General features: G+C 48.5%; 1 pseudogene; it reads right to left on the reverse strand.

The window, feature by feature from the left end:
* Positions 1 to 115506: 115506 nt before the first annotated feature.
* LOC144160776 (uncharacterized) lies at positions 115507 to 233088 on the reverse strand (annotated as a pseudogene).
* Between the last annotated feature and the right edge of the window lie 55270 nt (positions 233089 to 288358).

The raw sequence follows: 288358 nt of genomic DNA on the forward strand, positions 1-288358 counted from the left end.
CTAAACCCATTACACTGTCGTTCGCTGTAACTGTAAAAACACACATAATCACTCGGGAACTCTAAATAAAATGAAGGGCAGTCAAGCTTACAACACAGCTAGCTTTGTAACAACAAATATCCTTGAGAAAGTTTGCAGTATATCTATGCACATGCGCGCACATGTTCTCCCTGTTGGCGTAGCATGATAACCAGTGTTACAGAAAGTTCTGGTTTTCTTCGGCTCGCTTTCTGAGGGATGAGCACTCAATTTGGTGGGCCCATCGCCTCGTGCAAACACCCCCCCCCTTCCGCCTTAGCAGACACCTACGGGCGCTACCATCAAAACAGGAGGAGATAACGGGAACAGTCACATCTCCCGTGGCGGTGTTAAAGCTCGGAGGCGATTTATTGCTTGTCTCTCCAACCATCATTGTGAAGGTGCCACAGTGCGCCTGTCTTTGCGTTGTATGATACCTTTCTATGGGTGACAACGTTGTAGCATTGCATGACCGATGCCTACCTTGAGAATTCATCCCCACGAGATGTAAAGTCGTCAGGTAGGACACAGGGTTAGTGGGCGACACAATGCTGGCATCAGCCCGAAAACCCAATATTCACACTTTTCAAGGCCCAAATAATAAATGCCTTGTGCTCGATAGTTGGACAGAGTGATTGTGTGTGAGTGAAAGGATGGCTTGCAAACGCGAAGGGAGTCTCGTGCCCTCTTCCTCCATCTGCGCCAGACACGCTCTGGCTTCCGGTCTAGGTGCGTCAATCAACAGCCAGTAATTCTGGAGCTGGTCAGGAGTGCTCAGCGCCACGGCCGAACAAAGGGACTCCTTTAGCTTCTGAAAAAGCTCACTCGGCACCGCTTCCGCAAAGGATTAGGTTCAGCACCCTTCACATTGTCAGGGACGTGCGCGGTTCAGCTACTTCAGCATAGTTTTTGACGTTTTCTTAGTAATACCAACAAAGGCTAAGGAGTCTTCGACGCCACTTTTAATTTTGTTACGCGAGACCTCTGGTCGCGGCCAGCTTCTCCGGGTCAGGAGCGTTGTTCCGCTACCCACTTTATGCCCAAAGTACTTATGGCATCTTTGAGCCGCCTGGGCCTCATGAACGCTTGCTTTTAGCGTTGTGTCACGCTACGAGCCGATTAATATGTCCACAAGAATATTATGTTCTTCCCATAAAGATGACAAGATGGCCGTTTCATCCACACAGGTCGTGGCGTAGTCCCGGTACTTTGCGAGCAAAGGGTGCATCATGCCCTGTAACGTCACTGCCACAGTTCACAAAAAGAAGGGCATGACGCCCAAGGTATACTGCCCGTCGTGAGGGGTGAAGGTGGTTAGGTGCTGGCTCTTGGGTGCTACGGTCACATGCCTGCATCCACGCCGCAAGGCCTCGCAACGTCCCACTTCCAGGATCAACTGCTGAGCTGAGAACTGACTACCAACAACCTAGGAGTAGCCTCCGACCATGTTTCATCGTTAGGTTGTGATGCCTTTGCAAATCGGTCGGATAATCCGCGGGGCTCAGCCTAAGCTCCTGCAGCACAGTCTCATAAGTACCTCGTAGGCATTACACTCGCTGTCCCCGAGGCAACATGAAATTCGGTCCATTAGGTATTTGAAGAGGACTAACTAATACACATTTATTGGAAGTTTTTAACGATTACATTCGCAGCAACTTTGACAATAACAAAATGGTAACTTGCCTTTTCGTCGATTTCATAAAGGCATTCGACACAATTAACCACCAGTCCTTGCTAAAAAAATTAGATACCTTTGGTTTCGGACGACCGTATAAGCAGTTTTTGAACAATTATTTTACAGATCGTGCAAATTCCGTCCGTATTTCAAATTGCATTAGCAATACGCTTCCCATAGACCATGGAGTACTACAGGGGTATGTGCTGGGGCCTTTATTATTTAATATATATGTTAACCAACTGGGCGATCTTCCTTTGAAATCAAAAGGTTTCCTTTACATGAATGATACAGTTCTTGCATTCGCCTGCGAGACATACGATGATGGAGCTCCAATTATCGAAGAGGACATTTGTGGTTTGATAGACTGGTTCAATATGAACATTATTTTTGTTAACACACCAAAAACAAAGTTATTGTGTTTTCATAGCCCGCATAAAGTCCCAGCGCCGACTTACTCTGTTTTGCTCCATGGTACTCAATGTTTCGGTTGTTCGTGCTCCGAACTGGATCTTGTACACAATGTTAAATACGTTGGTTTGATCATTGACGACACATTATTTTGGAGTCTTCTTATTGAGTAGGTGAATAAACCGTTGCGTTTGATTTTTATTTATTTGCATTGTCTGAGGCCGTGCTTTGGCGTTTCCGTTAAAAATTCTTGTACAAATGTCTAGGTGAGTCTATTATCAAATATGGTTTGACTGTTTATGGTTTGCTTCCCCTTAGAAATAAATGTTATCAACCAAATATTGAATAAAATTGCCGTTAACATTGCGTATGGTACGCGATACCATGATTATGATCTTCAATCAATTTTGGATACCTTTGACATGTTGTTTGTGCGCCAGCAGTGTATTTTTGATGTAACAATGAAAACTTATTCTGATAATTCATTGAAAGTAGTAAACATAAAAGGAAAGCCGCTACTTTACACTGAACGATTCGTCGTACCTCGTGTGTTCAGCAATTCCGGTAAAAGAAGTCGCCGCTTCTATATTCCTTTTTATTTTATTAGGCTTCACTTTGAGCAAAATATTCCTAACTTCACATCCAGAAATCTGGGACACGAAGCAATGACGCCCTTGGTGGCCACGAGGGGAAGCACGCGCGTTTTCAATTTGGAAGAGGCTGTTTTTTTAATTTAATTAAAAATACACGGCAAAAATTGAATTCATGAGGACGGGGGACGCTTCCAGGAATCACTGCGAACATTTTAAAGGCCACAGTACGTTTGCGCAGGAAAAATTAGTTGTTCCCACAACGAATAAAGTTTAAACAATAGGAGCCTATTGAATCAGATAAAAATTTGGGGTCACGTTCAGTCACAAAAACGCCCCTAGTGACAACACAGTGGCTGAAGTGAAGGTTGTGTTAACGAATATAGCTAGAGCAGGGACTTAGCTTCCCTTGCGTGCAAACGAGAAGTCATCACGCGGATGATAGAGAGTTCCAAATTGTCAATTTCTGAAAGGCTACGCTGTTGTGTTGGCTTGCGGTTCATCGGCAGTGTGGCAGTTCCACAAAATTGGTTGATTCTTTCTGACTCTCAAGCAGCATTAGCATCTATGAAACACACTAGCAATGCTTTCAACGATCCATTGGTGTATGAAACTTTGAAAGCATTAACTAGAGCCTCTGAGGTGCACCATATTGTGTTTCAATGGATTCCTGGACCCTGTAATATTCCCGGCAATGCAGCGGCAGATGTGGCAGCTCGCCAAGCGCACCAATTTCCAACCTCCGACATATTGCCCCTCTACATTTCGGACTTGCGACATATTTTAACGAGAGCTAGTGACAGCCTTTGTCATGCTACATGGTTTGACGAACGGTCCCAAAGTAGCCTGCTTTTTGAGGTTGATCCCTTACTGCGATTCCAAATTCCAACACCTACATCCAGATGCTTAGAGACGCTTATACACCGCTTGCGTATTGGCACTGCTTACACAAAGCATTTTCTCCACAAAATCGGCAAAGTTCAAAGTGCAAGATGTTTATGTGGTCATCCTGATGAAACGATTCATCATCTAATCTTAGAATGTCCCCGACATGACGATGCCAGGAGGAACTTTAAAAGTGTGCTCATGTCCTTAGACAATAGGCCGTTTAACCTCGCCAAAGTTCTCAGACCATGGACAACACCCAGTGAGCGACGGCGTTCTTTTTCTGCTCTTAAACTCTTTCTAGAGACTGCTTTATTAGGACTTTATTAGTGTGAAATGTACCTCTACCTTTGGTATTATTGAGCTTAGAGTCTCCAACCATGACTGCCCACATTACGTTTTATTGCTTTGTGTGACATTCCCCTAACCACCATCAAGTGTCTACCATAGTTGCTGACTCCTATTAAGGGACACCAGGGACAAATTTTTGTTTGCAGTATATTGTGTGCATTGACTCCATGAACATTGCAAGAACTCTTCCGCAAGAGCTGCCTTCGCCGAACTGGCCAGTGAGTTTGAGACTCTTGAAATGTCTATTACGAACAGGAACTTACGCGAGAAGGAGTAGCCGGCGCTTCTATAAAGCGTCAACCTCTCCTATTTTTTCACCAGCTATTAAAGAAGAAGAAAGAATTTCTGAAACACAGTCACTGTTATTGCCTAGCAGCTACATAAACGCACTCTTCATTCAGCGCTTTTGTGTGCCGATGGCCGAGCGGTTTTGCCTGAGGCACTTTGCTTTGGTTTCATTTTGCCGGGAAGGGATGTCGAATCCGGACCTCGCAGCTCTTTTTTTTAACTTGAGTGGTGAAAGGACGACATTTTCGGTGACAAAGGTTTGTACATGAACTGTACCTCGCTCGTTTGCTTGATAAATTTTGTCCAGATATCCTTTCAAAGCCTATTTTCTCTGCTTATAAGGCGTAAAAGCTTGTCGCGAAATATTTTTAGCACAGTTTAAATGTTTCTTTTTGTTTTTGTAATCTTAAGGTAGCTGGCTCTGATTCTTTTGTTCAACTTACAGCAGTTATCAACGAAAAAGTTCGAAAATTGCAGAAAATATTAGAAGTGACAGAGGTCCCTGCGATAAATGTTCTGGGTAGCGCCACCTATGCAGTTCACGCGAACTAAAAATGTCACAGTTGAGGAAAGTTACAAGGGCGGCGCTAAAGAACAACTCGTATCATGGAGGTACATGTGAGAGGGACGATATCTCTACGTTGTTTGCATGTTTCCCTCTAGCTTTGACCATACAAACGGAAAACTATTCTTTGACGTCTAGTGTTTCATGTCGCACGTGCAGTCAAGGCGCGCATGTTTTACATCTTGGTGCTGCTATCGCATTTTTCTTTGAGAGCAGTACACAATCGTGACAGGTGACAATATATGGTGGAAGTCATGGCTAAGTATCCTAACGTCCTCCGCTGAAGCAAAAAATAACTGGCCGCCGTCCCGTCCTGCGAACGTGAATGTCCAGCGAAGTTGTATCAAACACCGCACATGCTGATGGGGGGTATGTTTTAATATTACTTTAGAGTAATGGTAGTCATAATCGCTTTGTGGTCGCTTTGGTATACCGTGATTGGTTCCGCGACGATTTTCGCTACATTCTTATGCAACTGGGAAACACACGCGGGTTGAAGGAATATGTTCCCATTGCCGCCGACGTGGTTATAAACCATTTTGTGTTTGCACTTCACACGAGAGTCTCGAATGAGATTAAATGGCCCTTTCGAAAACAGCTGCAACCTACCCTTTAGCGGGAAAGCGTGCGAGGGTGTTCCCATTGTTCACAGGACCTATTCATCTGCGGTTTGATGCTGATTAACACGAATTTTCAACCATCGTCGTCGTCGGACTGAGGGGTGCATATTTATGCTTAATTACTTGGTACGTCCATGTACCCATCTCCAAATCCGAACTGCTTCGACCGTGTGCAATATTCACTTACGGTCAAACAGTCCGTATGTTCGCACACACGGTAACTTCACGGACACGATAGAAACAGTATATCATATTCTGACTTACCCACAGTTCTTTACATCCCTTCCTTAAACTGCAGATGCATGCGTGGAGATATTACATTCCTTCACAAAATTGTTCATGGTGACCTTTCTTGCGCAGGCCTGCTTAGCTGTATAGAGTTTTGTCATAATCATCATCATCAGCCTATCTACGCCCTCTGCAGGGCAAAGGCCTCTCCCATTTATCTCCAATTACATCGGTCCTGTGCCAACTGTGACCAATTTATCCCAGCAAACTTAACCTCATCTGCCCATCTAACTTTCTGCCGCCTCCTGCAGCGCTTGCCTTCTCTGGGGACCCATTCTGTTACCCTTAATGACCAGCGATGATCTTGCGTTCGCATTACATGCCCTGCCCACGTCCATTTCTTCTTCTTAATCTCTACTAATATGTCCTTAACACGTGTTTGTTCCCTGACCCATTCCGCTCTCTTCTTGTCCCTTAATGTTACACCTATCATTTTATGCTCCATTGCCCGCTGAGTCGTTCTCACTTTAAGTTGAACCCTCTTAGTGAGCCTCCAAGTTTCTGCCCCGTAGGTGAGTAACGGTAAGATACAGCTGTCATACATTTTCTTCTTCAGCGACAATGGTAGGCTGCTATTCATTATCTGAGAATGCCTGCCATATGCACCCCACCGCATCCTGATCCTTCTAATCATCTCTGCGTCATGGTTGCGATCTGGGGTCACAACTTGGCCTAAGTAGATATATTAGCTTACCACTTCCACTGCCTCGCTACCTATCTCCAACCGTTGTGCTGTCCCGGGGTTATTGATCATTACTTTAGTTTTCTGAATATTAATTTTCAGGCCCACGGTTCTACTCTGTTCGTCCAGTGCCGAAAGCATGCTTTGCAATTCGCCCCCAAGTTGCTTAGCAAGGCAATGTCATCAGCAAATCTGAGGTTACTGAGGTATTCTTCATTAACCTTTACTCCCACCTGTTCCCAATCCAACGTTCTTATACTTCTTCTAAACATGCTGTCAATAACATTGGGGAGATTGTGTCTCCTTGTCTGACACCCTTCCTTATAGTTATTTTACTGCTATCCTTATGGAGGATGATGGTAGCTGTGGGCCCATTGTAGATATCATCTAGTATTCTCACATATTGCTCATCTACCCCCTGTTTCCGTAATGCCTGAATGACTGCTAGGGTTTCGACCGAGTCAAATGCTTTCTCATATTCTATGAAGGCTATATATAGGGGTTCAGTATACTCAGCGCACCTCTCTATCACCTGATTGATCGGGTGAATATGGTCCATTGTTGAATAACCCTTACGGAACCCTGCTTGTTCTTTAGGATGACTGATATCTAAGGTTGCAGAAATTCTGTTAGCGATTACCTCGGTAAGTACCTCTTAGACGACTGACAGTAAGCTGATCGGCCTGTAATTTTTCAAGTGCTTCATGTCGCCTTTCTTATGGATTAGGATGATGTTCGAGTTCTTCCAAGATTCCGATACCATTGTGGTCATTAGGCATTGCGTATACAGGTTTGCCAGTTTTTAAGTACAATTTCTCCGCCATTCTTCAAGAGGTCTTCTGTTATCTGATCCTGACCAGGGGCTTTGCCCCCATTCATTTCTTTGAAAGCCGTCCATAATTTTTCAGTCGTTACTGGTGGGATGTCTATCTCCTCTGAGCTACTATCTCGTTCGGCATTATCCTGGATGTCCCGGCTACTGTACAGATCCCTGTAGAACTCCTCGGCCACTGTGACTATTTTATCCCTATTTGTGATGACATTGCCTTGCTTATCTTTAAGTGCATACATCTGATTTTGCCTTACGCCAAGACGCCTCTTCACGGCTTTCAGGCTACTTCCGTTCTTTACATCGTATTCGATCCTCTCCATATTATACTTCCGTATGTCAGCTGTCTTACACTTATTGATTAACTTCGAAAGTTCCGCTACTTCTATTCTGTCAGCTGCGGTAGATATTGTTACGGTGACGTGAAGGAAGACGTGTAGCCAAGCGGTACAAGAGGTTTCCGCACAGTGTATTTGCAATCGCGAGAGCACCCCGCAGGCCAGGCGCAAGATCCTCTTCTACTTCGACATCTAGCTCGTTTTTTGAGTCCGCGTGCGCTACCGTCATCTTCTTTCGGCTAGTATCTGGCACATGTCCCAATGTGGTGCATAGGCTATGCACGTACCGTAGCATAACCCCCGCGGCGGAAAGCGCCGTCTCGGTGCTAATTATAGCGACGTGGGTCGCGGACCGTGGTACGGTTTGAGGCGGGCTACGTGAACAACGTCCGTTGTTGAACGGTGGGAAGTTGGCGATGGCATGGCCGGTGTTATTTCGTACGTAACATCGGCGACTTGTCGGATGACACGGTAAGGACCAGAATAGGGAAAGAGGAGTTTTTCAGAAAGTCCCACGCGGCGTGACGGCGACCACAGCAGAACAAGTGGTCCCGGCGGGAAGTAAAGGTTTCGGTGTCGCGAGTCGTAGCGCGCCTTTTGGGAGACTTGTGATGAGAGAAGGTTAGAGCGGGCAACCTGGCGAGCGTGGTCGGCACGGGCGATGGCGGCTTCGGCATACTCAGTTGTTGGCTGAGAAGGCGGTAAAAGAGTGTCGAGCGGCAAAGATGGTTCGCGGCCGTAGAGCAAGTAGAATGGGGACGAGCCTGCAGTGTCGTGACGGGACGAATTGTAAGCGAACGTGACGTAAGGCAACGCCACGTCCCAGTCGCGATGGTCGGTGGAGACGTACATCGACAACATGTCTGTAAGCGTCCTGTTGAGCCTCTCCGTAAGGCCGTTGGTTTGCGGATGGTAAGCAGTAATGACCTTGTGTTGTGTTGCGCACGCACGAAGAAGGTCCTCAACAACTCGGGACAAGAAATAGCGGCCTCGATCAGTAAGAAGCTGGCGAGGTGCTCCATGATGAAGAATTACATCGCGTAGAAGGAAGTCGGCCACGTCGGATGCGCAGCTGGTGGGGAGAGCACAAGTAATGGCATAGCGTGTCGCGTAATCGGTGGCGACTGCTACCCACTTGTTGCCCGAGGTAGACACCGGAAACGGACCGAGAAGATCAACACCAACACGATAAAAGGGCTCAGTGGGGATGTCTAACGGTTGTAGGAGACCGGGCGGTGACGCGGTGGGCTTCTTGCGGCGTTGGCATAGGTCACACGTGGCCACATAACGTTGGACAGAACGGTAAAGGCCGGGCCGAAAAAATCCACGACGCACACGGTCGTACGTTCGGGAAACACCCAGGTGACCAGCCGTAGGTAGGTCGTGAAATTGTTTGAGGATGTCTAAACGAAGGTGGTTAGGGACAACAAGCAGGAGCTCAGGGCCATCTGGACGGAGATTCTGGCGGTAAAGGATGCCATCCTGGAGTCGAAACAGATGAGTGGTAGGTGCAGGGGAGCCGATGGTGAGACTGTCGATGATGGATTTCAAAGAGGGATCGCGACGCTGCTCATCACCGATGTGGAGTAATCCCGAAATGGACAACAAGCAGGATTGGGGCAGAGGCTCAGGAGGGTCCACCGGATAACGAGATAGACAGTCAGCGTCCCGATGAAGGCGACCAGACTTGTAGACGACGGAGAAAGAATAGTCTTGAAGGCGTAGTGCCCAGCGACCCAAGCGTCCGGTGGGATCTTTCAATGAAGAGAGCCAACATAACGCATGATGATCTGTGACAACAGTGAAGGGCCGTCCGTACAGGTAGGGGCGAAAATTTCCAACGGCCCACACAAGTGCAAGGCATTCCCGTTCGGTGATGGAATAGTTGCGTTCGGCAGGCGAGAGGAGGCGACTGGCGTACGCGATAACGCGATCGTGACCGTCCTGGCGTTGAGCCAGTACGGCGCCGATCCCGTGACCGCTGGCATCGGTTCGCACTTCGGTAGGAGCGGCTGCGTTGAAGTGGGCTAAAATTGGGGATGATGTAAGGAGGGATATTAGGGTGTGAAAAGCCTCATCTTGGTCGATACCCCAGAAGAACTTAACGTCTTTCTTGAGAAGGTCAGTGAGAGGACGGGCGATATCAGCAAAGCTTTTGATGAAACGTCGAAAATAAGAACAAAGTCCGACAAAGCTCCGCACGGCGTCTGTAGAACACGGAACCGGGAAGTTCTTCACGGCGTTGACTTTGTCTGGGTCAGGCTGAACTCCTTCAGCGCCGACGAGATGGCCAAGGATCGTAATGCGGCGGCGAGCAAACCGACATTTAGAAGAGTTTAGTTGCAGGCCAGCATGTCGGAAAAGGGAAAGGATGTCCGCAAGGTGAGATAGGTGAGTTTCGAATGATGGGGAAAACACAATGACGTCATCCAAGTAACACAAGCACGGCGACCATTTGAATCCACGAAGTAGAGAATCCATCATTCTTTCGAAGGTCGCTGGCGCATTGCACAACCCAAATGGCATGACCTTTTATTGGTAAAGGCCATCGGGTGTGACAAAGGCGGTCTTTTCCCGGTCCATCTCGTCGACAGAGATCTGCCAATAGCCCGAGCGGAGGTCAATTGAAGAAAAGAACTTAGCCCCATGAAGGCAGTCGAGGGCGGCGTCTATTCTTGGCAGTGGGTATACGTCCTTCTTGGTTATTTTATTGAGGTGGCGGTAATCGACGCAGAAGCACCAGCTGCCGTCTTTCTTTTTTACCAGAACCACTGGGGACGCCCACGGACTGCAGGAAGGCTCGATGATGTGCTTATCGAGCATTTTTTCTACTTCTTTTTGGATTACATCGCGTTCCGCATGGGACACTCGATAAGGTCGCCTGTAAATTGGCCTGGCATCGCCTGTGTCAATCCGGTGCTTCACTGCATGTGTTTGACCCAAGGGGCGGTTCTGGAAGTCAAAAATGTCAGAATACGATAGAAGAAGCTGGCGTAGTTGTTGGGCTTGTGGTCCTGAAAGTTCGGAGCTGATCATTGCGCCAAATTTCTCCGCTAAGTTCGGGGTATATATGAGGTCACGAGAGGAAGCCGGTAGAGAAGTGTCGACGGTTAGCGCAGAAATGTCAATGTCGTGCAGTGGAGAAACTGAGGCGAGGGAAATTCCTTGGGGAAGTACTTGGGGATGCAATCCAAAATTCAGAATTGGAAGGATGGTGTGGTTGTTTTTGATGGTTACCACAGAGTTCGGCAGGATCACATTGTGCGTTAGGAGAACGTTGGTTGCAGGGGACACGAGGTACGCACCGTCGGGGAGAGGGTGGCGAGAGGACAAGGGAACATGGGTGACGGCTTCAGGGCGCAGACGCATGAACTCAGTTGAACATAACGACGGTGAAACTGAGGCGTCTGGAGCATCGGGCGAAAGCGGTACCTCGAGGCGTAGTAAACCCGTCGCGCAATCTATTAGTGCAGAATGTTCCGACAAAAAGTCAAGGCCCAGAATCAAATCATGCGTGCACGTTTCTAAAACAGAGAACAAGACTGTCGTTGTGTGGCCTCCAATGGTTACACGGGCCGTGCACATTCCGGTAACGGGCGGTGTCCCTCCATCAGCGACACGAACATGCGACATGGTTGGCGTCAAAACTTTACGGAGGCGACGACGAAGGGGAGCACTCATTATCGAGATATGTGCGCCAGTGTCTATAAGAGCGGTGATCGGAACGCCGTCTACTTCAACGTCGATTAAATTGTCTCTAGTCGGCAACGTCAAAAGAGGATTTTCGGGCTCGGGTCGGAATGCAGCGTCACCTCTGGGCGCTGCATCCATCAGTTTTCCGGTGAGAAGCGTCGAAGGGGCGCCGACGGTGAAAGGTGTCGGCGCTGCGGCGAACGTGAATGGTGGCGCGGCGGCGGGGGCGAGCGTCCAAATCGGGAGGCAGAGCTACCGGCATTAGCGACGGATTCTGGCGACGTGCGAGGGGAAAAACGGCGGGGCACGTCAGTCGAGTAACGGTCTGCCGAGAAGTTGTCCCTGGAAACTCGAAGCCAATGGTTCTGACAGTACCGAGCGACATGGCCAACACGGCGACAGGTGAAACAGATGGGCTTATCATCGGCGGTTCTCCAGTCAGCGGGATTTCGGTAGCGTGGAGGGCCGGACACATAGCGAGGTCCAGGTGGAGCATAACTGTGGCGGGCGGCAGGAGGACTCAGCGACAATACTTGCTGCATACCCATGTTGCTAATCTCGTTTCGAACGACAGCTTGAATCAGCGAAATGGCTGGAACAGGGCTGTCGACCGAATGGGGCAGAGTAACGGCAGGAGCAGTGGCTTCCAGTTCGCGGCGCACTATTCTTTGGACTGTGTGTTCGAGTGAGTCGGGGTGAGAAGTCGCGGAAGAAAACGGCTGGGGGGATGGTGGCTCGATGGAAGAAGTCGCAGCGGTGTTGGGCAACCGTTGGAACTGCTGCGTGATGCGGCGACTCTTCGCTTGTTCGAACAGTCGGAATTCGTTTAAGATAGCATCGACTGTAGTGCAGCCCTTACACATGAGCAAGTGAAAAGCGTCGTCAGCTATTCCCTTAAGCACATGCGCAACCTTGTCCTGCTCAGTCATCTTCTCGTCGACCTTAAGGCAGAGAGCCAGGACGTCGTCAATGTAAGAAATGTACGGTTCGGTCGATGTCTGGGCACGGGATGCAAGTTCCGCTTTTGCGCGTAGCTGACGTTGGATGGGATTGCCGAATATTCTCAAGCGTTTGGATTTACAGTAGTCCCAACTGGTTAACTTGGCTTCATTGGTTTCATACCACGTTTGTGCCGCACCTCTCAAGCAGAAAAGAAGATTGGCAACCATGAACGTAGGGTCCCAACGGTTGTGGGCGCTGACCCGCTCGTAGCGCTTTATCCAATCTTCGACGTCAACATCGTCCGTGCCAGTAAAGAAACCGGGCTCTCGGGGCTGCGAAACGACGACCAGTGGAGGCGACGACTCGCTCGGCGGAGCCATGCCGGCAGGAGGAATATGACGGCCGCTTCGGAGATGCGTGATGAAGGATCACGACGCCTTTAGGCTCGGATAGCCGAGACGAGAGGGAGGGGATGTCTGGGCACCTCCACCAAGATGTTACGGTGACGTGAAGGAAGACGTGTAGCCAAGCGGTACAAGAGGTTTCTGCACAGTGTATTTGCAATCGCGAGAGCACCCCGCAGGCCAGGCGCAAGATCCTCTTCTACTTCGACATCTAGCTCGTTTTTCGAGTCCGCGGGCGCTACCGTCATCTTCTTTCGGCTAGTATCTGGCACATGTCCCAATGTGGTGCATAGGCTATGCACGTACCGTAGCAATATTATCATGGTTTGCCGTTTCCTAATTAGATCTTTCGTCTCCTGTGAAAGTTTGCCAGTATCCTGTCTAGCCATAGTGCCCCCGACTTCTACTGCACACTCTGTGATAATACGTGTAACGTTGTCACTGGCTTCCTGTGTCGTAAGCTCGGCTTCCTCATTAGGAGCTGAATATCGGTTCTGCAGCGCTATCCTGAATTCTTCTACTTTACGTCTTACTGTTAGCTCATTTATCGGCCTCTTTCGTGCTAGGTTGTTGCGGTCCCTCCTCAAACCTAGCCTAATTCGAGATCTTGCCATACGGTGGTCACTGCACCTTACCCTTCCGAGTGCTTCCACATCCTGCACGACGCCAGGGTTATCGCATAATAGGAAGTCTATTTCATTTTTATGCTCCCCATTCGGGATCCTCCATGTCCACTTCCGACTCTCTCGTTTACAGAAGAAGGTATTCATTATGCGTATGTTATTCCGTTCGGCAAACTCAACTAGTAGGTCCCCCCTGCTATTTCTACAGCCCAACTGCCTTGTCTTCAGCCTGATTCTTGCCTACTTTAGCATTGAAGTCCCCCATAGCTACGGTATACTGTGTTTTTACTTTAGCTATTGCCGATTCCACATCTTCATAGAAGCGTTCCACTACTTGGTCGTCGTTGCTGGATGTGGGCGCGTAGCCCTGCACCACCTTCAGCTTGTACCTCTTATTGAGCCTTATTACAAGACCTGCTGCCCTTTCGTTAATGCTATAGTATTCCTCTATGTTTCAAGCTATGCTTTTATTCACTAGAAATTCCATTTCCAGTTGTCTTCTTTCCACTAGACCACGGTAAGCTAGGACATGTCCATTTTTCAGCACTGTAAAGTCTGTGCCTGCTCTCCTAACCTCGCTAAGCCCTATTACATCCTATTTAATGTCCTCTAATTCCTCGAACAACACCTCGAGACTCGCTTCGGTAGATAAGGTTCTCGCGTTAAACGTTGCCAGGTTCACATTCTATTGGCGGCCTGTCCGGATCCAGGGATTCTGAGCACCCTCTGCTGCGTCACAGGCCTGACCGCCGCCGTGGTCAGTTGCTTCGCAGCCGCTGGGGACTGAGGGCCGTGGGTTAATTGGCGTATTCATGGCAGGTTGTGGCCGTTACTACACCAGGGTGGCCAATCCTGCTCTAGTGAGGGAGTGCAATACCGGCAATGGTCGCCGGGGTCAGGCCGCACCCCAAGCCCCTTTGTGCAATTCCATCAATACGCAGATTTTTTTTAATGCGGTGGGAATTGTCCGGCACCAGGATTCGTACCATGGTCTTTCTGCACGCGATGCAGATGATCTATCTCTACGCCATCGCTGCATCGTTTAGAGTTTAGTGTTCCGCAAAGGCCCACCACGTTGCATCGCTCGTTCTTGACCGCCGCGCGCAACTCGAATCGTTCTGCTTTACGCAGAATGCAGAATTCTTACAACCGCTTTTTTCAACGCCTCGACATCTTTCAAAGTTGCTTTAAAATTTACCGTACTGCGCTGTTGAATACAGTTTGTTAAACAGCAATGAAGTCTCTATCGTTATTTCTTTTTCTTTCCTCCATTGCTGGAATTTCGGTTCTCCACGGTTCTGTTTACCCAACTGATAGTTGCCTATATTTGAAACTGAATACTGTGATTTGTTCGTCTTATCATTTGTTTCTACACTGTTGTCTTTGTTTTTGTCCTTTTCCTGTCAAGCTTTGTTGCTCTGCTTGTTGTGTTGTCTTTACAACAAGCAGAGCTATAAAGGCATCTTCTGGTTTCCTTTTTTGCCTGTACCCAGGCTCCGCCTGTACTTTATTTATTTAAATTTCATTAGTTCAATTTGTGTGTGTCTTGTCGCTTGTTTGTTTCCAGCAATATGTTTCTTGTATTTTGTTTTATGTGAGTATCCTCGCGTCAGCACTCAGGCCTTTGGCGATTCCTGGGCCCGCAAATAAACATAATTGTTTGAATATTATATTAAAGTTTGACACGTACGCATCCTTTTATATATTCGTCAGTTAAGAGTTTTTCGAGCGCTTGAATGACCCCGCTGTTTGGCCGAAAGACTGCCTCTTTAAGGAGTTTCGAGGCATGTTTCGCGAAGGCATGCTTCACAGCTCTGAGCGCATCACATAAGAAAAGCAATGATGACTAGTACTTTCGATGTGTTGTATCAGAATGTGCGCGGTCTTCGTACCAAGGCAACTGACTTCTTTGGTAATGTTCTGGCTTCGTGTTTTCCGTTAATAGCTATCTCTGAAACTTGGTTGTGCCCTGATATTCTGTCCAGTGATTATTTCCCTCAAAATTACCATGTATATCGTAGTGATCGTGCCTTGACGGGAAGCAAACAAAAAGGGGGTGGGGTCCTTCTTGCCGTCGACAAATCTCTCCAGAGTGTGCTTTGTAGTGATATTCAGAATGCAGATGAGTCTGTATGGGTTGAAATTCTTATCTCTAAAACTGGAAAACTTCTTGTTGGGGTTTTTTACATTCCCCCTGATGTAGCCCCTGACGCATTCAATCAGTTAGTCTCCTCCATTGAACAGGAGCTTATTACTCATTGCAATCGCAAGGTCCTCCTTCTTGGAGACTTTAACGCTCCAGGCGTTCAGTGGAGCCATCTATCCTGTTCCCACCATAACCACTACATTGAACAGAAGGGTAATAGATTACTAGATTTTTCGTCTTTCACTTCCATGGCACAGCATAATCACATAGAAAACTGCCGTGGAAACATTTTGGACCTGTGTTTTTCGAATTTTGATGATGTTAGTGTGTCACACTCTGCTTGTCCTTTAGTTAGACCTGACAGATTTCATCCTCCTCTTTCTATTTCCTGTTCCCTTCCCACAATGCTCCACCATTCCGTAAGTTCCTGCAACACGCAACCTCGCTACGCTTTCGCCCGGGGAGATTACGTTGGGCTGTATGATTACTTTTCTGTTGCCCCTTGGTCGACAGTCATTGACGAAACTGATGTCAATGAACAAGTTGACCGTTTTACTGAGATTATATGTGTGGGTATGAAGAAATACATTCCGCAATAATGACCAAAGAAGTTCAAATTCCCACACTGGTTTTCTTCTGAATTGCGGGATGCCCTTAAACTCAAAGAACGTGCGCACAGAAAGATGAAGCGCTCTGGTGCGAACTCGTTCGCTCAGGAGTTTCGGCGCCTACGTGCCTTAAGCAAAATATTGCACAAGCGTGATCATCCTTCGTACCTGGCATAAGTAGAAGCTAAAGCAACCCATCAACCGGGAGCCTTCTGGAAGTACATTCATTCAAGATCTAGTAAAACTAAAGAATCTATTCGTTTACTAGACTCCAACGGCAATGAGGTTGCGGAGGTGGCCGACTACTTTGCTCGTCAGTTTTCTTCTTTTTTTGGAATTAGCGGTGGCAGTGATAACAGTAGCGCCCCTTGTCACCAGGGTGGTAACTCTGGTTGTTTCCAACTGGATGAGAACATCGTGCGCACCAGTATCAAGCGGCTAAAACCCTCGCTTTCTTGTGGACCAGATGGTATTCCTGCCGCCATTCTAAAAACATATCCAAACATATTCATTCCTGTGTTGACTTCAATGTTTAATAACTGTCTCCGGTCTCGCACGTTCCCTCGCTCATGGAAAATCTCTCACGTATTCCCTGTATTCAATTCAGGCCCAAAAACTGACGCCATGAACTATAGGCCAGTCTCGCTCCTTTGTTCTGCCTCTAAAATATTCGAGTTATCTCTTCATATGGTCTTGTCTTTCTTACTTAAACACGTCCTCATTCCTAATCAACATGGCTTTATGCGTGGCCGTTCAACTTCCACAAACCTCGCGTGCTTCATGGAGCAGGCCGTCCCAGCAATCGTTGGTAGAAGCCAGCTTGATGTGGTCTACTGTGACATGAGCACGGCCTTTGATGTAGTCAACCACTCGTTATTGCTTGCCAAGCTCATTCTGTTAGATGTCCACGCTTCTTTGGTGGGTCTTATACGTTGCTATCTCCAGCAGCGATATTGCTATGTAAGTGTTAACGGTCAAACTTCATTTAGGTACAAAGCAACCAGTGGTGTACCCCAGGGATCTGTTCTGGGTCCCCTTCTTTTCTCCATTTTCATTAACGATGTTGCTTCTGTAATTCACAATTCTTCTTTTTTGTTGTATGCTGATGATATGAAAATCTTTAGAGAAGTGCGTAATATTCATGACTGTAATTATCTTCAGGATGATATTGCGTCATTCCATCCTTAGTGCACCAAAAACGATCTAATTTTGAACCCCTCAAAAACGAAAGTTGTCTCCTATAGTAGAAAAACTCAACAGCTGCAATACTCTTATAAAATTGCAAGCACTGCATTGCCGAGGGTGACTGAAATTCGATTCTTGGGAGTACTATTTGATTCTTCTCTGACTTTCTCTTCCCACGTTACACAAATTACCCGTCGCTCTCTTCGATGTCTGGGTGCTGTTTGCAGATATTCTAGAGAGTTTAAAGGTCATGTTCCTTTCTTCAAGTTGTATTCGGCTCTCTGCTTACCTCTTCTCGAATACGGCTCTGTTGTTTGGAATGGAACTTGCAGGTCCAATAGTGACCGTATCGAAAGAGTTCAAAATAAGTTCCTTTCTATCTTTAGGCACCGTTTCCGTCATGTACAAGACGACGCTAATGGCAGCGTGCCTTTTCTGAAAAGTCTTCCTTCCCTTCGGTGTCGACGAATGCGAGCTGATATTATCTTTCTTTATAGACTTCTTCATGGGGATATTTTGTGTGACGACTTGGTTACACTTATCAATGTCAACTTGCCGAACAAACTTTTCCGAACATTTCGAACTTTTAGAACAGATGCTTTAAGTAGAAGACGCTCGTCCATCTGCAGAATACAATGTGCATATAATGAATATTCTGATCGTCTTGATATTTTCCAGAGCTCTTTTTCTTTGTTCTCAAACGACTTGAAAACTCTTGTAGCTTAAGTGCCTTTATGTAATTGCAAATTTATGTGCCGTATTTATTTTAGGCAAATCATGTTCTTGTTTGTTTGGTTTTCACATTTCCTGGTTTTGCGTTGCTTGAATTTCTGTAGGTTTGAGTGCCAGTGCTTGTAATGCTGAGCTTCTTTCAAAGTTGAAACTTCCGAACATTTTGTTATGAAACCTTCGTTTTATGCGTATAACTTATCTCTGTCATGTTCAGTGAGTATTTCCTGTTTTTCACGTGCCTTGAACATTTCGCTGTCCGAGTGTCATGGCTTGCAACGCTAGGTCTCCTGTTTCTTTTCTTTTCTTTTTTTTTGCTGTTTTGCTTTCTGAGATTACTGTAACTATCTTTACTTTATTGTTTCTTTCATGCATACGGTTCTGGGTGTTGTGTTGTCTTGATTTTAGTTTGTTTTTATGTATGTTTTGTATATGGTGTACCAGTACCAAGACCCTAGGGTTGTTCCTGGGCACCGAAAATAAAGGTTGATGGATTGATTGATTGATTGATTGATTGATTGATTGATTGATTGATTGATTGATTGATTGATTGATTGATTGATTGATTATTATTATTACTTCAATTTGTGTGTCTTGTCGGTTGTTTGTTTCTTGCTATATATTTCTTGTATTTTGTTTTCATGTAACTACCCGTGCGCCAGCACTCAGGCCTCTGGCTGTTCCTGGGCACGTAAATAAACATGATTGATTGATTGATTGATTGATTATTATTATTATTATTATTATTATGCGGCAAGATGGCGCCCAGCAAGGATTGCTGTATTCTATGCTCTTGTGTTTTTTACGGTAAACAAAAGTTTTTCCGCTGCCTTTCCTGTAACAAACGCGTGCACGCGAAGTGTGTTGTGTGGCCGGACGCTGAGCTTCAACTCCTGAGTTCTGGCGCTCGGCCGTTCAAGTGCAACATCTGTGAAACGGCTGAAGCGGCGGCTAGGCCTAGCGGAGCCGGCGACGACATCGGCACGTCCGCAAGCGGGGCTCCTTCCCCCTGCTCCCTTCGACGAGACTCGCCGCCCGTCGTCGAGAAGGCCCCGGCCCCGCCGTCCCAGCCGGTTGACCTTGACGCCGAAGCTGCTGGTCTTCGCGCACTCCTCATCGACGCGCTGGACGGAATTTCTTTCCTCAGCGACCAAGTGGCCCGGCTGCGGGAGGACAGCGACCTCATGCGCCGGGAAAATGCGCTCTCTTTCGACCGTCTCCGTCAAGAGAGGGAGGGAGACCGCGCCCATTATGCGAAGGTGGTTAGTTCCCTGCGTACGGAGGTGTGCTCCTTGCGTGCCGAATTGCTTCGCCGCCCCCCTGCCTTGCAGGATGAAGTACGTCGCAGCTCGGAAAAGCCTTCTTTCACGCAAGTTGTCTACAGAGAAGTGTCGCCGTCGGCTACGTCGGCTCCGCTGCAGTCGGTGTCTTCGGCTTTTCCGACACTGCCTCCCACTCCGTCCCCACTTTCCCCGGTGCAATCTGTGTCTGTGCTTGATCGTAACCCTCCTACTATTGAGAAGAAGCGCCGAAGCCGGGCATGTGTAGGTGCATCGGACACATGTGGACTCGTAGTCGTTCCGCAGCCGAAGCGCCCCAAAGCTATGTTCGTCTCAAAGCTTTCCCCATCCACCACCTCTGCTAGCCTTAATGCCCATCTGTCAACCTTAGGTGTCTCGTCCTTGAGCTGCCGACGACTGAAGACGAAGTTTGACACGTACGCATCCTTTTATATATCCGTCAGTGAAGAGTTTTTCGAGCGCTTGAATGACCCCGCTGTTTGGCGGAAAGACTGCCTCTTTAAGGAGTTTCGAGGCATGTTTCGCGAAGGCTTGCTTCACAGTTCTGAGCGCATCACATAAGAAAAGCAATGATGACTAGTACTTTGGATGTGTTTTATCAGAATGTGCGCGGCCTTCGCACCAAGGCAACTGACTTCTTTGGTAATGTTCTGGCTTCGTGTTTTCCGTTAATAGCTATCTCTGAAACTTGGTTGTGCCCTGATATTCTGTCCAGTGATTATTTCCCTCAAAATTACCATGTATATCGTAGTGATCGTGCCTTGACGGGAAGCAAACAAAAAGGGGGTGGGGTCCTTCTTGCCGTCGACAAATCTCTCCAGAGTGTGCTTTGTAGTGATATTCAGAATGCAGATGAGTCTGTATGGGTTGAAATTCTTATCTCTAAAACTGAAAAACTTCTTGTTGGGGTTTTTTACATTCCCCCTGATGTAGCTCCTGACGCATTCAATCAGTTAGTTTCCTCCATTGAACAAGAGCTTATTACTCAATGCAACCGCAAGGTCTTCCTTCTTGGAGACTTTAACGCTCCTGGCGTTCAGTGGAGCCATCTATCCTGTTCCCACCATAACCACCACATTGAACAGAAGGGTAATAGATTACTAGATTTTTCGTCTTTCACTTCCATGGCACAGCATAATCACATAGAAAACTGCAGTGGAAACATTTTGGACCTGTGTTTTTCGAATTTTGATGATGTTAGTGTGTCACACTCTGATTGTCCTTTAGTTAGACCTGACAGATTTCATCCTCCTCTTTCTATTTCCTGTTCCCTTCCCACAATGCTCCACCATTCCGTAAGTTCCTGCAACACGCAACCTCGCTACGCTTTCGCACGGGGAGATTACGTTGGGCTGTATGATTACTTTTCTGCTGCCCCTTGGTCGACAGTCATTGACGAACCTGAGGTCAATGAACAAGTTGACCGTTTTACTGAGATTGTACTTTTGGGTATGAAGAAATACATCCCGCAATATTTACCAAAGCAGTTCAAATTCCCACACTGGTTTTCTTCTGAATTGCGGGATGCCCTTAAACTCAAAGAACGTGCGCACAGAAAGATGAAGCGCTCTGGTGCGAACCAGTTCGCTCAGGAGTTTCGGCGCCTACGTGCCTTATGCAAAATATTGCACAAGCGTGATTATGCTTCGTACCTGGCGTCAGTAGAAGCTAAAGCAACCCATCAACCGGGAGCCTTCTGGAAGTACCTTCATTCAAGATCTAGTAAAACTAAAGAATCTATTCGTTTACTAGACTCCAATGGCAATGAGGTTGCGGAGGTGGCCGACTGCTTTGCTCGTCAGTTTTCTTCTTTTTTTGGAATTAGCGGTGGCAGTGATAACAGTAGCGCCCCTTGTCACCAGGGCGGTAACTCTGGTTGTTTCCAACTGGATGAGAACATCGTGCGGACCAGTATCAAGCGGCTAAAACCCTCGCTTTCTTGTGGACCAGATGGTATTCCTGCCGCCATTCTAAAAACGTATGCAAACATATTCGTTCCAGTGTTCACTTCAATGTTTAATAACTGTCTCCGGTCTGGCACGTTCCCTCGCTCATGGAAAATCTCTCGCGTATTCCCTGTATTCAAGTCAGGCCCCAAAACTGACGCCATAAACTATAGGCCAGTCTCACTCCTTTGTTCTGCCTCTAAACTATTCGAGTTATCTCTTCATATGGTGTTGTCTTTCTCAATTAAACACGTCCTCATTCCTAATCAACATGGCTTTATGCGTGGTCGTTCAACTTCCACAAACCTCGCGTGCTTCATGGAGCAGGCTGTCCCAGCAATCGTTGGTAGAAGCCAGCTTGATGTGGTCTACTGTGACATGAGCAAGGCCTTTGATGTAGTCAACCACTCGTTATTGCTTGCCAAGCTCATTCTGTTAGATGTCCACGCTTCTTTGGTGGGTCTTATACGTTGCTATCTCCAGCAGCGATATTGCTATGTAAGTGTTAACGGTCAAACTTCATTTAGGTACAAAGCAACCAGTGGTGTACCCCAGGGATCTGTTCTGGGTCCCCTTCTTTTCTCCATTTTCATTAACGATGTTGCTTCTGTAATTCAAAATTCTTCTTTTTTGTTGTATGCTGATGATATGAAAATCTTTAGAGAAGTGCGCAATATTCATGACTGTAATTATCTTCAGGCTGATATTGCGTCATTCCATCGTTGGTGCACCAAAAACGACCTAATTTTGAACCCCTCAAAAACGAAAGTTGTCTCCTATAGTAGAAAAACTCAAAAGCTGCAATACTCTTATAAAATTGCAAGCACTGCATTGCCGAGGGTGACTGAAATTCGAGACTTGGGAGTACTATTTGATACTTCTCTGACCTTCTCTTCCCACGTTACACAAATTACCCGTCGCTCTCTTCGATGTCTGGGTGCTGTTTGCAGGTATTCTAGAGAGTTTAAAGGTCCTCTTCCTTTTTTAAAGTTGTATTCGGCTCTCTGCCTACCTCTTCTCGAATACGGCTCTGTTGTTTGGAATGGAACCTTCAAGTCCAATAGTGACCGTATCGAAAGAGTTCAAAATAAGTTCCTCTTTATCTTTAAGCACCGCTTCCGTCATGTGCTAGAAGACGCTAACGGCAGTGTGCCTTTTCTGAAAAGTCTCCCTTCCCTTCGGTGTCGACGAATGCGAGCTGATATTATCTTTCTTTATAAACTTCTTCATGGGGATATTTTGTGTGACGACTTGGTTACACTTATCAATGTCAACTTGCCGAACAAACTTTTCCGAACATTTCGAACTTTTAGAACAGATGCTTTAAGTAGAAGACGCTCGTCCATCTGCAGAATACAATGTGCATATAATGAATATTCTGATCGTCTTGATATATTTCAGAGCTGTTTTTCTTTGTTCTCAAACGACTTGAAAACTGTTGTAGCTTAAGTGCCTTTAGTCATTGCAAATTTATGTGCTGTATTTATTTTAGGCAAATCATGTTCTTGTTTGTTTGTTTTTCACATTTCCTGGTTTTGCGTTGCTTGAATTTCTGTATGTTTGAGTGCCAGTGCTTGTAATGCTGAACTTCTTTCAAAGTTGAAACTTCCGAACATTTTGTTATAAAACCTTCGTGTTATGCGTATAACTTCTCTGTCATGTTCAGTGAGTATTTCCTGTTTTTCACGTGCCTTGAACATTTCGCTGTCCGAGTGTCATGGCTTGCAACGCTAGGTCTCCTGTTTCTTTTCTTTTCTTCTTATTATTTTTTTTGCTGTTTTGCTTTCTGAGATTACTGTAACTATCTTTACTTTATTGTTTCTTTCATGCATACGGTTTTGTGTGGTGTGTTGTCTTGACTTTAGTTTGTTTTTATGTACGATTTGTATATGGTGTACCAGTACCAAGACCGTAGGGTTGTTCCTGGGCACCGAAATTAAAGGTTGATTGATTGATTATTCCGGGCAAGATGGCGCCCAGTCAGGACTTCTGTGTTCTATCCTCTTGTGCTTTTTTCGGGAAACAAAAGTTCTTTCGCTGTGCGTCGTGCCAAAAACGTGTGCACGCGAAGTGCGTTGTGTGGCCGGACGAGGAGCTGCAGCTTTTGAAGTCGGGTGCTCGGCTATTTAGGTGCAATTTGTGCGAAACCGCCGATGTGGCGCCTAAGCCTACCGAAGCTTTGTCGGCCAGCAGCGACACCGGCCCGCCGTCCCGCACGCATTCCCTACCCTGCGCCCGCCAACAGTCGCCGGCCGCCTGGACCCCCGCGCCGCCGTCCCAACCGGTCGACGTACGGACCGAAGTTGCCTCTCTCCACGCCCTCCTCACCGACGCGCTGGAGGGAATCTCTTTTCTGAGCGACTAAGTGGCCCGGCTTCGTGAGGAAAACGAACAGGTCCGTCGTGAGAGCTTGCAGGGCTTTGCTCGGCAGGCCGATGTTGTTGTCTCCCTCCGGGAGGAAATTCGCTGCCTGCGTGGGGAACTCGCTCGACGGCCTGCTGCTCCGCGCACCAAGCCCTGCTCCCCGTAATCGAAGTCGCTATTCTCTGCGGTTGCGGCGGCTCCGATGCTGCCTGCTCCTGCCGCATCCCCCTCGCCGACATCAACCACTGCCGGGGGTGTGCAGGGTAATGTAGTTGCATTTCTCCCTGCCCCGGTCACTGGGATTGTACTGCCGAAGGGACGCCCAGCTCGCCTTCAACCGTCGTATGGCACTTCCGACCCGGGTTCAATCACGGTGGTTTCACCGAAATTAACACACTCGGCTGACCAACAGCCGACACGTGACGTATCTCGGCGGCCACCCGCTGTGTTCGTTTCTAGGCTGTCACCGGAGGCTACTAGTGAAGCCTTGTCCTCCCACCTTACCAGTTTGAACGCCCCTCCTGTGACCTGCAAACGTCTAAAAACCAGGTTCACCAACTACGCGTCGTTTCATGTCGTGTTCTCCGATGAGTACTTCGAACGCTTGCAAGACCCATCGTTGTGGCCGAACGGGTGCCTCTTTAATCGGTTTCTAGGCCCTCTTCATGTATCTATGCTACACACGTCTGAAACATCTAATAATAATCCACCCGGATGCACCTGAACATTCTCTATCAAAACGTTCGTGGCCTACGGACAAAGGCTAGTGAGTTTTTTTATTCTGTATCTTCATCCCATTTTCATAATATTATTTTTACGGAAACCTGGCTTCAACCAGATATTGCCTCTGGGGACTATTTTACCGAAAATTTTAATGTTTACCGCAGTGACCGGGACTGTACAAAAGGTAAAAGTTTTGGTGGGGGTGTTCTCATAGCTGTGGATCGTTCTATTACTTCCTTGAGGCGCAGTGATATCGAAACTTTGGATGAATCTGTCTGTGTTGAATTATGCTGCCCAGGTAAGCGGAATATATTACTTTCTACATTTTACTTTTCTCCAAATCTTCATCCACATGAGTATGAGTCAGGCATTTCGGCCATCGAAAACATCGTCACCTCAAATCCCCGTCATGACTTCTGTATCGCTGGCAATTTTAACGCGCCTGATATCGACTGGTTGGATGGTACAGTCCAGCATCAATACCACTATGCCATACGGAAAGGCACCTGCCTTCTCGACTTCATTCCTTTTACTGACCTCCAGCAAAACAATGGTGTAAAAAACTGCAACGGAAACACGCTTGACCTTTGCTTTTCCAATCTTCATTCTCTCAGTGTTTCCAAGTCCGACTTTCATCGTGTGTCCTGACAAGTATCATCCCCCTTGCATCTTTCTTTACCGTGTTCCCCTGAGTTCATTCGCTCCTGTCCATCTGCCCGTCCTGCCTTTAACTTTGCCGCTGGGGACTACATAGGTCTTTATAATTATCTGTCGGAGTTTGACTGGTCTGAGGTTTTGAATGCTCGAAAAGTTGACGAGCAAGTCGAGCAATTTTCTTCTATTATGCACGAAGGTATGCGCAGATTCATCCCGTGTAAGCGGCCCAGGAACTCTAAATTCCCCGCTTGGTTTTCAAGTGAGCTCCGCGTGGCCTTGAAACATAAGAAGCGTGCCCATCGGAAGGCACGGCGGACAAATAGTGAGTCATGGCAACAGCAATTTGTCTATTACAGGTCTTTGTGCAAAGTGCTCTATAAGCGGGATCGGTTACTGTACATCTCTGCTGTTGAAAATGATGCTACGCGGAGTTCCAGATGCTTCTGGCAGTACGTCCGTTTTCGCTCCGGCACGAAGAGCCGAGAACACATCAGCCGTTTCGATGAAAAGGGAAATGATATCGCCTCTGTTCCCGATGCATTTGCTGAGCACTTCAGTTCAGTATTTGGACCCAATACCCTCTCCCGCGCCCGATAACTGTCTTCTTCGAATTTCTGTATCACCCTTATATCCGAAGAAGACGTTCTCAAGGCACTCAAACAGCTAAAGCCATCTCTTTCCTTTGGTCTGGATGGAATTCCCTCCGCACTACTAAAAGCTTACGGGGTCATACTAGCTCCGATTCTCGCTTCTATATTTAACAACTGTATAAAATCATCTACCTTTCCGCGCCTTTGGAAAGTCACGCGTATTGTTCCTGTGTTTGAGCCTGCTGTGAATCAAAGGCAGAAAACTACAGGCCAATTTCTATCCTCTTCTCGGCAAGCAAACTGTTCGAATCAATTTTGCACGTAATTTTGTCTAGTACTGTCAAAACCATCCTTCTTCCAGAACAACACGGTTTTTTTATCTAGCCGTTCAACTACTACAAACCTTCTGCCTTTTATGTCCTTTGCCTCGGAAGCTGTGCATGGGTGGGGTCAGCTCAATACCGTGTACTGTGACCTCAGCAAAGCGTTTCACGTAGTTGACCATTCCTTGCTTCTGCATAAAATGTCTACTTATAACATTCCCGTTTGCTTCGTGGAGTTACTCAGCAGCTATCTTAGTAATAAGTCATGTTTTCTTTCTGTTAATGATAAAGAATCTGCTGCCTACTATGCTTCCAGTGGTGTGCCTCAGGGATCTGTTCTGGGGCACCTTTGTTTTCTGTTTGTTAATGACGTCTCAGCCTTTATAAATCACTCTTGTTTTCTGTTATATGCTGATGACATCAAAATATTTAAAGAAGTTACTAGCGCTGAAGATTGCATAGCTCTTCAATCTGATGTGGATGCTTTTAGCAACTGGTGCTCCGCGAACAAACTTGCTCTTAGTGGCACTAAAACGAAGGTTATGTCCTACACTCGTAAAACAAACCCCATACTTTATCCGTCCGTTGTGAAAAGTGTGCCACTACCGCGTGTGTGTAAAATATCGGACCGTGGAGTGGTATTTGACAGTGCGCTAAACTTTTCTGCTCATGTGGATTCTATTTCTAAGCGCGCCCTTCGCCGCCTGGGGTTTGTCTGTCGAATATCAAGAGAATTCAGGAACCCTGTCTCACTACTAAAGCTTTATTTGTCTGTTGTCCGCCCTATTTTAGAATATGCTTCTGTTGCTTGGAACGGCACGTGGCAGTCGAACAGTAATATACTTGACAAAGTGCAAAATAAGTTCATATCTATCCACAAACATCGTTTCTCCCGCCACAGAGGCAACGGTTCAGACTTTTTTACTTCTAATCCTCTTCAAAGTTTGAAGTCCAGACGAACCAATGCTGTCCTAATTTTTTTATTTAAACTTGTACACGGGATTATTTCTTGTTCGGAGTTGCTTGCAAATGTAAATCTTAGAGTACCGGCGAAACTTACCCGTAAGTCTCCTATACTTCGTACCCGTTAGACATGCAACAGACACTGCACATTCTACCGCCTTCAAGAAACATACAATCTCTACTCCGATAATATTGACCTGTTTCATACACCCCTTCGGTCTTACATGTGCGCCCTTCTGACATCTGTCTCTCCCCGACTTGGTTCCGACCAGTTTTAATTCTATTTTCATTGACCTATTTTCGTTTATGTTTCTCGCCTTTGTTACTGTTCCTACTCATATATATCTATATCTGCACGTCTGTATTGTCAAATTTTTATGACACTGTGTTTTATCGTTTCGCGATTGTTCAAATTTTAGTGTGCCGAAATCATTGATTTTGTTAAATAACCTTTATTCCTCAATATAGTTTTTTTCTTCGCTTGTTTATTGTTGTTCTTCTCACGCGTGGATGTATTTGTGTCGTCGTCTGTCTTTTTCTTAAGTGCGCCAGCACAAAGGCTACGGCTGTACCTAGGCACTATTATAAAGAGATTGATTGATTGATTGATTGATTCATTATTATTAATATTACTATTATTATTATTATCATTATTATTATTATTAAACGTTTAAAGACGAGGCATGACTCTTACGCCTCTTTCTACGTCGCTGTTGACGACGTGTGTTTTGAGCGGCTCAAAGACCCTGCGCTGTGGCCTCGGCACTGTCTTTTCAAGCCCTTCCGTGGTGAATTGCATGCAAAAAATGATTCATGCAGAGCAGCAATGACTTGATGATGATGGCAGGTAATAGTAGCTTTGATTGCTTTTATCAGAACGTCCGTGGACTTCGCACAAAGTCAGCTGAATTCTTCTCAAATGTCGTTTCTTCTTGCTGGCCTATAATTATTCTAACAGAAACTTGGTTGTGCCCGGACATAAGTTCCAATACCTTGTTCCCTCCGCATTACCAAGTTTTCCGGCATGACCGTGACCCGTTGCACGATAAACAACGGGGCGGTGGTGTGCTTATTGCCCTACATGACTCCATCAAGTGTAAACGCCGCTTTGACCTTGAATTAGAGAGTGAGTGTATTTGGTTAGAGGTGTTTTGTGATCGGGGTGAACGGCTCTTAGTGTGTACATACTACATTTCCCCCGAGACACATGCCAGTGAGTTCAGAAATATCCTTAACACAATCGAAACTACAGTAATATCTCACAGTGATCACCATTTCCTTGTCACTGGGGACTTTAACGCACCGGGGATTTCTTGGGAGACTCAGCGGGTCAGTCAGGTGTCTCACCCAATATCTCCGAAGTGTGACTTTCTATTTGATTTTATTTCCTTTACTTCCTTGCAGCAGTGCAACCTCATTAGGAATTCATGTGGGAACGTCTTAGATTTGTGTCTGACTAGCTTGGAAGCCGTCGACGTCTCGCGCAGTCATACTAACCTTGTAAAACCGGACAAGTTTCATCCGTCATTACATATTTCATTGCATAAGGTATCTCTCCTCCATTACAGTCCCCCTGTTTGCACACCAGAAAGCAGTAATTACGACAATGCTCGTGGTGACTACATTGGTTTATTTCACTTTCTTAGTAACACTGATTGGTCACCAATAGCTACCCTCAACGACGTTGATGAACAGACCGATTTTTTTACTGAAGTTGTTCACGATGGCTTGAGGAGCTTTGTTCCCCGAAAATTTGAAAAGAAAGGCAATTTTCCGCGTTCGTTTTCTGCTGAACTTAAACGAGCTTTAGGGAGGAAAAATCGAGCGCACAAGCAAGCTAAGAAAACGGGGCAGGAAAGGTGGCAGAATGAGTTTCGTCAACTCAGATCTCTTTGTAAATGTCTGGTTAGGCGCGATAGGTCGAATTACATTGCCGCGGTTGAGGCTGATGCAACACGCAATGCAAAAGCTTTCTGGGGCCACGTCCGTTCTTAAACATGTAAAAACTCACCTGGGAACATTAACCTCATCGATGAACGAGGAGAGAGCATATCGGATGTTGCCAATGCCTTTGCGCGACAATTCCCTTCCACTTATGGCAACAACAGTGCAGCTTGCCCCCCTCCACAATCTCTAGGTTACTGTAAAAACTCAGAAGTGCTGGTTTCGGAAAGTCTCGTTTTGAAAGCTCTGAAACAATTGAAATCGTCATTTTCATGCGGCCCTGACGGCATTCCTTCTGCCGTACTGAAAGCGTTTGGTGATATCCTAGTTCCAGTATTGACGTGTATATTTCAAACTTTTCTCAAGTCTGGCAAGTTCCCCGCTCGTTGGAAGAATGCAAGGGTTGTTCCTGTATTTAAGACAGGTTCTAAATTGGACCCCACGAACTACCGACCGATATCTATTCTATGTGCTGCTTCTAAATTGTTTGAGTCAATACTGCATAAACTACTCACATTCAGTATAAATACCACATTAATACCTGAACAGCATGGTTTTTTCGCGGGCCGATCGACCACTACCAATCTCGTCAACTTCATGCTGCATGCTTCGGAAGCTGTGCAAGGGAGAGGTCAACTTGATGTAGTCTACTTTGATTTAAGCAAGGCTTTTGATGTCGTCTGCCACGAGCTCTTAGCCAAACAACTATCGGAGCTTGATATACAACCATCCCTGATATCTCTTATATGCAATTATCTATGTGATAGGTCATGTTTCGTGCACGTAAATGGACAGACTTCTCTTTCCTATGAGGTCACCAGTGGTGTCCCTCAGGGCTCAGTTCTCGGGCCACTTCTCTTCTCAATCTTTATAAATGATGTCGCGACAATTTTTAATGATTGTAATTTTCTTTTATATGCCGATGATGTAAAAATATTTAAATCTGTTTCCAACTCTGCCAGCTGTTCCGCTCTCCAGAGAGCAATCTCGTCCTTCTCGCATTGGTGCTCATGCAACAAACTCCTCATTAATACATCTAAAACTAAGGTAATGACATACACAAGAAAGACTGACAACATCTTGTTTCCCTATAACATCAACGGTGAATTACTCCCACGTGTGGTAGAGGTTAATGACCTGGGCGTCACTTTCGAAAGTAAACTGAGCTTCTCTCCACATATTCAGGTAATTACTCGTAGAGCTCTTCGATCGCTTGGCGTTGTCTGTCGCGTGTCCAAGGAGTTCAAGGAGCCGATTTCTCTTCTGAAGCTCTACACAACTATATGTCGTCCTCAGCTTGAATATGCATCTGTTGTCTGGAACAGCACGAGCAAAACAAACCGTAAGCTTGTAGAAAGGGTCCAAAATAAGTTCATATCTATCTTCAACCACCGCTTTGGCGATAGTAGTAATTATAACCCTGGATCGCCCTCTTCATTGACGCTATCATGCTTAACTTCCAGGCGGAACAAGGCTGATATTCTCTTCCTCTTTAAAATTATGCACGGCATAGTGTCTTGTGGTGAGCTGCTACAGCATGTTCGTCTTTATGTGCCGCAAAAGTGGACCAGGAAACATGATACCTTTTGCAACCCCAATTGTCTGCGTGTCTTGTGCCCTGTGTGCCGACTGCAATGCACGTACAATCGGTACTCGGATTACCTTGATATATTTAATGATTGCCCTACTCTGTTTCGCAAACATGTCTGTGAGTTTGTACTGGCTTAACTGCCAACTTTTCTTATTCTGCATTTGTCTTTTATCCTTGAGTTCATGCACTTAAATGACTTTCATTCCGTAACTTCAACATAAGCTATCCTTTCGTTTTTTTTGTATTTTGTATTTTATTTTGTTTTTGAAAGATGTGTACATTATGTTTCGTCTGTTTCTGTTTCCGTGCGCCAGCACAAAGGCCGACCCCGGCTGTTCCTGGGCACGCAAATAAATGATTGATTGATTGATTGATTATTATTATTATTATTATTATTATTATTATTATTAGGTACAAAGCAACCAGTGGTGTACCCCAAGGCTCCGTTCTGGGTCCCCTTCTTTTTTCCATTTTCATTAACGATGTTGCTTCTGTCATTCAAAATTCTTCTTTTTTGTTGTACGCTGATGATCTAAAAATCTTTAGAGAAGTGCGTAGTGTTCAGGACTGTAATTCTCTTCAGGTTGATATTGTGTCATTCCATCGTTGGTGCACCAAAAACGACCTTATTTTGAACCCTTCAAAAACTAAAGTTGTCTCCTATAGTAAAAAAACTCAACAGCTGCAATACCCTTATGAAATTGCAGGCACCACACTGCCGAGTGTGACCGAAATTCGGGACTTGGGAGTACTTTTTGATTCTCCTCTGACTTTCTCTTCCCACATTGCACAAATTACCCGTCGGTCTCTTCGTTGTCTGGGTGCTGTTTGCAGGTATTCTAGAGAGTGTAAAGGTCCGCTTCCTTTCTTAAAGTTGTATTCAGCTCTCTGCTTACCTCTTCTTGAATACGGGTCTGTTGTCTGGAATGGAACTTGCAAGTCCAATAGTGACCGCATCGAAAGGGTTCAAAGTAAGTTCCTTTCTATCTTTAGGCACCGTTTCCGTCATGTACAAGAAGACGCAAACGGCAGCATGTCTTGTCTCAAAAGTATTCCCCCCTTTGGTGTCGACGAATGAGAGCTGACATTATCTTTCTTTATAAACTTCTTCATGGTGATATTTTGTTTGATGACTTGGTCGCACTTATCAATGTCAACTTGCCGAACAAACTTTTCCAAAGATTTCGAACTTTCAGAACAGATGCTTTAAGTAGACGACGCCCGTCCATCTGCAGAATACAATGTGCATATAATGAATATTCCGATCGTCTTGATATATTCCAGAGCTCTTTGTCTTTGTTCTCTAATGAATTGAAAACTGTTGTAGCTTAAGTGTCTTTATGTCATTTATGTGCAGTATTTCTGTTCCATATTTATTTTATGCAAATCATCATCTTGCTTGTTTGTTTTTCACTTTTCCTGATTTTGTGTTGCTTGAATTTCTGTCGGTGTGTGTGTCAGTGCTTGTAATGCTGAACTTCGTTTTTTCCATTTTGAAACTTCCTAACATTTTGTAACAAAACCTTTGTTTTATGTGTATAATCTATCTCCGTCATGTTCATTGAGTATTTGCTTGTGTATTTTCAATTTTTCACGTGCCTTCATCGTTTTTGCTGGCCGGGTGTCATGGCTTCTAACACTAGGCTTCCTTTTTTTTGCTGTTTTGCATTGTGGGATCTCTGTAACTATTGTTACCCTATTGTTTCTTTCATATATATGGTTTTCTGTGTTGTGTTGTCTTGATTTTAGTTTGTTTTTATGAATGCTTGTATATGGTGTACCAGTATCAAGACCCGAGGGTTGTTCCTGGGCACCAAAAATAAAGGTTGATTGATTGATTGATTGATTGATTATTATTATTCTATTCTATGTGCTGCTTCTAAATTGTTTGAGTCAATACTGCATAAACTACTCACATTCACTATAAATACCACATCAATACCTGAACAGCATGGTTTTTTTCGCGGGCCGATCGACCACTACCAATCTCGTCAACTTCATGCTGCATGCTTCCGAAGCTGTGCAAGGGAGAGGTCAACTTGATGTAGTCTACTTTGATTTAAGCAAGGCTTTTGATGTCGTCTGCCACGAGCTCTTAGCCAAAAAACTATCTGAGCTTGATATACAACCATCCCTGATATCTCTTATATGCAATTATCTATGGGATAGGTCATGTTTCGTGCATGTAAATGGACAGTCTTCTCTTTCCTATGAGGTCACCAGTGGTGTCCCTCAGGGCTCAGTTCTCGGGCCACTTTTCTCCTCAATCTTTATAAATGATGTCGCGACAATATTTAAGGATTGTTTTTTCTTTTATATGCCGATGATGTAAAAATATTTAAATCTGTTTCCAACTCTGCCAGCTGTTCCGCTCTCCAGAGAGCAATCTCGTCCTTCACGCATTGGTGCTCATGCAACAAACTCCTCATTAATACATCTAAAATTAAGGTAATGACATACACAAGAAAGACTGACAACATCTTGTTTCCCTATAACATCAACGGTGAATTACTCCCACGTGTGGTAGAGGTTAATGACCTAGGCGTCACTTTCGACAGTAAACTGAGCTTCTCTCCACATATTCAGGTAATTACTCGTAGAGCTCTTCGATCGCTTGGCGTTGTCTGTCGCGTGTCCAAGGAGTTCAAGGAGCCGATTTCTCTTCTCAAGCTCTACACAACTATATGTCGTCCTCAGCTTGAATATGCATCTGTTGTCTGGAACAGCACGAGCAAAACAAACCGTAAGCTTGTAGAAAGGGTCCAAAATAAGTTCATATCTATCTTCAACCATCGCTTTGGCGATAGTAGTAATTACAACCCTGGATCGCCCTCTTCATTGATGCTATCATGCTTAACTTCCAGGCGGAACAAGGCTGATATTCTCTTGCTCTTTAAAATTATGCACGGCATAGTGTCTTGTGCTGAGCTGCTACAGCCTGTTCGTCTTTATATGCCACAAAAGTGGACCAGGAAACATGATACCTTTTGCAACCCCAATTGTCTGCGTGTCTTGCGCCCTGTGTGCCGACTGCAATGCACGTACAATCGGTACTCGGATTACCTTGATATATTTATTGATTGCCCTACTCTGTTTCGCAAACATGTCTGTGAGTTTGTATTGGCGTAACTGCCAACTTTTCTTATTCTGCATTTGTCTTTTATCCTTGAGTTCATGCACTTAAATGACTTTCATTCCGTAACTTCAACATAAGCTATCCTTTCGTTTTTTTTGTATTTTGTATTTTATTTTGTTTTTGAAAGATGTGTACATTATGTTTCGTGTGTTTCTGTTTCCGTGCGCCAGCACAAAGGCCGACCCCGGCTGTTCCTGGGCACGCAAATAAATGATTGATTGATTCATTCATTGATTGATTATTATTCTCTACACTCTTGCCGTTGTTTTTGTTGTATTACTGTCAAACTTTATTGCTCTGCCTGTCGTGTGGCCTTTACGACAGGCAGAGCAACATAGGCATTTTCTTTTTTTTATTTTTTACCTGTACCCAGGCTCCGCCTGTGCTTTATTTCTGTCATCTTCACTACTTCAATTTGTGTGTGTCTTGTCGCTTGTTTGTTTCTTGTTATATGTTTCTTGTATTTTGTTTTCATGTAACTACCCGTGCGCGAGCACTCAGGCCTCTGGCTGTTCCTGGGCATGTAAATAAACATGATTGATTGATTGATTATTATTATTTAATAACTGATATTTAATAACCTCAATATTTAATAACTGTCTCCGGTCTGGCACGTACCCTCGCTCATCGAAAATCTGTCGTGTATTCCCTGTTTTCAAGTCAGGCCCAAAAACCGACCCCATGAACTATAGGCCAGTGTCGCTTCTTTGTTCTGCCTCTAAAATATTCGAGTTATCTCTTCATACGGTCTTGTCTTTCTCACTTAAACACGTCCTCATTCCTAATCAACATGGCTTCATGCGTGGTCGCTCAACTTCCACAAACCTCGCGTGCTTCATGGAGAAGGCTGTCGGAGCAGTCGTTGGTAGAAGCCAGCTTGATGCGGTCTACTGTGACATGAGCAAGGCCTTTGATGTAGTCAACCACTCGTTATTGCTTGCCAAGCTCATTCTATTAGATGTTCACGCTTCTTTAGTGGGTCTTATACGTTGCTATCTCCAGGAGCGATATTGTTATGTAGTGTTAATGGTCAACATCATTTAGGTACAAAGCAACCAGTGGTGTACCCGAGGGCTCCGTTCTGGGCCCCCTTCTTTTTTCCATTTTCATTAACGATGTTGCTTCTGCCATTCAAAATTCTTCTTTTTTGTTGTATGCTGATGATATGAAAATCTTCAGAGAAGTGCGTAATGTTCAGGACTGTAATTCTCTTCAGGCTGATATCGCGTCATTCCATCGTTGGTGCACCAAAAACGATCTAATTTTGAAACCCTCAAAAGCGAAAGTTGTTTCCTATAGTAGGAAAAGTCAACAGCTGCAATACTCCTATAAAATAGCAAGCACTGCACTGCCGAGGGTGACCGAAATTCGGGAGTTGGGAGTACTATTTGATTCTTCTCTCACTTTCTCTTCCCACTCTACACAAATTACCGGACGCTCTCTTCGATGTCTGGGTGCTGTTTGCAGGTATTCTAGAGAGTTTAAAAGTCCTCTTCCTTTTTAAAGTTGTATTCGGCTCTCTGCTTACCTCTTCTCGAATACGGTTCTGTTGTTTGGAATGGAACTTGCAAGTCCAATAGTGACCGCATCGAAAGGGTTCAAAATAAGTTCCTTTCTATCTTTAGGCACCGTTTCCGTCATGTACAAGAAGACGCAAACGGCGTCATGTCTTGTCTCAAAAGTATTCCTTCCCTTTGGTGTCGACGAATCAGAGCTGACATTATCTTTCTTTATAAACTTCTTCATGGTGATATTTTGTGTGATGATTTGGTTGCACTTATCAATGTCAACTTGCCGAACAAACTTTTCCGAAGATTTCGAACTTTCAGAAAAGATGCTTTAAGTAGACGACGCTCGTCCATCTGCAGAATACAATGTGCATATAATGAATATTCCGATCGTCTTGATATATTCCAGAGCTCTTTGTCTTTGTTCTCTAATGAATTGAAAACTGTTGTAGCTTAAGTGCCTTTATGTCATTTATGTGCCGTATTTCTGTTCCGTATTTATTTTATGCAAATCATCATGTTGCTTGTTTGTTTTTCACTGTTCCTGATTTTGTGTTGCTTGAATTTCTGTCGGTTTAAGTGTCAGTGCTTGTAACGCTGCACTTCGTTTTTCCATTTTGAAACTTCCTAACATTTTGTTACAAAACCTTTGTTTTATGTGTATAATCTATCTCCGTCATGTTCATTGAGTATTTGCTTGTGTATTTTCAATTTTTCACGTGCCTTCAACGTTTTGCTGGCCGGGTGTCATGGCTTCTAACACTAGGCTTCCCTTTTTTTTGCTGTTTTGCTTTTTGGGATCTCTGTAACTATTTTTACCTTATTGTTTCTTTCATATATATGGTTTTCTGTGTTGTGTTGTCTTGATTTTAGTTTGTTTTTATGAATGCTTCTATATGGTGTACTAGTACCAAGACCCTAGGATTGTTCCTGGGCACCAAAAATAAAGGTTGATTGATTGATTGATTGATTGATTATTATAATAATATTATTATTATTTATGTGCCGTATTTATTTATGCCAATCATCTTCTTGCTTATTTGTTTCTGACTTTTCCTGGTTTTGTGTTGCTCGAATTTCTGTACGTTTGAGTGTCAGTTCTTCTAACGATGAACTTCATTTTTCCATTTTGAAACTTCTAATATTTTGTTACAAAATTTTCGTTTTATGTGTATAATCTATCTTCGTCATGTTCATTGAGTATTTGCTTGTGTATTTTCAATTTTTCACGTGCCTTCAACGTTTTGCTGGCCGGGTGTCATGGCTTCTAACACTAGGCTTCCCTTTTTTTTGCTGTTTTGCTTTCTGGGATCTCTGTAACTATTTTTACCTTATTGTTTCTTTCATATATATGGTTTTCTGTGTTGTGTTGTCTTGATTTTAGTTTGTTTTTATGAATGCTTGTATATGGTGTACTAGTACCAAGACCCTAGGATTGTTCCTGGGCACCAAAAATAAAGGTTGATTGATTGATTGATTGATTATTATAATAATATTATTATTATTATTTATGTGCCGTATTTATTTTATGCAAATCATCTTCTTGCTTATTTGTTTCTCACTTTTCCTGGTTTTGTGTTGCTCGAATTTCTGTACGTTTGAGTGTCAGTTCTTCTAACGATGAACTTCATTTTTCCATTTTGAAACTTGTAATATTTTGTTACAAAATTTTCGTTTTATGTGTATAATCTATCTTCGTCATGGTCATTGAGTATTTGCTTGTGTATTTTCAATTTTTCACGTGCCTTCAACGTTTTGCTGGCCGGGTGTCATGGCTTCTAACACTAGGCTTCCCTTTTTTTTGCTGTTTTGCTTTCTGGGATCTCTGTAACTATTTTTACCTTATTGTTTCTTTCATATATATGGTTTTCTGTGTTGTGTTGTCTTGATTTTAGTTTGTTTTTATGAATGCTTGTATATGGTGTACTAGTACCAAGACCCTAGGATTGTTCCTGGGCACCAAAAATAAAGGTTGATTGATTGATTGATTGATTATTATAATAATGTTATTATTATTATTTATGTGCCGTATTTATTTTATGCAAATCATCTTCTTGCTTATTTGTTTCTCACTTTTCCTGGTTTTGTGTTGCTCGAATTTCTGTACGTTTGAGTGTCAGTTCTTCTAACGATGAACTTCATTTTTCCATTTTGAAACTTCTAATATTTTGTTACAAAATTTTCGTTTTATGTGTATAATCTATCTTCGTCATGTTCATTGAGTATTTGCTTGTGTACTTTCAATTTTTCACGTGCCTTCAACGTTTTGCTGGCCGGGTGTCATGGCTTCTAACACTAGGCTTCCCTTTTTTTTGCTGTTTTGCTTTCTGGGATCTCTGTAACTATTTTTACCTTATTGTTTCTTTCATATATATGGTTTTCTGTGTTGTGTTGTCTTGATTTTAGTTTGTTTTTATGAATGCTTCTATATGGTGTACTAGTACCAAGACCCTAGGATTGTTCCTGGGCACCAAAAATAAAGGTTGATTGATTGATTGATTGATTGATTATTATAATAATATTATTATTATTATTTATGTGCCGTATTTATTTTATGCCAATCATCTTCTTGCTTATTTGTTTCTCACTTTTCCTGGTTTTGTGTTGCTCGAATTTCTGTACGTTTGAGTGTCAGTTCTTCTAACGATGAACTTCATTTTTCCATTTTGAAACTTCTAATATTTTGTTACAAAATTTTCGTTTTATGTGTATAATCTATCTTCGTCATGCTCATTGAGTATTTGCTTGTGTATTTCCAATTTTTCGCGTGCCTTCAACGTTTTGCTGGCCGGGTGTCATGGCTTCTAACACTAGGCTTCCCTTTTTTTTGCTGTTTTGCTTTCTGGGATCTCTGTAACTATTTTTACCTTATTGTTTCTTTCATATATATGGTTTTCTGTGTTGTGTTGTCTTGATTTTAGTTTGTTTTATGAATGCTTGTATATGGTGTACTAGTACCAAGACCCTAGGATTGTTCCTGGGCACCAAAAATAAAGGTTGATTGATTGATTGATTGATTGATTATTATAATAATATTATTATTATTATTTATGTGCCGTATTTATTTTATGCAAATCATCTTCTTGCTTATTTGTTTCTCACTTTTCCTGGTTTTGTGTTGCTCGAATTTCTGTACGTTTGAGTGTCAGTTCTTCTAACGATGAACTTCATTTTTCCATTTTGAAACTTCTAATATTTTGTTACAAAATTTTCGTTTTATGTGTATAATCTATCTTCGTCATGCTCATTGAGTATTTGCTTGTGTATTTCCAATTTTTCGCGTGCCTTCAACGTTTTGCTGGCCGGGTGTCATGGCTTCTAACACTAGGCTTCCCTTTTTTTTGCTGTTTTGCTTTCTGGGATCTCTGTAACTATTTTTACCTTATTGTTTCTTTCATATATATGGTTTTCTGTGTTGTGTTGTCTTGATTTTAGTTTGTTTTATGAATGCTTGTATATGGTGTACTAGTACCAAGACCCTAGGATTGTTCCTGGGCACCAAAAATAAAGGTTGATTGATTGATTGATTGATTGATTATTATAATAATATTATTATTATTATTTATGTGCCGTATTTATTTTATGCCAATCATCTTCTTGCTTATTTGTTTCTGACTTTTCCTGGTTTTGTGTTGCTCGAATTTCTGTACGTTTGAGTGTCAGTTCTTCTAACGATGAACTTCATTTTTCCATTTTGAAACTTCTAATATTTTGTTACAAAATTTTCGTTTTATGTGTATAATCTATCTTCGTCATGCTCATTGAGTATTTGCTTGTGTATTTCCAATTTTTCGCGTGCCTTCAACGTTTTGCTGGCCGGGTGTCATGGCTTCTAACACTAGGCTTCCCTTTTTTTTTGCTGTTTTGCTTTCTGGGATCTCTGTAACTATTTTTACCTTATTGTTTCTTTCATATATATGGTTGTCTGTGTTGTTTTGCCATGGTTTTAGTTTTTTTTAATGTTTGTATATGGTGTACCAGTACGAAGACCCAAGTGTTGTTCCTAGGCAACGAAAATAAAGGTTGATTGATTGATTGATTGATTGATTGATTGATTGATTGATTGATTGATTGATTGATTGATTGATTGATTGATTGATTGATTATTTTTATTACCTCACCCGTTCCGATATTGCCGGCACAAATAAATGCGCCTGGCTGGACTCCGGTACACCGGTTATTACAAATATTATTTCACCTTCAAACCGTAGCGAGATTTCCGCATCCAATGGTAGGTTAACATACTCAGGACCTTCGCGCACTGAGGCACAGGGTCTAAAGCCAGACCGCCTACCTTCATCTGCAACCGAGCCCATAGGAGTCTAAAGGCGGATTTGCGTGCCAGCCCACTAAGCTGGCTCCAACCATCGCACCTGCTCATCGGATTGCAGCTTCAGTTTTTGTATACGCTCGTTCAATCCTCGCGCCTCCTCTGCTTGGCCTGTCTCTCTTTTCTACTGGTGCTGCGCTTAGAGCTTTGGTTTTAAAATCACGTTAATTCCAGTACTGTAAGAACTACCACTACTGATTGCGCTCGGAGAACTCCTTCTGCTGCAGAATCTCCTTGAGGTGGCTCATAAAGTGTCTGCTCATTCTCGTCTCCTTTTTAGATGTCCGCCAGCATGCTCCTCGTGAGTATCACGCACCCTACGACACCGCCTACACTACCACAACGAACGCGAAACATAACACTCATCCCCATTTTCTGGGGCTGCCTGCCTCTTGTTAACTCCATGCGCCAATTCCTGTGCAAAGACTTGTCTCGAGCGCCCCGCTCCAAGCGATGCTAAGCTGGTGGCGATGACGCCGGGCTTGCGTGCGCTGTGTACTGGTTATTACGTCTGCCAAATCATGCTCGCTGCCGAGTAAAGATGTGAGGTTTGTTCCCCAAGTCCACCACCGATCCGGACCCAATCGTCTGTCTAAGCTTGATTGCGCACGAGGCTCGCAGTGCTGTTGTGTTGAACTGTCCAACATAGGGGTAGAATTGATGAACTCGAGGTGTTTGGATTTGATGAAGGGAAACGATGACTGTATATACAACTATATACATTAGAGTAACTGTGTACATAAAGAATAAAAGGAAAAACTTCGAACTACAGGTATACGTGTTTACTGAGGGCGTAAAAGCCAATCGACCCTGAGAACTCCGTCAAACGTTCCTATGCTACAAGCATACGCAAGCCACTCGGGTGACGGCAGCTGCGACTTCGTTACTGCCGCAGTACGCTTCTGGTTTCACGGTACAATTTTGTACCTTTTACTTCGGACATAATCCATAAATCTAACTTTGTCCTAAGGCCTCGAAAATCCCAACCTAGTTTTGATAATCCAGACTCGTTGTTTTGTCTGGAACTGTCTACGTGAGAGCTAAGACCAGAAATGTTTATACGGCTACGTTGGGCGTTTTATACGACTCGGCACTGCTCTCTTTCGGGCAGGCGACTCCAGATTTATACACGCATAGGGAATGGCGCAAATTTACGTACACATCTATCATTCAGGTATTTGCCGAATAGTGATAATGCGCCACCACCTAAGGGGTAAAAGTCGGTGCAGGCGAGCAACAACGTGGAGGTGATAACCACATACGGACTCCAAACAGTACGAAAAAAAAGTGGCGCCTGCGGAAGAGCAGCCATGCCAATGGTGGTGGAGAACACATCGATCTCGCGTCGAAAGCTTCAGGGGCCATCGGGTCTCACAACGATAATTACCCCTCCTTCATCTGCTGCACAGAGATTCCTCGGAAGTTCGCAGGCTGTCTGCTTTCGATAATGTGCGAAATCCCGCGGCATTCTCTCTAACTATACAAGCCATCTGGCGATAGCACAACAGCGACTGGACGATGGTCACAACGTTGTTTTGGCAGTGCAGTGCCACGAGACTGAGCGGAGGGGATCTAACGTTCCGCAAGAAAGGCGGGTACCCCTGGCATTGACCTCGTGAGTGGACCGTACAGATTCTGATCATTACCCTTGAACAAGCGAACTGTCATCCAGAATGATCGCAATGGTTGCTTTCATAACGCAATCATAAAAAATTGTGGTCATCGTCCTGTCTTTGGGGTGGCGTCTGGTTGTGCGAAATAACAACGGGTGTATTACCCCGTATGTTATAGTTCAGGAGTTCTTCGCTCGCGAATATTTAAGTACTAACGCCAGAAAACGCTTGTATTAATTGCCTCGGAACAACCCTCCTGACATTACGACGTGTCGCGCGAACGGCTTTCGTAGTGCTAAATGAGGAAATGTGGTCGATGGATTGCAGCTGGGAGGAATCTTGTTGCGCTAAAAAATGCTGAATACATTCTAATATTATATGATGGCTTAGGAGCTTTTTGCTCTAAACTAGGCACTACTAGCGCTACGAAGAAAACACCCTTTAAAATAAAGCCGTGACCAATTGGCGTGGAATGAAGAATCGTTGCATAGAATATTTTTGTAATAAATTGTACTGAATGGTGGTCGTCATTCTTGCTCCGGGGCGGTGTCTGGTTGTGCCAAACAAAATAACACATTCATAAAGTAGTATTTCATCGTTTAAAAGGTACTCAATCCCGAATAGCAAGTACTAGCGCTATAATGAAAACGCGGTTCCGATCGTTGCCCGTAAACATGCAATTCGCGATCAAGAAGTGTGGCCCGAATACCTTTCATAATGCATAAATTATGAATAGTGGTCGTCGTCCCAGCCCGTTGCCTGCGTGTGGCTGTTCCGAGAAATACGGTGGATATATCGAGTAATAAGTGATGGTTTAATATTTGAACTCTAAATAAGGAGTATAGGATTAGAAACTGTACGCTCTTTTGTTTGTTGCCCCTGAACAAGCAACCTGTCATTAAAACAATTGGCCTAAAAGCTTTCCAAATGCATAAAACTAAATAGTGGCCTGTGGTGGCATCTGAATCACCAGATAATATATCGTATATGTTCTAAAAGTGTTTCATAGTTAAGAGGTCTTCGATTACAAAGCGTTTGAAAAAACCCCTTCTGATTCTTTCCAATAGCAAGCAACCGACTATAAGGAAGTTTTGCGCGAATAGCTTTCATTCTGCAACAAAAATAAGTGGTGGTCGTCGTCCTTTGACGGGGGCTGCGTCTAGACGTGCAAAAAAAATGGTAGTGATATCGTGGTATTATGTGAAAGACTAAGAATTATTCGATTCCTAATAGGTATTAAAGCACTAGAAAAAAACTTCGGATCGTTGCCCGCGCCTACGAACAAACGACGCGCCATTAAGAAGCGTTGAGGGAATGCTTTTGTAATGCATGAATAATAAGTGGCTCTCGTCGTATTTGACCCGCGGCGCCGTCTGCTTGTGCCAAAAAATATTCGAGATATGTTGTAATATTTTGCGACAGTTGAGAGCACTTCAATTCCGAAGAGAAAGTACTAGCGCTCTCAAAGAACACGCTTGTAATTGTTGTCCGTCGACAAGCAATCCGCCATTAAGAAGAGTTGCGCGAATAGCTTCATAATGCAGAAATAATAAATGGTGTCTTGTTTCTTGCCCTGGGCGGCGCCTGGTTATGCCAAAAAATATGGTTGATTGCAATAGTATTTGACTATTTCAGATACTTTCGATCCCAAACGGTTAGTACTTGCGACCGAAAGACAACCCGCTTCCCACCGTTTTCACCATCAAGCAATGCAGAATCTAGATGCATTGCGCAAACAGCTTGCATAATGCATAAATAAGAAATGGTGCCCGTGTTCCTTGCCCTGAGTGGAGTCTGGTTGTACGAAAAAAACGGTGGGTACGTTTCTGCAGTATGTTATAGTTTGAAATGTCCTTGATGTCGAAAATACATGACTAGTGCTGAAAAGAATACATACTTTGATTGTTGCCCGCCAATAGTGACCTGCCATCAACAGGCTTAGCGCAAATGAATTTTATAAAGCATAAAAAATAATCGTTGGGTGCCGTCCTTGAAATATTGCGGCGTCTGGTTGCAAAAACTGACGGATACAGTGAAGTTGCATGTTATACTTTATTATCTGTTGTTATCGAACAGGCAGTGCTATCGCTAGAGAAAAACACGCTTTTTAAAGTTCATATGAACAACGAAACTACCATCAAAAAGCGCCGCGTGAATCAAGTTCATAATGCAAAAATAATAAATGGTGGTTTCGTCCTTGCTTGGTCTTGCAAAACAAAATCGCAAAAATATTGCACCAGTGTTTGAAATTTTGACAGGGCTTTGATTACCAATACGTGGCACTTGGTTCACAAAAAAATGCACCTGTGATTGTTGCGAGTGATCAAGCGAACTGCCACAAAATAGGCTGTACAAATACCTTTCGTAAAGCAAAACTAATGAAGGGAGGTCGTTGTTCGCGCCCCGGGGCGTCGTATTGTGCCAAAAAAAGGCGATGTTTTGAATTAGTATTCCATTGCTTAAGCCATGTTGATCCTGAATAGCCAGTACTACCGCTACAGAAAAAAAATAACACTTGTTATCGCTGCCGCTGTACAAGCGGCCTGCAATCAAAAAGAGTTGTGCGTATTGCTTTCATAATAAATGTAATATATATGTGGGTCGTCCTCCTTTTGCTTCGGTGGAGTTTGGTTGGGCAAAAAACAGCAGATTTATTGCAGTATTATTTGTTAGCTAAGAGGTCCAAGATACCGTATTGAAAGTACTGGCGCTAAAATACACATTTCTTTTGGTGGCCCATGAACAAGAACCCGCCTTAAAGAAGGATTGCGCGATGAAAGGGGGGGGGGTGGTCCTTGCGGCGATTAGGTGTCTGTTTAACACAGAAGAATAGCTCATATATGGCTGTAAATATGATAGTTCCCAAAACGGAAGTTCCCGAGAATATGATCCCGAAAAGGCAGTATAGCCTTAGGAAAAAAAAAGACGCTTTTCTTTATTACAGATGAACTTTGGAACTGCAAATAATAAGTGTTGCACAAAATGATTTATTTTTTGTAAAGCGTTTATTTTGCCACATGCCATAGATGAAGAGGAAGCGGTTTATATGATAAGCTGGTAAATGAACTCAAAGATGACTAATAATAAATGCTGGTGATTGTCTTTGGCCCGGAGCAGTTTCTGGTTGTGCCAAAAACTCTTGCGGACATAGTGCCCTAGTATGCGATAGTTTCAGTGTACTTCAATGCAGGACAGGCCGTGCTAGCAATAAAAAGAGATCCTTCAAATCATCGCTTGCGAACAAGCACATGACATCAATAATTGTTGCGCGATGGCTTTCATAAGAAAGAAATAATGACAGTGTGGTTTTCGTCCTTCCAATTGGCGGCATCTGGTTGTGCCGAAAATCTCTGGGTAATTTCAGTAGTATTGATAGTTATCCCGAAAAGAAAGTGCTACCGCTAAAAAGAACACGAATTTTGTTGTTGCCAGTGAAAAAGCAACCGGAAGTGAAGAAGTGTTGCGGGAATAGCTTTAACAATGCATTAGTCAGAAAGGGTGGTGGTCGTCCTTGCTGCGGGGAGGTGTCTGGTTGTGCCAAGAAGAAGAGTCTATATGTTTGAGTAAATGTGAAAGTTTTTGAGTTATTTGATTTCAAATGGGCAGTATAGAGCTAGGAAAAAGCACGCTTGTGATATTCGCTCATGATTAGGCAACCTGTCTTAAAGAAGGGGTCCGGCATTAGCTTTCATATGCATCAATAATAAATGATTGTCATTGTCCTTGCTCCAAGGCGCTTCCGCCTTGGGCCAAAAAAACAGCGAATTCATTGCTTTCCTATTTCATAGTTTCAGAAATATTCTAACCGAACAAGCAGCAGTAGTAGCTGAAAAACACGGTGCTGTTCGTTGCCAGTGAACAAGCGACCTGCCATCAAGAAGCTTTGCGGGAAAATCTATTTTCGTGCATGAATAATAACGGTTGTCATCGTCCTTGCCAGGGTAGTCGTCTGGTTGGGCCCAGAAAATGCCTAGATATATTGCAGTAATACGTGATAGCTTGAAAGCTCCTTGATTACGAAGAGGCACTATATCGTCGGGAAAAAGAGCTGCTAATTACTGCCCACGATAAAGGGACAGGTTATGGAAAAGCAATGCATATATATATATTAAATGGTTGTGGTCGCCCTTGGCCAGGGCGCCATCTGGTTGTGCCAAGAAACATTGCGTACCTTGTACAGTTTTATGGGATAGTTTAAGACCACTTCAATCCGGAATAGGGCGTTCAAGCGCCGTTCTAATTGCTGCCCTTGAACATTGATCTGAAGTCAGAAGCATTGCAGGAATTGTTTTCCTTATGCATGAATCATAAATTGTGGCCGTCGTCTTTCCACGGATGAGCATGTTGTTGTGCCTGGACAATGTGCGAATATATGGGAGTAGTATGTTTTAGTTTACAGAACTTCGATCCGCAATAGCCAGTATTTGCGCTCTAAAGAAAAATGGTTTGATCGTTGCCCGCGGCCAAACGACCTTCCATAAAGGAGCGTAGCCCGAATAGAATTTATTATGCATAAATATTTATTGATGGTCGCCGTCCATGCTCTCTGGGCGGTGCCTGGTAGTGCAAAAATATTGGATATACTGTGCGTAGCATGGGAGAGTTTAACATGCCTTTCATCTCGAATACGGAGTACTGGCATTAGAAAATAAACATGCGTGTGATTGTTGCCCTTTCACAAGTGACCTGACATGAGAAGGGTTGCGGAATGGGTTTTGTATTGTATAAATAATAAATGTTGGTCGTAGTTTTCTCCCTTAGGAGGGCTGTGGTTGTGCCAAATAAAAAAGCGGCTATATTGAAGTAGTATATGATAGTTTAGGAGGTATAACTATCAGTTAAGGAAGTAAAAACTATCTGTTTACGAGGTATAAACGGATATACAGTTCTAGCCTAAAAATAAAACACCCTTGATTTCAGTGCCCGTGACCAGGCGACATGAAATCAATAAGCGTTCGGAGAATTACTTGAATAATAAGTAAATGTTAAGTGGTGGTCATGGGGATTTTTTAAAAGTAAATCTTATCCAATTGAGGCCCGTAATTTAAACCAGGAGAATAAATCAGCTTAGAATTAAAGAGAATTGCGAGGCGGCGCGTGCCTATTTCGAATAAGTGAATGTTCCAACTATTACAAATAATGAGTGCCAGCAGTATACGCCATACTGGAAGGAGAAAGGCATGGCGACAATTTCCGGATTGATTAGGTGGTGATTACAGCCTATCTTTTATTCATTGTTTATGAAAACTAGCTCTTTTTGTTCACATAATGGGTGAAGTGCAAGGCTTCCTGTGTGTATTCTACGCGAGTAAAAAAGAGCTCAGTTCCAAACATGCTGGCCACGAACACCAAGTGCACGGCTGAAGTGTTGCTTTATTCCCATTCTGTTCGATGTGACTGGTAGCACCCACTCTCTGCTCCTCTGGAATCAATCAATGTTCTTTCCTCCCGTCCACTTTGACGTAGTCTGCAACGAACACATTTTCCAAAACGTGCGCTATTGAACAGACAGCGTGACCTGCAGCTGTTTTATTTTCTGTCTGTCTTCTGAGTTCGACGAAGCTGCCTCTACATACCACGCATGGGCAAATGCTTGCCGCCGTTCTACTGACTCGGTAGAGCTAAGGTTTATGGATCGCTGGCAGTAACCATTCGCGTTCAAAATAGCCTGCCTCTTTATACATAGAGTTCCATGAAGCTTTCACTGTAACATGAAATGGACAAATGCGAAAATTCATTTAGTAAAAATAAAAGAAGTCATTTCTCGGCAATATCAAAACGTGATAAAGATATACGTTCTTGCAGGATAATTTTTTGGTAAGTTCTACTTTTTTTGCCAAAAAAATATATGAATCTCTATTGGTTGTATTATGTATACGCCGTCAACACCGCAAGCAATATGAACGTCAAGGTTGAACTATTCAGATCTGCCTACTTTCCCAGGTTCTTTCTAGAGCGGCCTCCTGCTTCCGTTCAAGGGAGCATTCGAGTTAGGCATCCAATGCTAATCTAGTCTTGACGCTCTCGTTCAGAAAAATGGCCCACGGATATAAAACAAGCCTCTTGCAAGCGTCTGGAATTTTTGAGTATTCAATAAACATTTGCCGATGCCAGTATAAATTAAGAATGCATCAGAATACCGGTTATATTTGGAATTACTGCTTCCTACGTATGCTCGCTTTTGGTGGTATGCGTAGTGTGTATATGCTCTAAATATCTCTGGGAAATACCTAAATGCCCAAACAACGGCCATTTGTTTGAAGTGCAACGTGCGTGAAGAGTACGCAACCTTCGCTCAGTTCCAAGTATTGTCACTCTAAGCGCTCTTGCCTCGGTGCTTCAAGCCCCGAATGGTGAATCGAAAAACGACACAATACGCCGGATATGCAAGCTCGCCTACAAAGACTAAGCTTCTTCGGGAACAAGAAACGAAACGCCGTTTTAAGGACAGAATGCAGCCCCACTATATCCTTCGATAATCGACATCGAGAGAAAATTTATTTATCACTGTACCCTATTATGTATATACCATAGAACCGCAATAACATCACTGTCGGACTCAGACACGCTCACCACAACAGAAATCAAAATCCTAAACATATGAACATCATTTCCATTGAAGTTGTGAAGACCTCGGTGGCGTAAATGTTCCCAGCCTTGGAGAATTGAGGTCATTTTGGCAGAATGGGGTTCTTCTTGCGTCCTTATACGTGAACGTTGTTGTCCATTGATGCGGCATGCGTGCTACAGGCGTGCTACACGCAGCTGTGGAACCGTCTATTCGGCCAGAACAAAGTGTGCCTTCGGTTGGGAGCTAGGTAAGAAAAAATGAAAATAGCAATTTGTCAATACAAAGCAAAAAAAAAAACTTTCCAAGCTGGAATGCCTGCAAACGTCCTGTTACTATTCGACTAAAAAGTGAGTTAAGGAAGCCGGGCAACCACTGATGTATCCCTGCTAAATTATAAAGAGATTTAAAAGGCCGTCTTGAACATGCGCTCGGTTGATCGCCTACTTTGCTACAAATAGCTGCTCTAAAACGTCAATAGCGAAATCTGTTGCGCAAAACAAGCCAAGAAATATAAATTTAGGAGTTCAGAAAAAATACTTGAAATGGGGATAGCGGCACGATGAATGATCGTCCCAGAGTTTTAAAGCGTCACCCTGCAGTAGCGCCTTCAATGGTGATTTTTTTAGTATCATCAGTACTACGAAAATATTCACCCGCCGCGGTGGCTCAGTGGCTGAGGCGTTGCGCTGCTGAGGGCGAGGTCGCGGGCTCGATTCCCGGCCGCGGAGGCCGCTTTTCTGATGGAGGCGAACAGCAAAAACGCCAGTGTGTACGAGATTTCGGCGCACGTTAAAGATCCCGAGGTGGTCAAAATTAATCCGGAGCCCTCCACTTCGGCGCGCCTCATCGCCTGCGTTGCGTGGGCGCGTTAAACCTACAATCAATCAAATCAACTACGAAAATATTGCCCCTTAGCCGAAGATGACGCCGCTGTCTTAAAAGATAAGCAAGTGTATTCAAGCGCACTTGAGCCCTCCTAACCACTGAAAGAAAACGCAGGCGGCGAAACAGCAGTCAACATAGTTACATGTATTTACTGGTATCGGCGAATAGACTAAAGTGGTGTCTGCTCTTCTGAGATTTCTCTTTCGACGCGAGTGTTTCTCGAACCATCGCATTACATCCAGAAGACTGTGATCAAAACTTCTTTAGGCTGGTGTGGTTAGTTCGAAACGCTCTTCATATCAAATGAGATAAAATGGGCTGCCCAAAAATGAAGAATGGAGCACGTGGTTCACTCGGAACACAGATAAAACAGCCCGGTGCGAAATAACGCCGACGAAGCTTTCCACTGAATCCGCGTGGTCAGATGGGAGTCCAAACCTAAACCCGATGGCATCGTTGTACTTGGCGTCTAGGCGCCGCAGGTTGTAGCGTCCGGCCTCCACCAGGTGTTGGCATGTTTTAAGAACTGCAGCGACCTGGCGGCAACCTCCGCAGGTTGAAGTTATCCTTGAACGTGGGCGTTGAAGTCGTCGTCTTTTACATGCGGATGCGTGGCGCAGCATCGTAGTCGGCCATCGTCCGTAGACCAACTAGAATTGTGTCACCTGTGTAGTTTTCGAGATAGGCAGGTTGTACGGCAAAAAAATTCCCGCGCCTTCCCGCGAGGGGAACACGAGTAAATGCAGAGCATGGGGGCCTCAGTACTGATACAAGGCAGTGTTGTTTCCATCGCTTCTTCCGTGATGCTGGAGTAGCAGACACGAGTAAACGTGGCACGAGCGTCAACAAAGGAAGGAAGGAGCCACGCAGTGACTGAAACACGAGCGACCGCTAGCCGCTATACTTGCAGCGCGCGCAGTAGAGGGAGAGCAGTACGGGGGGGCAGAGCGCGCATGCGCAAGCAGCGCGCGCCCTTCCGGGACCCACCGCGCTGCTATCACGCACCTGTTAGGCCGAGACCGCGACGGAGCGAACGGGCTGACTACGACGCATGCGCGCGCCAGCTGCTGTTGAGAGAGAGGAGGGAAGGAGAGGCGCACCTGCTGCCGACGCGAAACTGTTGACACCGTCCGACGCAGGAACAGGCGAGGCTAAGAAATGCTCTGCATTTAAAAGAAGTTCGGGAGCACTTCGTCGCAAGTCTTATCTTTAACTTCTACGTACATATAAATCATATCGGTGATTGCTTGTTTAAACGTTCCGTTAGTCGGTTTGTTTGCGCGTGACACGCCGTTTGTATTCGGTGGTCCGTGTCGGTGCACCGTAAGATTTTTGCTGAGCTCCGTAGTCAAGGCCGTTCCGCGTGATTAAGACATAGGGGATCTATGCCGCAGGACAACTTCTTTTATGAGAAATTCGCGACTTTTAAATGCAGAGCATTTCAGTAACTTACGATGTCACCCGCGTTGACGTCCGTAGGCGTCCGTAGTCGTAGTCCGCACCCCTCCCCCTACACTATATAAATAAAATACTATCCGGCGCCTGGTTTTGATCCCTCGACCCTGCGGGCGGAACGCAATGTACATGGTGCTCTACCCACTGCGCCACAAAGCCGACACAGAATGGGAGGCTACGAACGCGCCTTATATCCTTGACTCATTCAAATTACTGCTCACGAGCGCTCTCTCGTCAGCAGTTGTCACAAGGGAAACAACATTAACGTAACGCAAACTACTTAACGTCGTGCGCCCCCGGAAATGCTCTGCATTTGATCGTGCCCCGCGCGAGGGGGATTTTTATAGAAGATAAGTGTCTATAGAAGATGCGCGTGTGTTCGAGAGTATTGATATGATTTTCGCTGCAAATAATGAACAATAACCTTGAATATTGAGTAAGTGTAAGGTTCAGCTGTTCTAGATGTGGAGAGGGCCCATTCGAAGTCTACATACTAGTCACATTCAAGGCACTCCACACCACAACACGCGTACACTTTCCAGAAATGTACACACGGCAAATCCCACCCCATCCATCGCAGTTCTCAGGAGATTAAGCACTGTGTTCTCTCATGCGTGTTTTTAGGTATTTATCAGCAGTTGAATTTCTGAGTCTCACATCGCATAATACATAATCACAACCTGGTCCTCTACGCCAGCCATTTCAGTTTTCTTTATTTGTTTTTACCTCTTTCGGGACCACTATTTCTGTTCACTTTTAAACTATACAAGCTAACCATCTGTTCTTGGTGGTGTTTTTCTAGTTTGTCTTGCGCCATTAAAACGCAATTATCTAAATAAAGCCACAGCTCTACTCTTTATTTCAGGAGTGTAAGGTGAGTGGCCTAATATATGATTGTGATGAATGGCAGCGTGAGCGATTGGCCGCGAAAGTGAGCCAGCAGAAAGACAACAATGATGACAAAGAAGAGGAGCCGCGCGTAAGTGATTGCGGAGGCTGGAACGGCAACGGCTGGAAGCGAAGCGGCGGAACAGGGCGCAGTCCGTGGGAACTACCCCGTGAGACGCCTGGGCCACCCTAGACGGGACCGCGGTAACCTCCGCCAAGGCTCGAGACCTCGTCTGGGCGCCGTCATCGAGGTGCTGGTGCGCCGACTGCTGACGCGCCATTCCGGCTGTTGGACGCTGCTGTTCCTGCTGTTGGAGCGCCTGGAAACGCGTCGTGATCGACTGAGAGTGAGCTGACTGGCCTATTAGGCATTGCTCTCGGACCTTGTGAACTCCGAGGTTACTTTGTGTATCTTTGAACTGTAGACTGTGTGTACGTGTGACCGAAACCCATCCTCTCTGTTACATCCCGACCTCTACTATGCTCACGTCCTGTGCTTGTCCTCCGTCCTCTTAAATATAGTCTTCGACGTGTTAAACAGTGTTCGTCTACTGCCTGCCTGCGTGGTCCTTCGCCCATTCATAACAAAAGTGGCGAGCCTGCCACGACCCCACCCATAACATCTGCAGAAAGTTGAGTGCTGTGAGAACACGTCACTGAAGACAAGCATGGATGTCGAGAAGCTAGTGGCGATCGGGACGCAGCTTGGTCTCTCAGGACTGGAACTTCGGCAGTGGATCGACGCCCAGCGGGCGGAGCAGCGTGCAGAGAGGGCAGCTGAAAGAGGGGCACTCCGTGAAGCTGCAGAACGAGAAAAGGAGGGACGGCGAGAAGCTGCCGAAATAGCCAGGGAAGCTGCTGAGAGGGAAATGCGTATCCTGGAGTTGAAGATTCGTCTTCAAGAAGGGTCACAAAGCACCAACGCCGTTACTGCCGGGACCGAAGTCAACCCGAATGTGCCCGTCGTGAATCCGCAGAAGCTCCTACCACTGTTTGATGAAAGACGCGACGATCTACACGCGTACTTGCAGCGCTTTGAGCGCGTGGCGATGGGGCAGGGGTGGCCGCAGGACAAATGGGCTGTCGGGCTGAGTATGTGCTTGTCCGGGGAAGCCCTGACCGTGATTGGCCGCATGACTGCAGAGGAGGCGCTTGACTACACCAAGATCAAGAAAGCGTTACTCCAGCATTTCCGATTCACGGCTACGGCGTACCAGGAGAAGTTTCGGAAGGCCCGGGCTGAAGATGGCGATACGGGAAAGCACTTTGCGGCGAGGCTCTCGAGCTACTTCGACCATTGGTGGAAATGGCCAACATTTCCAAGACCTACGAAGGTCTCCGCGATTTGTTAATCTCGGAGCAATTCTACTGTTGTTGCCACCCGAGACTCGTAACCTTCTTGAACGAACACGAGTGTGCCACCCTTGATGCCTTGGCAGACGTCATGGACCGTTTCCTGGAGGCACAGAGCTTTGGGAACTTAGGGGAGCTTCCAACTGACGCGCCGGACATTATGCGGGGTGAAGCCTACACACCGGGGAAGGGCAACACAGAAGTGTTCTTAGGCGATCATCCTGAACAACGCGCGCAAGTCTGTCGCACTGTGACCAAAGAACATGAAAACTGCTCCAACCATGGCCGCCCAGGTGGCAGTTCCGACAATTGTCGAAGCGGGTCGGGAGACCAAGATAAAGTTATCGCATGTGCCATTTACGAGCCTCGAAAGAGAGTCTCAAAAACCAAGTTCCACAGGGACCCGATGTCGCGCTCAACTGGACGTGGTTCCAACTATATTAACACCAGCGCTAGAAATTCACCGTTTCTCGTCAAGGGAATGCCAGTTGTTCCTGGACGAGTGCTAGGAAAATTCGCCAGCGTGCTCCGAGACACTGGAAGTGACACAGCCATCGTCCGCCGAGATATGGTCGACGAAAACTGCTTGACTGGGGTGACACGCCGAGTAGTTCTTCTTGACGGCTCCGTCCAGGAAGTCCCAGAAGCAAAGATCCAGGTCCACACGCCCTATTTGGTGGGAGAGATCACCGCAGCCTGCATGAGTCGTCCCATATACGACCTGATTCTCGGAAATATACCAGGCGTCAGGGAGCCTCACCACCCAGATCGTGACTGGGAGTATGAAGTGGCTGGCGACAGGGAAACACCGAAGAGCAGCCTGGGACGAACACTACGTTCGGAGCCTTGCTATCTGATTTCCGCTGTTGCAAGGACTGAACGACGGAGGACCACACGGTCCAACGTGCCACCGCCTTCGTGCACTCCTTACAACCGAGATCGACTACCCCAAGAGCAGCGCAACGACTACACTTTGAGGTCGTGTTACCGAAAAGTTGGAAGAGAGTCTCGGTCCGCAAGAGGTCACCGCTACACTTTCCTCGAAAGCGAAGGCCTCTTATATCGAGAGTGCCAATTTGCAGTTGGAAAGGCGGTGAAGCAGATGGTAGGGCCGAAAATCTTCCGGGAGTTTATCATCCGGGCGGCACATGAGAACGTCACACCTCGACATGCGGGCATTCGCAAGACTGGTCAGCGAATTTTAGACAACTTCTACTGGCCGGATTTGCAAAATGATGTTAAGCGGTTTGTGCGCTCATGCCACATCTGCAGCCAGAGAACGACAGACAAGTTACCGCTGCATACATGCTACACGACACGGTTTAAGGGAAGCTACTCACTGATAGTTTGAGAACAAACCTTTCGTCCGCTTCCTTACTCCATGCGTATGAACCGGCAGCGACATGCCATCGGGCAACTGACTATTTCTGACTGCATGCTGTGCGTGAGTGCGCTGTGACCGTGACCCGGGGCCGGGACTAGTAGAATAGTTTTTTGCTCCCCTAACAACTTTCTTAAGGTGGGGGTGATGTGATGAATGGCAGCGTGAGCAATTGGCCGCGAAAGTGAGCCAGCAGAAAGACAACAACGATGACAAAGAAGAGGAGCCGCGCGTAAGTGATCGCGGAGGCTGGAACGGCAACGGCAGGAAGCGAAGCGGCGGAACAGGGCGCAGTCCGTGGGAACTACCTCGTGAGACGCCTGGGCCACCCTAGACGGGACCGCGCTACCCTCCGCCAAGGCTCGAGACCTCGTCTGGCCGCCGTCATCGAGGTGCTGGTGCGCCGACTGCTGACGCGCCATTCCGGCTGTTGGGCGCTGCCGTCCCTGCTGTTGGAGCGCCTGGAAACGCATCGTGATCGACTGAGAGTGAGCTGACTGGCCTATTAGGCATTGCTCTCGGACCTTGTGAACTCCGAGGTTACTTTGTGTATCTTTGAACTGTAGACTGTATGTACGTGTGACCGAAACCCATCCTCTCTGTTACATCCCGACCTCTACTATGCTCACGTCCTGTGCTTGTCCTCCGTCCTCTTAAATATAGTCTTCGATGTGTTAAACAGTGTTCGTCTACTGCCTGCCTGCGTGGTCCTTGGTCCATTCATAACAATGATTATGGTGGGGTGTTACAGGTGCCAGGTCAACCGAGGGCAGAGAGCTGCATAAAAGTGTAGAAGCACGTACGAATGCGTATACCTCAAAATAGGGAAGACCTTTTCGGCGAGATGAAGCAATAATTAAAGTCAATTGGAATAAAGTTGAAAATAAAAGGATATGTAAAAATTTATACTTCAAATAAAAATTCATCACGCCCGTAATAAATACATGGGACTGTATGCTAAAGGTACAATTGCCTGCTTAAAAAGTTTGCGTTTACAGTTCATGGATGTTTTTAAGTCGTGTTGCGTCGTCATCCGTGTATTTTCTTTGATTTTATTGTATTTTTATTTTGTTATATTTTCGTCAATGGTGCCCGGAAGGGACATTACATGAGGGGTGGGCATACAAATGATTGAATATTACAAAGGGTGATTCGCAAAGAACCGAGAAAACAGAAAAAAACGTCTACGTAAACGAAGACACAAAAATGTGTGAATATATTCGGAACGCTGTGTAACACAGACTGAATGTTCGCACGGTAGGGGGATATATAATCGCAGTGGCACAATTCATTGGCAACTACACCGGAACAGCCGATACAACAGGCCAACCGCCGAAATCAGTATGATAACGTTTGAAATGAAAAATGAGAAGAGAGAGCGAGACAGAGGGAGAGAGAGAGAGCATAAAAACAATAAACACAAATTGTCACTCGAGCTCGGAAAGGGTGATAAGGACCCTTGAATGTTTCTGTATCTTTAGTATTAATGATGTTATCTGTTAGAATGTTGCAGACTTTAGCAGGGCGAGTAGGGAATGACTGTGCAAACGCGTTGGTTTTAGGGCGAGGGTATAGAACTTGCTTCGAGTTGCCAATACGATCAGAAGAATGGGTGCGTGGTGTTGATTGATTGATTGTGGTGTTTAACGCGCCAACGCAACGCAGGCGATGAGGCGCGCCGTAGTGGATGGCTCCGGATTAATTTTGACCACCTGGGGATCTTTAACATGCGCCGAAATCTCGAACACACGGGCGTTTTTGCTTTTCGCCTCCATCAGAAAAGCGGCCGCCGCGGCCGGGAATCGAACCCGCGACCTCGTACTCAGCAGCGCAACGCCTTAGCCACTGAACCACCGCAGCGGGTCGGGTGCGTGGTGTGATTTAGATGCTAGGCGGGGATGCGTAGAAAAATTTGTGGAACAGAGCAAGTCTTGACATTTTCCGACGGTGGCCGAGGGGAGTAAGGGTGGCATGGTTTTTTTAATGCTGTCACACTGGTGAACTATGAATAATGTTTGAATGCGAATCTGGCAGCGCGGTTCTGAATACCTTCAATATTTTTACCAGATAATTCTGGTGTGGGTCCCACATGGCTGCCGCGTACTGAAGTTTTGGTGGTGTAATGTGGTAAAGGCCTGTATTTTCAAGGAGGTGAGAGCAAACTTCAAGTAGCGCTGCAAATACCATAGGGATCTATCAGCTGCAGAAATGATATGGTTAATATGGACTGACCAAGATAGATCGCTTGTAATGTGTACGCCGAGGTATTTGTAGCAATTAGTGGATTGTAGGAAGGAACCGCCCAGAGAATAGCTGTAGGCAAATTGGTTAGTGCGTTTATGAAAGGAAAGTTTAAACGCATTTAAAGACATTTGCCAAGAATGGCACCAGTGTTAATAATAATAGGTTTTTATTTGTCGTAGAGGTACAGAGTACATGACGGGTCAGCCCAAGCCGAACAGGCTTGTCGGGCTGTATCCGACAGCCAGTATCAGGGCACTACAAATAACAGCAGGAAAAAAAAAAGAGAGAAACGAAAGGTGAAGGTGAAAAGAAACGAGAACAGGGAAAAGCAACAACAAAAAAAGCAAAAATATCACAAGAGAAAAACGATCAGAAGCAGTAAAGCAGTATGTAATGCATACGTACAAAAGAGAAACCGCAGAATTACTCAACTTCAGAAAAGTTTTTCCTCAAATACAATTTGATAGAAATTTCGATGAAATGGAGCAGATAGCAGATATCAGTTGGCACAGAATTGAATATATCGGGGACGTAATAACTGCACACAAAACGTCCAAATCACGTTTAACATCGGGGTATGCGAAACAAAGGATGACGTCTCAGGGGTCTCGTATGCACAAACCGAAACAAAAATCACTATTCCAAAAATGGCGGCAGATAACAGTGTGCAAAAATAATGCGTCAAAAGAAGGCAATTGCAAAGCCCAAAACCAGCTGTTGCCATCGAGAATGTTGATATTGTAAGCCACATTTCGTAGCAACGATTTCAGAATACAGTTTATTTTCTAACGCCAAGTGAATGAACAGTGAAAAAATACCGTGATTCTATATCTTAGGATGCTGTAACCAAGCGCATGCATGATAATCTTACGTACTGGTAAAGGGAGAATGAAACGGCGTTTATACATAGTACATGACAAGCCATGAAGTTTATTGCAGAGCATAGATAGGTGACTGTTCCATGTCATATCAGAGTCAAAGATAATTCCTAAATTCTGTACATTAGGCCACGGTAGAAGAGGGGAGCATTGACAATTATTCCATCGCGAACCATGAAGAAAAAGAGGTAGATTATGATCATTTTGCTTGTGTGGATTGTGGAAACAAACCAGATTTGTTTTTTGCTTATTCATAGTTATAGAGTTTCGGGCAAACCAATCCATGGCAGATTGACTATCACCTTATAACATTGCAACATACTTGCTATAAACGGAGTGCCTGGCAAGAAGAACAGTGTAATCAGCATATTCAAATAATTGGCAATATGAAGTACATTTACATAAGTCATTTACATAGACGGTTAAACACTATTGGTGATAATACGGATCCTTGCGGGACACCAGATTTTAAAAAAACTTTTGAACTAATGTGGTCACCCATCTTGACTAGATGTGAACGATTGCAGAAGTAGTCAGCTAATAATTTGTCAAAACGCCCCCTAAATCCCAGTAAATATAGCTTGCGGAAAAGTATTGTAGGGATAACAGAATCAAATGCCTTGCTTGCATCCAAAAAAAGAGCCGTCACTATTTCGTTATTTTCGAAAGCAGAGAAGATTAAATCAGATAGTTCTTCCAAAATGACAACACTTCCTTTACCAGGAACGAACCCGAATTGCGAACTTGACAGTAAATGGTGTTTTTCGAAAAAGTTGGTCATTACTCGCGATAAGTGTTTTTCTAAAATTTTACTAATAACGGGTAAAATCGAAATCGCCCTGTAGTTGTAAACCTGTTAAAAAGAGCCCTTTTTATGTAGTGGTTTAACAACTGCACTTTTTTGTTAATTTGGAAGAACATTAAGCTCAATGTAACTATTCAGCATAAACAAAAGTACGTTTTCCAGTGCAAGAAAGTTACGTTGCAACTAGTAGACAGATATACCAATTAAACTCGGCGCCTTCTTTTGCCTGAAAGTAAATAGTATGTTGTACAAATCATGAGAAGTCATGAAAGCAAGGAATGCAGAGGACTGTGAACTGCTGATGTTGTCGAAACCATCGATAGAAGTTGAATGCGTAGCCGAAGATGTTTTAGCGAAGTGAACATTGAAATCAAAAACTGCTGATTCCAAATTGTCGAAGTGTTTACGAAAGACGTCAACTGATTGTGCAGGATGTCGACCAAATATTTTATTGATTGTTGACCAAGTTTTTCTACGGTTGTATCTGTTTTCGTAGAAGGGTTTACTGTAAAATGAGTGCTTCTCAGACCGAAGTAACGCAGTTACCATATTTTTGTGAACTTTGTATAGGTTCCTGACAGCAGTATTATTAGGAGAGCGCCTACACTGCTCCCAAAGTTTATCTTTTTGTTTAATAGCCCTAAAAATGGCAAAGGCAATTCATTATTGCGTTTTTAAATTTTAAGGTTTCTTGCGCAGTGCATTTTACTTGGTCGATAACATTCACAAATTTATTGTAACTGTCATGTGGAGTTCCCCTTTCATGAATGCATTCCAGTCAAAATTATTAACTAAATTATCGAATTAAGCTACGTCGAGAATAGATACCTGCAAGTGCTCGGGCGGAGCCTTCTTAAGCGAGGCAAAATGAACATTGCAACTCACAAAATAATTGTCGGCCAGTTTGTGTTTGATTACTGCTGAATAGATACTAAAAAACGGCGCCCTAACATTGATGTGGTCATTAGATGAGGTTACTAATTTAGCTCCAAGCTATTCTTCCCGTGTAGGGGAGCAGATAGTTCGAATAAACCCTGATTTGGCCAACACGTTGAAATATTCGCAGACAGCTGGGCGGGCCGGAGATAAAGTATTTATGTTGGTATCACTAACCAAACTAAGAGTAGAAGTTCAGGGCAAGAAAAGCAAGAAATTGTCCAGTCCGCTTACAAAACCGTTCGCATTTTTGGAGGGTGGTATGTAAATGGCAAGAAGTGTTATATCTGTATCTAACAAGGCGATGTGCAGTGCCAGGCATTCTGCTGAGCTGAACCCTGATAGCAATGATGACGCCACAGATTTTTCATGTACAAAGGCCATGATGCCACCACCCCTACTAACACGTCGCGTCAGCGCGAAACTAGAATAATGCGAAAGCTTAAAAAAGGGAACAAGTTCGTCATGAATTTTAATTTCAGTTAGTACGAAAGCACCAGTAATAAAACCGGTATTTTGTACGACACCAAGGAATTCGTCCCAGTGCCGACGGATACTGCGTATATTAACGTGCACAACCGTGAAGGACTTGCATCCTTGATTTGCGAGACTAACGAAATCAGCAAAGCTGTCACAATTGTGAAAAACATTGTTTATTATGGGATCAATCTAAGTCAATCTACTCGTTCACTTTTACACAAGCTTGTTTAGGCCAGTGTTCTCCGATATGCGGATAAGGGGCGATTTATCAGCTTTCTTGGCGAAAATGTTGCCATGTTTAGCCCGGACATACATGTACAGCTTTTCTTTTCCTTTCTGGCGGGCTGCCCAGTACATTATCTGTTGCAGTTGGTCAAGTTATCAGAGAAGTACATCTGAGGAGCCGTACCCTGTTCCGCAAGTGGCCTCAATGAGCCTCTACAGTTGCACCACATTTCTTTCAGTGCCATGGAGGCAAATCTAACCAGCAGAACTGGCGGACGATCTCGGTTAGCAGGAAGGCGATGTATCGCTTCGATGTCAGACTCAGTGAAGTCTAACTCCAGCTTTTGTGCCATATCAGACATGATAGGCAAAAGCTATTCGCCTTTCTGTTACGGCAGACCGTGAATTTCCCAGTTCTGCCTAATGCTGTATTGTTCAACGATATTTAACTGTTTGCGCAGGCTCGACAGTCCTTCCGCTTGACCTGATACGGTGGCTTTCAAGGCATGAACCTCACCTTGAAGTTGACCAATAGTGGCCTGTTGCGCAGTAGCAGTAGCTACGACTTCATCGTACTCTTCCGAAACAAAGTTAACTATTTCGTGAACGGAGTCGACTGATTTTTGAAGAACATCTACAGTTGATTTGAGTTGCAGAAGCTCATCAACTTTGAGAACACAGCTTTACACATCAAGTTTGACACATCAGCTTTGAGAACACAGCTTTAAGGTCTTTCTGCAGGGACAGTGGATCGGCTTGACTGGTGATGGTTGATAGAGGACGCAGTCGTCTGCAAATATTCGAATTTTATTAGTAATGCCTTGCGGAAGGTCATTGATGTATATCAGGAAGAGTAGGCGACCAAGTACACTTCCTTGATGAACACAGAAAAGGACGGGAGAAGTTCTAGATCGTGCGTTGTTTATAATGACAAACTGTTTTTATTACTGAGGAAATATTAATCCAGGATAAGACGGAAGGGTCAACGTTAAGCAATGAAAGTTTGCTCATTAGGCGGCGATGTCAAACTTTGTTAAAGGCTTTTTCAAAGTCGAGGAAAATGGCATCGGTCTGAATATTTTGGTCGAGATTTGTATGCAATTCATGAATGAAGGAGGGAAGTTGCGTTTCGCAGGACATGCCTTTCCGGAAACCATGTTATGAAAGGTGGATGAAGCTGTACTGTTCCAGGTGATTGATTATGGGGGTGAATAAAATATGCTGCATAATTCTTGATTGAACACTTGTTAGACATATGGGTTTGTAGTTTTATGGGAATGTTTATTTGTCGCTCCTAAATAATAGAGCGATTTTACCCACTTTCCAATCCTCCGGTATGTCCCGGATGAAAGTGACTGAGAGAAAAGTGATGCTGAGGCAGAAGTAATTAACAGACTCGTATTTTTATATTTTGATGATAATCATGTCATGTCCACTTGCAGATGAAGTTTTCTTGTTGTTAATCATGCTAAATATGCCGTTCGCGGAAATGACGATGGGTAACATGTGATGTGGTACGGCAATTTCAGTATTGCAAGCTACGTTAGGTGAGTGATCAATCGTGAAAACAGAACAAACGACGCTGTTTAAGGTATCAGCCGCATCTACGTCGCCCAATGATTCATCGTTGCGACCTGATATGGCTATTGGCGAGGTGTTACTTGGGTGTTTCGCTTTCCAAATTTGTTTAGATTCACTTTTGAGTATGCCTGGAAGCTTTTTCGAAAAAAAGTCTTGTTTAGCATTCTGAATGGTAACTGAAAGGTGTCTAATGGCGTTAGAGTACCCCTTCTATAAACATGACTGGTTTTTAGCCTTTGCTAAACTAAACTGGCGCTTTTCCTGGTTTGTTAGTTTTATTATTGAGTTGTTAAACCATGGGGCCGATACTTTCTTTCTGATGGTGATACTCGGTACGAAAGTTTCTCTTAGTTGGTTTGATTTATCGACTAACAACTTCCAATTCATTTCAACCGAACGGCTGGAAATTTCCCGTTCGTATTCAGTGTAAAATTGATCGAGCTGGGCGTTTCTTATTTCGTAATTACCGTGGTCGTATAGTTTTATCCGTTTTTGCTGTAGGTTTGTCTTCTGTAAAAGTAAAACCAAAAGACGCGAGGATAATTTTGTGATCGCTTTTTTCTTTTAGGTAATGGACAGACTCTAGCTGCTTAGCTGCTTGGGTCGGACATAACAATGAGGTCTAATATGTTAGAACTTTGTAAAGCTTCTCTTGTGGCCTGAGTAATTACTTGGGTTAACTGGTAGTTTTGCAAACAGGCTAACAATTTACTGCATTTACCAGAATTAGGAGGAAACAAGTTCTGCCAATTTATGGTTGCGTAGGTAAAGTCTCCGCAAATTACGAACTTCGCACTGGGATACGCTTTGTGTTGGGTATCGAGGGTGTCGATAAAGTTTGTGATAAGGGTTTGATCTGATTTCCGAGCACGGTAGCAAACACCTAGAATGATTAGACTATAAGAACCTTCGCAAGCCACAAAATGGGCTTCCAAGAAAATATTGCTATTAACTCCAGAATGTCGGATAGTGCGCTTTATGGAGAGTGACACGCTACCACTTCGATTCGATAAACGGTCACAGAGATGCAATGTGAAATCGGAAAAGAATGACAGAACTTCGGTATCTTTAATGGAAGGTGAAATCCATGTCTCGGTTGACATCACAATGTCAAAATTACACGATTGAATAAGGGTGCATTTTTTCCTGTTGCTTTCGCATGATGCTGCGTATGTTGGTGTACAGGATAGAAAAATCTACGGCATTTGTATCATTTGAACGATGGTTTCTGATGTGGCGAACGGATGAAGGGGCTATAGATAATGCTGATTCGTTGCGGAATGGCTACCTATCACTTCAGTGAAAGAGCGTTCAATTTTCTTGGGCTACACTGTAAAGGGTATCGTTTAGCTTGACATCATTCCATATTAAAGATTCGTTTGTTTTAAACGGAGAAAAGTTAACAGTTATTGGACTCTGTTTCCCCGGCTGAAGTTTCTCAATTTGGTGTGCTCTTTCGATGTCGTTTGTTTGTATGTCAATTTTAAGATGCTTCCTACAAATGTGGGTAACTAGTTTTTCGCTGTCTTCCTATGTTTCTTCTTGCATTTCGGGAATTCCGTAAAAGAGAAGGTTGCAGCGACGCGACCTGTCTTCGCCATCATTGAGCCCATCTTCCACGTTGGAGAGGTGGTTTGCTGTAACGCTTGCTGATTTATTCAGATCTTCTAAGCGCGTACGAATTTCCGGAATTGAAAAGCACGTTTCCTCAGTTTTTGCGATGCGTTTTATTAGGTCCTTCATTGTTGCTTCAGTTGTGGTTAGTCGTTCGTTTATTGCCTTACGTGCTGAAAGGATTTAAGCCTGGCCTTCTTCGAGTTTGGTTAGAAGTGCGTGAATTGTATGGTACGTTTGGCTGCTTGTGGTATGTGTTCAGGGGCCAAGGTTTACCTCTATGTCACCTTTGAGCAGTAACAGTTTCAGGACAATATTTGCAGAATTTGAAATGTGAAGTACGACACAACACAGACATTGTGGGCATGGCAGCTGTACCAAAAAACGATTGCAAGTCTTTTTCGCGTAAAGGGAGTCAGACGAACGTACTTGCACAATGAACGCAAACGGTGTCAGTGAAAGCTGCATGTTGGCACAGCTGTCAAGCCCACGAAGTGGCGGCTGCGGTGCACGGTCTTTTATATCCCGTTGATTTGCTGATGTCGTTGATGGGGGTGCTGCCTATATTTTAAGGGATACTGTAGGAGGGGGAAGCTGGGGACATCTGCCGGCGCTGGGGAATCAGTGATGCGGCGTCTGGCAACCCGAACAAGCGTAGGTCGATACGGGGGTTGAAGAAATTGTCGAAGAGCGCGTTTCGGCATGCATTAGCAAGAACCTGCGCAAAGAACGCAAACGGTGTCAGTGAAAGCTGCACGTTGGCACAGCTGTCAAGCCCTCTGTGGAGGCTGTGGATTACGTGTAGGCCAAAACTACTCTTGCTGCTTGAGGCTTGTAGAGATCGATTGAGCAGATGTGAGTGCGCGAAATGAGTGTGACCCATCCATAACGCAGCCAAGACGACTTCTGTGATTCTGTATCGTGACGGTGGTGCATCAGGTCGAGTGCGTATTCATTTCGCGTAGTTTGTTGTGTGTGTTCTCTCCAGTTTACCTGCCCTGTATCAGAACGTGTTGTCTGATTTACGGATTGAGATAGGTGTAGGATACTGTTATGTGAACTGTATTCGTGTGTGCAGCACACTCCATTTCAACCGCGGGGTTCTCCCCGGCGAACCCACAAAGGCCTGCAATCCAGAATTAGGGAGTTTTGAGTTTTAAAGCACATAAACACCGAATGGTAAAAAAAACATTGCCAACATCGTTTCTTGTACGCCTTTGAGACAAAAATAACCGCCTAACGTTCTGTGAACTTGTATAAATATTGGACCATAGAAAAAGTTTCAGAATAGGATATATTACCACAAAAATACCGCAAGCCGTAAGTCTAAACAATCCCCCGCACGGGGCACCTTGAGTAATCTTGGTGACGGTACTGGCGATACCGCGGACCCCGAGCCCCCCAACATAAGCTGTGACCTACCGTGGTGACGTGCTTTTAAGGTGAAGGGTAGAAACCTCTACCGGTGGCCGTCGGAGCCTTGGTCAAGCTCCGGCCGATGGGCTCCCTGCCTGTCTACCAGGCAGGGAGCTCCGGGACCTCTTTGACTACCAGGGTAAGGTCAGAGAAGAAAGTACCCCCGTCTCCCTGCTTTTTCCTATGCCATATGGATAATTCAACCCCCCCCCCCCAGACGTGATCGGCCCCCGAAAAGGGGCCGCACCGAAGTTTCCTTTCCATCCCTTCCAACAATCCACATTCCGAAACCTGACAACTATCCTCGATTCTTGGTTATCGAGGCAGTTGACAAAACAAACCATGTTTCTTCCATGTCCGTATTCTTGATCACTAAGTTCCTGGAAGGCATCCTTGGAAAATCGTTCGATGCTAAGAAACTCCGTACCGGTGAAGTCCTAGTCAACGTCAAGACGCAGCAACAAGCTACTAACCTCCTGTCGCAAATCTGCATGGCAGATCTGGCCATCAGAGTCACTCCCCATCGTAGCCTCAACAGCTCTCAGGGTGTGATTTCGGAGACCGATTTGTTGAATGAGACTGAAGCTGACCTGTTAGAAGGCCTGAAAGATCAGGGTGTAACTGCAGTGAGGCGTATCACCATCAGACGAGACAAGCAGGAAATCCCCACAAAGCATATAATTCTGACTTTCAACAGCTCCACACTTCCTGAATCCATTAAGGCAGGCTTCATCTCGTGCTCCGTCCGAGCGTACATCCCGAATCCGCGTCGATGCTACAAGTGCCAGCGGTTCGGGCATGGTAATAACTCGTGCCGGGGCCAGCCAACCTGCGCTAAATGTGCCCAACACCATCTCACTGATGACTGTTCATCCAATCAATTGCTCTGTGCCAATTGCCAAGGACCTCACGCTGCATATTCCCGAACCTGCGAGCGGTTCAAGCTTGAGAAGAAATAATAAACATCAAGGTCACGGAAAACATCACATCCCCAGAGGCGCGAAAAAGGTTTGCCTCTTTCCCCCTGGGGAGGTACGCCGACGCAGCTCGCCGGGGGGCGGAGCGGCGTCTGGTTTCGGCGGGGACCCAGTACCGCGAGTCGGACTTGGTCCTGCCCCCGCCCCCCCCTGGGTTGCCTCTGGCAGCCCAACCCCCCTCCGCACCGCTCGCTGAGCCAGCAGCGGTTGTGGTGGCAACCTCTTCCGTCGGGACCGGTGCCGCTCCCGTCCCTGCCTCCCCATCCTCCAGTGCGTTGGAGGGTGCCATGGACACCACGGGCTCCGCACCGGCTCCCACTGCCACCGCACCGCCCGTGCCACTTCTGGTGCCTCCGATACCTGCGGCGGTGGCGGGTCAAACGAAAGGCCCTCGAAGGGGGGCCAAGTCAGGGGGGCTCGGTTTGACGGGTACACCCAGGACATCAGCCGACGAGATGGACGTCGTGCCATTCTTGCCTGCAACGCAGCGCAAGGATCGGCCTCCGACGTCCACGCCTACAGAAAGGCCCAGAAAGCCCAATCCAAGAGTCGCAGCCCCAAAAGACGACACATAAACATGCACATTCCAGTAGCTCTCACACAAAATAATGGGAAGAGAAAACATAGTTCAATGAAGCTGCAGAGGCCTCCTGAATAATCTTGACGACGTGCATGAGATTCTGTACGCCAATCAGCCAAGTTTAATGTGTGTCCAGGAAACACATCTGAATTCCAAGCACACAAATTTCTTGAATAGTTACCTGGTATACAGAAAAGACAGGGTTGGCTGCACACACTCTTCTGGCGGTGTGGCCATAATCGCCCGCAAATCCTTAGCATGCTACCCTGTCACCTTGAACACCGTCCTTGAGGCTGTAGCAATACGCCTAATAATATTTAATAGGTTGATAACGGTATGCTCCATATACATTCCTCCTGATGTTACACTTTTGAGCTCAGACTTCGAGGCACTGGTTGACCAGCTGCCCATAACCGTACATTCTAACAGGCGACCGTAATGCTCACAATTCTCTTTGGGGCTCTTCTTGTACGAATGCCCGGGGTCGCCTGAAAGAGAGGTTTCTTACATCCTCTGGAGCATGCCTTTTCAACAATAAACAGCCTACATATCACAACATAGGACACAACACATACTCATCTCTTGACTTGGCTATTGGCTCCGCAGTTCTCTTTCCTCTTCTCGAGTGGGGTGTGGGAACTGACCCATATGGCAGTGACCACTTCCCCACCTCACTTACATATATAGGTAAAGGCCCAAGCAGTTCATCTTCCCATAATAGGTTCAATGAAGCACGAGCTAACTGGAATACATTTACAGAGACAACCAAACTACACCACACATCCATAGGACACCTACACGTTGAAGAAGCTACCCAACTACTCACGGCGCACATCCTCGACGCCGCCGAAAAGTCCATTCCCCACGCCTCTGGTGCCCCGCGCAACCAGCGGAGCCCGTGGTGGAATGAGGACTGTAGGCGGCCGCGGGAGGCCCAGAACAAGGCGTGGGGTATCCTCCGTCGGTACCCCACGTCGGGTAACCTCATTTTGCTCAAACGGGCCAAGGCGTTCGGAAAACGTGTGCGCCGTGAGGCAAAATGAGAGAGTTGGCGCACCTTCCTTACATCCATTAACTCATACACAGACGCACGCAAGGTATGGACAAGAATACGCAAACTTAAAGGACAACATACACTTAGCCTGCCCCTGGTCAGTACAACAGGGGAACCACTCGAAGACCAGGCTAACACACTCGTACAACACTTTCAACACGAGTCCAGCTCTGCACACTACACAAACACTTTCTTGAAACACAAAGCCTCTTGTGAAAAGAAGTCCCTACGCGACAACAACAAATCACAGACTTCTTACAACTCCCTGTTTTCACTACATGAACTGAGGGCTGCTCTAAGCACGTGTAAACCCTCAGCTCCAGGCCCAGACAACATCACATACACAATGTTACAACACTTACACGCAGACACAAACTCTATCGCAAACTCTATCGCGCAGTGGGATCACAGGCGGACTGCGCCCAGCTTCAACGCGACGTACAAGCAATCTCCCTCTGGTGCAAAACTAACTACTTAGATTTGAATCCATTGAAGACCGTTGCAATTACATACACTCGAAAAACCTCTCCTTTAACCTTCCCATACCACCTCGACTCTCTGACGATAAGAAGAGTAAGCGAAACACGTGATTTGGGCGTTCTGATGGATTCGAAACTACGATTCACACCGCATGTAAACTACCTCGCACGCTCATCTCTTCGGACTTTGGGCGCTATCTCTCGTGCAACAAGGGACTTCTCAGGAGGTTCGTGTTTCCTTGCTCTGTACAAAGCCCTTGTACTCCCAAAGCTGGAGTTTGCATCGGCAGTCTGGAACTGCATGAGTGCGTCGTCGTCTTTGCGCTTGGAAAGGGTTCAGAAAAGGTTCACGCGCATCTTCTCTCGCCGCTACACCCTACACGAGAAATACGCTTACAAGGATGTCATCAAGCGGCTGAAGCTCGAAGAACTGCAATCTAGACGCACAAACCGCGATTTAGTGTTTTTGTTCAAGTGTATCCACTCCAGATTCGACAGCCCGAAATTAGTGAGCTCTGTTCGGCTAAGGGCACCAATTCGAGCTCTCCGCCCCCACCTTTGCTTTGATGTGACCACCTCAGAGATGCTGTCTCCAGTGTGCCGTGTGCAACGAGTGTACAATGATGACTTTCGTGCATCTTTGGACGTCTTTTCCGGCAATGTTAACTCTTTTAAACGCGCCCTGAAAAATGCATGCATTTGAAGCCGCTGTTGCCCATTCAGTATGGTATAGAAGTTATCTCGTGTTCGTCGTGTTTCCGTTCCCTTCCCATTTTCTACACTTGCACCGTTTGCCGTACACATACTCCCGTGCACCTATGTATGTGTTTCGCAGGTGTGTGTGCATGCATGCATGTGCGCATTTGCCTGCACTTGTTCACCTTCACATGCACCCGCGTGGGCATGCGTGTATGTATGTTTTGTTTGCACTCACGAGCGTATGTGCCGTGCATACATATAAATTTTGCTTTATATGTACTTATTACCAGTATCCATGTTCCCCAGTAAGTTACGACGGTGGATTGTACTGAACTTGCGTGTATGCCAATGTACTTTGTAGTATACCTTGTCACAAGCCCTGTCTCAGCGCGTGCTAATGTACCTGACTGTAATCTCAATTCCTTAAATGTATACATTGAGTGTGTGTGTGTGTGTGTGTGTGTGTGTGTGTGTGTGTGTGTGTGTGTGTGTGTGTGTGTGTGTGTGTGTGCGCGCGTGTGTGCGTGTGTGTGTGTGTGCGTGCGCGCATGCGTGCGTGCTTACGTGTGTGTGAGTGCGTGTGCGTGCCTGCGAGCACGCGCGTGTGCGGTGGTACTATGTACTTTGTGACCCCTGCACTTCATAACCAGTCTCCATGTTTTACCGTTTGTTTATCTGTGTGTCGCCCTATCCTTTTTGTGTGCACCACCCAAGAAGGCCTAGTGCTGTTGGTGGGCACCACCCAATAAACAATAAACAATAAACAATAAACACTTCTACATCTATTTAATAAAATATGGCTTTCGGGGCACATCCCAAAGTCTAGGAGGGAGGCCATAGTAGTGGCTTTTTTGAAGGAGGGAAAGGACCCATCGTCCCCCTCAAGTTACTGTCCTATAGCCCTGACGAGCTGCCTGTGCAAGCTCTTCGAGAAGATGATCAATCGCAGGCTGGTGTACTTCCTTGAGTACAACGGTCTTCTCGAGAGCTGCCAGGCAGGCTTCAGGGCGGGGCGCTCCACCAATGATCAGCTTGTTGCATTGGAATCCTACATAAAAGATGCCTTCATTCACAAACAGTTTTGCATTACAGTCTTCTTTGATATGGAAAAGGCCTACGACACGGCATGGCGATACGGCATCTTGAGGGACTTGAAGTCATTCGGTGTTTCGGGCAACATGCTTAGCACTCTTTCTAGCTGCATGTCTGTACGAACTTTCCGTGTAAGAATTGGTAGTGCACTTTCTAATGTACATGATCAGGAAAATGGAGTGCCTCAAGGAGGTGTATTGTGCTGCACACTCTTCATAGTAAAGATGAACTCACTCCGTAAGGCCTTGCCACCAACCATTTCTTCTTCAGTTTATGTAGATGATGTCCAAATATCTTTTAAATCATGTAATATGTCAATCTGTGAACGGCAAGTCCAGCTCGGCGTGAACAAACTTGCTGGCTGGGCGGACACAAACGGCTTTAAGCTGAACCCCGTAAAAAGTACTTGCGTTGTGTTCACCCGTGTTCGCGGGATCCATGTGGACCCTGACATTACTCTAAACGGCGTGTCGATTCCTGTAAAAAAGGAGCACAAGTTTTTAGGCCTAATATTCGACAACAAACTAACATTTCTTTCTCATCTGAAAATTCTTAAGCAAAAATGCCTAAAAACTATGAATATCCTTAAAGTTGTCTCTCACCAATCGTACGGTGCAAACAAGCAGCTACTCCTGCGTCTTTATACCGCACTGGTAGGATCTCGCTTGGACTACGTCAGCGTCCTATATGGGTCTGCAACGAAAACGTCACTTAAAATACTTGACCCAGTTCTGCATTTGGGGCTTCGCCTTGCTTGTGGTGCCCTTCGCACCGGCCCTGTGGCCTGTATGCAGAGTGCCACAAATGGTCCCTGTATCACCAGAGGATATACACTGGCTTGTTGTATGCCTCTAAAATAATGTATCTGACAAATCATCCTCTTAACTCGACCATTCATGATGCATCCTCACAGCAGCTCTTTCTAAACCATCCATCTATTCCCAATCCGTTCCCTCTCAGAGTGAGAGCAGAAGCTTCTGAGCTAGCAGTGTCATTTTCATATATCCACAAGATAGCGATCATTGATTTTATTGCACCACGACAAGCCAGGGATGTTTCTTGTGACCTGTCCTTTGTGCAGTTCGACAAAAACAGGGCACCAAGGGCAGCTATTATGCAGCATTTCCTCTTCCTACAGGATAAGTACCAGTGTGCAGAGTTTTACTGCGACGCATCAAAGACAGCTGATGCTGTGTCTTGTGCTGCGCATGGACTGAACTTTAACGTGGCAAAAAGAATGAACTCCCACAACAGCATTTATACAGCTGAAGCACACGGCATTCTACTTATTTTAGACCACATTGTCCAACATCAAATTCCAAAGTCCATAGTTTTTACAGATTCTCTTAGTATTGTACGTGCACTTTTGTCTAGAAAACGCTCAAAAAATTATGTAATCAATCTTGTTTTTAAGGGCCTTATGGCAGCATACGCATCAAGTCTTGAAATAACAATATGTTGGCTTCCTGGCAATTGTGGAGTAGCCGTGAATGAAACCGCAGATGAAATGGCCACTGCTGCTACACTCTTGAATTCATTGGGCATAGGAAGACTGCCGTACGCGGATATGAAGCAACACATCAGGCACCAACTTCACAACACGTGCCAAACACACTGGAGTGAACAGACAGATAAGTTACATGTAATAAAACCTCACTTGGGACCATACGCTACTGACTCACACAACAGACACATTGAAGTTACCTTAGCTAGGTTGCGGATAGGCCACACACATGTAACACACTCACACCTGATCACTAGCTCTCCAAGACCTGGGTGTAGCAGGTGTGGGGAGGGCCTATCCGTAGTCCACATCCTAATCACATGCAAGGCACTCGACACAACAAGACACAGACACTTCAAGGAACTATACAGACAACACATTCCGCTACACCCTTCGTTGTTTTTGGGTGATAATGCCATGGTCTCTTTGCAACGCGTTTTTAAATATTTGTCTGATGTAAACTTTTTAAACCTCATTTCCTATCATGCGTAATCAAAACTGGCCCTATACACCAGCCATCACCATTGCCGTTTATTGATTTTACTGTTATTTTGGGTTTAGTAGCCACTATTTTCTTCTAGATACTTTTGTTTGGCGCTCTTTGCCCCAGCTGGCCTTGCGTCAAAAAACTCCAACCACCACCATCATCATCATCATCATCAAGTCTAAGCAATCACAAGTCTACGGTAAGATACCGCTTTAATGAAGGTAATTCCATTTATAGTGTGCATACCATAAACGTTTTGTTCGCCAATGTAGATGCATTTATATATTATGGCCTTAAATGTAGACAATTGTATAAAGGGAAATTGAAGTCGAACGATACTGTCGCGATAGCGAAGGAGACATGAGGTGCACCCGCCCGAACTCTTTGGCGCTTTAAACCCAAACTGGGGTCCCGTTTACTCTTCTGTCGCGGCTAGCACCAACCTTGCCTTCCGTAACTCAATGGTGGTGGTTCAGCCGAAGCCCCATCGCTTTGGGGAATGGCCGGAAGCAGTAGAAAGTGCTATTATTGGGAGAACCTCTTTACCTCCTCAGTCACACCAATAGGCTACTTCCCCTATTACATCACCACAGCCATCTTCATCGTCCTGGCGCTCGGTCAGTGCCAGTTTGTGAGCAAAAAATTTGAAACCCGCCTGCGGCCAATAATCATCATCAGTTTCGGGTGACGCCTTGTATGAACGAGTGGGGAGGTTTACTGACGTCCCTTTGCTTGACCTATTTGGGTAAGGTGGCACCATCGCTCCTAGTGTCACCGAGATGCAGTTTTCGATTAGTATCATATTTTACGAATTGATTACTTTCCGGCAAGCGGCTAACGCCGGTCCTCAAAGGTGTGTAATCCCTTGCGGCGCCATGATGCCACAAGGTTTTTGCCAGTGCAGTAGTTGAAGACACGGTCATCAATTTTCCAAAAATCACGAACAAATTTAGGGCCTAACCAAAAAGCGGCCACTTTTATAGGAATACCTGAGCATATTTATTGAGTATTGTACGCGTTTGATACGTGTAATGAATGCATTCTAGTTGGATGAGTAAAAATAACGACATATAAAATAAAAATAGGTAGATGCTGAGGTGCCAAATTTAGTTCTGGTATTTTTTCAGGGGCGTCAGTCATGTGAGAGTAATTTCCAAAGCTTCTCTCTCCCCACCTAGATGTGTGCTGTGTAAATTCGTTGTTGCGATAACTCCTTCGGTACCCCAGTGTTGACCAGCCGACGATAGGATTAAATCGTCGCCACCGCCTATCTCCAAGGACACGTGAACTTGCTGCCAGGAGGGGCTTCTGCCCCTTAGAATTCGCTGTCAGTCTTACTTGAAGTCTCGCTTGATGCGTTCGCCTTAGATCACTAAAGTACTCCATCCGCAATTTTCTCAGGTAGAGTTCATGCTTTGCGAAACACATTTCCTAAATTCTGTGGATCAGCGAAGTGGCGTTTCCATAGGTCTACTTGTACTTCCACTCTTATATAGCCCATGGATGACTGGGCTAGATGATGACTGTGCTGCGTTGAGGCAAGGAAACAAAGATCTAACAGACAGACCAATTGAAGCTGAATTAAAGATTGCAGAGCTGGAACAATACAGCAGTCATAACAATGTCGAAATAAAGGGCTTGCCATTTACCGTAAAATACAAGGCAGCTGAAATGGGCGAGAAAATCGGACAGACCATCCATGTACCTCTTGACACAACAGAAATTGACATCGCTCCTATTGTCAAAACAAACAGCGGCAAAGATGCCAATCTACTTTTCAGATTTACAACCCGATCTAAGAGAAACCTTTTTCTCGCGACACCAAAGAAGGCAAACCTGACAACCAAACTCATCGGCTTTACAGAACCTGAACAACGTTTTTACGTTAACGAACATCTAACAGTGGAAAACACATGCCTGCTTGGCGTAGAAATCACGAGGAAAAGGGAAGTGGGCTGGAAATGTGTTTGGACGCAGAACGGCAATTTACTTGCACGAAAATCAGAAATATCTGATATCGTTTGGATCACCTATCTGCAGATATTCCCAAAATGACGTAAATTGCGTCATTAGTTATCTTGCGGACTTTGCTTGTTCTTTTTCACGTCTTTTGAAAACGGAACGGGTATTACTCCACTTTTCACACCTACACAGTTGAAGTGATCGCTGGTACTTGACACTAGTAAGCAAATGTTGATAATCCACTTCAACATGCAATGCGCCGTAAACAAGGCCGATCAGCTGACTATTTTTAGCAAGCTGTATGAACACTTTTGACGCAATATTTCTGTCAGAAACATGTATCGTCATGATAACGACATTCCGCAAATACCGGGCTAAGATTGCCTTTATATCAACCGCACAACCAAACGAGGACGAGGCATTCCCATACTGGTGAAAACCAAACATTCTCCTGACGTGTTATCCGACAACTGCTTTGTAAAGACGACATCTAAATGCTGACTGTGAAATTGGCCAGGCAAAACGTTCTCGGCTATTTACCCGCCCTCTCACGGGAACTTAGCCAGTTTTTTCTGTACTTTTGAGCATTTCACTTCCGAAAACGTTTCTTCTTGTATAGCGGGAGATTTCAATAACGACATGACTGGAACCTGTTCAGCACAACAGCAGTGGTCCTTATAGCTTCAGTACACAGGTTTTCAAAATGTTATTGATAGCCCCATACCTGTTCTTCTGTGCTGGATCTGATAGTTACGAACAGGGAATTTTTTTTTTGCTCGTGCCGTATAGCAGTAGACATCAGTGAACTTGCCTGCTTTTTGTGTCTATAAAAAATAACTCATTCGAAAACAAAAACCAGGGTCGACGGCAATTAATTAAGACGGCACGGTCTCACCGCAGCGATGGCGGTCGCTAACCAGTTCACTCTCATTGCACAGATTTGCCTCGGCCTGCTTCAACACACGCAGAGCGTGCGCGCGGGATCGCCTGCGCTGACCCAACCACTGTATCGGCTCGAGACTGCCACCTTCAACGCCCCGGACCGGTTCAGGGGAGCCCCTTGGGAAGCCTGGCCGTGTCACTCGACGTCGACAGCGCCGCTCTCATACGAGAGTACAAAAGACCTTCCGCCCCTCCCCGTGACCACTCGGCACGGTCGCACCGCAGCGCTGGCGGTCGCTAACCGGTTCACTCTCATTGCACAGGTAAGACGGCGTTACGGCCTGTGCTACCGATCTAGTGACCCATTTCTGTTGGTGCTGCCGTGCCCACGGCTTTTCTCATGTGCGGGTGCTAGCATGTTAATCAGAAAGCTGCTCTTATTATGCGGGGTCGTCGAGACCAACCCAGGCCCTGAAATGAAACATATCCTTGATCAACTTAAAGCCATAGCACAAGATATTTACGACCTAAAAGAAACAAGACTAGCAGACATCGACAGAAAACTGGACGCGATTGCCAATCTCGAGCAAAAGCTCGAGCGATACGTGCATGAAATCGCGGCGACAAACGAGGTCATAAAGATACTGAAAAAACGCGTGGATGACGTTGAGAATCATAGCCGAAAGTCGAACCTCATTGTGTACGGTTTAACAGAAAGAGAGGGAGAGACCAGCAAAGATCTCGAGTCAGCCGTTAATGACAACATAATTAAAGGAAAACTCGAACTGGAACCGGTCACCATCGAGAGCATCCACCGTATAGGACAACCGGGGACAGAGAAAACACGACCGGTAATCCTCAAACTTTTGGATTCAAGTAAGAAAATGCCTATAGTGAAGAGCTGCAAAAAACTTAAAGGAACAAAAATTTCAATCGGGGAAGACTTCAGCCAAAGAATCCGAGATGTTATTAAGAAGTTATGGGACAGTGCTAAACCAAACCGAGAAAACCAGGACACGGTATCTCTCTCATTTGATAAGCTGTTCATCAATGACTGCGCGTTCATTTGGGACGAAGATAAGAACGAAAGAGTGTCCTTACAAAAAAAGTCCATGTCAGAAAGAGGCCGTCCACAAACCCGCAGCCGAATAAAAGAAACGCACTAACAATACTAAACGTGAATGCCAGAAGCATACTCAACAAATCAGAAGATTTTGAAAGCCTGCTTCTTGAGCATGCTCCCAACATCGTCGGCATCACCGAAACATGGCTCACCTCCGATATTTTCAACCACGCATTTGCGCCTCCCAATTATTCTGTTATCCGCAAAGACAGACCCAGCCGGGGCGGGGGCGTAGCCCTGCTGATTAAAAACAAAATACCATTCACTCCTCTTCCTGCCATCGCAGACGCCGAGGCCGTCTTCACCCGAATTATTTGCAACGACTTCCCCATATTCATCGGCTGCTTTTACCGAAGCCCTCAGTCTGGACCCGAACCCATAAAAGCACTGGAGAGCTTTATGCAAAATTACGTCCAGAACTCAGGACTTATTCTGCTCGGCGACTTCAACCTCCCGGATTTTGATTGGTTGTCCATGCGTTACACATCCCCTGGTTCAAGCGCATTGACAGACCTAATGTTAAACTTTAATCTTCATCAAGTGGTACGTCATCCCACACGCACTCAGGGTACCGCGCACAACATTCTCGACCTAATACTTTTAAGTGATCTGTTTCCTCTGCAGGAAAGCCAAACAGTCGTAATTGGTGGCTTCTCCGACCATGATATACCCAAATGTACCTTACGACTTGGCACTGCTGTTCAAAAAATACACACTCAACGAGAAGTCGTTAATTTCAATAGGGCGGACGACGCCAGCGTGACAACCTACCTGGCTCACGAATTCCAAAGCTTCTCCCAAATGGCTTCCGATTCATTAATTATGTAAACGATCTTCGGCTTCCGTTTACATCCATCATTCTAAACAGCATAGAAAATTACATTCCCCTGAAAACTCTAAAAACACGAAAACACGACCCGTGGATTACCCGCGATGTAATTCACGCTAAGCGTAAAGTAAAAAGACTACGGCGTACCCTCAAAACAAAGGGTGGCAGCCCTTTTGTAAATAGTAGACTAAACAGTGCCACAAAAGACTTCAAAACGCAAGTGACTAACGCAAAACAACGCTACTTTAACAAAACACTGCCACACTTCACTACAAACAACCCGCAGAGGTTTTCAAACTATTTCCGCTCACCCCCAACCAGAGCTCCACTGGTATCTTCGGAAGAAAAACAGCAAAGGCTAACCAGTTCAACTACCACTTTCACTCCGTGTTTATATCCAATAACAGCGCGCTCCCAACACAAAGTTCTACCGCGGATCCACCTATCGATCCCGTAAACATAGCTGACGCCGGTATCTTTAATCTTCTACTCAACCTTGACCACAAAAAAAGCAAATGGCCCCGACAATATCCCGAACGAATTTCGGAAACGATATGCGGAGTTGTGTAGCCATTACCTTGGAATTGTGTTCAGAAAATCTCTTGAGACTGCGCAGTTACCAGATGACGGGAAAACAGCCAAAGTTGTACCAATTCACAAATACGGCGATGACACACCGTGTAATTACCGACCAATTTCCCTCATTAGCACATGTTGCAAAATCATGGAACACATCATACTGAAACACTTCACCACCTTTCTAGAAAACAACAACATTCTTACGCCTCACCAGCACGGCTTCCGAAGGAGCCTATCAACCATCACCCAGTTAGCCGAGGTAGTGCATGATCTCGTGCTAACGATCAACAACCGCGGTCAAACAGACATCATTTTTTTAGACTTCACAAAAGCGTTCGACTGTGTATCCCACGCCAAGTAAATCTCGAAACTGAGGGCCATTATCGGGGAAGGACCTATTACAGCATGGATCACAAGATTTCTGTCCCAGCAATTCCAATACAATTATTGCGACCAAGCACCATTCGATACAGTTACCGTCACCTCAGGCGTCCCTCAGGGATCAGTGTTAGGACCTCTGTTATTCCTCATTTTCATTAACGACATCACCTGCAACGTAGACTGTCACATTAAACTTTTTGCAGACGACTGCATCATATACAAAGAAATTAAGGGCCCGAAAGACCACTGCACTCTGAATAGTTCACTCCAAAGCATTGCCGAATGGTGTAGCACGTGGCAAATGTCCATCAACAAAAAAAAATTCGTGTGTATGACCATTACAGAGAAAAAGAATCCCTCTAACTTCTCCTACGTTCTTGAAGGAACCGTCCTTACCAAAGTCAACCAGCACAAATATTTAGGTGTCACTCTAACATCAACCCTTCAGTGGGATTCACACATCGACATCATCACTTCAACTGCTCTACGCAAGTTAATTTTTCTTAGATGCCGCTTGCGACTTGCACCATGGCGTACCAAGCTGCTGGCCTACACCACGTTCGTTCGCCCAATTCTCGAGTATGCCAACGTTGTTTGGTTTCCTCACACAATTTCCAACAAATAAAATAGAAAGGGTACAAAGAAAAGCCGTCAGGTTCATCTACAACAGGTACACCCGTAACGACTCGCCTACAAGCTTGCTACTTATTGCGGGTCTTTCAACACTATCGGACAGAGCAAAAGTAGCGCGCTTGAAATTCCTACACCAGGTACTACACCATCGGCTGAAAATAGATGCTTCCAAATATTTATCACTCTCGAATTCACACCTGTCACGCCGCAAACACTCGTACACACTAAAAGAGTACTCTTTTCAGAATGACAGATTTCAATACTCGCTTTTTTCGCTTGCAGTGAAAGAATGGAACGAACTGGACCCAACTATATCAAATACAGTATGCTTTTCAACTTTCTACAAATTACTAGATAACGACTCAACCGATCACAATGGCGAACTTTAAACATGTTTAGACCACTTTATATGTGTACTCATTTCTATAGCACCCTGCTTTAGTACAAAGTGCCTTCCTTTCAAAGTGACATTCCTGTCAAGGCCACTTTTGTTTGGTTTTGTTTTCTTTTTGTCAAGCACTTCTGTTGTCCACGCAATGAACTCACTTTGCGGTTTTCTCTACATGTCCTTTGGATATGGTTGCACCCCAGCCCAACCAATAGCGCAGGGAATACAAACCCTACGTTTCGAGGCCGGCACGGCCTGGAGGCTTCGTGGATGTCGGCGACCCCACTCTAGCGCCGTCTTTCAGCACGGTTGACCTCTCTCGGGGATCTTCGCAGAGGAATGTAGCCCTTGATCCTACACTGACGAGCGCCTGTCAGCAGGGCTAAGCCGAATTATTCAGGCCCGGTGGGGCAAAAAAGGGTGGGGCCGCTTCCCCCAGTTCGTTCCCCTTTCGAGGACGGCCGTTCCGGCAAGGTCAACTTTCTGGTATCCCGTCCCGCATTGTTCGGCGACGGCGCTCCGTCCTTTCTTCTGTCCGCCGACTTCGTTTCTGCGTTCCGGGCGCTCTCTCCCTTGTCGCGCGGTCTTTGAGGCGGGGATCGGGTAGCCCGTCGTCGTTGGTGGTTAGGGACGATTTGCACCCCTCTTTTCTGAATAAGCCGTCTGGCGCCTCGCTTGCTCATGGCACGCCGGACACCGGCTTCGGCGTTCTAGGGCTCCGACGGTCGATGCCCTCTCGCAGTTAGCCGCCCTCTTTCGCTTACGGCGGCGGACACGGAAAAGATAAACCTTTAGAGTGGTTCTCTTTTTCGTCTTTCTTTTAAAGCAAAGCTTTTTACCTCTACCCTCCAAGGGTTCTTTCGCGACCGTTGGTGTCACCAGAAAACTCAGCGAACAAATAAAAGAATTTGCTGGCACCGCCGGGAATCGAACCTGGAACTAATAGACAAACAAAGCGAGAGCCCGTTGTCTTACCGATTTAGCTACGAGCCCACTGGAAGACAGGGAAGACAGGTGGTGTACTCACCAAGCACATCTACGGGTTTACCCCCTGGAGACGCTTGAACTTGCTTTTAAATGGAAAAACCGAGAGCAAAGATATAACAAGTTCAATCATTGATGGTGAAGAAATATCAGATTCACATGTGGCGAACAATTTCAATAAATTCTTCACCGATATAGGTCAAAGCCAAATAAATGCTGACACGTTTCACTTTCTGGACGATAAATTAGCTGAATCAGTCCTTTTTTGGCCAACAGATGAAAATGAAGTTTTCGCGATATGCAGGAATTTAAGAGATACATGTAGTCTCGATGCAAAAAATGTTCAAAGTCGGCCAGTGAAGTATACCCTTGAGATAATTACGCCATGCCTAACGTATCTATGCAACACCGCACTTATGACAGCGCAATTTCCATCCGATATGCAGCTAGGCAGAGTAGCTGTGATATATAAAAAGGTGGATAAGAACAGTTTTGGAAATTGCAGACCAATATCTGTACTTCCATACTTTTCTAAACGCTTAGGGCAATTATTTCGCATTCGCCTTCAAAACTTCCTGAATAAACATTTCATAATAAGTGACTTTCAGTATTGCTTCACTCAAAACAGGTCTACGGAACAAGCATTGCTTATCAAAAAAGAATACATACTAAAAATTTTGAAACTCAGCTTCTAACCCTTGGGATTTTTGTTCATTTTAGCAAAGCCTTCCATAGCCTAAGTCACAACGTTCTTTTCGCGGAATTACAACACTATGGTATTCGCGGACACTCGCTTCACCTAATTAACTCGTACCTGGCCGCACGATCCCAATATGTGGTGATTAACCAATGTCCTTCAAAAACTCTCAACATATTTAATGGCGTCGCTCAAAGTAGTATTTTAGGACCACTCCTATTTATTATATGTATTATTGACACGCCGAAACTCAGTTGCCGGGCGAAATACACAATCTACGCAGATGACACCAGCCTATGTTTCCCTTCCAATGACACAACACTTAACTGACACAGCAAACCACGTGCTTTCATTACTTGCCACAAGGTCGTTATCGAACTCATTAAGAATCAACACAAAAAAAAACTAAAGCAGTACTTTTTCTGCCCAAAAGAAAACGCATATTTAACCCTCCCTCTCTATACCTAAGCGGCAGTGTTGTCGACTGCTTCAAATCAATGGCTCATGTCCAGTATTAGTATGTCATTGGATGCCCATGTTAGCAACATTTCTTCAACGCTTGCTAGGATCGTCGGAAATACTTCACGTAGCCAGCAAATTCTACCTACGAAAACTAAAGTTGCATTGTATTACTCTTTAGTTTTCTCCCATTTAAGCTCTTGTTTTCTCGTCTGGGGCAACACCACACTGACCAATGTTTCGAGGTTACTAACTTTGCAGAAGAAAACGCTGCACGCATTTGTCAATGAATCGCATGATTCCCACACTAGGAATGTGTATTTGCAATACAATATTGTACCGGCCAACAGAGTATTTGACTACAGGTTTGCTTGTTTGTATTAAAAATAACCGCAAGGAATGACCATTTTATTTCTTCAGTCGTATCGCCTACCTGCCACCAGTCTTCATATGATGTTAGAAAGCCTAACAATTTTGTGCTACGGACGGCTTTTTTATGTTAAATTATATTGTTCCGAAGATTTTGAATACTGCACTTCATGATCAACTATTTACTTTGTCTATATCTGCCATGTGCAATATTTTTGTTCAGGAATCTAAACACCCACAATGCGTTGTACGGTCATGTTCACCTGTGCATCTTCTTAGTGCTTTTACAATGTACCCGCTGCTGACTTATATGTGTGGAGAGGCACCGTCAAGCAATGTAATCACTGTTTTTTTCTCTTCACCCCCCGTGTGTAAGTTCAAACTGAAATAAAATGATGAAGATGATGATGATGATGACGTATACAACTGCACGGAATAGGAAGGAGGAGAGGGGTAAATTTATGCGAGCTTAAGGGGCTCACATTTCTAAGCCCTCCTGGTGGTTGTTAAGAAATAATATGCTGTTATTCCTAAGGCGTCTTTTGTAATGAACGGAAATGGCCTCTTTTGTTCGCGCCCTGTTCCCAGGACTACGACTCCAAAAGGCGGCTTTAGATGAAACGCCCGTGGTTTTGTCTGTAGATATTAGTCTGTGTATAGAAATCGCCTTGGAAGCATTTTGAGCTTACGTACATACGCATGTTCTTGGGTCGCGATGGACCAGTCGTTTGCCGTGTGCACGGCAAAGCGACCTCTGATATAGGTCTTCCTTCACAAGCAACTGAATTTGAGTGTACCTATAAATATGTTTTTGCACTTTATTAGTTAAATCATTGTGGTTAATTGTGAAATAGGTGCAAACATTGAACTAAAACAGGTAAATGAACTTGCTTAAAACGAACTATAATCATTGACTACTGTAGAGTATTCAGATAATATTGTCACTAGAAGGCGTAGAGGCGAGCAGCAGGGCAAGCCGTTGTGGGCGGAACGATCAACGACGAAGCCATGTGTGGGCCGTGCAGCAACTGCGAACGCTCTGCAACGGCTGCCTTGTAAATATTCTAAATGTGTCATCTCCTACTGCGCCATTCCTTTTAATGGATTGCCTTATCAATAACTATGGCTCTGAAAATCTGCTCTTCCCGGCACAACACCAAAATGTTATGTGGCGGCAGAACCGATGACACGAACCATGGTTGATTACGAAGCGAACTCTTTGCCGGGTGATATTGCTGCGAACCATGTATCGGTTTCTTTATTTATTGTTTGCTTTACGGCCTGGCAGCGCCCGGCTCTGTTGTGTGTGTCCAAAGCGAAGCGCGTCTTCCATTCGTTATGTTTAGGCCGCACGGGCTATCTCATTCAGATAAGCAGACTGTTCCACCCTAACGTCGCTAAGTCAAGAATAATCCTATTTGATCTACAATGTTCGGTATGTAAATCGACGGTTACAAAAAAATCGCGCCAATCCACCCCGTGAATGTGGTTAGAAAGCAAAGCTGTAAACGGCACCCATTACGATTTCCCATGCGACGTCACTTAAATTCACTCACATCGCTCTACAAATAGCAAAACCAGAGAGAAGTGAAATGCACTTAATCACACCATTTATTACTTCAAATAGATATTCTTGTTAAGGTGAAATCAATGCATGAAGCATGAACGGTGTTTGGTTGAGTTGTATTGGTGTAGCACAAGAGTGAAAACTTTTTTTTATAACATTAAAGTAAGCTCCAACTCGGTGTTAGACGATCTGTCTTCTCCGTCTCTGCGCCGGGTACGAAGGTGACGAGATTTGCGCCAGAGAAAGAGGAGGAGGAAGAAATACTTCTGTTCATATTTCTGAACGGCCCAGAGTGAAGCCCTGGGGAGTGATTCCTTCTTCTGTGGGGCCCATATGCAGTCCGCGCGGCCTGTGTTCTGTATACATCGCTGAAACTAGGTAGGTAGAGAGGGCCTCGACAGCAGCATCTCCCATTGCTTTTGTTGGGTAGTTGACGCAAAGAAAGGAGGGTGATCAGGGCTAAAGTCACACAGCCCGATTACGGGGTGGAGTGCTCCTACTTCTGAGAAAAATTTACATTCAGCGTCGTCGCGATTCGGATACATTAAGTGAAGACGCGTAGGCTGTGGAAAGGAGCCCGGATTGTATGAGCCGTATGGTAATTTGTTGTTCTCTGGAAAGGTCAGGGTAAGGCGAAGGTATGGTCTGTCTCAGAATGCGATAACGCTGGGTTATCTCCCTGAACGTGACAAGCGGGTGACTGTCTTCGTGCAGCTCCATAGCACGGGAGGTAAAGCGCAGGCTTGTTGGGTGGGTGTATTTGTCGCCCTCCATTGAAGCGTGAGGGGGTGTCCAGATGAGCTGAATGGAACCGTTTGGGGAGTGGTTTCTTAGGATGCGCAGTGCAGCTCAGGACACCCAACTCTACTGGTAATTCCAGTAGGCTTGCTGGTAATCAATGACTACCCTCATAACCCCTGGTTGAGCGAGACACATGACGGCAGCCTTTTCTGCTGCCGTCATGTGTTGGGTCCTAAGCGAGGTACACGCAAGGAGGTAGCCACGATGATGGCGTATGGCTGCCCACGTTGTTTGGTGACGTCTGTGTAGATAACTGCATGATCCCAACCGAGGGTGGTGTTTAGCGCTTGAGCACGTGCTTTTCGGTGACCCTCGTCGTGTGAGGGGTTGATATTTCTAAGCAAAGGGAGCATCTTTAGTTTTAGTCGCCAAGAGTCTGGGAGTACGTCAAGTGGAGTGACATTCTGGGCTGCCCAGCCAATTGGTGAAGCATACGGTTACCCATCGCAGTTCTGAGTTGGACCTTCTGGTTAGAAAGATGGCCTTCTATCAGCTCTTCCACCGTGTTGTGTAGCCCCGTGCTAAGCAGGCTCTGTGTGGACGCACTCATGAGAAGATGAATGGCCTGCTCGAACGCCTTTCTAATCATTATATAAAGCATCTCTATGTCTTCCTTGTCGAGAAGAAGACAGGGGGTTGACGTAAGTAACTCTCGAGAGGACAAAAGCTTCAATTAATTGAAAGGTACCGGATTCCTTCAGGCCTCGCTTCTTGGTGGAAACTCGCCTGATCATGTATATGATTTGATTAATGCTGTTTTTGAGGCGCTGCAAGAAGACGTCACTCTTGGTGTTACCCTCGAGATGTAGGCCCAGGATCTTGATGCTGAAGCTTGGAGTCATGGCTTGGCCATCAAGGAGTATTTGAATGTATTCCTTGGTTTGGATGAGGGTGGACGACAAGGAGCTGTGATTGTTTATGTGAAAACTGGAGGCCATAGGCTTTAGCACATAGGGGTACTAGAAGTGAGATGCCATGCATGGGTGTCAGCTTCCTTTAATTTTTGTAACTGTTAGCACATGAGCAAGGTGTGCACAGGGCCGCTAGAGGGGCGTGAGTGGTCGCGTGACGCTTTCACGTGGCATTCAGCGAGAACGCAGGGGGTAAACCCGTAGATGTGCTTGGTGAGTACACCACCTGTCTTCCCAGTCTTCCAGTGGGCTCGTAGCTAAATCGGTAAGACAACGGGCTCTCGCTTTGTTTGTCTATTAGTTCCAGGTTCTATTCCCGGCGGTGCCAGCAAATTCTTTTATTTGTTCGCTGAGTTTTCTGGTGACACCAACGGTCGCGAAAGAACCCTTGGAGGGTAGAGGTAAAAAGCTTTGCTTTAAAAACACTTGCACCGAAAGATGAAAGTCTGCACAGCAGACAACACGGCATTCGATTCGACGATACTCGCCTGCGTCACTTTAGTTGACCGCTGGTTCGCCGCCTCTGTAATCTTATGAGTTGTTAGGGGAGCACAAGTTCGCTCCAACAAACTTGTTTCTCCTTCAACACAACTGCGTTGTACTTGGCTTCATTACATCTGGTACATGTGCGGGGTACTCAGCCTTTATGCTCCCTACGACATCGGGAAGCCGCCAAGCCAGTGCAGCCAGGGAAAGCCACCGACTGCAAGGATTACTACCCGAGTTCGGTCTTCTGCCAGAAGGTCCCAAGAGAACGAACGCTGCAACCATGGTGCAGAGGCAACATCACCAATCGTCCTGCAGCAGCCACGGAAACCACCATCATTCTGAGAAGCCCCCGAAGAAGACCCAGAAGAATAGTTGGACAAACTGGAGCGCCTCCGGAAATTCCACAGGTGGGTCGACGCAGAAACGTTCCGGCGTGTTTTCTTTTACTTGGAAAATTCAGCTCGCACTTGGTTCGAGAACCACGAGAACTGCTTGACCAACTGGGCTCACTTCAAAAGCGAGTTCATTAAGATCTTTACTAACATGGTCAGAAAAGAAGGCGCAACGCATTTGCTTGAAACTCCAGCACAGCACCCGAAAGAAAGGTTCATGATCTTCGTCGAGGAGATGAAGCGACTTTTTTTGCCGTGCGGACGCAGAAATGGTGGAGGAAAAGAAGATAACGTTTCTGATGCGAGATAACGTTTCTTTGCTGGCCTTATCCGCAACCCGCCTAAAAGCGTGGTCGAATTCGCGTGTGAAGCTGCCGCGATGGAGAGGACGCTAGAAATTCAAACGAGGCAGTACGACCGCCCTGTTAAAGAGCTGCTCTCGGAGACCATCGAGGCCGCAACTGGAAGCTCCCATACATTGCGCGAGACCATCCGAGCAGTGGTCAGGGAGGAGCTTCAGATGCGTTTTCCAACTACGCCGCAACCACAAGTGGCTTCTCAGGCCGACGTAATCCGAGAAGTCCAAAACGCACTGGGAACTTAACCGCCGCCGGACGCATCGAGCGAACCACAAGCCATGACCTACTCCACGGCTGTTAGTCGACCCCGCCACAATCCAACCCGTCGTCAAGAAACCTCGCCGTACCGCCATTCACTGTTTCCCGCACGACCCCCTGCAGCCCAAGCCGGAACCCGAGGAAGACGGACGTCTTACGAACCCCCGATAATCGTCCGCTGTGCTACCACTGCGTAGAGGCCGACCACATCTACCGCCGCTGCCCCTACAAGACGCTCGGTTTGCAAGGGTTCTCCGTCGACGCACCCCGACCCCGACCCGGCCAGCGCCCAACGCAGATCGAAGAATACCTGTCCAAAACCAGCGGTGGACCAGCCCGTTTAAACCAATCGCCATTGCCCTACCCGTACCACACGCACAACCGCCGTAGCAATGCTGATTTCGCAAGTAAAAAGTCCCACAGCCCACGCGGGGTAAACTAAAGGCAGCAACTTCTGGAGGTAAGGTTGCGCGACCACGGAAAAATGGAAACCCTCCAACGACGCAACGACTCGCGGAAGACTATTATTTCCGACATGCCCTCAGCCCGACGATCCGATCTAACCAGGACGTGACTCCTGAACATGACAACCACACTGCGCGACGCGTACCCGACCTGACCGAACCTGCCGCTGAGAACACGACGACCACGACGCACAGTGCGCGACTATCAACACGCAGAATACGAGATACGACGTACGACGCACCCGGAACTCGAAGAAGGCAGCGTCTGACGTTCAGCTGTCAATCCACGGCTTTGAAGTAGTCGCACTGATAGACACGAGAGCCGACTACTCAGTCATAAGCGGGCCATTTGCGTCTAAGCTGAAGAAAGTTACGACCAGATGCGAATGTCCGCCCATTCGCACAGTAGGAGGCCACCTCATGACGCCAAGAGGAACGTGCATCGCGCGTGACCATAGACGGGAGAACGTACTCTGCGGGGTTAGTCATTTTGCCTAACTGCTCTTGCGACGTAATTCTTGGAATGGACTTTGTGACGCACAACGGCGCAATAATTGATCTACACACCAAGTCAATAACTTTTGCCTCCGATCACTCTACGACGCCGCAGCCGAAACCTGAACACCGTGCTGCTGTGAGTGTCGCCGACGATCATGTCACCCTGATTATGTCACCCCTACGGTCATGTCACCCTGTAACCGCGCAAGCTTGATGGTCGCCGTCTACTGTGCAGAGGCTGCTCCTGACGTGGAAGGTATTAAGAGAGTGACAAAGGGTTGCTTCTCGGCCGCGGTGTCTCTGTCGCAAGTGGCATCGCGAGCTATGAGCAAGGTCAATCCCAAGTTTTGGTCACTAATTTCACCGAGGAGTACCAGCATCTAAACAAGGGCGATGAAATTGCGTTTCTCAAAGAAACGGAAGACGCAAGTGACGCAATCGTGGTTGCCGACTTTGAATGCGCACGCTCAGATATTTTCAAGCTGCCGCATCCTTTCGATGTGAACCCGGCACTGGCGCAAGAAAATCGGGACAAGAAAATCGGCGTCGCTATAGGGAGTGTTTTTCGTCGAACTCAAAATTACGTCAGACACCTATAGCGAAGCATCAAATTATAACCGAAGATGCAGCCCGACCTACCCGACAGTCACCGTACCGCGTGTCTTCACACGGCCGGGAAGCCATCCGTACACAAGTCGAAGACATGCTCAGCGACGACATTATACAACCATCCAAAAGCCCCTGGGCTGCTCCGGTCGTACTCCTGAAAAAAAGGTGGCACACTGAGGTTCTGCGTTGACTACCGGCGATTGAACAGGATCACCAAAAATGTCGTGCACCCCCTGCCACGAATCGACGATGCCCTCGACCACCTCGGCCACGCGAAGTACTTCTTATCGATAGATCTGAGGAACGGGTACTAGCAAATTGAAGTGTACGAGAGAGACCGAAAGAAGACTGCACATTATAACCCCGGACGGACAATACCAGTTCAAGGTGATGCCGTTCGGGTTGTGCATGGCGCCAGCAACATTTCCACGAGCCATGGACATGGTGCCAGCTAGCCTGAAGTGGCACACCTGCCCCGTATACCTCGACGACGGTGGTATTCTCCCGGACTTTCGACGAACACCTCGCAAAGTAGCAGTCTGTACTCGAGGCCATCCCTACGTCGGGGTTAACGCTGAAGCCTGAAAAGTGTCGCTTCGCCTACGAGCAGCTCACGTTTTTGGGCCATGTCGTCAACGCCGCGGTAGTCCGGCCTGACCTGGCGAAAACCTCCGCCATAGCAAACTTCCCAAGACCGAAAGATATGAAGGGTGTGCGGAGATTTCTCGGACTATGCCCATACTACCGGTGCTTCATAGCAAACTTCGCCCCCATTGCAGAGGCACTCACCCGTTTGACGAAAGATATCACCCCTTTCAGCTGGGAAAATTGCCAAGAAAAAGCATTCTGCGAGCAGCAACAATTCCTGCAAAGCCCACCTGTGATTGCGCATTTCGACGTAAACGGCGAAACGGAAGTGCACACGAACGCCATCTTGGTGCCGTCCTCGCACAAAAGCAAGCGGGTGCGAAAAAGTAATCGCCTATGCCAGCCGTTGTCTGTCCAAGGAAGAAAGAAACTGCTCAGCCTCTGAGAAAGAGGGCCTCGCGATTATCTGGGCCATTTCCAAATTTCGCCCATACGTGTATGAAAGACCGTTCAAGGATGTGACAGACCAGCATGCGCTGTGTTGGGTCGCAAATTTGAAGGACTCCTCTGGCCGTCTTTGTAGGTGGAGCTTGCGCCTGCAAGAATTCAACGTTACAATCATTTATAAATACGGGAGGAAACACTCCGACGCCGACAGCCTGCCCCGCGCCCCCGCCGACCCACCACCGCAAGACTCCGATGAAGACAGCGCGTTCTTCGGAGTCGTGACTGAGAGCGACCTAGCCGCCCAGCAGCGTGCCGGCCTCGAGTTACGCGTAATGATCCACTGCCTCGAAGGAGCAACGTCGCCGTTTCTAGGGCCTTCAAACGGAACTCACCAGCATTCAGCCTGAAAAATGCCGTCCTCGTGAAGAATTTCCGCCCCGAAATCAGAACGAATTGTCTTCTCGTCATTCCTTCGTACCGTCGTGACAAAAATTCGGAAGCATGCCACGACGACCAGTCTTCCAGACATCTCGGCACAGCTCGTACCATTGGTAAAATTAAGATGAAGTACCAATGGCACCGCCTTGTATGCGACGTGACCCACTACGTTCGGAGCTGCCGTGACGGCCAGCGACGGAAAACGCCACCGATGAGACCCGCCGGACTTCTGCATCCGATCGCCGTCCCGTATAGGGCCTTCCAACAGGTTGGAAAGGACCTTCTGTGCCCGTTCCCAACATCCCGATCCGTGAACAAATGGATTGTCGTAACGACAGACTACATGACACGCTACGCAGAGACAGCCGCACTTCCGAGGGGGACTGCACAAGAAGTCGCAAAGTTCTTCATAAGCCAAATTGTGCTGCGACATGGAGCCCCGGAAGTCCTAATCACGGACCGCGGAACAGCCTTTACTGTGGAGCTGATGCAAGGAATATTACGCAACAGCAACCCGGATCACCGAAGAACGACGGCGTACCACCCCCAAACGAACGGATTAACAGAACGTCTGTACAAGGCAACCGCGGATATGCCGTCAGTGTACGTCGACGTTGAGCATAAGATTTCGGACGAAGTGCTCCAAGTATGTAACATTTGCGTACAATACGGCTATCCAGGAAACTACGCAGATGACGCCTTTCGACCTTGTCTACGGAAGACGGCCGACTACGAAGCTTGACGCCACGCTTCCGCATGTAGAAGGCGACCAACTTAACCCTGACGTCCAAGGATACCTTCAGCGTGCGGAGGATGCCCTGCAGCTCGCTCGAGTTTGTACAACAGACCAGAAGCTGGTGGATGCCGGGCACTACAACCTCCGACGCCGAGACGCCGAATATCACCCAGGGGATCGTTTTAGATGCAGAGCATCTGATTCACTCGCCTTGTCCCTCCGGCGTCGTCGTCGTTGTCGTCGTCGGCGTTGTCCACCCCTCCCCCATTCTCCTCGCCGCGCCAGCTGCGCTCTCCGCCGCTCACCGCCTCTCCTCTCCGATAGCGAACACTCTCTCGCGACGGGCATTGGATTGGATTCGATTGGATTGGATTGGATTGGATTGTCTTGGCTTGAATTGGATTTGGATTGGATTGGATTAAAGTGGATTGTTTTGGATTGTGTTGCGTCATAGCCGCGGCAGACGCGCTGGGGCCGGCGCATGTGCAGTACTCTCTCTTCCGCGGTTTCCTCTCCTTCGGGCGCGCTGCGCATATAACCGGTGTGCCGTTCTCCGGCGAAGCAACATCCACGCTTGGCGCAAACACCTAGAGTCCACGCCGCTTTACAAGTGGCCAACGTCGTCATCGACTGGGACCGGCTTACGCAGTCCCCTCAACGTTATGCGCGCTATAAAACGTGGTCCCTTCGCCGCTCCGCCTATGCGTAGCATCTACACAGGGGTTCCCGAGAGGGGAGGTGGAAGTTTTTTTGGGTTTGTACTCTCATCCGTCGACGCGGACTAAGTGAGAAGCTTCTGCGACGGTATTTTTGACCCTACGAAATTCTACGACGTGTCGGCCACCTTGCCTACGAGGTGATCCCCGATGGTGATTCCGGAACATCACGACGACGCACACGGCCCGAAGTCGTCCGCGTGGTTCGCTTAAATACTTGCTACGGTAGATGACGGACGTTTTAGATGCAGAGCATCTGATTCACTCGCCTTGTACCTCCGGCGTCGTCGTCGTCGTCTGGCGTTGTCCACCCCTCCTCATTCTCCTCGCCGTGCCAGCTGCGCTCGCCGCCGCTCACCCCCTCTCCTCTCCGATAGCGAACACTCTCTCGCGAGGGGCATTGGACTGGATTCGATTGGCTTGGCTTGGCTTGGATTGGATTGGATTGCATTTGGATTGTACTGGATTAAAGTGGATTGTGTTGGATTGTGTTGCGTCATAGCCACGGCACGTTGCGTCATAGCCGCGGCAGACGCGCTGTGGCCGGCGCATGTGCAGTACTCTGTCTTCCGCGGTTTCCTGTCCTTCGGGCGCGCTGCGCATATAACTGGTGTGCCGTTCTCCGGCGAAGCAACATCCTCGCTTGGCTCAAACACCTAGAGTCCACCCCACTTTACAAGCACGCCAACGTCGTCATCGTCTGGGACCGGCTTACGCAGTCCCCTCAACGTTATGCGCGCTATAAAACGCGGTCCTTTCGCCGCGCCGCCTATGCGTCGCATCTACACAGGGGTTCCCGCGAGGGAGGTGGTCGGTTTTTTTTTTTTGGTTTAGACTGTCTTTTCTTTTTGCATCGGGTCGATGCACTGTTAGAGGGCGGGTAATGCCGCGAACCATGTATGGGTTTGTTTGTTTATTGTTTGTTTTACTGCCCGGCCATGGCCGGCTCTGTTATGTGTGTCCAAAGCGAAGCGCGTCTTCCATTCTTTATGCTTACGCCGCACGGGGTATCTCATTCAGACAAGCGAACTCTTCCACCCTAACATCAGTAAGCCATAAATATTGTTATTTGATCTACAATGTTCTGCATGTATATCGACGGTTCCAGAAACACTAGCGCCAAAAGATAAAAGCCTGCAGAGCAGACGCCACGGCATTCGATTCGACGATACCAACTATCCTCACTTTGTTGACCGCTGCTTCGCCGCCTCTGTATTCTTTTGAGTTATTAGGGGAGCGCTCGTTCGCTCCAATAAACTTGTTTCTCCTTCAAGACAACTTCGTCGTCCTTCGCTTTGTCAAAATAAGACCTATGTACATAATTGGTGAGGCTGCCGTTGGAGAGCATTCGCCGATGCTGCAGGCCCTACACATCTTTCTCGTTGATCGTGGGGCCCACACCGCCATGCCTGCTGCGGCATTGTTCATCTTCTCGTGGTATTGCCCCCGCGACGAACGCGACCGTTCCGGTCCAGACCTCAATAAACGTTCGGGTGCTGTCAGGATCTCACTGAGAGGATAAAAGAGTGAAAAGGTTCGGACCACCGCGCATGAAGATGGAGAATTCGGTGAACGGGGGCCCAAGAACAGCTTTGCCTCTGGACAGAACGAAGCATCGGTCGAAGCCCCTGGAGGCTCGCCAGAGAACTGGGAAGGGGAAAGGCACCACCGTTTCGTTTGATCGCTGCTGGTCACGTCGGCAGGTCACGGCTGCTCATTGGCTGGGGAAACGGGGATGGGATAGAAGAAGCTCCACCGCAGACGTGGCTACTTCGGCGTCTGCAGTTTTCTCTCGCTCTAAACAGAAATTTCGTCCGTACAGGACCAATCAGCTCACCAGGCGAACGCTTCCGTCACGTATACCGACTGGCGACGCGAAAAATTCGCCTCCGCCCCTTCGGCGTCGGCGAAGGAGACCTGGCCTGGCGGTTAGGCCTAGTGTGGCCGGGCATGCCGTCATCCCGGATGGCTCACCAGTGACGGCAGCAATGGACGCTACGCAAGTGCCTGCATCGGCCGCCCTCTGCACGCAAGCTTCGGCGTCACTGAACCAGCCAAGCTGTTCCGACACCCAGTTGACCCAGCAACAGGAACCAGTGATGGGAGACCCCGTGGTTCAACAGCCCGCCACCTCAACGGAACATACCCAGGAGATGGACTATGATTCTTCTGTGCCTGGAAGTGAAGTGCCAGCACCCTGCGCGAAGCACGCAACGGTCCCCGCACAGGATACGCCGCCCACTAAGAAGGTGGGGGCCACCCCAGATGCTTCCACCGCACCCGCTCCTCCTTGCAGCAGTTCTCGCACCGCTGTTTACCCAACCCCACCCCCCGATCGCTCGTTCCGGGTTCACATTAAACCGACCACCAGGTTTGACGTCACCACTATCCCCGTTAAATTAGTTCAACAAGTGATAGACCGGTGTCTAGGCACCCAGGGTTATCAGGGGTTCGTGATTCATAAGGTGTCCAATACAATAACCGTCCACCTTGCCAGCCTGGATGACGTTAACAAGGTCTGTGGTATTACCAGCATCCCCATCTCCAGCGATGGTACCGTGACAGTGCAGTCTTACTTTGCCTCTGGGCCCAATGTGCAGCGGTGCGTCCTGTACGACCTTGACCCGAATGACTCCCCTGCGACCATTCTACGTGAGTTGAGGTCCCCCACACATGAGGTTCTGGCTGTCCGACGTATGGGTAAAAGCAGGACCTACCTAGTCACCGTACAAGGTTCTTCTACTATACCGGAAAGGTTCTACTACAATGGCTGTGTGCTGCACCCAAAGCCTTATCGACCACGAGTCATGTATTGCTACAGGTGCTTTAAACTAGGTCACCAGCAAAACTACTGTCCGAAGGCAACTGTAGACCCAGAGAGAATAAATGCCGACGGCAAGCCACGCTATCGCTGCGGGCTTTGCAAGGCTGATGACCACGAAATAACGTCGACAAAGTGCCCGACCAAACAGCGCGCCACAGCCCGCGCTCGACGTCGGGAAAGCAGTTCAGTGAGGGTACCATTAAACAATCGCTTCCAGGTCCTGGAACCCATCGAGTGCTCTGCTGTAGAAGATCCTGAGGAACCCGTTTCAACCGGTGTTTCGTATTCGCAGATTCTGAAGAAGCCTGATCCTAAAAAGCATAGACCTCCTAAGCATACGCCCAATGATAACTGGGAGTTCACTGAATATGCTTTGGTAGATGAAGACCTGGATGCTCAAATAGCCGAACTATCTAAGCAGCTTGAGACACTCCGGCAAAGGAAGGCACGCGTAGCTGGTCTCCGTAAAGAAAGGGCTGCAACTCATGCACTGCAAGGTTCGCAAAGCGTGCCTAAACGGATGCGAGTGAATGCTCAAAAGACAACCCCCAGTGATACAGCCATCTGGACAGTTATACTTGAAACCCTATCCAATCTGACCCAACTTATACAAGATAGCTTATACCATGGCTAAATGTGCTTCAAGCCATCAACCGGTCATCCTGCAATGGAATTGCCGAGGCCTTTCGAACAAATTAGGAGAACTAAAAACCAAAATTCACTCTGGTAAACTTCATGTGTGGGCGCTCCTGTTACAGGAATCAAACAAGTTGTGCGCTCTCCCTCACTTCATTGGTTACCATAGTCCTTCCATCCCGGATAATCGCACTGGCAATGCACCTGGAAAGGCGGCAATATACATTTGCAATAGTGTTCCTCAAACACCAATCGATCTTCAGAAATCGTGCAACCAGCAGCAAGAGGTGATCGCAGTTTTAACGCGCCCAGCCAAAACACCACTTCTTCTAGTGTCCTTTTATGGGAGGCCATGCAGAGCACGTCTTAACCTCGGTTGGCTCCACCACCTCAGGGCTATGTACCCAGGTACTCCCATACTCGTAGCGGGAGACTTCAACGCCCCACACTCATTGTCGGGCTACGAGCAAGACTCCAAGAGGGGAGTACAGGTTCATGACACCTTCACGAGCATGAACTTTACCTTACTGAACATTCCAGCCGTACCTACCATCCCTTCAACTCGGTCTCATGCCCCGGACCTTACGTGGTGGCTGGGACCCGGTAATCCCTCCTGGAATCCGGAGCCAGACGCTTGGGCGAGCGACCATTCTCCAATTTTGATTGGCTTACACACGAAGAAGTTACATAAACTTCGTCGCCAGGTCAGAATTGTTCACTGGGACAAAGTCCGCTCTGACGAACGAGCTTCTTCACTAACTTCCGAGAACCTAATTTCCACGCTGCAGTCCGTACTCACCAACTGCACTATACATACCACCGTGAACGAGGATCAACCGAAGCCCGATTTTCACCTCCTTAAACTTTGGGCAGAGCGTCGCCGAGCAGAGATTTTTGCTAATCGCCACCCGACACAATTCAACGCTCGTGTCACGGCAAACCGTATCGCGGCACAAGCGCGACGCTACGAGAAACAGTTGTCACGTCGCCGTTGGCATGACTGGTGCTCTGGCTTTGGCTCTGGCTCTGGCACTGGAAACAAGGCCTTATGGCGGACCTTCCAAGCCATGGAGAGGAGTGGCAGCCTGGTTGATCCATCAGCAAGCATTCGCTTGGCTCTCAACATCAGCCCAGAGGAGTTTGCGGACAGAGCGGCCGTGAGTTTCTTTCCCAACCACCAACAACCTCCGGCCGCCTCTCCGTCGGCTGTGGTACTGGATGAATCGGGTATAACCGAACCGTTTACGATGGCCGAGCTCATCGCGGCCATTGAAGAATCAAAAGCACACTCTTCTCCAGGGTATGATGAAATCCCGTATGAGCTGTTCAAGAACTTGGAGGGGGAGGCCTTGGACGCAATACTCCGTTCGTTGAATGATGTGTGGGCGAAAGGTGTCATTCCACCCGAGTGGAAACACTCCGTGGTAGTGCCTATCCCCAAACCGGGAAAACCACGCACGGGTATTAATGCACTAAGACCTATTTCTTTGACACCGACAATATGCAAGATATTTGAGCGGATACTGGCCACTCGATTATCCTGGTGGCTGGAGCACAACAGGAAATACCATCCTGCTCAGATTGGCTTCAGACCGCACCTAGGTACAGAGGATGGACTCTCTATTCTGGCTGATGATATCTTGCATGTTTCACCCCACAGCCATCTTGTGCGGACTGTGGTGGCTACCGACATTTCCAAGGCCTATGACAACGTGGACCACAGGACAATACTCAGAAACATGGAGTCCTTAGGGATTCCACATCATGTATCCAAAGTGGTACACTCCTTCCTGTGCTCAAGGACGTTTTCTGTACGAGTGGATGGGAAGCCGGTCGGCCTGTTTACATCGAATCGTGGGGTACCGCAAGGTTCCGTGCTAGCACCGCTGCTCTTCAACATCGCATTTGCACCCTTGGCATGGAAGTTGCAAGACATCCCTTTCGTGAGATTTATTATCTACGCGGATGATGTCACACTGTGGTCCACAAACCGCGACCTCGGTTTACAGTGCCGTCATCTCCAGCAAGCCCTAGATGTTTTTCATGCCTTTGCGCAATCAGCCGGTTTAGAAATTTCAGCTGAGAAGTCGTGCTACATACAAGTGGCTAATAAGTCAGGAAGGAAGTTAGCCTCTATGACTAACTTTCAAGTTAAAATTGGTTCAGCTGCTATACCAGCGAAAGAAGAGCTGCGGGTGCTCGGACTTCTGATCCACCAGTCGGGTTCTGGTCTTCACTGGCTCCGGAAGGCACGGAAGGAGTCCTCGACAACCTTGCACTTGATCCGCCGGATTGCAGCGCGTAGTGGAGGAGCCCGCACGGAGGTGGCTAGAAGACTCGTACGTGCTGTTCTCCAGCCGCGCCTACTCTACCAGGCACAATTTCACAGACTGACCAAGCAACAATGGGCGCAACTTGAGACTATAAACCGAGAAGCTATGCGCACCATCACGGCACTTCCTCGTCTTACCCCGATACCCATCTTACAGGAACACGGCCAGCTCAATACTATAACGGAGCTTATAAACCAGCGCGAAGAAGGAAGGAAGCTCAAGCGTTTGTATATTCCAGTGGTCGCAGCGCTTCATTCACATTTTTGTCATGCGTCCCCCGTCACTTCAACCTCAGACGATCTTCCACCATGGCGGTACACGACAATGACAACGAATAAGACGACGAAGCTTCGTCGCCGTGACCAGCCAGCGCCAACCTCCGATACCACAGTCCCTGAAGGCCACTGCGTAGTGTACACAGACGCAGCTCTTCTGCCGGACGGAGGACGGACTGCTTTCGTCAGTGCCACGCACCCGGAAATCAAAGGCTCGCGCTGTTACGCTACCGACACTCCGGACCCGCTGCTACTGGAGCTCCAGGCTGTTCATGACGCAGTCAATGCTGCAAGTGCACTCCATAACATCGCGGAGGTGCATATATATACAGACTCGCTCAGTGTTGTGAAGCATCTGAAGCAAGTAAAGAAGACACCTCTGATCTGCCAACAGATTCACAGCCTCCACAGAACATCAGAGCTAACGATCCGTGTACATTGGGTACAGGGGCACGGTCGGAATATACTGAATCAATTAGCGGACCATATTTCCCACTCGTCTTCCCCCCCTGAATTCTCCCCTAGCCCCCTTCCTTGTGATCCGCGCTCCCGTCTTTTAGCCCGGAAATCTCTCCTGAGAAGGGACACACGTGCCCTAATTCCCCCGTGTGTCTGCTCCCTGCCCCCTAATCTTTCCCGGGTGGAGGAAGTTTCTCTCAGGAGGCTTCGGGCTGGGGTGGCCCTCACACCTTCAGTCACTTGGACTTGGGGGCACTCACAAGACGTCCCAGGAACGTGTCCCAAGTGTCCGTCTCCGGCGGTTGAAGCTGACGCCAAGCATCTTTTGTGGACGTGCGCGGGAACGAGGACAGCTCGAGACCATGCGCTCAGAAAGGTTGGTCTCCGGTGGGATAAACCGGATGACTACAACCGCTGGGTGCAGGACGATAAATACTGCAGGTCGCTGATGGACTTTCTGCACGCCACTGGACTGCATGCATACGTGTAGATTTGAACACCTGTCGGTTTCGTGACATTCTGTGCTCTTGGCAGCCCCTCTCTCCCTATTTTCTTATCTTTCTCTTTCCTTCCTACTTTTTGCTCTACTCCCATTTTTAAAACGCCTCTCTTTCTCTTTCCTTCCTACTTTCTTCTCTACCTCTATCTTTAAAACGTCTTCCATATGCCGCGCGGCAAACACTCGTAATTAAAAAAAAAAAAAAAAAAGATAGTCATGTTGTTGGCTTACCGAGGGCTGGCGTGATTCAAAAGACTTCTATCGATGGCTTCAGGAGCCGAGATCGGCGAGACTAGGGGCCGGAACGGAGGTCACAGGCACCACAGGACCGTTCGGCCTAACCGAAGTAGACGTAATTTGGCCAGGGATTTTATATCGGGCCTCCTTCCGGCAGACGTGTTCGGCCCAGGTCCAAATGTGCGCGTTTTGGCTGTATACGGTCGTACTCCCATGGCCCTCCAACGGCCAGTCTCTGTCGGCCAGTCGACCTGCTTACGTTCTTACGACATAGGTCGCCGGCCATTAGAAAGCCACCTGTGCGCGGCCGAAATACGGCAACCGCAAGTCAACGAAGATGCGTTCATCTGACTCCAGCCGGTTTCATGCTGCCAGAACGTCGGCCATGCTACGGCATTGGAGTTCAGCCACAGTACGTTAACTCTATTGAGGCCGCTGGACGACCACTTCACGCAGTGCAAGCGCATGACTCAGCCGCACTATGGAGCAGCACAAGCCTACCATTATGCGGCTACAGAAGCCACATCAAAGGGAGCCCGCAGGACACCACCAGCCGTCCAGCCTTCACTGCAGCCCTGCATATTGATCAGCTTCAGTTGACAGTGAAATTCATTTATTAAACACAGGCCCCAACTTGTCCTTCCTATACCAGGCAGCACAGGGCTGTTCGGCCTAACTCAAGCCGGTGTACTTTGACCGGTGATTTTCAATACGGCCATTTTCGGGCAGCCGTGTCCAGCCCGTGGCCACATGTGGGCCTTTAGCCGTATACGGCCGGACTCCCATTGCTGTCCAACAGCCAGCGTTCGTCGGCCAGTCGACCGACTTACGTTATACGGCCGTAGGGAACTGGCCACTGCAAAGCCACACGTGAGTGGCCGATGTACGGCCACCGGAAGACAGCCGAGATGCGGTCGTCGAACTCCAGCCGGAGTAAAGCTGCCAGAAGTTCGTCCATGCTACGCGCATTGGAGCTCAGCCACAGTACGCTAATTGTACTGAGGCCGCTGGATGACCACTGCGTGCAGCTCATGCAGATGACTCAGTCGCGCTTGGCAGCAGTACAAACCCACGATTTTGGGTCCACCGAGCGCACATCAAAGTGAGCCCGACCGCCACCACCAGCCATCCAGCGTTCAGTGCGGCCTTGCTTAATTATCAGCGTCAGTTAACAGCAAAATTTATTTATTAAACACTGCTCACAAATAGCCATTTCATTATTGCTGTGTCACTGTTACTGTCGCATTCAAAAAATATTTATTTTTTTCAAGCTGCAATAGATGTATTGTCCAGATCCTCACATCCTCTTTGGGGCGGCTTACCTGTAATACACGGGGAAGGAAGAGGGGAGGGAGTGGAAGGCGCATACTTTAACGGGTTGGATTTCGCGCAGATGAAAGTGCCGCTTTTAGCCCGTTTGTTCCTGAACACTTTCCTGCGCTGACTAAATCAACTATTTTTATGACATTTGCTTGACCAGTTTTGTTGTATACAAAACCGGCGCGAATGCCTTTACGAAGCGTGCATTACAAAACACTCAATATCATTCAATATAATTTCCTTCACACAAAACGTATGTTCAGGTTTTGCCCATTTTCCTTACAAAGAAATTTTCTACTTGATCAACTTTTCTGATCATCTTTCGCAGGTCTGATCCTAGAAGAGATAGAACAAGTACTTTCATTTTCACTCTATTTTTTATGTTGTTTCCACGAGTTGTGTGCACACCGCTTAATATTACAAAAGAACCTAATTTTCCTATAATGTCGTACTACGTTAAAAAAATTCTAGACGCGTTGCGAATGACGCCCTGCTTCAGGTGGCTGCAGTTGTATCCCTCTGTGTTCACGCAAGGAAAGGCGTAATGCTAGAGTTTCCTAATTTGTTTCAAACCAATAGCGTAGCAAAGATACTATTCATACGGCAAACCTTGCATACTACAACTAGTAAAACAATGAATATTTCATTAGTGAAGTTGGAATGTCTAAGGTTCTCAACCCGTCGGAGGCAAATTTGCAGGTCCAAGAGTGTATTGATTTATTTATTTAAGAATTTTTAATTATTTATTTAATTTATTTATTTGTTTATTGATTTATTCGTTACCTGCTTCGCCTTTGCATCTATTAGAGCACGAAGATCATACATAACACTAAGCATCAAATTTGAAACCAAAAAACAAAATAATTCTATAAAGCACTGTGGATATCGCCATTATAAACCGTGGATACAATCATACGTGGAAGATAATTACACTCTCGTATTGAACTAAGATAAAATGAAATGCGCAAGGCGTCCCCTTTAAAGGAAAGTTAATAATTTGCTTTAAGCTAGCGGTCCCACTTTGGGGTATCGAACGCACATGAGCGAACTACGGTTGTTTTTTTTTTAGCTAGATCTAGGTTCGCTGAAATTTGTCTCAGAAAGCCGGAAACATTTGCAGCGTTGACTTTTATGATGTGAACAAGCCTATTTAACCTCTACCCACCCGTTAAATAAACTTCTAGTTATTGATATTCCCCGGCCGTTCTTAAAGCTGCATAATTTACGGTATACTCATTCAATTGGAATGAATGTTTTCTTGTAAAGGTGACGTTCAAACACTTCTTAACATTCAACGACTTTTCCGAATCAGCACACCAGGATGTTATTAAATTCGAATCATGCTGCAGGTATCCGGAATCCCGTTCATTCGCTATAGTCCTGTAAACTACACAGTCATTACCGAACATTTCGAACAAAAATTTGGAGCATATAGTAATAACGTTTATATATAACAGAAAGCATGAGGCCCCGCAACGGAGGTTGGCGAATTTCTGAAGTCACGAGAACATACCCGCACGAACAACCATTGAGAGTGACCGGCTGCTGTCTTATAGAAAGATACTTTCAGTTTATAGCCCGCAATGTACTTACAAGAAAATGATATAAAAAACCGTCAATTACTTTATTTACAATCCAAGAAAATACAGTCAACTAATTTAAGCTTATCTACTGCTAGGGCCAAATCGTGAGTGAACTCAACAAGCTGCGTCGAGCAAGAAAACCCTGACAAAATCTCTGTTTGCTAGGATGATGGCGATTATGTTCACCTAAATGAGTCATATCCCAAGTGTAGGTAAGCTCACCTTCAAACACCACAACTAATTTACATCAAGGCTTCATCATTGACAAGGCCATGTTATCGCAAATTTCAAATAACAATTCTTTTTGAATAGGCAGTAATAAAATCACATGAAGTAACAGTGCAGGGCACGAAGGTGAACCTACCAATGCACGGGCTTAGCCTCTTGTACGTTTATCACCAAGGAAATAGTGCAACATGGTTTTTCGCAGTGTTATTTTAAGAAGAATAGCCGCAAAGTTGCGCTTTTGCGCACCGTTGCCTTTCTTTGGTGGCGAGTCCTTGACATGGCACCAGTTGAGTTCCTGCGTGGTGTCCGCTTGCTGGACGCCCTTCCAGGCTAGTTATTTTGGCGAACCACCATCATCTCGGGTCGGACATTTCTGCCGTGTCGATGCCTCCAATCCTCTCCATTTCTTGAGAGGGCGAAAAGCTTCGAGCTGATGCGTTGACGAAGTCGGCGGAGGAGGCGTGGTAACAGCTATGACTGGGGAAGCGTATCTCATCCGTCGGTGTGGCACAGTGTTCTGTGGCATTCCGATGGCCTAAAATGTTCCCTGGTAATGTTCAGTGAGTCCTTGCACCTTGCCCGTTCACCTAGAACACTTATTACTGCTTCGAAAACGAATTGCGTTCATGTAAAACGCAAAAACACCGAGCGCATTCAAAACGTGCCTGCGTCGTTCGGCTCTCTAACGGCTTTTTCTTTACCCAGGGAAAAGCCGGTCCTACAGCAGCCGCTCTCCTTCCAAGCACGTCTGTGCATGAATTCTCGGCTCCCAGACGCATGCCGTTGTTCGGCTCTACACCACATTCGGAAAGAATGACTTATAACCTAAGACCTTACGTAGGCTCGTCTCCTCTTGAACACCATCTGCCAAATATTCTGCGGCCGTTCGCTTGGTGTAATTCGGCCGAGGACCGCTAACCAAATGATAAACGTACATTCTGGGGCCATACCTCGGCAGGTCTCCTTTATAACACCGGTTGCCCGAAGAAAACGAATATTCTGCGTCCGAAACGTCGTTCACCGTGGATAGAGCGAATGCGCGGCCGCCGCGCTCTCGCCGGTCTCCTTTCGAACACCAACTGCCGCAAGAATATGGGTATTCTGTGGCCGGTCGCTTGCCGTGCTTCGGCTAAACACCGCTTCCCGAAGGAAAAACGGGTGCCCTAAGGCCGTACTTCAGCCGTTCTCTTTCTCAACATCGGCAGCCAAACGTGAACTGATTATCTGACAGACGCGTACGGGTAGCTGCCGTTCTGCGTGTCAACACGGGCAGCCGGAAAAATACCGGAGCGCTGGTAGGCGAATGTTGGCCGTTCAACGTCCTATCAGTGGGTGCCAGAAACTGAATGCTGGCCGGGCATGCCAGAAAGCGGCCATAGGCGGGCCAGTCTTGGGACACACTTTCTGTGCCGCCTGGGATGTTTGCTGTGTCTCTCTTACCGTCGGATACAGAAAGTATTTATTTCACTGTATAGCTGGAAAAGTTGGATTGTCAAGGTCATGTTATCTTCTGTGCGGCGGTCCAGCTATAATAAACGAAGTGGGAGGGTCGCGGAGGGTGCTTCTTTTAGTGGGTTGAGTTTGACGAAGATTAAAGAGCCGCTGTTAACCAATTTCTTTTAGGACAATCGTCCCGAACACTTTCTTGCTCTGACTGAATCCGCTATTTTTACATCAGCTGCTTAGCCACTTAAGTCATATTTAAAACCGACACGAAGGCTTTTGCGAAGTATTTTGGTACTCCACAAAACACTCAGGAACGTTTCATATAATTTCCTTCACACAGAAAGCATGTGCCGTTCTTGACCATTTCTCTTTTAAAGCAATTTTATTCTCGAACGGCTTTTCTGACGAGCTTTCACAGGGCTGAGTCTAGCAGAGATCGAGCAAGTACCTACGTTTTGAATCTATTTCTGACGTTTTCATGAGCTACGTGCATACCACTTAATATTTTAAAAGAACCTAATTTCTCTGTAATGTCGTACTTCGTTAAAAAAATTGGAGACGTGTTGCGAATGACGCCCTGCTTCTGGTGGCTGCACTTGTGTCCCAATTTGTGTTCACGGCGTACGACTAGAGTTACATAGCTTCCCAGCAAACCACTAACATCTCTGCGACATCCCAATGAGATCCCAACATCTATGTCCCAGCAGTATCTCTATTAGACATCCGTACAACGTGCACTAATTTTATGAAAATTTTTGGATGTTCAGATAATGTTGCTGGTACCTTGTTGTCGGACGTTCTTTCCACTATGCTAAAGACATACTCTCGATTTTGCTGCTACTTCATTTGTGGACGGTGTTTAGAGATATGTTGCTGACGCTGTTCAGATGTTATTGGTTGTCCGTTTGTTTCTTGGTACATGTCTATCGCACTTACATTTGTTTTAGCTATATTTGCTATACTTTATTTTCAAACGCCCCGCAGGCGTACTGTTTTGTAGTTGCCGGGGGGTTTTGTATGTGTTGTGTAAGGGTTGAAGGATACCCCTTCGAGCGTAAAGGGTTCGCGAGCCCGAACCCGTCCGACGAAGTAACACCGATCCGCATGAGAACGAATCACCGGTTTATTCCGGGAAAACCAAGGCAGGAAAAAACAAACAAAGCAAGTTAGGATGCAATGTAAAAAGAGTACAGTAAGCAAGCACGGAAAGCGCGTAAGGAAAACCTTGCGGCGGTTGAAGCACTGCTTGTTCAGAAAGTTACAGCATGGTGCTGTACACTCACGACGACGTCTTCAGTCACTTGTGCCGACGTCGGGTGAAGAGCATCCGCCATGGACGCTGGTTGCTTCTCGCTGTCCGGGCGTCATGGTCGTGGCTCGCGGCCGCCCGCGGCCGCAGCTGCTCTCGCGTGTCCCCCGGTGCGCACTCCCCTCACTCCTCTTGTGAGCGCCGCTTTAAAGCCACTCGGTTGGTTGTGCGCATGCTCCGGGTTCTGTTGCACTACACGTGTTCGTTGCGGCTCACTGTTCATCGCACACGCGCGCACGGGCACATGACGCGCTGACGCCACTATCGGTGTTCGACTGGCACTCACAGCAGTGTAATCACCCTCCGCGGGCGCACGTAGGGGCTGCGTCCCTACAGGGTTTTGTAGCGAGGGTTGTTGTGCAAGTTTTGTAATCCACCAATATTGCTTTTACGGAAATTTAAATGTGGAGGACATTATAAATAAATTAGACTCAACATATGCCTCAACAAAATTTGACGCCCATACGAATTTTTATTCAGTGAAACCACCATTTTACTTCGTCGCTCTACCTGAAAACCTGAAAAATTGCTGGAGACACTGTTCACCCACACATGTTAAAAAACATTTCCCCAGCTTGTAGCGATGGTGAAAGGCTGGAGGAGCAGGACAGCTGGCGGGTTCTCCCCTGGTCACTTTCCTCACCGTACGGAAATCTTACCCCGCAACTGCGGAAGAGGTGGCAATAGCCCTGGCCCACATCACCAGGCTGCCACCGGACATTAAATCACTTATTCAAAGACGGCCATTCAAGATTTGATTTGTGGCAGCGTTTCGGCTACAGCACACACGATTCTCGAAAATCCCCATACTCAACCACTCGACATCGTCTTGACCCCGGCCCCCACTGCAGTGGAAAGCAACGAGGTGGCCCACAAAGCAGTACGAGAACTAAATACCTGTGCTGGGCTCGCTACCTCTCTCTAACACAGTGCTCGGTCGGCACGCGATCGTCTGCTCTCTTATCACGAATCCACGGAGCATTATCATCTCTCCCGCCGCCGTTTTCCCACTGCCCCCACGTCCCTCACCAACGCTCAGAAGTGGCTATGGCGACTCCTTCAGTACAACTCCCTCGGCCGTCGATCCCTCCTCCACCAGACCTACTCCTCTCAGTTCCCTAAATAGCAGTAAAAAAATACTGCATTCTTAACCATCATACACGTGTGTTTCACAAATTCTAAAAGCAAAAGTAGCCGATAATGAAGCTAGCGCACTTCCCTGAAAAATAAAACCGCGTGCTGCAGTCCGGATCGTTGGCGAGGCTTAATAAGCTGCTGGGATAGGAAATGGACGTTCTTAGTATTGTTTTATGAAGTATATTTTCAATTTGAACTTATATACACGTAATGTCTTGAGATAAACAGCATACAACCTGCGCGCTTTTGATTCTGTTGTTTGAATTTCGCGCCATTTGCGTATGTTGGGCTACTCGAATTACCATTTGAAGATTTAGGTAGATAAATCATCTTTATTTTATTTAGGTCAGCAGAATTCCATATAAAGAACAGATTTTATTTAAGGCTCGAGGTTCACGGCCAACAATGTTCTTTTATTTGTATCAGAGCCATGAGCGCCGTCTGCTTCATTATACCAGCAATGCCCAAAGTGGGGCATGAATTCCTCCCGTTAAGATAAAAACCACATAAAATACGCAAAACTAACTACATAAAAGACGCAAAACTAACTGCAACTAACGCTGTAGTTTGAACCGTAGAAAAGTTCATTGTTTGATATGTTTTTTTGAGACCGCAAAATAACGACAATGCTGTAAAGCCAGATCACTCGAGCCAATCCAATCCACTGGTCATGACCTTCGACATGCATAGAGTGTACTAGAAGGATTTGAGTGGGACGAAAGGAGCGCTCCACTTGAAGCGGCGCTTGTAGATTGAATAGGCGGCGCCGCTTGCGAAGTGGACTCGCCAGTTGCGCTCGCGCAAGCGTGCGGTAACGCGCGGGCGCGCTGTTTCGGGTGTCGCCCAAATTTAAATGCAGAGCATTTCTTTAACTCACGATGTCACCCGTTGTTGTCGGCGTGCCTCGGCGTCCGCAACAGCCGTTCCAGGTGCGCCATCTCCCCCACTCCTCCTCTCCCACATCACGCTACCCTCCTCGCTCTCAACAACAGGTCCGCACCCCTTCCCCTACACTATATAAAAAATAATACTTACCGGCGCCTCGTTTCGATCCCACCACCCTGCGGCCGGAACGAAAGGTACATGGTGCTCTACCCACTGCGCCACAATGCCGACACAGAATGGAAGGCTACGAACGCGCCTTATATCCTTGACTCATTCAAACTGCGTCAAGAAGCTGCTGATACAACGTATTCACTACCACCAACTCCCCAAACACTAAACGTTAACGCAATACACCCACCCCCTATGCGACGCATTTACTCGAGTCCCCCTCGCGGGGAGATGGGCCCTTTTTTATGTTACCAGGAATGCTAAAGCGACAGCGGCGTAGAAAACAACATGTCAGAATAAATTAAAAGGCATTTTAGAGGCTTTGTGGCGAAATTGTGCCCTGTTATTTTTGTTCTATTTTTTTAACGAAGTGATTACGACGCGGAAAAAATAACAAAAAACGAACGGAGTTGACAGGGACAAGCGTTGAAATACCACCATTCACTTTTTTTCGTGTTCCCTCCTCTCTCCCGGCGTAATATCCAATGAATAGAAGACACAAGGGGAGTGCTGCATGAATTTTTTTTCGTTTTTTTTAATGACACCGGGGCACTTCAATGCAGCGTCAATGAAGCCAAACGAGGAATTTGGCTATATTTTCTTTTTACATTAACTTTAAGTTAAAACCCATTAAGTACGTGTTAGATATAATATGTCCCATCTTAACTCATATTTATAATTTATCGTTGGCTTCTGGTGTCTTTCCGAGTGAAATGAAAAAGGCGAAAGTCATTGTTATTCACAAAGGGGGTACTAATGATGTTTTAAATAATTATAGGCCCCTGTTTTTTCTTCCGGTGTTTTCGAAATGTCTCGAAAAAATAATATTCCGGCGCCTTTCCAATTTCTTCGATAAATACAATGTAATAACGTCTAAGCAATTGGGTTTTAGGCCTAGAGCCTCCACAGAGATGGCATTACTTCGTCAAAAGGAAATAATTATCAGTAATATAGAACGTAAAAATATCCCCGCACGGGGTGCCTTGAGCAATCTTGGTGACGGTACTGGCGATACCGCGGACCCCGAGCCCCCAAACATAAGCTGAATCCAACCATGCGATGTGTTTATAGGTGGAGGGTTAGAAACCCCGAACGGTGGCCGTCGGAGCCCAGGTCAAGCTCCGGCGGATGGGCTCCCTGTCTGTTCACCAGGCAGGGAGCTCCGGGGCCTCTTTGACCATCAGGGTAAAGTCAAACAAGAAAGTACCCCCGTCCCCTGCTTCTATACTATGATATATGGCATTTTCTAAACCCCCCCCCCCCCCAGACGTGATCAGCCCCCGAAAAGGGGCCGCACGGAAGTTTCATTCCCACCTCTGTCAGCAACTGTCTCTTCAACAAACGGAAATAACTATTCTCGTTTTCTTGTGATCGAATCAGCTGACCCAACAAGACCCGTCGCTTCACTGTCAGTATTCCTTGTCTCGAAATTTCTGCAAAGCACATTAGGTGAAAAGTATGAAGCCAAAAAGCTCAGGACAGAAGAAATTTTTGTCGAACTCAACACTGAAAAACAATCCCGCACACTTCTTGCCCAAACTCGCATCCATGACCTGGACATCAGGATCACGCCCCACCGGAGCCTGAACAGCTCCCAGGGTGTGATTTCAGAGTCGTATCTCCTTTCAGAAACAGATTCCGACTTTCTTGAAGGGTTAAAGGACCAGGGCGTCACAGCCGCGCGCCGCATCACGATGCGCAGGGACGATAAGATAATCCCCACCAAGCACATTATCCCGACCTTCGACCGATCGACACTTCTGCAATATATAAATGCAGGCTACATCCGATGCTCTATTCGCCCGTACATACCAAACCCGCGCCGCTGCTGAAGTGCCAGCGGTTCGGGCACAGTACAACCTCTTGCCGCGGCAAAACAACCTGTGCGAAATGCGCAGCGCAGGACCACCCCACCGACAATTGCAACTCTGATAACGTCACTTGCGCAAACTGCAGGGGCCCACATGCGGCCTACTCCAGGAAGTGCGAGAAATTTCATCTTGAAAAGAAAATAATCAACATGAAAGTGACAGAGGACATCACCTACCCAGAGGCGCGGAAGAGGGTCGCCTCTTTCCCTCTGTGGAGGTACGCCGATGCAGCTCGCCGGGGGCGCAGCGGCGTCTGGTTTCGGCGGGGACCCAGTACCGCGAGTCGGACTTGGTCCCGGCTTCGCCCCCCCCCCCCCCCCCCCTGGGTTGCCTCAGGCAGCCCAACCCGCCTCCGCACCGCTCGCTGAGCAAGCAGCGGCTGTGGGGGTAACCACGTGTGCTGGGAGCGATGCTGCATCCTCCACTTCCGCTCCAGCGTCCCAAACCACAGGCGAGGGCGCAGACGCGATGGAGACGGAGGAACCAGCGGGAGCTCCCACCCCCACCGCACCGCCTGCGCCATCCGAGGCATTTCTTAAACCCTCGGTGGTTGTTGGTCAGTCAAAGCGCGCCCAAAAGGGTGCGCTGTCCAGGGGGCCTGATCAGTCAGGCACTCCGAGGACATCAGACGACGAAACGGATGTCGGACCGTTCTTGTCTGCGGTGCACCGCAAGGAACGTGTCCCGACGCCAAAGCCTCCCGACAAGCCCAAAAAGACGAGTCACAGCCCGGAAAGACGACACATAAACATACACACTCCAGTAGCTCTCACACTAAATAATGGGAAGAGAAAACACAATTCAATGGAACTGTAGAGGCCTCCTTAAAAATCTTGACGATGTGTACGAAATACTGCACTCCAATCAGCCAACTGTCATGTGTATACAAGAAACACATTTAAATTCCAAACATACAAACTTTTTGAATAGTTACCTGGTAATTAGGAAGGACAGGGACGGTGGTGCTACATCTTCCGGTGGTGTGGCCATCATTGCCCGAAAGTCCCTGGCGTGTCACACTATCCAATTATAGACCGTCCTTGGGGCTGTTGCCATTCGTACCATAATCTTCAATAGGCTAATAACACTATGCTCCGTTTACATCCCCCCTGATTTCCAGCTCTCGAGCTCGGATTTCGAGGGCCTTGTAGATCAGCTACCTGCACCATTTATCCTTTTAGGCGACCTCAATGCCCACAATGTACTCTGGGGATCTTCTCGCACGGATGCCTGAGGTCGCCTAATAGAAAAATATCTAACATCCTCAGGAGCATGCCTATTGAAAAAAAACAAGCCTACATACCATAATATAGGACACAACACATATTCACACCTCGACTTGGCTATTGCTTCCGCAGTTCTCTTTCCATCTCTTGAGTGGGATGTTGGCACTAACCCATATGGTAGTGACCACTTCCCAACCACATTAACATACATAGGTAAAGGCCCGAACAGTTCACCTTCCCTTAACAGGTTAAATGAAGCCAGAGCAAACTGGAGTACATTTACAGAGACATCCAAACTACACCACACAACCATTTCACACCTACACGTTGAAGAAGCTTCCCAACTACTCACGGCGCACATCCTCGACGCCGCCGATAAGTCCATTCCCCACGCCTGTGGTGCCCCGCGCAACCAGCGGAGGCCGTGGTGGAATGATGACTGCAGGCGGGCACGGGAGGCCCAGAACAAGGCGTGGGGTATCCTTCGTCGGTACCCCACGTCGGGAAACCTCCTCTTGTTCAAAAGGGCAAAGGCGATGGGAAAACGTGTGCGCCGTGAGGCAAAACGAGAGAGTTTGCGCACCTTCTTGACATCCATTAATTCATACACGGACACACACAAAGTCTGGACACATATACGCAAGCTGAAAGGACAACAGACACACAGCCTGTCCCTGGTTAGCACAACAGGGGACACACTCGAAGACCAGGCCAACACAGTTGCACAACACTTTGAACACGTGTCCAGCTCAGTACACTACACAAACACTTTCATGAAGCACAAAACGTCTGCGGAGAAGAAATCACTGCGTGATATCAACAAGTCGCACACTTCTTACAATTCTCTTTTTTCAATTCATGAGCTGAAGTCAGCCCTGGCAACATGTAAGCCTTCAGCTTCAGGCGCAGACAAAATCACATACACCATGATACAACACCTACACTCAGACACCCTTGAAACACTTCTACATCTATACAATAACGTATGGCTATCGGGGCACATTCCTCGCTCTTGGAGGGAGGCCATAGTAGTGGCTTTCCTGAAAGAAGGGAAGGACCCTTCCTCTCCCGCTAGCTATCGGCCCATCGCCCTTACAAGCTGCCTGTGCAAGCTCCTCGAGAAGATGATAAACAGGAGACTTGTGTACTTTCTTGAGTACAACGGTCTTCTCGAGGGCTGCCAGGCAGGCTTCAGGGCGGGGCGATCTACAAATGACCAACTTGTCGCCCTTGAATCATACATAAAGGACGCTTTAATTCACAAACAGTTTTGCACAACGGTGTTTTTTTGACCTTGAGAAGGCATATGACACCGCCTGTCGCTACGGGACCCTCAGTGACCTGAATTCATTTGGTGTCTCAGGGAACATGATGAACATTCTTGTTAGTTATTTGTCCGAAAGAACTTTTCGTGTGAGAGTTGGTAGCGCACTCTCAAGGGTTCATGTACAAGAAAACGGCGTTTCGCAAGGTGGAGTTTTAAGCTGCACTCTTTTCATACTTAAAATGAACTCCCTTGGGAAGGCATTGCCACGTACAATTTCTTATTCCATGTATGTATATGACGTCCAGGTATCTTTTAAATCAAGCAATATGTCCATCTGTGAGCGTCAAGTCCAGCTCGCTGCAAAAAACTTTCCAGCTGGGCAGACAAGAATGGGTCTAAACATAATCCAAAAAAAAGCACCTGTGTTTTCTTCTCCAGGAAGCGTGGGATCCATCCGGACCCAGACATTACACTTAATAGCGTTTCGCTTCCTGTGAGGAAGAAACACAAGTTTTTAGGAGTGGTGTTGGATGAAAAACTTACATTCGTCCCTCACATTAAGCAATCGAAACATAAATGTCTAAAGGCTCTGAACATTCTTAAAATCTTGTCACACCAGTCCTATGGAACGGACAAGCAACTCCTCTTACGCATTTTTACAAGCCTAGTGGGGTCCCGATTGGACTATGGCAGCGTCATGTATGGGTCTGCCACAAAAACGGCACTGAAAATGCTCGACCCAGTGCTGCATCTGGGTCTTCGCCTTGCATGTGGTGCTTTTCGCACTAGCCCAGTCGAGAGCCTCTACGCCGAGTGTGATAAATGGTCCCTATATCACCAGAGGATTTACATGGATTTGTTGTATTCCTCGAAATCATGGCCCTGACTAAGCAGCCTTTTAATTCCACCTTTAATAACACGTCCTCACAACAACTGTTCTTAAATCGTCCATCCATCTCTCTGCCTTTTTCACTTAGGGTAAGAGAGGAAGCCTCTGAGCATGAGGTACCCTTTTTAGACATTCACAATGTCATGTGTCAGGGAACCCCCCGAGAGGGGATGCATGAAAACCCCGGAAAACAAGGAAATAGAACAAAGGAACGGCCACTTGAAGTGCGCGCCAGGAGCGCGCCAATCAGCAAGCCCCAGCGCCGACGCACCAAGGAATCCTGGGAAAAGGTGGCAGCACACTGTTCGGCCAATCAGGGGAGGCCACGCAGGGGACAAGTGGCGAGATGGCCATATAAGGACATAGCAGAGGCGAGAAGCCAATGGGAGTGCGCCACGGGAGAGCCCGGAGGATATAAAAGCGGGGCGCACGAAGAGAGCGGGGGAGGAAGAAACCGAAGAAACCAGGAGGCGGCCGGAGCACGTGCGCTTCAACGAACGAGCCAGGGGGACGCGGCCACGCCATCGACCACGCCATCCGAGCCTGGGCGGGAGCGGGCCGACTTTGCATCGGCACCGTCATCCTAGGTGCACCACGAACCTGTGTCTTCGTGGCCCCAGCGGCATCGGTCGGGCACCAGCGGCCAACGTCCACGCTCCGTCGACGTTCGTCTCGACGGCCCCGAAAGGCTGCGTTCGGGCCGAGCCTACCTGGAGCCTCCAGCGGCAGCGGCTACCAGGGGGTAGCCACTGAGGAAGCACGCCGCCGAAGGGATGACCGCGCGCTTCGAACGCCGGCATCAAGGACCTCCAGCGAGAGAGGCTACGAGGAAGTAGCCACAGAGGAGGAGGAGGAGAAGGAGGAATCACTTTATTGAGCCTTAGGCTGGTTTACGGAAGCGGTGTGGCCGCCGGTTTGAGGCCGGCAGCGACGTTGGCAGCACGGGTGACCAGAAGTATCTGGACCTCTGGGTCCGAGCTGCCCAGCGCTCCCTCCCACTGCTCTTCATTAACTACGGTTGGAAAGGGGTCTTGAGGACAGGCCCACATGGAATGAACCAACGTGGCTAGGTCCCCGCAGAGTGGACAATTTGGCGATGGGAATTGCGAGGGGTGAATTCGGTGCAGAAGTGCTCGGCAGGCCAAAGAGTGCGTCTGCAGGAGTCGCCAGAAGCGCTCCTGATCGTTGGTCAGCTCAGGGTGGGCAGGAGGGTATTGACGGCGAGCGAGGCGGTAATGCGCAGTGATATCATGGTACGTGATTAGGTGATCCCTGGCTGACCTGGCGCCGTGGTAGGGAACGAGGCTGGCACCGGCACGGATAGTAAGTCCTCGTGCTGTGTTGTGTGCTGCCTCATTTCCAGCCAAGCCGGTGTGCGCCGGGGTCCAGACGATGTCTACCAGGGAGGTCGGGGGATTTTGAAGGAGAATTTTGGCCGCCACGGGCGATATGTACCCACGGGCGAAGTTTTGAATGGCCGCTTTCGAATCCGTGATTATAATTGTGGGTGACGGCCGAGTCGTTAGTGCGAGCGCTATTGCCGCCTCCTCTGCCGCTGCCGGGATAGTGGAGCGGACAGTTAGGGAGTTAGCAGGGGGGTCATTCGGGCTGTTAACTACTGCGAGGGCAAATGCGTCGAGGTGGCGGTATTCTGCCGCATCAACATATAGGATGTCGGGTTTAATGGGGAGTTTCTTGGTGAGCGCCCGCGCCCGTTGCTCCCTTCTACCTCTGTGGTAGGTGGGGTGCATCTTCCTCGGAATAGGACGGACACGGAGGCAGTCAAGGATAGACCGCGGGATGGGGATAGCTAATTCAGAACAGACTGGGGCCCCGATACCAAGACGCATCAGTATATGTTGGCCAGTGGGAGTAGTTGAGAGACGACGGAGCTGATTGATATGATGCGCCTCGACCAATTCTTGGGCGGTATTATGAACCCCGAGACGCTCAAATCTGGCAGTGGATGTACTCAGAGGAATTTGTAGCGCAGCTTTGTAGGCCTTTCTGCTAAGAAAGTTAATTTTGGTCATTTCTGCATTCGATACACGCAGGTATCGGAGAGAATATGTTACACGACTGATGATGAAGGCCTGGATAAGCCTGATTCTCTCCATCTCCTTAAGACCATGGTGGCGTCCGGTAATTCGTCGGATGAACCCAATTGTTTGATTAACATGGGAGCTTAACTGCGAGATATATTTAGTGTTACTACGATTATGCTGAATGACGAGACCGAGGACCTTGAGGGTGCGCACCTCTCTGATCAAATGTTCATTCAGGTAAATTTTGATGTCAGGAGAATTTGGAGAGGTCGATTTGGCTGGTAAGAGGAGAAGCTCCGATTTTGTGGGAGAGCACTCCAGGCCCACCAAATGTGCTTCCTCATTCACGAGGCGTGCACCTTGCTGTAATGTTTCTTCAATGAGTGCATCGCTACCACCAGTGACCCACAGCGTAATATCGTCCGCGTATAGGCTATAGTGAAGGTGCGGAATTGTCTCAAGTTTCTTTGGGATATTGAGGAGAGCCAAATTGAATAATAGAGGCGATAAAACGGCCCCTTGTGGAGTCCCTATGGAAGGAAGAGTTAGTGTATCAGATTGAAGGTCCCCTATTTGAATGAACGCTGTACGAGATGTTAGGAAGCTACGCACGTAGTTGTACATACGCTCTCCAGGAGATATTAATTCTCCGCCACGCATGATGGCGGCGTGGGTAACCCGGTCGAATGCCTTGGTGAGATCCAGCGCCAGAATAGCAGCAGTGTCGAGTCGGGATGGAGGGGTGATAACCTCGCGGGAAAGTTGCAGAAGAACGTCCTGAGTGCAGAGTCCGGGGCGGAAACCAATCATCGAGTGTGGAAGAACGTTAGTGGAATTGAGATGGAGCGTTAGGCGGGCGAGAATAATGTGCTCCAGGACCTTACCAATGCATGATGTGAGAGAAATGGGTCGGAGATGATCAATGGTAAGGGGCTTTCCAGGTTTCGGGATGAGCGTGACCTTAGCGTGTTTCCATTCGGAAGGGAGTGTACCGCGTTCCCAAAAATAATTGAAGTATTCCGTAAGAGCCGAGATTGAAGGATCATCAAGGTTTCGGAGCATTTTATTGGTCACTCCATCCGGACCCGGTGCGGATCCTGGGCGGATAGCCAGAAGAGCACTGCGCACTTCTGCCTCCATGATGGCGGCATCTAGATCATTATTTGGTGCTCCTTGATATGATGGAAGCTGCTGAGCGTCTCCTGAAGGAAGATATAAGGAGCAAACTCTATTGATTAGTTGCTGATTAGTACCCGGGAACTTTTGTACGATGGCTGTGAGCCGATGACCCTGTTCTGTTTTTGCGCGAGCGGGGCCTAAGAGGTGTCTTAAGAGGGACCACGTTCTCCTCATGCCAAGGTTTCCTTTCATGTTATTGCAAATTTCGTGCCATTGACTCTCAGCAAGTTGGACAGAATAGTTTTCTATTTCAGTATTTAGCTTAGCCATTTTCAGTCTTAATTTTCTGTTGCGTTTATTTTCCTCCACCTGCGCTGGATGCTACGGAAGGCATTCTGTAGGTGTTGCAGATGGGTGTCTACCGTGTCGGATGGGATATCGGGATCCACTGGAGTGCGCGTGCTTCGGGCATCAGTAAGAAGTTGGTTCACCCACTGTTCGAGACCCGAAGGAGTGATCTCTGGAGGGGCGTGGGCTTGCCGCACCTCTCGGAATTCGTTTCAATCTGCCAGATGCGTCTGACGCGGATGGGAGCGCAGGGGGCGTTTTAAAATGACATCAGTTTGAAGAATGAAGTGGTCACTACCTAATGTGTCATTGGTGTTGGACCAGCATGCGTCCGTGACATGATAAATGAAGGTGAGATCTGGAGATGAGTCTCTTTGTACACTGTTGCCAATTCGTGTTGGAATCGTCGGATCCGATACTATAGCAAGCCGATGTGCTTGGATGTGATCCCAGAGGAGCCTACCCTTGCGCGTGCAGTGAGGGTATCCCCAGGCCGTGTGAGGCGCATTAAAGTCGCCCACAATAAGAAGAGCGTGTGAGCCTACTGTTTGCTTGGTGAGAAGAAACAAGTGGTTAAAAGTATGCGCTGTTGAACGAGGGCTGCTTTATAAGTTCAGAATATATAGCCGCTCAGCCTCCCGTTTACGTGGGTAGAGCACCACTAAATCGTGGAGAATGGGGATACTATCAAATTGCATCCGTTCAGCGGGGATATTCCGGTGGGCTAGGACTGCTGTTGCAGTGTTATCCGTGCCCTGAAAAGCCCTGTAACCAGGGAGCTTAGCCATGGTACCTACTTCTTGTAAGGCTATAACCATAGGGGGAGATTCGGCTGCCTGTATGAGGAGTTGCAAGGCATGCCGTTTAGGACGGAACCCCCTGCAATTCCACTGCCAGACCCGAGTGGACCCTATGTTGTTACTGAGCGGTTGGGCCATAGTTGGGAATTGGAATCTGGTGAGGGCCAGTGAGAGAGTTGATGTTGTTCACTAGATCACGTATGCTGGAGTGGAGTTCGCAGCGCAGGGCTTCGATGTTGGCATGCAAGTTTGTCATGCTGGCTTGAATTGTCTCATGAATGCTCAAGTATTCTGCTTTCTGTTCTGCTAACGCCTGCTTGCAGGAAGCCTCAACCTGAGAGATTTGCTGTCTAACTGATTCCTCAGGGGATGGAAGGACTGCGTCAGGAATGGAGTCGTCCGACACCGCCTTACGTTTGGGAGGGGGAGGAGTGGGAAAGGAGGGAGTGTCTTGCAGGGCGGAATCACGCGCTTTCAGGGCTTCGTTCTCCTTGCGGAGAGCCGCATTTTCTTCTCTAAGGAGGGAGATTTCAGCCCGTATCGCGTTAAGCTCTTTAAGTATGTCTGCGGGCGAGACAAGGGAAAGAGGTGGAGAGTTAGATGAGCAGTGGGCGGGAGCGACGGGACAGCTCACCTGTGAGTCCGGAGCGGCCGGCACTTGTCCTTGTCTCGGAGGGGGTTTCAGTGGTACTCCCGTGTGTGCACGGGTCTCGGGTCCTGCCGATTTATCGAGCCGTCGGAACAGTCCATCCGGAGGCGCGGGCGGACGAGTTTGTTGCTTTTTCTGGTCTTGGGTGTCATTCAAGGACTGTCCCGCCGAGGCAATCTGAGCGTAGGTGGGTGCACGTCGCCGCGGTTGGTATCGGCGTGGGCAGTCGGCGGAGCCAGTGATATGGGTCCCTTCGCAGACAATGCACTTCGGGGTGCACGGATGAGAATCAGCGGGATTGGGGGCCCCACAGCGAGGGCAGCGAGGGGCATCACGAGATTTGGGGCACACGTCCTGTCGATGACCGGGGGACCAGCAAGCAAGACACGCTTCAGTCTTTCGACGAAAAGGCTTGCAGCGGTATAACGTTGAGCGGTATCGGATCCAGAAGGGGACTTTTTGGCCGTCGAATAATATCTGGGCCATGTTGGATGAGTTCATGCGCTTGGCGTCCAGAATGGGGAGCTCCGGGTTGTAAGTGCATATGCTGTCGTGCACTTGTTGGGGGCTATCATCCTCAGGAATATTAAAGATGACTCCTGTGACCGTGTTGGATGGGGCGGCCACGTGTGAGGAGATTTCATACAGGTTCCCTCTAAGCGTGAGGGCGGCAATGCTTGCGTACCTGTGGGCGCGTTCCTCCGAGGGCGTGCTAACGATGACAGTTAGCAACGTACTGGGGTCGTATTTGGTCTTCCCTGTTTGGTGCAATTCCTGCCTGGGCTTGGATAGCATCCGCGAGGGTGGCTTGAGCGACGGAAGTTAGGGCCAATCCGCCACGCGGGCGGAGGACGATCTTAATATCCTCAGGGGGAAGCGGCGTGGCCGGCGGTGTCCGTTGTGCTGGGCGCTTTCGCTGAGGCCGCTGACTTGAGCGGTTTCCGGGGGTGCTTACTTGCTGATCGGGAATGCTAGAATCCGCATGCAGGGCCCGCTGACGGCGGCGAACTTCTGCCCAGCCAGGCCTTTCGAATTCCGCGGGGTCCACCTCCTCTCCTTCCACGATGCTCTCCATGAGCGAAGCGAGATTTGCCCGTGGCGCGCTGCAGTTGGCGGCGAGGAGCGCACGTGCAGCAGCGGCGCCGAGTCGAGGGTGCTAGGCCTGATGAGGTCTAGCAGAGCCGTCGGCTGGGCGCAGAATTCAGGAGCTCGTTGGTTCGCTCAAAATACACCACGTACCACAAAAATGGTGTCCAGGGGGTCGCCGTGATGTATCGAGCGCCGTAGCACACAGTTCGTCGTCAGGGCAGGCGTGTAGCCTGCAGGACAGGGGTCAAAAAGCGGAGCCGATATGGGGTGCGACTGCAAACCACGGCCCCCTAGCGGGAATCCCGCCACAGAGGAAAGACGTGAGGACGCGCGGAGCCCACGCCGTCCAAGGAGTGACCGCGCGCATCGAACGCCGGCACCGAAGAAGAGACGAGGACGGCTACCACCGAGTCGCGGCCACGCAAGGGTGCGACACGTCAGTGCCGACGACAGGGGTAGGCCAGTCCAATAGGGACGCAGTATTAGGACACAACTAGGGAGTTGTGGTGTAGTGAGATCACCTTGAGGGTGATGGAATAAGTTAATTAGGATGAATTGTGAAGAACTTATTAATGTATAGACCTTTGGGTTAGAGTCGAAGTGTATGTTGGGATTGTTAGAGATGGGAGTGTTTATCATTTGTGTGTAGTTTAATTATTGAGTGCTTTGTGTTAGGCTTTTTTCAAGTGTACATTAAATGTATGTTGTTAAACACGTCAACGGCTCCCCGTGTCCATTGCTCCGAGCTGGTAAAGACCACCCCACCATCCGTTCACGTGACAAATAATTGGCGAGCCTGCCAGGATCTTGGCATATCAACTGCCAGGATAGATTTATCCTTATACAGGATATTTCTATCGGGCCCAGTCACGTGTCTAACCAGCTTGGAGAATAGATTTGGAAAGGTTGTTGACGTTGGTTCAAACGCGCGGTTCGAACGAGAAGCAGTTTTTTGAATTGTTGGAGGAAGAATCGCACAAAGAAAACGAAAGGTCAGAGGTGGAGGAAAGGTTTTTGGCAGAGGAGACAAATTTTGAGGCGGAGAAAAGAAGGATTAAGGAGAAAAAGATAGAAATTGAGTTAAAACAGGCAGAGTTGAAGCGAGCACATGCAGAAATAAAGCAGTGGCTCCAAGAAGGGATACGCAAAGAGAGCGGGGAACGCGCCGCACGTGAGACAGAAGACACGCGGATCGCCGACCGCGATGAGTCACGTGCGATAGAGAGAACGCAGGTCACAGATCACGATGAGGCACGTGACATAGAAAGAACGCGGGTTGCAGACAACCACGAGGTCGCAAGTAAAAACGAAGACAAAGAAAACAATGGTTTGTGTGGACAGCTCGCTGAGGCGAAAGGCGCGTTCGAGGTGCGAGGCAGTGAACTGGCGGGGCGTGGCTTAATCGCAGGCCAGGCGCTGGGAGATGGGCGCACCGAGAGCACGCCAGGCGTAGACAGCTTGTTGCTTCCTAGTAGCTCTGATGACTCAGTTGATCTCAAGGTTCCCGAACGATTAATGATGGACGCTGAGGTGCCCATCACTCCATGCACCGAAAGAAATAGCATTCCTCCAGAAGGTTTTACTACGGGTTCATTAGAGACGCCAACATGTACGGAGAGTAGCCTTATTTCTGAAATAACCAGAGAAAAGTCTTCAGAAATGGAGGCGGAACGCTCGGTGCCTGTTCTTGTTAATAAGGCAAAGAGTACTCAACCAAGTGCAGAGGAACCTGTCAAGCTGGGACCGTACACTGAAAAACGCAGGGTTATCGATCAAAAGCCGCGTCGAAAGAAATCTGGTAGTTATGGCGTGCAGATGTTAATGGTCCCGTTCAAGAAGCCTTGGCCAGAGTACACTAAGGAACCTCCGCAGCACGGGCGCAAACAAAGACGTGCATGTTTTCTAAATCGTGAGAAGCGGAAAACTCCAAGAGCGAGGCTTGGGCAGGTTAGTGAGCACAGCCGTAAGCACGAAGAGAGGCTAACCGGAAAGCGTCAGCCAGGTCGCAGAAAAGTAAACTTCTAAAAGGGACAAGAATCTAAGCGGGAAAAGAGCTCTATAAAGATTCAGAGTAAACATGGCAAGCAAGGTAGCTCACGGCACAGAAAACGTGACCCGAAAAGTGTCTTGCAACCCAGAGGCCGTCAGAGAGATGCACACTACTGCACCGTAGGGGGTGAAGTGGTAAAGCGTTGGCTTCTAGCGCAACCATCGAGCCAGGATGTGTGCCAGCGGCACACGAACAATATGAAGGAAGTTCATTGTGATAAACGAGTAGATTGTGTAGGGAAAGGTGCTGAGTGGTTAAGGCGGAAGAAGGTGAAGATGAAGCAATAGGTCAGTGAACCGGATGGAAACCACGGTGTCAACTTGGAAAGAAATAGGACCCGTAACGGTGACGAAATAGGTGTCGTATTGCGGTGCAGCAGTAGTGAAATGGAGTTATTGACGAAGTTAGGATTGAAACAGTGGTGTGCAATGTGAGATTTATTGAAGTGTTTTATTGTGGTGCTGGTAGAGCAGACTGTATGAGTAGGTTAGTGTAAGTGTATGAACTGTCGGTGTAAAAGTAGCAGTGGCAAAGAATGAATTGAGGCGACGGAGGAGGAAAACCATTTGGTGCAGACTGAGAGAGAGTGTTGGCGAATTAGAGAATATTGAAGTGCTTGATTGCAGTGATGTGTTAGAGGGGAGTGCTTGAGTAGATTGGGGTTTAAGAAAGTGATGTATCGGTGATAAAACGGTAACGGGGTGTGCACCAATGTGTGTGTCCTGAAGACATGAGTGAACTATTTATAAGCGTTGAGAAAGTGTGGTGTTGGCAATGGAAGTGGTGAAAATTGCGTGAACACAAGACAAGTGTTAAAGAAATGAAAGTGAAGTGTCTAGTGAAAAGTACGACTAAAGAAGTAAGCAGGGGCGGTGAACAGCGGACTGCGTGAGTAGTTTTGTGTGAGACATGATTACTTAGGGGTTTGTAACGTGACGAAGGTTGTGCGGACGAAATGTATATTACGGTGTGTAGAAAGAATCGAACTGTAGAGTGATGAACAAGTGAACGGTGGTGTGTAATAAGGTGTGCTGTGTGTGAGTAGTGAACAGTGGTGGTGATCAGAAGATACCTCGGCGGACAAGATAAAGCAGTTTTTTGAGAAAAAAACTCTTAAAGCGGGGGGTAATTGTCATGTCTCAGGGCAACCCCCGAGAGGGGATGCATGAAAACCCCGGAAAACAAGGAAATAGAACAAAGGAACGGCCACTTGAAGTGCGCGCCAGGAGCGCGCCAATCAGCAAGCCCCAGCGCCGACGCACCAAGGAATCCTGGGAAAAGGTGGCAGCACACTGTTCGGCCAATCAGGGGAGGCCACGCAGGGGACAAGTGGCGAGATGGCCATATAAGGACATAGCAGAGGCGAGAAGCCAATGGGAGTGCGCCACGGGAGAGCCCGGAGGATATAAAAGCGGGGCGCACGAAGAGAGCGGGGGAGGAAGAAACCGAAGAAACCAGGAGGCGGCCGGAGTACGTGCGCTTCAACGAACGAGCCAGGGGGACGCGGCCACGCCATCGACCACGCCATCCGAGCCTGGGCGGGAGCGGGCCGACTTCGCATCGGCGCCGTCATCCTAGGTGCACCACGAACCTGTGTCTTCGTGGCCCCAGCGGCATCGGTCGGGCACCAGCGGCCAACGTCCACGCTCCGTCGACGTTCGTCTCGACGGCACCGAAAGGCTGCGTTCGGGCCGAGCCTACCTGGAGCCTCCAGCGGCAGCGGCTACCAAGGGGTAGCCACTGAGGAAGCACGCCGCCGAAGGGATGACCGCGCGCTTCGAACGCCGGCATCAAGGACCTCCAGCGAGAGAGGCTACGAGGAAGTAGCCACAGAGGAAAGACGTGAGGACGCGCGGAGCCCACGCCGTCCAAGGAGTGACCGCGCGCATCGAACGCCGGCACCGAAGAAGAGACGAGGACGGCTACCACCGAGTCGCGGCCACGACAGGGGTAGGCCAGTCCAATAGGGACGCAGTATTAGGACACAACTAGGGAGTTGTGGTGTAGTGAGATCACCTTGAGGGTGATAGAATAAGTTAATTAGGATGAATTGTGAAGAACTTAATAATGTATAGACCTTTGGGTTAGAGTCGAAGTGTATGTTGGGATTGTTAGAGATGGGAGTGTTTATCATTTGTGTGTAGTTTAATTATTGAGTGCTTTGTGTTAGGCTTTTTTCAAGTGTACATTAAATGTATGTTGTTAAACACGTCAACGGCTCCCCGTGTCCATTGCTCCGAGCTGGTAAAGACCACCCCACCATCCGTTCACGTGACACACAAGACACCCATCACTGATTTTATACCCCCATGGAATCTGCGCCCTGTGCTCTGTGGCCTGTCTTTTACGCATCTTGATAAGAACAGGGCACCAAGAATTGCGATTCAGCAGCATTTCATGTATCTGCAGGATAAATACAGGGCTGCAGAGTTTTTCAGTGATGCTTCCAAAACGTTCACTTCGGTGTCTTGTGCTGCTCATGGACCCAATTTTGAAGGAGTTAGAACGATGAATGCTAAGACAAGTATTTTTTGGGCAGAAGCATATGGCATCTTTGTGGCTGTAAATCACATAGTTGAACATAATATTCCTAAATCCATCATCTATACAGATTCGCTGAGCGTCGTCCGTGCATTAACATCCGGAAAGTCGTCGAAAAACCATGTAGTTAACCTTGTCTTCAAATCAATTATGCCGGCGTATTCTTCAAACCTTGAGGTGACTGTGTGTTGGGTGCCAGGCCACTCTGGCATCGGCGGAAATGAACTTGCGGATGAAATGGCCGCCAATGCTGCACTCCGAAACACAGTAAACATAACAACACTACCTTACCCAGACCTGAAGCCACACATAAGACAGCAACTCCGTAAAACTTGGCAAGCAGACTGGAGCGAATAGACAGACAACAAACTACACGTCATAAAACCACACTTGGGACAATACACTACTGACTCACACAACAGGCACATTGAAGTTACCTTAGCTAGGTTACGGATAGGCCATACGCATGTAACGCACTCGCACCTGCTCACGGGATCTCCAAGACCCCTGTGTAGCAGGTGTGTGGGGAGGGCGTATCCGTAGTCCACATACTCATACAATGCAAGGCACTTGACACAACACGACACAAACACTTCAGAGATCTCTACAGACAACATATTCCCCTACACCCATCGTTGTTTCTGGGTGACGATGCCATGGTTTCTGTGAAACGCCTTTTTAAGTATTTGTCAGATGTTAAGTTTTTAAACCTCATTTCCTATCACGCATAATCAAATCTGGCCCTATACACCAGTCATCGCCATTATCTTTATTGATCTTACTATGTATAGTTTACACGTTTTATACCTACCTTTTGTGGTAATCACTTCTTTTCATTAAATGATTTCTCTGGCGCTCTTTGCCCTCGTCGGCCTTGCGCCATTAAACACCAACCATCATCATCAGAACGTAAAAATATTACGCTTGGTATATTTGTTGACTTCTCCAAAGCTTTTGACAGGATTAATCATTCCACTCTCCTTCAGAAACTGTCTGTATATGGCATTAGAAATAAAGCCCTTGAACTAATTAGCAGCTATTTAAATAATCGCCTCCAGTATGTGTCTATTAACAATCATCGATCAGGTTATTCTACTTTAAAACATGGCTTTACTCAGGGTAGTATCCTTGGACCGTTGCTTTTAATTATATACTTAAATGATTTAGTTCAAAAAGATAACTAAGTTCAGTATGTCATATATGCTGATGGCACAAGCTTATTTCTTTCGGGTACTGATGCTAACATTTTAGTACTTAGGGCTAATCGTCTGTTGTATAAATTACACGAATGGTCCGTGAAAAATGCACTGCATATTAACTCACTGAAAACTAAAGCAATATTTTTTAGAGCTAAAAAGGTAAATTACAACATCGTTGATCACCTCAGGCTTGGGAATGATGTAATTGAAATAGCTAATGTTGTTAAAAGCTTAGGAGTATGGTTCAACGAATTTATGCTATGGGTCAGCCATTTTGCGCAAATCCAGACAAGCCTTGCACGTGTAGTAGGTGTTCTTCGTAAGGTGCAATGGATGCTGCCAACGAACACTAAACTTTTGATTTACCATGCACTATTTCAGTCACACCTCAACTACTGTCATTTAGTTTGGGGGACCAGAACTGCCAAAAATATGCAAAAACGTTTTGTATTACAGAAGCAGGCGTTAAGAGCAATTGCTGGTGTTCCACCTTTATCATCTTCCAGTCCCTTGTTTTCTAAATACCGCCTTATTAACGTCAATCACCTTTACGACTTCCTCCTTCTCCAACTATTCAAAACTCAGATGCAAAACAATCTTACTTTTCTGTCTGATAGCGCTAGCTTACACGAGAACTTAATTTGCATTACACACGACACCATAAACACTGGCACATTAAACCTGCTCGCACAAATTACGGTCACCAGACTTTATCGCACACTTTGCCTTTAGCGCTAAACAAATATGATTTCGACGATTTATTCATTCGCTCTACGTCTTACACTACCCTCCGGAAAATGTTTTTATGTTTTTACAATACAGCATGAATACCCCCAATTGACGTAATCGGTGTAAACAAATATTTTATTGCGCTGGCATTTTCTTTTTTTGTTGTTGTTGTTTCCTTGCTTCTTGTTTGCTTGCATTTTGTATTTGCATTTGTGATTTTTTTTCCCTGCCTCGTCCCTGCTGATTGTGTCGTGGGGGGTGGGAGCTCCGTCAAGCCGCGAGTACAGCGGCTTTTTTTCCCGCCTCCTCAGCCATTGTACTTGACTGAAATAATGAACTTCAACTTCAACTTCAAATAATGATATTTAAAGTGTTGCGGTAGCAACCCTTCTATTGACGCCTATATTGCTGAAGTGTGTGTGCCAGTTAATCAGATGTGAATGCCGCATCAACCCACTTTCTATTAAACCTATTCCTAGCTGCGGCCTTCGATTTTACTGTACGCCTGTGAGCGATGCGAAGCTTTTGCAAACTCTACGAAACTTGAGTCAGATTTATGATTGATTCAATTCATTCATTACGGGTCTTACGCGTCGAAACAGCATGAGGCGCGCCGTAGTGGAATGCTCCCGATTAATTTGGGCATGGAGATCTTTCACACGCGCCGAAATCTGGAATATACGGGAGTCTTGGGTTTTCAGGAAATGGGCCACCGCGACTTAGAATCGAACCCCTGTCGTTGTGCTCAGCAGGAGAACATCTTGGTTTCTGAGCCTCCGCGGTGAGTTAGTCAGATTTTTGCATCGGATTTGCTCTTAGCAGAACACCGCGACTAGACGCGCTATTTTGTAGGTATTCTGAGAATATGCCATAGAGACCAGTCCTGATATTTTATTAGAGCAATTAAGACTCTTATTCGGGCTTTGAATAAGCAAGCTTCTCTCTAGCGTACTCAATTATAGTTGGGAGTGCAGACACAACTAATGATTGGGAAGACTGCTTCGGTGGGATTAAAGGACGAAGGCACGAGATCTCTAGCAAATGTATCCGTCAAGACTCGAAAAACACAAACCCTTTGCCCAAACATTGGAACTGGGCCGAGCCTACCAACTTTTTGATAAGTAACAGCAGCACATCCCGTGATAAGGAAGAACCGTCGCTCAGCAGAACAAGCGGCTGCTGGTCAACATTTTTGTTCATGGAAATTTAATGTTACGCCCATTGGATACAAATGCTATCTGTAATGACTCCTGCGAGTGGCGCATCCTCGCTCAAATACTTCTATAGGGACCGGGCAGCTGGACGGGTAGCGCCACCACTCGGCATTCCTCTCGTTACTGGAATGAGCCGGTGCATTGGACTACACAGCCTCCCGTTGTTTTTGTCGTGTTTGCTTCGGTGCTTTGAATGTTTTGGTGGTGCTATGAGCGGACATGTGAGATGAAGCGAAGTCTAGACAGATGTGTTGGGTTCTTTGATGCAGTAACGGCTACGTAAACTTGTCGGACGCTTCTAGAGTTTGATACCGGCTGCAATGTCATGAGCGCTTCTTGCAGTGATTTACGCTTGGCTCCACCCGATCTGAGTACTAATAAAACAACTATTATTAGTATTCATTTCTTCCTAAATGTACTAACGGCTACATAAACTTATTTGACGCTTGTAAGTTTGGGAACGGGCTACACTGACATGAGCGCTTTTTGCAGCGCTCTGCGCATGGCTCCGCGCGATCTGAGTAGAAATAAAACTATTAGGAATATTAGTATTCATTCTAGTTTAAATTATCTTCACTGGTTTCAATGACTACGATTTCCAAGCCAGCCGCTGGGATACCTCGATACGTGTGCTTTGAAGAGAAAGGCACTTGCGTACAAGATGGATTACCGCGTAGCCGTAGAAATGTTGCGGTAGTTTATACTTTCTTTCTGTAACCGTGAGCTTTGTGCCTTCGGTTTTGGTGAGCGACACTGTGACAGCATGGGAGCCTGAAAGCCGAAGTGGAACTCCCACGTTTGTGGTGGTCATTTTTATCAAGAGCCAAAGTTATTCCCCCACCCGACAGCCCAAGCTACAACCATCCCTCCTCCCCTTCCCATCTTACCACCTGCAGTTAAAAAATAAGGCAGTGTCAACGTCAGCCGGTGTTTTTTAATGCTTACGTATTCTTTACGGAGTACCTAAAAAAATCGTGTAATGCCTTGTGAAGACACCAAAAACGCGGGATTAATTGCCTCAAATATGGGTGCATCAGCCCGAGTCCTCCAGCACAGACACATTTCCGAAACGCTGCAAAAAGTTTAGATTTGGGGAGGGGTACATGAAAGTTCAAAATTAAACAACAAAATCATTTATCCCTCCGTCTAATGGTTACGATGGTTGAACGCAAAGCTTTCTTCGTGCGAAATCGAATGGGAAATGGTCAAAGTCACAGACGCTGCGATCAAAAGACCAAACTGCGTGCTGATCAAATTCGAAGCTCAACTAGTCAAAGTTTAAATCCAGAAGGCAACCAAGAAAACCCGCACGAGAAAGCTTTTCTATAAGCCATCATCGTCGTTATACGGAAGAGTGCATGATTTTTCAAGCGTAGGTGGCAGCTTGTAAAACTCGACCGCAGCATTCACTTGTGAAACTGAGGGCAGATTTTCGGCCCCCTCCTGTCTCTCGTCCTTCAGCCACGCAGGAATAGACCCTATGCGAAATTGCTTGGTGATCTAGCAACACTGATGTAAACAAGACCGTCCGCCATATTGGTACGGGCGACGATCTCGAAGTCTCGTATTGTTTACTGTGGAAGAGTAGGTGACGGTAACGCGGTATGGCTCAAACTGGACTGTGTTTTCCGGGTCCCGACGACGGATTGTGGACGAAGGACTCGTCTGCGCTGCCGACTGTGTCTGAGGACTCATACCACTCGTGGTGCCGCGCCAAAGACCCATCCGAGCGGCAGCGGAACAGGGCATGCCGCCTAGCCACTGAGCCGCATTGCTCGCCTTCGTCGGTGCGGACAAACACGTGCGACTCCCAGTAAGTAAATATGTTTGTTTTTTCCTTGACGCGATTTAACCGGTATGAGCACTTGTATAGCACTTTGTTCACCGTTGTTTACCATGCAAATGCGTAGCGGGGACCCTGTTGCAGTAACCCTGAAAGAGGAAAGCGACAATCGCCAGACCGTGCCGCTAGTGGGTGGATTGAAATGGCGTACATCGAATTTACGGGATTATTTTTGGCGAAGATGTTTACGGAAAGGTTGCGGCCGTTTTCCGTGACGGTCGTCCGCCCGCGCGTTTGCCGCAAAGCATTCGTACTTTGCGGCAAAGTCAACTACAAAAGCGCACATGCGCCTTGATTTTTCTTTTTTGTGTGTATTTTCATTATTTATTGCGCATGTCCTGCCGCAAAAATCTGTTTGTGTGTCTGGCTTGTCCTTTTTTGGCAGTGGGGTGGTTGTGGTAGTTTCTAAAGCGAATGTTTTGAGTGCGCCCGAACAGATAATACCGTAAAACCTCGTTAGCTCGAACTCACTGAACTAATTTTTTTTTTAATTCGATGGGTCATCGGTATAGCCTGAATGTTTACCTGTTTATCTCGAAAGGTTTTGGAAGTGAGTTCCAGGTGATCATAATATTGCTTGATTAAGTTATGACGAACACGAATATGCGGGTACTGGTATCATTACCCACGGTGAGGTTTCTAAATGTTAAACTTCCTTCTCTTGAAAGTGCATTAATAAAGCATGCAGGGATACTTGCACGCTCGAACTTGAAAAACAATTTTGACATCATTGCTGTTTGAGGTGTAGATTATTGCCCTTGCAACAGTGTTAAGCAAGACACAAAATCTGGTCATTTTGAGTCTGTTCCTTGCGGCCACTGCTTTCTGCTCTGTCCCTTTAGCATAAACTGTAGCGGAATAGTCCTGTTCTTCCCTGAGTGCTATTTACTGTTACTCTCTCTGTTCTTGCAGGTTGGGCCTCATCCATGTGCTCAGCAGCTGCTTTCTCTCCCAGAGAAAAATTGGCCGGCCCTATGTTGTGTGCCTCACCTCTGAGACGGACAGTGGGGAGATTGTGGAGGCAGCGTGCGAGTGCCCGGTGGGTTGCAGTGGAGCATGGAGTGACATCCTGGCTGCTGTGCACCTACTCGTCTTCTTGCAATCCCAATGTTTTAAAGAGGCGCCACCGGAGCTTGCGTGCACAGCTGCCACAACAGTGGGGACGTCTGAGACAGCAGGGCATCAAGCCAGCGAGTGTCCAAGACATTGACTGGAGAAGCCCGCAAGAAAATGGCCCCTCCCTTCCCTTGCCAATGCGTCTGTTCGGCGCACGTCGAGTGCAGGAGCAATGCGAGCAGCAATAAAGTGCCGTGCAAGCGCTTGGGAGAAAACTTGGTAGCATTTGGAATGGGTTTTTTGCCTCAGTTTTGCTGGCCTCACCCCCCACAGTAACAAAAACAAGGACAGGCCTGGCATGGCACCTGGTGGGTCACCTATGAGCTACCACCAAGCATTCAAGCCACATCACGCCGTGGTCATCTCGCGAGCACGCAGAGGCTGGGCAACGTCGTGTTTACTAGACCGCTGCATGCAGGGGTGCGCGAATGCTTCCCTTTGTTCCATTTATATCCACGGTTTGCTATACTGCACGCGTTATAAATCAGCGAAGTATTTTAATTTACTGGGTTTTTCACTGTGGATACAAAAAAAGCAAAAGCACTCAGGCTGATGCGCGGCGGACTGATGCAACTCTGGCCGTTTTATTTTTTTTTATGAAAACTTGAAAATTGCCTCAGCTACCTACATCAATGGCCACTATCATTACGTCGGAGGCATGCATACAGTATGTGACAAACTATAGGAGTGAGTGTGTATTTTAGTCGCAAAATATTCGACAGTAAATAAATTGTGGCTGAAATGACAATGGGCAACACGTTAACTTGACGTAAACAAACCTGCAGCCCGGCAAATCGGGAACCAAGTGCAGAAACTCGAATTTTCCAACGTCAGATCATCATAAAACAGTGTACGCCACTTCCGCAACGACACGCGGCTAAATGCACCGAAAAGAAACTAACAACATACTCCGATATCGTGCGCGCCCGCGACAGAGGAAATTTTCAACCGCGCCGTGACGGCGTAGTGCGGCAAGAAAAGTTTACAGCCCTAGGTAAGATATAGGCTCGTGTAGGGGCTAAGCGGTACCATTTAACAATGAAATGAAGCGGGCGTAGAGCCACAGGGACGAGTGAAGAAATAAAGCCTAATTTTGACAACGTATGGTACTGTTTCCCCGCTCGAGCGCCGCTGTCAGTCATAAATAGGTGACGCACGCTCAGGCTTCATTTAGAATACAAAGGCTGAACCACGGAACTCCAACGCAGCTGTATTTTTCATCCGGACAGCGACTACGAAGTCCCGCGCTTAGCAAACCAATGACAACTATTCGCTCCCAGCGCACCGCGCCCAGCGTCTCACAAAGGTTGCTCGCGCCGGCATAGTTCGCGTCAGAAAGTTCGTTCAAGAGCGTGGAACTTCACGTGCCTTTTCTCCATCTGGACCGGTATTTCCTCGTCGCGTGCACTGCGGCACGCAGCAATGCTCCGGCATTGTAGTCCATCACCAAGAGCGGTCAATGCCCGCCTTCTATGTGTTGCTACTTGGTTTCGGTTTCAAACGACCGTACCAAAATGGCGGACCTAGTTACCGGAGTCGACGTGAGATGGCGGGGCGCATTTTGCATAGGGTCTATTGTTTTTTGGAAAACCATTAACCAACTAGCCAGCAACCATTGAAATTCTTGTAAAACAATGCTTTTCCACGACAAGCGATAACGTGCAGTATTTATTCTGTAAACGATTACCGATGACTGTAGTAAGAGCATTTTTGTGAAATTAAACATGTTTCAGCCGTAGTTAATGAAGTTACGGAAGCGTCGTTCATGGCAATTTCTGTTTTGAGGTAAATCTTAGAAGGCACCCCGCAACTTTCTCTTTCGCTTGTGCGCTACACCGTGTCGTCATCAACTGCCAGAGGCCAGCGCCGCAGCATTCCTGGATAGGCTGTACACACCGGCTTTGTGGGAGCATTTAGCTGCAGTATACTCCTCGATACGCGAAACTGCATGCAGGCATGAAAAATTGCATGAAGGAGCGGACTTTCACTTCCAGCTTGACTTCCAGCTTGGCGCATTGAGTGTCGTCTGCTATTTGTAAACACTGAGTATGGGCGTAAATCACACGCATGGCGTGCCTCGTGAAGGTCACATCCACGCTCAAGGTTTACCGATCTGAAAAAAGTCCTTGTGGTTATGTGCCCTTTGCAAGCCGCACCGCAGAAAGCCATGCATAACAAGGCTCGCTGACCGCCACCGGCAGTCCACTGACGAGCGGCTCGCCACGGCGGCGCTGTTCGCTGAAGTGACGGTGGTGCCATACAACGGCCACCCGGTCCCTATACGTCGGGCGTCACAGCGGGTACAACTCGGGCGGGCGATTCTCACTTCTTTACCATCGATAACGTGCGTGCAGTCACGCTGAATGTAGCAGTACTCGAAGTGCAGCTAGCACACCGCGCAGTTTTGTTTCTTAGCTTGATCCTCGAGCTTCATCTCTCGGGACGCTAAGGTGTGATAAGACAGTTTTGTAGCCGGCGCGGCGTCCCAGCGCGCAAAAGTGGCGAAGGCTACAGGCATGCCGAGGACGGTGAAATTAAACACTAAAGGCTCTTCACATTTACAACACTTAACAGAGAGGGATGAAAAGCAGCAGCGGTTCCGCACAGTTCTAAAACAAATGACGCAAGACGACTGCGGCACCTCCGATCTGCAGTCGCCCTATGCCGCCGCTTGCAGTTCGCACCGGCACAACCCAATCTACTGCGACTGCAGCGCCGCCACACCAACTTTCCACAAACTGCGCTTCGCGACGAAGCAGGCGCGGAGCCGGCGGCTCATCCCACTAACTCCTCTAGTACACCCTAGCGTGCAACAAGTGCAACCGTCAGACGCGTGTTGCGCCGTTCAGTTTAAACGTGTCGCAGCATGAGAGCCTTGAATTTTACTCAAATGCCTACTGTTACTACTGTGAATGAATGAAGACTGTGTGCAGCCGTGTGAGTTGTGTTGTGAACTCAATTCGTCTGCAAGAGCTCAGCGAGTCGAAACCGCGACGACAGTTGTCACCGATGCAACGCTATTTACTCCGCTGCCGTTCCGACCTTGTCCATCGCCTCCCCTCGTGAGTATTGCGCATCTCAACGTCATTACTAATGAAATATCACGCTTTATTAGTTTTGCCAGTTTTGTGAAATGGCATTAGGTTGTACTTTGTTGCTGGCGCTGTGTGAAACGTGCCTTAGAAATAAAGGGGTGGCGTTACAGCCGGCACGGAGCGATAAGTAGATAAACACTTGCGCTTTGTTTGTTTAGTTTCCGCCCTATCCGCTCAGTTGGAATCCACCTTCTCTCGCACCAACCAGCCGAAATTCAAACTCTTGTGAAGCGTGCCTCAACAAAAGCGGTTGTTGGCCACGCGATCTTCAATGGATTAACAGCGCTCGTAGACGAGGACATAACAGGAAGAGAAGATAGGACAGAGCACTGAACTGTAACTGAGTTTTATTCAGACAAGACAGACATAAACCGCGACACATCCGATAGGAATGGCAACACCACCGGACATAAACATCATCTCGCGCACTGCCAGCTATACCCGTTTCTCCTACGTGCTCCGCAATGCTGATTTGCTACAGTGCCCTAGCTGTGTGGATGTTTTGTCCATATTCTTTATCGCTGCCTCGTTTCCCACACATGCGTAAAGGCAGAACACCTAAGAAGTGTCTTCGGGATTTGTTTGTGTTCGCAGCATATGAGGCGCCTTTTGTACAGTCAGTAACAAACAGACCGATTGTTTACCAGAACGGGGAAACCCTGACGTGCGGTAGTGATAATGAACACGAGTGGCAGGCATTTCCATTTTAGCGTCATGTGGGTGTATTTCTGCGATTTGGGCGGAGAAACTGTAGAATGACAAAGTTTGTGCGATGGCACTCAGCACGCAATGAAGCGGCCAACCACTAAGCGCGCAATCGAACGGAAGATGATACGTGTAACAGTAAGCGACAAGAAGAGAGCGGTCTGATCAGGGAACGAAAGCGTGTTAAGGATATATTAGTAGAAATTAAGAAGAAATGCACGTGGGCAGGGCATGTAATGCGAAGGCAAGATAACCGTTGGTCATTAAGGGTAAGAGAGTGGATACCGAGAGAACGCAAGCGTGCAGGCGGTGGCGTAAATGAAGTTAGATCTGCAGATTAGATCAAGAAGATTGCGGGGGTAAATTGATCGTAGTTAGCGCAGGACTGGGGTAATTGACGATCTATGGGAGAGGCCTTTGCCCTGCAGCAGGCGTAAATTGTTTGGTGATGACGATGACTAACTTTCAGTCCTTCAACATTTCAAGCATAGGCAGCTTAAAAGAATAGAATTGTGACATTTCTATTTTAACCACACCATTCTGGTGAATTAGCAACCTTGTTTTCGCACACGTTGGTGTCTCTTTTATGTCTAGCGCTGAACTGCAAATGCAACACCAAACTCGTAACAAGACTAACTGCCAACTTTTACTCGGGGAAGACCTACCCCAAATAGCATGCTATATAGCCAAGTCATTCCACCTCTGCAAAACCCAAACCTGCTGTATGCCATAAAATTGAGCCAGTATCAATTGCAGATTGCGCGCATCATGCTGTACGTCACGTGGTTCTTGTTTGCGTCCGGACTATTCCGTCTGCCAGTCATGTTTGTTGCCTAAATGCCACCCAAGTCCTTATATTTTGCATGTGCTTCATTGCTGAGACAAAGATTTCTTAATTTGTTTTCTGCATGTAGCTCCTGGTGCAAGCCAATGCTGTCTCATGCCCCACCCTACACTGCATTGTAGGAATGGTGTGGTAGGTGTTCTTATGTGGCCTCATTAACTTTGCATTGATGCAAAGTTGGATTGCAAAAATATTCAGCTTGCTTGGGATGAGGGTATAGTAGGTGCAGTAGTAGCCAGAGTGAGTGGGGGATTTATTATTTTGGTTTCATTCCCACCCAAATTGTAAGCAATGCTGCAGACGGCACCATCACAAGGGCATTGTTTGAACGCAAAGGCCGCTGAAAGAACATAAGCAAAATGCACTTAATTTAATTAAAGCCTGCCTTAACAACTGAATACAATGAAATTATCACCTCGGCAATTCGAATACAGTGGCCACTCAAAACTTGACACACAGTTCAAATTAGGAGAAGAATATGTGTCAATGTGACTGTGCACTAAAATTTCTTTCACTATTAAAATGCTTCCTGCAGTAAAACGTATACTACAACTAAAAATTTAGGCCTAACTGGACAATCGAACAGGACAACAGGACGAGTTTTCCAGTGATGTGCTTTTTGAAGGCTCCGTTAAGCATATTTAGAAACTATGCCACCTCGCCATTCTGCTGCAGGTTGTATACGTCCATGGCAGTAACGCTCTGCGGGTTTGTGCATGTTTCCTTTTGCCACATTTTGTGCACATTGCTTCATCCGTGTATATATTGTCACTTCAATCAACCAAGCGGTTAGGATAGACAGATAAATATCTTGCAACTGTACGGGGCCAAAATATCGTCATTCACAAAATATCGTTCTTATAAATAGTGTTACCTCACATTAGCAGTCATAGTTTAAGGTTGCCTTACTAGTGCCAATGCTGACATTAAATTATATCCACTCCACTCTCTTCCTGTCCCTTAATGTTATGCCCATCATCTAGCATTCTACTTCCTGCTAAGTAGTCCTTAATTTAAGTTAGGCCCTTTCAGTGAGCCTGGAAGTTTCTGCCCTGTAGGTGAGTACCGGTAAGATGCAGCTGTCATACACTGTCTTTTCCACGGACAATGGTACGCGGCCATTCTGTATTATACCACTCTTAAAAGCTGTATTAAGAACACACATTTTCCTGTACCCATGCCTAGATTGAGGAACTGGCTTGCAAGGGAGGGGCTACTGCAACAGTCTGCTCAAGGCGCCTGCTCAAGCTACTGTTGACGGTCAACGTGGCGCAGGAGTTCTCGTCGTATGGGAAAAAGAGAAGCACGCCTTTTTCCACCTGCGAGTGGCATCCTGCATTGTATGTACTAGATATCCTAATGTTTTTACAGACATCAAATTCTTTCATCAGACAATGTAAAGTGCCCACATTTTTATTGTCACTCACATGCTGGACAAATATCAACTTTGTCGACAGCCTGCAGCTTCTTATTTTTATTGCTAGAAGAGGTATCAAATTTCTTTGAACGTTTGGACCATAACATTTTTACTCACTTACCAACCGATCCAGTCTGCAACTATTTTGGCAGTTTCTAGCACCACTACGAAGAACGCAAGCTGTTCAAGAATCCCTACCATAACCGATGATGTAGGCGTGCACCATTTAACCACCATTGAATGATTTCCGTGCTTGCATCGCGTTTTTATTTTGTGTTATTGTTCTTTGAGCGTATCACTTGGTGTGAATCACGTAGTCGGGCAAATCTGTCTTGTTCCGGAGACCTCCGGAGCCCTCCACTACGGCGCGCTTCATCGCCTGCGTTGCGCCGGCGCGTTAAACCCCACAATCAATCAATCAATCATTGTTTTTCACCCATTTCACTTAATGTGAGATATTTCAAGTTGCATAACCATCTTGTGCTTGTCCCCCTGGGTTTACATGTTTGATTTTCTTCCCATTTTTTGTAAACCTTTCTGCTGTGTGTGAATATCTGGACTATTGTCATGAATAGTACATTGTCATAGTATACAGTACATAGTACACACTACATACTACATAGTATATAGTACATAGTGCTATTGTCATGAATAGTAGTCATGAATATCTGCACTATTCTTGTAATTGTAGTTTGTATACCCTGTGGGCCAGGGCAGATAGGAATGAGAATTAAAGTTGTTGTGTTGCGAAAGCATATTACATAATTTGGAAGTCAATATAAACTGTTTTACCTGACTTCTTTTGTGTTTTATGTGTACTTTGAAAGCGTTCTTACTACCCAGCTGCAGGTACTTACAGATAAGATGAGAGACTGTCATTTTAATTAGTTTATTTTTGAATTGTTTCTGTGATAGTTTATTTGCAGAAGGCCTGTACAGCCGTGCTGTATAGTTCAATTCGATGACGCTACTGTGGTTGCCTTAGTGTCCAGGGAGCTTGTGCTGATCAGGACTGGTTTGCTGTTACTTACTGCAACTTGTTTTCGATGCGACATTTCTTGTTTAGAGCTGTGCTTCGTGTGCTTCGGCGACAGTGTGTTCTCAGCTTGGCACTTCACATATGAGACTTCTTGCAGTATGCAGCGCTTCAAAAATGGAAACACATTAATCTAGAAACCAGGTGCCAAGTAACAGCAAAGTTCTGAATAGATAGCAAGACATGTATTTGAAGTATAAATGCCCACAACACGTACGCAACCTTGTAAATGGGGCTGGCCAAACTTCAAATAATGAATAAAGAATGTAAATTTCAAGCATACGGTTCATCCCAACCATATCATACTAACATACACTTGTCATGAATATACCAAACTAATGCTTGTGCCAAAGACAAAAAAACAATGTATAGCAGACATCTATATACGTCTTGCATGCGTACCACTGCAATATCCATAAGACGTACCACTAAGTTAACGTCTGATAAACAGCATATAAAAGTACTATGAGAGGTATATTCTACGTTATCTTTTGTGTGATTTGGATAGATTTTTTGCAGTTGTAGCAACGTGGAACTTAAGTAATTTCGGCGCCAAAGCTACGTATTTTGGACATCTGAAATGTCCATTGCTAACGTCTCCAGGATGTCTGCACGACCTAACGTGGTTTGCTGGGTTGTTTCAAACCGGTAACATTACAATGGTGGTGTGCATACAGCAAGCCTTGCATACGCCAAAGAATAAAACAATCAGTATTTCATTGTTAGAGTTTCAATGCGTAATGCACTGAACCTCGCGGAGGTGAATTTGCAGCTCGGCCCTACTATGTATACACATTTTCCTGCAGCTTTTGAGAGTAACATGACCATTCTCACACCCCTCGAAAACAGCGCCAGCCCTGCTTTGCACTCTAACCGTTCCAGTGGTCACGTTTTCGCTCTTTCAGGAGCCGCAATGGCTGCGGCCGGGTTAGTCTTTTTTTGTTTCGGCAATTGACCCTCCGAGAAAAGAACTTTCGCACCAGCTATTCCTATTTGCCAGAGGATGCCCAAAAGCAGGCACTTGTCACCGTGTCTCTGTATTTCTTTTTTTTTATTTTTTATTTTTAGTTAGTAATTTATTTTATTATTTATTTGTTATTTATTTATTTATTTATTTATTTATTTTTATTTGTTTGATACCTCCTTCGCATTTCATGCATTACAGCAGGGGGATGCATAAAAGAAAGCATCGAATGTGAGATCAAATCGTCATTAGAAACAATGGATACAATTATAGGTGGAGAATAATTTCGCACTCATATTGTCGTAGAAAAAAGGAATTGTGCAAGGTGTCACCTAAAAAAAAGCCAATAATTTACTTCAATATTGTGGTACCACTTTGGGATATGTAGAATGCGCGTGTGTATACTTCTCCTTGTCGATTCCAAATTTCGAATGATAGATATTATGAAAAAATTTAAACAGAGAGTTTTCACGTCTTAACTGCGAAGTTTACTTTTGGTTTCTGTCACAATACGTTGACGAAACCAATTACCTAAAAAGAACCCAGGCAGCACGAGCATGTACGGCCAATCTTTGCCCAAAGAACATTGGCCAGCCCTTTTCCTCCCGGCCAATCTTCGGCCAAAGTGTTCGGCCCTTAGTCCAAAATGGTCCTTGGCCGTGTAAGGCTGGAGCTTGGCTGTCATTCATTGTCCAATCTACTGTGGCCGCTAATACCATTGGCTGACCGACCATTGGCCAAAGAAGTATGGCCTACTATTGGCCACGCATATATGGCCTACCATTGGCCGAGCAAGTATGGCCTACCATTGGCCGAGCATGTATGGCCTACCATTGGCCAAGCATGTATGGCCTACCATTGGCCAATTATGTATGGCCTACCATTGGCCTGATTCAGTTTATTCGCTGCAGGCCAGAGGAAGCCCGCCCAAGGCTGCTGCCATACATGCCCTACAGCAGGCCGTTAACCTTGGATTAACATCAAAAATATATATTAAATGAAGTTTATTTGCATTAAGAAGGTTCAGACAATGTAATTTTAAATACGTCCAAAATGCATTAGTAATGCATTTTAAATGCACAGAAAATATTGCTTCAAATATACTCAAAATGTGTTACTAGTGTATAGAAAATAAACTCATGAATAGATTGAGAGATGCCTTGCAATGTGTCTTTGGGGGAATGGTTAACGTTCAACTAGAAAATTTCATGTTGTGGTTTCGAAAAGTTTAATAGGCTCTAGCCTCAATATATGCTCCATTGTGGAAATGAAAACTGGCCATGCTCTGATTGCGGGCCAGCAAATGACTGAAAAGAACAGCATGTGTGAGCAAGATTGGCAGTTTGAAAGTTGTTTATTGTACACCTCAGCAAAGTGGCCAATTTCACCATTACTAAGCGGCAGGAATAAAATGCCTTTCAGCCACCTCTGCAGCCAGCGCAGATGCAGCGTTGTGCATCAGAGTCGTCGTACTTCGGATTCTCAACGCGGGAAATTTCACCAGCCCTGCAGTAAAAAGAAAGGAAAACAGGGGAAAATATTAGGGAAACACTTCTTTTTTAGAGGAAAATAAATGTCAAATCAATCAGGCCTTTTCTCTAGCCGTTCTAACGCTCTTTCTGAGCAAGAATGTTTTAGTTTCGCCTTCAAAGAAAAAAAACCGTTATGAAAACGATCCCCATTTGAAGGACGTAAGACAATTTATGTAATGTTAAGCATAGTTTATATCGTCATGTGGCAGCGACATTGGATCTTCAATACCATTATAAAAAAAGGATGGTGTTTGGGGGGGAGGCTTATGTATGGAGACTGTTTAGGGATAAAAATTAGCAAAAATTTTTACAAGAAAGGCACAGCTAACAACGTTACCGAACTTACAACAGAGTTCTTAGCGTTACGCTGCTTCTCTTTCTGAGGTCTGAGGCGCTTGAGTTAACTTGAAATGGTGGCCATTCTAGTTTTTTAATTAACTTGGACAAAACTGGTCTGTGGCCTCCAGGACGCTAATAAAATAAGATAAACAGTAATCTTATTACTATAATTCTTGTTATGTGTTCCGTATTTCGGCGTCAACTTCTTCGGAGATTACGTGCTAAAAAATAGTGCGCAGCGAAACAGTTTAAAAATGCATGTAGTAGAAAGCTTACATAAAAGTCATTAGATTGGCGTAAGCACTCAACAATGCCTTCAAAAGAACAGCAAAGTAAGTTTATTTCGAAAAAGAAAGGAAACTGTCAAGCCGTCCTTAAAATTACAAGCTCTGACATGGTGAGCACCTAACCAAAGCGATTAAAACAAGCAAAGCCAGAAAAAGTGTATTGTTGCCTACACACATATGTAATTGTCTTGCTCTCTGTCGCACATAACCGGTAATTTTATACTTTTTGCTGTACACAGACAACAATTAATTATTAGGGAGCGATGCAGAAAATAATTGTAAATGCTCGCCTCGTTTACACACAAAAAACAGATAAACATCTGTTAGCGTCAGGGACCATCAAGTAAAAAGTAGTGGCTTCATAAATACTCGAGACACCTAAAAGGAACTCGTTTAAGTACACCCTTTAGACGCAAATGAGCAATTGCGGCTGCTAAACACACACAACTGCCAAGCAGCCCACGCGCACCCGCTCTAGACTTGCTGTTTTGCGGTGCCTTGGGCACATTTTTGAAATTCTCACTCGACCACGAGTGGCCCAAGGGACCCTCGAAACGCGCACACGGGTTCGTGAATGCGCGACAAAATTAATACAGCAAGGAGGGGAAAAGTTGCTAGGAAAGACAAAATAGGAAGGGTGGAACGTCCTGAAGTTTTACGAAGTTTTGGGAGAGCGATCAAAGGAACAAAAAGAGACGAACCCGGCCGGGGGACCCGTTCTGGGAACCGAGGGGTCTCGTGCGGGGAACTGGTTGCCCTTCTCGCATCCCCACTTCCTTCTCCGTCCTTCCTTGGCTGGTTCTTGGTTCTGGGAACGGAAACTGATTGTAACTTAGCCGCGACTCTCATACAGTTTGTCTTAGATGGACAAATCATTTTAAGTCCCTGGGCATGAAGCACTACAGCCACTTGCACCAAAGATTACGTGTGTGGCTTTTAACACTTTTGGTCACTCCCAAACAGACGGCACAAACTCTTTCATGGCTTTAGTTGACAGAATGGCGACATGCGATGGACAAAAGCACGAAGGCTACCCGGCTTCTCGCCGTATGGCCCGGGCATGCGCATTAATCGGATGCATGTATGCCACAAACTGGGTTCCTTCACCGTACGGCGGCTGCTGTCAACACGCGCAGCCGTGAGCGTCAGGCGAACAGAAAAAAAAGCTGCGTCCCAGAATACACTGATTTGAATGTTTGTAGGGTACGATACTTATGTAGTGCAGGCGGGGAACCTCTTCCCCTTTCGCACTCTGTTTGTAGAGTTTAACGCACTGACGGAAGGCTCCGAATTATTTTCGACCACCTGGAGGTCTTCAACGTGCGTCGAAATCTCGTACATACGGGCGTTTTTGCTTTTCGCCTCCATCAGAAAAGCGGCCGCCGTGGCCGGGAATCGAACCCGTGACCTCGTGCTCAGCATGAATACGCTTCGCAAATTTCTCAAACGCGTAAACATGGACGGCAGACTTTCTGTGAACAGGCTGCGTTGAAAACGTTCCTGGCTGTTATATGCTTACTGCAAGTGTTAGTCCTAAATAAGCTCACAATGGAATAACTCTACAGAAAAACTCGTAGCGACAGTCCCCCGGCCACTCAGCAAGACCCGAGCTAAAAATTAGGCGCAAAAAGGATAGCACTAAAATCCTTTTTTTACGTCTTCTTGCTGTCGTTGATTTGTGAGTACAGCCCCTTGAGCGGAGTAGTTACGGTAGGAAATCTTGCTCGCAGGTACAGGTAAACTTAACAACCACGTGCGGATTTCAAAAAAGGCGTTAACACACTTTGATTGTAAGGCAAACATACATCGATTAATTGTTGTGCGACACCGTACGCGCAAATAGCTGGTAAATCGTGCTTACCTTGGCTAGATGGCAATCCAGATAAAAACGCCGCTGCAACGCGCCGTCCAAGCAGAGGCTTCGTCCGCACGACGACCGCGCGTTGAAGAGTCCGAAAACTTGTAACACCACAAGACAGGCAAAAGAAACGCAGCGAAGGCAGACAAAACGTGAAGGAGGGGTGCGCCGCTCCCCGCAGGTACCGGGCACAAAGGAGGAGGTAGTGAGCGGCAGTGAGAGGCGCCGAGCTGCTCGCCCTCGCAACCATAGCCAGCGTTGTCCATCTAAGGCCGATATTTTTCAGAAAAAGAAAATTTCCAAAGCCTCCCCAGCGATACCGTCGTAACAACGCTGGCGAAGTGCAAGTGTTTTCATACATATATATACTCGTTGAATTAGATGTTTTTGCTTTGCCGATTACGTTGGAACACCGCTGCTTACATATTTGTACGCCGAGTTTCTCTCTAATACAGAGAGCTTATATGTATGCCTGCCTTAGACAGCGCAGTAAGTGAAAGTATCTCCCTCAGTTTCTTTTATTATAAGTAAACATCGAGGAGAAATTCTCAGTACGTTTATTCATTTGAGATGTATTTTTTCCGGCACTTAAGATATGCTTTACGTGAATCTTACGATTCAGCAACTGAAGCAGTGCCTCTAGTGTACTCGAAATGTATTTGGGCAAAGCTTTTTTAATACATTTAAAATGTATTTTCAATAAATATTTTTCCTGCATTGAGAGTGTATCTCTACCATGTTCGTTCCACAAACCAACAATGCATTTGAAATATATTTCGAATATATTCGGAGTATATTTCTATGCTTCAACACACTTTTAAAGTATACTCAGAGTGCTGCTCTAAATGTAGTTAGGTAAGCGTATTTTTTAAATATTTACAGTGCATTTGGACCTAGATCGTTTGGCGGGAAGGAATACATTTTGAATATATTCTGAATGCCTTAAGCGCGCATTCATGAGGTTTAGAACATTCCGAATCTATTTGTAGGGTACCTAAAAGCACTGTATTTTTTCCGCTTTTTAATAATGTATTTTCAATAGTTACTAAAAATTAAGAAAATGCCATTTTTAATGCACTTGAAATACATGTACCAATACAAAGCATATTTGAAATGCACTTGAAGCATACTCGTAGGTATTTCAAACGTATTACTTTCCGCTAAGGGCTCTTATCCTCCCTCTCCTACCCATCCTCTTTTCTCAGTTACACTCAGACTGACGTTTGAGCTTACAGTAGACTTTCGATTGATTGATTGTAGGGTTTAACGTGCCGACGCAACGCAGGCGGTGAGGCGCGCCGTAGTGGAGGGCTCCGGATTAAATTTGACCTCCTGGGGATCTTTAACGTGCGCCGAAATCTCGTACACACGGGCATTTTTGCTTTTCGCCCCATCAGAAAAGCGGCCGCCGTGGCCGGGAATCGAACCCATGACCTCGTGCTCAGCAGCGCAACGCCTTAGCCACTGAGTCATCACGGCGGGTGACAGTAGACTCACTTCCTAAGTTTTTGAACAAGCATATAGTCCCGCAGAGAACCTGCGCTTCTTTTTTCTATCTTTCGAGTAAGGGAAAATCCATAGAAGTAGCTCAAAAGCGTTTTAGTAACCACAAAGGTCCTCTAGGCCGGAAATGTTCGGGAAAAAATAGCAAGCGACCGGTGCAAGAGTACAGCGCATGTGGGAGAAACCTGATGGGGGTGATGGAGGCGTAGGGGCAAGCATTTTTGCGTTTAAAGAAGACGCGACCTCATGCCGGATCTTCGTTCAGCAGTGTCACCAGTAACTTCCACTGGTGTGCTGTTCACTTTATAGATGGCTTGTCGCTGACAATATTGAATATACTATACTTGGCCAACTGATAGCCTCACAAGGAAATTGTACGGAAGTAATTCTTCGTAATGCTCTCGTAATAATTCATTTTGGAGACAGAATGATCACCTCGGCTGCGTAAAAGTGGTGGCACTCAAAATCGTGAAGAAAGCGTTCAAATGCGCTAGATTCGCTACTTTGAAAAAAAATCTGCCTGTGTGAGAATATGTTTGTGGTAACTACATGGACAAGATTATTAAAGCGATAACTGAAAGCATGCTATGACGTTGTAGGGAAACAGTGCGTAACGTTCCTTTAAATCTCCATGTTACAACACGCATACGCGTTTCACCACACCCACGGAATACATTATTTTCAAATTTAGGACGCGCCCAGCACGTGATTTCGTACTATTAATGTATTCACAATCGTCGTATGCAAAGCTTGGATTCAACAACCTGCGTGCAACCTCGTAACGCTTGTATTATCCTCTGTGCACGTCAGGAGAGTTCTTATGCCCTGGGTGCCAGAAGAATAGGGCTTCGCAACTTTCATGGTTCCCACAACTTTGGATGAATAACTCACGTCGTTTCAGAGAATTCGCGTTTCATTAGAGCGTAAAACCTCAGCATAGCCTGTAGCTATCGTAAAATACATATTTCGAATCCTCGAAGGGTTCTTTTTTTGGTCCAGGTACTGAACTCTATAGGAAATACTATAACTGAAATGAAGCGTCAAGGATGTTCCACTCACCAATGACGAAACATCGTGTTTTCGGCGAAGTAGCTGGGTCACAAGATATTGTGGCACAGGGAAGTATGTAGTCATGCATAGCAGGGCTAAGGGGTATTATGATATTACGACGCAAATTTAATAATATTTATTAACACAGCACATGTCTCAAATGAAAGGCTGATGTGAATCAGTAGCGCCACGTGTATCACGGGCACCTAGCTGTATACTAGGAGCATATGCATGTGCTTGGTAGGCTGGGAAAAAGAAAATAATGACTTGTCTACATGCTCATTGCCTGTTTTAGCTTTTATTCATGCGTATCACGCCTAAAGTAACCAGAGTGGCACGGTGCTTCCAAACACCACATGAATGCTAGTTAGGTCAATTGCAACAGCTGCAGGTTTTTTTGTTTATTTTAAAATGCCCTGACGTCGCCTTTGCGGCGCTAACTTGATATCCTCGTGTGATTTAAATGCAGCATTTAGGTATACCTTTTTGTTTAAGCCAGCTTCGGCGCGAAAAAAAATGTTTGAAGTTGTATTTAGCATCCCACACACTAACATCTCAGTTAAAGCAAGTCTCATGTCAGCAGCCCTACCTGCTTTACCAGAGCTTATAAACTAAATGAGAGATTTCTCTGCCTATAATGGCCGTCATTAGCTGACTCACAGAAAGGGAGATTCGCCGTAGAGGTTAGTGCCACCACCAGGTCCTCGCGAAGCTACATACCATGCTACTACATGCCATAAAGTTCCCGCAGACAAGCAGCTCGTTCTCCCGCATCATTGTATTTCCCGTCCACCGCGACCCCTCCTTCCACAGGTCGTCACGTACATACACGCAATTCTCTGTCCGGAGATCTTTTCTACATGGGTGGCCGCAGAGAAAACGAGTATTCTGCGTCCAGATGCTTGTCGTTCGTCTTCGGACCTTTGTTGGCCAAACAGGAAAGAAGTAATTCGTGGCCAGACTGTTGCCGTTCGTGTTCCGCCTTCCGCTGGCCAAATGGGAAAGGATTAATGCGTGGCCAGACGCTCTTTGTTCGTCATCAGACGTATGGTGGCCATGGAGAAAGCGTGTACTCCGTGGGCAGATGCTTGCCGTTCATCTGGGGACCTAAACTGGCCAAACAGACAACGTGATTCCCGTGTCCAGTCGCTTGCAGTTCGTCTTCGGACCTCAGCTGGCCAAAAAGGAAACAAGTAATTTGTGGCTGGACGCGTGCTGTTCGTCGTCGGACGTGTGGTGACCAATGAAAAAACATGTTCTCTGTGGCCAGATGTTTGCCTTTGGTGTAGAGACCTCGGCTGGCCGAACAGACAACAAGTATTCCGTGACCAAATGCATGCCAAAGAACATAAGTTCTCTGGCAGTCCAAACTTTGCCAATGGTCAAACAGGCCAAGCATCGGCCAAAAATAAGCCAAAGGGTGGCCACGTTTTCTTTGCTGCCTTTGAATAGCACGGCATATTCTTTACGTTTTCGAGGGCATCGACCAGCTCTTTGATGTGCGGATCCCAGCAAACGCATGCGTACTCCAATTTGAGCGCACAGAAGTGAGATACGGTAGTTATTTTCAGTTAGATAAAGGTTTGCTAACGTTTTGTCTCAGAAAACCCAAAATACTTGCAGTCTTAACTTTCATGCTGTAAAGCAGCCTGGGTCAGCTGAAACTACTCGTTCAATAAACTCCTATATATTGATGTTTCCGACGGTTCTTTAAGCAGCGTCATTTACGCTATACGTAATAAACTGGTATGAAAGTTTTATTGTAAAGGAGATGTGAAAGAACTTTTTAGAATTAAACGACATTTATGAATCGGCACACTAGGAAGCTATTACATTCAAATTATTGTTCAGGTATTCAGAACGATGTTCATTCTTTACAGTAATGTAAACTTCTCTGTCATTCGCGAACATTTTGAACAAAGTTTTGATGTGAATGGTAATATCATTTATATATAACAGAAACAAAAGAGGGCCCGCAACTCAGCTACGGGAATTCCTGAGTCCACGGGAACATATCCGGAAGAAAAACCGGTGAGAACAACCGACTGCTGTATTAGAAGGAATTACTGTGTTATCCAAGCAGTTACAGATTCAATAAGTTTATAGCCTCACACTTTACTGACAATGTCACACAGAACAACGTCGAATGCAATGTTTGAAATGGCACGAAAAACAGTCAAACACTTTATTCTTATCGATTGCTAGAGCTAATTCATGCGAGAACTCAACAAGCTGAGTAGAGCAAAAAAACCTTGACGAAATCCGTGTTGGGTAAGGTGCTGGGGATTTGGTTTAACCAAATGCGTCATATGCCAAGTGTAGCTGAGCTCACCTCCATACACTCCAACTAAATTAAAATCAAGGCTTCGTCCTTGACAGGGCTCTGCTGTTATAGGAAATTTAAAATATCTCTTGTTTTTAAACAGGCAGTCAAACTGTCAGACGTAGTAACGTAGTGCATAGCACGAAGATGAGCCTAGAAATGCGCGAGCTTAGCTTCGAAGAAAGTAATGAAACACTGTCTTTTGCAGTATTAGTGTGAGGATAATTGGCGGTAACTTGCGGTTTTTCGCGCCCTTGCCATTCTTTGTTGGGGAGTCCTTGACATGGCGGCGGTTAAGCTCCTGGGTGGTGGCCGCTTGCTTTACGCGCTTGTAGGCCAGTTACGTTTGGCGAACCACGGCCACCTGTAGTGGGACAATTATGCCGCGTTGATGTCTCCAATGCTCTCCATTCATTGAGCGGTCGAATAGCATCGAGCTGGTGCGCCTACAAGGGCGGCAGGCGAAGCGTAGTAGCGCTGCGACTGGCGAGGCTTAGCTGAACGTCGGTGCGGCAGTCTTCTTGTGGCAATAAATGGTATTACCATGGCGTAAAGGGTTAACTTGTAATATCCAGTGAATCCTTGAACCGTGAACTCATTACTGCTTGAAAAAAGAAGTTTGTTCATAAAAAGCGTAGAAACACTGAGCGAATGAAAAACGCGTCTGCATCACTCGGCTCTCTAACAGCTTTTTTAAAAAGCCAGTTTGCAGAAGTGCTTGGGTTCACGGCGCCCAGACGGTCGCCGTTGTTCGGCTGTACACCGCTTAGCGAAGTAACGATGGATAACCTGAAGCCTAGATCTCCAGCAGAACACCTGTTGCCAAATATTATGCGACCGTTCGCTTGCCGTAATTAGGCCGAAGACCCCAAACCTGATGAAAAACGTACATTCTCGAGCTGTACGTAGGCCGTTCATCTTTATAACACCGGTTGCCCGAAGAAAACGAGTAATCTCCCGCCCGACGCGTGGTTCACCGTGGAGAGAGCAAACGCACGGCAGCCGCGCTCCGACTGGTGTCTTTCCGAACACCAACCGTGAGAAGAGTACGAAGATTCTGTTGCCGGTCGCTTGCCACGCTTCATCTAAACACCATTTCCCGAATGAAAAACGGATGCCACATGGCCTTTCGTCGGCCGTTGCTTTGCTGAATATCAGCCGCCTTAAGTAAACTGAATATCGGGCAGCCAGGTACCTGAACAGAGGCGGCCCAAAAAATACCGAAGTGCTTGGAGCCCGGTATGGGCTGTCTAACTTTTGAACACTGTCTGCCAGAACCTGGATGCTTGCCGGACATACCAGAAAGCGGCCATAGACTTGCCGGTTTTGGGACACAGTTTCTGTCCTGCCTGAGATGGTCACCAAGCAACTCCACCAAAATGTTACGTGGTGGTACGAGCCAGGATTGATTATGAAGTGATCAATTTACAGGTACAGATGACCGATTTACATTATTTAGAGGGCCGCCGTTGAAAAGCGTTCACCTACGCCGCACGCTCCCACACATAGCTTCTTCGCTGTTGATCGTTGTGCTCACACCAGCATGCCCTGCAGCGCCTTTCTCCGTCTTCTCATGGCAATATCGATTACATAGTATGTATTAAGCCAGGCGATAATAAATTGAACTTTGAAATTTTATTGCGAGAAAAAGAGAGAGAGAACAACTTTATTGTGTGCTTGGTTTGAAAAAGAAGAGGTTGGAGATCCTCCTCGGTCCTTTTCCACCTTTTAGGCGGCAGCCAGGAGTTCTTGGACCCCGGCGGCATCTTCAGTCATCCGGAGTAGTTCGACTTCCACTTCGGGATCGGAGCTGAGCAGCGCGGACTCCCACTACTCCACGATTCTAATGTCTAAGAGTGGGCGTCCTTTCTGCTGAACCTGTTTACTCTTGATGGGACACGACCAAACCATGTGCTGGAGGTCCGCTCTGCCTTTACAAATTTTGCATTCAGCTGTGTGCAGCCCCGGGTTACAACGGCTGTAGGCTACAGGGTTGGGGAACGTGTTGGTCTGGAGCAAACGCCAAGCCACCGATTGCCACTTAGGTAAAATTCTGTGTGGTGGAGGGTATCTCGCTCTTTCAAGGCTGTAATGATTTAGTATCTCCCGATAAGATACCAGCCTGTCCCGCCCCGACCGGCGAAACGAGTGCGCGTCCACGCTGGAATCGTCAGCGTCGGCTCGGTTGGTTAGACCTCGAGCCGCGGCGTGCGCGTTCTCGTTCCCCGGGGGACCGCAGTGGGGCGCCGGCCAGACTATTCGGACCCCTCTGACCTGATCGCCACAGAAACCGGCCAGCAAGATTTTCAGTGCTTCCGATGCCACGCGCCCTCTCGGGAAATTGAGGATGGCCGACTTGGAGTCGCTCAGAATACATTTGTATTTGCTGGATGCCGTCATAGCCAGGGCAATGGCCGCCTCCTCCCCGACTTTAGGTGATGTCGTGACGACCGTGCCAAAAGCGACTGAATGGCCCTGTCGATTTACCATGGCCATGGCCATGGCGTCACGACCGTCATAGTCAGCGGCGTGCACGTATACCGCGTCCTCAGACCTTTCAAATTTCTTTGTCGCTGAAGAAGAAAGTGTATGACAGCTGCATCTTACCGGTACTCACCTACGGGGCAGAAACCTGGAGGCTCACTAAGAGGGTTCAAGTTAAATTGAGAACGACTCAGCGGGCAATGGAGCGGAAAATGATAGGTGTAACATTAAGGGACAAGAAGAGAGCGGAGTGGGTCAGGGAGCAAACTGGTGTTAAAGACATATTAGTAGAAATTAAGAAGAAGAAATGGACGTGGGCAGGGCATGTAATGCGAAGGCAAGATAACCGCTGGTCATTAAGGTTAACTGAGTGGATCCCTAGAGAAGGCAAGCGTTGCAGGGGGCGGCAGAAAGTTAGATGGGCAGATGAGATCAAGAAGTTTGCGGGGATAAATTGGTCACAGGTGGCACATGACCGAGGTAATTGGAGAATAATGGGAGAGGCCTTTGCCCTGCACTGGGCGTAGATAGGCTGGTGATGATGATGATGATGATGATGATGATGATGAGATTCATAGTTCATGCTAGAGGAGCCTAAAATGTGTCGCCCAGTCGGGCTCTTGGAGAGCCTTTCCAGTTCTACGATCCTCTGAGCTTCGGTCAGCTCGTCCAGGGTATTGTGCAGGCCCAGTATCTCGAACCGTTCATTCGAGGTAGTGACGGGTATGCTAGTGCCTATTTGAAGGCCTTCCTCATCATGGCATCTATTTTGTTCTTTTCATCCATCCTGAGCTTCAGGTACGGGGCGAAATAGAACACGCGGCTTGCGACGAATGCCTGAACTAATCAGATGAGGTTACTTTCCTTCATCTCGTGGTGCCGGCTGGCAATTCGCAATACCAGTCGGCTTGTTTGAGAGAGGCTACGTTCGAGTGCCCTTATGGTTTTGATATTATGCCCGTTAGCAAGAAGTCGGAGGCCAAACACCCTGATGCTGTTTACCGTTGTTATGAGCTGCCCCCCGTTGGCATAGAGTTGGATTGGTGACGTTGTGGTTGTCGATTTGCGTCCCCTCGGGGCCAGTTAGTATAACAGGAGCTCTGACGTTTGTGGGGAACAAATCAAGCCTCTCGGCTTAACATACGACTGTATCTATGGCCCGCTGGAGGACGTCTTGTATCTGTCCGTCGCTGTTTCCCGCCGCCCAAAGGGTTACATCGTCCGCATAGTTATTGTGCGGTAGTACCTCTATCTTTTCTAGCATATCTGGGAGGCCGAACATTGCGACGCTGAAGAGGAATGGCGAGAGGACCTAACCTTGCGGTGTGCCCCTGCTTCCGAACTCCAACGCGCCAGATTCGATGTCCCCGATCGTTAGGGCGGCTCTCCGGTCCGTTAGAAAGTTTTTCACGTAGTCGTAGGTTCGGGGGCCCACGCCTAGTTTTGCCAACTTTTCCAGCGCCGCGTCATGCCTAACGTTGTCGAAAGCCTTAGTCAAATCCAACCCCAGTACTGCTCTGGTGTCTAGAGGAGAGCAGCCATCCCCGTCGATAATCTCATGTTTAAGCCTCACATAACGTCTTCAGTTGATAGCTTGGGTCGAAATCCTATCTGGTGTGAGGAAAAATCCCCTGTTGAAAAAGAAGACGCCTCGCCTCCCTCGTGCCGATCATCATCATTATGGTTACAGTCGATTAAACCACTCATCAGTACGGGCCTCGGCGGCTCGTCGTCCCTTTCTCCACATTTTTGGTGCACGAAACCCGGGACCAAGGGACCTCCGCAGGTGAGCCACTCCAAGCGAAATTGTCTTATTAACGTCGACCGCATTCTCACCTCAGGGGAACAGAAATGAAGCCGCCGTTAAAGCGTTTGATAAAGTACCCCACAAGCGCCTACTAATGAAGCTTTCTCAAATGAATCTGCTACCCGATGTTCTAAACTGGATTGCCCAATTTCTGACTAACCGCTCCCAATTTGTTTCCCTTAACAATGTCCAGTCTTACTCGCTTCCTGTAACGTCCGGTGTACCGCAGGGGTCTGTCCTCGGCCCGCTTTTATTCCTAATATATATCAACGACTTGCCTAACAATTTACCATGCAACAATTTACCATGCCTAACAATTTACCATGCAACAGCGAACATGCAACTGCATGTTCGCTGACGACTGTGTTATCTACCGCAAAATAACTAACACTTCTGACCAAATAGCCCTACAGAATGTCCTTAATAAAGTGTTAGACTGGTGTAACCGCTGGCTAATGACCCTTAATCCTAAAAAATGTTAATTAGTTTCCTTTCACCGCCGCAAAAATCTGCTCCTATTTTCCTATGAAATCGCTAACATACCTGTCGAAACAAGTGACTCTTATAAATACCTTGGTGTAACACTAACCCCCCGATCTTTCCTGGTGCACGCATATTACTAATATCATTTCATCGGCTAACCGGTCATTAGGATTTCTAAAACGCCATCTGCGTCACTCGCCCTATCACGTAAAACGTTTGCCTTACTAGTCGCTAATACGACCCAAACTTGAGTACGCATCACCGATTTGGAGCCCTCACCAAGTTTACTTGATAAACGCCATCGAAAGTTGGGCCAGCTCAAGAAGAAGAAGCGAGCCGGACCCATTCATACCGCATCGCCTTTGCCGACTTGTGAAGTGTGCCTTCGTAGCTCCGTGACTCCCGCTACTATGGCGCCGACGTCTGCCCCGTGAGCGTGACTCCAGCTATTATGACGTCTGTCACGCTCGGCTGGAACATGGAGGCCCTCAAAGAAAGACGGCGGATAATGCGGGAGCGACTAACACTTGTTATCGGCAAGGTTGAAGACATTCTACGCATAGGGCTGCCACCTATATGTGAGGTAACTGATCTGTTAAGAATTTTGACTGACCAAAATGATTGCTGGAAAAATATTACGCCGGAAATAGAAAATATCGTCGATGTTGAAAAGCTCGAAACGGAGATGTTTGACGCCTTTGGTTTTGAAGGCAGGGTAATATCGGCGAAAGTTCAACTGAAAATGAAGATCACTCATGCCCAAACTAACCGACAAGCTCGGATAGCATCCGTCCAAGCCCGCATTTCGTCATGCCTCCGACAGCACCGAACGGGTGGAGATATAGACGCGCAATGTATGGAAACACCGAATGGGAAGAGCAATGTTGGCCCACAAATCACAGATGCTAGTGTAATCCAGCATTGAATTTGCAAGATATTGTTACGTGGCGGTAGGACGGATGACATGAACCATGGTCGATGCTGAAGCGATCTATTTACAGAAAGAGATGCAGGCTATTTACAATTCGGTCATCACAGCACGAGCGATAACCCCACGCCAACCGTCTTCGTCTTCGTCGGTGTAACACGCCCATCACACTAGGCTGCACAGTCCACTTCCTCGTCTTCTCGTTACAATTGCTAATGAAGAACGGCTGTCTTGGGTGCTGTGCCGCGGATGCTTAGTGCCATCTGGCGGACAATGACTGCTCAGAGCAAGGTGGGTTTCTTCTGGGTGAACAGATACAAGAGCAAGCGGAAAACACCGTTGACGATTCGAACACTGGCTATAAGACACCAAGAATGACAAATGCATCAGTTGAAGTATCCGTCTAGGAGAAATTACCAGGAGCAGACAGTAGCGGGCCGTCTGAAGGGCCAGAGAAAAAGTTACTACTTTTCTGGAGCATGCGCACATGTTCCCTAGAGTAAAAAATCGCATCAAACCTCTGAAATGTCACCAGAAAGGCAGAAAAGGAACAATCACGCCGATAGAGAATAAATTTAGGAGTGGTTTGCTTCTCAACGTAGCACATGTAAGACGCAAGCGCACCAATAGATGCATTGGGGCAAGATGCAGGGGATACACCGAGTCGCTAACAGCCCCAGGACGACAGAGAGAGTGAAGCCAAAAGGAAGTCAAAAGGAAACCATTCCTTCAATTCAAAAGAACAGAGGCTTCTAAAGGAACCACAAACAACGCAAACTTCTGGGAAGAACGGAAAAGCCTGCCGGCGAACGAAGCCTTTTGGATACACACGAAGTGGTAAATTCTTCTGTTCCAGGCCTCTCAGCTCTACGCAAGGTTCAGCAGCTGCTTATCGCGGCCAGACTTCTAAGCTTCGGCGGGCTAACAAGCATCGAGTTTATCTTGGGAAGCAGAAGCGGCGAGCTCCCTGACACTTCTTGCTTCAACGGACTTCAATTCTTGGTACCTTTCAATTGGGCTGCTTTCGGCCATGGACTCTAGCACGCCGTGATACGTTTAGCCATCTTCGCGTGGGGGAGGACGTTGGAAAAGAAGGCGCCTTGCCTCCCTCGTGCCCACCATCATCATCATGATCATACCCGATTAAACCACCCGTCAGAACGGGTCTCGGTGGCTCGTCGGCCCTTTCTCCACAGCCCCTTCTCATCCATGTACCCGTATAGTCTGTTCAGAACTACATGCACCCGCCGCGGTGGCTCAGTGGCTAAGGCGTTGCGCTGCTGAGCACGAGGTCGCGGGTTCGATTCCCGGCCGCGGCGGCCGCTTTTCTGATGGAGGCGAAAAGCAAAAACGCCAGTGTGTACGAGATTTCGGCGCACGATAAAGATCCCCAGGTGGTCAAAATTAATCCGGAGCCCTCCACTACGGCGCGCCTCATCGCCTGCGTTGCGTCGGCGCGTTAAACCCTACAATCAATCAGAACTACATGCTCTATTAACGTCTCCATGAAAGAGGCAAACGAGTTAGTTCTTAGGCTGTCTAGCTGTAGTTTTTTCCTGGGTTTCGGGATCATAACGTTCTTAGTGGTCTTCCATTGTCTTGGGATCGCGCTTGCGCTCCAACATAAATTTATGTATTTGGTGAGGGCCTCAATAGAGTCCTCATCTAAGTTTCTCAACATTTTATTAGTAACACCGTCCGGTCACGAGGCAGACCTGGTACGGAGGTCGTGTATGGCCCCCCGCACCTCCGCCGTCGTGAACGGGTCGTCCAGAGTTCGGTTTGCAGCTCCCACGTACAATTTAAGTTTTTCTTTAGGATTTGTCCCAATATATTGGTGCCGGATATCTTTGATTAGGGCGTCGTCCGTTCTCTTGTATTGTGGAAAAGTTTGCTTAGGTTTTGCCTTTGTTCAGTCTTACTTCTGTTTGGGTCAATAAGATATCGAAGCATATTCCCTGTTTTCGCCGGGCCTATCTGTCGTTCCATGCCATTGCAGGTGATGGGCCAGTTTTGGCGCGACAGCTGAGTGGGGTAATCTTCGATTTGCTAATTGAGAACCGCGAGCCGCCTACGGAGCGGACGGTTGAGTTTTTGTTTGCCGAGCCGTTTCTCCAAGCCGCGCTTCGCTTCCCACATCTGTAGGAGTTTCGAGTCTGCCTGTTGCATTCCGGCTTCCTCTGGAATAGTTTTTGTGGCTTTCTCCACACAGGTGTGAAGCTGTTCGACGCAAGATTTATTCTCCTCAATTTTGTGGGTCTCCGCTCTATCTTTGAGCGAATCCCTTTCAGTTGCTCTAGGCTTCCTGAACTGGTACCAGTCTGTGATATTGATTTTCGCACCTCCCTCGGGTTTTTTGGGCTTGTTTCGAGGCTTGTGGCGACTATACAGTGGTCACTTCCCAGGTTTTGTTGTGTGTTTACCCATTTGCCGTCATGTCGGGCGTTCTTCGTGAAAGTTAGGTCTGGTTAGGTATCCACGCTTACGCTGTTGCCCATTCTAGTGGGGTACGTTGGGTTGTTGCCCAGGGACAGGCCCTCCCGCTGTGCATCCAGCCAGAGACTCCGCCCCTTGGTCATTTCCCGCCTGTATCCCCAGGCAGGGTGGTGGGCGTTGAAGTCGCCCGCTATCACCTGTGTTTGATGCTTGGCAATGTCTAATGCTTTGCGGAAAAAGGTTCGCGAATCTGTGTTGTTTTGTCGGAGAGCTGTACAGGTTTAGAACGAATAAGGTCCTCCTAGTTCTTTTTTTACACAATATGAGTTCCACGAGGACGTGATCTACAGTCGTAACGCCGGTGTCGTGACGAATGGCTGGTATGTTACGTTTAACGAGAGTTGCTACTGAAGCACTTCTGTCGCCCGAAGCCGGCTTGCGGGCCTCACAGTAAGGTTTGTATCGTGCTAGTAGTTACACATCAAGGTATCGGGTCGACAAGGACGACCTGGAGACGTTATCCAGATCTGTACATGAGATAGAAGGAACGAATAATAAACCATCTGCACCGCAATCCGACAGCCTTCTCATTTATGCAAATGTCCAACCGGTGGCCCTAAACAGGGCAGGACAAATGTTTTTGAATTTTTAGCTTCCATTCGAGCGTGCTTCCAGCAACAAGGATAATGACGAAGCTGCTTTACCGGAGTTTGGTGCCAGTAATGCTCTAACTGATTATGTAAGTTTTGGGTATTTAATATTCAGGTTGAGCTCAACAGCATGTTTATTTTGATCAAAAACAAGGGGCATGATAACGCCATGAGCCTGTGTATCATGTACTTCATTGCATGTACTTCATTCCGTGCATTCATAACATTTCATTACATAACACCAGAAGATATTTAGTGTTGCGATTCTGGCAACGAAATAAAAGATAACGTTCGCGTTGACAGATATGCCTTTAATGCTTCCACCACTTGTGGTTGAGACAAGTTTTTGTTCAGTAGGAATCCAATAAAAATGAGTAGACATATATCCCTACATCAGTAGCGTAGAAATTTGGGCTTGGTGGTACATAACTTTCAAACATATGTAGCGCAGAAGACGAGAGACACCGACAAGTAGACACACACGGCGCTATTTTCAATACGTCATTTTCGATACGTGCAGCTGATATAGTACATCACGATGTTGCTGTGACAACATCCAAAAAGAGACACTTAGAAGGCATACGGCTGATATCGACGAGCAACTGTCAACAAACAAATTTTATTTCGCCACCAGTAATCACCCGAGCCCTTCAGAGAAGTTTGTCAGGTTGACAGTGCGACGCTAAGATAATATAATGTGTGACTTGAAAGAAAGGACGAAACGGTAGAAGACAGGTACGCAACTCAGCCAAGCGATAAAGGAGATGAACTATCCTGCTGGCTGCGCTGCACACGAAAATGGGAACAAAGAACTTGAAAGGGAAAGGAGGGACTGGCATAAATTGAGAGGGAAATAGTGGAGGAAGCAAAACGTTGAAATGGCAAGTGCGAAGACAACAACGCGGATTAAAAAAAGAAAAGGCATCAAAATTGTATCAGTGAGATTACAATGTAACAATCAGATGCGATGCACTTGAGAACCATGTGTATTCTGCTTTTAAACGTTCTATTCTGCCCCTGTCCCCGAGTCCTGCCTTATTCGTCCTCGGCTGTCCACAACCTACGGGGCCCTGTTACCGTCATGTAGGGAAGCACGTTGCTGATGGGTGCTACTTCCACAGCCCCGTTACCTATCGTGTGGTAAACGGTTTTCAAAACACAACCGCTGGAGCTGTCGATGTCTTCGAAGGACCCAGAAGGCTTAGTTCTTTGAATTGCGCATCATGTCCGCACCACGACTAAATCAACTCGCCAGATAGCCGAAATATTCGTGTTGTGACGCGTGCAGAAGAAGCGTTACATCGCCTCACTCTACTTATTTTCTTCTCCATGAGCTGTCGTTTTCATTTCTTGAGGTATAAACTTCTCCGTGCGACCAAGGATATCGTCAGCGGGCAGGCATGGTGGCGTGGGAATGGCTGAATACTGAGGGACCCACTTACGCGCCCTTGTGAGCGACCGCTTCTAGTGCATGACCACTGCCTCCAGACAATACTTCGAACCCCCGGTAAGGTGAGGATGCAAGTTTACCAACTGCTTATGTTCTCTTATACCCCTGTCTGCAGGGCCACTAGACGCCTGGTGATGTGGTGGAGCAAAGGTCTGCGTGATGCTTTTGCTTTTCGACAGCGCTTCATGGCTCAATCCCTGAACGCAGGTTTATTGCCAGAGACAACGTACCTTACATTCCTAAACATAAATCTGTTCAAAAGCGGTAATACAGTATTCGGGTCCACCTGATTTTGCAGCCTTTCCTGATTTTGCAGCCACTATCCTCTAGCATTTATAGATACACAAAAAGAAAGACTGTGTCCTGCTTACCCATTCATCCTTGTTTTTCAGTTCCGCAAAATCAACATGTACTGTCGCAAATTGTATGTTTGAATTATCTGGCACAGTCACAACGTCAACGTTCTGTTTGTATTTGGCTTTGCTGATTTACCACATGTGGCAAGAGCCGACGTATGCGCCTACATCTATTTTGATATGTGGCCATGTGAACCTCTTCCCGATTTTGTAACAGGTTCGCGAGAAGCCGCTCTGACCTCCTCACTCTGGGCTGTCGTGGAAGAGCTCCAGAACGTGTCTGACCAATGTACGTGCAACGTGAAACCATCTATCTGTGGACTGTAGTTTTTCTGTTCCTTTCAGAAACCTCATAACTTACAATGTATTGACTTCTCCATAATTCTTGCAGGTTTGATAAACAGGAAACGGGAACGGGCATCAGCATCTGGAAGCAACTGCCCGGGTAGGTGTAACGCGTCAAAATCTAGTTGCAACAACCAGCCGGTACAAAGAGGCTCTCATTAGGTTGGCAGTCGTGCAGGAGGTATGTCAAGTCGTCGTGGTCAGTAAGAAGCTTGAACCTTTTGCCCACAAGGTACGAGCGGAATTGCCTTAAGGCATTCCCCGAAAGTGTGTTTCATCAGCAAGCGTGAAAGGTAAAGATAATTGTTTTGGAACTGGTGGGTAAGTGCCGACGCAAGCAATCTCTGGAAATTTGATACGAACGTCGTCCTTACATCTACGCAATTGCTCGGCAGAGGCATGGTATTATTTGAGGAGTTGGCGGGGGTGTTCGGTCTGGGTGAAACTAACGCTGCCGCTGTTAGGCCAAGCTGCATGCCGGAAAATGAGCTGGTAATTGAAAATTTGCGTGGAGGCGTTGCACACACTCTGTGCCGTTGTGTCGGAGACCACCGCCTTTAGTACTGCGCTGCATGTTGGGAGATATTATAGTTGAAAAGTTTCAGATATATGAGCGGGTAATTTAAAATTGCCGAGCCTGGTTTTTGACTAGACGTGTTGTTCTTTCAACATCGTTGCCATGGGCGGGCAAATGAGTGGTCATTGTATTTTACGCAATAAAAAAACAAAACAAGAAACAATATTTTGCGGTTTGGCTCAAGCAGGAGCCGAAAATAGGCGTAAGATGACCAAGCTTAAGGGTTGCATAAAACACAATCAGCTAACTTATGATTTAAGCTTTCTAATGTAATCGATGGATGTCATTTAGGACGGTCTGTTTTAAATTACGTCAATGTCTGTATTTCGAGGGACAATTTCTGCAAGGTGTGCGTCAAACGGCCACAGATTCTGCGTTTTTACGATGATTGGGATGTTGCTCTGACTGAATTGTCATTGCTTTTTGCACGACACCGCTACGAAGGTCGTCCTGCTCGGGTGCTTTACGTCTTCCCCGATGCCCCGCGACGCCTCCCTGGCTGCAGGCTGCAACTCGACAACATTCCATAACCCGCCCGTCGACCAGAAAGCGCGTCCTGCCAAGCAACAAGCTCTCCCCCTCGTCGCCTGCTCACCCCTCCGGCTCCCGCGAACAATTACCGGCCATGGTCAACCAAGCATATTTATGGAGCCACTGCACCGGACCCGGACGGGGCACGATACCGCTACGAAGTCAGTCATGTCACTGCATCTCCTGGTGCAGGTCGTCCAGCTCGGGTGCTTTACGTCTTCCCCGATGCCCCGCGACGCCTCCCTGGCTGCACGCTGCAACTCGACAACATTCCATAACCCGCCCGTCGACCAGAAAGCGCGTCCTGCCAAGCAACAAGCTCTCCCCCTCGTCGCCTGCTCACCCCTCCGGCTCCCGCGAACAATTACCGGCCATGGTCAACCAAGCATATTTATGGAGCCACTGCACCGGACCCGGACGGGGCACGATACCGCTACGAAGTGAGTCATGTCACTGCATCTCCTGGTGCAGGTCGTCCAGCTCGGGTGCTTTACGTCTTCCCCGATGCCCCGCGACGCCTCCCTGGCTGCACGCTGCAACTCGACAACATTCCATAACCCGCCCGTCGACCAGAAAGCGCGTCCTGCGAAGCAACAAGCTCTCCCCCTCGTCGCCTGCTCACCCCTCCGGCTCCCGCGAACAATTACCGGCCATGGTCAACCAAGCATATTTATGGAGCCACTGCACCGGACCCGGACGGGGCACGATACCGCTACGAAGTCAGTCATGTCACTGCATCTCCTGGTGCAGGTCGTCCAGCTCGGGTGCTTTACGTCTTCCCCGATGCCCCGCGACGCCTCCCTGGCTGCACGCTGCAACTCGACAACATTCCATAACCCGCCCGTCGACCAGAAAGCGCGTCCTGCCAAGCAACAAGCTCTCCCCCTCGTCGCCTGCTCACCCCTCCGGCTCCCGCGAACAATTACCGGCCATGGTCAACCAAGCATATTTATGGAGCCACTGCACCGGACCCGGACGGGGCACGATACCGCTACGAAGTCAGTCATGTCACTGCATCTCCTGGTGCAGGTCGTCCAGCTCGGGTGCTTTACGTCTTCCCCGATGCCCCTCGACGCCTCCCTGGCTGCACGCTGCAACTCGACAACATTCCATAACCCGCCCGTCGACCAGAAAGCGCGTCCTGCGAAGCAACAAGCTCTCCCCCTCGTCGCCTGCTCACCCCTCCGGCTCCCGCGAACAATTACCGGCCATGGTCAACCAAGCATATTTATGGAGCCACTGCACCGGACCCGGACGGGGCACGATACCGCTACGAAGTCAGTCATGTCACTGCATCTCCTGGTGCAGGTCGTCCAGCTCTGGTGCTTTACGTCTTCCCCGATGCCCCGCGACGCCTCCCTTGCTGCACGCTGCAACTCGACAACATTCCATAACCCGCCCGTCGACCAGAAAGCGCGTCCTGCCAAGCAACAAGCTCTCCCCCTCGTCGCCTGCTCACCCCTCCGGCTCCCGCGAACAATTACCGGCCATGGTCAACCAAGCATATTTATGGAGCCACTGCACCGGACCCGGACGGGGCACGATACCGCTACGAAGTCAGTCATGTCACTGCATCTCCTGGTGCAGGTCGTCCAGCTCGGGTGCTTTACGTCTTCCCCGATGCCCCGCGACGCCTCCCTGGTTGCACGCTGCAACTCGACAACATTCCATAACCAGCCCGTCGACCAGAAAGCGCGTCCTGCCAAGCAACAAGCTCTCCCCCTCGTCGCCTGCTCACCCCTCCGGCTCCCGCGAACAATTACCGGCCATGGTCAACCAAGCATATTTATGGAGCCACTGCACCGGACCCGGACGGGGCACGATACCGCTACGAAGTCAGTCATGTCACTGCATCTCCTGGTGCAGGTCGTCCAGCTCGGGTGCTTTACGTCTTCCCCGATGCCCCTCGACGCCTCCCTGGCTGCACGCTGCAACTCGACAACATTCCATAACCCGCCCGTCGACCAGAAAGCGCGTCCTGCGAAGCAACAAGCTCTCCCCCTCGTCGCCTGCTCACCCCTCCGGCTCCCGCGAACAATTACCGGCCATGGTCAACCAAGCATATTTATGGAGCCACTGCACCGGACCCGGACGGGGCACGATACCGCTACGAAGTCAGTCATGTCACTGCATCTCCTGGTGCAGGTCGTCCAGCTCGGGTGCTTTACGTCTTCCCCGATGCCCCGCGACGCCTCCCTGGCTGCACGCTGCAACTCGACAACATTCCATAACCCGCCCGTCGACCAGAAAGCGCGTCCTGCCAAGCAACAAGCTCTCCCCCTCGTCGCCTGCTCACCCCTCCGGCTCCCGCGAACAATTACCGGCCATGGTCAACCAAGCTATTATGGAGCCACTGCACCGGACCCGGACGGGGCACGATACCGCTACGAAGTCAGTCATGTCACTGCATCTCCTTGTGCAGGTCGTCCAGCTCGGGTGCTTTACGTCTTCCCCGATGCCCCGCGACGCCTCCCTGGCTGCACGCTGCAACTCGACAACATTCCATAACCCGCCCGTCGACCAGAAAGCGCGTCCTGCCAAGCAACAAGCTCTCCCCCTCGTCGCCTGCTCACCCCTCCGGCTCCCGCGAACAATTACCGGCCATGGTCAACCAAGCATATTTATGGACCACTGCACCGGACCCGGACGGGGCACGATACCGCTACGAAGTCAGTCATGTCACTGCATCTCCTGGTGCAGGTCGTCCAGCTCGGGTGCTTTACGTCTTCCCCGATGCCCCTCGATGCCTCCCTGGCTGCACGCTGCAACTCGACAACATTCCATAACCCGCCCGTCGACCAGAAAGCGCGTCCTGCCAAGCAACAAGCTCTCCCCCTCGTCGCCTGCTCACCCCTCCGGCTCCCGCGAACAATTACCGGCCATGGTCAACCAAGCATATTTATGGAGCCACTGCACCGGACCCGGACGGGGCACGATACCGCTACGAAGTCAGTCATGTCACTGCATCTCCTGGTGCAGGTCGTCCAGCTCGGGTGCTTTACGTCTTCCCCGATGCCCCGCGACGCCTCCCTGTCTGCACGCTGCAACTCGACAACATTCTATAACCCGCCCGTCGACCAGAAAGCGCGTCCTGCCAAGCAACAAGCTCTCCCCCTCGTCGCCTGCTCACCCCTCCGGCTCCCGCGAGCAATTACCGGCCATGGTCAACCAAGCATATTTATGGAGCCACTGCACCGGACCCGGACGGGGCACGATACCGCTACGAAGTCAGTCATGTCACTGCATCTCCTGGTGCAGGTCGTCCAGCTCGGGTGCTTTACGTCTTCCCCGATGCCCCGCGACGCCTCCCTGGCTGCACGCTGCAACTCGACAACATTCCATAACCCGCCCGTCGACCAGAAAGCGCGTCCTGCCAAGCAACAAGCTCTCCCCCTCGTCGCCTGCTCACCCCTCCGGCTCCCGCGAACAATTACCGGCCATGGTCAACCAAGCATATTTATGGAGCCACTGCACCGGACCCGGACGGGGCACGATACCGCTACGAAGTCAGTCATGTCACTGCATCTCCTGGTGCAGGTCGTCCAGCTCGGGTGCTTTACGTCTTCCCCGATGCCCCTCGACGCCTCCCTGGCTGCACGCTGCAACTCGACAACATTCCATAACCCGCCCGTCGACCAGAAAGCGCGTCCTGCCAAGCAACAAGCTCTCCCCCTCCTCGCCTGCTCACCCCTCCGGCTCCCGCGAACAATTACCGGCCATGGTCAACCAAGCATATTTATGGAGCCACTGCACCGGACCCGGACGGGGCACGATACCGCTACGAAGTCAGTCATGTCACTGCATCTCCTGGTGCAGGTCGTCCAGCTCGGGTGCTTTACGTCTTCCCCGATGCCCCTCGACGCCTCCCTGGCTGCACGCTGCAACTCGACAACATTCCATAACCCGCCCGTCGACCAGAAAGCGCGTCCTGCCAAGCAACAAGCTCTCCCCCTCGTCGCCTGCTCACCCCTCCGGCTCCCGCGAACAATTACCGGCCATGGTCAACCAAGCATATTTATGGAGCCACTGCACCGGACCCGGACGGGGCACGATACCGCTACGAAGTCAGTCATGTCACTGCATCTCCTGGTGCAGGTCGTCCAGCTCGGGTGCTTTACGTCTTCCCCGATGCCCCGCGACGCCTCCCTGGCTGCACGCTGCAACTCGACAACATTCCATAACCCGCCCGTCGACCAGAAAGCGCGTCCTGCCAAGCAACAAGCTCTCCCCCTCGTCGCCTGCTCACCCCTCCGGCTCCCGCGAACAATTACCGGCCATGGTCAACCAAGCATATTTATGGAGCCACTGCACCGGACCCGGACGGGGCACGATACCGCTACGAAGTCAGTCATGTCACTGCATCTCCTGGTGCAGGTCGTCCAGCTCGGGTGCTTTACGTCTTCCCCGATGCCCCGCGACGCCTCCCTGGCTGCACGCTGCAACTCGACAACATTCCATAACCCGCCCGTCGACCAGAAAGCGCGTCCTGCCAAGCAACAAGCTCTCCCCCTCGTCGCCTGCTCACCCCTCCGGCTCCCGCGAACAATTACCGGCCATGGTCAACCAAGCATATTTATGGAGCCACTGCACCGGACCCGGACGGGGCACGATACCGCTACGAAGTCAGTCATGTCACTGCATCTCCTGGTGCAGGTCGTCCAGCTCGGATGCTTTACGTCTTCCCCGATGCCCCTCGACGCCTCCCTGGCTGCACGCTGCAACTCGACAACATTCCATAACCCGCCCGTCGACCAGAAAGCGCGTCCTGCCAAGCAACAAGCTCTCCCCCTCCTCGCCTGCTCACCCCTCCGGCTCCCGCGAACAATTACCGGCCATGGTCAACCAAGCATATTTATGGAGCCACTGCACCGGACCCGGACGGGGCACGATACCGCTACGAAGTCAGTCATGTCACTGCATCTCCTGGTGCAGGTCGTCCAGCTCGGGTGCTTTACGTCTTCCCCGATGCCCCTCGACGCCTCCCTGGCTGCACGCTGCAACTCGACAACATTCCATAACCCGCCCGTCGACCAGAAAGCGCGTCCTGCCAAGCAACAAGCTCTCCCCCTCGTCGCCTGCTCACCCCTCCGGCTCCCGCGAACAATTACCGGCCATGGTCAACCAAGCATATTTATGGAGCCACTGCACCGGACCCGGACGGGGCACGATACCGCTACGAAGTCAGTCATGTCACTGCATCTCCTGGTGCAGGTCGTCCAGCTCGGGTGCTTTACGTCTTCCCCGATGCCCCGCGACGCCTCCCTGGCTGCACGCTGCAACTCGACAACATGCCATAACCCGCCCGTCGACCAGAAAGCGCGTCCTGCCAAGCAACAAGCTCTCCCCCTCGTCGCCTGCTCACCCCTCCGGCTCCCGCGAACAATTACCGGCCATGGTCAACCAAGCATATTTATGGAGCCACTGCACCGGACCCGGACGGGGCACGATACCGCTACGAAGTCAGTCATGTCACTGCATCTCCTGGTGCAGGTCGTCCAGCTCGGGTGCTTTACGTCTTCCCCGATGCCCCGCGACGCCTCCCTGGCTGCACGCTGCAACTCGACAACATTCCATAACCCGCCCGTCGACCAGAAAGCGCGTCCTGCCAAGCAACAAGCTCTCCCCCTCGTCGCCTACTCACCCCTCCGGCTCCCGCGAACAATTACCGGCCATGGTCAACCAAGCATATTTATGGAGCCACTGCACCGGACCCGGACGGGGCACGATACCGCTACGAAGTCAGTCATGTCACTGCATCTCCTGGTGCAGGTCGTCCAGCTCGGGTGCTTTACGTCTTCCCCGATGCCCCGCGACGCCTCCCTGGCTGCACGCTGCAACTCGACAACACTCCATAACCCGCCCGTCGACCAGAAAGCGCGTCCTGCCAAGCAACAAGCTCTCCCCCTCGTCGTTTGCTCACCCCTCCGGCTCCCGCGAACAATTACCGGCCATGGTCAACCAAGCATATTTATGGAGCCACTGCACCGGACCCGGACGGGGCACGATACCGCTACGAAGTCAGTCATGTCACTGCATCTCCTGGTGCAGGTCGTCCAGCTCGGGTGCTTTACGTCTTCCCCGATGCCCCGCGACGCCTCCCTGGCTGCAGGCTGCAACTCGACAACATTCCATAACCCGCCCGTCGACCAGAAAGCGCGTCCTGCCAAGCAACAAGCTCTCCCCCTCGTCGCCTGCTCACCCCTCCGGCTCCCGCGAACAATTACCGGCCATGGTCAACCAAGCATATTTATGGAGCCACTGCACCGGACCAGGACGGGGCACGATACCGCTACGAAGTGAGTCATGTCACTGCATCTCCTGGTGCAGGTCGTCCATCTCGGGTGGTTTACGTCTTCCCCGATGCCCCGCGACGCCTCCCTGGCTGCACGCTGCAACTCGACAACATTCCATAACCCGCCCGTCGACCAGAAAGCGCGTCCTGCGAAGCAACAAGCTCTCCCCCTCGTCGCCTGCTCACCCCTCCGGCTCCCGCGAACAATTACCGGCCATGGTCAACCAAGCATATTTATGGAGCCACTGCACCGGACCCGGACGGGGCACGATACTGCTACGAAGTCAGTCATGTCACTGCATCTCCTGGTGCAGGTCGTCCAGCTCGGGTGCTTTACGTCTTCCCCGATGCCCCGCGACGCCTCCCTGGCTGCACGCTGCAACTCGACAACATTCCATAACCCGCCCGTCGACCAGAAAGCGCGTCCTGCCAAGCAACAAGCTCTCCCCCTCGTCGCCTGCTCACCCCTCCGGCTCCCGCGAACAATTACCGGCCATGGTCAACCAAGCATATTTATGGAGCCACTGCACCGGACCCGGACGGGGCACGATACCGCTACGAAGTCAGTCATGTCACTGCATCTCCTGGTGCAGGTCGTCCAGCTCGGGTGCTTTACGTCTTCCCCGATGCCCCTCGACGCCTCCCTGGCTGTACGCTGCAACTCGACAACATTCCATAACCCGCCCGTCGACCAGAAAGCGCGTCCTGCGAAGCAACAAGCTCTCCCCCTCGTCGCCTGCTCACCCCTCCGGCTCCCGCGAACAATTACCGGCCATGGTCAACCAAGCATATTTATGGAGCCACTGCACCGGACCCGGACGGGGCACGATACCGCTACGAAGTCAGTCATGTCACTGCATCTCCTGGTGCAGGTCGTCCAGCTCTGGTGCTTTACGTCTTCCCCGATGCCCCGCGACGCCTCCCTTGCTGCACGCTGCAACTCGACAACATTCCATAACCCGCCCGTCGACCAGAAAGCGCGTCCTGCCAAGCAACAAGCTCTCCCCCTCGTCGCCTGCTCACCCCTCCGGCTCCCGCGAACAATTACCGGCCATGGTCAACCAAGCATATTTATGGAGCCACTGCACCGGACCCGGACGGGGCACGATACCGCTACGAAGTCAGTCATGTCACTGCATCTCCTGGTGCAGGTCGTCCAGCTCGGGTGCTTTACGTCTTCCCCGATGCCCCACGACGCCTCCCTGGTTGCACGCTGCAACTCGACAACATTCCATAACCAGCCCGTCGACCAGAAAGCGCGTCCTGCCAAGCAACAAGCTCTCCCCCTCGTCGCCTGCTCACCCCTCCGGCTCCCGCGAACAATTACCGGCCATGGTCAACCAAGCATATTTATGGAGCCACTGCACCGGACCCGGACGGGGCACGATACCGCTACGAAGTCAGTCATGTCACTGCATCTCCTGGTGCAGGTCGTCCAGCTCGGGTGCTTTACGTCTTCCCCGATGCCCCGCGACGCCTCCCTGGCTGCACGCTGCAACTCGACAACATTCCATAACCCGCCCGTCGACCAGAAAGCGCGTCCTGCCAAGCAACAAGCTCTCCCCCTCGTCGCCTGCTCACCCCTCCGGCTCCCGCGAACAATTACCGGCCATGGTCAACCAAGCATATTTATGGAGCCACTGCACCGGACCCGGACGGGGCACGATACCGCTACGAAGTCAGTCATGTCACTGCATCTCCTGGTGCAGGTCGTCCAGCTCGGGTGCTTTACGTCTTCCCCGATGCCCCGCGACGCCTCCCTGGCTGCAGGCTGCAACTCGACAACATTCCATAACCCGCCCGTCGACCAGAAAGCGCGTCCTGCCAAGCAACAAGCTCTCCCCCTCGTCGCCTGCTCACCCCTCCGGCTCCCGCGAACAATTACCGGCCATGGTCAACCAAGCATATTTATGGAGCCACTGCACCGGACCAGGACGGGGCACGATACCGCTACGAAGTGAGTCATGTCACTGCATCTCCTGGTGCAGGTCGTCCAGCTCGGGTGCTTTACGTCTTCCCCGATGCCCCGCGACGCCTCCCTGGCTGCACGCTGCAACTCGACAACATTCCATAACCCGCCCGTCGACCAGAAAGCGCGTCCTGCGAAGCAACAAGCTCTCCCCCTCGTCGCCTGCTCACCCCTCCGGCTCCCGCGAACAATTACCGGCCATGGTCAACCAAGCATATTTATGGAGCCACTGCACCGGACCCGGACGGGGCACGATACCGCTACGAAGTCAGTCATGTCACTGCATCTCCTGGTGCAGGTCGTCCAGCTCGGGTGCTTTACGTCTTCCCCGATGCCCCGCGACGCCTCCCTGGCTGCACGCTGCAACTCGACAACATTCCATAACCCGCCCGTCGACCAGAAAGCGCGTCCTGCCAAGCAACAAGCTCTCCCCCTCGTCGCCTGCTCACCCCTCCGGCTCCCGCGAACAATTACCGGCCATGGTCAACCAAGCATATTTATGGAGCCACTGCACCGGACCCGGACGGGGCACGATACCGCTACGAAGTCAGTCATGTCACTGCATCTCCTGGTGCAGGTCGTCCAGCTCGGGTGCTTTACGTCTTCCCCGATGCCCCTCGACGCCTCCCTGGCTGCACGCTGCAACTCGACAACATTCCATAACCCGCCCGTCGACCAGAAAGCGCGTCCTGCGAAGCAACAAGCTCTCCCCCTCGTCGCCTGCTCACCCCTCCGGCTCCCGCGAACAATTACCGGCAATGGTCAACCAAGCATATTTATGGAGCCACTGCACCGGACCCGGACGGGGCACGATACCGCTACGAAGTCAGTCATGTCACTGCATCTCCTGGTGCAGGTCGTCCAGCTCTGGTGCTTTACGTCTTCCCCGATGCCCCGCGACGCCTCCCTTGCTGCACGCTGCAACTTGACAACATTCCATAACCCGCCCGTCGACCAGAAAGCGCGTCCTGCCAAGCAACAAGCTCTCCCCCTCGTCGCCTGCTCACCCCTCCGGCTCCCGCGAACAATTACCGGCCATGGTCAACCAAGCATATTTATGGAGCCACTGCACCGGACCCGGACGGGGCACGATACCGCTACGAAGTCAGTCATGTCACTGCATCTCCTCGTGCAGGTCGTCCAGCTCGGGTGCTTTACGTCTTCCCCGATGCCCCGCGACGCCTCCCTGGTTGCACGCTGCAACTCGACAACATTCCATAACCAGCCCGTCGACCAGAAAGCGCGTCCTGCCAAGCAACAAGCTCTCCCCCTCGTCGCCTGCTCACCCCTCCGGCTCCCGCGAACAATTACCGGCCATGGTCAACCAAGCATATTTATGGAGCCACTGCACCGGACCCGGACGGGGCACGATACCGCTACGAAGTCAGTCATGTCACTGCATCTCCTGGTGCAGGTCGTCCAGCTCGGGTGCTTTACGTCTTCCCCGATGCCCCGCGACGCCTCCCTGGCTGCACGCTGCAACTCGAACACATTCCATAACCCGCCCGTCGACCAGAAAGCGCGTCCTGCCAAGCAACAAGCTCTCCCCCTCGTCGCCTGCTCACCCCTCCGGCTCCCGCGAACAATTACCGGCCATGGTCAACCAAGCATATTTATGGAGCCACTGCACCGGACCCGGACGGGGCACGATACCGCTACGAAGTCAGTCATGTCACTGCATCTCCTGGTGCAGGTCGTCCAGCTCGGGTGCTTTACGTCTTCCCCGATGCCCCTCAACGCCTCCCTGGCTGCACGCTGCAACTCGACAACATTCCATAACCCGCCCGTCGACCAGAAAGCGCGTCCTGCCAAGCAACAAGCTCTCCCCCTCGTCGCCTGCTCACCCCTCCGGCTCCCGCGAACAATTACCGGCCATGGTCAACCAAGCATATTTATGGAGCCACTGCACCGGACCCGGACGGGGCACGATACCGCTACGAAGTCAGTCATGTCACTGCATCTCCTGGTGCAGGTCGTCCAGCTCGGGTGCTTTACGTCTTCCCCGATGCCCCGCGACGCCTCCCTGGCTGCACGCGGCAACTCGACAACATTCCATAACCCGCCCGTCGACCAGAAAGCGCGTCCTGCCAAGCAACAAGCTCTCCCCCTCGTCGCCTGCTCACCCCTCCGGCTCCCGCGAACAATTACCGGCCATGGTCAACCAAGCATATTTATGGAGCCACTGCACCGGACCCGGACGGGGCACGATACCGCTACGAAGTCAGTCATGTCACTGCATCTCCTGGTGCAGGTCGTCCAGTTCGGGTGCTTTACGTCTTCCCCGATGCCCCTCGACGCCTCCCTGGCTGCACGCTGCAACTCGACAACATTCCATAACCCGCCCGTCGACCAGACAGCGCGTCCTGCCAAGCAACAAGCTCTCCCCCTCGTCGCCTGCTCACCCCTCCGGCTCCCGCGAACAATTACCGGCCATGGTCAACCAAGCATATTTATGGAGCCACTGCACCGGACCCGGACGGGGCACGATACCGCTACGAAGTCAGTCATGTCACTGCATCTCCTGGTGCAGGTCGTCCAGCTCGGGTGCTTTATGTCTTCCCCGATGCCCCTCGACGCCTCCCTGGCTGCACGCTGCAACTCGACAACATTCCATAACCCGCCCGTCGACCAGAAAGCGCGTCCTGCCAAGCAACAAGCTCTCCCCCTCGTCGCCTGCTCACCCCTCCGGCTCCCGCGAACAATTACCGGCCATGGTCAACCAAGCATATTTATGGAGCCACTGCACCGGACCCGGACGGGGCACGATACCGCTACGAAGTCAGTCATGTCACTGCATCTCCTGGTGCAGGTCGTCCAGCTCGGGTGCTTTACGTCTTCCCCGATGCCCCGCGACGCCTCCCTGGCTGCACGCGGCAACTCGACAACATTCCATAACCCGCCCGTCGACCAGAAAGCGCGTCCTGCCAAGCAACAAGCTCTCCCCCTCGTCGCCTGCTCACCCCTCCGGCTCCCGCGAACAATTACCGGCCATGGTCAACCAAGCATATTTATGGAGCCACTGCACCGGACCCGGACGGGGCACGATACCGCTACGAAGTCAGTCATGTCACTGCATCTCCTGGTGCAGGTCGTCCAGCTCGGGTGCTTTACGTCTTTCCCGATGCCCCTCGACGCCTCCCTGGCTGCACGCTGCAACTCGACAACATTCCATAACCCGCCCGTCGACCAGAAAGCGCGTCCTGCCAAGCAACAAGCTCTCCCCCTCGTCGCCTGCTCACCCCTCCGGCTCCCGCGAACAATTACCGGCCATGGTCCACCAAGCATATTTATGGAGCCACTGCACCGGACCCGGACGGGGCACGATACCGCTACGAAGTCAGTCATGTCACTGCATCTCCTGGTGCAGGTCGTCCACCTCGGGTGCTTTACGTCTTCCCCGATGCCCCGCGACGCCTCCCTGGCTGCACGCTGCAACTCGACAACATTCCATAACCCTCCCGTCGACCGGAAAGCGCGTCCTGCCAAGCAACAAGCTCCCCCCTCGTCGCCTGCTCACCCCTCCGGCTCCCGCGAACAATTACCGGCCATGGTCAACCAAGCATATTTATGGAGCCACTGCACCGGACCCGGACGGGGCACGATACCGCTACGAAGTCAGTCATGTCACTGCATCTCCTAGTGCAGGTCGTCCAGCTCGGGTGCTTTACGTCTTCCCCGATGCCCCGCGACGCCTCCCTGGCTGCACGCTGCAACTCGACAACATTCCATAACCCGCCCGTCGACCAGAAAGCGCGTCCTGCCAAGCAACAAGCTCTCCCCCTCGTCGCCTGCTCACCCCTCCGGCTCCCGCGAACAATTACCGGCCATGGTCAACCAAGCATATTTATGGAGCCACTGCACCGGACCCGGACGGGGCACGATACCGCTACGAAGTCAGTCATGTCACTGCATCTCCTGGTGCAGGTCGTCCAGCTCGGGTGCTTTACGTCTTCCCCGATGCCCCTCGACGCCTCCCTGGCTGCACGCTGCAACTCGACAACATTCCATAACCCGCCCGTCGACCAGAAAGCGCGTCCTGCGAAGCAACAAGCTCTCCCCCTCGTCGCCTGCTCACCCCTCCGGCTCCCGCGAACAATTACCGGCCATGGTCAACCAAGCATATTTATGGAGCCACTGCACCGGACCCGGACGGGGCACGATACCGCTACGAAGTCAGTCATGTCACTGCATCTCCTGGTGCAGGTCGTCCAGCTCGGGTGCTTTACGTCTTCCCCGATGCCCCGCGACGCCTCCCTGGCTGCACGCTGCAACTCGACAACATTCCATAACCCGCCCGTCGACCAGAAAGCGCGTCCTGCCAAGCAACAAGCTCTCCCCCTCGTCGCCTGCTCACCCCTCCGGCTCCCGCGAACAATTACCGGCCATGGTCAACCAAGCATATTTATGGAGCCACTGCACCGGACCCGGACGGGGCACGATACCGCTACGAAGTCAGTCATGTCACTGCATCTCCTGGTGCAGGTCGTCCAGCTCGGGTGCTTTACGTCTTCCCCGAAGCCCCTCGACGCCTCCCTGGCTGCACGCTGCAACTCGACAACATTCCATAACCCGCCCGTCGACCAGAAAGCGCGTCCTGCGAAGCAACAAGCTCTCCCCCTCGTCGCCTGCTCACCCCTCCGGCTCCCGCGAACAATTACCGGCCATGGTCAACCAAGCATATTTATGGAGCCACTGCACCGGACCCGGACGGGGCACGATACCGCTACGAAGTCAGTCATGTCACTGCATCTCCTGGTGCAGGTCGTCCAGCTCTGGTGCTTTACGTCTTCCCCGATGCCCCGCGACGCCTCCCTTGCTGCACGCTGCAACTCGACAACATTCCATAACCCGCCCGTCGACCAGAAAGCGCGTCCTGCCAAGCAACAAGCTCTCCCCCTCGTCGCCTGCTCACCCCTCCGGCTCCCGCGAACAATTACCGGCCATGGTCAACCAAGCATATTTATGGAGCCACTGCACCGGACCCGGACGGGGCACGATACCGCTACGAAGTCAGTCATGTCACTGCATCTCCTGGAGCAGGTCGTCCAGCTCGGGTGCTTTACGTCTTCCCCGATGCCCCGCGACGCCTCCCTGGTTGCACGCTGCAACTCGACAACATTCCATAACCAGCCCGTCGACCAGAAAGCGCGTCCTGCCAAGCAACAAGCTCTCCCCCTCGTCGCCTGCTCACCCCTCCGGCTCCCGCGAACAATTACCGGCCATGGTCAACCAAGCATATTTATGGAGCCACTGCACCGGACCCGGACGGGGCACGATACCGCTACGAAGTCAGTCATGTCACTGCATCTCCTGGTGCAGGTCGTCCAGCTCGGGTGCTTTACGTCTTCCCCGATGCCCCTCGACGCCTCCCTGGCTGCACGCTGCAACTCGACAACATTCCATAACCCGCCCGTCGACCAGAAAGCGCGTCCTGCGAAGCAACAAGCTCTCCCCCTCGTCGCCTGCTCACCCCTCCGGCTCCCGCGAACAATTACCGGCCATGGTCAACCAAGCATATTTATGGAGCCACTGCACCGGACCCGGACGGGGCACGATACCGCTACGAAGTCAGTCATGTCACTGCATCTCCTGGTGCAGGTCGTCCAGCTCGGGTGCTTTACGTCTTCCCCGATGCCCCTCGACGCCTCCCTGGCTGCACGCTGCAACTCGACAACATTCCATAACCCGCCCGTCGACCAGAAAGCGCGTCCTGCCAAGCAACAAGCTCCCCCCTCGTCGCCTGCTCACCCCTCCGGCTCCCGCGAACAATTACCGGCCATGGTCAACCAAGCATATTTATGGAGCCACTGCACCGGACCCGGACGGGGCACGATACCGCTACGAAGTCAGTCATGTCACTGCATCTCCTAGTGCAGGTCGTCCAGCTCGGGTGCTTTACGTCTTCCCCGATGCCCCGCGACGCCTCCCTGGCTGCACGCTGCAACTCGACAACATTCCATAACCCGCCCGTCGACCAGAAAGCGCGTCCTGCCAAGCAACAAGCTCTCCCCCTCGTCGCCTGCTCACCCCTCCGGCTCCCGCGAACAATTACCGGCCATGGTCAACCAAGCATATTTATGGAGCCACTGCACCGGACCCGGACGGGGCACGATACCGCTACGAAGTCAGTCATGTCACTGCATCTCCTGGTGCAGGTCGTCCAGCTCGGGTGCTTTACGTCTTCCCCGATGCCCCTCGACGCCTCCCTGGCTGCACGCTGCAACTCGACAACATTCCATAACCCGCCCGTCGACCAGAAAGCGCGTCCTGCGAAGCAACAAGCTCTCCCCCTCGTCGCCTGCTCACCCCTCCGGCTCCCGCGAACAATTACCGGCCATGGTCAACCAAGCATATTTATGGAGCCACTGCACCGGACCCGGACGGGGCACGATACCGCTACGAAGTCAGTCATGTCACTGCATCTCCTGGTGCAGGTCGTCCAGCTCGGGTGCTTTACGTCTTCCCCGATGCCCCGCGACGCCTTCCTGGCTGCACGCTGCAACTCGACAACATTCCATAACCCGCCCGTCGACCATAAAGCGCGTCCTGCCAAGCAACAAGCTCTCCCCCTCGTCGCCTGCTCACCCCTCCGGCTCCCGCGAACAATTACCGGCCATGGTCAACCAAGCATATTTATGGAGCCACTGCACCGGACCCGGACGGGGCACGATACCGCTACGAAGTCAGTCATGTCACTGCATCTCCTGGTGCAGGTCGTCCAGCTCGGGTGCTTTACGTCTTCCCCGAAGCCCCTCGACGCCTCCCTGGCTGCACGCTGCAACTCGACAACATTCCATAACCCGCCCGTCGACCAGAAAGCGCGTCCTGCGAAGCAACAAGCTCTCCCCCTCGTCGCCTGCTCACCCCTCCGGCTCCCGCGAACAATTACCGGCCATGGTCAACCAAGCATATTTATGGAGCCACTGCACCGGACCCGGACGGGGCACGATACCGCTACGAAGTCAGTCATGTCACTGCATCTCCTGGTGCAGGTCGTCCAGCTCGGGTGCTTTACGTCTTCCCCGATGCCCCGCGACGCCTCCCTTGCTGCACGCTGCAACTCGACAACATTCCATAACCCGCCCGTCGACCAGAAAGCGCGTCCTGCCAAGCAACAAGCTCTCCCCCTCGTCGCCTGCTCACCCCTCCGGCTCCCGCGAACAATTACCGGCCATGGTCAACCAAGCATATTTATGGAGCCACTGCACCGGACCCGGACGGGGCACGATACCGCTACGAAGTCAGTTATGTCACTGCATCTCCTGGTGCAGGTCGTCCAGCTCGGGTGCTTTACGTCTTCCCCGATGCCCCGCGACGCCTCCCTGGTTGCACGCTGCAACTCGACAACATTCCATAACCAGCCCGTCGACCAGAAAGCGCGTCCTGCCAAGCAACAAGCTCTCCCCCTCGTCGCCTGCTCACCCCTCCGGCTCCCGCGAACAATTACCGGCCATGGTCAACCAAGCATATTTATGGAGCCACTGCACCGGACCCGGACGGGGCACGATACCGCTACGAAGTCAGTCATGTCACTGCATCTCCTGGTGCAGGTCGTCCAGCTCGGGTGCTTTACGTCTTCCCCGATGCCCCTCGACGCCTCCCTGGCTGCACGCTGCAACTCGACAACATTCCATAACCCGCCCGTCGACCAGAAAGCGCGTCCTGCGAAGCAACAAGCTCTCCCCCTCGTCGCCTGCTCACCCCTCCGGCTCCCGCGAACAATTACCGGCCATGGTCAACCAAGCATATTTATGGAGCCACTGCACCGGACCCGGACGGGGCACGATACCGCTACGAAGTCAGTCATATCACTGCATCTCCTGGTGCAGGTCGTCCAGCTCGGGTGCTTTACGTCTTCCCCGATGCCCCGCGACGCCTCCCTGGCTGCACGCTGCAACTCGACAACATTCCATAACCCGCCCGTCGACCAGAAAGCGCGTCCTGCCAAGCAACAAGCTCTCCCCCTCGTCGCCTGCTCACCCCTCCGGCTCCCGCGAACAATTACCGGCCATGGTCAACCAAGCTATTATGGAGCCACTGCACCGGACCCGGACGGGGCACGATACCGCTACGAAGTCAGTCATGTCACTGCATCTCCTTGTGCAGGTCGTCCAGCTCGGGTGCTTTACGTCTTCCCCGATGCCCCGCGACGCCTCCCTGGCTGCACGCTGCAACTCGACAACATTCCATAACCCGCCCGTCGACCAGAAAGCGCGTCCTGCCAAGCAACAAGCTCTCCCCCTCGTCGCCTGCTCACCCCTCCGGCTCCCGCGAACAATTACCGGCCATGGTCAACCAAGCATATTTATGGACCACTGCACCGGACCCGGACGGGGCACGATACCGCTACGAAGTCAGTCATGTCACTGCATCTCCTGGTGCAGGTCGTCCAGCTCGGGTGCTTTACGTCTTCCCCGATGCCCCTCGATGCCTCCCTGGCTGCACGCTGCAACTCGACAACATTCCATAACCCGCCCGTCGACCAGAAAGCGCGTCCTGCCAAGCAACAAGCTCTCCCCCTCGTCGCCTGCTCACCCCTCCGGCTCCCGCGAACAATTACCGGCCATGGTCAACCAAGCATATTTATGGAGCCACTGCACCGGACCCGGACGGGGCACGATACCGCTACGAAGTCAGTCATGTCACTGCATCTCCTGGTGCAGGTCGTCCAGCTCGGGTGCTTTACGTCTTCCCCGATGCCCCGCGACGCCTCCCTGGCTGCACGCTGCAACTCGACAACATTCTATAACCCGCCCGTCGACCAGAAAGCGCGTCCTGCCAAGCAACAAGCTCTACCCCTCGTCGCCTGCTCACCCCTCCGGCTCCCGCGAGCCATTACCGGCCATGGTCAACCAAGCATATTTATGGAGCCACTGCACCGGACCCGGACGGGGCACGATACCGCTACGAAGTCAGTCATGTCACTGCATCTCCTTGTGCAGGTCGTCCAGCTCGGGTGCTTTACGTCTTCCCCGATGCCCCGCGACGCCTCCCTGGCTGCACGCTGCAACTCGACAACATTCCATAACCCGCCCGTCGACCAGAAAGCGCGTCCTGCCAAGCAACAAGCTCTCCCCCTCGTCGCCTGCTCACCCCTCCGGCTCCCGCGAACAATTACCGGCCATGGTCAACCAAGCATATTTATGGACCACTGCACCGGACCCGGACGGGGCACGATACCGCTACGAAGTCAGTCATGTCACTGCATCTCCTGGTGCAGGTCGTCCAGCTCGGGTGCTTTACGTCTTCCCCGATGCCCCTCGATGCCTCCCTGGCTGCACGCTGCAACTCGACAACATTCCATAACCCGCCCGTCGACCAGAAAGCGCGTCCTGCCAAGCAACAAGCTCTCCCCCTCGTCGCCTGCTCACCCCTCCGGCTCCCGCGAACAATTACCGGCCATGGTCAACCAAGCATATTTATGGAGCCACTGCACCGGACCCGGACGGGGCACGATACCGCTACGAAGTCAGTCATGTCACTGCATCTCCTGGTGCAGGTCGTCCAGCTCGGGTGCTTTACGTCTTCCCCGATGCCCCGCGACGCCTCCCTGGCTGCACGCTGCAACTCGACAACATTCTATAACCCGCCCGTCGACCAGAAAGCGCGTCCTGCCAAGCAACAAGCTCTACCCCTCGTCGCCTGCTCACCCCTCCGGCTCCCGCGAGCTATTACCGGCCATGGTCAACCAAGCATATTTATGGAGCCACTGCACCGGACCCGGACGGGGCACGATACCGCTACGAAGTCAGTCATGTCACTGCATCTCCTGGTGCAGGTCTTCCAGCTCGGGTGCTTTACGTCTTCCCCGATGCCCCGCGACGCCTCCCTGGCTGCACGCTGCAACTCGACAACATTCCATAACCCGCCCGTCGACCAGAAAGCGCGTCCTGCCAAGCAACAAGCTCTCCCCCTCGTCGCCTGCTCACCCCTCCGGCTCCCGCGAACAATTACCGGCCATGGTCAACCAAGCATATTTATGGAGCCACTGCACCGGACCCGGACGGGGCACGATACCGCTACGAAGTCAGTCATGTCACTGCATCTCCTGGTGCAGGTCGTCCAGCTCGGGTGCTTTACTTCTTCCCCGATGCCCCTCGACGCCTCCCTGGCTGCACGCTGCAACTCGACAACATTCCATAACCCGCCCGTCGACCAGAAAGCGCGTCCTGCCAAGCAACAAGCTCTCCCCCTCCTCGCCTGCTCACCCCTCCGGCTCCCGCGAACAATTACCGGCCATGGTCAACCAAGCATATTTATGGAGCCACTGCAACGGACCCGGACGGGGCACGATACCGCTACGAAGTCAGTCATGTCACTGCATCTCCTGGTGCAGGTCGTCCAGCTCGGGTGCTTTACGTCTTCCCCGATGCCCCTCGACGCCTCCCTTGCTGCACGCTGCAACTCGACAACATTCCATAACCCGCCCGTCGACCAGAAAGCGCGTCCTGCCAAGCAACAAGCTCTCCCCCTCGTCGCCTGCTCACCCCTCCGGCTCCTGCGAACAATTACCGGCCATGGTCAACCAAGCATATTTATGGAGCCACTGCACCGGACCCGGACGGGGCACGATACCGCTACGAAGTCAGTCATGTCACTGCATCTCCTGGTGCAGGTCGTCCAGCTCGGGTGCTTTACGTCTTCCCCGATGCCCCGCGACGCCTCCCTGGCTGCACGCTGCAACTCGACAACATTCCATAACCCGCCCGTCGACCAGAAAGCGCGTCCTGCCAAGCAACAAGCTCTCCCCCTCGTCGCCTGCTCACCCCTCCGGCTCCCGCGAACAATTACCGGCCATGGTCAACCAAGCATATTTATGGAGCCACTGCACCGGACCCGGACGGGGCACGATACCGCTACGAAGTCAGTCATGTCACTGCATCTCCTGGTGCAGGTCGTCCAGCTCGGGTGCTTTACGTCTTCCCCGATGCCCCTCGACGCCTCCCTGGCTGCACGCTGCAACTCGACAACATTCCATAACCCGCCCGTCGACCAGAAAGCGCGTCCTGCCAAGCAACAGCTCTCCCCCTCGTCGCCTGCTCACCCCTCCGGCTCCCGCGAACAATTACCGGCCATGGTCAACCAAGCATATTTATGGAGCCACTGCACCGGACCCGGACGGGGCACGATACCGCTACGAAGTCAGTCATGTCACTGCATCTCCTGGTGCAGGTAGTCCAGCTCGGGTGCTTTACGTCTTCCCCGATGCCCCGCGACGCCTCCCTGGCTGCACGCTGCAACTCGACAACATTCCATAACCCGCCCGTCGACCAGAAAGCGCGTCCTGCCAAGCAACAAGCTCTCCCCCTCGTCGCCTGCTCACCCCTCCGGCTCCCGCGAACAATTACCGGCCATGGTCAACCAAGCATATTTATGGAGCCACTGCACCGGACCCGGACGGGGCACAATACCGCTACGAAGTCAGTCATGTCACTGCATCTCCTGGTGCAGGTCGTCCAGCTCGGGTGCTTTACGTCTTCCCCGATGCCCCGCGACGCCTCCCTGGCTGCACGCTGCAACTCGACAACATTCCATAACCCGCCCGTCGACCAGAAAGCGCGTCCTGCCAAGCAACAAGCTCTCCCCCTCGTCGCCTGCTCACCCCTCCGGCTCCCGCGAACAATTACCGGCCATGGTCAACCAAGCCTATTTAAGGAGCCACTGCACCGGACCCGGACGGGGCACGACACCGCTACGAAGTCAGTCATGTCACTGCATCTCTTGGCGCAGGTCAGTCACCCTCAGCACGTTGCTTATTGCGTGCATTCAAATGATCCCTTTTTGATCGCGGTGTCGTGCCCCCCCGACACACTAGAGTACTGCCGCAAATCCTTGCTCAACTTACTGTTCTCTGTCTCTGCAAATGTCCTCAATGTTTATTTCTTGCTAATTAAATCAGGAGACGTTGAATTGAACCCCTGTCCCCAAAATGTTACGCTTGAATCTCTCGCGGATGCCATCTCCCTCATAGAGCGGTCGCAGGCCTCTGTTCTTTCCGAACTCGCATGCATTCGTTCCGCGCAAGCCAACTTGCAACGAGCTGTATCCCGCCTTTCTCTCTGCGTGGACGCCCTCGAAAAAAAGACTTCTACTGACTAGTTGGGCGGTTCGCCTAGTTCTGCCACCGCCAACGACAGTATTTCCGACCTAACATCTAAAATTAAGGTACTAACTGAAAAATGCGAAGACTCTGAGAACCGCCTCCGTCGTTCCAACGTTATATTTTTTGGATTACCGGACGCCGACGGTGAAACGTGCGACGAATCTCAGGGCAAGATTGTCTCATTTTGTTCAAAAAAGCTTTCTCTGAACATTAATAGCCCTGATATTGAACGCGCGCACAGGCTAGGCCGTTTTTGCCCCGGAACAAATCGACCCATTATCATTAAACTTACGCACTTCAAAGACAAGTAAAAAATTCTTTCAGCTGGACCAAAACTTAAGGGCACTTCATTCTCTATTTGCGAGGATTTCTCTGAACGCACACGACTAGCCCGGAAGAAGTTTCGAGCACACGGCATTAAGTCAAATGCTTCCTTCACAATAGGATTTGATCGGCTCACAATAGGCGACAAACATTTCATGTACAATGCTGAGTCCGATAGCATCGTTGAACTGAAATCATATCGGTCCAAGAGTGCCTCCAAGCCTTTACCTCGGCAATCCCCAGAGTCATCATGTCCGACTATTCCTACCTACAACCCCACGTTTCATACTATGTCTGCCATCCTCACAAACGTACGCAGCTTTTTGCCGAAAAAGGAGGCTATGGAGGCCCTTCTTGAGGATAACTGCACAGACCTCGCTGTTTTCACAGAATCCTGGTTGACCCCCGATGTCGACAATAACGAGCTTCTTCACTGCACTTTATTGTTTACCACGTACCGACGCGACAGGGTTGGCCGGAGAGGTGGAGGCGTTCTTGTGTTTGTGATATCCAGCATAGAATCCAACCTCCTAACTACGAGCTGCAAACACGAAATTCTCTGCATCCGTATATCTCTCCCTAAATGCACGAACATCCTGATTGCCTGTTACCGGGCCCCCGACTGCGACCGTTCTTTCATTGAAGATATTTCCCCCGTCGTCCTCGATTTGGTTACCCGCTTCCCACGGGCAAACTTACTACTTTGCGGAGATCTTAATTTCCCTGATATTGACTGGACTAATTCCATGGCCCACACACAGCAGTCTAGGGACTTCTTAGAAATAGCCCTTCTTTATAATTTTACACAATCAGTCAATGAACCAACTAGAGGTTTGAATACGCTTGACCTTTTCCTCACTTCAAACCCGGAACGTATCCGATCTGTGTCGTGTGCTAACGGCCTAAGCGATCATAGCATTGTACTGTTCAACATTTCAAGTCACTTACCAAGGCGCCAACCTCTTAATAAGTACATCCATGACTACACTAAAGCTGACTTCTCTCTTATTAACGAAGAACTTGAACAATTCTACCTCCCATTCAACCAGAGTGCGCTTACCAGAACGGTGAATGAAAACTGGCTGTCACGTGAACGGATGGTGGGGTGGTCTTAACCAGCTCGGAGCAATGGACACGGGGAAGCCGTTGACGTGTTTAACAACATACATTTAATGTACACTTGAAAAAATCCTAACACAAAGCACTCAATAATTAAACTACACACCCGATAAACAATCAAACCTCAAACTGAATATCACAAATACAGTTCAAAGCAAAACACCAAAAGATTCTACAGTAAAGTCCTACACCATTATCTCAAACATACTCATTCTATCACCTTCAAGGTTATCTGTCTACACCTACAACTATGTCCCTATAATGGACTGGCCTACCCCGGTCGTCGGCGCTGACGGGTCGCACCCTTGCGTGGCCGCGACTCGGTGGTAGCCGTCGTCGTCTCGCTTCGTCGGTGCCGGCGTTCGATGCGCGCGGTCACTCCTTGGACGGCGTGGGCTCCGCGCGTCCTCACTTCTTTCTTCTGTGGCTACCCCCTGGTAGCCGCTCTCGCTGGATGTCCTTGATGCCGGCGTTCGATGCGCGCGGTCATCCCTTCGGCGGCGTGCTCCCTCGGTGGCTACCCCCTGGTAGCCGCTGCCGCTGGACGTTCCAGGTAGGCTGGGCACGAACGTCGCCTTTCGGGGCCGTCGAGACGAACGTCGACGGAGCGTGGCCGCTGGCCGCTGGTGCCCGACCGATGACGCTGGGGCCACGATGACAGGTTCGTGGTGTACCTAGGATGACGGTGCCGATGGGAAGTCGGCCCGCTCCCGCCCAGGCTCGGATGGCGTGGTCGATGGCCTGGCCAACGTTTATAGAACCAAGGTCAGTTGTAAAACTTCGAAGTGTTTCCCGGCGCCGCCGCACCATGCCGCATTGATGGCGCTGCAGTCGCACCCGGCTCCCGCGCGGAGCACCGGGTGGCTGAGGTCAGCACGTTCTGAGGGATACACCTGCCGTTGTGCGGCTAGCGTCTCCGCGCGTGCGTGCGCGTGCGTGCGTGCGCACTCCGGTTGTAGATGGTTAGGCGAGCACTATGCCGGCCTGTTGTGTTCCCGGTTGCACGGGTTGATACAGGGGAAACCAAACTCAAAGGCAAGGCGCTTTTCTCGCACTTCAAGTTACTTCGGCCTTCGTGTAGATATATGGTACCGTGCCAATGCGTGTCTCGACCGAAACCTCTCAGCCAAATCGCGCGTGTGGCGTGAATTTTTACCCTGAGGTCATAGCAAAGAGCTACACCCACTTCATTAACAGTGAAAAAGTAGAAACTGAGTGAGGAAAGTGGAGCCTCGTCGAAGGAGCCGTCCCGAAAATATTTCCAAACCTGCTTCCTTACCTATCCAAACCACCGGCAAATAGAAAGAAATTTCCACGCCGAAACATGCAGATTGCTGCACAGACCTCGTCTGCACAGAAAGCCAAAACAAGCGCTAACGGTACAGCCGAAGAAAGGGCTGCAAATTTAGACGTGCTGGCTGCGAGCAGTAAACCTTCGTTAAGAGACATTGAAGTCGAGTTCGTTTTCCATTGGCGAGCTGGCGAAAGAATGTTGGCAGAGATTACAATAGAAGTTATGTTGCTTTTTTTTTGTTGTTGTTGTTCAGAAAATAGAGGGATAGCTTCTTTTCGTTTAAAAGTGTTTCAATCGGGGAAGAAGTAACTATTTCGGTCAGCTGCTGTCTCCGCTGCAGTACCTAGAAGCTCTGTCAATAGCGTAAATACAGTTACTATGATCTCATTTACCGGCATGAAGGAATGACACGAAGTAGAGGAGATTATAATAGCGGTATTTGCACTATTTACAGAGCTACTAGGCACTGCAGCGGAGACACAGAGATACGGTTTGTGCCGGGCGCACTCCGATCGTCGTCTTCGTCTTGATTCCCTTCTCGGCCCCATCACCACGCGAAGCTGATACTTGACATCCTATTCTTTTCGCCAAGAGGGATATCCTGTGAAAATATCTCCTTACCTTGAAACTAAAAAAAATATCCACTTTTTGGTTCTTTTATTCAACCGATAAAGCTTTTTTAACGAAATGATGACAATGTTTGCCAGCCTTCACTAATGTCTCTGCATAACGCACCAGCCACATTTCTTGCCTAGAGGGTTATAATATGCAGCCGCCTCAACAAGAAACGTAAATTATGTAATGTGAAATGGCAGACGATGCTCTAAACGAACGCGGAAGTGCAGCCACAAAGCCGCGCGGCCTTTGAAATGCAAGCGGCTACTGCGCAATGGTTGTCGCTGATTGAGCGCCGTAGCTCCGGTGACATGTGGCTAGACTTACCACTTACAAGCGTAAATAAAAGGTTATAAACACGGTGATCGGCATATTTCGCGATAACGCTCGCAACGACAGTACAGATGCGGCCCGCGCTGCTTTCGCTCGGGCTTCCCCATCGGCTGAAGGGAGCCGGTTGCGACGGCGACGGCACCTGGCGCTGTGGGTCGCTCGGGCGCCGTATTGCTGGTATGGCGGAGGCGGAGAGTTTTAAAACTGACCTTGGTTCTATAAACGTTGGGCCTGGCCGCGTCCCCCTGGCTCGTTCGTTGAAGCGCACGTGCTCCGGCCGCCTCCTGGTTTCTTCGGTTTCTTGCCTCTCGTTGTCTTGCCTCCCTCTCCTCTTTGTGCGCCCCGCTTTTATACCCTCTGGGCTCTCTCGTGGCGCACTCCCATTGGCTTCTCGCCTCCTCCCTGTCCTTATATGGCCATCTCGCCACTTGTCACCTGCGTGGCCTTCCCTGATCGGCCGACCAGTGTGCTGCCACCTTTTCCCAGGATTCCTCGGTGCCTCGGCGCTGGCGCTTGCTGATCGGCGCGCTCCTGGCGCGCACTTCAAAATTCTCGTTCCTTTGTTCTTTTCTTCTCGTTTTTTCGGGGATTTTGATGCGTCCCCCTCTCAGGGGGTACCCTGACACATGACACTGGCTGTCGTTTAAAAATAAAATCTTAACCCTAGTTGACCGCCACGTCCCCCTCGTCTGCATTCGCGGTGATGAGGATAGGCCCTGGTACTCCAATACCATAAGAAAATTATCACGTAAGAAAAAACGCCTCTTCCGGGCGGCAAAGAAATCTCCCTCTCCCTCTAAATGGATAAAATATCTGCACAGCTTACACGAATACACTGCAATGCTCAGGAGCTCTAAAAAGAAATACTTCCACAATGACCTCTGGGATGTCCTACGCACAAATCCAAAGACGTTTTGGAGATTACTTGGAACGAAAAACGCCCACTCCAACAGCATCCCTCTCGTTGACTCGGACGGCTCGCCAACCCCGAAGGATCAGTGTCCTAATGTCCTTAACACCTTATTTATTTATTTATTTACCCTCAAGGTCAATAGACATTACAGAGGGGAGTGGGTAGGGAGAAACAGTGAAAATAACAACACAACGAAAGAACAAAAAAAAGAGAACAATAGTTATACAGTCAGCACGTTTCTGGTCATACAATGTTAGCTATTGCGTTCTTGAAGAGGTTGAAGTCTCGAATGGTTGCTGTCGGGTTTGGAAGGCCATTCCATTCCTTCGATGTACGTGCCATGAAAGACTGCGAAAAGAAGTTAGTTCTGCAGGAAGGAATGCCGACTTTGAAGGGATGATCCAAACGTTGTGAAATGTGATGTGGACGGATTATGAATTCATTATGTAAGAAGGCATGGTGGTAGAGCTTGTGAAAAAGACATAAGCGGGAAACTTTACGGCGTGATGCAAGGGATGGTAGACTAAGGTCTGCTTTCATGGATGATATGCTTGCGGTGCGATTGTAATTGCATGTAATGAAACGAGCCGAGTTATTCTGAACCATTTCTAGTGACTGTATTAAATTGACGTGAAAGGGATCCCATATTGCTGCTGCGTATTCTAGTTTTGAGCGAATTAGTGTTTTGTATAGGAGTAATTTTAGAGTGGATTCACTTGTAGTGGATTCACATCTGTATTCACTTGTGAACCTAGCCACGATACCCCCACTTTACGACGCTCGGACTATAGCGAGATGCCTCCCATTGAAATAACTACAGAAGGTATCATAAAACTCATCTACAACCTGCAGTCCTCTAGTGCTCCCGGCCCGGACAATATTCCAGCAAAGATATTAAAGGCTACCAACACAGCATCGAGCCGCTTTCACCAAATTATTTTCACCCAGTTCATTTCTGAAGGCACCATTCTGGACGATTGGAAACTGAGCAAAGTTACACCAGTCTTCAAATCCGGCCATAAATCCGACCCATCCAACTATCGCACCATCGCGCTAATCTGCATCACATGCAAGCTACTAGAGCACATAATTTATTCCCATACCGCTGCTCACCTGGACAATAACAATTTCTTCTTTCACGACCTGCACGGGTTCCGCCGATGTTTTTCATGTGAAACCCAGCTTTTCCAGCTCACTACAGACCTCAACCTCAATGTAGATTCTTCTTTTCAAACAGATGTCATCTTTTATAGTTAAAAACTTGTGGTCACCGACAAAAGGCTTATTAAAAGCGTAAAAAAGAGACGCTTCGGCTTCCGTACGGAAGCCTTGTTCACTGAGCAAATAAGCTCGAAGCACGAAGCTTTTTAAGTGTGCCGAAATGATCGCCCGAGGCATCTTGCATACGTCGGAGTTTTCTGGTGTAGTATACAGAGTTCCGTGCGCAGAGTGCGATTACTGCTACATTCGTGAGAGCGGCAACTTTGAAAGACGATTGCGCGAGCATAAGAACGACGTCAGAAACAAGAAGATAGCTTCGAACGCGGTAGCGGAACACGTGGAAGCCACGACTCACAAAATAGACTGGGAAGGCGCATCAGTTATCGCCAAAGAGAAGAAATGGCTGTCACGGCGATATCTCGGGTCCCTGATTATACAAACGGCAGCAAAAACCATAAACCACAATGCCCGAAATCTCCCTCCGACGTATGCAAGATGCCTGGGGCGATTAATTCGGCACACTTAAAAAGCTTCGTGCTTCGAGCTTATTTGCTCAGTGAACAAGGCTTCCGTACGGAAGCCGAAACGTCTCTTTTTTACGCTTTTAATAAGCCTTTGGTCGGTGACCGCAAGTTTTTAACTATGAACCTTTTACCCGACCAGACGAGATTTCGTCGAAACTTAGATTTCAGATGTCATCTTTATTGACTTTTCCAAAGCTTTCGACCGTGTCCCTCATCAAAGACTCATTAGTAAACTCTCTTGCCTTTGCCTGCACCCGCTGATATTATCGTGGATTAGATGCTTTTTAACAGATCGTTCCCAGTTCACCACCGTCGCCGGACGTCAGTCGCGCACAACCACGGTAACGTCTGGGGTACCGCAAGGCTCAGTTTTCGGCCCCCCTTTATTTTTAATCTACATTAATGATTTACTGTCAAGCATTTCCTCCTCAATCCGGCTTCTCGCAGACGACTGTGTTCTGTACAGGAAAATTTCTAGTAAAAATGATCAGCTCCTTCTCCAAAACGAGCTAATCCACTTAGAAAACTGGTGCTCGCTATGGATGATGCAACTAAACGTTTTGAAGTGAAAATTCATGCACATCACCCGCAAACACTCTCCCGATCGCTTTACATACTCGGTTACCTCAATTGACTTATCACGGGTGGAGACCTACCGGTACCTCGGTGTCCTTTTAAACAGCAAACTAACCTGGTCTGACCACATGCAAAAACTTGCAGCCGATTCCTCTGAGATCCTCGGGTACATCCGGAGATCGCTATCATGCTCACCTGCTCGAGTCCACCAATTAGCATACAATACCTTTGTACGCGCAAAGCTTGATTATGCTTCAGCAATTTCGAACCCCCATCAAACTTATTTGATAAATTCTCTTGAGTCTAATCAAAATCGTGCAGCCCGTTTTATTTCTTCTACGTACGGCTTTCCTTCGAGCATCTCAGCTATAAAGTCGTCCCTCGGTCTCCCCACACTTGTTTCTAGGTGGAAGATAGCAAGGCTCTGTCTTTTTCATAAACTATAATATACATTTCCCGACATGCACACTTAATTATTGCTACCCCCACTGCGCACCTCACGCCGCCTACATAAATCAATGAGCAAGCAGCGCCTGTATGGCTCCAAAAATGCGTTCAACAAATCTTTTTTTCCTACTGCCATAGAGAAGTGGAATAACCTGCCTGAATCTCTAGCAACTGAACGCGACCCTAGCAAATTCAAGATGTCATTAACAGTACACGTATACAACTAGAGCCCATGTCCGAACAGCATGTAGTACGACCACACCCAGATGTTAGTGTATGCTTTCCATGTATGGTGTTCTCCTTGCTCTTTTTTTATCGCTGTTACCTCACGCGCTAATCTGATTCTTGTTGTCACATCCTCCTCCTATTGGCGCCCCATGTTTCCTGTCCTTATTTCCTCTTGTGACTACATGTGCTCAAACTACTGAAGGGATCACTACAAGCCTGTTGTGCGCCAACTTTGCTTGTGTGCCCTCCATACTTCTGGCTCACTTTTTCATGAATGATGTTAAATCTGTTGTATTTTCTCCCTCGTTTATTTTTCTTAAGCCATTGTTACCCCATTGTTACTTCGTTTTATTTTTCTTAAGACATTGTTACCCCATGCAGTCGAACGGCTGCTGGGATGAGTCCTTTCTTGTTTCTCCCCCCAAACGGCTTCCCTGCTTTATATGTTGCCCGATCTTTCTCTTTGGTGTTTCATTTGTTTTCCCTCCTGTCTTGTTTTTTCTTTTGTTTCTCCGAACATGTATACGCTTTCATGTGTTTTCGCTTCCCCCATGTGTGCAATCCTCCTGTTATTGTTGTTGTCATGTTTATGTAGTCTTATTGTTCTTGCTGTTGTCGTGTTTACGGGGCTTTGATATTGCCCCTGTGTTTTCCCCTTGTTTTATCATGACCATCGGAAGCTCTCGTTTCTGCCCGCCCCCCTTATGTAATGCCCAAGACAGGGCCTTTAAGGGTAATAAATGATGAATGATGAGGAATTCAAAACATCAAGCTGGAAATGAATGTAGTCAGTTTACAGGAAGCTAAGCGTAATGGCGAGCTTTCGGGCGAAGAAGAGCTAACGCTGGCAAAAATCCAATCAAATATTGAACTGTTTAACGCTGCGCTCTCTAGAGTGACTGGTAAAACAGATTGCCTCATTTTTCATCAGGATCATTTGGCCCATGTCGTGAACCTCGGTGTCGCTGTCGCAATTTTCAAAAAACATTGCAAAACTTCTGTTAGTGTTATAGGGTTTCACGGAAGTGATGTATCTATAAGGGGCGGCATTTTCGCGTTTCTTTCATCGAGATGCATGAAATCGTTACCCTACATCCTTGCGTAATAAGACATATGAACTTTTCTATTGGAGCCGGACACTACGAATCGGACTCTGATTGCTTGAGCACCACCATTAACCCGTAGGTAAAGGCAGCGAGCATAAGCTTGTCAACTACAGCCCGTATAAAGACGGTTGGCCTGCAGCTGTTTGTCCAGTGATGCCTCTTAGTACACCCCGGGTGTTCTTACAGGCTGGGATCCGGCGAGCAGACAGTATTCAATCGATTTACCAAAGCAGTCGATGGAAGCTTACCAATCGATGGAAGCTTCTTCCCATTTCTTTAGTACATGTTTGCGTACACGGACCTTGTCGAGGTGGAGCATTTGGCAGACAAGAAAGCACCCCTCCTGCGGCTGGTTCTGGTGTGTGCAGTGAGCCTACACAGTCTGCTATCATATTCGGTAAAGAAATATTTCTATAAGGAATGCTGGGGTGGAGAAATGGGCGTCACTTTTTTTTAGCTGGTAAATGAGGGCGGAGAATCATTGCCCTTTATAGTGGCTTCAATTCGAATTTCGTTGGTGTCACCTTTTAAGAGAATCCATGACTTCTTGTAGCGCCAACAAAACGACAGAGGAAACAGGGATGCCACGGGCACAGAGTACACAGGAAGGCGACACGGGCACAAGCGCTCGTGCCGGTCGACTCCATGTGTACTCTGTCATTTTGTTGGAGCTAAACCCTACCTCCTTGCTCAAACCCAAACGCTAATGAATTTTAAGAGAAAGCAATGTATTTCCTAAGGCTGTAGCTCTGCTGCACTGCACACTTTGGTGAAAGAACTCATGAATTACCGCTGTACGGTGGTGTCCCCCGTTTCAAAGTTTGTCAGGAACTCTACCGACGCTTTTCCACCAATCGATCCCAATGTACGCACAAGAGTTGCACCTTTTTTTGGGTCGTAACATAATTTCGGCTACCCATTAAATGGCGTGGCAGGTGAAAGTCGGCACAAGTTTCAAGGATGCCCTGCAAAACAGTCAAGCAGTCTCTGAGAGAGACCAACGACGAACTGCGCCACCGATTCCGGAGAAACGGGAGGAAAAGCAAAAGAAAGACGCGACAACCGCTCGGCCACTTGGACACGGCTGACTCGCAGTCATGGCAGTGTGTTAATGCTACACAGCCAGTCGTGCCTGTGCATTGCCGACGGACTGAAGCTCTCATTCGCCCCACAAACGCGTTATTGGATAGAAGCCTCCGAATTTGCGTTTTTCATTAAGTAATTGCACCCACGTCCAGCGATTTCTTGAAAATCAATATTGCCGTGCTGGGCTAATACTATCTAAAAATCAGGAGGGTTGCAAGCTGGGCTAGTGGGAAAGACATTCTTGGATACAACCAGCGCTAACTCAGACGAAGACGAAGAAAGTGTACCACAAGGACAGCCGCTACAAGGACAGCCACAAGGACAGCCGCTATCTGAAAACGCGTGCAATTTTTCTGCACTTACAGGTCACGATGTTGCGAGAATGGGGACTTTAGCCGGTGGGGCGAAAACGCTGGAAAAACTCATTCCGGCACAAGCACTGGCAATTTCAATGTTCTGCACCCTTTTCGTGCGTCTGAATGAGCAGCTACCTTGTACATACTACAATCTTGCATAACCCTGTTACATCGACATTCTCACCAACGCCAAAACAGCGCCGTCACCCAGTCAAGTCTCCTTCTTTACCCGACGCACGGGGATCCTCGGAGGGACGGGATTTAAATGAATGTTTGTATGGTGCCCGTGGTGCAGCACCACTGTAACAGTGTATTGACAGGAGAGGCAGGCCTATTGTGCAGCAGGAAATGGGTGAGTTTGTGCAGGGCTATCACTTCAGCGTCAATGGATGTGGTGGGAGAAACTACCCAAAACCATTGCAAGGAGTGCATGTGGTCGGTTCCATCCAGAATAACAAAGGCATGCTCCAGCCGCAGTAAATGTGTGCAAACCGTCTATGAAAGCAAGGAGAGAAGGGAGGTCAAGTCTCTGGTTCGCCTCCGTGCTGGTCAATTGGCAATTCCCAACACCAAGACGTCATTCCTTGTGAGGAGCCCTGAAAGCATCATTGAATATTTAATGAATGAATGAGCAGCAAATATAGGAGCCTTTATCATTGATGTTGACGATAGGTATTACTCTCTGCTTCAAAACCGTCTTCTAGTTGCTGTAGAAGAATGTAGAAAGACTTACAATGATGAACTTGCTTTCCGAAATAGAAGCGGAATTAGGGGAAAGTCATTTCGGAAATGCTTTTTGACTTCAATTCCACGTATGTTGGTCTCAATGAAGATGGGTCCTTCAAACAATTTGGTGTTTGCATAGCTTCTAAGGTGGCGCCCATAATTAGTAATATTTTCTTTAGTAAAGTTGATCGTGCCTTGGATAAAGGCTCGTGAGGAGTGGCGAGAAACATTTCCAGGTATGTACACGAATATTTAGGTATTGCCGAGAAGCGTTTCATTCTTTGCTGTACTTTGGATATCTTCAAGGTATTTAGAGAGAAAGGTACGGGTCTGAAGTTTGCATTTGAACCCATGAAAAACTCCTGTAAAAAAATTGTGGACATTTATTAAAATGTGTTATTTACCAGCTTTGCGGGCAATTTACACCTCCATCAGTAAAGCCATAGTTGATTTACAAATCCGGCAACAGTAAACTTAGAAAAAACTGCACTGCGTTTTTTCTAGCATTTATTCAGCGAAAACCATCCCAATGAAATGAAGTTTTAAAAAGCAGGTGAAAAATAAAAAGCAGGTTTTCCAACCCGTGCTTTGGCATCACCGTGTAACAAGCTTGTCAAAAGGAGAAAAGGTCACTATAAGACTGCCCCACAAAAGGAAGTAACACAACAGAAAACGTACGCCGTTGTTGACAATGTTCACCTGCCCACTCATAGGCAAAAAAAAGTTGCTTCGAGATACGGGGTGCACGTGGCATTATCGGCACCCAATAAACTAGGTAGAGTTTGTGCCTTAGTAGACAAAAGAAACAAACTAAGGAAGTTGGCAGATATTACAAGTTCTCTGTAATCACAAGGATAAATACGTTTTATGCTGCGTTGGTGTTGTTTACTGAATCCCTTTGTGATGTCGTCATGCTTACTCTGGCCAGACGGCTGATGTTTTAAACGTGCGTTAAATAGAGCACTTTATGTTTTGAAAGGCACACCCACATCTCATCTGTCGCATCACTTTCGCTCATATTCCTCGCGCGCATGTCAGCCCCATTTAGATAAAACCGTTTTACTGTTCCGTCATCCCAATCAGCTTAAGCGTGAAACTATTGAGGCCTTCAATATAACGAGCCCTGGCGAAAAGTCCGTTAGTCAGGCCTGCGTTTGGGTACACGGGAAAGAAGTGGTGTTCCTTGATTGCTGTCAAACGTGTGAGCAAATGTAAATCCTTCCTGTTGTCTCTATCCGTGTTTGGGTGTGATTGTCACCGAAATGCGCAGATTCAATGTTTTTGTAAAAATGCTTCTTCATTTTTAATAAATTTCTGTTGATAGTCGGCGCTAGTCCTGTCTGGTTCTTTCTTGGGGGTCCTGTTTTAACGCGCTGTTATAAAAAACCATGACGAAGACGTCGCAAAGGATGAAATGCGAGACCGAGGGCAAGGTCTACATTCGCAATAACAACTACTACTAGCAGTACTAGCAATGCAATACCAACTATCCCAGTTGTCATTGCTTGTTCTATATTGCAAGGTCTGAGGAAAACCAAGTGGAACGTGACTGATTGTCCATAATGAAACAGTAAAAGGATGCGTACAGTGATGTCAAAGTGAATCGTTAACGGGAACGCGTTGGTAATAACCTTAAGGGCGGCTATTCTCGTCGTGGTAGATGGCCCCGTGGCCGCAAACAGTGACGTTATAAGCTATAATTAAGCGCGAGATTTTAGTCTATGGTGCTGATTTATGTGCCACCAAGCGTGGGCGACAATGGGAATTACAGAACGCCGCCGTGGGATTCCAGTTCACGCAGATGAGAATGGTTGAGAAGGGTTTGCATGCGTGCTAACCTAGTTAATAAAGCGGCCACTTCCTCAACAATTGATTTTAGATGGTTGGTGTTGGTAATGAAAATCAGGTGTATGTCAGATGCAACTGCTCGGAGTTGAATTTCGGTGACTTGATTGAGGGTACGGCGTGAAGTGTGATGGTAGCCTTCCACATTGCACCTCGGTCACCTGTTTAAATGAGGAGGGAAAAACAGTTGGAAGAGTTTAGGTTTAGCTTCGTGTTCTGTGCTCAAGCAGTAATCTTGGCAAGTGTTTCGTGGGCAATGACTTCTAGTTGATGGCGCCTGCGTGGTGAAGGACTACAACAGTGTCATCAGCGTAGGCCTGTAAATACCTGTCTTCTGGCACAGGAACGAAGAGCATGTCAAAAACATAGCTATTGTACAAAAGGGGCGAATAGGACATCCTTCAGAAGATCCTTTTGTTGTTATATGGCTGATATTTCCAGAGAACGTCTTGTTACGAACAATTCGCCCTTCATAGAACGATTTCAGGACATCATAAATGCTTCTAGGGCAACTGCGTTAGCGGAAAACGTACAATAGACGCGAGTGCAAAATAGTGTCAAATGCTCCAGCGAAATGAGCGGATACATTAAGGGACAGATCGCCAGGGCATCAATGATGTTGCAGATGGTTACACAAATCAAACAAGGAATTGTTGCCTTGTGTCCCAAGGTACAGCCATACTGATGTAGGTGGAGGAGTCCGGAATGGTGAAGGAAATGGTAAAAATATGAATTTAGCACCCGGTCTAGCAGCTTGCCAATCAAGGATGTCATGTAAATTGTCCTGCATGAACGCTCCATCGGAAGACTTCCAGGTTTAAACAAATCTGTCTGCCCCGAGTTGCTTCCAGTAAAGAACAAAATCGCCAAGAAGAAGCCAAAAGGTAAACACATGCCATGGGAGTTCAAAACATCGCCTCCCCAAAGGGATTCCGATCGTTGAAATTGTCTGCCAAAGCACATTCCTAGTACAGTCTCGTTAGAGGACGTCCTCAATTCAGCACAAAATAAAGTACATCAGCACAGGTGGCGCGGTTTAAGTAGCGATGAGAAGCCTGCTAGACTAGTGATTTTGATGTCGTAGAGTCACAATGTTGGGAGACACAGTGAGTGGAAAGACATTGAATTTACGCCGGGTTATGAGGACTGTGCATCGGAGAGGGTCAGCGTCAAGAGTGTCGGACATCCAATTCGGTGGCACTCCACACACCGTCGATCCGCAAATATATGTTACAAAAACAGACGTATTATTGGGCTCTGCTTCGACGAAACCAAGAGTGCGGAGTTGGCGCAATGGTATGGTCTAGATTTGTTTGAAACATTTAAAAAATATATATGTTTAATTTTCAGCTGTGCGGTTGGAACGGTAACATCAGGCACAAATGGAAGAGGGCAAAGTAGATGTCGGAGTGGTGTATAAAAAACTATGAAACCACTCCGACATCTACATCGCCATTTTCCTAGTCACCGGCCTCTTCCTTGTCGCCGGCGTCCTCTTCACCACTCGCGTACGAGCGAGCTAGCTCTAGGTTTCCCTAACGCTTCAAGGCCCAGCCGGAGGATCCAACGCTGGTCTCTACCATGGAGGCAAATGTAGGGCTTACGCTTCAATTTCGCGACGCCTGAACGAAATTATTGGCGTTCGCTTTCTTTTCGAAACTACGCGAGCGCTCGAAGTTAACCATAGCAAACAGGTGAAGATTGTCGCCTGAGCGTGACCAAATTAGACTTGTATCAAGTGTTTGCGCAGTACACCAGAACAAGTGCCACGATTTGCGGCACGTTTTCCCCTGACGATATTGCGCGGGAGAAAGCCCAGAAACCGAGCAGGTTGTGTACATCGTCAACACGTACCGAAGGCGGGCGCCGGGGCAGCAATATGTGTTTTTTTTTTGTTTCCTGCGAAGGCGCCGTCACCTATTTCAATAGCTTCGGAAGTGTTCCCCTTCATACCAAGATGAACGACTTTATAGGCGCATCGCAGCATTTTTTCTTCAGTAAAACCTGCGTACAAGCCAGCGATACAAGACCTTGTGGATTGTATTGCCTTTTCATGGCGAGTCGGTTATCCTGAGGGCAACAGCCGAAGTGATTAAAAAGAGAGATTACTGGTTGAATAAAAGGAAGCAACACAAAGGCAATATTTATTATAAAGAACAATACAGAACTATGCGTGACTTTTTGCTGTCTTTAATACGAAAACAGAAAAAAGATTACTACAGTAAACTTATACTGAAAAACAATTGGAACTCAAAAGAAATATGGCGTATCATAAATTCAGTGTAAAGCCTTCACGAAAGCTCAGCACACTCCCTGATTTGAGTATCCTGAATTGTGACCAAGCTACACTTGCTGCGAAATTTGATGACGTCTTTGTTAACCTAAGTAGCGCCAATAAAAATATACACAGTAATGAACCGGCCCCCTACTACCTCCACCGATTAATAATAGCTTCGCATTCAGGGAGATAACCACCACTGAATTAATTGCTATGACCAGACACATGCAGTCAATTAAAGCAGTAGGTCATGATGAAAAATCAATTACCATATTGAAAGCTAACAGTGACATTTTGTGTGCCCCACTAGAAAAATGTTTTAATAAATCTTTTTACGCTGGAATTTACCCCGAGCATCTAAAAAGTGCGAGATTGGTGCCTATATTCAAAGGACAGGACCCGAACACTGCAGAAATCTAGCGTCCCATAACAATCTTATCGTGTATAATATCTTGTTTGAAAACCTAATCGCGAAGAGGGTAATAAAAATTCTTTAAAAAGTACCAAATCAAACAACACCTCAACACGGTTTCTGCAAAAATTACTCATCCACAACGGCAGTTAACGCAGTAACAGATGTAATTAACCAAGCCCTAAATAACTAAGGCGGTACGTTGGGCGAGTTGGTTACTGACTAAAGAAATCATCATTCTAGCGAACACTTAACAGCGACAAGGAAAAGAGGCGACGAAACACACGCTAGAACTTCAACTTAGTTTATGTAACATAACCACGAAAAAAGGATATGTGTACATGAAACGTGGAAAGGGTAAAAAGAGCAGCGAACACAAACAAAATACAATAAAATAGAATCACACTTGTCACACTTGCTCTTATAACAGAGCCACCTCACAGTGCCCGCCAATATCACTCGGCGTAAATTAAACTTACACGTGTGTTCGGCTATCACCCCTCACCCATGCACAACCTGCTCCCCCTCTCCAAAAAAAAAACAATTTCCTTTGCAGACAGTGCCAAGGATGGTGAACTGATGCACCTTTCCCTTTCTCTGTTTATCGTGAAGGCCTCAAAAATTTCCCGTTCTGTCTGCGAGAAAGACCTGTACAGGATGCACGTGTGCAGAAAATCTGGAGTGCAATCCTTACACCTCCGGCAGTGATCAGCCAGGTTGCCAGCCCCCATCAGCGCCTTCACAGCCGCTTGGTGCTCTTGCAGCCTTACATTAAGGCACGTGCCTGTTTGGCCAACGTAGCATTTTTTGCACGACAGGGGAATCCTGTAGACTACGCACATCGCACAATCCACAAACCTACTTTTGTGCTTCGTGTCACAGCGGGGCTTTGTGCAAGGGTTGTTCACCTTACGCAGCATCTTGGAGAGCTTCTCAGGTGCCGAGAATACAACCTGCACACCGCACTTTCCACCGACCTTTTTCAGGCGGTGGGACACTTGATGCACAAGTGTCCCGCCGCCTGAAAAAGGTCGGTCTGAAAAAGGTATGCGTAGTCATCCTCGCGCAAGCTTTAGCCTTTGACCCGAATGTAAAACTATACCGTGATCTGAAATTGGGTTAATCGTACCGAGAAAGTATTCCGGGTAATCCGAGATATCGGGGTCTTGCCCATACAAAGGGGATAGTTTTGCGGATACAGTGATCTAACGCATCCAAATAATCGGATCCCAGTTAATTTTATTTTATTGTGAACGTGTCCAGACTGGCGTTGAGAAGAAAAATTAGTCGACCTTCTGCAACGGAGCGGTATGTACAGTGTTAAACTTTTGACACGAACTTGCTAAACTGTTGATCTTGTCACAGTCAATGTGAATGGCGTGGGGCAAAATGGATGAAATGTCGTATGACAGATTATGACACTTCAAAGGAAGGGAGAACCTTGCACTACGCATAATGTTCCATCTTTGGAGAGAGCTGCTCGCTCTGAAAGTGCCCGTCATGTGGTCATTGTCCCTTACCTTTATTCTTTTGGAGAACAATTTCTTGCACCCCGCACATTGTGTAGTCGATGCATAAGGGTCATCATCTAAAGAAGTCATCCGCATGAGAAGATTGAGCGCCTTTCTTTAATCAGGGATAATTTTGGCTGCGTGGTCGGGTTTCGAAATGAATTGTTGAACGCAATGCGACCGTCGGTAATGGAACTCATAAAAAATTTCGCCATCATGATGATTTTGCCGCCATGAACGATTGTAATATGACAGAACCAAGGCAGGTATCTTCGCTCCTTACCAGAGTGTTGGAGTTTCATAGTCGGATACGTCAAAGTATGGAAATTGTACAATAGGGTAAAGGCTATAAATTGAATATTTTGCCCGCATTTGGAAAGGCAATGTAGGGCGGCTTCTGGTCCGTACGGTGACTAACGTGCCATTCATTATTGCTCTCTCGATTGAAGCGCTGCATGCAGCGTTTGCAGCATTTCCGCCGCGTCCGATGGTGATCAAAGAGCTTCGAGGAATCATAATCAGAGCAACATGATCGTTAATGAGCAACAAGTCGACGTGTTTTTTTTTCTATTTACATTTTTGAGTGGGTAGACAAAGTACTGCTCGAGATCAAAGCCGAATACCATGACTAAACCGTCATTGCTTTTTTTCAAAATTTTGCATGTCGCGAGAAAAGGCGACGGTAAATTAAAGGCCCATTGTACACAGCTACAAAGTCTGTGTAGGAGGATGACAATAGGCGTTTGTTTCGGTCTGCCGTATCGAGAAAGACGAGAACCAAAATTTAAAACACTTCTTCTGCTCTTCTGCACGTAGATGATTATCGTCTATGTTTAAAAGGCAGCGTATTTTCGAAGGTCTTGACGCGGATGTACTCCTGTGCTGCCGACCCGCGAGGGACCCAACCTGACGACGTGAATCACGCAGACGTGGATTCCCTCCAGTGCTTACCCTGATGCACTGTCGTGACAGTTCTCCAATTGAGTGGATAACTCTTCGAACGCTCTGGCCAATGCAAATCTTTCTTCGATAAGAGACAAAACTGATCGTAAGAGAAATTATATAGAGTCTGTAAAGAAGTCAATGTTTTCATCGTCCTGTGTTTTACATAGGTCTACTCGCAGAGTGGTAAAAACCGAAGCCGGATAACTTAGTGCTCAAACGTGGCCTATATTGTAGCCCTGTGCGTCTCACACAATGTGGAGACATCGAATAGTCCTGCATCGTTTTCTGCGAGAGCTGCATGTAGCGTGCGGCATTGTTTTGAAAAGCGGGGTCAGAATAGGTAAAAAGGGCTACAAACTAAGACTTGGGCATTGTGCTCGCGCTGAACATGAACCTCCAAAGCGGCAACATCCTGAAATTGGCTTCTCAACTGTTCACCTTCACGAAACGACACCCAACCACATTTCCTCCCAACAGTAATGGGTTTGAAAATACTTATAGAGGTGAAAAAAATCCCACCATCTTCACGGAGTGAATGATGATGAGAGGGGTGGAGCTAAAATGCTTATCGGTAAAACCGTGAAACATTCGCCCACACATCATATAAAGGCTCGACACGTCAAGCTTACCACCCCTCCGTTGACACGGCCGTCGACGACGTCGATGTTTGTGGTGATTATGGAGGGCTTGACATTTGTGACATTTTGCACCTAGGCCGTCACCTTCTGCAGAGCGGGATGTGTCCCGTACCCCCGGTACGTATGTTCACCTCGCAGGCGACGAACGACAACCTCATCTTCTTCCTCTCCTCCTTGTTGGGTAGCACCGAACGCGTTGAACGTTTTGACATCTTCGGCCAATCGTCGGTTAGCCAATCCCTAGGAGGCTACTGCTACAATAATTATCATTCCGCCGTGTCTGGCAGCAACGAGGGATGAGACAGGGCCCGAGCAAGATTCTTGAGCTCGCAGGCGACGAACGACAACCTTTTCTTCTTTCTCTCCTCCTTGTTGGGTAGCAACAAACGCGTTGAACGTTTTGACCTCTTCGGCTTATCTTTGGTTGGCCAATCCCTAGGGGGTTCCTACCACAATCATCATTAATGTGCCGTGTACAGCAGCAACGAGGGACAGAACGCGTGTTTCCAAACGCTTCGCTGCACAGAGCACCCACGTGGCAAGTGTGATGCCAGTGCGAGCGCTATTTTTTTGAGCGCCTGCTAAAAGAAGCCAACCGTTCGGGCTCTGTGGCCTCGATGTAGGTAGTGAGAACCAGCGCTGACTGCTTGGGTTCGTGCCCCAGCAGGCTATCACTTACCAGCAGGCTATCACTTTTGATTACCTTTTTTTTCTAAAATTTATTTTGATTTCTAAGCACAGACCTACGTGTTGTTTTTGTTAATAATAGGGATTCGGTATGTTTTAGGTCGCTTTAGTTTTGCGCGCAGCCATTGGCAACATTTAATTCCCGTTCTGCATCGCGCGAACGGACATGTCACGTGGGTGCTCAGCGCGGCAAAGCGTTTGTAAATACGCGGACGGGACAGGGCCCGAGCAAGAGGAGCTTCGCCCCTAAACCGCGACAGAGTAAAGTATCGTTTCCGTGGTTGGACCGTTTTGAGGTCGATTTCTGCGTCTTTCCAGCCATGGCCGGATACATGCAGTTCAATGCGATGCTATCAGCCACCAGGGCTAGGGATGGCTGGGTAAGAGGGTCTTTCCGGAGCTTCGCGGCCTTCCACTACTCCTCGTTCATGATTTGGAGAGTAATATGCTGTTTCGCAAGAGATTGTACGTGTTTTTCTTTCCAGGACCAAATTGCATGTGGTAGGTATGCGGAATTGATTACAAAGAGGGCATGGGTTAAAGTGCCACTCGTGGGAGTGGAGTGAGAGGTGGGCAGGAGTGGCACTGTGGGATGTTTGAAATTGGCGCATTTGAAAGTGGCGGCGGCCGAGTTTGGGGTCGGGAGGTGAGACACGAGCTCTGGACAGTCGGTAGGGATCGAGTGCCGGTGGTTTGGTCAGAAAAGTGCCCTATGAGAGAACCGTTGAGGAGCTTCTGAGGTGTCACTGGGCTCTAGGATGGCCAAGGCTTGAATTATTGGCAAGACCGATAGCCATTTCTTCGTCTACTGCTAGAAACTGAGTACAAAATAGAGGGCCGCTAGTGTTCGGTGAGACGAAGCAACCTGGACCACCGCCATGGCTTCGATTCCTAGCTGTTCTGAACCGTACATGCAGGCTGCTTGTTGGTTAAAGGAGGGTTCTTCGTACGAAACCTTTGCTCTCGCTCGGGGCCTTTCCTCTTTATGAATTGGGTGCTTGTGTTTAGAAAAAAGTGGATTCACAGGTCAGTTTCCAGGTTTCAGAAACTGTGGGATGACCGAGGCCAAGATTCTGAGGAATGCGGTGTCCAGTGTGACTCTCCGTGATTCGCTCTAGTTCCCGGACCTTTTAGAATTCGATCATTTATTTTCTAGGGTATAGTGACGACCGAGTATTAATAGTTTGTTTCTTGAGATGGTAACGGTGATCCATTGGTCCAGTTTGTGTTATTTACGTATCACAGCTTCAATTGTGCGTTTTTGCTGACAATGAGGTTTAGGAAGCTGGTGATGTGAGCTATGCGACTGATAACGAACCCTTGCAAAAGTCGTATTACATTGTTATTTCTCGCTTCTCGCAGTTTTGCAGCGATGCGAGATATGAGTCGCTTAGTCTGCTAACCACACTTTTCTGGAGAACGGAGAGTATCTGCATTGTATCCGTTCGCCTGTATACGGATGCCTACAATCTTGATGCAGCCGTTGGAGGTGGTAATGTGGATTAAGGGGTGTGGAGAGGGTGGTTGTTTACTTGGTCTTTTACGTCTGTAGAGAAGGAGGTCAGAGTTTGCAATGTATCAGGGCAGACAGCGACAGGCAGCATATGGCTCGGAAACGTCAATCGCCATTTATAGGGTATTTTTGATAAGGCCATCAAATCCTCTTGTACCCCAAAACGGGATGGCGTCGATGGGGATGTTTTGATGTCTGTCGGGGATGGCGTGGAAAAGCGATGGTAGGCCAAATGCCGCTATATTAAGAAGAAAGAGGAAATCACCTATTCCTGCGGGGTACGTTTGCTACCGAGGGGTATTGTGGGTGCAGTCAATTGCCGAAGGGTGAGTGTGGCTGTTCAACCCATAAGGAAATTATACATGTATTTCTATGCTCGCGCAGACAATCCAGCCGTGGCTACGTCTTCAGTGCCGGACGAGTGCGTAATAGTGTCGGACGCTCACCCAATTTCTGTACCTGTTTTTCATGAAATAAACAGATTTGTGATTTATGAACATCTGAGTGACGCAATGACATAGTTTTCGTCTCAACGCCTAAGACAAACGTTTGTTTAATACCCGTGCTGGAGGGGAAGGAGTATCATGCGTGCTGCCGCGTGAGCTGTTGCACTCCCAGTAAAGAAAAGTTACCAAAATAGTTGTGCATTTGCAGTCAAAGAAACGGGTGAGAAGTACATAGTTTGCTTTTTGATTCTTAAAACTATGTACAAACAACGTTCATACACCATTATTTACAGTATTTGAATTTTTGACAATATATAGATTCGATGCAATGCATAGAAAACATTTACATTTTATACAATATTGAGCCTTTGTACATATATACACGCACGTTAGCCGCGACAATTTTAACCATAGAGTCGGCTTGTAATATCATCATCAGGGATGACTCTTTGTTGCTGATTTGGTTGAAGGCAATTTTACAAAAAGTTAGGGAGGGGGCGAGAGAGACAAAAAAAAGTGGTTCGGTTTTAGACATGCCAACGGAAGTCGAATGGTGATAATACTGAGGCCGTCTGGGCGCTCACCTGCATTCATCTCAATCTTGGGGTTCACTAGAGGCTACTCATCTGCACTCAGTTGAATTGCACTTTGTGCATTAGACTCCGTTTGGCGCATTTTTGAACGCCTTTAGCGACATTATATACGGGTTCAATTGCAAAATAATTCTGAACAACGTTTGTTTCAGCCCTATGAAACCGAGGAATTGTATTGTCTGGAATTTTATTTTTAATGCTCCAAGACTCTCACAAACGGCCGGCCAGGCCCTCAATTTTTCATTCCGGCAGCGGACATGAGGGCCTTCCGGGAGGGGTCGGCATTTTTTGGTCACGCTTTGGCACGCTCGTCCACTTTTCCGCCGTTTGCTTTTTTTCTTTATCCTGCCTTTCGTTTTCCTACCCCGAAGAGGGCTGCAGTTCGGCCCGCTCGCCGCGTCTCCGATTCTGGGAAGACGACGTCCCAATCACGCGAGCGGCCCAGCATGCGGCAGGGTAAGGGGGCCCAGGGAAACAAAGGTTTGGGACAGGGGAGAAAGGTGCGGGACAGTCGGCCGACTAGGCGAAGTTTATTTAAGGGTGTGCGAGCGGTGGCTTGGGGTAGTCGACTGGAGATTTTTGCACGTGCGAGAAGATTGAGGAGATGGCGCGGCTTTAGCGGATGTCCGTCGGTAGGCCCGTGGCTGAACGACCAGCGCGTTATCTACAGGATCGAGTTCGCCTCGTCGTCGCGGGTCTCAACGCCGACCTGACTCCACAACCCGGATCCCCGAAAAACGTAAGCGGCTGCCCGGCGACGCCGCCTCGACTTCACCGTGAATGCGTAGCCAACCATTGTATACGAGGACAACGGTGCGTCTTCGTCGTCGACGCTGCTGCGTGTGCGACGCCATCGTCACAGCCCCGCCACTTAACCAGGACCCACGACTTCATGTGGACGGTGCCCAAAATGTTTCGCGGGAACTTTTTTTTGTATTCTCTTTAGAACTGGAGGTTCTCACTGTTATGTAAATTTGGCAGACATTTGAATTTTAATTGGTTTTCGGGTGTAGTCTTTCGTGGTTTGATGTGCGCAGTGTTTTTTCTAAAAATATATGTTTCTTTGTGTTGTTACCAGTGCCCTTGTCTATTTATTAATTGACATTGTGGAAGGTCCCAGTCCCCACACAATATCTGAGAGAACCTGCGAGGAAGTTTTCCTTCCCCCAGAACCTCAGAGTGAACGTAGAAAATGTTAAATTTGCTAGTTAATTATGCGGAGGACTTTATTGTGTATTCTAATATTTTACTAATAGTTTTAACGGCCAAATTTGTTCAAATTACAATATTTGGGTTGTGTAATCTTTTAAAACGCAAAAATATTTTGCTGTAGATAATTTCGGGGGATGAATGTTTTGTTTAGAGCTTGATTAGAGTTTACATGTCCAACATTTTTTTTTAACAATATTTCTTGTGCGTACAATGAACACTAACCAGAGAAGTACGATTTTTTGGAAAAAAATTACATAGGTAACTTCCCCAGGACTTGACTTAAATTAAACAAAATAGTATGACAAATCAGAAAGCGCAAGAGAACAGTGTGTGATAGGCGGTAAATGAAATTAAAAAAGAAAAGCACTAAGTGCACAGCATGCAACAGTGTATGCTGTAGGAAACAAAATTTGAAACGTAATATTGTGTTAGAACTATTCTTGGAATACATTAAATGGGTGATAGGTAGATGATTTCTTTTGGATCAAACAAATACTCCAAATTTTAAGCCTGAATATTTTTTTTAAGTTACTTTATCAAGATAGAATATTTGTGTTGAATCAAATGAAGATGTCCTGCGTTTTATGCATACTTCAGGTGGTGAACGTAAGTCAATTTTAAATGAAGTTCCAGTAAATTTCCGGCTCATTGTTTTGTGTTACAGCATGAGCGCATGACGAAATTTTGTACATAGCTACCAAAATTTGAATATCATACACAATTGCCGCTGGAAGTGAAAAAATTGCGTTCTGGCGATGCTTCACAGCATGCTACAATGGCAAAGTATTACTAAGGAATTTTATCTGCTACGACAAGGCTCACAGCCAAAGTCCATTTTGAAAGTTAAACAAGTAAAATGTTTGAAAATAGTGCCGATGAAATATCGTGTCCATTGACAGCTTCAGCGCCCAATTACCAATATGGTAGCTTTGTAAGAGTGTAAAGTGCATTTGAATTTTGCGTCATTGTGCGTATGCTTCTTTAGAAAATCAGTCGTTGAACAGTTGTTATTTCGCGTGTGTCTTCAGTCACCTTCTGCATATAAAAGGTTTCTAATTAGAAAAAGAACTTTCGAGAAATGAAGTTCAGAAATTGAAGAAATTTAGGAATACCCGGAAGATCAAAAAAAAAAGATTCTGAATAGACCAAAATATTGTCGACATAACTCTTCTCAGCGTAAAAAGAACCATGGAAAGATTGGAAGGTAGTCCAAGTCACCCATATTTAAGGTGGTTACTTCGGCGTGAAACAAAATTTGAAACCATAAACACCTTACGCACATCATCCCCTACTCAAACTAATATGAAATATTTTGCATTGCATTTTAGGAAAACGCCAGCCATGTAAAATGAAATCAAAACCTGCTTTTCTGGGAATGGTCTTTAAAAACTACAAGGGCACACCAAAAATGGACAAAAGGCTTGTAGGGTCTGTGCGGTTTGATAGAAACATTAGTATTACAGAAAAGGGGCACTTTTAGATGCGACACTGAGAGCATCTCTTGTCGGTGGCCTTGTCCTTCCTGTGTGCGTCCGTTGTTGTTGTCCGCGTGCGTCCGTTCTTGTTTGTTCAGCCACTCTACCCCCTGCTCTCCGATAGCGAACACTCTCTCGCGAGGGGCATTGGATTGGATTCGATTGGATTGGCTTGGCTTGGCTTGGTTTGACTTGGATTGGATTGAATTGGATTTGGATTGGATGGGATTTAAATGGATTGTGCTGGATTGTGTTGCGTCATAGCCGCGGCCCTCTCTCTCTCCGCGGTCTCCTCTCCTTCGGGCGGGCTGCGCATATACGCCTCGAGCTCGGCCTGTAGGGGCGCCACTGAAATCCCCCTAGCGGCCCGTTTCGAAAGCAGCCGCGGGAGTCCGCGCCCCGCTCCCCAGTACCGCCGCCGCTTTTGCGGCACGTTCACGACTGAGATTTACCGTTTGCGGGTGTTTGAAATCCATGTTTTTGTGGAGTAGTCACTCTGTTTGCAAATGGGGTGTGTTTACGAGAGTGTAAATGTTTCTGACGCGATCTTAGTGTGGTACATTCGGTCTGTATAAGCGCCAGGTGTGTGTCACAGGCCAGCGTCGCGGAACCGGCGTATACATGGACCTTATTGTAGTTACACTGCCCTGAATTTACTAGCTGTGTCTTCGTAACCACCGGTTCCTCAGATGTTCTTGCTAGGGCTATACACTACGATTTAAATCGGTTTTGTGCGCTTACATAATCAGCGGAGCACTCATACTGACAGCACACCAGTTACGTCTGCCAATATGATACCTCAGATATTGATTACCACCATTTACAAGCCAGTCTGTGTTAATTTCGGGAATATTCAACAAAAGTACGATGGACAATGCATAATTATACTCGGGGATCAGCACACGACAGAGTCGTCTTGTCGTGAGGTGAGCGCCCGCAAACATTCATCTGCTACATATATCCTCTGCGAGCAGCGCGGATACGGGCTTAGAATGTAATCCGCGTACGCAACTAAATGCTTCTTCGAAATATCGTCATATGGCACAGGGAGCCTGCAGAATAAAGCAGAAACTGAAATCAGAGGGCCTTATCACATACCCCACACTCTTCCAACGACACCTTTCATCGCTTATTGAACAGCCTACCCAAGTATACTTCTAAAAATGCGTCCGCCATATACGATCAGCTCTTCGTTGAAGTAGAAAAAAATCACGCCATATCCACGGAATGAATGATGATAAGTGAGGCGAAGCTCGAGAGGGGGAGATCATCGGTAACCGTAACTCTCCCGTGAAAGCTCGCCCATTACATCATTAAGAAAGACGTAAGACTGTGTGCGTAGTACATTGTACAAATCAACTTTTATTTTCGGAGTCAATGCTCCCAGGCCCAGACCTGGTGAAAGACCCCGCGCCCTCGAGGACTACCCCGCACCTCCACCACAATTTGTCACGTAGGATGGGACACAACGGTAAAGAAAGAACTTTTATTTAGTGCCAACTTGTGCCCGAACAAGACGAGAGGAAACGAGCAAAGGTCCTTGCGTCTCGTTCGATCTCCGAGAACGACTGCCTGCGTTCGTGGCGTGATCTCTTGCGTGATCTCCCCCTCGCAGTGCACGTGCGCTCGCGCCTCCCTTGGCGAACACAGACAAGCTCGCGCTCCCGGTGCCGAGTTTGCGCTGCCGGTTGCAGCCGGTTCTTGCGCGTGCAACGCGGCCCACTTTGCGACATCTCCGAAAGCATGCGGCGGTCACGTACCACGAGACCAAGGGATGGACAGACCCATGACTTAAGGAGCTTCGCCCCTAAAACAAAAGGAAAGTGAACGCGAGATTTGTGTGTGGGATTACTAAAACGCTCATAGCTTGATTCCGCTCCGCATTTGTACACAGCGTCCTCCTGCCCCCCCCCCCCCCGCCCCCCCCCGCTACCGTTGTCTCGCGAAATAGCAGTGAATTTCGCGTATGTTGGTCTGGTGAGCCCTACCTGGCTTAAGTTTCGACGAACGTCTTTAGCATGTCAGAAGCTGCACTGTATTTTTTTTCGTTTCAGTTAGAGCTTTTATGTTTCGTAATTCCGTACTTGCACAGCATTTATTTTTCCGTTGTTTCAATAACTGGCCTTGGTTCTTGCTATATGGCGTGTGTGGGCACTTATTTAACGACGCACAGGCTTGGAATATACTTAACATTTTCGCACGGTTTATATTCTTATAAAAGGCATAAGTTATTGTCCGGGATTGGGTAATCACATCCCCGAAACATATTTTTCTGAGACCTATATGTTCGAAACGAAGCCGATTTCTTTGTCCACGCTGCAAAACAAAATCAATCTCTCACTGTGCCAGTATCAGGTCTAAACGAGGCGGCAGTAGAATTCATTTGTGTCTGATGTTTTGGAGGTGACATGGGTGATATGTTGCTGCCGTCGCCGACGCCCGGAAGAGCGGCGACGAAGCGCGCAGAACCGCGTCCCCGGGTAGCTCTTGCAGCCGATCGCGTACTCTACGAAGACGCAGCTGCTTTTCAAGTGACCTAAACGTACTCTTTGCCTATAGACGTCACCATAAGAAGTTTTTTTTAGTGCGCGGAAAGGCGAAAAGAAGCGAAACAGAACCAAAACACTGCACGAGCCCCTATCAGCCGCGCAGCGCAAATCCCGTCAACGCCGCGGAGAAGCGGCGCCAGGCGGCGCAGCGATCGCGAAACTCGAGGCGTATAACCGGTGTGCCGCTCTCCGGCGGCTTTTCGGTCGACGGTTGCTGTCCGCTTCCGCTGGAACCCCCCTCAGCGTCGCATCACCCAGGGTTCCCGTGAGGGGAGGTGGGCGTAGTTTTTTTCAAGGGTGTTTGAAATAAATGCAGAAGGCACACTTCAAGTAATGAGGCAAATTTTCGCCTATAATTTGTTTTAAACTGGGAAAAAACATAACAAACACAGAAATGAGGTTTACAGTAGAAGAACAGGCACAGTGCAAGGTTTCGTACAACAACGTCAACTGTGTTACATTCTCCTATGTTCTAAGCATTTGCTTTGTATATTCATTTTCTTATTTCTAGCTCAGCGAAAATTACGAATAGGGTAAAAATTATTTCAAGGTACTTGACAGTGATGGTAGTGCAAACCACCACCATTCTTGTTTATAATGTGTTCCGACTGAAGGGATGAATATAGCTTTCGAGAGCCGGAACCTTTTAACATGTCGGTTCTTTCTCAGCATGGATAGTTGCTTGATAAACTTCTTTTACAGCGATACTGTACTTGGTGAGGGCTGCGGAAGCACGAGCAACTGTAACACGGCTGGAGCGATGTGGGAAGCCCAAATGAAATGCACAACAGCAGCGTAGTGAAGGCAAGAAGGCCGCGCACAGATGCCTCGTATTAAGGAGAGGTGAGAGGGCACTAAGACAGAGAGGACACCAAGACTATTTCAGCGGGGATGAGGCGCTGGTGAGAGCGCGTGCTGAACAGATGTAGCGAAGTCAAAGACAGGAGTCGGCCTATTGGAGAGCGCTCTTCCAACAGGTCGTTCAGAGGTCCCACACATTTAGCTAGTTCCACTCGGCGGTCGTTAATCGAATGTTCGGAACGAGAACAGACTCGCGCTCTCCGCATAAAAGGCCGCCCTATCCGGAGTTGCCGGGAAAGTTGGAAAAAGAACCTCTGTGAACGGGAATAAATTTGCAGATTTTAGGAAGCCCTAAGAAGCTAGGTTTTCGATTTAACAACTCCATTCAGCTTCGCTGTAACATAAGCGTTTTGGAAGGGAGTAACTGGAGCGTAGATATTTTATACCGTATTTGCGCAGGCATTGGCGGAAGTATTGGAGAAAGAAATAAAAAAATTCTACATCTTGCACAGCGGGTGCAAGGATGGACAAAAATCACAGCTGCGAGACTATCTTCCTTAGTGGGGGAGAACCCACTGTTCTCCCATCATTACGCTCAGAAGCCTCTAAGCTTTACTCCATGCCGAATGCCTCCCCCGTCGGCCTCTAACCTCTTCTGTACAACACCACTCGGGTCCATTTTTTATCTCAGAATTTAATATCTCGAATCTACATCGAGGATTTTACCTGTCTGGTTTACAAGACCAGTCTCGGGGTTACGTCTCCGTCACGCTAGTAGTTCACCGATTAACTGTAATATTTTCCGCTGTAGTTTCTTATCGTATCCGGGAAGATTTTTTAAAATATTATTTTATATCATATTCTAGCTCATTTTCATGGCCAGTTAAGAGGGTCTAATTTCGCATTCATGTTGTTTAGTAAGGCGATAAGTTCCCGCTCTATATCTTCTCACCTTGCGATTATTTGCGAACTTGCCGCTGAACATTTTTTATGACTGGCAGTCGCAGATCAGTTGATTCGCATTCTTGGATATTTTTCCCACATCGGACCGCCTCACATAAAGACGGTATTGGTGACAGCGCGGACTGCAAACCCCCAAACCTATGTTGTAATGTATGTTGACGATGTGTTTAAAGGTGGAGGGTAAGAAACTGATAATACTGGTGGTTTCAGTCGCGGTCAAGCTCCGACCTGTGGGCTTCCTCTCTCTTTACCAGGCAGGGAGCTCCAGGACCTCTTCAGCTATCAGGGTAAGGCTGCGTAAGGAAGTACCCCCGGTCCCCCGTTGATACCATAAATGTGGTACTCTCTCAGCCCACCCCAAACATGATCGGTCCCTGAAAAGGGGTCGTACTAAAGCAACATTTCGTCCTCCTCCTAGTATCTCTTTTCCCAAAACTGACAACTACTAGAGTTTCTTATTCACTGAGTCTCCTCAAAATGAAAATGCTGTCACATCCCAGTTCTTGTTCCTTATTTCAAAATTTCTGGGAAGACTAATCGGGCCGGCCTCGAAAGCTAAGGCGAAACCGGCTGGTGAAGTTTTAAGTCTCCACCGAGCTTCAGCCGCAAAGCTCCTACGCGAGAACCGAATTGCCGGTCCGGATATCAGGGAAACGCTCAAGCGTATCTTGAATAGCTCCCAGGGCGTGATCTCGGAGACAGATCTCACAAACAAGACAGAGGCCGATCTGCTGGAGGGCCTACGAAATCAGGGTGTGACCGCCGTTAGGCGCATAACCATCCGAAGAGAAGACAAGAAAATACCAACAAGGCCCTGAATCTTGCCCTTTGACTGGCCATTGCTTCCAGATCACATCGATTCAGATCACATTAGGTGCTGCAACCGAGCGTAGATCCCTAATTGGCAGCGCTGTCACAAGGGCCAGCGGTTCGGGCGCGGTACTAACTCATGTTGGGGCCAACTTACGTCAGCCAAGTGCGCGCAACACGACCATCCAAGTGATAACTGTCCTTCCAAAAAATTCCTCTGCGTCAGCTGTCAAGGACCTCATACCGCATATTTGCGAACCTAGAATTTAAAGTAGAGGAAAAAAAATACAAACATCAAGGTCATCAAAACATCACCTTCCCTTATGCGCGAAAAAGGTTCGCCTCTTTCCCCACGGGGAGGTAAGCCTACGCAGCTCGCTGGGAGGCGGGGTAGCGTCTGGTTTCCACACGGACCTAGTTCAGCGAGTCTGACATGAACCGCTCTGCCCAACCCCCACGCTGCGTTCTCGCAAGCAGCCGAACCCGAATGATTCATTCATCGTTCGCCCCCACCCCCCACCCCCAACGGGCCCGAAGCACATGCGAAGGCAAGAAAGATATGCAGACGGAGGAAACCGCGGCAGTTCCGACCCCCGAAGCACTTATGTGCCACTTGTGGCCCCCCTAACGCGTCAGCGGTGGCGGCTTGAACGAAGGGCACCGAAAAGGGTGCGAAGTTTAGGGGGCTCGATCCGCGGGGCACCCCCAGGAACTTTGAAGATCAGATGGATGTCGGACCGTTCCTGGCTACGTCACAGTGAAGTAACTGGTTGCGGTGTGCAGGACAATAGAGAAGGGGAAAAAACCCTCCAATTTCCTAAGCTTCGACACACCTTACATAAATAAAAACACTCTAGTTTTCCTGAAATTCTAAGATTTAGAAATAAAAGTATTGTACACTTAAACTATAGAAGCCTCCCGAATAACCTTGACGATGTGTAAGATATTCTACACTCCAAAAAGCGAAAAGTAATATGTGTCCAAGAAACCCATTTCAATTCTGAACATACAAACTTCTTGAATATTATATCACACTCAGAAATCGCAGGGATGGCTTCACACACACTTCTGGTCGTCTGGCCGTTCTCGCCCGGACAGCCTATGAACTTGAACATTGTACTTCTGGCTCTAGCATTTCGCCCAATAATATTTATGCGGTGTTTTAGCCCTAAAAGCTAAGCAGAGCAAGAGATTGTTCACAGCCTATGTAGGAAGATGACAGTAGCCCGCTCGGACCCGGGGAACCAGCTATAAGTACAAGTAGAAGATATTGCGCTTGGCCGGCGCGCTACTCCCGGGATTGTAAATACACTGTGTGGATACCATTTGTGCCCCTTGGCTTCACGTCTTCCTTCACATCACCGTAACATCTTGGTGGAGGTTGTGAGACATCCCCTCCCCTTCGTCTAAGCTATGCGCTCCTCCAGCTTTCGTGACCCTTCATCAAGCATCTGCCAACGGGGTTTGATATTCATCCTGGCAGCACGTCTCCGCCGAGCGAGTAGTCGACTCCACTGGTCGCCGTTCGTAGCCCGCCAGCCCGGTTTCTTTGCTGGCACTGATGATCTTGACGTGCAAGACTGGGTAAAGCGCTACGAGCAGGTCAGTGCCCACCATCGTTGGGACCCTATGTTCATTCTGGCCAATCTTCTTTTCTGCTTGACAGGTGCGGCAATCACATGGTATAAGACCAACGAAGCCAGGCTAACCAGCCGGGGCTTCTCTAAAGCCGAAGTCTTGAAAATATTTGGGAATGAAGTCGAATGTCAGCTACGCGCAAAAAGAAAACGCATCCGGTGCCCAGACATCAACCGAACAGTACATTTTCTACATTCACGACGTCCTGGCTCTCTGCCGTAAGGTCGACGAGAAGATGACTGAGCAGGCTACGTTTGCTCATGTCCGTAAGCTTTTCATTGGTTCAAGTTATTGTACGCGCACTTCGCCCGCAGTTGTGCTTTAATATACGTTGGGTGCGCACCAGATATTGCGAACGTCTTCGTCTTTACTATGTCCTCTCGCTTCTAAACACTTTACCGCATGAAGTCTTTTAGTTAGGCAGCCGTAAAAAAATAAAGTTTGTACTGTTTGAATTCTATGACTAGTCTCGTCTAGAATTGAATTGCATCCGTCAAGGCACACTTTTATGTATGAGTTCTGTCAGCTGCCGGTCAATGCCCCACAAGCCTCCTGTGGCTTTGGAAGGCCCGCATGTGTACTTTGTATTTGGTTAGAATAAAGCGTCATCATCATCAATAGTATTAATTTACTTTTATTATTGTTATTATTATTGTTATTATTAAATTGTTGATATTGTTACGCTGTCTACTCACGGTCCACAAGGTTACATTTCGTGGAGTTGGAGGCGAAGTGTTGTGTCCGCTTGGGACTTGTTTAGCAGGAGTGCATCTCGGTGGAAAGGTGTTCAAGACAGAATTCACTGTACTCCCCCATTCCACACACGATGTCATATTGGGTATTGACTTCCTGAAAGAGTGTGGCGCTACTGTTGATTGCGCGAATGGAGAAATTCACCTGCCAGATGATGTTCCTTCACCCCTCATGGACGATTGCACTGATATCGCTGCTCTTTCTGTATTGGAAGACTGTGCCGTACCAGCACTTTCGGCAAGATTTATTGTTGTTACTTCGCCCACAATCCGTTCAAGCACGTTCGAAGCCTTGGTGGAGCCAGTACGTGAACACTGTGCCAAAAAGAACCTACTTGTTCCGCGCTGTGTCGTCTCAGTTGCTGATGGCTGTGCCAGATTGTGGGTGGTGAACTGCTCGAACGAAACCACCGTGCTTCCCCAGGGCATGAAAATTGCTTCGTACGACGAATATGCCCCAGCCGCAATTTCTGCACTGACCGATGCCCCAGTTCATTCTCTGGATCCTTCTCCCCAGGAAGCAAAGTTCATTGAAATGATTGATAAATCTCTTCGCTCTGACGAACGCCGGTCTCTATTGAGGATTCTTTCCCGGTACTCTACCGTATTTGATTTTTCCCAGACCCGCTCCACGCTGTCGTTTCCAAAATCCCGGGCGCACCACGTCATAAATACCGGATCAGCACGACCAATTAGGCAGAAACCTTATCGAGTATCACCATCCGAGCGCAAAGTTATTAACGACCAAGTCGGCGAAATGTTGAAGCAAGGAGTGATTCAGGAGTCCTCGAGTCCTTGGGGAGCGCCCGTTATTTTGGTGAAGAAGAAAGACGGCTCCTGGCGGTTTTGCGTTGACTACCGCCGCCTGAATGCTGTCACAAAAAAGGATGTATATCCTCTACCAAGGGTTGACGACGCTGTTGACTGCCTCCACTCAGCTTCTTACTTTTCTTCCGTCGACTTAAGATCCGGATACTGGCAGATTCCTATGCATCCAAGTGACAAAGAAAAGACGGCTTTCGTCACCCCAGATGGACTATACGAATTTAATGTTATGCCCTTTGGCTTGTGTAATGCGCCTGCCACCTTCGAACGCTTCATGGACACAGTTTTGCGTGGTCTGAAGTGGAACATATGCATGTGCTATCTGGATGATGTCGTCATTTTCGGTCGCACTTTCGACGAGCATAATTCCCGCCTAGCTGTTGTGCTTGACTGCATACAGAACGCAGGCCTCGTATTGAACTAAAAAAAAATGTCGCTTCGGCGAGCGCCAAGCCCTTGTTTTAGGCCTTTTGGTTGACAAGGATGGTGTGCGACCAGACCCGAACAAGACTGAGGCTGTTGCGTCCTTCAAAGAGCCACAATCTGTAAAGGATTTAAGAAGTTTTCTTGGCCTCTGCTCCTATTTTCGACGTTTCGTGCCCAGATATGCTGACATTGCGTCTCCCCTTGGCCACTTGGCCAACTGCACCCGGTAAACCCACCGCACTCTCCATTCGAGAAAGTTGGGATCGACCTGCTCGGTCCATTCCCACGGTCAGCGCACGGTAACCGTTGGATAATTGTCTGCGTGGACTACCTCTCCCGTTACACAGAGACCGCTGAGCTCCCATCAGCTACTGCCACCGAGGTGTCTAACTTTCTTTTGCACCGTATTCTGCTCCGCCACGGCCCGTCTCGCGTCATCATCAGCGACCGTGGGCCCCAATTCACCGCCGATGTTGTCGAAGAACTGCTCCGGCATTCTTTCTCGCAGCTTCGTCACTCAACCCCTTACCATCCGCAGACGAACGGCCTCACTGAGCGCACCAATCGGACACTTACGAACATGATAGATATGTACATTGATTCCAAACACAAAAACTGGGACGCCATCTTGCCATTCATTACGTACGCGTATAATACCGCCCGCCACGAGACCACAGGATACAGCCCTTTCTACCTCCTTTATGCGCGTCCGCCGTCGAGCACTTTGGACACGATTTTTCCGTTTTCTGTGAACGATGACCGCAGCGTAGCTAAGACTCTGTGCCTCGCTGAAGAAGCCCGTCGAATCGCTAGGTTACGTACTCTGGCCTCGCAAGACCGGTCGAAGTTGCGCTACGACAGCTGCCACCGAGACATGTCGTTCAGAAGAGGAGATTCTGTGTGGCTTTGGACCCCCCTCCGCCAACGCGGTCTGTGTGAAAAGCTTCTGGCACACTACACAGGGCCATTTGTCGTTCTCAATCGTACCAGCGATGTGAATTACGTCATCTCACGGCTCCTTAGAAATGGCAGACGAAGCAGCAAGTCTCAAACAGTTCACGTGGCCCGACTCAAACCCTACTACTCACGCGGCATGCCTTGAGTGGCCCGGAGGGCAACGTCTCCACCGGGGGAAATGTTACGCTGTCTACTCACGGTCCACAAGGTCAAGTGTCCCAAGGAATTGACCAACGAATTTAAGGGAATGTGTTGGCAAGGTAGAGAAAGACGAGGTTGCTAGCGTTCGCGGCTGCAGTCGGACATACTGAGCTACCCCCTTGTTGACTTGGCAATAAACCGTCGTTCCCCGCACGTAACAATATTACTATTATATTGTCACGAAGCCAAGGACGACGCAGTTGTCCTGAAGGAGAAACAAGTTTATTGGAGCGAACTTGTGCTCCCCTAACAACTCAAAAGAATACAGAGGCCGCGAAGCAGCGGTCAACAAAGTGACTTGCGTCGGCGAGCGTCGCAGAATCGAATGCTCCGGCGTCCGCACTACAGGCTTTTTATCTTTCGGCGCGCGTGTTTCTCGAAACGTCGAATCACATCGAGAACATAGTAGATCCAAGAAGATTATTCTGGGCTGTTCACCTTAGATCGCAATGCTCTCCCTATCACAACAAATAACACATGCGGCACAGAAAGAAAGAATGGAACACGCGCTTCCCTTGGCGCAGAGATAACACAGACCGGCGCAGCCGGGCGGAAAAAGCAAAACACAACTAAACAAACTCAATGTATGGTTCGCGGCACAACCCCCCCTTTAAGAGTGCATCGACCCGATGCTAACATAAGCGACAGTCCGAAAATAAAAATAAAATTCGTTATCGTCCGTAGAAAGGTTTTAAGCGAACCACGTGGACGACTTCAGGCCGCGTGCGTTGTCGTGATGTGCCGGAATCACCATCGGGGATCACTTCGTAGGTAAGTTGGCCAACACGTCGTAGAATCTGGTAGGGTCCGAAATACCGTCGCAGGAGCTTCTCACTGAGTCCGCGTCGTCGGATGGGAGTATCAAACCCACACACCAACCCCTGGTTGGTACTCGGCGTCTCGGCGTCGGAGGTTGTAGCGGCCCGCATCCACCAGCTGCTGGTCCGTTATACGAACTCGAGCGTGCTGGCGGGCCTCCCCCGCACGTTGAAGATATCCGTGGACGTCGGCGTTGAGGTCGTCATCTTCTACGTGCGGAAGCATGACGTCGAGCATCGTAGTCGGCCTTCGACCGTAGACAAGCTCGAACGGCGTCAGCTGCGTCGTCTCCTGGATAGCCGTGTTGTACGCAAACGTGACATACGGGAGCACTTCGTCCCAAGTCTTATGTTCAACGTCAACGTACATTGACAGCATATCTGCAATTGTCTTGTTCAGACGTTCTGTTAGTCCGTTCGTTTGGGGGTGGTACGCCGTCGTTCTTCGGTGATCCGCGTTGCTGTAGCGTAATACTCCTTGCATCAGATCCGCAGTAAATGCCGTTCCGCGGTCTGTGATTAGGACTTCCGGGGCTCCATGTCGCCGCACAACTTGGCTTATAAAGAACTCTGCCACTTCTTGTGCAGTCCCCCTCGGAAGAGCGGCGGTCGCTGCGTAGCGCGTCATGTAGTCTGTCGCTACGACAATCCACTTGTTTTGTGATCGTGACGTAGGGAACAGGCCTAAAAGGTCCATTCCAATCTGTTGAAATGGTCTCGATAGGACAGCGATCGGTTGCAGAAGTCCGGCGGGTCTTGTCGGCGGCGTTTTTCGTCACTGGCAGTCACGGCAGCTCCGGACGTAATCGGTGACGTCAGAGGTAAGGCCGGGCCAGTAGTACCTCGCCTTGATTTTTCCAATAATGCGGGCTGTGCCGAGATGTTCGGAAGACGGGTCGTCGTGGCACGCTTCCAAAATTTCGTCACGAAGGTCCGCGGGGATGACGAGAAGGTAATTCGCTCTTGTTCCGGGGCTGAAATTCTTCTTCACGAGGACGGAGGTTCTCAGGCTGAATGCTAGTGAGGTGCGTTTGAAGGTCCTAGGAACGGCAACGTTGCATCCCTCGAGGTACTCGATTATAACGCGTAAGTCGGGGTCGGCACGCTGCTGGGCAGCTAGGTCGCTCTCCATCACGATCCTGAAGAACGCGCTGTCTTCATCAGAGTCTTGTGGTGGTGGGTCGACGGGGGTGCGGGACAGGCAGTCGGCGTCTGAGTGTTTCCTGCCGGATTTATAAACGACTGTAACCTCGAACTCCTGCAGGCGAAAGCTCCACCGCCCAAGACGGCCAGAGGGGTCCTTGAAATTGGCGAGCCAACACAGCGCATGGTGGTCTGTTACAACCTTGAATGGCCTTCCAAACACGTATGGGCGAAATTTTGAAATCGCCCATATAATCGCCAGGCACTCTTTCTCAGAGGCAGAATAGTTTTTCTCCTCCTTCGACAGACCACGGCTGGTTATAGGCGATTACCCTTTCGCAGCCGCTTTGCTTTTGGACAAGGACGGCACCCAAGCCTATATCACTGGCGTCCGTGTGCATTTCCATTTCGGCATTTTCGTCGAAATGAGCGAGCAAGGGCGGGCTTCGCAGGCGTTTTTGCAGCTCGCAGAACGCTTTTTCTTGGTCGTTTTCTCAGCTGAAAGGGGTGCTATCTTTCGTCAAGCCCGTGAGTGGCTCTGCAATGCGTGCGAAGTTTGCGACGAAGCGCCGGTAGTATGCGCACAGTCCGAGAAATCTTCGCACGCCCTTCTTGTCTTTCGGCCTTGGGAAGTTCGCAATGGCTGAAGTTTTTGCCGGGTCAGGTAGGACTCCCGCGGCGTTGACGACTTGGCCCAAGAACTTCAGTTCCCTGTATGCGAAACGGCACTTTTCAGGCTTCAGCGTCAACCCCGACGTACGAATGGCCTCGAATACAGACTCCAACCTTGCAAGCTGTTCGTCGAAAGTCCGGGCGAATACCACTACGTCGCCGAGGTATACGAGGCAGGTGTGCCACTTAAGCCCAGCTAGCACAGTGTCCATGGCTCTTTGAAACGTCGCTAGTGCTGTGCACAGCCCAGACGGCATCACCTTGAACTCGAAGAGGCCGTCTGGGGTTATAAATGCAGTCTTCTCTCGGTTTCTCTCGTCCACTTCAATTTGCCAGTAGCCGATCTTCAGGTCCATCGATGAGAAGTACTTCGCGTGGCAGAGGTGGTCGAGGGCGTGGTCGATTCGTGGGAGGGGGTACACGTCCTTTTTCGTGATTTTGTTCAGTCGCCGGTAGTCAACACAAAACCTTAATCTGCCGTCTTTTTCCTTTACGAGTACGACGGGCACAGCCCAGGGGCTTTTCGATGGCTGTATGATGTCGTCGCTGAGCATGTCGTCGACGTGAGTCCGGATGGCTTCCCGTTCGTGTGAAGAGACGCGGTACGGTGACTGTCGGGTTGGTCGGGCTCCATCTTCGGTTATCATTCCGTGCTTCGCTAGAGGAGTCTGACGTAGTCTTGCGCTCGACGAAAAACATTCGCTATAGCGACGCAGCAAAGCCAATAATTTGTTCGGTTGTTCTTGCGGTAGCGCCGGATTCACGTCGAAGGGCTGCGGGAGGTTGAAGGTTTCTGCGGGTGTGCGTTCAAAGTCGGCGACCGCGATCACGTCACTTGCTTCTTGCGTTTCTTCGAGGAATGCAATTGCCACACCCTTGTTTAAATGCTGGTACTCCTCGGTGAAATTATTAACCAAAATGTGGGATTGGTGTTTCTTGAAGCGCGCAGTGCATCTTGCGACCGACACACCACGGTCGAGAAGCACCCTTTGAGCAGTGTGTACGATAGCGTCGACCTCAGGAGCAGCATCTTCACAGTAGACTGCGACCATCATGCTTGTGCGGGGTGGCAGGGTGACATGATCATCGGCAATCCTTACAGCAGCACGTCGTTCGGGGTTCGGTTCCAGCGTCATGGAGTGCTTGGGGGAAAAAGTTGTGGATTTGGTCTGCAGATCGATTATTGCACCGTTGTCCATCAAAAAGTCCATTCCAAGAATTACTTCGCGGGAGCAGTTAGGCACAATGACGAATGCCGCAGGGTACGTTGTGCCACCTATGGTGACGCGCGATGTGCACGTTTTACTTGGCGTCACGAGGTGGCCTAATGCAGTGCGTATGTGCGGACCCTCCCACCTGGTAATAACTTTCATTTAGTTTAGACGCAAATGGTCCGCTCATTACCGAATAGTCAGCTCCCGTGTCTACGAGGGCGACTACGTCAAAGCCGTCGATGGACACCCTGACGTCAGATGCAGTCTTCCTCGAGTTCCGGGTTCGTCGGGGCGTCGTATCTCTGCTGGTACGTGTTGACGGTCGGGCACTGTGCATCGTCGTTGTCGTCGTCTTCTTAACGGACGTCTCGGTCAGGTCAGGTACGCGTCGCGTCATGTAGCTGTCGTCGTGTTCAGGAGTCTAGGTTGGGTCGTCGGGATGAGGGCATGTCGTGAATCACTGTCTTCGGCGCGTCCTAGCGTCGTTGGAGGGTTTCCAGTTTTTCGCCGTAGAGCAACTTCACCTCTAGAAGTTGCTGCTTTTAGTTTCCCTCGCGAGGGCTGGGGGACCTTCCACGTGCGAAATCAGCATTGCTACGGCGGTTAGCCGACTGGTATGGGTAGGGCGACGGCAATCGGTGTGAGCGGGCTGGTCCTCGGTTGGTGTTGGACAGGTATTCGTCGATCTCAGTAGGGCGCTGGCTGGGTCAGGGGCGTGGGGCGTCGACGGAGAAACCACGCAGTCCGAGTCTCCTGTACGGGCAGCGACGATAGATGTGATCGGCCTCTCTGCAATGGTAGCACAGCGGACAATGATCTGGCGTTCGCCAAACGTCAGTCTTTCTCGGCGTCTGGGTTTGGGCTGTGTACGGCGATACTGTCGACGGCGGTGACAGTGGGGACGGCGGCGAGAGTGGACGACGGTACGGTGGAGTTTCTTATAGACGGGTTGAAGCAGGGCGGGGTAGACGAACAGCCGCGGAGTAGGTCATCGCCTATGGATCGTGGGGTGCCTCGGAAGGCACAGAAGTGCCCAAAGCGTGTTGAACCTCTTCGCGGATGACGTCAGTCAGGGAAGCCACTTGAGGTTGCGGCATCGTCGGAAAAAGCTTCCGAAGCTCCTCCCCGACCACTGCTCGGATGGTCTCACGCAGTGTGTCGGAGCTTGTAGCCCCGGCACCGATAGTCTCGGAAACCAGCACGTTGACCGGGCGATCGTACTGCCTCGTTCGAACTTCCAGCGTCTTCCCCATCGCGGCCGCCTCAGACGCGAATTCGGCCACCGTCTCGGGAGTATTGCAGACAAGGCAAGCAAAAAGCTCCTGCTTTACCCCTCGCATCAGAAACCTTAGTTTCTTTTCTTCTGTCATCTCCGGATCCGCACGTCGAAACAACCTCTTCATCTCCTCAACAAAGATCACTACGCCTTCGTTGGGGTGCTGCGTTCGAGTTTCAAGTAAAAGCGCTGCGCTTTCTTTTCTGACCACGGTAGTGAAGGTCTCAGTGAACTCGCTCTTGAACTGAGCACAGTTTGTCAAGGAGCTCTCGTAGTTCTCGAACCAAGTCCGAGCTGAATTTTCCAAGTATAGAAAACGTGCCGGAAAGTTTCTGCGTCGTCCCACCTGTTGAATTTCCGGACGCGCTCCAGTTTCTACAACCATTCTTCTGGGTCTTCTGCGGGGGCTACCTGGAATGATGGCGGTTCCCGTGGCTGCTGCAGAACGACGGGAGGATTAGCTTGGTTTAGCATGGTGCTGGTTGCGACGTCTTTCTTCTTCGTCTTCTCCGATAGTAGGCCGAACTCGGGTGGTGAATCTTGCAGGCGGAGGCTGGCTCTTGTTGGACTGGCTTGGCGGCTTTCAGAGGTTGTAGTGGGCATCAAGGGTGCTACCCAGCACCTCTACCAGATGCACGAAGCCAAGGACGACGCAGTTGTCTTGAAGAAGAAACAAGTTTATTGGAGCGAACTTGTGCTCCACTAACAACTCAAAAGAATACAGAGGCGGCGAAGCAGCGGTCAACAAAGTGAATTGCGTCGGCGAGCGTCCCAGAATCGAATACCCCGGCGTCTCCCGGGGTATTCGATTCTGGGATCGAACATAGTAAATCCAAGAAGATTATTCTGGGCTGTTCACGTTAGATCGGAATGCTCTCCCTATCACAACAGATAACACATGCGGCACAGAAAGAAAGAATGGAACACGCGCTTCCCTTGGCGCAGAGATAACACAGACCGGCGCAGCCGGGCGGAAAAAGCAAAACACAAATAAACAAACCCAATGTATGGTTCGCGGAAATATTATTATCATTATTATTGATATTATTATTAATTTTATTATTATGACTAATATTATTATTTTTAATATTTTGTGTAAAGTCTTCGTACAGTCGATGACATCTTAAACGAATTCTGATTGTTGGGGCAAGCGAAGCGCCGCCGCATGATGCAGCAGTTCCAACGGTTGCCCAACACTGCTGCGGCTTCTTCCTGTGACTCACCATTCCGCCCAGCCGTTTTCGTCCGCGATTTCGCAATTACACTTCCTCGAACAAGCCATGCAAAGAATAGTGCGCTGCGAAAGAGAAGCCACTGCTCCTGCCGTCACTCCTGCCGCCACTGCTTCATGCGGTCGACAGCCGTGTTCCAGCGATATGGCTGCTTCCAGCTGTCGTTCGAGGCGAAATTAGCAACATGGGCCTCCATCAATTATTCTCAGTGAGTCTTCCTGCAACCCGATACAGTTATACCCAACCTAGACCACCCCATGTGTCATGCTCTCCACGCTACCAAAATCCCGCTGACTGGAGAACCATCGACGATAAGCCCATCTGTTTCACCTGTCGACATGTTGACCATGTCGCTCGGTACTGTGACAATCATTGGCTTCGAGTTTCCAGGAACACCTTCACTGCAGACCGGTTCTCGAGTTACGTGCCCCGTTGTTTTTCCCCTGACACGTCGCAAGAGTCCGTCGCTACCCAGCAAACCACGTTACCTGGTGCATTTATCCTGGAGACTTCAGCAATCCACATTGCAGATGTTCAGGAGACGTACCGTTGGGGTCACAATTACATATATTCAACATTTCTACAACTAAAAAAATCTACTCAAATTACACGAAGGAATACGTAGCATAGACATATCGTGGTAGTTTTATATGCTGTTTACGCGACGTTACTTTAGTGGTACATTTCATTTCATTTCATTTCATTTTTATTTCTTGAAGGACCCCACTGGGGGTATTAGATAAGGGGTGGATACACAGGAAAAAGCCTCGGAAAACATTTGAACACATTAATTTTCGCAGCACAGGTGATATGTAACATTTTCAATGAAGGCTGATGGGCAGGTGGTTGAACCAATGGAGCAGGGAAGGTCGTTCCAATCCTTGACGGCGCGGGGAAAATAAGAAGCGGAAAAAGTGACAGTTCTGTTGCGATAACGGGACACTTAAAGTGGATGGCTTGTGCGGTGTGAAATGTATGTCGGGGGGAGGATGTAAGGAACTGCATTGAGGGAAGAATGAAAAAAATTATGAAGGAAGGAAAGGGTGGCGATACGACGGCGCACAGAGAGGGGTGATAAACCGGATTGTGCTTTCAAGGATGAAACGCTGATGTCGTACGAGTACTGCGAATGAATTAATCGAACGGCGTGATTTTGGACAGATTCGAGGTCGTTAATGAGGTATGTTTGGGGCGGGTTCCATATGGGGGAGGCATTTTCGAATTTTGATCTGATGAGGGACTGATATGCCAGCAACTTCACATGTTTTGGTGCATGACGTAGGTGACGCTTCAAGAAGCCCAGAAATTTTTATTGCCGATGAAATGACGTTAATACTATGCGCATTCCAAGTAAGATCGCAATGCAATGTGACACCAAGATACTTGAAGGATGGTTGTGACTGTACAGGGACGTTGGCGATATGATATGAAAAAATGAAAGGACTTTTACGGCGGGAAAACGTAACAAGTTTGCATTTGTTAGGGTTAAGAGACAAAAGCCAATTATCGCACCATTCTTGGATGTGGTTAAGATCTTTCTGGAGAAGAGTTTGGTCGTGAGTGTTAGTTACTGTCCGATAGATTACACAGTCATCTGCAAACATGCGGATTTTGCAAGATAAGCTGAGGGGTAAGTCGTTAATATATATTAGAAACAGGAGGGGGCCAAGAACAGAACCTTGAGGTACACCTTATGTTAATTTGAGGTACGTGGAAGAAAATAATTATTGACATGCACGAACTAAGAGCGGTTAGTTAGAAATGCTTTGATCCAATACATCACACTTGGGTCTTAGTTTAACTGGGATAGTTTTAGCATTAGTCTTTGGTGGGGTACTGTGTCGAATGCCTTTGCGTAATCAAGAAAGATTGCGTCAGTTCGTAAGTTGTTGTCAAGGTTAGCGTGCAGATCATGTACAAATATTGCTAGTTGTGTTTTGCAGGAGAATCCTTTCCTAAAACCATGCTGGCTGGGGTGAAAAAAGTTGTTAGAATCTAGAAAGTTTACAATCTGAGAGTAGATGACATGTTCCATGATTTTGCACGGGACGCTTGTTAAAGAAATGGGACGGTAGTTCAATGGACAGTTCTTATCACCTGATTTGTAGATGGGAACGAGCTTGCCCATGTTCCAGTCATCTGGAACAATGCCTGCGGAGAGCGACTGCGCATACCTCCACCACAGAAATGGGGCGATGGTGTCATGGATGTCTTTAAACACTTTTGAATTAATATCGTCGACGCCACCTGAGGAGTACAGTTTCATGTTTTGAATAACACATGAAATACCATCTGCGCAAAAAACAATTGAACGCATACAGGATGTCAACAGCACCGGGGCAGGAGGGGAAGGTACGCTAGATTCGTTAGTAAATACATACGAAAACGTGGCGCTAAAAACATGAGCGCTTTGATTATCTGAAAGCTCGTGACCGGAGTCATTAGTAAGGTGGATGATGCTCGTAGACCGAGGTTTCACGATTTGCAAGAATTTTCGTGTGTTACCGGTTAGCATTCCTGGTAAATCATTGTTCAAAAACGTATATTTCGCGTTACTAATAGCGGTGGTGTATTTTTTGTCGGCTGTGTGGTATTTCGCCCAAGTATCAGGCGTTTCCCGATGGCAAATCCCAGCATAAGTCGTGCTGAGAAATTAGGTGGGCATCCTGGAAAATCAGGTGGGAATCCTGGAAAATCAGGTGGGCATGGTAATGAATACTGGCAACTTTCCTGGGCAAGGTTTTTGTAGCTGGGAGTAGGTGGAAACTTTGGCGGTAGGTTAGGTGGGCACGGCCGCTATCCTGGGCAATAGTGGCGGTGATCGCTGGCCAGCGCGACCCACCAGAAGCTATCCTGGGCAATAGTGGCGGCCTCGCTTGCCAGCGCGACCCACCAGAAGCATGCTAGGGTTAATATTCTTGATATACATGGCCGAAGCTAATTTACAAAGATGGAGGCGAATGCAGGCAAGGCCATATGAGCGCGTGATAACAGCGGTGTAGAAAACGGCAGTGCACGTGGAATAAGTGCGGTCGCTGCGGCCGAAACGCGAGCCTTGCGAGTGTTCGAAAGCAGTGAAGGGTACAGCCGCAGTGCTCATCACTACGGTGCGATCATGTCTGTACGCACATGTACGTACGTTCAAGTGCTTAGCGAACGATTTGTATACTTCAAGCTTAAGACGCACAAGAGAATCTACGCCTAATCTAGGGGCTTTACTGTAGCCTAGAAACGAAGCGCCACCATCGCAGGCCTGCGCGCGCAAAAGCTGGTGACGCGAACCCGGCGAAAATATCAGCGACAAGAATGCTACGCCGAACTTGCTCATATTAGAGATGTGCCGTTTTCGATCCAACGTTGCTCGCACGGCCGTCAAGAGCGCGCACTACGCGCTCGCAAGTTGAAAATCGCCCTAGCTTTCCGATGCGTGAGGTGCCACCATTATTTCCACATTCAATGTTGAGAAATTACGTTGTGTATATTAAACAAAATCGGCAACCACGTACAAACCTCCCTCAGTGAATTTGCGTAGATTTCTGCACTCTGGCGGCTGGCTTTTGATTTGGTACGGCCGTTAAGCATTCACGTCCTGCACGCCCTGCAAGCTCTTTTCTGTTTCTTTGCAATATAATTGATCAGTTACAGTCGATCAGCGAATAGCTGGATTCTCAACCCAATTACATTTCCTTCACAGGTAAAAGCCACAGCTGTGATCACTTATATCATGTATTTAACATACAAAAGAACTCATGACAGACATTCATTTTATATATGCTTTCTTTGCACTTCAATCCTTTCCATTTTATTGGGAATATAGAATGCTAGAAACATGCATACACAATCCAATGCAATGAAAACCATTCAACGTATGTGTTCCTTGCACTTGTTTACTAAAACATATTTACACATGCATATTTATACATTGATAAATTCCATCGCACATTTACATATATTTACATATTTACATTTGCATATTTACTCATGCATATTTATACATTTATAAATGCCCTCGTATATCTGTTAGGCACTCTTGCCCCCACCCCTGAAATGGCCGAACTCGCTACGCACCATTACTATATCGCTGCAAACTGCATTCAGGTCACCCTATATGACCAAGAGCACGCGAACCACCTCCTTGCAACTACCAGTCTCTCCTTCCAGGCCGATAACCATATGTTCACCCTTCCCATAGACGTCAGACACTCCCCAAATCGTGCCAACACTTCACGTGGAGTCATCACAGTGGAGCCTGAAGATTCAAATGAAACAATTTTGAATTGGATCCGCAGCGAGCAAGCGGACGTCTAGGCGGCGCAAGGAATAGGCAAAACAAATAGAGCAGTTCTGACTTTCGACTCCTCTACGATACCACACGTGGTTAAATATTACATGGCTATAGTTAAAGGGACACTGAAGTGAATTTGTCAAGGTCCCGTTTTTGCTTGCACTGCGTAGACTGGCTCAAATTAGCCCACTTTTCATAGTTTATCCGGTTGACAAATCGGTAATTATTTTACAAAGCGCCAAAGAAGAAAAACTACCATGCGCGGTTTGCGACGGCCGCACCAACTAAAGCTGTGACGTTGGGAGGAGCGGGACCGTGATTGGACGATGCCCAAGGTGAGCAACCAAACAAGTTTCGGTTTCGGTTTCGGTTCTGTAAAACACAACCTGCGGCGTTGTTGGATGGGCATTCTCAATAACTCAGTAATCATCGTACCGCGCTTCTGCCATGTTGTCAGCTGTAAAAATGCACACAGATAAGCCTCCCAGGACGGCTTGAAATCGTAGCATTCACTAGCCGAGGCCTACGCAGTGCATGGACGCCCTCCGAGTACCCGCAGACGCACAAATGTCATGCGCTTCCCCCCCCCCCCCCCTATTTGGAGCTTGCCTCACTCATGTCTGTACCGTAAAATGCGTGTTCGCACCAGGCCACCAGGCCAAGGGTCTGTTCATTCTGGCCTGTGCCCACTGCCCGCAAGCAGTCGGTGCTTATGGACAGCACGCCAACGAGAACTCGCTAGCGCGCCAGTGCCAGCCTGCGCGCGTTCTGTGAATTAGTTCGTGGAGCCATGAACGTTGCGGCCCAAACAAAGGTGAACTCAATGTAGAAAACATCGGCAGAAAACAAAAAAGTTAACTTACAAAAAAAAACAAAAAAAAGCACGTACCCGCGGGGACTCGAACTCGTGACTCGCAAAACACTCGGCGGCGACATACCTGCAGCCTTAGACAACTCGGGCACGAGACGGGCTGCGCCGACAATGGTAATATAAGGTATATATTGTACAACAAGTTTACATTTTTATTTAGTTTTGGCATTTCAAGCAGCTTAGGTGACTATTTGTTGTATTGTGCTCGTGCAGTAAGCGTCCCCCGAGTTTCCGCAATAGCTCACGTCTAGCAATTGCATTTCGTAGACGGAAAAGAGTTCGCAGATGCATAGTCGTGCTGCTGACCGCTGTGCTTGTTCACCCAGCGCAAAAAAAGTGCTTCCCGCACCCTATTTTTACGCTGTACGGTAAAAAATATCAGTTGATTTTATTTCCTTAGTACCTATATTGACTTCGCTGACTCTTCTCCCGCCTTCAAGAGGCCTTATATTTTCCTACTGGCGTACCAGTCAGCGAAGCGTCGCATGTGCGCTTGTGCAGCGCGCGCTTGTGTGAAGCGACCTTGACTTGGAGCTAGATACAGTGTACAAACTAACCAAGTAAAGAAAGGCCCATTCTTCCATTCACAAACGTGTCCTGGCTTCGTTTCAACTGAGCGAACGAACTGCGACGACCCGTCGGCTTCCGGCGGACGAAACGCTGGGCCGACTGACTCTGTCTGAAGGCCGGGGAGCCGTGCAGATAGCGCAGCCAATTGCGAGCTCGGCTCCTCTCGACGTCACACGAAAACGCCGCAGAAAATGGCCGAGCGTAAAGAGAGGAGGACAGCATTTTCGAATTAAGTTTTCTACTAAATAAAAGCGCGTAAACGCGCCCAGAGTGGTCGTAACATGGCCTGGGGACCCCGGACTACAATTTGCGCAAGTAATCCCGCAATGTTTACATATCACTTCACTGTCCCTTTAAAGTGTCGCCTTACCAGCCGAAGAGAATGGTCCGCTTCGCATGCCACAGCATCGGGCACATGGCGAAGTACTGCCCGCACCAACCGCTGTGCCGCAAATGTGGGCGCAGTCATGCTGAAGCTGAGCCATGCGAGAGCACACTCTATTGTGTGGCTTGTAAAAAAGATGGTCATCTGGCGGTGGACCCCACGTGTCCTGCCCGCACTGCCTCCCCCGCTCATACCTATTCCAAAGTCCAAGATGGAGTATCCTGGGCGGATCGTGTACGTTCTAATGGCTCCTCGAGCACCAACACTGCCGATGGACTTGTGCCTCCCCCAGCTAGCGCTACAGCGGATCCCCCACCTTCACTTTCGCCAACAAGGGATTCAATTCTGCAAACCGTACTATCCCAGCTTGATAGCCTTCGTTCTGAACTCCACCTGCTTCGTGAAGAGAACGTGCAGCTCAAGGCGGAACTTGTAGCATACCGCCAAGGGTCCCATACCGTGCCCGCCCAAACAGCTCCCTCAAGCACAGCAGCGCCAGCAACAACGGCTCGCTCCTCCGATGCCTCGCTCTGCGGAAATCTTCATCAACAAAACTATTTCTAACGCAGCCCTCACACCCCACATCATCAGAAAATGTATTCACCCGGCAAGATCTCCGCCCCCTTACTGCCCCTACTGTCAAACGTCAGTTTTCGCCACCCTCAACCACTTAATCTGGCACTGCGCCGCATTTTCCTTGTACCGCCCAATACTCACCAATACTCACCAATGATTCCTCTCAAGACGACCCCCCCTTCGAAGACACTAATTTTCTAAAAGCCCTAGGGGAATTTGCCTAGAGAGTGGTCTGTCGAGATTAGTGTAAGCAAAGGCCTACCCCGGTCGTAGTAGTTGACTTGACTGCACTCACATGATCCCAACCCTAGCCTGGCTCTGCTGACCGCAGTGATCTCTTCTATGGCATTCAAGGACCCACCATTTGTGCTACTCGGCTACTCCTTCCTGCCTCTTCCCCATCTTCCCCTATTATGGTCGCATGGCCTTCCCTTTGAAATAAAGGATTACAACAACAACAACATGCACTTTCGTATACACCCTCGCTTGCCTCAAAAACCCAGCCATTCCGTTCCCGGCTTCGGAGGTCGCTTTTCTGGTGTAGGCGAAAAGAAACAAGCGCCAGTGTGTTCAAGGTACCAGCGCGTGTTAAAGGCACTCAAGCGATCAAAATTAAGCCCTCCACTACGGTGCGCCTCATCGCCTGTGTAGCATCGGTGCATTAAACCTTATAATCATCAATCAATCTATCACACTCACTTGCAAAAACATTACGTCAAAGTTCCAAAGGCCGCGAAAAGGTTGTAAGCAAGTTCTAGTTAACACAAGGTCGCGGGTTCGATTCGCGGCCCCGGAGGCCGCTTTTCTGATGGAGGTGGAAAGCAAAAACGCCTGTGTGTACCTGATTTCGGCGCACGTTAAAGATCCCCAGGTGGTCAAAATTAATCCGGAGCCCTCCACTACGCCACGCCTCATCGCCTGCGTTGCATCAGCGCGTTAAACCCTACAATCAATCAATCAAGTTCTAGTTAAACGTCTAACAAAAAAAGTTTGACAATACAGAGTCACAATTAGTTTCACAAGAATGCAAAAATGTTAAAAATGCTTTCAAGAATATATGCAGGTAATAAACGTAATAAATAACACAGCTAGCAGTTCAATTTAGGGCTGAGCACGAGGTCGCGGGTTCGATTCCCGGTCGCGGTGGCCGTTTTTCAGATGGAGGCGAAAAGCAAAAACGCCCATGTGTACGAGATTTCAGCGCACGTTAAAGATCCCCAGGTGGTCAAAATTAATCCGGAGCCCTCCACTACGGCGCGCCTCATCGCCTGCGTTGCGTCGGCGCGTTAAACCATACAATGAATCAATCAGTTGAATTTAAGACGAAAAGTATGCACTGCTGACCACAACTGGGGAGACACACTCCCTTGCCGAATTAATCTCTCTCAACTTAGTTTGGAAGGTCGCGAATGAATGTTTTTTCTACCTCCGGGAAGTCTACAAAGAGAAAGGTGTCTGCAACCTCTGTAGGCAGCAACACTTCCAAACATGTGTCGTGCGACAGGAAGCATTCCTTTATGTGTGGCACAACAGAGCGGACATCCGCAAGCGCAATAGCTCTACACAGGAGCACAATCTGGCTTCTTTCGAGACACAAGATTTGTTCGATGCGCTTGTAGTCCCTGTCGCATGTCCTCACAAAGGTTGTGTCAAACTTCGTAGGCCTTCTGTAGGCCGCGCTGTGGAAAACCTGCCTTGCTTGAACAAAGCGTTCATATTGCAGGGCCCTCGTGACAGTCGCCCCACAACGTTCATGAACAGCCCTTTGCTCCTCTCGGATGAGAGTAGTAGGCTTGCCCACCCCCAGAAGGCACAGCCCATCATTCACACGAAGTGCGTTTTTCACGTCGCCGTACCCCAGGAATTCTTGGGCAAACAGTTTCTCGCCGAGAGGTAGTCGAGGACTGTTGATCAGTTGATGGTGGTCTTGAAACATTACCACCCTTCGGTGATTTGGTGTGGCAACCCCTTGGCGGCTGATACCTGCCGAAATATGGCTCCGTTGCCACCCTCGAACACAAAGGCCGAATGAGCCCAGAGTGGTCCCAGGGAGCGCATGGAGTGGGCCAGGTGCAATAGCGCATGGACAATAAATGTCAAGAAACTGATGCCATACAGAGCCTGGCATCGTGACACGGAGCTTTCCAGAAGCTGTTCTGAAACAAATAAAAACACCAGATATTCGTACTACTCAAAAGTCAATTTGACCCAAAAATGTAGATTTAGGAGGATCCTAGCTGTAATGTTTCCCTAGCCCACAGCTCTCTCTATAGCAGTATTTCTTGACAGCTGTTGAAAGCCTTTGCTAAAAACAGACATCAGACAGTTGCAGAGTTGGAACTCACTCAAAAAAGAAACATCACCTCCTGTTATTGTATTTGAGAGCACCAGAAATGAAGGAGAGGTCAGGGCTTGCACGAATGAGCAAGACATAAGCCACTAAAATATGACTTATTTCAACTGAAAGACCAACAATCCAGTATAGATATTAAGGCAAGTAATAATCAATTATGGTGCCAAATTTGCAACAAAAAAAATACACAGAAAAGCATGAAGGTACTTTTGTTGCTCAGAAATCAACAGAAATAGCAAGCATTTTTTCCTCTTATCTGTATCGCTGTTCCATGGTGTCGCATATTGCGAACAACAAGCAGAACATTCAAGCGGCATATGAAGTCTAACCTACCATGGGATATGCATTTTAATGTGAAAGCATTAAACGACCCATTAAACGAAAAACACAGTGTGGGCAGAAGTAGTCACAGGAAGTTGTAAAATTGTTCCCAACCCGTGTGCCTAGGAACCATTCGACAGCCCACCCATTACACACCACAAGCCTAAGCTCTGCAGTAGCAAAAGGTGGTCATCTATGTAAGTACACTATAAATAAAGTAAGGAAGTGGAAGAACGCAGTGAAATGAGTGAATAAAATGAGCCAAACAAGGAAGCGAAATTCCCTCTTATATTACAAAGTTGCACGAATGAGCTTAACGTAATACAAAGGAGACAGACCAAAGCCATTCAAAAGTGTTAAAGTAAAAGCGGATCCCTGAGTAAGAGGACAGGGCCCTCAGAGAATTCAATGCAGAAACAACAATGCGTCACCGGCATTCAGTCAGACGTTATTGGTTTCTTGCATGCTTGCGTCTTCTCTGGGTTTTTTCTTTTAATTTGTAAACCCTTTTAGCGTGTTCCATGCAATGCGATCAGATTTTATTGAGTTTAACGAGAAGTAAAAATTTACTTTTATGATTTTTTATGCAAGAAATCCTTGCTGTCAAAATGGCTTACCTGCAACAGACATGTAATACATGCAAATTTATTAAGATGCTCTGGTGATATATTGGTGAACAAGCAACATTAGTATGTCAGCACAGATAACTCCCTGTAATCTGTAGTGCCCTATTAAAAAGCAGCTTTCTCGGCAATACGTGCTCTGCACCCATGTAGGAATAGCGGGGCTTTTTGGGAAGTGCAGACTGACACAAATTAAACAGCCTTCACAGTACGTAATCTAAAGCCCTGTGAATTCTCACCAAAAGCAAATCAGTTGGCAAGATAACTCGAAAAGGGCATGACAGCACACTGAACCTTATCAAAATGTGAGAAAAAGAATTCAAGAACGAGTGACTAAAGGCAGTAAAGCATGCAAAATGACCCTTCGAACTACATACCTGCTCTGTCAATCTCGGAATAGGAAAGCTGCTCTTGCAGGAGTGTGTGGAGTGCTTCCGTCAACTTTGCAAGGTGCCTCCAGTAAAATATGGAGAGAATTCCATGAAGGCACCGCACTGCATAAAACAAAATCCACTGCCTCCACTCCGACGCCTTCCAGTGGCTTCGCTCTTTTAGTGACCGAGGCAGTCTGGTTACGCAGTGTGGAGGTTTGATGGCCAGCAATCTCGCGTCGATCTTCTCAAGTGTTCAGGGGTCCCCTGCACAAATATATCACAAAAGAAATTGTAGACTTTGCTCAGCAATGTGCTATTTGTTTATTTATGCAGATACCTGCATTGTCTTCATGGATATTTATGCATGTAGGAGGGAGAAGCAAAGGAGAATACAAAAGAAAAATAATACAGCTGTCGCACATAGAGATTGCATTTCTTTAACAGTAGTTCTTGAACAAGAATGTTGCATACATTTGCATACAAAAATGCTGCCCATTATTTCCAGGCACCACTGGATATAACGCGCTTAGAAACAAAGTCAGAGGGTTATTCACACTGATTTGTTTCTCTCGTCCCCCCAAAAATTTCTGAAACTGGTGACTGTTAACACCAACCAAGTGCTGTTTTTGTCATCACAATGTTTTTCCGTGCCACCTTCTTGCTTACAACTGATGAACTGACTTATGCCTTCACACTTATGAAGGGAAAGAAAAATAACAGCTTAAAATAGCCTTTCATGTTATGGATAAAGCAAATTCGTCACCACAAGAACCATAACCCCAAATGGCTGTTTCCATTTATGCCAAAGTAGGCGCTCAAATATTTCTGTGCAGGTTTTACTTTTTGCTGTGCTGTATGTAACAAAAGATAATTATGTCCTCAGCATGGAGCACGAGACATTTTCTTGTAGCAGTGAATGAGCCAAGCTCGTCTTTGGCAGCAACAATGAAAGAGGGATGTGCAGAATCAGCTAGTATGAGCAAAAATGGGCATCTGTCGACATTTCGGTGCATATTAAATATCCCCATAAGGTCAAAATTAATACAGAGCCCTCCACTACAGGACGCGTCATGGCCTAGGTTTAGCTTGGGTGCATAAAACCGTACAATCAATAAAATGAGTTAGTATATGGGAGGCTTAGAATTTTGCAGTAGTTAGTGGCACAAGAGTTACCCAGCTACATAGCGGCAAAATATGAGTGGTTAGAAATAGTGAAGCCCGCATATACACACGTACATGCTGTCCAAACAATGCCTGCCCACAAGGGACAATTTGATCAAACAAAGACAAATAGGCTCTAATAATGCATTCAGAAATCGTATTAAAATCGGTGCACGATAACCTATAGTATTTGGAAAATTTACTGACAATTTTTTTTGCTCAGATCAGTTCATAATAGGTAATGAATTACAACTCACCCATTACGGCCAAATGCACTCAAATTTCACCTCGACCAAATTTATTTTTAATGCGTAGTACGTACCCACCCCGAAATCAGCTGGGACACTAGTTTATCTCGTTTATCAGCCAGAAGCGTTTAAAAAAACTCTGCTGCAGACCACGCTGCACCTGCCGAAGGATCGCGTAAACAGCCACGACGTGCCTTTGACGTTCCAGCCAACGAGGACTTATTCCTCTGGCCAGCCCCGCATCTGGAGAACCGGTCGAGCTCTGCTGCGCACGCTTCTCCATTCCTGCCCCGTGCGCGCGTAGAGCTTGCGCGCAAGACTTTCTCCCGAGCGGCTAACCGCCCAGCCCAAAACTCTCTCAATGGTCTGGCCTCTCGCTGGACGGCTGCAGCATCACTGCAATGGCCGCGCTCTCCACGGTTTCGGTTTCAAAATCGTCGTTTTTTGCAGGGCACTTGTGGCGACCATGCGCGTATTTCAGCTGTGGTGTATTACATGTTGCTTTCTTTTCCCGCAGACAATATAAAAATAGGGTTTCCAGGAGGTCAAAATTTTCAGTGAAGTTGGCCTTTAAAACTGCATAAAGTGTTACCAATTATGAATTACAGTGCAATTCATGGCCTAGATTTCAGATTCAGCTGCTGAGAGCCCAGAAGCAGGTGTGGGGTGCTACAGAGGTTAGTCAATGTCAAGCAAGGATGACACAAGCTATGTCTTCGCTTTATGAGCATTGACAGCAACCTTTCACAACCACCTGTATGAACTTCCACCCTAGCTCAAATAAGACAGTCCCACCTCATTCAGTAAGTTCAGAACTCCTCAATGTCAGGGCAGGCATGGTGAAACAGGACAAAGACGTCATGTCCCTTTAAAATTTTTTAGCTTCTGCAGTTATTTTTGTCCTGCATGTGTTTCTCAATCTTAGTCCCAGCTAATATGCATGCTAATACTAAAGGGAAGGGACAGCCCAATCCAATTTAACCAGCTGGAACATTGTGGTCGCACACCGCCATAAGTTTGATGTCAAAGAGCAGCTGAGTCGTGTAATTCCCAGGCCGCCCAAATTATTGATTTTAAACTGGATCTGTTTGACGCTTACAACCATAGGAAGGCACCATTGCAGCTCCTACACTCAGGGACAATTTTCTCTGGCAATGCAGTCAAGGCTATAGAGCCGTTCGGGACAACAAACTTGCAATGCGTCGGAGGCAGCGGCGGGGGCGAGTGGGGGGGAACTTTCTAACTTGACTAGCTTGAATCACTAAGCTCACATGCTGAATTGTTTTGGTGTCTGCGCTTATGTTGCGCGGTAGCGTAGCCCCAAGCTGGCAAATCAGGATGGCTTGGTACTGCTGCCTCACCCTTTGAAAGACACTCCTCTCCATTTTGTTTCCCGTTACTCACAGCCGGGCTACAGCGGTGGCGTCCGCAGCTCTAGCCCGGACGTGGCTGACGCTGCTGATGCATTAGGGACAGCGACCCAGCGAATTCTGAGTAACGGGTGGCAGAATCTCTCGTTTCACTCTTTGTAGACACACGTGTGTGAATTCAAGTGACGTCGCATGGGTAATTGTTGTGGGGGTAGTTCACAGCTTTGCTTTCCAACCACCTTAAGAGCGTAGATTGGAGCCAATTTGTTTTGTTCCTAGTGTGAGTGTGCGTGTGTGCTTTTCCTTCTTTTTTCATTTTTTTCCTGCCTTTATTCCCTCTCTCTCCTTTATCCCTCCTCTTTTTCTTTCTTACATCCCCTTCCCCCACTTCCCACCCCCCAACCAGCAGCCATCCGGTGGCAGTGTCCACCCATAGGCATTGAATTACACAGGCTGGTGTATGTTCCTTCCAAGTTTATGTCCAGTTAAGTATTCCTTTATAGGTAATTGATCTATGATCAGCGTAAACGACAGGAGCTTCAAGAAAAAGAGTGCTACAAACCACGACAGAAAAAACTGAAAAACAACGAGACACATGCGCCTTGTCTCGTCGTTCTTCAGTTTTTCTGTCGTGGTTTGTAGCGCTCTTTTTCTTCAAGGAACATACACCAACTAGCCCAACGGCTAGTTTACTGAAACGACAGGAGGATTGCATGTCACATTACCAATATAGAAGTTCAATCCAGAATTGGAAGACGACAAAAAAGTCTCCGTCAGTTGCCTGGTAACACCTAGGAGAGCGCAGTGCATGTATTCCACGCTGAAGCCATTGACAAGGTCCAGAACTGCACAAGGAAAAGTGTAAATAGAGGCTGTATTTACACTTGACTGTTCATACAGGCAAAAAGTCTGTGACATCCACAGGCATGAAGCCTGTTCACTCGAGAAAGTAAAACCTACAGTAGAAATGCACAGCCTCAAAAAAATTTTTTTAGCAAATGAACAGTAACACAAAAAATAATTTTATATGCAAAATCCTCAACGCAGTTTTATCAGCTTTCAAAAAATGTAGTGAGACACATAGAGGAAAAAAAAGCTTGGAAGACACCCCTAGCAATTCCTCAGAATTATAAAATGTGTGGGTGAAAACATACACCTCAGCATGCCAGTGGCTGACTTTAGAACAGCCACTTCGTAACGGCATTGAAGCACTGGTACACAGAGGCCATCTTTCGCGACTTGGCCAACATTCAAGGGTTTATAGTAGTGGACAACTGGATAAAGTAAAAGTACAGGAGGGTTTAATGGGAAAGCAAACCAGACGGGCAATAAGGGCCCCCTCATAATGACATCTCCGGGTGTCCCACAACAGGCCATCTTTGCCTTTTTTAAGGTTTCCTTTCCTCCACAGTAAGGAGTCGCATTTATATCTAACACAAGTGCTATCAGAAAGGATAAAAACACGGCTCGCATGCATGGCTTCAAATGAATGTTGGTTGGCTTTTAATACATGTTTTGAAACACTGCAAGGACGCCATTAAAAATGAAAGCACCAGGAGTTATAGATCCCTTTTCACCCCATCTTAATGCTCCTTCTAAATGTAAAATGAATCCAGCTTGTTCAGTGAGCCACATGTACAGCCTCCTATCTATACTATGCAGCATAATGTTCATCATGTTCCATTATTCCATTCAGCAAGATTTTCTAATGAACTAGTCATTGAAAGATTGGAAGTGTTGGGTTGATTTCAGCCTTTACTTCGTTTCATACAACAGAGCTGACAACTAAAAAATCAAGAAGCTTACCTCGCAGGTTCATCAACGCAGATGTCCCTTTTATGCCGTTGACAGTGTCCTTGAAAACAACAGCAAGTTCCATATTTGTTGCAACCGTTGCTGATGTTCTGGCTTCCGGCGGCTCTGTCATGGTGTACCGCATACTCCCTTGAGGCATAGTATAGAGAAATAGTGAATTAGATAAAAACCTTTGAAGTACTTTTCACATGCTGCTACACCAACAACTGTGGTGTTGCTGCAACACCACAACCCTAGCCGCTGCAACTTGCCTGTTACGTTCCGTATGGGCTAGTTTTGAGGTAAAAGAGAAAGGAAGTTTTTTCTAACTGCATTAAAAATTTGTAACATCATCCTGAGGTCTGCCTCTTCAGTTTCTTGCCTAAAAGAACATGACAAATTACACCCCTCTGCGAGTGAAGCAGCTTTTCAGCTTCGTTAAAGGTACAATGACCTCTGCGCTGTCCTATGTGCAGCGGCACTGTGCTATTAGCCCACGTGGTTTATAACTTTACTATTTAGTTAGAGTCTAGAGCCTTATTTTATCTGTACTGGGTAGCGGAACAGAAAACTTCATGTACTGTTTGCGGCCGCTGCACCAATTACCCCCCAATTTCCAGATATGACTGTGCTGGCGCCACCCCCGCTCTCTTTAATTGTGCTGTCCTTCAGGAAATAGGAGAGAACTTGTATCTTTAGGTCTGTGTTAAGTACTGCTGAAGGGCATGCTATCATAATGAAGAAAATACAAAAGTGAGCAGTGACACCTCAGTCACTTTTCACATACTTTCATGCTATCTCAACTTTCAAAATACTGATCCGTGATCATTTTATGCCTAGTATCAACTTTTCGCTTCACACAGAGGTCTGACGGGCTAAACAAACTAAAGTTTTGCTTAATTTATGCATCAGACACCAGCTAATTGGCAAGGAGGATGGTGCAAGTGCAAGAGCACTTTTGAACGCAAAATTTTAGTTTTGAAAAGGAGTGTAAACCTCCTAAAAAATCATAAAATGTTCTGTGCATCCTCAACAATATCTCGGTAAGTAATGAATAACTCAGTTCAACATGACCCTGACTCTTTTCTTTAAAAATGGTGCAACAGCAACAATGTATAACAGAGCCAAAAACAGAAGTGCAAACATTACACCAGCACAAAGGATAGGAGTACGCGCAGGTTCATTTCTAAGCACTCATGCGTAAGAGAGCTAACGGTTAAAGAATGCTCCTACTAACCTGCAATGTGCTCGCCGTGGATCAAGCACCATGGGCAACCAAAGTAGCCGTTAAAAGGCACCATGTTCAGCACAGCCGCCCTAGCTGGGGCGTCAACAGAGCAGCTCAACACGACTGTCCTGGTGACATGTGTGTGGCTCATGTATTCCCATTTCAGCGGCCTTATAGAGTTGACTTCTGCAACAAACTTGCTCAGGAACAGCTGCATGTTCGGGTGTGTTTTGCCGAACCAAAGGCCTGCTAGAACACAGTTCTTGAACCGGAAATGAGGAGGCAGTTCATTTACAATGAACTGTACAGGCCAGACATATGTCTTCCAGGATTTCCAAACTGGGCTCCCATCGGTGTTTACGGTGAGTGTCAGATCGTCCCGTGTAAGGCTTCGTTCTTCCTTCAGTCTTACATAACATTCGCTGCTTGTTATGTTGCTTGCGGGCTGGTGAAGCTTCGCCAAGTTTTTATGTAGTTGTGCTTTCGTTTTCTCAATTAAGAATCTTACTTGCTTCTCCAGGTTCAGCATTACAAAAAATGAGCCCCGGTCCCTCAGCATCTTAACTGTATCAGAGTGCTTGCACACTGAGCAATGAGCCTCGTCTAGATCCACATTCATTTCAGCACTGCACTGCTCGCATACGTAATGGTACTGAACCACATCTTGGGTCTCTTCAGACCACAGTTTTCGGAACAAGTACATGCTTGGGGGCAGAGCATTTGCTCCAAAGAGGAAGTTGATCAGTTTCGTCAGGTCGACCAGCGCTGCCCACGACAGCCCGTGCGAAATGGCAAATGCCATTACAGCAGCGATTGCGCCCGTTTTCGTCACCTGTGAGTTTGGTAGAGTTTGGCCATCGAACTTCGCAAAATCTGCGCCGAGTAAATCATACTCGTCTGCAAAGTCGCCTTCAAAGTCGCCGATGATTTCATCCTCGTCGCTCGACTCACGGCTGTGCTGCGAAACATAATCGTCTTCACAGTCAGGTGGAACTTCATCGCGTCCGCTATCGGCACCGACTACGATCTAATTGTTCTCCGGGTCGTTAGGAGGTACTCTATCCTGTTCACTATCGGCGCCACCTTCTGGAACGGTGCTGCCGACTGTATAGTCTATCGTGCTCGACGCTGTGGTGTCCGTTGACGGATGCTGGTGCCCCATCTCGGAAACGCTAGCAGCTGCTGTTTGAAGCGCAGCGGCATTTTCTTTCGCACGCTTGTAAAAAGTCGACGCCGGCACTTGAAAATAGTTTTCCGCGTCTAAATACTGTTTCCTCCGCTTCCTCACTTTGTCCGACATCGCCACAGGGCGCACTTTCAAGGCAGGACAAAGAGGATTAGCTGCGTCGAGGCGCTCGAGGCAGAAAGAAATGGGAAGTATTTTCAGGAGGTGGAAGTACAGGCGTGAGATATGGTGTTCAGCAGCGCTCAGGACAGGGATTTTAAAGGCTGTTCCCTTTGCAACGGGTGGTTTCGTTTCGTTGGTTTTGTTTCGCTGGTTTCGTTTTTTGGTTTCGTTTTTTCTGCTCGCTGTATTTGCACTTACGATATTCTAAGTTTAGCGAATGAACGTGATAACCCAGGTGTATTTTTTTAATTCGGCGTATGTTTTAATCGTGAGTCACAGCTAACAATGGTAATAATTGGGAGTAGCGATGCTCGGATCAGAGCCTAGGCTCTCATCCGAGCCTAAATTATTGCAAGAACTAGCTAGTTCTTGCAATAATTTGCAAGAACTTCTTTGCAAGAACAAAAAATTTGTAAGAACCCAACGCTCTTCAAACGCAAAAGGGCGTGCTGTACGGTTTGTTGGTACACTAACTTCAAGAAAACACCTCAGACGTTGGGACTAAACAAACACACAACACAGGCGCTGTGTTGTGCGTTTGTTGCTTAGTCCCGTCGCCTGCGCTTTGCCTCTTCCATTCCTCCAGCTTTTCAGAGCTTCCCGTATTCATACTTCCGGCCGAAAGCGGGACAAAACCCCGTCATACACGCAGGCTACGGGACGTTGGGACCACAGCCGCAAAACAGGGACATGACCCGCCTAAATCAGCAAATCTGGTCACGTTAAATTTATGCCTACTGCTATTTCAGACGTATTTCGAAAACGTTTTTTCAGCGTCCGCACTGTTGAGGCCAACGTCGGTGGACGCCAACCTACAGATACTAGTCGACGCCGTCCTATTCTTTGGGTGGAAGATTGGAAATACGATTGGAAGTTTGGCATAAAGTAAATTAGGTGTACTTGTCGTATCGAAGGAATGGAGATCTGGAGCAACAGATCTTTGGACTGGTGTACGCGGGCAACGTGTACTGTTGGTGGCAGATAATGCGGAAGACCTGCAGAAAATGAACGACACGTGTAGTGAAGAACGTACCTAGGCCTAAATTTTAATCCTCAGAAATCGGAGTATATAACGAAGAATTAAACTAATAGGACACCAATGAGGATTCAAAAGAAAGCCGAGTCACGAGGGATGTGGCTAAACAAAGGAATATGCTACAAATGTGCAATTCTGCAGCACTTCTTGTATTTGCAGCAGAAGTACCAATGTTCTGAATTTTATACGGACGCCTCTAAAACTGCCACCTCTGTGTCCTGCGCGGCGCATGGGCCCGGCCTTAATGTCACTAGAACTCTTAATAGTAATACCAGTATCTTTACGGCAGAGGTTTACGGTGTACTTCTTGTCGTTAATCATATCCTTCAAAGTCACATCCCACAATCCATTATATATACAGACTCCCTCAGTGACGTGCGGGCTTTGTCGTCAACAAAGTCTTCAAGAAATCACGTTGTAAATCTGATCGTCAAGGGTATTATGTCGGTGTATGTACGCAAATTTGAACTGGTTCTTTGCTGGGTCCCTGGCCACTGTGGTATAGCTGGGAATGAAGCAGCGGACCGATTGGCTGCTGCTGCTACACTCTTGAATGCAGTAGACATAACCACATTACCCTCAACCGACGTGAAGCCACACATCAAACAACAACTTCGCAAAACATGGCAAACACATTGGAGTGGACAAACAGACAACACGTTACATGTAATAAAACCACACTTGGGACCGTACACCTCCGATGCACGCAACAGATACATAGAAGTCGCCTTGGCTAGATTTCGGATAGGGCATACGCACGCAACGCACTCGCACCTGCTCACTGGATCTCCAAGACCTCTGTGCAGCAGATGCGGAGAGGCCCTGTCCGTGATCCACGTCCTTATACAATGTAAGGCACTTGACACAACACGACGCAAATACTTCCCACAACTACACACGCTACATATTCCACCACACCCGTCATACTTCTTAGGAGACGAAGCCATGTTTCCAATCAAACGCGTTTTCGAGTTTCTTACCGATGTAAAATTTTTACATCTCATTTCATATCATGCATGTTGACAACCTGGGCCTTTACACCAGTCATCTTCATTACGTTGTGTTTTACTTGGTTTATTTTTACTGAAATGTTCTACTTCTACTTCCATGCCACTTTCATGTAATCGCTATTGTTTGGCGCTCTTTGCCCTTAGTCGGCCTTGCGCCATTAAACTCCAAACATCATCATCATCATCACAAATGCTAATAAAGAACATGTTAAAATGAAAGGAGGACGAAACGTGAAACGTCGAGCGGACAGGGCCAAATAATGGTGCCGGTGCTCAGGTTTCCGATTCTCATATTATGCTTAAAGTTATTTTCCTGCCGGGACTGGAAGTTAACCAGCTAGAAGGCAGTCAGCCGATTACCTTTAATTGGGAGCTCATGCATAGTAATTAAGACAAGTATGCGGTGGTACAGGGGGATATGGGCTGGGATTCTTTCGAAGCCAGAGAAGCGCTAAGCAAAATACGCATTGCAGAGATGCTCCGAAATTTAGCATACAAGATGTGGTCAGCCAGAGCACACAGGTACCTGCCCCTTAAAAATTGCAGGAAGTGAACGCAAGAGCTCATGACCAAATACAAAATTACCGGGGAAAATAAAAAACATCTGGGATGGTTACAAAGAAAGTCAAGGAAACATGGACGCTTTCTGGGCAAACGAATGATAAACAAATGATTATGGGGTGCCAAAAAGCAGGCAAACAGGAGGTCAGAAAAAAAAACTTTTGCGGCGACGATAAATGCGGTGCGTTGCTTTTGGACACTAAAGCTGCAGCTCGTGTCGCCCCAGGATGAGGCAGTGGTCGTGGAAAAGTTAAACAGTGAACCACATAGTAATGAAATGCCGAAAGATCCAGCCAGCAAGAGGAAGTCCTCCTTAATGAGGCAATGGGTTTCACCCTTGCTAGGACAGCACTAGGCATTAAGCATTAAGCACGTTGATAGGTCAGCACTAGGCATTAAGAAGAGATAAGTTCGGGAGAAAAGGAGGGCCAAGTCGACCAAGGGCCATTGCACCCTGAGATAGCGTCATACCAGCCGGAGTTTATTACAAGCGAGTAAGCATGCGAGTATGTGATAGGCAAGGTGGTGTATGCTGTCACCCCGATTCAAAGAAGAGGTCAACACAGATCATCATCATCATAAAGCAAGTTGACCTGCGAAGCCATCCATAGAGGGAGGCACACCAAATTCTTTTGTGGCTTTTGTGCGCCCTCCATGCTTTTGTGGCCTGGCAGCACCGGCAGGACAGCGCAAATCCTCCCTGTTCTGTGACAGCGCAAAATTCTCCCTGTTCTGTGACAGCGCTTCCTCGTTTGCCCTTGGAGTGCTTGGAGCACGTTAACATGCCCGCGTACGTCAAGTACGATGGCAATTTCTAGTGCATCCTACCAGTGCACCTGGTGAAAGGTTTTGCACCCAAAGGGGAAGAGGACTTCGATCCTTCCAAGAAGATCCAAGCGTTTTGGATCAGCGAAGATCGGAAAGTGGAGGGTTTTTACCCCGGCTTTGGTCACGCCTTGGCAGGTAAGCAAACACAACACACCCTCTACTGCCCGCAAAAAAAGTTTTAGTTGGCATTTCTTACGACCGTAAACAAATAAATATGCACTAATCTAAAAAATCGCGCACGCGACCTGCCTATGCAACGATCGTAAGATGCGTCCAAAGGAGAAAAAAAACACGGAGGCCTATAAGACCACGGCAAGGTGACACTTTATCATTCAAGTAGATTCCGTTATGCAGATCTGTAAATGTAACCTAACGCGGTCTGTTAGCGTGCAGCTATGAAAGCATACGCAGCGACAGCTAAGACCTAGGCGAAAAAAGTAACGCAATGGGTACCGCAAACCGACATTGTGGACATGAGTATTTCGATTTATGTAAGCAGTTCAAGGTAAACGGGAAACCTATGATTATTTATACGTGTTACTTTTCAGACTCGCTGGTGTCCATGCGGACCAAAATACAGAGTATGAGGGAGCCATTCCCACGAATACTGCACGCTGAAGTGCCGAAAATGGGCAAGAAAAAGGTGGGTTGTCTGTGTGTGCAGCCAGTAATGGTTTGTTCTCTGCATGCAAGTTGTGTGAGAACATTTTTAACTGTAAAAAAATACACCTAAACGTGAAAATACGAGCGAGATTATTGAATAAGTAAGCGTGTACGCGAAACATTCATTGCTTTATTTAGCTGTGGAGCAAGTGAATTACGTACTTTCTGCAACCTTTAGGCTGTGCCAACAGCCAAGGAGGCCAAGAAGAGGAAGCTGGAGGCCTCCAGCACCCTTCACACGCATATTCTGGGGATTTCAACACCTCGCAGAATGCATCGGTTTCTAAATCTTATTATCATAGTTCTATTTTGAATGGGGCAAGGCATGAAGCCTGATATTTGATTGCCTTGTTACCCCTGCTTGAAAAACGGCAGAAATTTTGGCCAGTTTTGTTGCATGTTAATTTTAGCATGGCACCATTGTATATGTGTTTGACACAGTGGAATCCCGCCAACCGCTGAGATTTTCTGCATACAGGAGGAAGCTATAAGTGGGTAGCCATTCACTACTTTATAAAAATGGTCCTGGGAAACTATAAGTGCATTTCTACCTATTTGCCTATCTTGTGGAATAAATGGCTAAGCATAGTTTATACAGTCGAGCCTCGTTGATACGTTTAAACAGAACAACGTGAGTGAGATACGTACAAAATGGGGAAACGTATGACCCGCCGCAGTAAAAAAAAAACAATCTAGAAACAGATGTGAGCATCTAATCGCCTTTTTTCACGTGCGCATGTCTATCAACGCCTGCTGCTGCATGCTGCGGCCATTTGAGAGCAAGACCTCCTTTTCTAAACACTGCACTTTTGTGTGCACTGGGATTGTCCTTCGCGTGAAAGTAACTCCGCACCGCTTCCAAGCTGACTACGGCCTGAGCATATGTGGCCGCGGGAGACACCACCTCTTTCTTCTTGTCGTTACCGCCACATTTCTCAGAGGCTTCGCCCAACGCCAGCGCTGCTTCATGGCATGATTCCACCACGGTATATTTGAAAGTTAGCGTTTCGCACGTTGCGACGTCGTTATACAGGCAATAGAGGCAGCTGCATTACCATGCGCTGCAGGAAAACCGCCACGGTGACCCAGGCGACCCGATTGTGGCTCGGCGCCTGCTCATTGCGCCGTGGGTGTGAGACTGAGTCTGCATGCATGTCAGCACATTTTTTGTTCAGCATAAAATGTACCGTCCAGTTGTACTTCGATAAAGTTTTTAAAACTTTGAACGTACTTGCCAGGAAATTGTGTTATACAGGGATGTAGTAACCGGGAAAAAACACCGTAACGCTATGCGGCATTTTAGGAGTTCACAATAGAGAGCATAGTAAGCAGGAAGTCGTATGAAACGAGAACGTATCAACGGAGTCTTACTGTATATGAAGGGTCCAGTGTTCTAAATACCCACACAGTGCAAAACTTAACAAAATGTCTCTATGATCAGGTCAAGCTAAATAGAGTTAAGCAAAGAAAACATTTCATTCAAGTTGCCCTTGCCAGTCCTTCCTGAAAACACCTTGTGGGGGCTTTTTAATTTTAATGTGTCCGAATTGAAGGCTGCCCTCGACCTCTCAGAAAAGGCGTTGAAGAGGGAGAAGGACGAGAAAGAGGAGGCACAAAAGGAGGTGAAGCGCCTGGCCGAAGAGCTTCAGGTGGCAAAGGCCATCAACGATAGACTGACGGTGGCGTTGCTTGACAAGATTGGTAAGCCCATATTTCTTATTACTGTGTCAATCCCAACTTCAATGGCAACAGTACCTAGTTCTGCTTGCATTGCATCCACTCTGCCAGTCCAGTACAACTGTTGCAGGCACAAATGATACATGTACAATGTAAGGTGGACTACTTGTTGCAGCAAAGGGGGAAGCTTTGGCCAGGTGGTTTGTAGTGTTATTTTAACAGCGGGGTAGGTCAGGTGAAAAGAAAAAAAAAAGCGCGACGGACGCTGACTGACAACGAAGTTGCAGTTGGGTAGCTGTGTAGTAGTGCCAGATATGCATTTTGCAACGCAAAAATGAAACCAAAACTGCTGGAGACTGGCTTAAAATGCCAGGTCCGCTTGTTAAGCATGCAGGGGACATTAGCAATCGGTTTTGGGCAGAATACATTTACCCATTCTTCGAACCAATGCCCACTAGTGAATAGCTAGTGGCATTTTTAAATAAATATCACTCCAAAACATTGTCAGATAGCAAAGCTGACAACAAAATTTGACATTTGACTTGCTAGGAGCCTTTTGATCGAGAAAAGTTTTGGGCAATGCAGCATAACCATAAGCAGCTTGCCTTTTTGTCAAACACAGCAGCGACACCCCCTTTCATAACTTGCACCTCAGCTCACAAAAGAAGCTGTCAAAATCTGTCACCAGAATGGTAAATCTAAACTGATTCTACAAGTGGGATGCCTAGACTTGGAGTGCATTGGGTTCATGAGAAACATGTTGAAATCAGTGATATTAAGCATCGATCGCTGGTGATTTATTTGTACTTAAATAGCCAACGTAGTGAAAGATTTCAGGTTGCAGATAAGGAAATCTATTTAAACGGAACCTTAAATTGCAAGATCTGTTTAGTTCATTGTGTGCCTTTTTTCTAATAGGCACCCCTAATCTTGCTGTTCGCTTCAACAGAATCACTGTGAGGTTTGGTTATATTTGAAGTTTTACCTTTTTGTTGCAATTGCAGAAATAGCGCGTGACGAGGCACGTAAGCTGCGGCCAGACCCCAGAGGGGAGGTCATCGCAGAATTCATTCTGCCACCACCACCTGGTGCAGGTAATGGTTGTGTTCACGACTAGTCCTTAGGTGGTGCTCAAAGATACTTTTTTTTGCAGCCAATGGGGACGGTCCGTGACAGGACCTGGTGGGACAGTACCCAGGTATGCAAAAAAATATGCCGGTATCATCTCTTCTTTACAGTGTCAATGTTGCTAGCCCTGTTTGGCTGCAGAACATGATAGCTTCCAGCAGATACCTCTCAACAGATATCACTATTTTCATTTTTTGAACTGGGGGTACTATACTCGGTGACAACTTAAGAACGGCACCGGAAGTTGCCGCTGTGCTTTATTACCGTAGCCGGATGTTTCTCCGCGCGGCGCAAGTAGGGCGTTACTGGGAATATTTTGAATAAGGCGTGAGCTGTTCCCGTGAATTTTTGGACTTAATATGCTTACAAACGACTCCAGTGACGACAAACAAACTGCGTGAGACAAGGCAGACGATATCACGCATTCATAGCAAACCCCTTTCAAAACGCACGTGCACTGACGTCACGGGTCCGGCGCTTTGGCGGAGTGATACACTACGTGAGGTGGTGCCGTTCTTGAGTTGTAACCGAGTATAAATATTTTGCCTCCTGCCTTGCTTAAGTAAGAAAAAGATGGTGTTATTATTTACCCTTTTGGAAATTATAATGGTGTACTAGTGCATCTACAGCAGTTGTGTATACATGTCCTTGATGTAGTGCTTTAGGTTTTCGAATATTTTGCAGAGTGGCCAGAAGGTATGTCACGAGGGGAAGGGCTCATGCTATTCTCGAAGAAGCCAGATAGTTGGTGTGAGGGGGTGGCACACACAGCGAGCTGTTTCAGTCTTTCTATCTTGTGCTCCTGTATGTCATTTGAATTTAAATTGCTACGACTTTTGGCCTTGCTTGTTTAAGGAAGTTAATTCACAGGTTCTACCTGTGAGTGGTCTCTGCTTAGTTTGTCACTTTGAATAATCACCATGGTTTGATGACAGGCTTTTGAAGTACAGTAGACTCTCGATAAACGGAACTTCAAGGGACCGGAAAAATTAGTTCTGTTTAACAGGAGTTCCGTTTACTGAGAGAGATGTTCTAAGGTTCAAATTTATGTGCGTACACACTTCTTAGGGCATTTCATGGAACTCTAACCACTAGAAAGTGACTGCAGCTGAGAGGTTTCAGAAAGCAAGAAAACTACAAGAAGCGTAGGCACAGCATTCACAAAGTTGATTTGGCAACAATGAGTCGCTGTGCACTACAAAGTGCGTCAATTATTTTTGTTTGAGTCCTTGCAACTGCATCTTCACGGAGGCTAGAGGCCTCAACTTAGCGAGGGCTTACGAGCCACCGAATTTAGAATACGGCAACGTGATAATGAAGGACGAATAGCACAACGATGGCACGAACGAGGCGACAGGAGGTGAGCCCTGTAGCCTCGGCGTCTAGAATCGAGACCGAACGACTGGAACAAGAACTGCGATGTTGCATTCGTTGCGCTAACACGGCTAACCACTTACGAGACGAAGCTTACGAGGCCAAGAAGGGTAAAAAAGCATGGAGGAAGAAAAAAAAACAAGAACGAAACAGCCGGCACCATAAAAAGCTGATTCTCATGCCAGTGGATTTCACAAGAAGTTCCATTTCTGGTTCCGTTTACACGGTGATGTGGAAATTTTAGTTCTGATTACCGAGAGTTTTTTTACGTTATCTGAATACAAAACCAAGCAAATTCCAGGCAACTGTTCCGTTTAAGCGATTTCCGTTTATCAAGATTCTACTGTACCCTCGTGTTGCAGGACACGTGTTTCTGTCTCAGCTTGCATTCAGTGCGTTTGTGTGCACATACACTGTTGTTGCAGAGGATGATTGCATCATCCCTGGTTACCAGGGGCCAGCTGCGACTTCAGAGGACCGTGAGGTGGCTGATCGTAAGTTAGAATTTTTTTCTGGTTGTGCATAGCATGAAAATGTCCATGTTTTTACATATCTCAACAGCTCCTGCATATGCACGTTGTTAGAAGTGAAATTGCTGGCCGCCATAACTTCCAGTCTCGCTCATTCGAGAAATTTCCTCACAAAGGTTACTTGTGAGCAAGTTTATTTGTGAGCAGTCTCTGCATCGGTTTGTATTTTTACTCATGAGTATTTGATGAGCTACTTTAGAGGTACCCATCGTGTTGCTGGAGCACGTGTTTGTCTCAGCTTGCATTCACTGCATTCATGTGCACATATACTCTATTATTGCAGAGGATGATGACATCATTCCTGCTGACCAGCTGCCAGCTGCGATGGCAGAGGAGTGTGAGGTGGCTGATTGTCAGTTAGAATTTCTTTCTGGTAGTGCATAGCATGAAATGTCGATGTTTTTATACAGTATCTCTACAGCTCTTGCTGATGCGTGTCGTTAGAAGTTAAACTGATTGATTGATTGATTATGGGGTTTTACGGCGATGGTTCTTCCAGTGCCAGTCCGAATACGAGCTGAGCTCGGATTTGCATTATGAGAGTTTTTTATCCGAGGAAGGGGTGGGAGTTCCACAGCTTCAGATTATGATGTTCCACAGCTTCAGACTATGATGTTTAAACGATAAATGAGGTTGTGGTCCCGGAAGCGGGCACGGAACACTTAAAATATCTGGAAGAAAGGCGATTTCTCACCTACGCTCGTTCCTTTTGACGCGTTACGTTCCGGACGCTATGGCAGTCAAATAAATCACTATGCTCCTTCACATATATTCCGGAAACCAGGCCGACACTGGGGGTGCATCACGGCCAGAAATAGCCAGCAGTGAAAGGGTTAAAAATTTTTCATCTATGCTGTTACGGCAGATAACCTACTAGTAGAGATGATATGTTTATGCTTTTTGTCATGAATTTTGCCATCAGCATTGCTTTATCTCTTCACTGTAAACTCACTGCCAAGCCAGAAACACAATAGTACAAGAGTTAGCTGCTTTGTCTTGAGCACATTTTCTCCAAATTCCTGCAATTGTGCATAATCTGCATTCTGATAAAGCTTTTGCGCTGTCTTAGAGGGTGAGGATATATGCACTGCACTATAAAAGTGTCTAGTTTTACAACATGTGGGTTTGAGCTAGTTGGTAATTTATTATAATATTTTGAAGCGCCAAATATTTAGACGGGATGAAAAGGACAGCGCATGTCTCTGTCCTTTTCCTCCCCTCTCTAAATATTTGGCACTTGAAAATCTCTTTTGTTCGGCCACAAGCACAATTGCTCCTGGCCACATTCCTTGAGCTTTATTGAAAAAATGCATTACAAAGAGAAAATTCTGAAAACCCGTTTCGATGCTGAGGGTTCTTTTCACACGACGAGATGGCTGAACAAAAGCTCATGCAGTAATGTTGGTTTGAGCCAAGGTACATCTACTCATATAGCCAATGTTTAGCCGAGATGTTTGTTGCATAATTTTGGTGCAGCGTGGTAATTAATCTCATTAGGCAGGTCTGTCAACCAATGTTAAGACTGATAGAGTCCTCGTGACGAAACAGTGTGGGCTAACAAATACACAAGAAGGTATGGAATCAGAGAGGATGACTGCAAATCAGACACAACAAATGCTAAGAGTGGTAAAGGCCTCGTGGCAAAACAGTGCGGGCTAACAAATACACAAGAGGGATGGAATCCGAGATGATGACTGCAAATCAGACAGGACAGCGCTCCTCCTGTCTGATTCCTTAGTCTGGTGTATTTGCTAACCCATGCTGTTTTCCCATTATGTTAGATCACCAACTCACCCAACTTACCACCCCCTTGATTTAGCCCTTACTCTGAGGGGAAGCAAGCATCACAGAAGGAATGTGGGTGCTATTTCAGGATATTCATGAGACGGCAAGTTAGTTGAAAAAGGCGACTGAAAAAATAATTTTGAGGTTGCTAGAATGAATTGTGTGGTATTTCTGAGAAAAATGGGGGCATGGAAATTCGGTGCTGCAGTGTCTGTTATCCTAAACTATTCTTTAAAAGGTGTTAAGATTTGTCGTCAAGGTATCTCATTTGTATCCGATACTAAAGTAAAGTATGCTTTGTTGCACACGAAAGACAGTTGCTATTCTAAGCACTAAGTACAACTCCGGGATTGATGAATACATGTTAAGGGCCACCAACTCAACGGCCATTCAGCTTTGAGACCACAATAACGCCGCAACCTGGTTCAAGCAGGGTGTTTAGGAGGTAGTAGTACTGCTGTGTACAGCATTGTTGAGAAAAATACACCACTAATCCACAATTGTTCGTTCTGTGTTGGTTATTGCATTTCAATGCACAATTAAGTAACCATGCTAGCTGAACTTTTTTTAGGAGTTTTTGTGTGCTTTCAATGCAGTGCATCTGACCATTACAGTTGCATTCAGGTGGTGATACCGCAGGCCTTATTCTTATCTTTAGCTTTTTTTTTGCAGTGCCAGCAACTCCTGCACGGCCGGTGCCCCCTGCAACTGTTGCCAGGACACAGTGGCAGCGCGTGGTCCCCCCTGGGCCTGTCGTCAGCACATTTTTAGTTGCAGATGGGCAGGTAAACAGCATGTTTTCCTTTCTCAATGGTGTATGCTAATGAAACTAATGAAGGCACAAAAAGTACCAAATTAATGTTCAATTTGGAGGTCCATATCATTTGCCTTCAAAATTGCTATTACAGCTCAAAACAACCATGTGTAGATCCAAAAGGATTGACTAAAAACATCTTCTGAGGTAAAACAAAATTTGACAGTGTGTGTTTGTTCGAACTAATGAAATTCACTTTTGTCAGATTTCAGTTTGGTTATAACAGTGCAGAGAGGGGGCTTCAACATTGAAGTTATATAAGGTATTATACAGGGCATATAGTGAAGTGTACTTAGCCCTGGCATTTTTATTCGATGGAGAAAGGCCAAATTAAAATGCCAATTAAAACTAGCCTCCCAGTGATAAAAAGTAGCTGCATATAAAAAACTGGAGGTACAGTAAAAGCTCGTTAATTTGAAGTCGAAGGGGACGATAAAATTCTTTAAATTATTGGACGGGCGCTAAGATGAAGTGACATTGTGGCGCACTGTGTGGGAAGAACACACAGAAGCCACCTTTGAACTCGTTATCGCGAATTATTATGCGCTACTACACGCTTGTTGCACACGCCACGTGATCGCAGGCCTAGATCAGCAACTGCGACCCAAAGAATACCTGCAATGGCATGCGCCGGAGCACAGGCGCCGGTGGCACAGCGCCCGCTGTGGAAGCAAAATAAGGTGTCGCAGCAGCTATGCTGTTGTTTTTAGTTTCGTTTTGCAGCTCAAGTAACTTTCATTTGGTTAGGATTTGCAACACATCAAAATCACTCTCTGCCGACTTCTTCGGGGAGCGATGGAAACCAGGGGACCACAGTTCGAATTAACTGTTCTAGATGCCAATGCGTTCGAATTATCAGTTTTCCCGCATTGAAATGTACAGGGCTGTGCCGGGACCAGGGCGTCAGTTCGAATTAACCGAGATAAAATTATCGAGCTTTTACTGTAGTAAAAAATTTTCAGGACCTACAGTTTATCGGTAAACAATTTAAAAACAGGTCAAGAAAATTTGATTTTACTGTAAAAATTAGCCAGACAAAAGAAAAATGTTGGCACTCGTGCCCACGGTAAGGGCAATCTTTCATTCCAGACACCAGGATTTTGGGCGGTCCTTTTAAAGAAATAAGGCAGTTTAAGACTACTGGAGGCAACAGATCCTCCTTACATGATGTTAAAACCTTTTATTTGTATTTACAACCGGCACAAGATTCTGGGCCAGCACAGAATCCTAAGAAATGTGTTCGGAGTTCAAAATGAAACTCCATTGTGAATGCTTGCAATCATTCACAGTTAATTTTAATTTAGCTATGATCACTTATACTTAAAATTTACTGCTATCTCTCATTCGGTATTATAGTGTCGGTTGCAGAAATAGGGTGCAATGCACCAAAGTTGTGGCAGACAAGCTTTCAGCCAGGAGCTATAGCAGAGCAAAAATTGTTAGGTACGAATAACCACCTGCCTTGCCGCGTCACCTAACATTTTTGCAGATTTCAAATCCCCTTTGTTTAACAACAAAGATGGTGGAAACATGAAGTTTTCTTCAGCCACAAACTGAGTCGAATTAAAGTTCAACCGTGTAGAGGATTCGTTCTGTTGTCGTCTGAGTGTGGACTTTTCTGGTGATGATGATGTCCTTGAAGTGTTTGACACGCACCCACTCGTGGTGGGGGGGGGGGATTAGCGAGGCATAAAGCGTTCACTGTGCAACTGATGCCCCTTGTGGAAACCCAAAACTAACTGTTTAAGGTGCCTTTCCTGTAGTGCCTTTTGGGTTTGTTGATTTGGATTTTGGGTGTTGTCTTTGGACTTTGAAGACATTGGCTTTTGACCACAGAAAGCTTTGCGTGTTAACTATATTTTGCTTCACCTAAAGTCATTATAATCAAAGAAAGTTGCTTTTATGTAGTGTGTTTTCACATATGGTCTCACCATCAGTGAGGCAAAAAAAGCTACACTTTAAAAGAACATTCTCAAAACTTGCAGACTGTCAAAATTCTGTTTTGTTTTGGAGCAACACTAGACCTCCAAAATATCCCACGCAAAAACCGGAAGCTGTCCAGTGAACAGCTAGTGGCGTGCAAGACTAGTTTGAAATGCTGTCCTTTGTCTGAACTGACATTTATCAACTTGGTGTTTTCTTTCGATTTGCCGCTGGAGTTTTTATAAAAGAAATCGGTTGTGGGTGTGGTAAACTCGGGAGCACCATGCTTTTTTCGAACAGCAGTTGCAGGCGACGAAGGCACCATGATGTATTGGCTTTAAGTTGGGCAATGCATTGCAGGGCCAACTATGAGTTGCGCAACACGAAAGCAAAACTGAAACTGTTGTGGAGGGTTTGTGAATGGCTCTGTGGCTTTTAGAGCTATAAGACGTCCTACAGCAACATGAGCAGTGGTAATAAAACCGCCTTGAATCACAAACTATGTAAACAGCCGCTATTTGATATTTTCAGGCGATTCACATCTGATTCACCATTGGTGCTTTTGATAAAAAATGCTGATTGGCGATAATTACATGTGGTGCACCTTTTTTTGGGTTAGCTGTGATGTGCGGCGACCACACTCAGTTTTTACACTCGTGTGAAACGGATTTGTGTCAAATAAAATAAAAATACCTGATTTTGAAGGCGCATTTTCTGAGCTAGCCAGAAATGGTTGGTTTGCTTAGAAATGCTTCGAATGTGGTGAAAACTGGGACTAAAGCTATGGACAAAACTGAACAAATTTGAAAAAGCAGAAAGAGTTCAACGGCCCAAATGTAAGTGTAAAGAATCACTGCATATTGCAGAGCATTGTGGTGGCATGTCTCTGAGCTCTATCTCTCGGCATCAAATGGTATATCACGATCCTAGTCACGTGATTTGGCCTGCTAGTAAAATTAAGGTCCAACATCAATGCACCCCCATTATAAAGTATTGAGATTGTGAAACTTAAATGATTAGGGAAGAATTTTATTTATTGCTGTGACTTGTTTTGTAATTGCAGGTGCAGATGGGTTCTGAGTTGACCATACCGGAGCCAAAGTGGCATTGGATTCTAAGCGGCACAACCGATGGCAAGTTCACCTTGGACTTGGCCCGCCACCTGTGGAGTGAAGAAGCTGCGGAACGCAGCTTGACTGGGCAGGCGTGCCGCAGCATGACTGGGACAGCCCAGAAAGTTACGGCCACACCGGTGAAGGTGGAAGTTGTAAAAAGTATGGGAGTATAAGTATACCTCTGTTAAGAAAGTAACGAGTGATTATTATCATGAAATAACAAAGTAACACATAAATGAGCAAGTTAAACCAATTTTCAAACTTTTTCTGCATAATGCACAGATCTGCTTGAATGACTGGGGGTTTACAAAGACGTACAAGTAGGCAGTAAGCTCATATATTTTCGATTGGTCATTCTATGGGGTTTTAATCAGAAAGTATTGTTATGAACTCAAGGGTATAGAAAAAACTTTAAGATCCTCAATTTCATGTTAGGCTGCGTAGTAATTTAAGCTTTAAATCATAGTATAGCTTAAAACTTTGATGAAGTCCATTATATTTGTGGAGTGGAACCTTGTTCGGGGCCTAATTGCACACAAAGGTGAATTAGATGTGCCTTTGATTTGACAATAATGTGATCATCAGCTGCTTTTATTATGCCACTTATGTGCTAAGAAACAAAAACCATCAGTAACCCGTTTGCTTACAGTTTTTTCTAGTTTTTCTTGTTTTTTCCCCCAATATTATGCTTCATTTTTGTGCTGCTCAGCACGAGGTCGCGAGTTCGATTCCTGGCCGCGACGGCCACTTTTCTAATGGAGGCGAGAAGCAAAAACGCCGGCAGTGTCTACGAGATTTCGGCGCACGTTAAAGTTAAAGATTCCCAGGTGGTCAAGATTAATCCTGAGCCCTCCACTACGGCGTGCCTCATCGCGTGGGTTGCGTCGCCGCGTTAAACCCAACAATCAATCTATACGCTTCATTTCAGCACCTTGTATTTTATACAGTTATGATTTTCTTAGGTTATCGTTTCAGCCTATTTTTAGAAAGTTGGAGGGGTATACGTGGTTTTCATGTTTCTTTCAGAATGCTTGGCCAAATATGTGGAACTCCACCCACTACCCGAGCCCCCTGCGGACGTGCGTATCAAGAATGCGCGGAAGTGCCTCCGCAACTTTTTTACTGAAGCTGGTCGCCAGGGCAAGCGCGTCCGCCTGCCGAAGAATGCACAAAAAAATAAACCTGTGGAGTGAGCGCAGGCCTTCACGTTACTTACTACACATTTGGCAGCGAGTGTCTGCAGCCATACGTGTACTATGCATGACAACTTGCACACAGAGGAGACAAATTTATGCATCGTTATTTTGTCGTGGGCTCCGAGCTATCAAAAATTTACTCATTTGGACATGGCGGCTTTTGCTACTGAATATTCCGATTCATGCGCTGCACAAGACAATTATATGTTCCGAGTATTTTTAAAATATAGGTCAGGTATATAGTGCCACACTGGGCTCAAAAATGCTGCTACGACCACCATCCTGTCATTCTACGATCCAGCAGGTTTTCATTCCCACCATTTTCCCCGCCGTACCCGGCAGCTTTGTGCCCACCATTCGTCCCGGCCTACCCAGAAATTCTGTACCCACCATTTCCACCGCTGTACCCAGCAGTGCCCTGCCCACCTAAGCACCCGGTATTCAGTATGGCGGGGATCCCACTACAATAATCCACTATTTTCGCCGGCAGCAGCTTCCGCCACGCCCGGCGTGCTGGGATTTCGGACAGTGTTCTTTTGCTTTTGCTGTGCCAAAAAGGCGCTTTTTTCTATTCGCTAGTCTTTGTTTGTAAACCACAGTTTCTGCGGCGTGCTACGGAATGATATTGTGGGGATAAATTTGCCAGTTAGTTCATTCATCTTTTTTTTTTAAATCCCCCAGGTATCGTTCACAGATCGGGAATGATTGATTGTAGGGTTTAACGCGCCGACGCAACGCAGGCGATGATTCGCGCCGTAGTGGAGGGCTCCGGATTAATTTCGACCACCTGGGGATCTTTAACGTGCGCCGAAATCTCGCACACACGGGCGTTTTTGCTTTTCGCCTCCATCAGAAAAGCGGCCGCCGCGGCCGGGAATCGAACCCGCGACCTCGTGCTCAGCAGCGCAACGCCTTAGCCACTGAGCCACCGCGACAGATCGGGAACGAAAGACATGTTCGAACACTGGAAAGAAGTTTTCTAGCTCGTTGTTTATGGCCTTAAAATTACCTTTATCGTATAAGGTAATTGTTCTCTTGAGTTTGTCGCGCCGCTCCAGAGGAAAGGAAAAATCTGTACCGCATTGTATCACTGTATCACTGTACCACATCAACCACCACCCCGATGGAGTTAGATGGGTTCCGGTCATGCCCCGTTCCCTCCGTCCATGCATTTTGGAAGCGTTGCACGATGACCCGACTGCAGACCACCTCGGATTCCAGAACTACGACCGTGTCCGTGGCGCTTCTTTTGGCCAGGGTTTTCTACGAGTGTCGCCAAATACGTCGCCTCTTGCGTGCTTTGTCAGCACCGGAAACGCTCCACGCCATCCCCTGCTACAGTCAAACCCGGCTATAACGAACCCGGATAGAGCGAACTATGGTATATATCGAACAAGAATATTTCAGTTACGGAAATACATGGGAAACATATTCCTTATAACGAAGTTTACATCGGATATACCGAACTCTGTGCGCCTAGAATTGCCGCCGAAATGCATGGTCTCCAAGCGGCGATTGAGATGTGGATTGGCCGCGACCACGGAGCAAGAGCCGCGACTGAGACATTGCGCCTCGCACGGAGCGACGTGACGCCCGACACTTACCGTAACTGTTTCCGACGTGCGGGACTCACGACGGAACCCGCCCAGTCAGCGAGTCCGGGCAAAGACAGCAGCATCGGTGAACTGTGGGAAGAGCTCGGCAATGTTCTTGATGATATCACCAGTGAGAGCCGTCCGACGCTTATATTGAAGCGCTTTCGGCAGTCGATGTGCTCCGCCAATGCTTCTTCGATTTTGGAGGATACGGACTCGAACTGGTGCAAACAATGTTTGCGTGCAGAGAATGCTATGCTAGTTGAAGCCGCCAAAACGAAAGAGGGAAAACAAAAATCACCGCTTTTTTCACAAAGTAGGAACTTGGGGTAGAAAGTAGCTTTATTACTTGCAATAGACATTACTTTGGGTGTGGTAATGGCTACTTTACTGTGTTCGTTTGTGCATGCGGGGATGATGGAGTTGAGGAAGGGGGGGGGGCTACCGCGCAATGTGAACTCGTAGCAATAAGCTCGTTATAGGCGGGTTCGGCTATATCGAACTATTGGATATATCGAACTAATCGAAGTGGATATTGCAGTTCGCAATAAACGGGCCCCTTCCATGTCCAGCAAACCCGTTTGGAGTGGTTGGTATTGACCTTTGCGGTCTATTGCCTCCGACAGCGGCCGGCCATCGCTGCATACTTACGGCCGTGGATCACCTGACTCGCTATGCCGAAACCGCTCTACTTCCTTCAGCTAGCACCACCGAGATCGCTCACTTCTTCTTAAGCAACATTTTGCTACGCCAAGGAGCACCCCTTGCTTTGCTGAGCGATGGAGGCAAGACATTTCTGTCTTAAATCCTCGCCGACTTGCTTCGAGCTTCCAACACCTATCACGAAATGACGTCCAGCTATCATCCCCAAACAAGCCGCCTCACAGAACGCTTCCATCGAACTCTCCCTGATATGATCTCTATGTATATTCAACGTTATTATCGCAACTGGGAGGCCATCTTACCTCCTGTTACCTATGCTTACAATGCCAAACTTCAGACCCCAACTGGATACTCCGCATACTACCTTGTATACGGCCGTCACCCTTGGCACACTCTGGATACTTGCTTCTTCGCCGCTCCCGTGTCACCTTCTGCGACGTCTTCCGAACAATTTGTTGCTCGCGTTGAACACTACCGCCAACTTGCCCGCATGCGCACTGAAGCGAGCCAACCGGATCGAAAGCAACGCTACGACGCTGTGCATCGTTCTCCTCAATTCCGACCCGGTGACGAAGTCTTGGTGTGGACGCCTAATCGTATTTCGGGCGTCTGCGAGAAGTTGATGCACGGTTTCCTTGGTCCATACGAGGTTCTCGACGCGACCTCTCCTCTACACTTTCGCGTCACATCGGTTTGCCCAAGTTTCCACCGGCGCCATCGTGGCACCGGGATAGTTCACGTTTCCCGGCTCAAGGCCTTTAACCGCCGTGATGAACTCTGAAACGCCGCCAGGCGGCCGCTTCTTTCAACTAGGGGGCCAATAGTGTTAGCTGAGTTTGTGTCTTGCTGCATGCTAGGAGGTATTTGTCCCGTCGGTATTATTCATCATCACCAGTAGCTTGCGGCTACCGCATCAACTGCTGTACATACTCATAATCACCGGCACAACCTCGTCTTCTTCAGCTAATCCTCATCAGCTGGGACGCGGAGGAGTCGCCATATTGGTTCTTCCCCTCCTGACGCGTCGGAATAAAAGGAGCTGCAAAAGCAACGGTATCGTCACCTTCTATCTAAGGCCTCATAAGATTATATATATATATATATATATATATTGTCACGAAGACAAGGACGATGCAGTTGACTTGAATGAGAAACACGTTCATTAAAGCGAACTTGTGCTCCCCTAACAACTCAAAAGAATACAGAGGCGGCGAAGCAGCGGTCAACAAAATGACTTGCACAGGCGAGTGTCGTCGAATCGAATGCCCCGGCGTCCGCACTGCAGGCTTTTAAATGCAGAGCATTTCTTAGCCTCGCCTCTTCCTGCGTCGGACGGCGTCCACAGCTCCGCGTCCGCAGCAGGTGTGCGCATGCGTCGTAGTCAGCCCGTTCGCTCGTCAGCCCCGGAACGCTCCTTCGCGGTCTCGGCCACGGCCGGGCTGGAGGAGCGGCGGGCGCGCACTTTCATATGAAAGTGTGTGCTTGCCGCTCCTCCAGTCCGGCCGTGTCTCGGCGTAACAGGTGCGTGATAGCAGCGCGGTGGGGCGTAGAAGAGCACGCGCTGCTTGCGCATGCGCGCTCTCCCCCCCGTACCGCTCTCCCTGTACTGCGCGCGCTGCAAAAAAATCCCGCGTCTTCCCGAGAGGGGAACACGAGTAAATGCAGAGCATTGGGGCCTCAGTACTCGTTGAAGGCAGTGTTGCGTCCATCGCTTCTTCCGTGATGCTGGAGAAGCAGACACGAGTAAACGTGGGAGCGAGCGTCAACCAAGGAAGGAAGGAGCAACGCAGTGACTGAAGCACGAGCGACCGCTAGCGGCTTTATATTTGCAGCGTGCGCAGTAGAGGGAGAGCGGTACGGGGGGGAGAGCGCGCATGCGCAAGCAGCGCGCGCTCTTCTACGCCCCACCGCGCTGCTATCACGCACCTGTTACGCCGAGACACCGCCGGACTGGAGGAGCGGCGAGCACGCACTTTCATATGAAAGTACGCGCCTGCCCCTCCTCCAGCCCGGCCGTGGCCGAGACCGCGACGGAGCGTTCCGGGGGTGACGAGCGAACGGGCTGACTACGACGCATGCGCGCACCTGCTGCGGACGCGGAGCTGTGGACGCCGTCCGACGCAGGAAGAGGCGAGGCTAAGAAATGCTCTGCATTTAATATAAAGCCGCTAGCGGTCGCTCGTGCTTCAGTCTTCAGTCTTCAGTCACTGCGTTGCTCCTTCCTTCCTTGGTTGACGCTCGCACCCATGTTTACTCGTGTCTGCTACTCCAGCATCACGGAAGAAGCGATGGAAGCAACAATGCCTTCAACCAGTACTGAGGCCCCCATGCTCTGCATTTACTCGTCTTCCCCTCGCGGGAAGGCGGGGAATTTTTCTTTTGTAGTATACAGGGTAGGCTGTTCACAAGCGATAAAAGGTGTTGGAAGAGTGTGGTACCTGATAAGGCCCTGTGATTCTAGTTTGCGCTAGACTGTGCAAGCTTCCTTTGCCATGCGGCGATATTTCAAAGAAGCGTTTAGTCGTGAGCGCGTATTACTCTACAAGCCCGTCACCGCACTGCTCGCGGACCATATATCATATATGTACTAGATGATGAATGTTTGTGAACGCTCACCTCCGGACAAGACAACCCAGCATAAATTCTTTGTCCGGTGCTGATCCCCGGGTATAATTTATCTTTTGGCGCGCGTGGTTCTCGAAACTTCAAATCGAATCGAGAACATAGTAGATCCAAGAAGATTATTCTGGGCTGTTCACGTTAGATCGGAATGCTCTCCCTATCACAACAGATAACACATGCGGCTCAGAAAGAAAGAATGGAACATGCGCATCCCTTGGCGCAGAGATAACACAGACCGGCGTAGCCGGCCGGTAAAAGCAAAACACAAATAAACAAACCCAATTTATGGTTCGCGGCATTACCCCCCCTCTAAGAGTGCATCGACCCGATGCTAACATAAGCGACAGTCCAAACAAATGAAAATAAAAGTTCGTCATCGTCCGTAGAAAGGTTTTAAGCGAACAACGTGGATGACTTCAGGCCGCGTGCATTGTCGTGATGTGCCGGAGTCACCATCGGGGATCACTTTGTAGGTAAGTTGGCCAACACGTCGTAGAATCTGGTAGGCTCGGAAATACCGTCACAGGAGCTTCTCACTCAGTCCGCGTCATCGTCCAAGTCCAAACCCACACACGATCCCCTGATTGGTACTCGGCGTCTCGGCGTCGGAGGTTGTACCGGCCCGCATCCACCAGCTGCTGGTCCGTTATACGAACTCGAGCGAGCTGGCCGGCCTCCTCCGCACATTGAAGATATCCGTGGACGTCGACGTTGAGGTCCTCGTCTTCTACGTGCGGAAGCATGGCGTCGAGCATCGAAGTCGGCCTTCTACCGTAGACAAGCTCGAACGGCGTCAGCTGCGTCGTCTCCTGGATAGCCGTGTTGTACGCAAACGTGACATACGGGAGCACTTCGTCCCAACTCTTATGTTCAACGTCAACGTACATTGACAGCATATCTGCGATTATCTTGTTCAGACGTTCTGTTAGTCCGTTCGTTTGGGGGTGGTACGCCGTCGTTCTTCGGTGATCCGTGTTGCTGTAGCGTAATACTCCTTGCATCAGCTCCGCAGTAAATGCCGTTCCGCGGTCTGTGACTAGGACTTCCGAGGATCCATGTCGCAGCACAACTTGGCTTATAAAGAACTTCGCCACTTCTTGTGCAGTCCCCCTCGGAAGAGCGGTGGTCTCTGCGTAGCGCGTCATGTAGTCTGTCGCTACGACAATCCACTTGTTTTGTGATCGTGACGTAGGGAACGGGCCTAAAAGGTCCATTCCAATCTGTTGAAATGGTCTCGATGGGACGGCGATCGGTTGCAGAAGTCCGGCGGGTCTTGTCGGCGGCGTTTTCCGTCGCTGGCAGTCACGGCAGCTCCGGACGTAGTGGGTGACGTCAAAGGTAAGGCTGGGCCAGTAGTACCTCGCCTTGATTTTTCCAATAGTGCGGGCTGTGCCCAGATGTCCGGAAGACGGGTCTCTCGTGGCACGCTTCTAAAATTTCGTCACGAAGGTCCGCGGGGATGACGAGAAGGTAATTCGCTCTTGTTCCGGGGCTGAAATTCTTCTTCACAAGGAAGGAGTTTCTCAGGCTGAATGCTGGTAAGCTGCATTTGAAGGTCCTAGGAACGGCAACGTTGCATCCCTCGAGGTACTCGATTATGACGCGTAAGTCGGGGTCGGCATGCTGCTGGGCGGCTAGGTCGCTCTCCGTCACGATCCCGAAGAACGCGCTGTCTTCATCAGAGTCTTGCGGTGGTGGGTCGACGGGGGCGCGGGACAGGTAGTCGGCGTCGGAGTGTTTCCTGCCGGATTTATAAACGACTGTAACGTCTAACTCCTGCAGGCGCAAGCTCCACCGCCCAAGACGGCCAGAGGGGTGCTTCAAATTGGGGAGCCAACACAGCGCATGGTGGTCTGTGACAACCTTGAATGGCCTTCCATACACGTATGGGCGAAATTTTTAAATCGCCCATATAATAGCCAGGCACTCTTTCTCAGAGGCAGAATAGTTTTTCTCCTCCTTCGACAGACCACGGCTGGCATAGGCGATTACCCTTTCGCAGCCGCTTTGGTTTTGGACAAGGACGGCACCCAAGCCTATATCACTGGCGTCCGTGTGCATTTCCGTTTCGGCATTTTCGTCGAAATGAGCGAGCACGGGCGGGCTTTGCAGGCGTTTTTGCAGCTCGCCAAATGCTTTTTCTTGGTCGTTTTCCCAGCTGAAAGGGGTGCTATCTTTCGGCAAGCGCGTGAGTGGCTCTGCAATGCGTGCGAAGTTTGCGACGAAGCGCCGGTAGCATGCGCACAGCCCGAGAAATCTTCGCACGCCCTTCTTGTCTTTGGGCCTTGGGAAGTTCGCAATGACAGAAGTTTTTGCCGGGTCAGGTAGGACTCCCGCGGCGTTGACGACGTGGCCCAAGAACTTGAGTTCCCCGTATGCGAAACAGCACTTTTCAGGCTTCAGCGTCAACCCCGACGTACGGATGGCCTCGAGTACAGACTCCAACCTTTCAAGGTGTTCGTCGAAAGTTCGGGCGAATACCACTACGTCGTCGAGCTATGCGAGGCAGGTATGCCACTTAAGTCCAGCTAGCACAGTGTCCATGACTCTTTGAAACGTCGCTGGTGCTGTGCACAGCTCAAACGGCATCACCTTGAACTCGTATAGGCCGTCTGGTGTTATAAATGCAGTGTTCTCTCGGTCTCTCTCGTCCACTTCAATCGGCCAGTAGCCGGTCTTCAGGTCCATCAATGAGAAGTACTTCGCGTGGCAGAGGTGGTCGAGGGCGTCGTCGATTCGGGGGAGGGGGTACGCGTCCTTTTTTGTGATTTTGTTCAGTCGACGGTAGTCAACGCAAAACCTTAATGTGCCGTCTTTTTTCTTTACTATTACGACGGGCGCAGCCCAGGGGCTTTTCGATGGCTGTATAATGTCGTCGCTGAGCATGTCGTCGACTTGAGTCCGGATGGCTTCCCGTTCGTGTGAAGAGACGCGGTACGGTGACTGTCGGGTAGGTCGGGCTCCATCTTCGGTTATTATTCTGTGCTTCGCTAGAGGGGTCTGACGTAGTTTTGCGCTTGGCGAAAAACATTCGCTATAGCGACGCAGCAAATCCAATAATTTTTTCCGTTGTTCTTGCGGTAGCGCCGGATTCACGTCGAATGGCTGCGGGAGCTTGAAGGTTTCTACGGGTGTGCGTTCAAAGTCGGCGACCGCGATCACTTCACTTGCTTCTTGCGTTTCTTCGAGGAATGCAATTGCCGCGCTCTTGTTTAAATGCTGGTACTCCTCGGTGAAATTAGTAACCAAAATGTGGGATTGGTGTTCCTTGAAGCGCGCAATGCCTCTTGCGACAGACACACCACGGTCGAGAAGCACCCTTTGATCACTGTCTACGATAGCGTCGACGTCAGGAGCAGCATCTTCACAGTAGACTGCGACCATCAAGCTTGCGCGGGGTGGCAGGGTGACATGATCATCGGCAATCCTTACAGCAGCACGTCGTTCGGGGTTTGGTGCCGGCGTCATGGAGTGATGGGGGAAAAAGTTATGGACTTAGTCTGCAGATCGACTATTGCACCGTTGTCCATCAAAAAGTCCATTCCAAGAATTACGTCGCGGGAGCAGTTAGGCAGAACGACGAACGCCGCAGGGTACGTTGTGCCGTCTATGGTGGCGCGCGATGTGCACGTTCCACTTGGCGTCACGATTTGGCCTCCTGCTGTGCGTATGTGCGGACCGTCCCATCTGGTCATAACTTTCTTCAGTTTAGACGCAAATGGTCCGCTCATTACCGAATAGTCAGCTCCCGTGTCTACGAGGGCGACTACGTCAAAGCCGTCGATGGACTCCTTGACGAGAGATGCTGTGTTCCTCGAGTTCCGGGTTCGTCGGGGCGTCGTATATCTGCTTGTACGTGTTGATGGTCGGGCACTGTGCATCGTCGTTGTCGTCGTCTTCTTAACGGACGTCTCGGTCAGGTCGGGTACGCGTCGCGCCGTGTAGCTGTCGTCGTGTTCGGGAGTATGGTCAGGGTTAGGTCGTGTCGTCGGGATGAGGGCATGTCGTGAATCACTGTCTTCAGCGCGTCCTTGCGTCGTTGGAGGGTTTCCAGTTTTTCGCCGTAGAGCAACTTCACCTCCAGAACTTGCCGCCTTTATTCCCCCGCGTGGGCTGGGAGACCTTCCACGTGCGAAGTCAGCACTGCTACGGCGGTCCGGCGACTGGTACGGGTAGGGCGACGGCGAACGGTTGAAACGGGCTGGTCCACGGCTGGTGTTCGACAGGTATTCTTCAATCTCAGATGGGTGCTGGCCGGGTCGGGGGCGTGGTGCGTCGACGGAGAAACCACGTAGTCCGAGTCTCTTGTATGGGCAGCGACGGTAGATGTGGTCGGCCTCTCCGCAGTGGTAGCACAGAGGACGATTATCCGGTGTTCGCCATACGTCAGTCTTCCTCGGCGTCTGGGTTTGTGCTACCGGTGGTCGGGCGGGCGACAGTGGGCGGCGGTAGGGCGGGGCCTCTTGACGACGTGTTGGAGCAGGGTGGGGTCGGTGAACAGCCGCGGAGTACGTCATAGCTTGGGGCTCGCAGTGTACTTCTGATGCCACAGAAGTTCCCAAACCGTTTTGAACTTCTTCCCAGATCACGTCAGTTAGGCAAGCGACTTGGGGTTGCGGCGTCGTCGGGCAAAGTTTCCGCAGCTCCTCTCTCACTACTGCGCGGATGGTCTCGCGTAGGCTATCAGCCGGAATCCGCATGTTGTCGACGTAGTTCGCAGTGGCCGCGCCAACAAAGTTCCGGTCATACTGCTTAGCACGCATATCGAGAGCCTTCTCAATCGTGCTGGCTTCGGTCACGAATTCAGCGATGGTTTTGGGCGGGTTGCGGACAAGTCCAGCAAACAGCCCCTCCTTCACACCGCGCATCAAAAAGCGTAACTTGTTTTCTTCCGTCATTTCGGGGTCCGCGCGGCGAAATAGTTGCGTCATCTCCTCAACGAAGATCACGACCCCTTCGTTGGGGTGTTGTGTCCGAGTTTCAAGCAAAAGCGCAGCTCGCTCTTTTCTCACAACAGTAGTGAATGTCTTCAGGAACTCCCTTTTGAAGTGAGTCCAGTCGGTCAAAGAACTCTCACGGTTCTCGAACCAAGTTCGAGCAGCATCTTCTAAGTGAAAGAAGACATGCCGAAAAGTTTCTTCGTCGTCCCACCAGTTGAAGATGCGGCCGCGATCCAGCTTCTCCAACCATTCTTCGGGATCTTCAGCGGGGGCTCCCGGAACGATGGCGGTTCCCGGGGCTGCTGCAGGACGATTGGCGACGTTGTTTCTTGCACCATGTTGTTGGTTGCAGCGTTACTTTTCTTGGGCCCTTCTGGCATCAAACCGAACTCGGGTGGTAAATCTTGCAGGCGGAGGCTGGCTCTTGTTGGAATGGCTTGGCGGCTTCCCGAGGTTGTAGTGGGCATGAAGGGTGCGTACCCCGCACCTCCACCAGATGTCACGAAGACAAGGACGATGCAGTTGTCTTGAATGGGAAACACGTTTATTGCAGTGAACTTGTGCTCCCCTAACAACTCAAAAGAATACAGAGGCGGCGAAGCAGCGGTCAACAAAGTGACTGGCACAGGCGAGTGTCGTCGAATCGAAAGCTCCGGCGTCCGCACTGCAGGCTTTTTATCTTTTGGCGCGCGTGTTTCTCGAAACGTCGATTCGAATCGAGAACATAGTAGATCCAAGAAGATTATTCTGGGCTGTTCACGTTAGATCGGAATGCCCTCCCTATCACAACAGATAACACATGCGGCACAGAAAGAAAGAATGGAACATGCGCATCCCTTGGCGCAGAGATAACACAGACCGGCGTAGCCGGTCGGTAAAAGCAAAACACAAATAAACAAACCCAATTTATGGTTCGGGGCAATATATATATTGAAAGGGGGTTTATTGGCTGGTAGGTGCAGACGGTCGCAGAGGTCCAGAACCACAGAGCGAGAGAGCCGACGAACGGTCACACCCAAAGCCGCGCAGACCGAGCTTCTTCGTTCACACGAGCGGCTGGTTGTCTGCTAGCAACATGGCGATGTCCGATGGCACATAGCCATTACAAGGGATTGTCCCCAGTTCCTAATTATTACAGCCCGCGTTACCTCATTACAACTACCCTCCGGGGAATAAAGCGCCATCCTGGCGTGTCACGGGGAACACGACACTAGGGGATCATAATACGGCTTCAAACGCTGGACATGAACAGTCTCTTTCCCGCGGCGACGGAGGTCTGAGGAAGGTGTCATGGGCTCTATGACGTAGTTCACCGGTGACGTCCGTTCGAGGACACGGTAGGGTCCGTGAAACCGAGAAAGAAGCTTGGTACACAATCCTGGTGTGGTGGAGGGAATCCACAGCCACACCAGAGATCCTGGAGAATACGTCTGGTGGGTAGCGCTGTCGTCGTGCCGAGATTTTTGATGCAACTGATCTTCAGTGGTAAAGGACCTTGCAAGCTGGCGGCATTCTTCCGCGTACTTGGCAGCTTCAGAAGCTGGGGAGCACTCGGAGCGATCCGGTCGGTAGGGGAGAACCGTATCAAGGGTACATGACGGCTCGCGACCATACAGGAGGAAAAAGGGCGAGAAACCTGTTGTGGCCTGAATGGCTGTATTGTACGCATAAGTCACGTAGGGCAGCACAAGGTCTCAGTCGTCGTGATCAGCTGAGATGTACATCGACAGCATGTCGCCGAGGGTGCGGTTGAAGCGCTCAGTGAGGCCGTTTGTCTGCGGATGGTACGCTGTACTTGTTCGATGGACAACACGGCACTCAGCGAGGAGGGCACGAATGACGTCTGACAGAAAGACACGTCCCCTGTCGCTGAGGAGCTCACGAGGCGCCCCATGCCGCAGAATGAAGTGCCGTATGATGAAAGAGGCGACGTCTCGTGCTGTGGCGGTAGGCAGAGCCGCAGTTTCGGCATAGCGCGTCAGGTGATCGACGGCGACGATAACCCATCGGTTGCCGGAGACTGTGTTGGGCAAAGGTCCATACAGGTCTATACCAACACGGTCAAATGGTTTCACCGGGCAAGGAAGCGGCTGCAGTGGACCCACCGAGCTGGAAGGCGCAGACTTGCGACGCTGGCAGGTAGTGCATGACCTAACGTACTTGCGCACAAAGGTGTACATGCCGCGCCAGTAATAGCGGAGACGGACACGGTGGTATGTTTTTAACAAGCCAGCATGGGCACACGTGGGGTCGGCATGAAGCGATGCGCAAATGTCGGTGCGAAGGTGCCGAGGAATTACGAGCAGCCACTTCCGCCCTTCGTTGAGGTAATTCCGCCGGTAGAGCAACCCGTCACGAAGCGTGAAATGCATAGCTTGTCCGCGCAGGGCCCGAGGCTCCGAGAGCAAGGAGATGAGCGAAGCAATCCATGGGTCCTTGCGTTGTTCAGAGGGCATGTCAGTGAAAGAGAGAGGGGACACAACAGCGTCGTCAGGCAGGATGCAGGCATTCTCTGGTGACACTGGAGAACGGGATAAGGCATCAGTGTCGGAATGTTTGCGGCCAGACCGATATATGACACGTACGTCGTACTCTTGTAGCCGTAAAGCCCAGCGAGCTAGCCGTCCAGACGGATATTTTAGTGTGGACAACCAGCATAGCGCATGATGGTCTGTGACGACGTCGAAAGGGCGGCCGTACAAGTAAGGTCGGAACTTATCTAGTGCCCAAACTATGGCCAAACACTCTTTTTCCGTGACGGAGTAGTTTGCCTCAGCTTTTGTGAGGGTACGGCTAGCGTAGGCGACTACGTACTCGTCAAAGCCCGATTTTCGCTGAGCAAGCACAGCTCCAAGACCAACGCCGCTGGCATCAGTATGAACCTCAGTGGGGGCGTTCAGGTCGAAATGCCGCAGGATAGGTGGCGACGTAAGAAGCTTCCGCAATGTCGCGAACGCGTTTTCACAAGCAGGGGACCACGAAGTGAGGTCTGTAGAGGTGCCGGACAGAAGCTGCGTCAATGGTGCAACGATGGTCGCAAAGTTGCGGACGAAGCGCCTGAAGTAAGAACAGAGTCGGAGGAAGCTCCTGAGGGCCTTCATAGATGTCGGCTTCGGGAAATCCGCAACTGCCTTCAGCTTAGACGTGTCGGGTAGAACTCCATCCTTCGAAACGACGTGGCCCAAAATAGTAAGCTTGCGAGCGGCGAAGCGACATTTCTTCAGGTTGAGCTGCAGCTTTGCGTCGGCAAGACAAGTTAAAACTTGTTCTAATCGGCGTAGATGCGTCTCGAAATCCGGAGAAAAAACTACGATGTCGTCAAGGTAGCACAGGCATACTTTCCATTTTAGTTTGCGCAAAATGCTGTCCATCATGCGCTCGAAAGTGGCAGGCGCATTACAAAGGCCGAACGGCATCACATTAAACTCATACAGGCCGTCAGGTGTTATGAAAGCCGTCTTTGCGCGATCAGCCTCGGCCATAGGTACCTGCCAGTAGCCGGAGCGCAAGTCGAGTGACGAGAAATATTCGGCACCCTGCAGACAGTCGAGGGCGTCATCTATACGCGGGAGAGGGTAGACATCCTCTCTAGTTATCTTGTTGAGGCGCCGATAGTCGACGCAAAAGCGTATCGAACCGTCCTTCTTGGTCACAAGGACTACGGGAGACGCCCAGGGACTGTTGGAGGGCCTAATGACGCCTCGGTCAAGCATCTCGTCCACGTTTTCATCAATGGTACGTCGCTCTTTGTGGGAAACGCGATAAGGTCGTTGTCGTAGCGGCGGGTGCGAGCCAGTGTCGATCGTGTGTTCGACTGTTGATGTTTGACTGAGCGGAGCTTTCAAGCAGTCAAAAGACAAGCGAAACCGATGGAGAAGGGCCAGCAGTTGGTCGCGTTGTGTGGGCGTGAGATCTCCATCGATAGCCTGATTGAAAACGTCGGATGGTAAAACCTCTGCTTAGGATGTAGCACTCAATTCTGCGACATGAGTGATAATGGGAGTATCGTCGGGAACATCGATGACAGCACTTGGCTCGACAGGCTCAATCCACCCGATAGTCTCGCCCTGTAGCAGCGAAATTTCATCCGAGGACCAGTTATTAACAAGCATGCGGCTCGTGCCAGCATGGGTCGTTAACAGAGCGGACGGCAGCGGAAGACGTCTCCGTCGGATGAAGAGATCGGACGGCGTAAAAAGCATGGTTGTGTCAGCAGTGCACGCACAGCACAGGGACACGGAAAGCGAGCAGTGCGGCGAAATTTTTGTATCTTCGCTGACGACGAATTTAGCAGCAGTTGCCTCATTATGGTGAGGGTCGCAATCTGGTGCAATTTCAACTTCCGCACGTGCACAATCGATGACGGCGTGGTGACGAGCGAGAAAATCCCAACCCAATATGAGGTCATGGGAACACGTAGGAAGCACGATGAACTCTACAATGTACAACACGTCCTGGATCGTCACTCGCGCCGTGCACGCTGCAGACGCATGGACGTGCTGTGCGTTTGCAGTAGGTAGCGCAAAGCCATCCAACGGCGTCGTCACTTTTCTAAGGTCGGCATGAATAACTGAAACGGCAGCGCCCGTGTCGACTAACGCCAATGTTCGTCGATCTTCCACAATTACGTCTATAACATTTGAGGGCGAAAAATGAGGCCTTGGACAGTTCGCTGGTAACGCAGTTCTTGCCTCCTGAACTGCGTCAACTAGTTTTCCTCTTCGGTAACGGTTGGTCGGCGGCGCATGGGAGAAAGAGACCGACGACGAGGGGAAAACGAGCGACGGGTAGCGAAAGTGCGGGAGTCAGAAGGTGCAGCGGTGAAGTCGGACCTGTAGGAGACTTCGCGTGGCGATCGGCTGCTAGGGCCATAAGTAGGGGCTCCGATATTGTCGTTGGTGGGCGTCAGGCGTCGGCGGCAGTATCGGGCGACATGTCCGGCACAGCGGCAATTGAAACAGATGGGACGGTTGTCCCACGTTCGCCAGGCACTGCTGGATTGCGGCGGAGGCCGAGACAAGGGCGGTGGCCTCATCGGTACAGGGTGTTGGTAAGACATGGGGACCCGCTGAGGGGGGACACCCACGGCGTCAGCGTACGTGACGATCGGTACCGGAGTCCTTGCGACGCTTTCGGCATACGGCAGCGGGGTGGTAACGCTCAAGTTATGACGAGGAGGCGGAGTGGGAGTCGGCGAAATGGCGTCAGCAACTTGCTCTTGAATTACACTGCGGAGTGTTGGCGCCAAAGTAGACGAAGGCTCCGGGGTGTATGGCAGCAGGGAGAGCTGACGGGCGACTTCTTCCCGCACTATCTGCTTGATCTGCAACAGCAGAGAAGAGTTGTCGGGATCACGGACCAAGCTCGCTATGGCGTCGTCTTGGACAGAGGTGCGTCGTGTGCTCACTCGCTGTCGACGAAGCTCGTCGTAACTCTGGCAAATGTTCACCAGTTCAGCAATGGAGCCCGGGCCTCTCGCCAAGAGCATCTGGAAGGCACCCTCGTCGATGCCTTTCATGACGTGCTTGATTTTCTCAGGGTCTATCATAGATGGATTCAGACGCTTGCAGAGGTCCAAAACATCCTCTATGTAGCTCGTGAACGTCTCGCCGGTCTTCTGGACGCGGCCGTGTAAGCGTTGTCGGCGAGCAGTTTCCGCACAGCGGGACGGCCAAAAGCAGCAATTAATTCCGTCTTGAAGGCCGGCCACGCGGTTATGCCGGATCCGTGGTTGTTGAACCACACTTCGGCGAGACCGGTGAAAGAAAAGCTGACGTTATTGAGTTTCATGGCGTCATCCCATCTGTTATGCGTACTCACACGTTCAAAGGACGCCAACCAATCCTCAACGTCTTGCTCCTCATTGCCGTTGAACTTGGTAGGTTCACGTTCACGGAGAGCACCCGCGCAGATGATAGCTGGGCTCGGAGGCACATGGGGCGTGTCGTTACCGCCAGTCATGGCCGTTGGTATGGTGCGGCTGCGTAGTTCCAGGGCTTGGTCAGGGACGCCGACCGACGCGGACCGACGCGATCCTTGAGCTTTAAGAGGACTACTTCAGGAACCCAGCCGGGCGTAGCTGAAGAACCGCAACCTCCACCAAAATGAAAGGGGGTTTATTGGCTGGTAGGTGCAGACGGTCGCAGAGGTCCAGAACCACAGAGAGCGAGAGAGCCGACGAATAGCCATTACAAGGGATTGTCCCCAGTTCCTAATTATTGCAGCCCGCGTTACCTCATTACAATATATATATATATAAATATATATATATATATATATATATATATATATATATATATATATATATATATATATATATATATATATATATATATATATATATATATATATATATATATATATATATATTTATATATACATGTTTATATCACGCAATTTAGTCGTTCGGGTAGACTGGGTCCCGGGACACGCAGGCGGAATCGGCAGCGAGACCGCTTACGCGTGCGCGAGCGAGCACTTTGAACTCCGCTCCAACCCGCCGTTGCCCGTCCCATTTGCACAATACGACCCCGACCCCTCAGAAGCAAAAGGGGCAGCACGGCACACGTCCAAACAGTCGTTGCGGAACTTGGTTCCACCAGACCGCGCCCCCCTGCCCGCTGGATTGCCCCGTGGCGCACAAGTACTTCTGCACAAGGCACGGGCTGGTGCCGCGCTGACCGATAATGTGTTGGCCAAGTGGCGTGCGTATGTGCCAAAACGTCACCGCCATGCCGTCGAGGTTGCGCAATCTGTGCCCACAGTTCCCTGCACCTCTTGCTCCACAGGAGCCACGCCCACTGTACACCACATGTTGTGGGACTGTCCCGGCCTTCAAACGCTCCGTTTACAGTATCTTCCGCCCGGCGTCCAGCGGCTTGTGGAATGGACAACCCCGCTGCAACCCGCCACTGCAAGGCAGTCGCTGCTTTCTCTGTGGGAGTTCGCGCGCTCTTCAGGCGTCGACCACAGAATGTAACATTTAAACTCTCCCCCCCCCCACCTTCCTTTCTTCCCAATGCTGACCGACGCGTCCACCTTCTGAAATAAAGTTTTGTTAGGTTATGTTATATATATATATATATATATACAGAAAGGTAGGTCGACAGTCTACAATGCCAAAGGAGGCATAGGGGTGTGGTTAGGCTCTTTTCTTTTTCACTAAGGTTAATTAAATAAACATTTTTTTTAAATATACAGAAGACAAAAAGAAAAACACGCGCCCAGAGCGGGGACCGAACCCACGCCTTTCGATTACATGTCGAATGCCTTACCAATTCGGCTATCTGGGCGACTGTGTTCTCCTTCACTTTCTGGGCTATTTATATTTACTAGAAGTGTATCTGACGCTTCGAAAACTTCGAACAAGTAGAAGCACGACTGTGGCCTACGTTTCAGCAGAGAGAACTTGCTTTCCTCAGGGCCCTGAGGAAAGCAAGTTCTCTTTGCTGAAAGGTAGGCCACAATCGTGCTTTTACCTTGTTCGAAGTTTTTCTTCTCTTGTGTTCTCTACCATCTTCAAAGTTCTACTACTCCCTATGTATATATATATATATATATATATAGAAAGAAATGCGGGCAGTCTACAACGCCAAAGAAGGCATAGGGGAATGGTCGGACTATATATTTTTTTTTACCGTTAGTGAAATTATACATATTTTTTTCATATTAATTGAAGCGGGAAAGAACGAAAGAAAGAAAAACACGCGCCCAGAGTGGGGACCGAACCCACGCCTTTCGATTAGATCTCGAATGCCTTACCAATTCGGCTATCTGGGCGACTGTGTGCTGCTTCACTTTCTGGGGTATTTATATTTACTACAACTGTATCTGACGCTTGAGGGTGGTAGCCAGCGCCACTCACACTACACGGGGAGAAGGGGACCTTCTTTTCAACCCCCGGGGCGTGACGCGAACGTCTACAGCCTGTCATAAGCGGGTAACTGGCGGGAAACCCTCTTATGCTACCTTGGCATCAAGGCTGCCACAACCGAGGCCCACGCTAAGCTTTCGCAGGATAACATGGTTAGGAAATGAGGGGCTCGTTAGGAAATACAGAAAGAAATGCGGGCAGTCTACAACGCCAAAGAAGGCATAGGGGAATGGTTGGACTATATATATATTTTTTTTGCCGTTAGTAAAATTATATATATTTTTTTCATATTAATTGAAGCGAGAAAGAAAGAAAGAAAGAAAAACACGCGCCCAGAGTGGGGACCGAACCCACACCTTTCGATTAGATCTCGAATGCCTTACCAATTCGGCTATCTGGGCGACTGGGTTCTGCTTCACTTTCTGGGGTATTTATATTTACTACAACTGTATCTGACGCTTGAGGGTGGTAGCCAGCGCCACTGAGACTACACGGGGAGAAGGGGACCTTCTTTTCAACCCCCGGGTCGTGACGCGAACGTCTACAGCCTGCATAAGCGGGTAACTGGCGGGAAACCCTCTTATGCTACCTTGGCAGGCATTCGAGATCTAATCGAAAGGCGTGGGTTCGGTTCCCACTCTGGGCGCCTGGTTTTCTTTCTTTCTTTCTTTCTCGCTTCAATTAATATGAAAAAATATATATAATTTCACTAACGGTAAAAAAAAAATATAGTCCAACCATTCCCCTATGCCTTCTTTGGCGTTGTAGACTGCCCGCATTTCTTTGTGTATTTCCTAACGAGCCCCTCATTTCCTAACCATATTATCCTGCGAAAGCTTAGCGAGGGCCTCGGTTGTGGCAGCCTTGATGCCAAGGTAGCATAAGAGGGTTTCCCGCCAGTTACCCGCTTATGACAGGCTGTAGACGTTCGCGTCACGCCCCGGGGGTTGAAAAGAAGGTCCCCTTCTCCCCGTGTAGTCTGAGTGGCGCTGGCTACCACCCTCAAGCGTCAGATACAGTTGTAGTAAATATAAATACCCCAGAAAGTTAAGCAGAACACAGTCGCCCAGATAGCCGAATTGGTAAGGCATTCGAGATCTAATCGAAAGGCGTGGGTTCGGTCCCCACTCTGGGCGCGTATTTTTCGTTCTTTCTTTTTTTCTCGCTTCAATTAATATAAAACAAATATATATAATTTCACTAACGGTAAAAAAAAATATATATAGTCCAACCATTCCCCTATGCCTTCTTTGGCGTTGTAGACTGCCCGCATTTCTTTCTGTATTTCCTAACGAGCCCCTCATTTCCTAACCTATATATATATATATATATATATATATATATATATATATATATATATATATTGTGAGCACCAGGAGATTCTACAGTCCTGGTAGAATCTACTGTGCTGGGACAATCGCCGTGCTCCGATAGGACACCCTATCGTCATCGCTTCATCTTCATCATCTCGGTTTCTGGCATCATCATCACCGCTTCCTGACGGGGTCTTCCTGGGTCCTCGACTCTCGGAATAAACCGCTCTCCTTCGCGAGTCCTCGACTCTCTCAAGTGGTGGAGGGTGCCTTCGATCCTGCCGTCTACCTCTCCCGATCGCACAGCTGGAGCTTTGATCAGGTCGGCGCTTACCAACTAGCCCCATGGATCGCGAGGGCAGCAATGGTGGCAGCAACGCTGCAGTTCCCGTCCAGCCCACCTTCACTGTCACCAGCCCCCACCGCGAACCGCCCTTTTTCGCTGGCCTTCGGGGCGAAGACGTTGAGGAATGGCTTGACCAGTTTGAGCGAGTGAGCGCGTTCAACCGGTGGGACGACGCGTTCAAACTGAAGAATGTTTGCTGGTCCCTGAATGAAGTGGCGAAGGCGTGGTTTCTTAACCAGGACGGCTTCTCTAATTGGGAAAACTTCGAGGAGGACATACGTAAGATCTTCGGAACGTCCTCTGCTCGCTCGAATGAAGCCAAAAAGAAACTTGATGCCCGCGTGCAACGCCCGGAGGAGACATACGCTTCATATATTGAAGATTTCCTCGCGCTGTGCCGCCGGTTCGAGAAGGATATGCCTGAAACGGAGAAGGTACGCCACATACTGAAAGGTATCGCCCATTTTGCCTTTAATGCTATGGTGATTCAGAATCCCGCTACCATTGCCGATGTGCGAACGATCTGCCAGCGGCTCGACCATCTCCAGTCCATCCGGATTCAACACGACACCTTGCCTGCCTGCCCCTCAGGCTATGCGGAGCTGCGTACTCTGATTCGCGACATCATCCGTGAAGAGTTGCATCAGCGCGACACACCCTGCGCTCAGAACAACTACGGTCGCGCACCTGGTCTGCGGGACATGATGAGAGAGGAGCTGGTGTCCATGACAACTCTTCCTCCGCCATGTCATAGTGCTCCTCTTCCCATACCAACTTACTCTGAGGCCGTAGCCCGATCACCTGTGCCCATGAAGCACATCGTGCCCCCGCCCTCGCACGGCCACTTGACCGCCCTTTCTGCACCATCGGCCGGGCCGCCTTTCCATTCAACTTGGCGAGCACCGCGCCCTATTAGCGACCGGCCCGTCTGCCACTACTGTGGCATCCGAGGGCACATTTCTCACTTTTGCCGTCGACGACAGCTGGACGAGCGCCGCGGCTACGCCCCATACGAGCGAGATAACCGCTTCAACTACGCCCCTCGCCAGCGTGGGTACTCGCCTCTCCGCCTCGCTCTACTCCCCCAATTGATTCCGATGACCGGCCCCGGAGTCCACGTTCTCCCAGACGCCGTTCGCCTTCGCCTTTCCGCCAGTCTTCATCCCCTCTCCGACCCGCATCACAAGTTTTCGACCGACACCCGGAAAACTAAAAGCAGCAGTTTTCTGGGGGGAAACTGCATCACAGGACAAATCTCAAAGCCCCCCTGAGTCCCCATCGAACACATAACTGTTTTCATTGAAGGCAATTGGGTTGAAGCTTTAGTAGACACTGGGTCATTTCGGTCATTCACGCAGATTTGTGCTGTCGGATACGCAAGGCGACAACGCCATATGATGGTCCTGCTCTACGTGGTGCCAACGGTGGAAGGATTCGACCATCTGGACTATGCACTGCACGTCTTTTCATTGTTGGCATTCGTTACCACATACAGTTCGCGGTATTGTCCCCATGTGCTCATCAAGTCATCTTGGGTTGGGATTTTCTGTCATCAGCATCGGCAATCATCACCTGTAATCAACCCACCATTCATATCACTGACCCCTGCCTTGCCAGTTTGTCGGAAAGTGGAACGGACCGTCTGGTTGCAACAACTGATTGTGTGGTCTCTCCCGGCGAAGCAACAGTTTTCTCCGTGTCGTCCGACAGAGTCACCGATGGTGACGCCTTGATTGCATCAGCTGGCAATTTCATTCTCAAAGGAGTCGTTATACCTACCTGTTTCGTCCGTTTTTCATGTGGGTCGGATTTTGTTGCCGCGGTGAATACATCTGCCGAAGCAATTTTAGTGCCGCAAGGTGCCACCATCGCTTCGGTTTTCGGCGATGAAGAAGCCTGTGTTCTTCCGCTGTCAACCATTTCGACAGATGAACACGTTTCCCCATCGTCCGCTCCAGTTTCCGCTTTTGACACCGCCATAAGTTCCGACCTTCCGCCAGAGGAGAGGCAAGCATTGCTGGTTCTCCTGACCAAACACCAGGGTTCTTTTGACGCGTACTCTTCTGTCCTAGGGAAGACATCTGCCGCGGTACACCGCATCGACACAGATGGATCTTGTACCGTTCGTCGCCGTCCATACCATGTGTCTATGTTTGAGCGAAAAATAATACAGGGGAACGTCCATGACATGCTGAAGAGAAATATTGTTCGCCCATCATCAAGTCCCTGGTCTTCTCCTGTCGTTTTGGTAAAGAAAAAGGACGGTTCTGTCCGATTTTGCGCGGACTATAGGGCACTGAACAAAATAACGCGCAAGGATGTTTATCCAATGCCTCGCATTGATGATGCTCTAGACACTTTACAATGTGCCGAGTACTTCTCGAGCCTGGACCTCCGCTCTGGGTACTGGCAGGTTCCCATGCACGAGGCAGACAAAGAAAAAACAGCTTTCGCCACACCCGATGGTCTTTACGAATTTAACGTGATGCCATTTGGGCTGTGTAATGCTCCAGCCACATTCGAGAGAATGATTGATACAGTCCTTCGTGGCCTTAAATGGAGAACCTGCCTCTGTTATCTCGACGATATCGTCGTTTTTTTCCTCGACTTTTGACGACCATCTGAAGCGCTTGGATGAAGTCCTCACTTGTCTTACCAATGCCGGACTTCAACTAAACACCAAAAAATGCCGATTCGCGAGCAAGTCCATCAAAGTGCTCGGGCATGTTGTGAGCAAAGACGGAATTCGCCCTCACCCGGACAAAATTAATGCTGTAGGCAATTTTCCCCGCCCAGCCCGCCAAAAAGACCTCCGCAGCGTCCTTGGTTTAGCTTCCTACTTCCGGCGTTTCATTCGTAACTTTGCTGTCCTTGCTTCACCCCTCCACAAACTTCTTGCATCCGCTGCCCCATTTGTGTGGTCTGAAGATTGCGAAGCCGCCTTTCAAAAGCTCAAGCATGCCCTAACATCTGCGCCAGTGCTGCATCATTTTGACGAAACGGCAGCCACTGTACTACACACAGACGCCAGTGGACATGGCCTTGGTGCGGCGTTGTTACAACGCAACGCCTCCTCTGTGGAGAACGTTGTGGCGCACGCAAGTCGCTCATTAACGCCTGCCGAACGAAACTACTCAATCACTGAGCAGGAATGTCTTGCAGTTGTCTGGGCCGTACAGAAATTTCGTCCATAGTTGTACGGACGGCATTTCACTGTGGTCACTGACCACCATGCACTCTGTTGGCTTTCGTCGCTCAAAAACCTAAATGGATGGCTTGGTCGCTGGATTTTGAAGTTACAAGAATACGACTTTACTGTGAAGTACAAGTCTGGCAAGAAGCACATGGATGCGAACGCCCTTTCTCGCTGCCCTGTGTCTCCAGAAGATGATTCGCCGTCTAATGCGGCCCAAGTCCTCTTACCAATGGCAGCTTTGGATTATATCAAAATCGACCGCATCGATGATCTACCGTCCCTTCAACGTGCAGACCGGTACTGCAGAAATATAATTGATCAACTTACTGGTTCGACGAAGCCCCTTAACAACCGCTTGCGGCGCCAACTGCAAAAATTTCGACTTTTTGACGGTGGTTTAGGCCATTATAATTACGACCCTACCGGTGACAAGTGGGTTGCCGTCGTTCCGCGGTCTCTACAGCAGCATATTCTGAGGGTTTTTCATGACGACGCTACTGCCGGACATTTAGGTTTCCACAAGACCTACCACCGCGTGAAAAGTCGTTTCTTTTAGCCCGGCCTTTCCACCAGTGTCGCCTCTTGCACGCCCTGCCAGCACCGTAAACGGCCAACGTCACCTTCTGTTGGAATGCTACAACCGCTACCTTGTCCGTCAGCACCGTTCGAAGTCGTCGGGATAGACCTGTACGGTCCTTTGCCCATTTCCACAGCTGGTCATCGTTGGGTTGTAACCGCCATTGACCATCTAACCCGCTATGCCGAAACCGCCCCTCTTCGGACTGGTTGCGCTGTAGAAGTCGCGGAGTTCTTTTTGCGCTCCATATTTTTGCGCCACGGACCTCCCCGAGTTTTTCTGAGCGACCGCGGAAAAACATTTCTGTCGGCTACTCTTGCCGAAGTTCCTCGTGCCGCCGACACCGTTCACAAAACTACGTCCAGTTATCATCCTCAAACGAATGGTTTGACTGAACGTTTTCATCGAACACTATCCGACATGCTCTCCTTTTACATCCGGCCGGATCACAGCAATTGGGACTCAATACTTCCGTTCGTGACATATGATTACAATTCCGCAGTTCAGTGCACCACAGGTTTCTCGCCCTATTTTCTTGTCTATGGCCGCGCGCCTCCCTCCGTTCTGGACTCAACTTTCTTGTCGGCACCCATTGACTGCACGGCCAGTGTTCCTGAACAATTCGCTTTCCGTGTCGCTTACTGCCGCCGTCTCGCCCGAATGAACACAGAAGCCAGCCAAAACGCCCGCAAGTATCGGTACGGCGAATCTCATCGCGACGTCACGTTTCACCCAGGGGACGCGGTCTTGTTATGGACTCCTGTGCGTGAACCTGGCCTTTCAGAAAAGTGGTTGTCTCGGTACATAGGACCCTACACAGTGCTCGAGCAAACGTCTCCTGTAAATTATCGCGTGGCTCCAAACAGTGCCGTTACCGATCGTCGCTGCCGTGGAACAGAAATCGTCCACGTTTCGCGGCTCAAGCCTTATGTCCAGCGGTCCGACACAACCTCGACAGCGGTCGGGTGACCGCTTTCGAAGAGCGGGGAGATAAGTGTGAGCACCAGCAGATTCTACAGTCCTGGGACAAGTGGTCCTGGGACAAGTGGTGAAAAAATCGTGGGTTCGGATCGTGGGTTCGGGTCCCACCCGGCGGGCATTTTATCACCACTTTCTTTTCGACTCAAAAAATTCTTCATCTCTTTCTATGACCCACCACAACCTCCCTTTTGCTTTCCTAGGTTTTCTTGACTGTCAACCCTTATTTTCTCTCTTATTTCGTGGAGCCCCTCATTTCCCCATTTTCTGATTCTTTACATCCTTCGCGACGGCCTCTGTTCTGGCAGTCTTGGTGTCAAAGGGAGCTTAAGAGGGTTCAACGCTGGTCGACCACTCTCGACATGTCGTAGACAATCGAGTCACGGCCCGGGGGTTAAAAAAAAAAGTTCCCCTTCACCCCGAGTAGTCCGAGTGGCGCTGGCTATTACCCCCAAGTGCAGGAAACAAAAATACCTCAACGTAAATAGCAGAGAAAGTGCTGGGGAAACAGCCCCGCCAGTAGTGTAGTGGTTATCGCACAAGACCGGAATTCGGGAGGACATGGGTTCGGATCCAACCGGCGGGCATATTTTCACCACTTTCTTTTCTACTCAAAAAATTCTTCATCTCTTTGTATGACCCACCACAACCCCCCTTTGCTTTCCGATGTTTTCTTGACTGTCAACTTTTATTTTCTATATATATGTATATATATATATATACATATTGCCGCGAACCATACATTGGGTTTGTTTATTTGTGTTTTGCTTTTACCGCCCAGCATCGCCGGTCTGTGTTATCTCTGCGCCAAGGGAAGCGCGTGTTCCATTCTTTCTTTCTGTGCCGCATGTGTTATGTCTGTTGTGATAGGGAGAGCATTGCGATCTAACGTGAACAGCCCAGAATAATCTTCTTGGATCTACTATGTTCTCGATGTGGATCGACGTTTCGAGAACCACGCGCGCCGAAAGATAAAAGCCTGCAGTGCGGACGCCGGGGCATTCGATTCTGCGACGCTCGCCGACGCACGTACGTCACTTTGTTGAACACTGCTTCGCCGCCTCTGTATTCTTTTCAGTTGTTAGGGGAAAAATTATTGGCTTTGCTGCGTCGCTATAGCGAATGTTTTTCGTCGAGCGCAAAACTACGTCAGACCCCTCTAGCGAAGCACCGAATAATAACCGAAGATGGAGCCCGACCTACCCGACAGTCACCGTACCGCGTCTCTTCACACGAACGGGAAGCCATCCGGACTCAAGTCGACGACATGCTCAGCGACGACATTATACAGCCATCGAAAAGCCCCTGGGCTGCGCCCGTCGTACTCGTAAAGAAAAAAGACGGCACATTAAGGTTTTGCGTTGACTACCGGCTACTGAACAAAATCACGAAAAAGGACGTGTACCCCCTCCCCCGAATCGACGACGCCCTCGACCACCTCTGCCACGCGAAGTACTTCGCATCGATGGACCTGAAGACCGGCTACTGGCAAATTGAAGTGGACGAGAGAGACCGAGAGAAGACTGCATTTATAACCCCAGACGGCCTATACGAGTTCAAGGTGATGCCGTTTGGGCTGTGTACAGCACCAGCGACGTTTCAAAGAGTCATGGACACTGTGCTAGCTGGCCTTAAGTGGCACACCTGCCTCGTATACCTCGACGACGTAGTGGTATTCGCCCGGACTTTCGACGAACACCTTGCAAGGTTGGAGTCTGTACTCGAGGCCATTCGTACGTCGGGGTTGACGCTGAAGCCTGAAAAGTGCCGTTTCGCATACGGGGAACTGAAGTTCTTGGGCCACGTCGTCAACGCCGCGGGAGTCCTACCTGACCCGGCAAAAACTTCAGCCATTGCGAACTTCCCAAGGCCGAAAGACAAGAAGGGCGTGCGAAGATTTCTCGGGCTGTGCGCATACTACCGGCGCTTCGTCGCAAACTTCGCATGCATTGCAGAGCCACTCACGCGCTTGACGAAAGATAGCACCCCTTTCAGCTGGGAAAACGACCAAGAAAAAATTGCCCCCACCTCCCCGAAGGGAATCGTGAGGAAGTGCGAATGCATTTCTTGCGCCGAGAGTACACGGCGTAGTAATTCTGCCATCGCCTTGAGAGGCGCAGTACCGGCGAGGGGGAGCTGTCAGGCGAGGGGAGAGGCGCGCGCCTAGGGTGAGTGCAAACCTAACGGGGGAGAGGCGCGCCAGCTGCAGAGCATGTGACGTCACGGCGCGAGGAGAGGGGGAGCAGACGCAAAGGCGCCAGCGCGCGGTCACGTGGGAGTGTGACGTCACGGCGCGAGGAGCGGTGCGGGAGCCGGCGCGGGCGCACGCAGCCACGGCGCGGGAGGCGGAGCGCGCGCGCGTCACGTGGGGTGTGACGTCGCTGCGCCGTTGCTACAGACGCTCCTCTCCGCTCTTCGCGCCGTTGCTAGGGGAGAGGTGGAGGAGCAATGCGGACGGCGGATTCAGGGTCGCTTATAAAGTGCATCGCACTTAAAAGCATTCGGCGAGCTGCAAAAACCCCTGCAAAGCCCGCCCGTACTCGCTCATTTCGACGAAAATGCCGAATCGGAAATGCACACGGACGCCAGTGATATAGGCTTGGGTGCCGTTCTTGTCCAAAAGCAAAGCGGCTGCGAAAGGGTAATCGCCTATGCGAGCCGTGGTCTGTCGAAGGAGGAGAAAAACTATTCTGCCTCTGAGAAAGAGTGCCTAGCTATTATATGGGCGATATCAAAATTTCGCCCATACGTGTATGGAAGGCCATTCAAGTTTGTAACAGACCACCATGCGCTGTGTTGTCTCTCCAATTTGGAGGACCCCTCTGGCCGTCTTGGCCGGTGGAGCTTGCGCCTGCAGGAGTTCGACGTTACAGTCGTTTATAAATCCGGCAGGAAACACTCCGACGCCGACTGCCTGTCCCGCGCCCCCGTCGACCCACCACCACAAGACTGATGAAGACAGCGCGTTCTTCGGGATCGTGACGGAGAGCGACCTAGCCGCCCAGCAGCGTGCCGACCCCGACTTACGCGTCATAATCGAGTACCTCGAGGGATGCAACGTTGCCGTTCCTAGGGCCTTCAAACGCAGCTTACCAGCATTCAGCCTGAGAAACTCCGTCCTTGTGAAGAATTTCAGCCCCGGAACAAGAGCGAATTACCTTCTCGTCATCCCCGCGGACCTTCGTGACGAAATTTTGGAAGCGTCCCACGACGACCCGTCTTCCGGACATCTGGGCACAGCCCGCTCTATTGGAAAAATCAAGGCGAGGTACTATTGGCCCGGCCTTACCTCTGACGTCACCCACTACGTCCGGAGCTGCCGTGACTGCCAGCGACGAAAAACGCCGCCGACAAGACCCGCCGGACTTCTGCAACCGATCGCCGTCCCATCGAGACCATTTCAACAGATTGGAATGGACCATTTAGGTCCGTTCCCTACGTCACGATCACAGAACAAGTGGATTGTCGTAGCGACAGACTACATGACGCGCTTCGCAGAGACCGCCGCTCTTCCGAAGGGGACTGCACAAGAAGTGGCGAAGTTCTTTATAAGCCAAGTTGTGCTGCGACATGGAGCCCCGGAAGTCCTAATCACAGACCGCGGAACGGCATTTACTGCGGAGCTGATGCAAGGAGTATTACGCTACAGCAACACGGATCACCGAAGAACGACGGCGTACCACCCCCAAACGAACGGACTAACAGAACGTCTGAACAAGACAATCGCAGATATGCTGTCAATGTACGTTGACGTTGAACATAAGACTTGGGACGAAGTGCTCCCGTATGTCACGTTTGCGTACAACACGGCTATCCAGGAGACGACGCAGCTGACGCCGTTCGAGCTTGCCTACGGTAGAAGGCCGACTACGATGCTCCACGCCATGCTTCCGCACGTAGAAGACGACGAACTCAACGCCGACGCCCACGGATATCTTCAACGTGCGGAGGAGGCCCGCCAGCTCACTCGAGTTCGTATAACGGACCAGCAGCTGGTGGATGCGGGCCGCTACAACCTCCGACGCCGAGACGCCGAGTACCAACCAGGGGATCGTGTGTGGGTTTGGACTCCCATCCGACGACGCGGACTGAGTGAGATGCTCCTGCGACGGTATTTCGGACCCTACCAGATTCTACGACGTGTTGGCCAACTTACCTACGAAGTGATCCCCGATGGTGACTCCGGCACATCACGACAACGCACGCGGCCTGAAGTCGTCCACGTGGTTCGCTTAAAACCTTTCTACGGACGATGACGAACTTTTATTTTCATTTGTTCGGACTGTCACTTCTGTTAGCATCGGGTCGATGCACTCTTAGAGGGGGGTAATGCCGCGAACCATACATTGGGTTTGTTTATTTGTGTTTTGCTTTTACCGCCCAGCATCGCCGGTCTGTGTTATCTCTGCGCCAAGGGAAGCGCGTGTTCCATTCTTTCTATCTGTGCCGCATGTGTTATCTCTGTTGTGATAGGGAGAGCATTCCGATCTAACGTGAACAGCCCAGAATAATCTTCTTGGATCTACTATGTTCTCGATGTGGATCGACGTTTCGAGAACCACGCGCGCCGAAAGATAAAAGCCTGCAGTGCGGACGCTGGGGCATTCGATTCTGCGACGCTCGCCGACACACGTACGTCACTTTGTTGACCACTGCTTCGCCGCCTCTGTATTCTTTTCAGTTGTTAGGGGAGCACAAGTTCGCTCCAATAAACTTGTTTCTTTTCCAAACAACTGCTTCGTCCTTGGCTACGTGACAATATATATGATGGTTCTGCTGGGTTACCAGTCGGATGCGTAGGTGAAGCCGAGCCGGCTGCAGATGAGTCCGAGTGGCTGGCACGTGTCGGATGATGGGTTCCTGGGCGGGCTGGTACAGATTGGGGGCTCGAACGCACGCGTTCCTGTGGGTGGACTGTACCTCCATTGGGGATGACTCGGTGCCTGACACCGGTTCTTCAGCGTGACCAGGTGGTGGGTTAGGTGGTGCGTTTAGAGACTACCGGCAAACTGTCAGTTTGACGGCTAGCTGAGGGATCGGTTCTTGGGGTAGGGACGCTTGCGCCGTCATCCCAGAGTGGTGAAGACGAATTGATGATGATGATGATAGTTGGGTTTTATTGGCGCAAGGCCGACTATAGTCAAAGAGCGCCAAAGAAGAAGTTACTGAATTATGATGAGACCGTACATACTAAAACATTTGACTAAAAGTAAAGGTGATGCAAAACAAAAGACAATGGAGATGGCTGGTGTATAGGGCCAGGGTGATTACACGTGATATGACAAGACCAGCAGAAAGTTTACCTCAGCTAAAAACTTAAAAACACGTTGACTAGAAAACATTGGTTCGTCGGCTAAAAAGTATGATGGGTGCAAAGGAATGTGTCGTCTGTATAATTCAGGGAAATGTTTGTGTCGTGTTGTGTCAAGTGCCTTGCGTGTGATTAGTATGTGGACTACGGATAGGCCCTTTCCACACCTGCTACACGTGGGTCCCGAAGTTCCAGTGAGCAGGTGGGAGTGCGTAACATGTGTGTGGCCTATCCGCAGCCTAGCCAGGGCGACTTCAGTGTATCTGTTGGGTGAGTCAGTTATGAAGCGTCCCAGTAGTGGTTTTATTACGTGTAGTTTGTTGTATGTTTGTTGACTCCAGTGTAATTGCCAGGTGTTACGAAGCTGTCGTCTGATGTGTGTCTTTAGGTCGGTGTAAGGTACTGTTGTAACGTCCACTGTAATCATGAGAGCAGCATCACCAGCCATTTGGTCGGCGGCCTCATTGCCAGGGATTCCACAGTGCCTTGGTACCCAGCATATAGTTATTTCAAGATTTGAGGCATAAGCAGACATTAGTACCTTGAAGAGAGCATTTATGACATAGTTTTTAGATGACCTTCCTAATGACAGTGCCTGTACAACGCTTTGAGAGTCTGTGTACACAATGCACTTGGGAATTTTACGTTTGATGATGTGGTTTGAAACGAGTAAAATGCCACATTCTTCTGCCGTGTAAATACTGTTATGAAAATTCATTGATTTGCTTACTCTAAAATTTGGTCCGTGCGCTGCACAAGATACCGTAGAACCAGTTTTCGACGCGTCGCTATAGAATTCTGCGCACCTGTACTTGTCCTGCAGGAACAGGAAGTGCTGCAGAATTGCATTCCTGGGTACCCTATTTTTTTCTACAAGAGTGAATGACAGGTCGCATGATACAGAATGGAGATGCCATGGTGCGATGAAATTATGAATGGGTGTCTTGTGCGTGTCTGAAAGGGGGACATTGAGTGCAGTAGCCTCCTCCCTAACTCTGAGAGAGAATGGTAAGGGAATAGATGGCCTGTTTAAAAAGAGTTGTAAATTTGATGTATCGTTCATGGTGGGATTAAAAGGATGGTTGGTCAGAGACACGATCTTGGATGCATACAACAGGTCAACATACTCCCGCTGATGCCCTAGGCACCATTTGTCGCACTCGACATAAATACTTTCAACAGGGCTAGTGCGGAATGCGCCACATGAGAGGCGAAGGCCAAGATGCAGCACTGGGTCGAGCATTTTCAGTGCTGTTTTTGTAGCAGACCCATACACGACACGGCCGTAGTCGAGCCGAGACCCCACCTAGGCCGTGTAAAGGCGTAGCAGGAGTTGTTTGTCGTCCCCATAAGATTGATGTGAGAGGACCTTAAGAATATTCATTGTTTTTAAGCATTTGCATTTGAGCTGTCTGATATGCGGGAGGAATGTAAGTTTTTCGTCGAATAAAATACCTAAAAACTTGTGCTCCTTGTTCACAGGAATTGGCACATTCGCAAGAGTGATGTCTGGGTCTGGGTGGACGCCACGCCTCCTGGAGAACAGAACACAAGAGCTCTTCGCGGGATTAAGATTAAAGCCATTCTTGTCAGCCCAGCCGGCAAGTTCCTTGACGCCGAGCTGGACTTGACGTTCGCAGATGGACAGGTTACAGGATTTAAAGGATATCTGCACGTGATCTACATACATGGAATAAGAGATTGTAGGTGGCAGTGCCTTTCCAAGAGAGTTCATTCTTACTATGAAGAGGGTGCAGCTCAACACTCCACCTTGCGGCACGCCATTTTCTTGCACGTGAACATTTCACAGTGCACGACCAACTCTGACGCGAAAGGTTCTCTCCGACATATAACTACAAAGAATGTTCAACATGTTGCCCGCAACACCGATTGACTTTAGGTCACTCAGGATGCCGTACCGCCAAGCGGTGTCATAGGCTTTCTCTATGTCGAAAAACAACGTAAGACAAAATTGTTTATGCACAAAGGCATCCTTTATATATGTTTCAAGAGCTACGAGTTGATCGTTCGTTGATCGCCCCGCCCTGAAGCCTGCCTGGCAGCTCTCGAGAAGACCGTTGTACTCAAGGAAGTACACGAGCCTGCGATTTATCATCTCGAGAAGCTTGCACAGGCAGCTGGTCAGGGCAATGGGTCGATAGCTAGCAGGAGAGGAAGGGTCCTTCCCTTCTTTCAGGAATGCTACAACTATGGCCTCCTTCCAAGACTTTGGAATGTGCCCCGAAAGAAATATATTGTTGAAAAGGTGAAGAAGTGTTACAAGAGTGTCTGTGTGTAAGTGCTGTATCATTGTATATGTAATGTTGTCTGAGCCTGGAGCTGAGGGTTTACACGTGCTTAGAGCAGCCCTCAGCTCATGTAGTGAAAACAGGGAGTTGTAGGAAGTCTGTGATTTGTTGTTGTCACGTAGGGACTTCTTTTCAGAGGAGGCTTTATGTTTCAGGAAAGTGTTTGTGTAGTGTGCAGAGCTTGACACGTGTTGAAAGTGTTGTGCAAGTGTGTAAACCTGGTCTTCCAGTGTGTCCCCTGTTGTACTAACCAGGGGCAGGCTGTGTGTCTGTTGTCCTTTTAGTTTTCGTATTCGTGTCCAGACTTTGTGTGTGTCAGTGTATGAGTTGATGCAAGTGAGGAAGGTGCGCCAACTCTCCCTTTTTTCCTCACGACGCACTCGCTTCCGCAAAGCCTTTGCCCGTTTAAAAGAAATTAGGTTATCTGACGTGGGGTACCGGCGAAGGACACCTAACGCCTTGTTCTGGGCCTCTCGCGCCCGCCTGCAGTCCTCGTTCCACCAGGGCCTCCTTGGGTTGCGGGACGCACTGGAGGCCTGGGGCATGGACTTTTCGGCGGCGTCGACTATTTGCGCCGTGACGAGTTGGGCCGCTTCCTCCACGTGTAGGAGTTTTATGGTTGTGTGGTGTAGTTTAGATATTTCTGGGAATGTACTCCAGTTCACTTTTGATTCATTAAACCTGTTATGGGCAGATGGACTGCATGGGCCTTTACCTCTGTATGTTAGGGATGTGGGGAAGTGGTCACTGCCATATGGGTCCGTGCCCACGCCCCACTCAAGACATGGAAAGAGTATTGCAGAACCAATAGCCAAGTCGAGATGTGAGTACGTATTATGTCCTAAGTTATGGTATGTAGCCTGTTTTTTGTTGAAAAGGCATGCTCCTGAAGATGTAAGAAATTTCTCTATCAGGCGACCTCGGGAATCCGTTCTGGAGGAGCCCCAAAGAGAGTTGTGCGCATTAAGGTCGCCTGTTAGGATGTATGGTTCGGGCAGCTGGTCGACCAGCGCCTCGAAATCAGAGCTCGAAAGTGCATGATCAGGAGGAATGTAAATGGAGCACACCGTTACCAACCTATTAAATATTATTGTTCGAATTGCTACAGCCTCGAGGACAGTGTTCAGAGTGACAGGGTGGCAGGCTAAGGATTTCCGGGCGACAATTGCCACACCTCCTGAAGAGTGTGTGCAGCCAACCCTGTCCTTTCTGAACACCATGTACCTATTTAAGAAATTTATCTGTTTGGAATTGAGGTGAGTCTCTTGGAGACACATGAGACCTGGCTGATTGGCATGCAGGATATCATACACATCATCAAGATTTTTAAGGAGGCCTCTGCAGTTCCATTGAATGATGTTTTCTGTTCCCATTATTTACGTTTAAGAATGAATGGAGTGTGTGTATGTGTTCATGTGTCGTCTTTCGGGGCTGTTACTCTGGGGTTAGGCTTTTTAGGCCTGTCTGTAGGCTTGGAAGTCGGTGGCCGCTGCTTGCGCTTCGTTGCAGGCAGGAACGGCCCGACATCCATCTCGTCGTCGGATGTCCGAGGGGTGCCCGACAGACCGGGCCCCCCGGACTTGGCCCCCCCTCGGGAGCCCTTCGTTTGAGCCGCCACCGCCGAGGGCGTCCGGGGCACCAGAGGTGGCACGGGCGGTGCGGTAACGGTGGGAGCCGGTGCGGGGCCCGTGGTGTCCATCACCTCGGTACCCTCCAACGGACTGGAGGACGGGGAGACAGAGGCGGGAGCGGCAGCGGTCCCTACAGAAGTGGTTTGCACCACAACCGCTGCTGCCTCAGCAAGCGGCGTGGTGCCGGGTTGGGCTGCGTGAGGCCACCCAGCGGGGGGCGGGGGTGGGACCAGGTCAGACTCGCTGAACTGGGTCCCTGTGGAAACCAGACGCCGCTCCGCCCCCCGGCGAGCCGCGTCTGCGTACCTCCCCAGAGGGAAAGAGGCGAACCTCTTTCGCGCCTCTGGGAAGGTGATGTTCTCCGTGACCTTGATGTTAATTATCTTTTTTTCCATTTGAAATTTTTCACACTTGCGGGAGTACGCTGCATGCGGCCCCCCGCAGTTTACACAAGTGAGAGTTTCGGATGGGCAGTTCTCGCTCGGATGATCGTGCGCCACGCATTTTGCACACGTCGTTCGGCCACGGCAAGAGTTCGTACCGTGCCCGAACCTCTGGCACTTAAAACAGCGCCGCGGGGTCGGGATGTAGGGACGTATTCAGCACCGGATAAAACCTGCATTTATGTGTTGTGGGAAAACTGCGTGGTCAAAGGTCAAGATAATGTGCTTGGTGGGAATCTCCCTGTCGTCTCTGCGGATAGTGATGCGTCTCACGGCAGTGACGCCCTGATCCTTCAAGCCGGCAAGGAGATCCGCATCCGTTTCGTTCAGGAGGTCTGTCTCGGATATCACACCCTGCGAGCTGTTGAGGCTCCGATGGGGTGTGACCCTGATGTCTAGATCAGCCAGTCTAGTCTGAGCAAGAAGCTTTGCAGACTGCTGCTTGTCATTTATTTCGATTAGGAGTTCACCAGACTTTTGTTTTTTGCACTTATACGATTTTCCTACCATGGCTTCAAGATACTTGGCAATCAAGAAGACTGACTGAGATGCAAGAGGGTGGGTTGGATTGATGGATTCCATGACAAGAAATCGAGAAAAATTATATGGTTCAGGAAATGTCAAAGATGGCAATGAAGGAAAAGATACTTCGGTGCGGCCCCTTTTCAGGGACCGATCACGTTTGGGGGGGGGGTTTAGAGAATGCCATATATCATAGTATAGAAGCAGGGGACGGGGGTACTTTCTTCTCAAACCTTACCCTGATAGCCTGAGAGGTCCCGGAGCTCCCTGCCTGGTAAACAGACAGGGAGCCCATCCGCCGGAGCTTGACCTGGGCTCCGACGGCCACCGTTTGAGGCTTCTACCCTTCACCTTTAAACACATCACCACGGTAGGTTACAGTTTATGTTGGGGGCTCGGGGTCCGCGGTATCTTCAGTACCGTCACCAAGATTGCTCAAGGTGCCCCGTGCGGGGGTGAAGACGAATTCAAGCACAGCTGTCTGATTTGGCTGGCCATAATTGTGACACCTTCGTAGCTGGGGCACAATCCGTCGGCTGCAAGAACCCGGGGTGCAGGCATCTATTCTAGTTCATGGTTCAGGGTATGCAGAAGTTTTGACTGTCGGGAAAACCGTTGAAGAAGGTGGTTGAAGTAACATGCCTCTCTGTTGAATTTTAGGATGAAGGGTAGCATGTGGTTGCCTTTACGGTGGTTGCTGTTTCGTGGCAAGATAAGGCTGGCGTAGATGCGTCTGATCTTGGGAAGCTCTTTTGCGATGTAGTCGCATAAGGCTTGGTACTTCTCAAAGGTCGAGCGTCCTGTTCCCGAGCTGAGGACGTTGGTGCCTATGTGCAGGATTAGGGTTGTAGTGGTGCAAGGGACAAAGTCCAGCAACGAGCGAACGTCTTCGATGATGGCACCAGACTGTGACACAAAGGCAGGGGTGCCATTCTGTTGCGGGTAAAAGTACTGATGAAAGTACTTGGGTTGTGAATCACCTATCACGACAGTGCTGGTGTTTGTCTTCGGGAACTGTACGGAGATGTTCCTACCCGTAGTCTTTCCGAAACCCAAAATGGAATAAAGCGTATGAATAAAGTACAATGGGGCCGGTAAAAATGTAAAAAAAAAAGAGAAGACTAAAGGATAACGAACGAATATGTATTAACGTTTCGGCTTGGGGCAAGCCTTCGTCAGAATAAATAAACTAATGGCAAGTAAACTGGCTTATAAAGTAGCACGAGCCAATAACGGTAAACATGGTGACACGTGTTGTGTTGGGCAGGATGACTATAGTTCATGAACGTTTGATTAACATTTGACTTCAGATCAAGGATAACAGGATTTCTAAATGACAGGTCACTTACACTGGCAAGAAACAATGACAGGTGTACAAAAAGTGTAGAAAGAGTAACGGGAAATGGGTGTGGGAAAAGAGCAGTGGATGAAAAACAAACGTTCTACTGAAGAGCAGAGTCAGCATAAAATATGTACAATGCAGAGCCGCAAAAAAAGGGGAAAGATAAAACAGTAACATCTGAACAGTCCGCCGGTCGTAAGGAATAAAGTATAGATAGCATCACTTGTGAGACTAATGCGGAAGCTAAGATGGAAAAAAATAGTAAAAAAATCTTATTTGGGGCACGCGCACACCCACATACACGCGGGCCAATGCAAACACAAATATATGTACGGAAACAGCAGTAAAAAGGTTTCACAGACGCGATCATTGCGACAAGAAAGCCAGAACGCCAACGCTTTCATTAAAACCCGATTTCATAGATTTGAATTTGCGAATGAGATACGATTCCCTGACTTCTCTATCATGATGTGAGCGGAAACAAGATTCAATGATTGTTGCTTTTATTTTGTTAAATGAATGACCAACTACGTTGACATGTTTGGACAACGGCAGGTTCGAGGGGGTCTTAATATGCGACTTGTGAATATTAAAACGAAGTCGAAAAGACTTGCGGGTCTGGCCAATTTACTGAAGCCGGCATTACGTACACTCGAGCAGATAAATCACGTTTTCGGTTTCGCAAGTGAAATTGCCTTCAATGTTGAGTATGAAATTGGAATCTGTGCTGCTGGCTGTGGCAGTTGTCGTAATTAGGGGACAAATATGATATCGCGGTTTTATCCAGGGTTGGCTGCCAATGCAATATTGGCGAGTGGTCTTAGACGAAGATAGTGAATCGCGTAGGTTCGCTAATGGTCGATAGACTACGCGAGGCAGATCTTGAAAAATGCGTCGGAGCCTCTGGCTTTGCATAAGTATGTTGTGATGCTTCTTAAGAACTGATGTTACTTTAGGGGGCTGAGGATGAACAACTGAGTACGACATTATTGGTTCGCTGAGTGCGAGGCTGTGTCATAGGGAGTAAAAATGCGTTGCGATCAAGCATGCTTGCTCGTGTCACTTCATCGTCAATAATCTGCGTGGGGTATTTTTGTCTAGTCAGGGGGGCACGGCGTACTGCGCAGTTTTGATTGAAGTCGAATTCTTGCGAGCATATCCTTTTAAAACGAACCGCTTGGCTGTAAGGTATACTAGTTTTATTATGTTTTCCATGACTGCTTTCGAAGTGTAGGTACTGATGGCGGTCTGTGGGCTTTCTATAAAGATTTGTAGTTAGTTTTGCATCCTTAACTGTCACTGTGACGTCAAGAAAGTTGATTACTTCAGCCGCATACTGGTGCGAAAAGGAGATAGGGTGGTGGCAGTTGTTAAAACCAGAAAGAAAGGAGATAAGTTCATGTTCGCCATGTTGCCAAATTAGAAAAACGTCGTCTATGAAGCGTTTGTAATAGAAGGGCCGAAGAGCGCATTTATCCAGGTATGCTGTTTCGAGAGAACACATGAAAATATTAGCATAGCTTGGTCCCACCCTCGTTCCCATTGAAGTACCGTTTATCTTAATATAGTGTGCACTATCGAATTCAAAGTTATTTAGTTCGAGAATCAGTTTTAACAACGTTGCCAGTGTGTCACCATCAACCAGACTTGATTCGCAGAAGGCTTCATAGGTTTCAACGACAGCTCGTATGCCATCGCCGTGAGGTATATTAGTGTACAATGAGGCTACGTCCAAAGTCACAAGCAGCGAACCGGGTGGAATGTAGAGTTCCATGATATCGTTCAAAAATGATTTGTGTCTTTTACAATAGAAGGGACCTTAGGTGGGATATTGCTTATGAGCGAGTCTACATAAAGGGATAGTTTTTCTGTCACTGTGCCAATTCCGGATACGATGGGACGACCTGGACTATCTTTTTTATGTATTTTTGGCAGTATATATAATCTACCTGCTACCGGACAGAGTGGACCAAGGGATTTTATTGCGTCTGGTGCTACCTTTTTAGCATGTGCCAGTTTGTAGGGTTTCCATGATAGTGGCATTAAATTTTTCTGTGGGATCGGCATCGATACGTTTATAGAAAGAACTGTCGGATATTTGTCTCAAGGCTTCGTTTATATAGTCAGTTTTACTCATGACACCTATTGCGGCTCCTTTGTCTGCTGGCTTAATGATGATTTCAGGATGTGTCGCTAACAACTCGAGCGCGTTGCTTTCATCCGCGGAAAGATTCTTAGGATATGGGGCCTGCTTTTTGTAGGCGTCAAGAATGTACCGCGTGACGGCAGATATATACATGTCTAGACACTTGTCACGCGGTGTCGGGGGAGTCCAATGCTTATGAGAGGGTAAACGGTCATGCGTCTCATTAGGGCTGGGGCGATCGTGGAAATATTTTTGAAGTCGTAATTGCGGCAAAAGTTATCCAGGTCTTTAAAGAGGGAAAATTCGTTAAAACCACCGGTTGCCGGGCAAGAACTTAGGCCACGAGATAACAGACTCAATTCAGCAGGAGAGAGGCTAGTGCAGGACAAATTTACAATGCAAGAATTTTCAGGACTACCGGACTGCAATATTGGATCGCATTCTTGGCTGATTCCTACATCTAACCGCTGTTGAACCGTAGCGGGCTGTATAGTTCCATCGCGGCGAAATTTTTTCGATTTTACGGAACCGATTTCATTACTCTTTTTATGTTCCTATTCCTGTAATAAGCCTATTTCACGTGAGGACAGTTCGGATGACATCCTTCTCTGTTTTTCAGTGTTGCGGAGCGATTTTTCGGAAGACTCATAGTGATCAATAAGAATGCGTGCGAGTTCAAGTGAAGCATTTTTTAAAACACTCTCCCACCTAGCGATGTGATGGGCGGACATTTTCGACGTACCTGGCTTTAACATAATTTCAGGGCCCTTAGGAGATTTAGATGCTCTGACGTAACTTTTGAGGATGGAGGCATGCATCTGGGAACGAATGCGTTTGTCGGCAATTTTTCTTAAATTGAGAAATGTTTTAGAAACTTGCCGGGAAACAGCACCGTTTGATGCTGGCCCGGGTAGTCACTTTTGCAACGAAGGTTTGGCGACGTCGGCGTACTTGCAGAGTTGGTATCCGGGGGCCTTGGTGGCGGTAGAAGTGACGCAGGGAGC

The sequence above is a fragment of the Haemaphysalis longicornis genome, unplaced genomic scaffold (assembly GCF_048455015.1).
Source record: "Haemaphysalis longicornis isolate Haplotype H1 unplaced genomic scaffold, Haemaphysalis longicornis Haplotype H1 scaffold_11, whole genome shotgun sequence".
NCBI classification, from domain to species: domain Eukaryota; kingdom Metazoa; phylum Arthropoda; class Arachnida; order Ixodida; family Ixodidae; genus Haemaphysalis; species Haemaphysalis longicornis.